The 288,358-nt window shown below is 36.3% G+C and overlaps 11 protein-coding genes across 18 annotated transcripts; 6 read left to right on the top strand and 5 right to left on the bottom strand.

Annotated features, from left to right (window-relative positions):
* Nucleotides 1–3,171: 3,171 nt before the first annotated feature.
* Nucleotides 3,172–47,905, top strand: LOC133515371 (ecotropic viral integration site 5 ortholog). 5 transcript variants are annotated; one of them, XM_061847926.1, is made up of 18 exons: nt 3,172–3,418; nt 12,809–12,856; nt 19,706–19,872; nt 22,668–22,835; nt 28,322–28,557; nt 28,869–29,060; nt 31,840–32,004; nt 33,659–33,853; nt 33,945–34,103; nt 34,363–34,596; nt 35,651–35,863; nt 36,252–36,359; nt 36,467–36,658; nt 36,941–37,108; nt 38,603–38,698; nt 38,768–38,866; nt 41,154–41,203; nt 43,672–47,905. In XM_061847926.1, exons 3-18 carry the CDS (start codon nt 19,770–19,772, stop codon nt 43,676–43,678), a joined length of 2,385 nt encoding a protein of 794 aa, XP_061703910.1. In that variant the 5' UTR covers nt 3,172–3,418; nt 12,809–12,856; nt 19,706–19,769; the 3' UTR covers nt 43,679–47,905. The 5 variants fall into 5 exon arrangements, with proteins under 5 accessions (XP_061703910.1, XP_061703901.1, XP_061703886.1 ...); XM_061847917.1 differs by lacking the exon at nt 41,154–41,203 and having other exon boundaries at nt 3,177–3,418; nt 19,706–19,839; XM_061847902.1 differs by lacking the exon at nt 41,154–41,203 and having other exon boundaries at nt 3,177–3,418.
* A 4,203-nt stretch (nt 47,906–52,108) lies between these two features.
* Nucleotides 52,109–58,462, bottom strand: LOC133515403 (beta-parvin). Of its 2 annotated transcripts, none has more exons than XM_061847952.1 (8): nt 58,320–58,462; nt 58,025–58,169; nt 57,123–57,212; nt 56,234–56,505; nt 55,488–55,678; nt 53,506–53,620; nt 52,542–52,785; nt 52,109–52,386 (listed from the first exon to the last, which is right to left on the bottom strand). In XM_061847952.1, exons 2-8 carry the CDS (start codon nt 58,140–58,142, stop codon nt 52,310–52,312), a joined length of 1,107 nt encoding a protein of 368 aa, XP_061703936.1. In that variant the 5' UTR covers nt 58,143–58,169; nt 58,320–58,462; the 3' UTR covers nt 52,109–52,309. The 2 variants fall into 2 exon arrangements, with proteins under 2 accessions (XP_061703936.1, XP_061703929.1); XM_061847945.1 differs by having other exon boundaries at nt 58,259–58,413.
* Nucleotides 58,463–58,600: 138 nt separating this feature from the next.
* LOC133515419 (LITAF domain-containing protein) lies at nt 58,601–63,798 on the top strand. The gene is made up of 4 exons (XM_061847964.1): nt 58,601–58,759; nt 59,006–59,154; nt 60,013–60,166; nt 60,842–63,798. Exons 2-4 carry the CDS (start codon nt 59,007–59,009, stop codon nt 60,945–60,947), a joined length of 408 nt encoding a protein of 135 aa, XP_061703948.1. The 5' UTR covers nt 58,601–58,759; nt 59,006; the 3' UTR covers nt 60,948–63,798.
* Nucleotides 63,799–65,137: 1,339 nt separating this feature from the next.
* LOC133515362 (ATPase family AAA domain-containing protein 3A homolog) lies at nt 65,138–75,514 on the top strand. Its single transcript, XM_061847892.1, has 10 exons — nt 65,138–65,479; nt 67,245–67,399; nt 67,989–68,101; nt 68,434–68,640; nt 68,781–68,938; nt 69,156–69,415; nt 69,781–69,904; nt 70,219–70,510; nt 73,624–73,822; nt 74,037–75,514. Exons 1-10 carry the CDS (start codon nt 65,287–65,289, stop codon nt 74,235–74,237), a joined length of 1,902 nt encoding a protein of 633 aa, XP_061703876.1. The 5' UTR covers nt 65,138–65,286; the 3' UTR covers nt 74,238–75,514.
* Nucleotides 75,515–77,689: 2,175 nt separating this feature from the next.
* LOC133515354 (ras-related protein Rab-21) lies at nt 77,690–79,825 on the bottom strand. The gene is made up of 5 exons (XM_061847884.1): nt 79,733–79,825; nt 79,344–79,603; nt 79,079–79,246; nt 78,728–78,846; nt 77,690–78,583 (listed from the first exon to the last, which is right to left on the bottom strand). Exons 2-5 carry the CDS (start codon nt 79,473–79,475, stop codon nt 78,373–78,375), a joined length of 630 nt encoding a protein of 209 aa, XP_061703868.1. The 5' UTR covers nt 79,476–79,603; nt 79,733–79,825; the 3' UTR covers nt 77,690–78,372.
* Nucleotides 79,826–99,444: 19,619 nt separating this feature from the next.
* On the bottom strand, nt 99,445–109,071 carry LOC133515346 (uncharacterized). Its single transcript, XM_061847873.1, has 2 exons — nt 108,884–109,071; nt 99,445–101,319 (listed from the first exon to the last, which is right to left on the bottom strand). Exons 1-2 carry the CDS (start codon nt 108,896–108,898, stop codon nt 100,036–100,038), a joined length of 1,299 nt encoding a protein of 432 aa, XP_061703857.1. The 5' UTR covers nt 108,899–109,071; the 3' UTR covers nt 99,445–100,035.
* Nucleotides 109,072–130,006: 20,935 nt separating this feature from the next.
* Nucleotides 130,007–163,695, top strand: LOC133515437 (leucine-rich repeat-containing G-protein coupled receptor 4). The gene is made up of 8 exons (XM_061847984.1): nt 130,007–130,411; nt 157,972–158,140; nt 158,325–158,531; nt 158,696–158,884; nt 158,995–159,225; nt 159,319–159,540; nt 159,654–159,852; nt 160,876–163,695. Exons 1-8 carry the CDS (start codon nt 130,080–130,082, stop codon nt 161,280–161,282), a joined length of 1,956 nt encoding a protein of 651 aa, XP_061703968.1. The 5' UTR covers nt 130,007–130,079; the 3' UTR covers nt 161,283–163,695.
* An 8,590-nt stretch (nt 163,696–172,285) lies between these two features.
* LOC133515463 (peptidyl-prolyl cis-trans isomerase Fkbp12-like) lies at nt 172,286–178,906 on the bottom strand. 2 transcript variants are annotated; one of them, XM_061848018.1, is made up of 3 exons: nt 178,646–178,783; nt 178,392–178,552; nt 172,286–174,083 (listed from the first exon to the last, which is right to left on the bottom strand). In XM_061848018.1, exons 1-3 carry the CDS (start codon nt 178,680–178,682, stop codon nt 173,955–173,957), a joined length of 327 nt encoding a protein of 108 aa, XP_061704002.1. In that variant the 5' UTR covers nt 178,683–178,783; the 3' UTR covers nt 172,286–173,954. The 2 variants fall into 2 exon arrangements, with proteins under 2 accessions (XP_061704002.1, XP_061704009.1); XM_061848025.1 differs by lacking the exon at nt 172,286–174,083 and adding an exon at nt 177,397–177,739 and having other exon boundaries at nt 178,646–178,906.
* A 210-nt stretch (nt 178,907–179,116) lies between these two features.
* Nucleotides 179,117–217,044, top strand: LOC133515430 (uncharacterized). Its single transcript, XM_061847976.1, has 19 exons — nt 179,117–179,434; nt 179,543–179,724; nt 186,148–186,226; nt 188,670–188,900; nt 189,416–189,555; nt 189,929–190,049; nt 193,096–193,201; nt 193,539–193,655; nt 197,685–197,788; nt 198,214–198,330; nt 204,919–205,044; nt 205,263–205,364; nt 205,538–205,696; nt 209,182–209,277; nt 209,544–209,650; nt 209,835–209,982; nt 212,194–212,295; nt 212,581–212,712; nt 213,184–217,044. Exons 1-19 carry the CDS (start codon nt 179,267–179,269, stop codon nt 213,337–213,339), a joined length of 2,493 nt encoding a protein of 830 aa, XP_061703960.1. The 5' UTR covers nt 179,117–179,266; the 3' UTR covers nt 213,340–217,044.
* A 1,328-nt stretch (nt 217,045–218,372) lies between these two features.
* On the top strand, nt 218,373–240,378 carry LOC133515340 (protein zer-1 homolog). 2 transcript variants are annotated; one of them, XR_009799012.1, is made up of 9 exons: nt 218,373–219,825; nt 219,914–220,116; nt 220,613–220,784; nt 221,383–221,544; nt 227,416–227,577; nt 229,029–229,178; nt 229,777–230,029; nt 230,945–231,190; nt 235,323–240,378. XR_009799012.1 is itself a non-coding variant. In XM_061847840.1 (8 exons), exons 1-8 carry the CDS (start codon nt 218,824–218,826, stop codon nt 231,124–231,126), a joined length of 2,286 nt encoding a protein of 761 aa, XP_061703824.1. In that variant the 5' UTR covers nt 218,373–218,823; the 3' UTR covers nt 231,127–240,378. The 2 variants fall into 2 exon arrangements, 1 of the variants encoding a protein (XP_061703824.1); XM_061847840.1 differs by having other exon boundaries at nt 230,945–240,378.
* Nucleotides 240,379–244,084: 3,706 nt separating this feature from the next.
* LOC133515341 (glutamine synthetase 2 cytoplasmic-like) lies at nt 244,085–264,607 on the bottom strand. The gene is made up of 7 exons (XM_061847861.1): nt 264,452–264,607; nt 249,613–249,665; nt 248,827–249,024; nt 246,674–247,049; nt 246,318–246,575; nt 245,888–246,027; nt 244,085–245,538 (listed from the first exon to the last, which is right to left on the bottom strand). The coding sequence occupies exons 2-7, from the start codon at nt 249,632–249,634 to the stop codon at nt 245,390–245,392; spliced, it is 1,143 nt and encodes a 380-aa protein (XP_061703845.1). The 5' UTR covers nt 249,635–249,665; nt 264,452–264,607; the 3' UTR covers nt 244,085–245,389.
* Between the last annotated feature and the right edge of the window lie 23,751 nt (nt 264,608–288,358).

Below are 288,358 nucleotides of genomic sequence, written 5' to 3'. Positions count from 1 at the left end.
TTAACATAAAAAGCGTGCTCCTCTTTCAAAATCGATTAAAATGTAGAGTCAGACCAAGCTATGTTGGCAGCGATTTTGACGGCCCAGCCTGTCAGCAAGTGTTAAGTAAATAAAAGTTATAATTTCATGGAATTTTGACGTTTAAAATAACAACTGCATTGCCTAGGCTGACAAAATCGCTGCCAACTTATCTCGGTCTGACTGTAATATATTATACATATAAGTATAATATATTATACCTATAGAAATATTCGACTCCTATTCAATCCTAAAGACATTCGGCCCGATTCGAACTTTAAGACACGCCAAAAATTTCCTAAAGATACGATTTGGATTGGATATGTCAGTATCAAAAGTGGCGTTTTTGTTTGAAGAAACTTTATTGACACTGACATATCGTATCTTTAGCAAATATTTGACGTATTGAAGTTCGTATCAGGTCGTATTTGGATTTAGTAGGAGTCGAATATTGTTACACGATTGAACATCCGATTCTACCCGAAAACCGAAGATCTCTACGGTACTTACCTACCAATCATATCTAAATAATAATAGCTATACAAGAACCCTATTTAGGGAACTAGAATTAATTGCGCTCATATATTATACGAGTATAAAAAGAAATGCGTAGAGCCTAAATGAGAAAAGCATTACTTTTTCAGTTTTGCGTATTATTGCGTTCCTTTTAAATGCACAGAACGATTAATCTCATCAACAGTATTAATGTAAACGGGAGAGTTGGGTACTTAAACTGATTTTCTTTATACGTGTGATTATTTTGATTTCATTTAAGTCTTAGTTTATTAGATAGGTACATTATGTACATATGTATTATTAAATAGTTTAGGTCAATGGTCAATTGCTACCATGGTCAAATAAAAACCCTTAATTTCTAACCGACTTAAAAAGGAGGGAGGACTTAAAAACATATTCATCGGGATCTTCTTTTAGGGTTCCGTAGCGAAAATTTCAAAACGTTATATGGTTTTTAATATACTGCTTTTTAGGGTTTTTGGTTTCGTATGACGGACGAAACGAAACCCTCCATTATACGTAAGCTGTCTGACATGTACAGGGCAGGGCGAGGACCGAGAAGAAGAAAAAGTTTAATGTTATACGAATACAAGTAGATATTAAGAATTAGCTGCCATTCGATCGTAGGTGCATTTTCCGTATCTGAGAGGTAAAATACGCCATTTTAACTAATTTTAATCTTGGAAATAATTTGCTTTACTATATATGTATGTAAATAAATTCGGCGGTTAAACTCGCAAACCTCTCTACTCCATTTGATAGAGATATAGAGCCAATTATATGTATACATCCACACTCGCTATGACCCGATATTAGCCCAACTTCGGGCCCAAGCAAGAGTAACGGGTGATAACAAAAAATTAGAATTATTTCAGAGCTGTGAAAAAATACTCATGTAGTTTTTTACGATACTTTGTTATTATTAGGCAATATATACATAATAATTATTAACATAAATGGATGTTAGAATAGGGCCCGTGGTCAGCTTTTTCATGTAGTTTAGATATAAAGTTCGAATAAGACCTTTGGACTCCGATTCTGTCCATTTTCGGAACACAAGTCTTAGTCATTTTTATTAGTTGGGCACAATTTTCAGCTCTCTAATTATTTGTAGTTACTCAAACAGCCAAAAAAATTATCAATCAGCCGACATTGTGGAAGGTTTGAGGGATTTCGGACTTACTTAAGTCCTAGAATTGTAATGTGTGTCTGCTCAAACTTATCCATAATACATGTATTTGATATTTCCTGGTATTCTAAAATTATTGCTAGTATAGTATCAACCATTTCCAGGTATATCAGTTTTGCCAAAAGGAAATTAACTTTCATCATCCAAACTGAATGATTTCCCTTTGCAATTTCAAGTCATCTAGCGACACTGAGACCATTATGGTCGATTTTTACTAATCAGTGTATTCCGGGGCTCTTATCATCTAGTAGTACAATAATACGGTTTGTAACACTTAAAAATTTGGGCGACATCTCGTTGGCTCACGGAATTCATATAATTAAAAGTGCTTTGGAGTCAATTCAGGCTTGCTATGGTTATTATCTTCGCTGGCCAGCCACTACTATTTTTGCGATTTATAGTCCAGGATGCAAGAATTATATATATGTAGTAGAAACTGGTACATTTTCTGTACTAAAATGACTCACTGTGTCCCTTTTCCCATGTTTAAGTTAGAATTTTTAAAATGTACAACAAGTTTCCGCAGAGTTTCTTGTTTCGACTCCAGTCTAACAAAAACAAATGTTTGAAGAAATAAAAAAATTGAAATTCAAGAATCTCAAAAGAACTAGCAACAACTTTATTAACAGCATTTTTTGTTTATGTAGACAGTTTTGTTTATAAGTCTACAGAAAATCATTCTCATTTTTTTGTTATCACCCGTTATTTTTCCGTTTCACCAAATATCAACACATCTTTTACAATATTTGACATGTACCTATATAGAAGATTTAGAAGAATCCACTCCAAAATTGATTTGTTATCTATTATGTGATTATTTTAAACATTTTAACGTACCTGCCAACTTCTGAAGTCAAGTAATAAAGATTAAGTTGACATTCAAGCAGTGGCGTAGCGTGCCTTGGCGGGGCCCCGTATTAAAATTTGCTTGGGGGCGGGAAGGGTAAAGATTTCTCACAAAAACGCACGTTGGGGGCCCCCGTGGCCCGTGGGCCCCGTATAATTGATACGGCAGATACGGCGGTAGCTACGCCCCTGCTTCAAGACACATAGTAGTACTATTTGCTAAGGCTGTTTGTTTAAAAAAACATGTTCGCGGAAAAATATAATCACATTTAAAAAAAATTAAGTGTTACGTAAAATAACATGACGCAAAAATGCCCGCCAACCCTAAAACGTAGTGATAATATGCTCTTTGGCCAACCCAACGTCAAACTTCAAACCACAGATTACGTATTTTATCGTAGTTGCTACATCAAGCGCTAGTCGTATCGGATATCTCAATGCTGCCAATATAACCACTAAATAAAACTAACTATAATATTCAATATCCAAAACTAAGGTTTATTTATGTTGACATTAAAATATTTGGCAAATAAATAGAACACTCATGAAAGAGATGCAAATTCAGTCGAATGTAGTCGAATGCTTGTGCGAATACGGCCAGGTGTGTTGCCATCACATTGACATGTGAAATTGTGAATGCTATCAATGTTGATGTGGTAGAATTTGTTTCCAATCTGTGGTCCTGTTTCGGTATTGTGAACGCACTCCCTCACGTCTAGTCTGCACTTTACTTGTAGAGTTTGCCAGCTGGGCGGTTCCAATACTTAAATTTGTACTTTAGTGTTAATATTACGCGGTTAGTGAATTTCTTCGTTATAGTTCATATTACCAGTGCCTAACACACAAACTGTAAGTACTAAATTAGTTACCAACATATTTGGTTTCTCAGTTGCTAGTCGAATCAATACCCTGACAGGCGGTGTAAAACAACGAAAGTAACAGTAACATAATTACTCTTTTCTAATAAGATCAATCATCTACACATCAGTATTGATAATCACCGAAGTTTCGGCCTGCAATATACCATATTTATATGATGATATCCATTATGATCACAATATTTTGTTTTGTTGTCTAGTGTCAATATAACTTTGGTAGACGTCAGTAATTAGATGTTTTCCAGGTCAATAAACTTGTATACTTTTCTAATGCTATAATTTTATTAATACAAGCTTGTAAATAAAGGCACACATTGACCACATTCCTAAAAATGTTCTGGTATTGTATATAATTACTCTTACTACATAATATAGTTCTTCTAGTGCTAATTACTTAAGTTGTTACCTAATCCTAACTTAATATTGTTTAGAATATTCATCGTTTTAATTTTATTAACAGGCTAAATCTTGTAGTTATTACTTTGCCTCCATTTGTATGTCATGTTAGTACAAAAGCAGTATGATTGGATCGGAAAACGTAGAAGGTTGTGAGTTCCAGCCTCCACGGAGCTCATGCTAATGATTCTGGTTCAGCTAAAAAAGTCCAAACTCGTCATAGGTAATATGTCTCTTGTGTCCAATTGCCAATATAAGGTATTGTTAGGAAATTATTAAACTATTTCTTGTTATTATTCTGCCTCATCAGCTAAGAAGGAATAAGAAGTAGTAAGTTTGTAAGCAACAATGTACATATATTTGATGACAATTTGCATAGACCTGAACGTAAACTGAACACTTTCAAACAAAGTTAGCAGAAAAATATTAATATATTGTTGGGGATAGTGCAATACCGCATATCTAACATATGCAGTAATGTCCCATTTCCTTGTACATTGTTTGATTTTATAAGATTTTATAGGTGAAAGTGTTTGCCCTTTGTTAGTTGCAATTGCACTCTCCCCAATGATATGGGAAAAGCATTGATTATTGCGTCAATATAGGAACTCACTACCTGTCATTTCACTTCAACCCTAATAATATGATGTCTGATCATATATTTATGAGAATTACCCATGCCATCAAAGGATTTTTCCGGTTTAAACCAAGTCACATGTTTCTATGTTTGTTGTTTTTTAAGTGCTGTGTTTGCGAATTTTATTTGGCAATGCTAACTGCTCTTTGCGAGATTCAAATTTTTTCATTAGCAGTTCAATCAACTGAACACTGACAACCGAACTAGTACAATTAATATGTGGAATGAAACATCATGACTCGATAAAATTAATCTTACTATAATTTGATTTGTATATTTTCGAACTTATAGTTTCAACAAGTGTGTCTGTCCGTATGCCACATCCAATTATAAAAAAAAAAAACTATTAGGTATAATTTAATGAAATGTGGAAATAATTGTGTCTTATGAGCCTCCGCTTTAAAAATGTAGAAGTTAAAATAAAAAAAATATATATTTTTGAGAGTGGCACAAATATATTAAACTAAAAGTGATATTTCTTTTTTAGTACATACCAATGTGTGACAAATTATTTAATAGGTCTTTAAAAATAATGTGTGTTGTGTGTCACATTGTCAACATTAGTACATTGTACAACGAGGGGGGTAAGTGAAATGAAAGTCTTTAGATTCACAGCAGCCACAGGCTGGAGTGAATTGAAGATTCAAGTTCGCAATATTCTTACCCCTGGAGTTGTATACATTGTTTTTCATCACACTTGCAAAGAAAAAACGAAATTTTAAGCTATATAATTCTTATGAGCCTTATTGAGCTTACTGTGGGACTTAGTCAATTTGTATACTAATGTCCTATAATATTTGTATTTTGTCTTCTTCTTATTTCTCTTTGCCTCATTTCTACCTCAACTTTAAACAAATATTTTACTTTTAACCTACTTGGTTCATACGACATAATTAAATAAAAAGGTATAACTCCCGTGGGAGTAAATGGACTTTAGGTCCGTCTGCACTTGCGTGATATAGCACGCTTAGGGCTTAAGTAGCGTTAAAGCTTATTAACATCTCATAATAGTTGTCAGTCTTGCGTGACCTTAGAATAAACAGACAGATAAAAACTAAGATTTGGAAAACTTAAGACATTTTGAAAAAAGAGTAGAAAAAAAAATCTTACTTCAGTTGTCTGTGTTATGGGTATGACCAGTCCAAGTAAGTTAATAGTACATTACGATACAAGTGCGGAAAATAGAAAATTCGCAACGACTGGCTATAAATTAAACACGACCGAAGGGAGTGTTTTAAATCGACATGAGTTCGAGGGGTGGGTGATCAAACCCGATAACTCGAGCAAAAGGGTTTTTGACATTGGAACTAGAACTAGGTATATATGTGATCTAAGATCATATCTTATATTTATGTATGTGACATACGTGGAGTTCTAATTTGGTTTGACTCGCAACTCTAAGGCTGGGTAGCCTTCGAGTTGCGAATTACCTATTCGCACATGTATCTTATTGTTTTACAGTACTTATGGCCCTTTAAAAATTCGTGATAGTCACGTAATGTGCAAATTATCGCACTAGTACGGTAATTAGCACTTTACGTGTCTATATCGAAAATTTAACGGCCTCCTAGACTAGTTGGTGGTGACCCTGTGTACGAAGCAGGAGGTTCGGGGTTCGAATCCTGGTAAGGGCATTTATTTGTGTGTTTATCACAGAGATTTCCTGAGTTCACTGAAACGACTATCGGGACAATGATCGTCGAATCAACATCCCACATGGCGGTTATCTCGTGAGCCTAGTCTTACCTAGACTTGCTGGACTTTTCCTTCTCGGTTTTCACGAGATTCTCATCATGGAGATGTCGACACTGGCGTTGCGTTATCACACGATGTCAGGCTTATTGGCTACAGTAGTCCGATCAATAATAATAGATCGATCCCTAGAGCATGGCATCAACATTTTCGAGAACTGTCGCAAGTAAGTACTTGTAGTAGGGTACCTCGCGGTCCACTGGCCCTTTAAATTTGAGACATACGCACGGAAACTGCTCATTCCCGCACTAGTCCGGGAAAGTAGGACCATATCTACTGTAAACATATTATTGACATTCTTGACAAGTCGGCATTTAGCGACCTACCTAATTCTTTAGTGTCTTGTTTTGTAAAAAATTTATATGAATAGTTAGAGTTCAATAAAAATTAATATCCTAAGATTAAAACATATTACACCTTCCTATAATTATCAGGTGATAACGTAACAATTTGGTTTCGTTTTAGGGTTCCGTAGTAATCTAGGAACCCTTATGTTACGCCATGTCCGTCGTCTGTCTGACGGTCTGTCGTCTGTCCACCCACCGCTTAATGCTAGTAATTATCCGTTACTCACTACATTTAGTGCTAGAAAGCTGATATTTGGCGTGGGTATGTAAATAAAATTACTCCATGTTGTAAAATAAAAATTAGAAAAACAAAATACGGTGTTATGTGGCCCTAAGACTGCCACGAATGAGGTCATTTCATGTTTTAGCGCCACGTCTTAATTTCCTTAACCTGCATCTAGTGCTTGTGTTGTTTAAGCACCAGGTTAGGTAAATATACATTAGAATTTCAATCAGTCAAGAGTCCACCCCAAAAAGAATACGTATATTCAGTAGCTTCTTTGACGCCTCCAGAAGCGAGGCCTCCCACTCGAGTGCTATTAATTATTTGCAAGTGGTTCAGGCTAAAATTCAACTGGTTCATCATACTTTTGTAATTTATAATATCTTCCATTTTGTTGCTCTATTTTTATACTACGTTGATGATAAATATCTATGACTGTACAAGTATTGGTTCTACAGTAATGTTGAACTATAACACAGCGGGAATAATATAAATATTTCGGTATTATTTCATAATTGTTTACTGTTTACACTCTTAGTGACCATCAAACGAACGACAAACTTATTTTTAACAAGATGGACAGTGTTAAGCTTACAGCACGCTTGATAAAATATATAGGTATAGTCATAGAAATTGCTCAGACAATTGTTTGAAAAAGTCACCTAATTAAATCCATTATTACTCGCTACTACCCCTGGGCCCGGGGCTTAAGTACAGCGGTTGTAATTGACAGCACTGTGCGAGACGGCACTGAAAAGGAGAGGGACGGTGGGTAGGTCGACGTACTCTGCTCTGCTGCGTGGTAGAGGTGCCACCGGAAGCAAAGATTACCTACAGTAACGACTAACTAAATATGAAAAAAGAAGATGATTATTATGGAAAAAGAAGTAGAAAGTATCTGGTCCCCAAATTGTATAATGAAATACCGTGTGATATAAGGGAATGTAAATCATTTAGGATGTTTAAATGTAAATTGAAAACGTACCTATTAAACAAAATTAAATTACCACCACAATAAGCTATAAGATGTACCGTACTTACTTATTAATTAACTAGGCAATAAGCTAACCCATCTGTATTTAAGGGAGTTCCCTCTGCCAACAAACTGTCTTACAGTTTGGCAGAAGAAAATAAAATTGTAAAATCAGGGTTTTTTTTACCAGAATAAATGATTTATTTTTTTATTTTTTTTAACTAGAAGGGACATTGCCAGTTGCCGACAAAGTGGATTTCTAATTGAATCTACTAATTTGCCGTATGTAGGTATGTCGAATCACTGCTGAGAAGTGATCAGAAAATTGTATACTATTTCAAAAAAAAAAAACTATTGTAACAAATAGGGTAAATCTTCTACCACATAAACATTCTCGAATCGTACATACATACGTGTTGTGTTGATGTGATTCGCCTCCTAGACTTCCCTATTCCGATTCATTTGGACAGCTCACCCTGTGTGTAGGTGTACAGGTACATCCTGCATTAACGCTCCGGGGTACCACTCGGCCTGACGTCTATCCGCGATAATAACGTCACGCTCATTCGTTACGGTGCCGCCGCCGTAAAAAACTCACGAGCACGTTCTCGATGGTTTTTATGAAAATACGTGGATATGAGACGCATGTACTGTTGGTGTTTTAGTATGTATTCATGTTTGTAACTGTACCTGGGTAGGATAACCATTACATTACTTACATAAAGAATTAAAAAATATTATCACTGTCAGTGTTATATTCGCACAAAGTTATGCAGGCGTAAACTAAGTCCCGAAGGTGTGCCAGTAGCAGGGGTACACATTGATTCCATGTAGAGTCTGCAAATGCAGCAATGTAAAATGAACAAACAAGTTGTTCACAGCTAATAACTTGTTTGTACATTTCACATTTCATTCCAAATCACATGAAAAACAAAGGTATAGTAATATTGCCGATAAACGTATGAAGGTAAGGAATGATGCTCACAAGCATAACTCGAAACTTGTCCAGTTTTTATTACAATAATTGCTTCAAAACTATCTTCTATTATTACTACTATTCTTAGGGCTGAACAATTCCGTTTGAGCATAGTTTCATAGCACTGCGATTTTTGTCCGTGTTAAGTAAGTGTACAACAAGGACGATACAAGTAGCTAGCTAAAATTGTGACGAATAATAAGCCAGCACCTATCGGGATATAAAAATGCTCAAATATTATACTGAATTTGTGTTTTCTACTTAATAGTATAAATCACTGACGTCCTTAGCGGGTTGGTATGCTTTGTCTGCGTTGTACAATCGCATAGACGAAACAGTTACTTATAGGTAAGGCAATAAGCTCTCACACTATACCCTGCTCATAAATGTAACGGTTTAAATTAATGTTAATTCAAACAAAAACTCTTCTAATGCTTGGCAAAAAATTTGGTAAAAAATACAGAATGGGCCGGTACACGATTGCTACGATATAGTCATGGGCAGTGGAGATACATACATATACAGCTATACAACAGAATAACAATCCAATTACCTATCAAAGGTGATACAAACATGCAGATAGACCAGTGTAAGTTTGCTTTTCGATTAATCATAAAAACACACGTCGCGGACACAATTACAACCGGTCGCCTGAGCGCCGACTAGGTAACCAATAGGAATAATCGCAGACCAGTATCGTATCAAATTAGAGAACGGGAAACGTCAGTAGCCGGCCGATGAGTCACGGTGCGTTCGACCTGCGCACGTGGGCCGTGTGTCCGCTTTAGGCATAATACCTTCTATTAGTCAACTTTAATAAAGTAATACAGTACTTTATTGGTAAAAGAAAAATATACATTTATACATCATTTCATTTCTTAATTACTAATTACATTTTGGTTATTATAGGTATGTTTATAAGATTATAAATATAACATTATTGCAATTATAATATAGGTACGGCGCTGGGACAATGATACTACCGTACCGTATCGTATGAGTTTGTAATTCCTTTTCAAAATTTAGTGATCGACGTGCAAACACAGGGGTCTTAAATTAGCAAAGAACCAACAGTTATATTTTGATCAGTGTTATATTAAACATGGGATGGGTAAGAAAAAATGGTATGCACCGAGACGTCTTAAACTATAAAATGCTTCTACGTCACCTTGCAATAGTACATTGTGCAACGAGGGGGGTAAGTGAAAATTTGGATACGAGGGAATTAAAGACCCGAGTTTGCAATATTCTTACCCCCGGAGTTACACACAATGTTTTTCATCACACTTGCGAAGAAAAAACTAAATTTTAAGCAGAATAATTCTTAAATACGGTGAGATATCAAACATTCATTCGCCATTTTGTAATTTCTTGGCAGGTGAGACATGGAAGGCACAGACCCATTCGGCATTCAGCCACGATAGAAAATGATGTAAAAATATTTTAACGGCTGTTAAATTAATCTAATTAAATAATTTTAAACATAAACAAAAATATTAAATTATAAACGTCAGTATTTTAAAAGTAAAACTCATTTATGCTACTTGGTTTGTATGAATAAGTGACATAATTAATGAAAAAAGCTATAACTCCCTAGGGAGTTATAGTTTTTTTTTTGTTTTTTTTCACAATCCATAACTCCCGCGGGAACAAAATAAGATCTTTTTCGAGCAAGTGTGATGAAAAGCTAATAGCTATCACTACAATATTAATAAGTTTTTGAAGTCAAGTCGTATAGTTTATGCGAGATACGTTTTTGCACAAGCATGTCAGAAATGAAAAAAATCCAGTGCCGGTTCTCAACCATTTGTCTCCAGCGGATCCTTAGTTACTTTTGACACGTAGCCAGACGGGAGCCAGATAACTTCGAAAAGCGCATTATATTTGGCATGGTGGATAGAGACGGGGTAGTGGACATCCACCAACCCGCTGGGTGGACATTGTAAAGAAGGCCTGCCAGGGATCTACACAGGCGCCTATTTTTAGGAAGGCGGAAAATCTTGCAGAATTGAGAGCCTTGGTGCACATATTAACGATCTCGTGTGGTCGCGATCCTCAGTCATGAGGAAACGAGGTAGAAGAAGTTAGAAATGCTGCGGGGTGCGTTGCGTGATTGGTACAGTAATTTGCTTTGCAATTGCAATGTTATTTGTATGTACCTACTAGGGACGTGGGACAACATAATGTTATAAGTTTCTTTAATATTTCGTTGTGCTAAATATGATTGTAGGTGGACTGTACGGTTTGTAACGTTTGGGAGTAAAATAAAAAATAAGAAAACAGGGTTTGGTTCCATTGTACCTTGATATAGTTATAGCCATTCATCAAAATTCCTAGATGTCAAAACGGAATTGTGTCAGAATGCCTGAATCCCAGGATGCTTTTTTCTCAATGTGACATCACATTGGGATAAAGGTTATTAAAATGTCTAAACTTCAAATCAACGTGGTGTCATAATTTACCTAAAACTCAAATTACTTAATGACTGTGTTATCCAATATTATCATATTATCTTTAATTACAGCAGACCATTAAATAATTGTTAATACGACAGAGGTTATGTAGTCATAGGTCATAAATTGCACAAAAATAAGTGCCATCAGCAATCCGGTATTTCTAGAAACGTACTATTTAACATTTAGGTAGGTATTTTAAGACTTAGATGATATGAATTGAAATCATTATGACATATAAGGAAACAATTTAACATTTATGCATTTTGGGACTATGTTGTTTTGAAATTTAGGACAAATTAATACAAAGCATAATGATATTTAGGTGTAATGAAACCAAAGCGAAAACAGTACAGGTACACTGTTACACCTACACAGTAAGCACATTGACATACTGGTGCCTTACCGAATGAGAGCTTTCGCTCTCTACACTCGTTAGATATAGAGATAAGCAGTTTGAACCAGCCATTTTGTAGAAGCGCTGGTGGCCTAGCGGTAAGAGCGTGCGACTTGCAATCCGAAGGTCGCGGGTTCAAACCCCAGCTCGTACCAATGAGTTTTTTGAAACTTATGTACGAAATATCATTTGATATTTACCAGTCGCTTTTCGGTCAAGGAAAACATCGTGAGGAAACCGGACTAATCCCAACAAGGCCTAGATTACCCTCTGGGTTGGAAGGTCAGATGGCAGTCGCTTTCGAAAAACTAGTGCCTAAGCCAAAACTTGGGATTAGTTGTCAAGCGGACCCCAGGCTCCCATGAGCCCGTGGCAAATGCCGGGACAACGCGAAGAATATGTTTGAACCAGCCATACCTAACCTCCCCTTGCCATCATTTAGACATAATTTTGACGATCGGTCTGGCCTAGTCTAGGCCACCTTGCCTATGACGCGGATGGTCCTGGGTTCGAATCCTGGTTAAGGCTTTTATTTGTGTCATGAGCACAGGTATTTGATCGTATGTTATGGGTGATTTCTGTGTATTTAAGTATTTATAAATATTATATGTATATATATCGTTGTCTGATTACCCACAACACAAGCCTTCTTGAGCTTACTGTGGGGCTTAGTCAAATTGTGTAAGGACGTCCAATATTTATTTATTTAAACAGGTTAGTTCCGAATGGAATAGATGGCCTAAGTAGATCTTTCTATGAAGACTTATTATTTAAACTTGTGTGCAAAGATTTATTTTATAAAATTGGATTAAATTACAATACATCTTTGTCGTTCAATGGATTTTGAAATATTGTCGTTGGTTGCTGTCGGCGGTCGTTATATATGAGTACGTATCCGTCCGCCGCCGATCTACGATTTTCGGAGGCAAGGAGGATTGCAACTGCAAAATGCAATTATGGATCCTAAATCCACTTGTAACCGTTATTTGCCCAGTTATTTAGTCCTCGTGCCTCTGATCGCTTTGCAAAGTCAGTCAATTCATATGCCAGAGATTCATATTTGATTTTCATATGCGCACGAATGGGTTCGTTGTAGTTTTTTTGTAGCACGAACTCGGCAGTCGAACCGCTCACAGATAGCCTGATATCGACATTCTGTTAACTTTCTGAATGGAAATCGATCCTATAATGTTTTTTTTTGTTTCAGTTTATGTTTGATCCTCTGCCAGCTGCGACAGACCCAATTCCAAAACAGGTAAATATGAATGACCGTTACGATATTATTATTGTTAGTAGTTTGAGTCACTCGATAATTCGCTGATTGCAACAATACTTATCAATTTACTTTGACCTAAACATGTGCACTGTAAGATTATTTAAGCTCCGACAGCTTGAAAATTTGCACATTTTATTTTTAATGCAAGATAGTTTACTCCATAATTGATGTAACAGTTCGCCGCCTTCTCCAGAGAACTCCGCCTACTATGTGATATAGGTGTCGTACCTACTTGACCAACGCAACATAAACGGCTAAATTCTTGGGCTGCAGGTGGCGTTACTCTTTTCACTGTAGCGTTTTATGCTAAATAGCTTCAAATTTAGCCGCTACTGTACCGCGCTTAACTGTAGGTATTACACATATCTTTACTGCACTTAAACCGAACAGAAGTTACCTCATCACTTTCGTACATTAGATGTATGTACTATAAACCGAAAATAATTTCATATCTACTATAAAACTAATAAATTGTACTTCTCCAAATATGAGTTTACTTTCCAATTAAAAATAAGTCTTGATTTGATATAAGTCTCTGTGCATATCGTTCGTGCCAATAAAAGTTCAAGCTACTCGTACATCCACTGAGGCTTTGACTGTTGGATGTACCATGCACCAGTCGTACTTGTGCCCTGAAAAGACGCAGAGAACTTCGGGTTTACCAGAGTGAACCATTAGTTTTCATATATCTTGTTTAGGTCTGGTATTCTGTAACCATATAATGTACAAATGAAGCAATCTTGAACTCGATTTCCCCTCTAATGCATACATTTTAGCTGTGTGCGCGCAGACTCAAAGCGGATGAATAGATTACTCGAATATTCAAACTGATTGAGGTACATCGAAATGGGTAGCTTGTCTGTCTGCTTCTGCTCTATCGTCATAGTGTAGATGAATGGGATTACCCGATATATGACGCATTTAAGAGACAAATTCCCGTAGCAACGAATGCTAGGTACACGGTGGACACAAGGTAGACGCCGGGGGCGGAGCAATCAGTGGTGTTTCAGATGCTATTTTGAGTTCATTGTACTATTTTGTATAGTAGGTACTTGCGTGACAAATATGTACATAAAACTATGCGGAATATTAATATACTTATTATAACTGGGCAATTCCTAACAAATCAGCAATTACGAGTATTACGAAGGATCAAAGAAAATACTTATAACAACTTAAGGTGCAGTAGGCTCAGAAAACGGAATTTTAAAAAAGTCGTAGCGTATTTTGGTTTAAAGATGTTTAGTTTTCTCAAAAGAATAACAATAATTCACTTATACATGTGAAAATTCCTCACGTAACGGATGGATTTGGATCACAATACAGCTGCTGTGGATTTAATTAGCAATCTTGACGCCTTTTTTGAGGGATTGTATCAATTCGAACCCTGAGTTTTTGACTTTCGCTCGATATAAAAAACACGAACACGAAAAACACTTAATTATTATGTAGAAAATTTTGCACAAAAGTTAAAAAATGCCATTCGATTCAAAAAATTGGCAATATCATGTTAAAAAACATAATATATGAGCGCCCGGGCACACACTTTCGACACGACAGTGAGAGAACTTACAGGGCCTTCAAATTAACTACCCGACCACTGTCACAGCCACAAAATTACATTAAAAAGCACAAAACTAAAATGAAATAAAGTTCAATTTGACATGTTGTAAAATCAATAGTAGGCAGATGCAGCTAACTAGGTAAGCTTTTCATATTCATAAAAAAATGTCAGTTAAACAATGATTGATTAGACACGCGGCGGAGAGTTTTTGGAGGTTAAAATTCTTCATAAATTTAGAGTCGTATCGGCTTGTAATAACAGTGGGGAGACTCTAGAGCGTTCGGGCATTCTCGGCTCCGTTCGATTCAGTATTGCTCCGAGCAATTATTAGGGTTAGTTAGCACAACTTGGCGTCCCTTTGCGTGCACAACCACAGGTAATGACTTAATTTTGACAACCCTAAATAGCCGAAAGGAATAGTGCCATACCTTAGAAAGAGACAGCTTGATTTTCCTTGAATCGCTATCAAACTGGTTTTGTAGGAAGTGTCATTTCTGTACGATAGTACTATTATTTATTTTGTGGTAATAGGGACACACAATTAAAGTTATTATTCAAAAGTTCTTATACATATAATATACTCGTATGTTAACATGATCTAAACAGCATTGTTTTGCCAAGTTGCGATTATACCCGAGCCGAGCCGAGTTGTGACATACGATAAAAGCTTTTAACTATAGACTTACTGTTATTATACACTGTTAGTGATATTAGACTGCCTATTGGTCCCATTTGATGTGCTATTTTCGAAACGAACATTGAACAATGTCAACCCTGGCCTAGGGTGGCATATCGCGTAGTTTTGTATATTTCCACAAGTTGTATACACAATATTACAGAACCTCGCGAAAATATAATTTTGTTCCGTACCTCAAAAGGAAATAAAGGAAAAATAGTGGGCATCCGTGTAAGGGCTTATTCGATATCGTGTTCTAATGAGGAAAAGTAGAAGTTTCTTTTTTTGACAGTAACACTGAAAAGTATTCTTAGTTTGAAGGGTATTATCTAAAGTAAAGTCTTGTCCGAGGACTAAATGCTGGTACAGACATGTCGCACAAATAAAGTAGTTTCATACAAATAAACAATTGAAAGTATGTTAATGTGACACTGATTTTTACTCCTTTTTATAAAATATAATTTTTCACAATCAGGCCGCGTATTCACGTCAAACGACACAATAAAATCGCGACCAAAATTTAAAACAAATTATATTACGTTTTGATAAGTACTTATACAAAGCCAGTTTTCAAATCATGGCTATAATTTTTATTAAAAGCTTTGTATTAGATTTTATCAGTCAATTCCTCTGTGACAGAACGTATGACCTGACTAAGTAATGGAGTGGTTGAGGTTTAAACTAACAAGGTTGACGTATCTCGATGTGGGAGCGAAGTTTTTGTTCGTTACAATACCTACATCGCAAGCTCTATGCTATGCAGTGCCCTCGGTTTGTTAGCGTCGTGTCGTTGTAGTTCAAACGAGAACTGTAGCTATGCATGTTACAATTCCATGCCCGACAACATTTTCAGAACTCATGGACAACTAGTTGGATTTTAACTAGTAACGGAAAATGTTGGGCATAGGTCACATAGAGATCATGAACAACCTTTGCGGCATTAAAAATTAAAAACGGATATAATTATAGCAGTGCCAGATATTTGTGTTAAAAGTTTTAGATCTACAGTAGCGGCAAATAATCTATCATCCTATATATTTCAGATACTTTTGCACAATTTATGCATAATAAGACATTTCGATGAAATTTACAATATAGGAGTATATAAAACCGACAATTATATCAAACTAGGGTTAATTTTTTTAATAATTGTTTGCTCGAGTTCTCGCGTTAGCCCGGTGGGAATTAAATTGTAAAGTAATGATGCGATTTAATTTTCAAACCAGAAGCTAACGAGCGCGAAAATCGATACATCTTGGTTTTATTATTGGTAAGATTCGCTTTTCAATGTTTACAAATAAGAAATTTCTGGATTTAAATACTGATGAGGGATGAGCGAATAAAAGAACCAATTAGCTATAGCTAAGTACGGCAATATATAAATACGGGATATGTTCTTAATTTAGTTTAATTTATTTCTCAATGAATTTTCAGTAAGCTAAGTTCTTTTACTAAGTCACTTTTACTAATTAGCTCAAATTTAAAAATACAATTTCTCTTAAAAACCGACACAAAAGTGTTATTTTGCATTAAATTAAAATATATTTTTTTAATAAACATGTTATGTTAAAAATCTATACGTGAACATTTCGAAAAATATGATACCAAACAGATGTTGCGCACCGGAAAGAGTTTGCTGTTTCAATTGTGCATACTATAAATTTTGACATAGTTTTAAATATAATATTAAATATAGATAGATATTGAGTGTCCTCGCAGTGAGTCACCCGGCACTCTGCTTGTATACAAACTGTAACTTGATTTGTTTGCTGGCGCCAATGTCAACAACTCGACACCAACGCTGTTCTAATCGAACTTCCTTAAGAGCTTTTCCGCTACAAAAAATACATTACAATTTTACCTAGCATTACTTACGTTAAAAGTAAAAGACGTCCCTTAAGTAAGAATGTCAACGGCCTTGGGGATGTTGGATAATTGATTAGAAACGCTTTCACCTAATCTTTTTTTGGTACTATTTACCTACATTTTTATGTTTATGTTGAATCATTAGAGTTCCATTAATAAATATGCTAACAATAAGTAACTTTCATTTAATAATAACAAAAATAAATTAAAATTGTTATATTTGTAGTCAAGGAACTTGCATTTTGCGTATACTGGAAGGCTAAGTCCGTCTAAATACGAAGTAAAAAATAAATGTAAAACAATAACCCCTAACTACATAAAAAGCCACATATTTTGACTTAGGTATAGAGTTTGTGAAGTTAGGGCTTGTAGAGTTAGAAACTTGGCTCTACGAGAGATCTGATAACTTTTTTACAGTGCGAGCCTTATGGTTTCGTCTTGGCAACATTTTACATGAAAATGTTTTTGATGGGATTTCACTTTTTTTAAAGTTGCTTATGACAAACTTCCATTCCTTAATTTAAAGGGTTGGCGGTAATAATGATCTGGGGGCATATCTGTTATATAATTTGCTTTTTTTACTGATTCCCCATACAAACTTCAACCGCTTTTTCCCCCTAACGCCCCTTTTCACCCTTACGGGGCGATTTTGGGGTTAAAAACTATTATATATCCTTCTACATACTGTCTACATACCAAATTTCAACTAAATCGGTTCAGCCGTTATTGATTTCTCATACAAAATTCCACCCCCTTCGGGGCAAAAAAATTCAATTAAAAAAAACCTGTTTGTATACTAATACTATCGTACATACCAAATTTCAGCTTCCTAGGACTTCAGGAAGTACCCTAAGGGCTTTGATGATCATCAGTGAGTGACGAAATCGGGGTTTTTTAGATATGAATAAAATCTTAACTATGAGAGCTTTATGCTTAATAAGTCCACTATTGACATTATATCCCAAGAATTTTGTTTATGTGGCATAATCTAAGCCCAAGTTATGAGGGTTCAAAAAAACGACGAAGCGCTTCGAGAAAAGGTAGGCTTGCGCTTCGCTTTGCTCGTCTTGGCGGGGGCACTTCCGTGCGTTTTATTAAGGTTTTTTTTGTAAAACCTAGTTTTTGCAAAGGTTATTTACTTGTCAGTTTTTGATATTTATCAATAAGGATTTTTAGACTACGCCCCGTAATGGCATTATCGCCATCAAAAAGGGCACTTGCACAAAATTGCACTAAGTTACAATTACCTGTAGATGTTTTTTTTAGTTGGCATAAACTCTGAAACTAGGCGAATCCAGAAAAAAATATAGGATATTTTAGTCTCTATGTGATCAGGAATACACTGTTAAAATCTTTCGGTTTCTGAGTGTTACAACGTGTATATTACATCAATCTAGGTTAAAATCTATTTTGATTGTAACCCACCATGCTCCCACCCGGCGCAACCTACCTTTATTAGAAAATGTACTATGTATATGGAAATGTACGTGCCTACGAATATTTTATGCAAGACGCGGAGAGCATAATATTTACTGTATATGACTTCGTATGCCATGTAGCATGGCTTTGTGTAAATGTCTCTTACATTAAACTGCAATACTTATTTATATTTGGGAATGAACCAAAACTATCTTTATTTTTCCTTTCAAGGGTCATAAACTATGACAGCTTAGCGACATTCAATTATTATTAAAATGCATTGTTTATTTACTTTTTATTTAATCCTTAAGTCCTACTCTTTTCGCTCAAACATGTTGTGTATAGGTGTATAGGTAAACTAGTATACAATTATAGTGATAGTAAATTATTGTTCAGAATTTAATTAACTTTCGCACGTTGTCTAGTGAGTCACACCCTCTTTGGGGAACATTGACCTTCCCGATATTTCTTTATTATTCTACTTAAATAGGTAGATTGTAAGCGTCAGAAGCCTGTAAACTATTTAGATTAATTAACGTAGGCACCTAATTAAAACATTTACGAAATGAAATTTACAAAAAAAAAAACATATTTGTTGCTTATTTATCGATAGTATTTAGACGTGATTTTTCGGTGGCGCTGGCAAGCGTAGCGGACGATAGTTGCGCGCCTCGCGGCGTGCCACTCGCTGCGTGCGTGGTTTTGATCAATTAAACGTATGCTGCTGCTGAGACCTTCATGCTTAGTAGGCGGATGACCGCGGTGCGCGGATCGTTCTACTAACTTTCACCTACTGTAACATAGCATGATTACTTCAAAACAAATCTAATAGGAATAGTGTGGATAAAATATCGTAACTGTAACTAATTGATGTTTTACTATATTGTCATTGTTGTGTTTTTTTTTGTGTTGTGGTTGCAACCCTATCATATTCGTTACCATAAATATGTCATGTTATTCGTAATGTTTGTGCATGTCGGTGGACATATCATTTGCATATTATTAAGACTTATGTTATAATTTGGGCTTACTAATCGTATCTGCACACAAGAGCAAAACGAATGTGATGATTATAAGTAGAACTTGACAAATTATTAAATATAAATAAACGTATGTGTGCGATGGAAGTAACTTCTTATTAAACAGTTTCATAATAGTGCAAGATTACAACGCGATCACCTGAATTAGATTGAATGTAATATAAACAAAATATACATCTAAAATATAATGTAGGGCTAGACAGGGCGATGTTCCTATTGTCTGGTGTCTGAGCTGATGGCGTGACTGCGCGTGTCTGGTGCAGAGAGGAGCCGCGGTGAGGCGGGGCGAAGGGCGAAGGGAGGGCTCTATATGGCACATCCGGAGCCATGAAGGTGGACGCCGAAGCTAAGGACGCGCCCGCCGCGCCTGCCGTCACCCCCGGAACCTCCATCGCTAGTAATACAGACTCGCCTGTGTCATCTCTGGACGGTTTGTTGGTTTCAAACTAACCTCACTAACCCCCATCACCAAACACTATTGTCCGTTACCAAACACTTAAATGGCATTTCGTGTGTTGTCAGTGGTTCTAAAAGAGTGATGTGTTACAGCCTGTGTCTTGGATATATAGTGTTATCAGTTGTATTTTGTCGTTTTATGAGGATATGGTAGGTAGATGTGTTTTGCAGGAAACTACATAGTTCTATGGCTTTATACATATTATACAATACGACCAACACGCTGAAAAATCACGAGTCTTGTTTGTGAGCCACCTTTAATTTTCGCACTAAATATTTTCAACAATCGACGTTGTCAACCTGTTTAAGGTTATGATCACGAGATAAATGTCCGCCGACTAACTGACGGACCATATAGGGACTTCATAATAGAGCTCCGTTTTTAAGCTTTCGAATACGGAACCCTAATAAGCGAAATAAGTGACTGCATACTTTTTGTTTGGTCCTTTTACAATACTTTTCGGTACGATTACAGGGTGGCGAACAGTTTGACATGTCGAATTGCCATTTTAGTGTTTTGAATGCAGATTAGTTTAATCCCGCATGCCTTCCCTGTTACACTTATCCACCACTGACCAGATGCTTACACGCAACATACCCTAATTGGACTCGCTTTATCATTTGTTTGTTTAGAAATTGCACTTCCGTATGATACAGAACGTATAAAATAAGTGAGGGCAAGTTCAAGCTTGTGGTGTGATTATACTTCAGTAAAGAACTTGTTACACCTTCCTGAATTTAGTAACAGACGACAAGGACGCAGCAATATGTAGAAGTGAGAAGAAGATTAATTGTCGCTCACGTATTGTGGCGCCCCTCTCTTCAGTTACTAAATTTAGGAAGGTGCTCTAAACTAAAAGTAATGGCTCTTGCATACGGCGCATGTAACATGTTGGGGTACTTTTGCAGAAAATACGCATTGTGTCAACATCGGTATTTATTTATTTATGTTCAGGAGAACCAACAGCTTTAAACTTACAATAGGACAACAAGATTAATACAGAGAGCCAATTACAGGAACTCACAAATAATTACAAAGTATATAAAAAAATAATGCTAACACTGACGCACACACACATGCGTACAAAGTGAGAAAAAAAACAAAAACACGTATATAGAGGCATTGAGATTGTGGGTTCAGTGACTTGAGCATATGCCAGTGCGAGCCAACTGCGCAAGTAACCCGCGCGATCCTCGTACTCTGAGGTACATGCGCGGGCTCAAGAAAATAACATGCGCAAGTAACTCGCATCTGTTTCATGCATGATATCAAAGAATACGCTATTAATTGTTGCATATACCTAAAGCTACGTGCGCTGTGTGCTGGAGCTATTAGTGTCAGTTCCATGTATGTATTCCAAAAATATAGGTTTATCCCGTGAAAGTGTATTGTCAAAGTATTCATCCATCTTAAATTCGTTTATTTTTGGTGTACGATAAACGGTACTAAAGAAAACACATATAAAACATCCTTGTCTACCTATTGAACGATGTTAAATGTAACAACTTAATACCATCGATTAAAATAAACCCTACAGTGAATAATAACGATATTTGTTAGATAAATTATTTACACATTTTAAAACATATTATTTGATGAAACCCTATGAATCTGGAATATTAAAGACTGTAAAGGAATGTGTAAAGTATAAATATATGATCAAGATTTTTACAGTCTATTGCTTTTAGCATCACTAAAATTTACTTATGATTTATTGATGAACCTGCAGACAGTTCCTAATTTATAAAAATATCCGGAAGTTTTCAAAAAGTTTCAGGGATACCGTTGCTACGTTAATATGACTAACGAAATGTTTTCAGTATCTTCTAGCACTACCCATTCGCGCACGAACCTTGCTAACCAATAACAGTGAAATTTAAATATATATTATATGCAACCAAGATCACATATTTGACTCTTATGAATTGACCATTATAAATATGACGTGAAGGCTATCGGTTAACAGGAAGCGTAAAGCAAGGAAATTAGAAAGGAACAAAAGATGGCGCCCGAAACGTGCGACGAAAAATATGGCCATTGCGCGGGTTTTAATGTTTTAGGAGTCTATCTGAGAAAGCTTGTTAATAGCATTTGCCTTTGTAACAATCTATTTATTGTTATTAAATATTTTAAAAAAACTATTTTGCGTTAGCTCCCTCTTAAACGGTAGGTCTTACTTTCATGTAAGGGTCTAATCATAACTGTTAAATGAGTGATTTAAAACAAATTCCACTATAGTAAATCTATAGTCGAAACAAATCAATACAATGAGCCGATCTCATTCTGTCGAATGGATTATATGTATAATCATAGTCTGTTTGACTCAATTAGTGACGCTTTTATCTAAGGGAATAAGCGCTACTTTACCGATTGCCAATAAGGACGATTCTATTACGTATTACCGATATAGATAATGGACACCAAATCCAAATCCCGAATATTGTTCATAGTTACATCAAAAATTGGGAATATAAGATACCATATTTAGTATATACAGGGTGTTTATTAAGTTACCTGCAATAATAAACAGAGCAACTTTTACTATGGGCCCAACCCCGAAATCGCGAAAAAAATATTGACTGTTTCATACATTTTAGCTGTCTGACCTTGACATTTCCTATTATATATTTGTTCCTTAGACAATCAAAGTCAATTTCCGATCCACTGTGTTCCCATATCGACTTATTGGCAATTTACAAAGTGGTAACATTAAATAGGGATCAACGCATAATTCGCGAGTGTAACGTATCGTTGGGCATTTCTCGCAGGGTTCCTAACGTCGGAGACAGCGGACGTAATCCCGACGCCCGACCGGGCGCTGCTCGCCAAGCTGGAGGAAGCCAACAGGCAGATCGAGGCGGACGTCAAGAGCCTAGTGCTCAACACAGTGCACAGCCGGAAGAACTCCGATACCTCTCAAATATCTTTGGCCTCTGGTAATTAACTTTCATGTGTCACTAATGCCAAGTAAAATCATATTGACGTATTGTTATACTTACGTCGTTATTTTTTTCTAGGAAACTAATCTTACCTTTGTACATTTAGTATTAATCCATAAATCAATAGATAGTCAAAAGTCAAGTACCTACCGCAGGAATGGAGCTTATTATAACATCACTAAATAAAATGATGATAGTTTTTAAACATTCTTTATTAACTATTACGCGCATGGGCGCGAGCGTGACTTGCAAATCCTAATTCCTCAATATAATATTGACATTACGTCTGTACTGAAGTCTTGAAGTTTAGGACATTAAATTTCTTAAAGGTAAATCTTTATGTTCAAAGATACTAATATTTTAACCCTATTAAGTAAAGATCGTAAAATTCAGTACATTATGGTACAAGTGTGATAAGTTGGTCATTACTCATTACACACGAGGCGATATTGTGCGCGCGAGCTTTAAGCGAGTGCGCAATAAGAAAGCCGATGTGAAGTCGTATGAAACGCGTGTGGCGTTTCATACGACAATTTTCAAAACACTTGCGAGAAAATAACAAAACTTATAAATTAGTTTTTTTTTTGTCAAAACAGTAAAAGTACAATTTTCAAAATGGTGGCTTACAGTTTTAACATCGAATAATTGCATCAAAGCGTGCTGGGCTTGTAGGCTTATTCGCCAGTTCATTAAAGTAAGCTACCAACACGTTTTCCAAGAAAGACTGGGCATTTTTGCTGATTTTCCATTGAATAAATGTTTCATATGCCGCCAATTATTTTTCACCCGATTTTGATGGTAAAAGGCTATCGTTCTCGGCTCTTGCCTCTATTAGTATTACTGCCAGCGTCAATTTTATGTGTTTTTGTGTAATTTTGTGTGCTTGAAAATTACATTTTATTCCAATTTTATGAAAAATACGGAAAATGGATGGCGCGTTATTTTTTTTTACGCAAAATTCCAATGCGAACGATATCGACCAACAGTCAATTAAAAAAATGTAATAACCTAATATTTTCGTATTTCTATTCGACGGATGGAGATCAAATCGATTAAATGTTATGTTTATTAATTAATGTAATTTACGAGATAATTTAATCTATAACTCTACGTCATGTTATTGCGCCTATTTTGCGTGGTGGGTTGCCGGCACTACTCTTGCCAACACAACTCTACCAAGAAGCCTAGAAGACCCTTGATGTTGCCGACGACTTCTGGGAGAGACCCCGGTGAACCGAGGTATTTTGCCCGGTACTCTGCCACCCCTGGGCATTCAAGAATGACGTGGGCGGCTGTCTCCTCTGCCTCCATGCACGCCCTGCAAAGGGGGCTATCTGTAACACGTAGGGTTAATAGGTGTTTGTTAAGTAGGGCGTGGCCGGTTATGGACCCAGTCAAAAGCCGAAGCTGTGGCCTCTTCAGATGTCTTAGCCTCCTTGACAAACCGGGGTCGATTGTCGGGAGGGCTTCCTTCGCCTGCCTGCAGGTGCCTAGGTTAGACCAGTACTGTTGGTGTTTTACCTTGGTGTTGTGTCGCAGCATGTTCCGGAGCCAGGCATAGGGCAGAGGTATAATTGGCTCCGGTCCTGCCACCTTCAGTTCCGAGCCTCCTCTCGCCAATATGTCGGCTGCATCGTTACCTTGCGAGTTGCTGTGCCCCTTGATCCACTGCAGAGTTACGCTGTTGATATAAAAAATATGTATTACTCGACCAAATTAAGAAGGCTCCGTTTCCATGCATATTATTAGCAATCAATACCTTCTTAACTCAGTCGGATAATATAATGAAAAAGCACGAGTGTTATAATATACTGAAAAAAGCACGTGTGGTTAATATCTAGAATTATGAGCCAAAAATCGGTGGAATAAAAACGTCGTTTTGAGCAAGTGTGTTGAAAATATACCTAGTTGGTTACTAAGTCCTGTTACTCAATTTGCAACCTATTTATTTCCGTTAAAACAAATGCTACCGAAAAAATTACATAATGTGGTGTATTTGTGAGCTATAATTATATGCAACACATAACGCTTATCTCGTCGTATCTACGAGTATAATGAATTGGGGCCTAAAAGAAAATCGTATCGCAGTAATTGCCTTGCACAAATGTGGGCACCCGCCAAACATGATTTTGAAATTGCTTGAAAACCTAAAAATCAACAAACAATTTGTTTATCGCACAATTAATAGATACAATAGTACTCGGAGCTTCTATATCCGCAAGAGGTCTGGAAGACCACGCACAGTTCGGACCCCAGCTCTAATAAAGGCAGTGGAGGCGAGAATTGCAAGAAACCCCGTCCGGAAGCAAAAGTTGGCAATACAGATGTCTCTGAAGAGAAGTTTCCTAAAAAAAGTTATCAATGAAGACCTTAGACTACACGCTTACCGCAGACAAAAAGGTCATTTGCTTAATGACCGATTAAAGACTATGAGGCTAGAGACAAGTCGCGTGCTAACGAAGCGGTACGCACAAAATGGCCACCGAAAAATACTATTTACAGATGAAAAAAAATTTACCATTGAAGAATGTTATAACCGCCAGAATGACAGAGTGTATGCAAAAAACAGTCAAGAGGCGATTGCGGATGTTCCGAGAGTGCAACGAGGCCATCATCCCTCTTATGTGATGATTTGGCTGGGTGTGTCATACTCAAGGCTAACACAGGTTCATTTCTGTGAAAAAGGTGTGAAAACTGGGGCCAAAGTTTACCAGGAAACCGTTCTCGAACCAATAGTGAAGCCTTTAAGCCACACCCTATTTCAAAACCAGCCATGGGTCTTTCAACAGGACATATCTAAGGCAAAAACAACTCAAGCCTGGTTTCGAAGGAACAAAATTGACTTTATTGCCCACGAAGACTGGCCGTCCTCCAGCCTGGACCTTAACCCCCTGGATTATGCCATATGGCAGGTTATTGAGGAGAAAGTCTGTGCTAAACCCCACACAAATCTTGACTCCCTCAAGCGGGCCATAGTTAAGACAGTGACGGAGTTAGACATGACAATCAGGCGTGCCGCTATTGATGACTGGCCTCGTCGTTTGAGGGCCTTTGTCAAGGCCAGAGGAGGCCATTTTGAATGATATTGTCATATGTAATTCCTGACTTTGTGTACTTCATTTTAATATATAGTTTATTCAACTTTCGTTCGTATATTTTATGTAGATAAAGATTATTGCAGTAACAGAATTTAGTAAGCAACTATGTAGGTATTTATAACGTAAACTTAAAGTGTTTCATTATATGCTTATTAATATCTATCAGCAATAGCTCCAATGCTTAATAAAAGCAGCAGCGATTGCTTGTAGTTCCATTTTGCACATTATTTCAAAAGAATAAGAGCTAGATCCCTCAAGGGTCATAATATTTATTTTAAAATTATGTATTTTTTATATATTTAATAAACATACATACATATATAAGCGTTCGTTGACAATACCGAATCGAACGCATCTGTGAAAGAATCTGTCTTGACTGAAACGAAGATAAACGAAAAGAGGCGAGAAATACGATGCGTGCCTAACTGTTCTCTTATCTGTTGTTTATCTTAGTTGGTGCTAGTCCAAGTAAGGCGATGTGCCCATGTCAGTGCGCCCGAACTAAAATATTGAATCGAGTTCATGCCCATTGTGATTATAATTTCTCGTTAAAGCTTAAAATCGTGCTGAGTAGACTGTTAGACCATTGACCGAAGTAACATAGAAATGGTAACATAAAAATGTTACCTAATAAAAATCACCCGCTCGATGAAACGGTCTTCGAATTTTACTTAAGCAGATTAATAGCTAATGAGGCTGCGAAGTATGAAGATAATGGTAAATACATAACTGTTTCTATTTCTATTCGCTACCTAAGGTAAATGACGGCAAGTGTTGTTTCGGTTCAGTTCAGACTTACTGAATACACTCTGACAACGAACTATCCGGATTCTCCGACGAGTGTTTTGCGTAAGGAAATTGCGCAACGCAACTAACAGTGCAGTGACTTGATTAAGGATTACCCAAGTCCACTGCATATTCTGTTAAGTATTTAGCCTTGCTCTAAAGTACACCTTATGTCATCACAGTAATAATTATTATCGTAAATACAATTCGAGTGGCCCACTGACCGTGGTTATGAGAACGGGAGCTATTCTGATGTTGAATCATAAACTTGTTTTGTGCAGAAAGACCTTTTAATATTTTAATGCTTGCTGTATTACGTCATTGTCGAAATAGTTTTATTGTGATGCCGGCGAGTTCATTGCACGTTTACTGGGTTGACCAATTGAATACACCTAAAAATTGATTTTGAAAAGGCGACAGCAACTTATGCTTTACGCCACTTATCCACATATTATACATCTCGCTCTTTCAAGCTTGTTATTGCGAGATGCACTGCGGACCGCCAATAATGTCAAAATTCTAATATGGATGCTTCAAGTATTCAAATATCTTCGGATATTTTAAAAATGAACATTTCATAAACAGGTATTAAAAATTATATTTCAATCATAATTCAAAATAAAATGGCTTTTAATGTACGATTAAGGAAACTGTTTCTTTAGATATTTGTGGTTTAAGTAAATTTGGTTGTACAGTTAGCATCAAAAGAAGCGGATCAAATAACGCTTCATAAGTATCTACCATTATGTAACAGCTTAACAAAAAGTCATGTCTTTCATGTAGAACAACTAAGACTGTAAAATCTATACTTTGGAACGTGAATTTATATGTAAAAGCTTAACAAAAAGTCATGTCTTTCATGTAGAACAACTAAGACTGTAAAATCTATACTTTGGAACGTGAATTTAAGAAATTTATCTATATTTGGAAAAGTGATCTGGGATATCAGATACTTTTGGCGCGTTGTTTCATCCGCTACTATTGATACTGACTGTACATACTTATGTTAAGAATTGTTCAATGTAATTTATGTATATAGTGAATCGTAAACTGCTAATTTCCTCGACCGTAAGTATAGTTAAAAACATGAAAACAAATCACGTCGAATACGGTTTTCTGTAGAAAGTTAAGGGCAATGCGGCCAAATCCATCTTAGCGGCAGCATAATTACCATCTGTTTTTGACTTCTAGAACTAAAAGCAAGCGCTACTTTACTGATGAAATTATCAAAGTGTTTTTCGCTAGAAAAATGCGCTCTTGTGCGGAATTTCCTTCAGACGGATTTGGCATGCATTGACATTACCTATTTTAATTATAGTCTTATGTACCCATAAGTACTCTTATTATTGCATTTATTTATCTCTCTTTACTTCGTATTAAATAATGAAGGATCAGTCAATACGATTACTCACATTCATCAATGAGTCCACGGCTCGGCGGCAAATCTTTTTAGGTATTTTACAATCAACAATAATAAAATAACAATGCTTATGTCTCCGGCCACCTATGCGGTGGCGCACAGCGTCAAGTTTTTACATATTTGCCATCTTCCCATACAATGTGGGTCAGAAGACAAGGCCTTACAAATGTGTGTTGCAGGCACCAGCTCAAGCTATGAGCCCGAGGCTCGAGTCGGCGGGAATGGCGAGGAGGATCTCTGGAGCACGTGGGGCCGCATCGTCAACAACTGGGAAACCGAATGGAAGCGGAAAAACCAGTTCGTTCGCGACCTGGTGCGGCAAGGCGTACCCCACCATTTTAGGGGCATCGTGTGGCAGCTATTGGCCGGTGTGGACTCTTCACCGGAGAAGAAGCTTTATGCATCGTATATTAAGGTACATATTTCAGAAACCTGTTTCTTATTATTCTTATCACAAATAGCGAGATAGACTTTTGCAACTTATTGTCAAGAATTGGCAGACCAAATGGAATTGTTTTGTTTAAAACATGTTGGCAAGGCGTACGAGGTACCCCACCATTTTGGAAAACTACCGACCATAATTTGTAAGAAATAAGAAAAACGGTAGAATTTATATGTCAAAAACGACTACATAATTATGAATATTTGCGAAAATAATATTTTAGTTCTATATTTGTTTATTAATATTATTTTGACTGTTATTTTATCAAATAATCTGTATTTCAGGCGAAGTCAGCTTGTGAGAAAGTGATTCGCAGAGACATTGCACGCACTTACCCAGAGCACGATTTCTTCAAAGAAAAGGACGGCCTAGGCCAAGAGTCCCTTTTCAACGTCATGAAAGCCTACTCGCTGCACGATCGTGAAGTGGGGTACTGCCAAGGATCTGGCTTCATTGTTGGACTATTACTTATGCAAGTAAGTCAGTCAAAGGGTGTAGCAGGATAGCCTAGGAAAAATTGCCCCCAGCGATTTTGGGCCGAAACTGTAATCAAACGATGCCTTTTGGGGAGGTTATACTCTGCACAAAGTTTCATCCCTCTGTTACCCCCTGGGGGTGAAAAAAACCCGATTAACCCCAAAACTGTTTTAATTATTTTTTCCTAAACTATGAAAGTGACGAATTTCAAATTTCGTACAAATATTAATAAGACTAAAAGCTATGTGCTAAAAAAATATTAACCCCCTAACCATTGAAATTCTTGTAAAAAAAACAAAAATAAAAAAAGAATCAACCTGTATATTAAGTTTGGCTCATGGTACCACACCATTTTTTTTTTCAAAAATGAACCAGTTTATATTCTACATGATACAAAAGTTTCATGGACCTACTCCAGAAGGAACATTGCGAAATTAATATGTATTGGCTCTTTGGTGCGTACTATTCATTGAACTCCCACTAAGAGCCTTGCATTATTAATAAACAATGGCTTGCGATCGGACCGCTGCTCGTGCCCGATTTGAAAAAGGTGGGGATAAAGAAGTATGAATCAAACTCATTTGTACATGGATCTCAAGTTTGGCTCATGGTACACACACCATTATTTTTTTCAATAATGTACCAATTTATATTCTATATTATATAAAAGTTTCATGGACCTACTCCAGAAGGAACATTGCGAAATTAAAATAAACGTACTATTTCGTAGCTACTAATCATTATACTCGTATCATGCTTAATACGCAACGTCTCGGACCCGAAAACAAAATAATTTAAAAAAACCGGCCAAGAGCATGTCGGGCCACGCTCAGTGTAGGGTTCCGTAGTTACTCTTCCGTCACAATAAGCTAAACTGGAGCTTAAAGTATAGTAAATTGTTAACCAAGGGATGAAACGGTACCTTTCACGTGAGTTAAACAAATAGGCAAATTTGCATAATCAGTACCTAATTAAAGTATGTCTTTTTACTATGAAGGGGAAACTTTTTGCGATAACTCAAAAACAGCTAAACTGATCATGTCCGCTATAGTTTTCATTTAATGTCTTTCTTAAGCTCTACTTCCACGATTTTTTTAATTTTTTTTTGGACCTATGGTTCAAAAGTTAGAGGGGGGGGACACATTTTTTTTTCTTTCGGAGCGATTATCTCCGAATATATTCACTTAATCAAAATTTTTTTGTTGAAGACCCCTATTAGTTTTGAAATACCTTTCCAACGATACCCCACACTGTAGGATTGAAGCAAAAAACAAAAATTCACCCCCACTTTACGTGTAGGGGAGGTACCCTCAAAAAAATTAAATTTTTAGATTTTATTGTACGACTTTGTCGGCTTTATTGGTTTATATATCCATGCCAAATTTCAGCATTCTAGCACTAACGATCACGGAGCAAAGCCTCGGACAGACAGACAGACAGACAGGCAGGCGGACATGGCGAAACTATAAGGGTTCCTAGTTGACTACGGAACCCTAAAAATGTTTTTATAAATACAAATGAGTTTGATTCATACTTCTTTATCCCCACCTTTTTCAAATCGGGCACGAGCAGCGCCAGCGGTCCGATCGCAAGCCATTGTTTATTAATAATGCAAGGCTCTTAGTGGGAGTTCAATGAATAGTACGCACCAAAGAGCCAATACATATTAATTTCGCAATGTTCCTTCTGGAGTAGGTCCATGAAACTTTTGTATCATGTAGAATATAAACTGGTTCATTTTTGAAAAAAAAAATGGTGTGGTACCATGAGCCAAACTTGATATACAGGTTGATTCTTTTTTTATTTTTGTTTTTTTTTACAAGAATTTCAATGGTTAGGGGGTTAATATTTTTTTAGCACATAGCTTTTAGTCTTATTAATATTTGTACGAAATTTGAAATTCGTCACTTTCATAGTTTAGGAAAAAATAATTAAAACAGTTTTGGGGTTAATCGGGTGTTTTTCACCCCCAGGGGGTAACAGAGGGATGAAACTTTGTGCAGAGTATAACCTCCCCAAAAGGCATCGTTTGATTACAGTTTCGGCCCAAAATCGCTGGGGGCAATTTTTCCTAGGCTATCCTGCTACACCCTTTGAATGTAAATATTTTTGATTTGATTTAAAGGCGCCTAGCCTTTTAAAGATAACATATTACAAGCCTTTCAAAGATAGAATTTGGGAAGGGTACCACAGTGGCTGGGTGGTCGAATGGTCAGGACGTTAGCCGCGTAAGCTGAAGACGCCGGGTTCGATTCCGGGCTCGGTCACTGGTGGACTTGGTCATCTTTTTCTTTAATATATGACATCTATTACAGTTTACGAGTATAACCCTAGTATTACAAGTCAAATACACAGTTAGAGGAAACTCCAAATCCTGTCTTACGAGGTAGAGAGGAACCATTTTTAAACGTCGCGCCCCTCCCCACAGCCCTTACATCTACATCTAAAGTTACGATATGTAGTTCGGGTCGAACCAAGCTAACTCTCAATGTTTCTATTTCTATGAAAATATGACGTTTATAATGACACGCCCTCACTTTGTTCTGTTCACACTAGATTAACCGGCCTCTATAGTACTTAACCCTTATAAGGCATAAGTCATGAATTATGCAAAATTGAACCCTCTATCACTTCGAAATAAAGTTTAAAATCTGGTCGGAAATATTTTCCCTCTGCTGTATAAAGGCTTAAGCACGGCAAAAGTACCTACTATTTTATCTTGCTGGTGTGGTATATCTCTAATCATTTAAGGCTTTTAACGTTGTATCGTAATTCCAGATGCCTGAAGAAGAGGCGTTCGCGGTATTGGTGAAAATTATGCAGCAGCACCGTATGCGCGACATGTTCAAACCGAGCATGGCCGAGCTCGGGCTCTGCATGTTCCAGCTCGAGAACCTGGTCCAAGAACTGCTACCAGACTTGCATGTCCACTTTCAATCACAGGTAATTTATTAACACGTATCTTCGTCTTAACGTATATACTTCGTCTTATTACAGTATAAAAACACAGCTAGAATAGTACTGCCCCACACAGACGGAACAGCATTCTGCGCATTGAAAAACCAGTCTAATTTGGATTTGATTGCGCAAGAATTCTGTAAACAATTTACTAAGTCTTTTAATGGCGATTGCAATTGTTATGCATGATAGGGCAGTTCAACAGTCATATTAGGTACTCAAATTTCACAATAATTTCATACAAAGGCCTTATTAATTGTATAATTGTATGTATACATTTTGAAACGGATAATATTGCACTAATATGAATGCGTACCAAGACCGTGTCAAGATCGCAAAAGACTCGCCAATCAGTACATTTTAAAATTTCACACAATATATGCTATTTAATCCATATAAATTATTGAGCAAGCGAAAGCGAAGGCTCCATTACAGCTTGGACAGCAATTATCTCGTATGTCTGGAGGTTTCGTCTACAGGTCGCATTTTGCAATCGATTCTCGTGAAATTTGGTGAGCAGGTTATCGAACATATAATTTGAAGTCGCTTCAGTTATTGTTTTTTAAATTTTTTTTATGACGACGCCATGGAGTTCGCGTGGTCTACAGCTCTCAGAGCCACTAGTTTTATTTTAGTGATTACTACTCGCGATAACCAGAATACCAAATTTACCTCGACATGAATGTAAATACAATAATACTACCTTTATAGTACATTCAGTGCATATATTAATGTTAGCACGCTCCTTGTTTTATGGTTATTATCTATTGTCGTACCCCATTCGATGTGACTGATAAAATCTAAACAAGATTGTTTAGATTGGCAGATGCCAGGCACACAATTAACAAGATTTCCACTTAAAAGTTAAACCGGATGATAAAATAAAATTAATCCGCATTTCCACATAAAACTAGTTTTATTGATAAAGACTTAAAAGGTTGTATTTGATACATTTACAAAGTACAAACACTCCGTAGAATGTACCTGCCTAATATTTTGCAGATAGCCCTGGTGACGAAGTTTCGAAAATATGTATGGGGGCCTAAATCTGTGAGATCAGAGAAAAATTTGTTTGCATGAAGGTGGAGTAAAATTTATAAAGTTGTGTAAATTACACAAGTCATATTTTGTGCGTGTAACACTTGGTTACGGGTTTTTGTCGTGGCGTCTTGGTGCGTTCTCTAAGGGTGTATTTAACTAGGGGCATTACATGTCACGCCTGAACAAATTATGATGTCTATGTAATGTAGCACTCATTTGTCAGTGGAATTGTAAACAGCTACTCATTCTATTAATTAATTAAAAATAATTATGATTCAGAATATGTGATTGTAGTATAGGTATTCTATGTAGCCATGTAGAGACGTCTGAAATGAAAATTCGTGAAAGTGTAAACCAATCTCTCTCTAACTGAGAACATAGCTTAACATCGTGTGAGGATTTTTGATGGTAATGCGCAAGTTACTAAATTAATAATTCTACGTTCAGATTTTGTTTGTTCGTCTGAATGTTTAATATTAACTATACTTAATAGATCACCGCCCTTTAGGTCCCCCTATGATCTGCCTTGCAATAGGATTCACTTAGCATAATGTAGTATTTGCGTTGTCTTAAAACTAGTTGTTCTATTTATTTCCAGAGCTTTAGCACATCGATATATGCGAGCAGTTGGTTCCTGACGCTATTCACGACAACCCTCTCGCTCCCACTGGCCTGTCGCATCATGGACGTCTTCCTGTCCGAAGGAATTGAGATTGTGTTCAAAGTAGCCCTCGCTATGCTCACGCTTGGTAAAAATGACCTCCTTTCGCTTGATATGGAGAGCATCCTCAAGGTACCAGTACTTTTAAATAATATTCATATGACTCCTTATTCTTTCACTATGGATCAATTCTGGTGATACTAATTTATGTTTTTGCTTACAGTATATACAGAAGGAATTGCCAGCGAAAACAGAGGCCGACCAGGATGCGTTCATGAATTTAGCTTACTCGATTAAGGTTAACCCCAAAAAAATGAAAAAGCTAGAAAAAGAGTACACGGTTATAAAGACCAAAGAGCAGGGAGATATTGCGGTGCTCAGGGTGAGTTTATATTTTTTTTCATAATGATTTTGAAAATGTTCAAACATAGTTATTAAAATGCTTTACAAAATTTATTAGAGACAAAAATAAAAAAAAATAACAAAGGCTTAAAGACGACCATGACCAACGCATAAACGCATATGCAAAAGTATGTAATTCCATAGTCACGCTTACTGCCCATACATACATTGAGATCTAACTTGAATGAACAATACAAGCTAATTTTAGCGTAAAATAATGCAAATAAATTATCGGACAGTGTCTAAGACAAGAGAATCGTTTGCTGAAGCAGCGAGTGGAGCTCCTCGAGAAGGAGAGCTCCGCGCTGGCCGAGCGGCTGGTCCGCGGGCAGGTGGACCGCGCGGAGGGCGAGGAGGAGACGTTCGCGCTGGCGCGGGAGGTGCAGGCGCTGCGCCGCGCCAACGTCGACGCGCAGCAGCGGCTCGCCGTCATGCAGGACGAGATACGCTCGCTCGAGATGACCATAGCCGAGGTGAGCGGCAGCGATACTCGTTCGATTGTTACCGGGATATATATTTCCCACATGCGGCTCTTCAAACATGTTCTATTTACAATGAGTAAGACTGACATTCGATTGTCATTTTTGAACTGTCGGCGTGGTAAAGGGTTAAGCAATTTTTGCAAGCTTCCATTTATGGGGAACATTTTTGCCGAAGTATATCTGTGTTTTGATATTGACGGAAAAATTACGTCACGTATACATATGATTCCAATTAGTATTTTCGTAATGATTAACTATTAAATTTGTCAACCTCTTTTACTTAACTGATATACCACTACTTGCCAATCAGTACGGAAACGTCTAACTGACTTTCATCTTATTGTCACTCAACTAAATAATAGATTATTAGTTTATTAAATAACACATATTTTTGATTTTTAAGTGTATTTTACGTAACAAGTATTTATTTTTCTACGCGACAATAGGTAAGGTATTTAAATTTGTAGTGTTATAAAAAACTACCTGTATGTCAAATTAAATCATTTACACTACATATAGGGCTACTTTATAGCACTAGTGCGAGAAGTAGCATATTACGTTACTGTGTCGAACATTTAAAGGGCCATATGTACTGTAAAACGTTGTACGATACATGTGCGAATAGGTAATTCGCAACTCGTGTCGATTTAAAACACTCCCTTCGGTCGTGTTTTAATTTATCGCCACTCGTTTCGAATTTCCTATTTTTCGCACTTGTATCGTAATGTACTATTTTGCGCCAGCGGCATAAAATGTACGGGCCCTAGTCATCATCATACGATCTGATTGTCAAAATCTTAGAATATTATATATTCAAAAAAATCGGGCGGCTGAAACGCCTTAACATATGGCACCTGTTCCATGTTTTAGGTATGTTACTTATACCTTTGCTTAAATTTATTTCTTTCTGACCAAAACTGATCAAAGGTGACAAACGAATAGGTTTATAATTAACGCGATAAGTGTGTAATCGTATACGCAGGCGATCGAAGCAAGGGTCGACAAGACAAGTGACCAAACAATAATGTGCGATTTTAATTTGTAGAACAACTCCCGGCAATCATCCCTCGAGGGCACAGAAGGGCAGGGCAGCGACGAGCTGGCCCGCTGCCTGCAGCGCGAGCTGGTGCGGGCGCGGCTGCACGCCGCCGAGCGCGAGGCGGCCGAGCGCGAGCTCACCGCGCGCATCGACGAGCTCGAGAACGAGAACAAGAGCCTGCGGCGGCAGCGCGTCGACAATAACGTCGCTCACCTGCAGGTCACTCATATTTACAGATAACGGCCGGAATCCGACTACGCCGATCGTCTCACTCGCACTTGCGGTCTTTAATAATGTGTGATGCAACTTTCTCACTTCATTATTATTGCTTATCGCGCTACTGGCCCGCTACATACAGAGCGAGCTTCCCAGCAACGTAAATGGCAGGGCAGAGCGCGTTATTCTCACAATCCACGATGAATTAGTCATTAACTTTAATCTTGAAATTCATCCACATCTTGTTCTTCACATTTAGAAAACTGCTCTATTATACCCGGTTGTTAAAAATATGAATCGAAAGTGTCAAATTTTTATGATCAAATATAGTAAGAAAAGGTATTGACGAATTGTAGACCCCAAAAAATTGGAAGAAATTAATGTATTACAGGACGAGCTCATTGCCGTGAAGCTACGTGAAGCCGAGGCTAACTTATCGCTGAAAGATTTGCGTCAACGAGTCACCGAGCTTTCTGAATCATGGCAGAGGTATCAGCAAGTAAGTTAACAAAAGAACATGTATATCTGTGTATTGTGTGTCAGACACAGACACTGATCATTTTTATAGTTTTAGACATCCCCAAATTAAATCTTATAATTTGACAGGAACACAGACAAGAACCTACCACGGCGCCGGTACAGTCCAACGTGGTGTCCGACATCATGGCGACACCGAAGAAACTGCTCAGGGCGTGGGAGGGCCGCTCCGCCGACATGCAGAAACTCGACGAGGACCTCATGAACACAAGGATACGGGAGGTCGAGGCGCTCACTGAGCTCAAGGAGGCCAGGCTTAAGGTCAGTGGTCCTATCTCGTACATGTATGAAGTGGCACACAGACAAGAATCTACCACAGCGACGGTGCGATCTAACGTAGTGTCGGACTCCTAATTTAAGAGGGTCGCTCCTCTTGAGCTCGAGACTTTAGTCCACATGTCGACCCACTACCTTCTACATTTTTATTTCTTGACTTATGTTCATACCATACTTTCTAAATCAGTCGCCTTGACTTAAATTCATGATGATGTCGCTATATAACATGGCAAATATTGTCGATAGTTGATATCGTTTTTATTGCAGTTGATGGAGCTAGAGACGCAAGTGCACGTGTCGACCAATCAGCTGCGGCGGCAGGACGAGGAGGCGCGTGAGCTGCGCGAGAACCTGGACGCGGCGCTGCGCCGCGAGCGCGCGCTGCAGGCGCGCCAGCGCGAGTTCCAGCACAAGTACACCGACCTTGAGAGCAAGGTCAGTCTAGCTACGGTTATAAAATAGTACATTACGATACAAGTGCGAAAAATCGGAAATTCGAAACGAGTGGCGATAAATTAAAACACGACCGAAGGGAGTGTTTTAAATCGACACGAGTTGCAAATTACCTATTCGCACATGTATCGTACAACGTTTTACAGTACATATGGCCCTTTAAATATTCGACACAGTAACGTAATATAATATAAAGTAGCACCATATGTACTGTAATAGTATTTTTCTGTTGGCTTCGCTACGCTCAGCCGTATATATCTACTTGGCCTGCAACCCTGCGTTTCCCGGCCTCTATAGTAATGTACTATTATACAATCGTGATAAAATAGAGAGCTTTTCAGTCGAGTACAGTATTTTCCCTTTGACCACGTCGACACGTTATTGGTCGAATTCATTTGACTAAAGCGTTTCGTAAGAAGTCATTATAGTTGAGTCAAGAGCTCATAGCAAAAAGTATGCGATTTTAGTCAACAGTGTCAGATTTAAGCGCGTAGTTGTTTTATACGATAAACGTAGCGTTGAACGCATCCGATCAACGGAATGTAGGAAAAATTACATTTTAATCTAATGACACTATATTGTTTTGCGCGGTAAACGCAGCGGTAAGCGCATTGTCATTTTTCATTTAATTATGGAACCGGGCGCTTTAATTCAACCATTAAAGACGACGACTAAAGCTAAAAGCTGAACGCAGATGGCGCTCACTTGGTAAACAAGAACAAGGTGGCTGGCTACGTGTGAATCATGACTCGCGCGAAATAGCGTATCTTTGCGCCGTTTGGCGTAGAAACTCTGGGACCGTGGGGGCCTAGCGCAAAAATAATAATCAAGGAAATTTCCCAGCGTCTAACAGACACCTCAGGTGACCGGAGGGCTGGCAGCTATCTCGGCCAGAGGATAAGCCTGGCCATCCAAAAAGGTAACGCTGCCAGTCTTCTGGGTACCATAATGCATGAAGGTGACCTGGGGAGCATTTTTTATTTATAAGTTTATTTTAAGTTCTATTATATTTTAATTTTAATATCTTAGTTTATATTTTATTATTATTATGTTTTTTTAAGTTGTACCTAAAATTAATTTTATGTTAAATGAAGATTATTAAATTAAACATTTATTCATTGAAAAGGGATGGATAGTATATAATGTGAGCGACGAACAACAACTAACAAATCCTTATCCTATTATTGTTATTTTACTGCCAAAACCTCTTATTTCACCGAGAGACGTGTATATTCCGTAGGGAACAATGTAGCTTCCTGTTCTTTGTCGTCAATGATTGTACCTTTTTCCCCACTTTAATTAATACATCCTGCTAGTTGGAAAAACTTTTAAAGTTAGTTTACAACAAATGGCTTCCCTTTGTGATGATGTTTTTCTTTATAATTTATAATAGGTACACAACGGATCTAAACTAAACTATCTACTTATAATTGTCGTTACGGGTGATTTATACTAATGAGGATGTTTTATTTTTAGGCGAAGTACGACTCGATGCAAGCTAACATTAGAAATATGGAGGACGCACAAAGGATAGCAGAACTAGAAACAGAAGTGTCCGAGTATAAACTAAAGGTGAGTTTTGCAAGATTGAGTTAATTTGCCAAACTTAGATATTGAAACTAACACTTTATTTATCTATAGAATGAAGTGATGGCAACTGAAGGAGAGCTTCGGAATAATATGGACGACACTGAACGCGTGCGGGAGCTTCAAGAACAAGTCGCGGAACTTAAAGCAGAGGTATGAGACTACTGGAGTGCATAAATAGTCAATCATATTTATAACAGGTTTCTTTAAGTTTGGGCCTTTTAAGAATCATACTCGCTTTTTAAACTGAGCCAATTTGGTCCACAATTTTAAACGTTTAAGTGTTGCCTCTTAAAACATTTCCTAGTTTCAAAAACTGTTGAGTTTATCAATTAACACAGCAATTATAACATGATATTATAAAACTATAGATAGGTTATACTCATACATCAGCAGCAGAAAAAATACTTCCATATTTCATTTATTTCATTACCTACGAATGAATCTGTTTTTGTTGATTAATTTTCGCTCATTCACCTTTGTTATACTCGTTAAGGGGCTCCCCGCGGTTTTCATCGATTTTTGACAAGTTTTGAGTCGTTACTCCTACATTTGCACTACAGATAAAATTATAAGACAAACGGCTATCGGTTCTTCAATCTTTTAACTCCACTCTGGTCTGCCAGATTTTGAAAGAATTGAATACTATTTTTTTTATGATTTTAAGCGTTGGTTAATACGAAATCTATATACCCAATAGGGTTAGTCTTTGGCGTCTCTAAAAACTGGTCAGAGATTTTAATGTTAAACTTTTTAACACGAAAGTTTGGCAAGAAAACCAGGGGCTTGGCCTAAAATTGTTCAACTTTGATGCCAAATATAATATATCGAAGAAAATGAACTTTGAAGTAAATATGGGATAATATATTGCTTCAAACAGTTTCCGGTAATATGATAAGCTACAAAAAACATTAAAAAACCAAGGGATTCAGATCGAAGGTCATTGGCGCCAGGGAGCCCCTTAAAACAGATTCTCTCTTTCTGTGTGCAGCTCGTTAGCATGTGCACAGTTTTAGCTTGCCTAGGCGCGACTAAAGCCATCTTGTACAATTTGTAGAAAGTCAGCGCTTCAATTTTGGAACGCCTATAACCTATCTGGAGTTTAATATCACTGCATTTAATACGCTGTCCCATTTAAGTAGTACGAATTAATACTAGTAAAGTCCCAATCTTATTGATATATTCAAATAAATATATTATATTATTCATTTAATATTTCAACTCAAACTGTAGATCGTGTTTCAAAGAAACGACAACATCAAAAAACTAATATCGCGCCTCGCTTTGCTTCACTAAACACATTTTAACTATTTGCCAACAAGGATTTAATTTACATGCTTAGTGTTTATCACGATTTACTGTAAATATTAATCACAAATCTGGTTGGATTTCATTACACTTGGGCTAAGATTTTTATACCCTCATGTGTTATTAAAATTTGTTATTTTTATAAGGTATAGCAACATTAGTAATGGATAAATTGCACATGGGTTTCCTACCTAAATCTGGGCCGTCCGGGGCAGTAACTATACAAGTAATACTTAAATAAAATACAAAGGAAGAAATAAATCTCCAATTTGGACCCGATTTAGCTATACAACCCGATTATTAAACAATGCATATTAATAAATTAAAATAGCAGATGAGAGTAAAAAAAATCATACACAACGGATTCTTATTGTAAGTGTGAAACAACAGGATCGAAGCCACACGATGTATTGCGTCATGGGCTATGAGCTTTACGTTGTTTGTTACATATTTAGCTTTCAGAATAAGGTGTTTCAATTGCATATCATATAATAAAGAAAAATAAAACATTCACCTCTACATGTGAAACACAGGATTTATTTTTTAATTTAGGTTATGAACGTGACAGTCATCGTCTCGCTGAAGTTTCTTTAGGAACTGTTTTAACTTTCACTGGACGTATTACGGGAAGACAAACAATGCATTTTTGAATTTGTCTTTATAAATGAGTTCCGGTTATGGGTTACGAGTAAATAAGTCGGAATGGGTGTTGTCAGATATTTCAGTATGATTATCACATAATGACTCTTTTACTTATTTTGAAAGTAACACTAAACCGACTTAAATTGTTGACAACTACATATTATTTAATGAAATGTAAATTACTACAAATGTGCGCTTATATCCGACCCATTCAATCTTTCATTTTGAGTATACATCACCAACACGTACACGACTTCACGTGCACGTGGAACCAATATTTTGGTTTTATAATTATTATGTTTTCAATTCATGGTTAAACGACATATTTGTGAAAGTATGTGTATTTTCCCAATGACTGCTTAGTTAGGTACCTACTTGACAAAACAGTTACTCAATGAGTATAGTATGTACATACAGCTTTCTCTGTGTTGTTTACGAAGTTTACAATGCGCTTCCAGTGATGTCTGATAATCTGTTTGGCACTGCACAGTTACCGACACCCATCACCACTCCGGACACAGAGCCCTGGAAATGGCTCGAGTAAGTCAAAAGTCATTTCAACATTTTGTTTTTGTGGTAACATCCGCCAGTAAGCTTTTGTACTATGATTATGACAAGTATGTGTGTATTTATCCTTATACCTATATACGTCGTACAAAGGTCTCATTAGATACTTATTTCCAATTTTATACAAGTTTATTACTTCATTTTTAGTTTATTTACTACTTTGAACTCTTTTGAATGTTTGTGGCTTTCTATTAAATATCTTTAATTTATCGATTTTCGACTTCGCAAAGAGTCGCACAAATGATATTATAGTTTGTAACCACGTTATTATATGTGTAGTACAGTATAAATACAGAGGTTCAACTATATTCAGGAAATATTTCGCCAAAGAAATATCAAAAGATAATTGTAGATAGTAAATTAATGTGTTTTACGAATACGATTCCGACTCGCAATGTTTGGCTATAAGTTCTTGTACGCTACATCCGTGCATGTTATGTTAGCGCACTACTATTTGCTTAACACCTATCGCACTTTTGTATGCTTTTGTAACGCTTTGCATTGTATGACATCTACACAGGCTTCCGAAGTGACTATTACAGAATTTTTTTCATTGAGATGTAGTGAGGCCTGGTTGTAGGTACTAGGTACCTATGTCAAATGTCGATTACAATTTTTATCAAACGGTCCTTATGTAATCGTGTAACCATATGTGTGAGTTCAGAACTTAAAGTAGTGACATTTCTATGTGGTCTTAGGTATATGGTTAAACGATTGTTTAAAGTTCACCCAATAAATTACAAAATTTGACATATTGGTCTAGGTCTAGGCTCACTTCACTTTAAAAGCAAATGCAAGTAGCCTATAACATTATCTGCCCTTTACACAGTCTGAAACGTCTCATGCCATGCTTTGGATAACAATGATCCAATTCGTTAATTTTACACAAACTGGCAGTTGTATTTGGAATATTAGTTAGGGAGTATATATCGTATTTTGCTTACAGAAGTATCTGTGCTTTTTCCATATTGTCTTTAAGGCGACTATTCACACAAAATTCGCCATTCTTATGGGAAATTATCGAAGACATAGTTCAAAAATGGAAACCGGCACCAATGGGGTATTACACTGATATCCCAAAACTCTAAGGAGACATTACCGGATAACGATGCCAGCAAAATGGTCACCGTATATGAAAACTGTGTAATTTCTGCTAATAGGTCTGACTTTCCAATACCACGTCCAACATGCTAAAATTTCTTGTTGGTTTTCGGTTCCCTCAGGGTCTACCGCGAAAATAGAAAATTCGTTATCTGCCTCAGTATCGCTCGAGTATGCAAGAGTGAGAGGCAGATAACAAAAATTCAATCTTTGATTTTTGAGATAGATCCTCAGAACTGTGTTTAAACTAATTCCACGTACCAGGTTTTATGTGGTTCTAATCGTTACTTGCCTCGTTTACTGATTTATCAATACATATATGTTTACATACTTGTGTAAGTAGATATAGGATGTTATTGTAATGTAAACTTTTCAATGTGTATCTATCTAAAAATAATTAGGTAAGTAGGAATGGTTATAGCTAAACAGAAAAGAATATTAGTTAGGTCAATACGGGTAAGTGTGGCTGGCCGTTAAATTGGGCCTGTTTACACATTTATTAGTATTTATTGCTAGATGTACTCGCAATGAACACTAATCAATGTGTAAACAGACCCCAATGTGGAGGCCAGCCACACTTGTCCTTATGCCACACTTACCCATATTGACCTTACTGACCATCTTTGAAACGCTAAATAAAAAGTTGAATACTGTTTTAGTAAATAACAATATTTATATAATATTTTTTTCTGTTAGGCTACATTTCGTCTCGCATGCAATTAAACGGACGGATTTCAAAAAGTTTGATCGTCGGTATCGTGTAGATAAACAAGTGCATTTAACGAAATATTATTGTCAAATCCCTACAAAAATGATACTCTATTCGACATAATGGTATATTTTCATTTTACAGTTTGGTGTTTGGTCTGTAGTGTGCCACAAATGAATGAATAAACAAACATACATACGTACACATTATCCTCCTTTACACTGTCTGGTAAAAATAACTGATAAAACCTTCTTACCAACTCCATAGAAAAAATGGTGATTCTTTACTTTTGCACCTTACTCCTTCCTTTGTAATGATAATGTAAGGCTATGAAGTATTTCGCTAGCAAAATAGCTTGTTAGTCTGTTCGGAAAAAGAAGAGTCGTGGAATGTATTGGGCCCCATACATTCCACGACTCTTCTCTTTCCGCACAGACTATACACTAAAGAGTAAACTAGATCACTTTATAAACTTTATATGAATATTGCCATACAAATTTCTCTGTTTCATAGCTTATTGAGTTTATATAAGTACAATTAACAGACTGGAACACCAGCGTAGATTGAGATCCAAACTTTTTGAACTCCACCCAAATATCTAGGTAAATGTTTTAATCCTGTTTTTATGTAGGTCATGAGGCTAGAGGCTTCCAAAGCGCGATCCTTGGGTCTCAGCCACAAATCAGTCATCATCCGCAACATCTCCTTCGAAGACGACCCATTAGACTTGGAAGAACTCAACAAAAACTAAATTTAATTATTTCATACGACCTCCCTAACAGTTGTGGCAACATTATCACTATTAAGCTCAGCTTACAAACATATTCATAGTTAAGAGGTGTTATAGCACACTGAGCTGCAATTATGCACGCTCAAAGATATTGCACTATAGCGCCGATGCCAAGATATTTTTGAGTGCAGTTGCGGCAGACGACTGTATAAAGACATGAGATAATATGTTGTTTGTTAGGCGCCAGTCGTCGATTTGCGGAAAATCGCCCGAATACAATGTTATTTATATTAATATCTTAATTATACAGTCGATGCGTTACAATTGAGCCAATACATTTACTTTATATTCTTCAGGCATTGATTTGTAACACTTAAGGATTTAAGTTCCTATAAAGCTACATTACAAGTTACTATTTACCAAGACTAAACCGACAATGCCGATCAAAAAGCGGTCTAATCACTGGTCAAGCAAGTGTCAATTGCATTAATGTTGCCGGTATACACCTGTAAAATTATAACTTGTAGGTACTTTTGTAAAATAGATCCCGGATTTGAAGTAAACCAATAAACAGCTGTTGCGATAGACTCATCCTTTTTCTACTGTTGCAAACTGAATCGTTGACTCATGTTTGTATTGTTCTTTATACTCAATAAGTACTTGGCTATAGTGTGATGCGTCATTACCCCAATTTACAATGTTAAACACGAGGTGTTTATTTTATAATATATATATATATATATATATAACTAAACAGTTATAAAGTTATTAGTACGAGTACACTAATTTTTAAGGGAAGTCACCGGGGATAACAATGATTATTTCAATCTATGGATAGTTTTCCGCATGTGGATATTAAGTTCGGGATAATACACTTCCACATCTTGCAATAAGCATGTTATTAATTAGTATTTTTTTCGCTCACTCTGTATTACACGTCCAAAATATCAACTTATTCTAGTTCAAATTCAAGACGTTACTCGTTTAATGGTTTTGTTGACACTTTACTGTTATTTTCGTTTAAAACATTGTGTAAGTATGATATTATGACCTTACGCCTACTTACATTTTACTTAGTTGCATTTTTAAATGCTAAATCCATAAAGTTTGTTATTTAAGTACCTTAACATTGGTTTAATGTTGTTTATATATAGGGATATTATATCTATCACTGTCAATTCATTTATCGAAGAGTTAGAGATCACAGTAAAACAATGCCAATTCATTGTTCAGTGGCTCGCATCGCATATATATATAATCCATAGAACACTAGATTAATCCATAAAACTGTAGTTCTAACTAAAGTCTTTAGAAGACCATATTTAACCAAATTTTATAGTAATACATCTATTAATAACTAATAAAATGAAAAATACGTACGAACTGACACTGGGCAGAAGTGACTTCACTTGAGGTACGTGCTGGTGAGACCTAAACAATAGTTTAACTATTTTTGAAAATAACTGATTCGCCTGCGTACTGACTACACTTTTATAAATTTGGGCTCATGGCGATCGAAAATTGTCGATCACGCAGGCGCACCAGAACGGTAGGAGTCTAACTCTTCCATAGTTTCCAAAAACTCGTGTTGCCAACTACATTGATGCACTATAGATGTAATCTTCTTATAAGGTTGTAGTCGAAATAGTCTAGGTTAATCAGTAGTTAACTCCTACCTACTCTAAAGAAGGTAGAAGAAGTAGATATCTAAGTTTTTGTACGTGGTAAGAGTGAGCAAGCAAAATCAATTCACATATGACAAACATGCCAAATTGTTTGATCTCAGCGCCCACAAATGTACGCGTTTCTACTCCAGCCCGTACGCTTAACGCATTCACTGCCAGCACTCGCCAGGCGGGCGCTCAGTCCGTAGACGCTTTTCGCTACATACGCATTTTCCCATGTTATCGGCTACGCTCGTAGCACGCGCTGGCACTGAATGTGTTAAAGGCAGTAGCCAAAATCCAGCTTATTCTGAGTATTATTTACAATATTTATATTTGCATAAGTATGCTTTATCAATATTTACATTGAGACATTCCAATAATAATGTAGGTAGTATGATTTATTATTTAAGTTTTATAGAAATGGTGTCACCCAATGATGGCGGCCAATTCATCGTTTTGTAGACAACCGTTTTATAAATATTAGCATAATGATGGACACTTTTTTTATGTGATGCAGGGATAGTTAATCGAGTCTTGCAGCAAATAACAGTACTTATTAGATTATTAGTTTATGCAATATTTTGTATAATTTTAAGAAAAAATATTTTACTTTGTAGTTCGTATTTCGGGTGAATACTCATTTTTTAGACTTCGTTACGATGTCGTGTCTTTACACCACTCCCTTACTATGTGATGCAAAACTAGCGACTCAATTTCGGCAGCTTAATCACCTTAACAAATTATATACCAAACTTTCCTCCAGAATCACTCTATTGATAGGTAAAAACCGCATAAAAATCCGTTCAGTAGCTTCTGAGTTTATCGCGAACATTTGTTTTACAAAGTGTAATGATACATCCATGTGATGTCACTTATCGTGTCAGTATTTACTTAGATATCATTATTAAATTAAAAGAAGAAACAGTTAAGTGTTTGAACCGAAATCAACCATTACTGTACCTACATTATGATACAAGTGTGCTACGTTAGTCATTACACTGGATGGTCATTACACGCGAGCTGTAAGCGAACGCGCAATAAGAAATCCAATGTGTGTAATGACCAATCCACACGTGTTTCATACATTTTTAAATACAGTAAAAGTACCATTTAAAAAAAGTGTCAATTTACCACACAAGTTCGATAATTATAATGAAAAAAGCACGCGGGCATCAAGCAAGCATCTAAGATTATGAGCATAAAAACTGTTCAATGAAGCTCTGGTTTCCTAGGATAGCGGTGCCGTCATATAGCGGCCGTAATAGTGGTGAATGACGTCACTAAGAACGTTGTCTATGTAAACAAAATGGCGCATTATCCCAGAGAGCGGTGATTTTTTTAAATAAATAAATAAATAATAAAATTCCACGTTACGAGCAATTGAAAATTAATTTGGTCAGCACAAAAATAATTTTCTTGCAATAAATAAAGAACTGATCTCGACATACCAGAGTAAAAACGGCAATTTGAGTTTTGGACTCTTATAATAAAAGAAAGTCCGAATTTTATAAATTGGCTTGAACAGTTTTAAGTGTAGTGAAATTGGATTGAATATTTCGAGGTGTCTTTTAGATGTGTAAAGTCGGTGAAGCTGAAAATGGCACTGTATGTTGTATGGTGCCTGCAATACGGACCCATCTCATAAAGTTTTTTTTTTAGATAATTTTATTATTTTTAAGAAGTTAAGGTTTTTTCTCAAAAACATGAGTTTTGAGATGTGGCCGTATTACAGACACAATAGGACGTCTCTGATCTACAACGGCACTTATTTCGGTGGTAACAAGGTATAATTTTCAAACATAAGCTGACAACCTAAGTCCAAAGTTACCGCGTCACGTACGGATCCACGACTCAGTGACTGATTATTTGGCTGGATATCATTTCTGTTTTAACTATGTCTAACTGCATGTCATGCGAGTCATGTCACTGCACTTTTAAAGCGACCAATATTCTAATTACCTAATTAAGAGCCCTATCTATTTTCAATTTTTTACTATAGTTGTATAATATAATATCGCATGGAGTAGCTCAGCATAGGAAAGTATTGTTTGTGAAAACCATGACTTATTATTTCTATATTATTGTTGTATTCATAATATTTTTTAGAGTTATAATTGGTTATGAATGAAAATATTTTATTTTATAACTTAATGTTGCAAAGTATAAAAATCGCACGATTTCAATATTTTAATATATTTGTATACAGTATTTGAGCTGATGTCCGTTATTTTATTTTTTTACGATTTAAGTTAACATTGCTTTGAAATTAACTGCTGAATAAGATGAAAAGCAATCGACACATGTCAAAGACACCTGTCTAGGCCATCGTTAATAATTACCTGACAAAAGCAATAAAATGTTTAGATAATTATTAAATCTTGCCGGCAAATTATTGTATTTTCATAATATGTATTAGCAACAATAAACTACTTATTAAAATTTTAGAAAATAAACTACACTGTTTAAAATTGGTGTTTTATTACTACCTTGCATTTTTGTGTGAATCTGGCACGAACTGTAGGTAAGCAAGTGCTTATTTATCCCCACTCCGTGAGCACGACACGTGTGAAGAAAGGTCCAGGTGGAAAACGATGAGTCCATTTTCGACTCGGATTTAGGTCCATCCCACACTAGCGTCTTTTGAGCGTCGGCATCTAGCCAGATAAATAAATAAATATTAAAGGACATTATTACACAAATTGACTAAGTCCCACAGTAAGCTCAATAAGGTTTGTCTTGTGGGTACTTAGACAACGATATATCGAAAATGGTCTGAATTGCTTCGAGAAAAGGATGGTACGGCCGTGCTTTTTTGCTCGACTTGGTGGGGGCACTGCCGTGCCCCCAGATATAATATATAAATACTTAAATACATAGAAAACATCCATGACTCAGGAACAAATATCCGTGCTCATCACACGAATAAATGCCCTTACCAGGATTTGAACCGGGACCATCGGCTTCATAGGCGGGGTCACTACCCACTAGGCCAGACAGGTCGTTGAAAGCAAAGGTCATGAAACCAGCAGTGGCAGCATGGTTCCATTTTTATCGCTTGTCACTATGCCCGTCACTTTCGCGCTTACTTACTTGTTAGAACATGACAGGCATGGTGACAAATGATAAAGAGCCAACCATCTTAACCCTGCAGTATGGTGAGCAGGAACTGATAGTTAAGTTTATTGATTTTTACTTCCATTTGTGAAGGATAATTTTTCCAACTTTCAGCCGTCAGCCGTGTTCGCGTCTAACAATAATCATAACGTAAACAAGACTTCAATAAAGTCGAGATATATTACGTTTTGATGAGTAGAGGCAAAGTCTCTCCTTAGACTTAAATGTTCAATGTCGATTGTGAGTTTAGGATCGTCAACAATAGTTAGGGAGGCGAGGTAGCTAAATGGCGTAATTCAACAGCGCCGTCGAGACCTATCAAAATCGAAAGATAAAATAATTTCGAAAAGAAAAGCTCTTATAGTAAAAACCATTTTAGCGGTGGGTTTGGCGTGTACGGTTTTTCAAAAATGTTAAAAAAAACAGTTACTTGGGCATTCTCGAGCGCGTCAGATATTCATACTACGTATGCCCCAAGTGCCTCTGATAACAACGGTATACTAATCTGCCGGTTTGCGTGGTGGGGGTAGGAATATAAAGTAGTCAAAAATGCAAAAAAAAAAAAATTACTCGAGCGCGTCAGATTTTCGGAAGGGGTGTTAAGTAGGCCCCAAGGAAGCTCCCTTTAAAAAAACTGACGATTTCGGCGTGACGATAAGTTACGATGAATTTTTGAAAATGCAAAAAAAGAAAGTTTTTTTGAAATACTCGAGCGCGTCAGATTTTCATAGGGGAGATTTATCTCGGTATCCTGAACGCATATTTTCTTAATCTGACAAAAATGTTGGTGGGTTCTCTTAATCTGACCGAAAAAGGTTTTTTGGTTTCTTTTTTTTCCTTTCTTTCTCCTTGATAAAATGGGGATTTTAAGAATGACAATAAAGTGATAGATGCAACCAACGTAAATGTAGATGTAATGTTGTTTGGATATCACAACGATCGACCCTACATCAGCGAGCGCTTTTTGAAAGATCTCAGATTTTCTCAATATATCAAAAGGTCTCTTGTTGCCTCGTTTATACAATGCTGTATTAAAATCGCATCCTGTTAAAGCGTGGAAAGCAGGCAGTGCGCGTGAAAGCATTGAGCCTAACTGAACTGACAGTGCCGAAACATCTATATAGCGACGTGCATTACCGACTCCGAGATCCATCCACAGTCTAACCGATTCGTTCAAATGCTCCACATTGGCCAACACAATGACCAGAATATCTGTGTCTGATGTTCGAATGATTGTTGTAGAACCTTGTGGCAATTGACAGGCAAGGAAAACTGTCTTCGTGTCGGCTTCTTCGTGACTTGAGCATAAGAGCTTATCATCGATTGTTCTCTGCACTATTCCATCGACGACTTTGAAGACGTAGCACAAGTCGTGGTTCAAATAGATTGTTTTGTTGCGAATAATAACGGCCATCTCTTGACTATTCCAATGATGAATGAATAACTTGACTAGAGCTTCTTTGAACTTGATATTTTTCAAGTCCTTCGCAAAGTCTACTAATCGGATTTGCTGAGGACCGCTGATGTGGTAGTCCTTATCGTCATTCATTCGTATTCGTTTTCATTTATTCGTATTCGAAAATTGTCGAGAAGCTTTAGAGAAAAAAAAAATTTGACATATAATAAGTCACATAATTTAATCATTGTTATTTCATATCAATTTTTTTTAACACCCTCAGTTTTCGAGATATACTCAAAAAACCGGGAGTTTGAGTTTTTATGATGCTTCAAGTCAAAAAGTTTTAACTTTGGACAAAAAAGTAAAGAGACCTCTTTTGTGTAAAATAAAATTACCTTTTTTGTTTATTTAAACTTTTTTTTGTAAAATGTATCGTTCGCGACTTATATGCCGCAACGCGTTTTTCGGAAGATGAAATGGCTCCTCCACACTTCCGGTCATGCGGAAACCGGCAGATTTTGTATTTTTAGTAAGTTTTAGATCATATTCTTCAAAATAAAAAAAATAAAAATCGCGCTCGAGAATGCCGGATTAACGTTTTTTTTTTTACAAGTTCGCGACCCTATAACTCGGCGGCGTCAAGGACTTATCGTCAGATTAGTTAAATTTAGTCTTAAAACACTAAAATCAACCCCCAATATCTTAATCTGACGCGCTCGAGTATTTCAGACTATCGATTTTTTTTTACTAATCTGATCGTCTATCCTAGGCGCGCGTCACTACATATAGAGCTAAATACTTTACAAGGTTGTTCTATTAGGTCTAAGGTATCTCTCATATCTTAAACTGCCACGCTCGAGTATTACCGAAAATTCCCCTATTCGCCGCCCTAACTACAATTCGTACAGCGCGCTTGTCGACAATTGTGGACCGACTAAGTAAAAACAAAACAAGGTAGGGTCTACAGCTTCACTGATTAATTGACTCAAATTGAGAAAATTTTGTCAATATTTTTACGGTTTTACAATCAAACTTCAATTTCTTTTTTTCGTTATTCACACTTGCGATGAAAAAACTAAATTTTAAGCAAAATAATTCTTGAATACGGTGACATATCAAACATTCGTCCGCCATTTTGTAATTTCTTGGCAGGTGAGGCATCGAAGGCACAGCACACAAGCACAGCCACGATTGAAAAATACTTTTTAGTAGGTATATATAGTTGGTCAAACCAATTTGTCAGTAAATAAGAACAAAAAAAACTATACTCATCCTTTTCTTTTGGATGCTAGTACTAGTGTAAGACAAAGATAGTGTGACTCCCTCTGTCTATGTTTGAAATGAGATAGCCCTTTGACAAACTATAGGTAGGAGTTATAATCTGTTCTGACGTTACAATCCTTGTAACTCTCTCATTCTTTTAACATGGAACTGGATGGAACACAAGCGTAGCAAGTGGGTAAAAAGTGGAATCTTGAGCGTTGCGAGAGTTTCAAGGCACGAGAGGTGAACAAACTTTGCTATTCTGGTGAAACACAGACGAGACGTTTTCACCACACCATTACACTAGCAGCTAGGCATATACTAGCTGTAAAGCTTTTAAAATTGACCGTTAAAACCATCACTTAAAAGTCCATCTACCGGTTGACATGAGGAAACAACTCAAAATGTGCACAGAACTGACTGACACGCTGTTTTCCGGGTAATCAAGACTAAAAAAAAGAGAAAGTAATTCAGACTAGGTATTCACTATTCAGAGTACATTTTATAGCAAAGTATTTGTATTTTATAAAAGTATTTTTAAAACACTTATTTTGTATTCAGTATTTTAAATAAAAATTCAAAAACTATTTTCTGTTTAGTATTTGAAATAGTGTATCAGGGAAGTATTTGTATTTAAATACTTTTTATAAACTATTTTTCACATATCTGAACAATTTTATTGTCACTGATGGAATGGTACACAATATCTGCATTTAGGATGGAGACTGTTTATTTGGTTTTTTCTTCAAATATTTGCTAATAGAATAGACCGGTTTAGTTGCGGTTTTCTGTGAAGGATTTGTGATACACCAGTGATGATAATTAAATAGTTTTTAAGTTTTTGACTGAATATGTATCGCTGTTATTATTTTCTCTGTTAAATAAAACTTATGACTAGTGAGTTTAATGTTTATTTATAACTATTAAGGCACAACATTTATATTTTAGTAAATAAAAATCCTATAAAATATATTATTGATTACCTCTCTTCTTTCAACACATTTCATGTTTAATACTTATTACTCTTATTAGTATTTTCAGTTTCCACTAAAACATATTAACTATCGAAATTAAGTAAACAGGACGATGTAGAATCTCAAGCCATATTTTTGTATTTCGTAAATAAGTTATAAAGCACTCGCAGCGTAGATTTCAGATCCAAGTTCACGATATCTGCAAAAATTGATAATTTTAAATGTACTTACTACATTTAATATTACGATTCTATCTGTTCAGAAAATAAGCGAGTCTATATTGTCGGATAATAAAAGAAATAACAGACTGGTTGTGTGACATAATATACGAATGAAGGCACCGTGTAATCTTACCTTCAGGTCTGGCCTTTGGCTTGGCTAGGCCAACATCTTGCATCAGTTCAAATGCAAACGCAACATTATGCACTTTCTGATCAAAGTCCTGAGGAGTCAGGTGGAAGTCATAGAGAGGCACGAAGAATCCTTCTAGGAGACCCATCAACAAGCACAGGAACACCCCGTCATGGAATTGGGTGTCCAAGTCCATCACTTCAAGATTCACCTTGCTTAGATGCTTGTTTACAAAGGTGACCAAGGACTGAAAAATTAAGAATTAATCCGTTGAACGGCACTCCTGTCATTTGCGGCGCGTCATTGTAAATCTTGTCGGAGTCTTCAACAGCAATTCCACTTCAAGAAAAGGTGCTTTCCAGAGCAAATGCACGAAAGAAGCCCCCGAAATTTTAAAGTTGGTTTATTAAGCACCAGCATTTGCTCCACAAAGCAGTCCTTAGATTTTTGGTAAAAAACAATATTTAATTTTTTTCTTGATTCTAACATTGGTCTTAAAGGAGAATAGATTCATTTTTCATACAAAATATTTTTCTTGTAATTGCTAATTTAAACACGTGTAATGTTGTTACATTTTCCAATTCACAGTTAACCAAGCTGCCTCGGGACCCGGAAGCTCGGTTCTCCACATAAACGTAAATTACACTCTCATATTAAAACGACCAGCTCGATTGCCCTGAAACTTTGTACTTACAATATGATAAGGTACATCTAGGCCTGTAATTAGTTTACGTAGCTTCAGATATACTTGTTCTTGCACTATTGTGTTTGTTTTATACACTGGAGTTATATAAACTTATTACAGGACTAGATACACCTCATGTCATTGTATGTGCAATATTTCATTACAATCCAACACATAGTTATAAAATGAGAATAAAACTCAGTTTATATGGGAAGGTGAAATTGGGCCATGCTTGCCGGGGACTCTTTGTTCAAAAATAATTTTGTAAAAAACACAACATACCTTTTTGACAACTTGAAGTTTATCTGGAGCATGATCGAACAAAGCATCAAAAGCATCCCTTTCGCCTTTCATTCCAAGGTCGTCGTACGTAGTTGTGATATCCTCAATATAAGTTCTGTAAAGAAAGGTTCCGTAATTATATTTTATTTTATTTCACTTTTTATTTACAGGTACATTAAAAAATCAAACTAACAGTATACTGTATATATCACACATTGTCTATGCTTGTAACTTAACAACAACTGTTCTCAGCACTCGTCAATTACAGGTAAAATGCACAATAAAAGATAGAGGAGATTAATAAAAAAGTAGGTACATTACTACTTATAGTATTTTGTCACCAATGAACTCACAGTGGCTTTGAAAACTTGAAGAGACATAAAATTCATTATTATTGCTAAGAGGGCATTAGGGCACTCTCTCTACATTTACTCTTGCTATATTTGAACTTAAATGCTTGTATAATATGGGCATCTACTAAAGAGTTTACAATTTTAAATAAAATGGTTCAGCAGTATTACGCCTATGGCTTGAACTATGCAATTTGAAAAAATCCAATCTGTTTTCGTAACTAGGAACGGACGTTTAGGTAACATTTTGATCAGGATTGTTTATATTATCAATATCATAGTGTTGACCGTGACCATACACAAAAACGGCAAAAGAGTCATATTTAAAAATCGATCACACATATATAACATTTTTAAAAATCGCTTTAGGCATTATTTAATATATAAAGAAATTTCCGGCGAAGTAGCATGTTTTTCAAAAAAACACTATTAAAAAGGAACCGTCCCACAGCAACACAATATTTTTTTTTGTAGATGCGCCCACGAGACTTTCGGTGCTTAGTGGTTTTATTATTAAATTGAGGAAACTAGGAATTTAATTATGACGTATTAACCAAAACTTACGACGCCATCTACTTCCGCTGTCAAATTTGCTGCCAGAATATTGTACACTACTCAATGCTTCTTTGTAGGTACTTATTATTTATTTATTTAAACTTTATTGCACAAAATAAAAACAATGGCATTATCTACCAGTCAACCATATTATCTTATCAGCGCTTTTGACATAAGAGCTTCAGAATTAATATGTCAAGTATATGTGATTCGTTAATTGGTAATCACTTTGTCGATATCAATAGTGTTTAATTTCTATGTATTGTCATGTAATAGGTATTATGTTCATTTATCGTGCCCAGCTACATATAATATATTATGATTAAATATTAAGTTTCTTGGCGTTGTTCATAAACAACAATTGATTCACAGTTTTTCTTAATATGTCAATTTGAATTGTGTATTTGTACAAAAAAATAAGAACGGGATAAAACATAAATTAACTAATTGAGGCTTGTAAAGTTATATGAACAAGGGGGTTACACATTTTATGATTATTCATTTATATAATTTTTTTTTTTTTAAGAAACAAACAGTCATTCAATATAATTAATCAGTAGATTAAGCAGCAGTAAATAGACCTATAGTTTCATTAATTTACATATAAAAATACGAAGCTAATGCACTTTATAAATAAAATAAAAAAACCTATATAAATGCAAACAATTTTTACAATACTTAAAACAAATATCTACAGCTTGTCTATATACAGTACAAGTTGATTAACACCTAAAAATAAAAGTGAACAAGTCATGTGAAATTTAAGCTAAATAACAAGCAAAGATGTATATATCTCAATTATTATATGCTAACTTCGCAATTGTTCGCTTATATGTATTTCGCAATAACTTGTACAGTCAGCATCAAAAGTAGCGGATCAAATAACGCTTCATAAGTATCCACCATTCTGTAACAGCTTAACAAAAAGTGATGTCTTTAATATAGAACAAGAAAAACTGTAAAACATATACTTTGGAAAGCGAATTCTAGAAATTTATCTATATTTAGAAAAGTTATCTCGAATATCAGATACTCTTGGCGCGTTGTTTCATCCGCTACTTTTGATGCTGACTGTACCTGTGAGAAAGTTGATTTGGAGCATCTTTTTTGACGACAACGACGTTGACACTGACGTTCTCGGGGAGGCGCACCGGGGCTCGGAAATGGCGCGCGAGAGCCACCAACAAGTGCAGAATGGATACAATGTTCTTTGAGTGAACTGAATCCACGCTCCATTTCTGAGCTGGTTTGGGTGATCCGTAGAGAGCCTACAAAAAAAATATATATTTCTAGGTCTTATCTCTGTGAAAAAGCGCATTTTTGAGTTTTTATGTTTTCCTTGCAAAGCTTGGTCTCCCAGATATTAGGAATTAGATAAGAAACATTGTACATTGAATTAGTTTTACTCTAACACTAATGGTGAAATTGAATATACATAATTTCCTTTTGTACAATATTCCCTGTCCAAGGCATAACAAATTCAAGCTCCGTTTAATATTAAATCTATTCTTCATAAACCATCTATTACTGTGATAAAGCGAAATTTTCCTCATAGGATAGTTTCAGAAACTATTCACATTTTTGAATGGGGATTGAAAATTTGCGAAACACAAAATAGATTATTTTTATATTTCTGTGAAATATTCACGAAATATCCGAGAACATTTTCTGCTTTTTGGAAACCTTCCGCATCTTGCACATCTGTAAATAAAACACCTCCAGACTTAGAGATATATACAAGGGGATGTAAAAAAAAACATTATTTAAGTACCTGAACAAGTAGTAGTATTATCCATAGTCGGTAATTTAATTGGATTTCTTACCTTATTAACTTCTTTGAGTACAACTGCCAACTTTTGCCTTTGGCCTTCCTCTGATTGTGTAACCTCAGGCACATCAAGTTTCTTCTCGGCAAGTTTCTCTAGAAGCTTCTGCAGTACTTGTCCATCATAAAGATCCTCACTGATGTCTTTGACAATGATTCTTTGCATGGCAAGCTCATCATTAATCCATTCAATCAGAACTTGAATCAGCTCTTTGACTCTGGGATCCTCCAGTGAACGAGGTTCAATAATGGCTCTTTCTTCATTGTCAACTATAATTTGCAATTAATATTATGTTTGAAAATTACTTTGATTTTGATTATAAAATGAAATAAAGAGAGAAAGACAAATAAAGGGGACTTCATTGCAGCATGCACTTGCATTGTATAATTATCATGGGCGTAGGCAGGTGCAGCTGCCCCCCTCCCCCTCACCCCTGAGCTAAAATTTGACATACAATGTATGCCTCTCTGTAGCGTCTACCTCCCCTAGGATATTAACTTCAGTGATATTAACTTGCCCCTCCCTAGTTCACTGGCTGGCTATGCCCTTGATAATTATTCTGGATGCTCCTTTACAAATACCCCTGTTTCTAATACAGAGTTCTCTTCCACATTAAGGTCCTTATTCCTTGAGATCAACACAGTTAAAAAAAGTTGTATTAGATATACTAGAGTAGTTCTCATTTGTTGAAGGCCATGGACCGGTGACAGATGGGAATGATTCATATAATTTCCTGTGCCCAGTGGGGACAAAAGGGAATACACCAATATAAAGATGGCTGTTAGAAAATATGTGTAATACTCTCTCATTTTCATATATATCCTCATGAAGTTATCCACAGTTAGCCAGAAATTTGAGTTCTTAATGTGTAAATTTGACTACTCACGCAAGCTGTACTCTTCCGGTGGAATTTCTGGTGCAGTTGGGCTTCCCGGTGAATCAATGGCATATTTACCCTCTGCTTGAACTTCTTGTACTGTACAGAAAAAGGAAATTTATATATAGGACAATTTCATATGTCTCAAAAGAAAGACAACCACATGACTTAGTCATACAGCCAAAGATCCCTATGGAATAAACTAATACACTTAATAAACAATTATAAATTATGTATTTACTTTCCTGAGATGGGGCCATTAAATACTATAAGCATACTCAGAATCATCAAGTATCAAATTGAGAACTCTGGTTTTATTAATGCATTCACTGCCACCGACGCATATATGCGTTCACCGTCATACAAGTTTGTTCCTAGGCCATGCCCCCTAGCAGTGAATGCATTAATTCTATTGAGTTACACATCAAGTTTACTAAAGCAATAATATCAATTTTATTGTTGGCTGACTGTATTCAGGGTATAGTTGCATCTACCCTATGGAATGCCATAGTTTAGACATCAAAGAATATCAATGGCTAAGAGATTCTAGGAGGCACCATAGCAAAAAGGATTACTTGTAACATTGTTATTCAGATTTTGTTTAGATGCTTGGTCAAACATTTGTTTACAAATTATTAAAATGGTTTCTTTTTTGGGAAAAATACTTATTATATGGATTGTACATGAACTATTACACTTTGCCGCAAAGAATTACAGTTGAGTTTATTATTGTTAATAATTAGTAGGTAATCTTTACAAACTTTACTATATCTTATTTAATTAATCTGCTAATGCAGTACCCAAGTATTTACGATGAACGCATTTTGGTAGCACCAAGTAGTAGTCCTTGCTAATACATCCTACGCAAACACGCAAATGGTATACTAAAAGTGTAAATAGTATACTCATACCTTCCTTAATCCCCTTCTTTCGTCCTATAGTCCCAATTTTGTCCCAGAATGATTCAGCCTTGTCTTCCTTTTTAGGCAAAACAGGAGTACGAGGTGATTTTGGGCGTGGAGAAGACATCTCGTTCAACACAAACTCGGCACGCCACTACAACAAGGATAAATCAGACACTATGAGTCATCAGTTCAACCGTCAAATATATTGTTAATCCTTCTGGAATGACCACATTTACTTACAAGGAAAACAGGTAGCTGGTTACATCAAATATCAAAATTAGACTTCCTTTACTCCACCTACCTATTCTAGCCTACTTTTCTGAAGTTTCCAATAACTATAACAAACTTTGACAATCACTGAACTGAACTACTGACATGTCAAAGTAAAAAACATCCCATTGAAACAAGGAATAACTTCTCTTCTGAAAATCTTGTTTTGGTAGCATTGACGAAGAGCAGAGATTTGTATCATATGTTATTCATTTTCCGCAGTGTTTATGGATAAATGAGTTAAAACCAGGACTACCAACATGACAACGACGTTTAGTGAACCAATGTTGGTAGGTTTGGAATTTCTCAAGTAAACGACGTACGCACATGCATCCCATGCCATAGCACAGCAAAAAAAAATTTGTTTGTACCTCGTTTTCACCTGCGCAAACTTTACTTTGTAATCAATCAATCTCAGCATCCTTTGTTTTGATTAACATAGATATAATTGTAATCAAAAAGGAATTATAAGTGAGTGTGAATCATAATTTACTTTAAAACGATTTTCATCTCTAACGCTCGATAAAAATAAGTATATCTTTGAAGCACGTTCCTTAGAGCATCTGCTTTATGTTTAATGGTTCGGTAGGAATCATACCTAAAAATAGCTTTCAAGTTTGTATTGCATCATCGTATCTGTGATATTGATTACAGCGCACACTATTGCTTTTAAGAGTATTGTGTTCACTTGTCAGATATTATTGTAATTGTTGATAGCATGGAGAAAAGTGGTAATCCTCCCCCATACGGATGGGGCAATGGTTATCATGTGCAAGTGCAGCCACCGCCGGCGGCGCCGCCGAGCTACTCGCAGGCGGTAGGGGGTGTCGGGCCCTCCAGCCCCTACACTCCTCATTATCCTCCAAGTAAGTAAGCATTTTGTCAAACAGACAATTTCATTCACATCCTGAATATTCTCATAAACTCGTGGCCTTGTAACGATTCTACTATTACCAAGGCAAGGACATTCAACAGCATACATTTGAATATTTGTAAAACATTATCTCTTTGATAAAACATTGTTGTTTATGAATGTGTCCGGTATAAGTATTTGAAATTTATAAATAAATATAGCTGCATAAAGAAGCTTAATAAGGTGGAAACAATTAACAATCTGACTTATACCAGGGCCTCTTGTATTAATTGAGATAATATTAAATTATATTTGAATTGAAATTAATATGATGCCATTGACCTTGACACAATTTTATGTTGGTAGAAATAGCCTGTGTTAATTTTACTAATTAGTAAATAGTCATTAATTGATTCAACTCTAAGAATGCAATGAAGTCATACTTGATAACATCCACTTCAGGCTGACTAAGTCTTCTACAGAATCGGTTTTTCCAAGAAACTCTAGAAAACTGTTCATATCCACCACTTAATATTTTGATTGCATTTAATTGAAACTTATGTGGAATCAATGATCCTGTTCTATAGAATATGTTGACTTATCTCTCATAGGTTTGGTTAGGCATCTTCTTCATACGAACATTTTTCCTGTGCACTCTGTATATGGTGTGCTTATATTAATGTTTCTTCAAGATTCCAAAAAAAACAAGATAAATGTACAAGTTACATAAAAAAACATTAATTGAGTACTTTATTGGTGATCATTTATCACTTTTTCAGACTATTCCAATATATATGTCATATTGATATATTAGTCTGATTGCGGGTGTGGTTTATACATGTTATAGCTACATGCAAGGTATTTTTTTTAGCTGCCGGACCACAAATTGTAACTACTGTTGTACCTGTTGGACCACAGCCTACGCACATGATCTGCCCAAGCTGCCATGCTGAAATAGACACTGCCACCAAAACGAAACCAGGCCTGCTTGCATACATATCTGGTGCCATCATATTTTTGCTGGGGTAAGTTATGTCAAACAATTATAATCCCATTTATAAAAAAAAAGCATTACACTGGAAGACTACTCAATACCAGGAAATATGGAAGAATAAGGGAGGCCGGCAGTGCGAGAATAAGCTCTTAAATAATTAATGAGTTCATACTAGTGTCCGGCTGAAACATGTTTTATTGCTGAAACAGAAGGTTAGGCTTTGGCTCTAGTTTCGGCTGAAACTAAAACCGAAACTTTTGTAGAATTGTTAAAATCATTGAAGTTTTTTATAAATTGCTTTTATACACATATTAAGACTGCGTCAACCATCCAGAGGCGCCCTCATTATGGGAATTATGTTTTCCACTAAACCAATTCATTTCTGTATACATAAATCAATATATTAATATTGTTGTTCTACTTGTTCCCCAACTTTTCTTCATAGATAGTCTTTGCCACATAGTTTAGTTTCATAGTAAAAAGTACCATTTCGTAAATTTCTGCTCGGCCGTAAAGTTCGGCGGTTTTTTAGCCGAAACCGTATCAGCCGAAAACATAATTTTTTTGGCTTAAACTGGCTGAAATCGAATCTTTGGTTGCACACTATAATAGGTCATCATTCAATAAAATAAACAGACAAATGTGATATAAAGAACTTAGATATATAAATATATTATAGATACATGTTGTCATTATTTTTATTCAGATGTTTCTGCGGTTGCTGCCTCATCCCTTGCTGCATAGATAGTTGCATGGTGATACACCACAAATGCCCCAACTGTGGGGCCAAACTTGGACGTTATCAACGATAAGGATATCTACTCAGTGTTATTAGTCGTGTAAATAATACTTAGTAGTAGGAAAAATCATCTTAATATGAAACAAAATTAACAATGATCTGAATCCAAAAATCTCCGCATTTAATTTTGCCAGAGATGTATTTATAAGGACAGTTTTGTAGCATGTTTAAAGCTTATACTACTTAAAAATTAAATTTACACAAGTTAATTTAGGGCTTATTGGCATACAAAAATCGATTTTTCTAATATGCAGACTATTAATATATATGAATTTGTGCTGCTAATTTCATACAAAATGCCAAATAACCTTCCCTTTTATTAAAGTAATATTTGATAAGCTCAGATTATTGTCAATTATTTTGCAATGGGCAGACTCTGTGCCCTAAACACACACCATATTATTAAGTGTTTACAAAGAGCATGAGGTCACCACACATAGGTGCAGTTTTACTTGTAAAATGCTAAGATTTGAGGAGCTTGTGCGTTACATCATTTTATACTATAATACAAATAAAAATAATTCATTCATAACACCAAGTTACATGTCAGGTTATAACCCAGTTATACCCCAAAAGCTAAATTTTTGTTGGGATTTTTAAGCGTAATTCTGGGCGCAACTAAAATAAGCGTTCGTGTTCCCATACAAAATTTGTACTGGGGTGCTTATGTGTGGTGACCTGATTTGTCTTACGTCTAGTACGTGCAGTGATCTGTAGTTTCGAGTCAAAATAATTTCACCCATGGTACTTCAAAGTTATGAGAGAAGCAGCTTTATGATGATAATGTCGTTTTTGAAGAGAATGACATGTAATTATATAAATTTACACACTTGTACAAATTTTATACAGTGTCTCATTCCTGAATAATATGTGTCAAAATGTTATATGTAAGCTTGTATTTTGTCATATAAATATCCATAGAAAATGTTAAATCCTTTGTTCATAACATAATAGTATTTAAACTTTACTGTCTTCCGTTTTTCAATTTTAACCATTTATATAAAGTAACTTAACAATAAAATGCTAACAATTTTATTTTTTTTAAATTTATATTTATTAATGGATTTATCACAGGTAAGTAATATTATTATTATTATTTTTTGCGACCTATGAATTTAGTAATTCCGGTTATGTGTTCATTTCAGTCATTACTAATTTAAGCTGCCTGTAGATATCACAAGATCTATAGTACCGATCTGTAATTAAGATAAATTATAATTAAGTTGTAGGCATAACATATTTTCATGCTTGTATAATGTGTATACTAAGTATCTAATTTAAATGTTATATATCTTATTGATGAGTACATTAAGTACTAATCTTAATATATAAACACAGTAAGATAGATATTGATGTACCTAATTATTCCTATAACACGGAATCCTTGCTTTGGTGTTTAATCTGTATTAAATTATTAATGTATTAATTAACTAATACAAGTTAAATTACGAAAGCTATCGATTCGAAATCCGAGTTTAAAATTGAACTGGATAAATGAGCTTTATAAAGTGTTCATCACCCTTCTACTGAAAATTGTAGACTGGATGATTGACTAATTATTATTAAGGCGAGGGTCTCTTAGTAAATTTTGTAACTGGTTTTATTATGTATGAGATCCTATGTATATAAATTAAAAGATAATTTAAAAATAATAATAAGTACTGGGAATACACATCTAGTTCCTTCGAACTGTTTGATATTAGAATGTCCAACGCTTCATAAAAAAAATCAAACGTCTAATAAAATATTTAAATGTTCATGATGTGAATGATGATATCAACAAATAATATCGTTAGTATTGTTAGACTTCTATTTTATACCTTACATCAAATTTTAGTCGCCGGATACTTTCGTCGGCCGCAAGTCCCGAGCAGTGGCGCTCTCAATCTTTGTGGCTGGTAGACGCTCGCCTCTGTCATTTTAGCCAAATGACCTTCAAATCGCTGTTTAAGCTGCGAATGTTTAGTATTATGAGTACTACACGAGTAATAGGCTTTCTTTAAATTTTGTTTCTTTTTCACTCTCGTTCGAAACTACCATGAGTGCGGAGGCCTGAATCCCCAAGGCTGTGACTACAGACAGCCTCATAAAGATATCGTTATCAAGCAGGTATAGGCAGCAGCTAGCAAAGATGATTAAAAGAATATAGCTTGATCAGCAGTGTTTTCAAAAAGGGGAGTAAAATTAAAAAGCGCGAAAGGTTGATCACTATCATAACTTAAACCTTTTTTCGCCACACCAGCTCATAAAGGCTCTTTTTTAATTATTTAAGAAGCCGACGAGGAAGTTGCATATTATCCTCTAGAATGGAAAAGTAACTTGATGCATATTTTGAGTTGTTCCTCACTGTGTGATTAAGTTCGATTCGATTCGTAATGTATACAACTAGTATTTTCTTCACGTTTGTATTGATTTTTTTTTTGTTTTCACTAGCAAATGTTACTGAACCACATGCTACTTGTGATTCAATTTTGGAATCTTTCGCTTGCTCGGGTATCAATATTAAATTATCACGAGAGGTTAAACAACTTTAGCTTTGTTCTGGACAGTTTGCCCTTCAGGCATCTGAAGCAACCTAACGAACCCATCCTATATACCTATTTATTGGTAGGATTGGAGGTCTCCACGCTCCACAGGCGTCGATTTAAGTTATGTTACGTCATTTATTCAATCGATTGAATTCGTTGCAACTACTTGGCCGGCAATTATATAAAAGCACATGCAATTTTTTTGGTACGTGAGAGGAGCCCATTAAATTTTATTATGTGGGCAATCATCACATTAGATATGATACATTATGTACAATATAATTATTATGTATTTCTTATTTTTACAAATGTTTATTAATAAAGTATTTTATTTAAGTTTGTTATTAATTTTCCCATTCCGTTTGTGATAGGCAGTTCATTAAGACGAAACGGGACTGTCACTTTTGGTATACAGACGTAGTTGCCATTTTCCTTTATGGATATTAACATTAAAGAAAACAATAGCTTTCGCCCGCAACTTAGTCTGCGTGGAATTAGGGCCCTATCAAACCGGCGATTTTGGGAGCGAGTAGAAAGCGAGGCGAAACTCGCAGCGAGTTCGCCGTGAGTGCGCAATTAACGTATTTTCAATCAAAGAATCCCCGGGACTTGAAACTATCTTTACCATACCAAAATGATATTTACGCAATTTGATGTATATTAACTACAGTTATGTCCCTTCGTTTTATTTTTAAAAATTTGTATGGAAGTTTTTTTGCTTCTAACTCAATCAATCAAATTTCCGTATTATGGCTCTATCAAGGTGTTGATGATTCTGCCAATGTCGAGGTTGGATAAGACACGGCTAGTATATGAATCTTTTATTAGTCATAAAGTCATAGCTCTATCCAGAGAGAAAAATGGGGCTACGTTTATATGGAGAAGCGCTTGTCCACTACCCAAAGAGAAAGTATATAGCCACTACCCTCTTGAAGCGCGTACAGCCCTACAGTGCCAGTTACATCCATACTTCCCGATATCGGACCTGATAATCGTTTTCCGTACGGAATATCATAAAAAATGGTTAGGACAATGGTACAATTAGAAACAATTTTTTTTTTATGTCAAATATTGTAAAATATGTGCTGATATTTGGTGAAACGGAAAATTACTCTTGCTCGGGCCCGATAATCAATTTCCGTTTCACGGAATATCAGCACATCGTTAATAATATTTGAAATGTAAAAAATACTTCATCTCTAATTGCCAAAAATATTCATTGTTTGATGTTTTTGCGCATGAACTATTTTTACATTTGAAATATTGTTAACGATGTGCTGATATTTGGTGAAACGGAAAAATACTCTTGCTCGGGCACTTGTGGATTTAATTGGTCCATTTTACACGGTTTCACTCATAGATGCGTCCTCAAACCATCAAAAAACCATCTTCTAATAGTTCTAATCGAAGTAATCGATAAAAACAAACTCCCTACCGCGGAAAATAAATTTCGTTGTTTCTCTCCATCAGAGGAAATAGAACATGCAAGAGTGATAGAGAGGCCCAGTGAGTATTCTATTCTTTGCTTGGACCGTACCAAGATCACGGTCCGATCATGAAGGCTTACATCGATACACCCGCCCGTCTGTATTAACGCATGTTCGATCGTGTGGAAGGCGGTTCGCATATTTGACATATGTACGGGTTATGTTATCTGTATTTTTTTTACCTTAGGCTCTTCTATCTGTGGTTGGTAGGATTGATAAGCACCTACGAACGACGACAATCCGACGTCCGACAGATCTTCGGGTGTCGTATTGGAATTTTATCTTTTTATCACATTTATTTTGCATATTTAATGAATTAAAGTTATCTGTGTAAACTATGTCCTGGTTATTTGGGTATAGTACGAAACCTCCGCAGCCGCCAACCGATGACCCGTTGGGTAATAACGGGGGTGCCGCGGCACCCCCAGTTAACCTCACAAAAGCAGAAAAGAAAGCAATGGAAGCTTATCGGTTCGACTCCAGCGCTCTTGAAAGAGCTGCGCAGGCCGCTAAAGAGTTGGAGCAGTCCAGTAAGTTCGATCTGTAATCACTGTTATCAGTCATATTTCATACTATTGCATAATGCGACCCTATAACCTAAAAGCACACTGCAGACAGCTGAATACATTTTAGCTTTTAGTTATGAGCAATATATGGTCATATAGCATTATTAAATTGTTCATGACTATGTAGATATTATGTAAAATAATCATGACTCGTAAATATTAGGTTATACTTACTGAAGCAAAAAACACATTTTATTACGAGAAACATGAGCTCGTAAGTGCCTATTGAACCTTGAAATGATATGATAATAACTCCATTCGCACAAGAGTTACCAAATCCTGATTAATATGAAAACATATGTAGGAAAAATAGAAAAAAAACAGTACCTCAAAAATACAATCCATTCATGTTAATGATCATCATACAGACTACCATGAAGATACTAAAATAATTTAACACATTTGGCAGCAGTAAAAATGGTGATAGCCATACTGCTAACTTTTAAAGTTTAAACTTAATTGACAAGTGTGGCTATAGCCGTTACTACCACTGAATGGTTCAAAATATTCTTTAAACAGTTATGGAGGGAGATATTCTATTGAAAAGCTGCATTGAAGAATGATGCTTAGTTTGGGATATGCTAGGTACAGTTAAATATCTCGAGGCTATGTAGAAGATTGTTCCTTATTTTGCAATATGCTAAGTCAGCTAGGTACACAACAAGATCTATACAAGCTAAAGCCTACTTACCAGAAATATGTCATTTGATAGTTAAAATTTCATTAGAAACTAGATATGCATTTTTGAAATTTGAAAGCTTTCTAGACAATTCCCTAGAAACAAACAGGTCAATACCTAGGCAAGGTAACCAGGTAGGCAAGACAAATTTACAACATTCTCCTAATACTCAAAACATACTATGCATTCAACATGTCTCATCATGTGTTTCAATGATAATGGAAAACGTAAGCCGATAAAAGAGAATACTTGAAAAGTTCTGTGGGCTTATATTTTAGGCGCTTATCACAGTCCAATTTGCGCTTATCACAATGCGATGTTTGAGCGAGACAATGCATGTATTATAGCGACATCCCGCACGAATATCGGAGCTATGTGAGAATTGCATTCAGTGTGTCAAGCGCGTCACAGGGTTGCAACAAGACAAACATAATAATAGTTATTTGTACAACAAGAGAGCAAAGTTTGATATTTCTTTGAATACTTATTTTGAGTCCTGTGCAAGCGAATGATTTTATAATAGATTTACGAGTGTAGCAAGCACCAATATTTTAACCGAATAATTGGCCAAATACGAACATTGGAGAACTATCTCTACTTAAACAATTAAAATAAAATATTTTCAAAATGCCACAACTTCTCCTAATACAAAAATATGTACCATTAAAATCTTCAACCTTTTACTACTTTTACGTTACTAAACAGTCTTATGGCTCAGTTTTATTGGTCGATATAAAGTGTGCGGGGCCGGGGGCAGACAATATAATGACTAGTGAAACTCATAAGTTAATAGTTTGGTCAATATACAGCATACGGGTGACTCCCCACAGACGGTAAGGTGGTGTAACAACTAGTGAAACTCATAATGGCATGCGCTTTGGAAATCTACCGCACTCCGCATACAGCCCCTATCAACTAATGAAAACAGTTCCCCGAATGCGGCCCTTATTGCATGCTTTATGGAAATCTCCCTCACCCTGCATACGGGCCCTATGGACCAATTAAATTGAGCCATTAAAGAGAGAGCCATAATCCAATAATTTTTTACAGGACATGCAAAAGATGCATTGGAGCTCAGCAAACTTCAAGAAGCTACGCGGCAACAAGAGCAGATGGCCAAGATCAAGGAATATGAAGCCGCCATAGAACAATCCAAGGTGGAACAGAAAAAAGTCGACTATGAAGAAAGAAGAAAAACCTTACAGGTATGGACAACTTTTTTATTTAATGTCAAATTATCCAGTATGTTTCGATTGTTGCTTCTTTAAACAATATTTACGAAACTGCTTTTATTTTTATTTTGGTGCCATGAATATTAATATTTCTTATAGTACATATGGTGCTACTTTACCACACTAGTGCGATAATTAGCACATTATACACACAGAAACAAACCTGACCTGACCTGTTTGTTTCTAGTTGCATTATTATTTTAGTGCTGCGATATACACGCATCAGCTCCAAGAGCTGCTAGTGTATCAAATATTATATAATTATATATATAATTTTGTGACTCTGTCGAAAATGTAAAGGCCCATATGTACTGTAAAACGTTGTACAATAAATACACATGTGTGAATAGGTAATTCGCAGCTCATGTCGATTTGTCCCCACTCGTTGCGAATTTCATATTTGTAACTAACTTAACTTTACAATAAAATTGTGTCTATCTTTGCCATTGCATTGCAAGATTTGAGTAAAATCCCAATACCTGAGATAAAATTAAAAATACCTATGTTACTTTGATGATAATGCAATATGACTGTACTAATATACATGTAATATGTATTACAGGAAGAAACAAAGCAACACCAAATGCGGGCGCAATATCAAGACCAATTAGCAAAGAAGCGTTATGAGGAGCAGCTGGTCCAACAACAGAGGTCACAAGATGAAATTTTGAAGAAGTGAGTAATATGCATTACTTATACTAATTTGACTGGGTGTAACATTCAGTATGATTCAAAAAAAACTAATATGATAGAGGACTTAAAAGCCACATGAACCCCATTTTATTTTCACTGAGCAGAGATGAGGGTCATATTGGTAGCTCTTAAGGTCCTCTACCATTGGCTTGGTTTTAGATTGAGCTGGTCTGAGTGTGACACTGTGTAAGTAATTTAGGTATACCATTGTTCACACAGTGTGCAAATCTATTGCAATGCCATATATTCCACCAACAATCAGTCAAAGAGTGTTGCTATTAGTACACATATTAACCCGTTTTAATTATATACAGACAAGAAGAAAGTGTTGCAAAGCAAGAAGCATTACGTCGAGCTACAATAGAACATGAAATGGAACTCCGCGAGAAAAATAAACTTAAGGCCATTGAAGCAGAAGCGAGAGCTAGGGCAAAAGCAGATCGTGAAAATCGAGATATCAATCTTGAGCAAATCAGATTGAAGGCTGCTGAGAACCGTACTACTATTTTGGAGAGCATAAAGTAAGTAATATTTAATACATGAATTGCAAGTAAATTTTCTGTAATCTTTCATATTTCATTTTATAGAAACATGTTTGTGTTAAAATATAGTTTATGTAAAAGAGTAACAGCAACAATTAACCAAATATTCAATAAAACAGGACAGCGGGTAGTGTCGTAGGCACTGGGTTAAATGCATTAGTGACAGATTGGGACAAGACATTGGCAGCAGCTGGAGGCCTGTCACTTGTAGCACTCGGAGTTTACACCGCCAAAGGAGCTACTTCTGTCACTGCAAGATTCATTGAAGCTCGAATTGGTAAGCATCTAACCAGTTATCCAACTAGTTTCAATCAATTATTGACACATTTCCAGCCTGCATAATGATTTCTAAGTGCAGAACTTTTTCTGCCCCATTTTGTTATGGTCTCAATCGTGACTATTTTGTTGTGAGGTGAGTAGTTGTGGATGTATCTGTTACGAAGCATTTGTAGACGTAAAGGATAGTACAGGACTTAGTTCTAAATGTCTTTCAGGCAAACCAAGTCTCGTAAATGAAACATCGAGATTCTCTCTGCTGGAAGCGGTGAAGCATCCCATCCTGACGGTGTCGAAGGCCTTAGCGAACTTCCGCAAGCCGTCGGACGCGCTGGCCGGCGTGGTGCTGGCGCCGACACTGGAGCGACGGCTGCGCGACATCGCCATCGCCACCAAGAACACGCGCATGAATAAGGGCTTCTACAGGAATCTTCTCATGTACGGGCCGCCTGGTACTGGGAAAACCTTGTTCTCTAAAGTGAGTCATAATTAGTTATCATAAACGATGCAGACATTTTTTAACATGCGAATATCAGATTACGAATATATTGGCAATATTCAAAGTGCGTGGTGTAGAAATAAAACGCTATGGAAAAAATTCAACCTTCAGTAAAATAAGTAAACTGCACAAAAGTCTCTTTTCAATTTTTTTTTGGATTGTACATGGACGTATTCTAATATTAACCCTTAATTCGACGATGATCAAAATAATGGATTACGATAAAATACTTATTAATTAGTGGTTTCGAGAACTGTGTCTCACTGAAAACGCATATGGCATTGTTGTATAAATTACTCTTTGTCTCATTAATTATTCGGTCGTTTTACGATTGCGTGTTACAGAAACTCGCGAAGCACTCGGGCATGGAGTACGCCATACTGACAGGGGGCGACGTGGCGCCCATGGGCAAGGACGCCGTCGCCGCCATCCACAAAGTGTTCGACTGGGCCCACACCAGCAAAAAAGGTAAAACATATTTAAAATGCTGTAGTTTTTATCAATGACTACTACCCCACTTTAGACACAATAAACGTAATCGAAACTAATGATCATCTTCGCTATCTGTTTTAAATGTTCCTCGTCATACATAATCATAATTGTTTTGAAACATGTCAACGCACGACGTAGCTTGCGGACACTTAAAATTTCAGATGTGTTACAAGCACGTTACCCGTTCGGGCCCGTCAAAACAGTGAGCTCCTTGAGAGCTCTGGACTACAACGCTACTTTACGCAGTATTTTCAACCAAACTTGACATTAAAAATTACAAATTATTTTAGGTGTACTTCTATTCATCGACGAAGCTGACGCATTCCTTAGAAAACGTTCCTCCGAAAGGATCAGTGAGGATTTGCGGGCGGCTCTGAACGCGTTTCTGTACCGCACGTCCGACCAGAGCAACCGCATCATGCTGGTGCTGGCGTCCAACACGCCACAGCAGTTCGACTCTGCCATCAATGACCGCCTGGATAAGATGATCGAATTCGGGCTGCCGGGCCTCGAGGAACGCGAACGTCTGATCCGCCTTTACTTTGACAAATTTGTCCTTCAGCCTGCTTCTGAAGGAAAAAGGTAAAAACATTTCGAATATATTCTCTGCGTTATTACACGGAATAATGCCTAATAAACTGCCACTGCACTTGTCAATGTTTTTTGTCTATGTCATAATGAGCGGAATTCTTCATAGCAAAAATCAAACTGTCAGAGGGATTGACCTAACTGTTTTATCGACTTATCGATGTTACGGAATAATATCGCATTAGGTATCCATAATCAACTTAAAAGATTATTCTGTAACATTTGACCTCTTTGATAAGCAACTTGCATCTCCGTATTATGAACCATGTCAGCGTTACATATGTCATTTATGTCACTTGAGTTTTCATGAGTGATTTCCGTGCCGTGTTACTAAAATGGTTAATCCTAAAAGAAAACAATAAAAAAATAGATACAGAAAGATTCTTATTTCAGTTTCAAAGAAGATTCTTCCACAATATATTGCTCTAAGATGTTACGTTCATTTACATCATAAAAGTATTTTCTGTTTTATTCTTTACTATTATACCAAAATACAGTGGCGGTCAGCTAATTAGGGACACCGTTAATTTGTTTGTATGTATATCCAAAAGCCTGATTTCATTACTTTAACTTTGTTTCGTTAAGTGACAAATATTTATCGATAAGTCGATAAAACAGTTAGGTTAATCCCTCTGACAGTTTGATTTTTGCTATGAAGAATTCCGCTCATTATAAAAAACGTCACTCGTTTAGTTTTGGTTCAGACGATGCGAAGCGACTCCACAACGGCCAACGGTACAATAAAAACTACAAAAAAGTTTTTTTTGGGTACCTACTGGAATTTTTTTTCCCCGTACTTACAACTAAAATGTTCTTTGAGTTTAATAATAATAAAACAATAGAAGTAGTACAGTATAAACATAGAGTGCTTTAATAAATAATTATACGTCGATTAGTGTTTCAGTAAACTGCCTTAAAAGTGATCAAAAATATTAAAACTGGAGGAGCAAGTAAAAAAAATTAGAGAGAAATTAACGTTTGGATAAAATTATACTTACTAGAATTTATTTCTCCGACAGAATATCACAATTCACTTACATAGAGAAATACAATCAATCATAATACACATTATTTATATAGTTAATATTTTCGGAAGTACTCGCTCCAAAAGAAAACGGCCAAGTGCGATTCATACTCGCCTATGAAGGTTTCCGTATAATTTAAGACGTATTAAAAAAAAACTACTTACTAGATCTCGTTCCCCTCACACATTTTACTACTTTAGAAGTGTATCTCGCGCAAACTATTCGTGTGCTACTCTGCAGCGGCGCCACCACTATAAAAATTAATGAATTATATGATTAGGTACATCATTTACCTTTAATGTTTATGGCTGTACCTGTACTAGAAAGCGAAATAATACGCATTGAAAGTGGCGCCGCTGGGGAGCATACTAGACATGCGCGAAACAGTGCTTCAAAAAGTAATGCTATATCACATCACTTTTTCGAAAACGTAATGTTACACTGAGATATCACATCACTTATCACTCGAAACGAAACATTTACCCGAACGAATACAGCGCGCGGGCGCGCGCGTGATGGCAACATCACACTCATCACAGTCATCACAGTACTAACTACATTACGCAGCGAGTGTTAGGACTCTAGGGCGTATCATATCGGCGCGTCGATCTATTACGCATTGCGTTTTGTCACCGCCATGTGATAGATCGTTTTTTTTAATGTTTTTATTTTTATATTCGTAAAATATGCATCATAGATAAAAAATAAAAGAAAATATCTGTTAATTAATGAGATAACGCCATCGAGAGTCACTAGGTAGTATTTTTATTTGGGTATATCAATAAAATTAGATATGATACTGATACGAGAATGTACGTAAACACTAGTGTTTACAGTATTAAATTAAAGATAAATAAGTAACTTCACTCGTGCTTAATTTAGTTTGCCGCGAAAGTCAACCAAACCAAACATTTCACAACAATAATAAACAGTAAATACGTTTTTGTTCGTCAAATTCAAACTCGCAAGCAAATTATCATTTAGCCGCATCCTTATAGGTAAAATACTAAAAACATTGTAAGCTCTATGGTAACGCATTACAGTTTTAAATCGATCGCAGGTGCAAAAATCCGTTATCGTATCAATTTAATGAAATTTGCAATAACTCAAATGCGACTGCTACCGACCGGCCGAGCGGACCGATCCGAAGTGTTCCGAAAGCATTGCGGAATGAGAGCGAGCGAGCAGTGAGTGCGGGTGCGAGCGGGATAGCAAAGTAATGATAGCATGGCAAACAAACATCACACATCACACCATCACGTCTCATTGCTCATTATACATTACGCGGATTGTACTTGAACGGACCTTTCGTACCGACTACCGGCGCGTCAATCTATATTGATGCTTTACGAGTTTACGCGCGCTTCGGCCAGTCATGTGCTCGAGTGATGTTTGAAGTAATGCTTGGTTTCTCGGAGTGATGCGTAATGCAACATTACGCGTTTGAGTGATATCTCATTTGTGATGTTACGCGCATTACTTACACATGTCTAGAGCATACTCTGTAGCGGCGCCACTTAGAACATATAGATAACAATGTAATTAGCTATTGTTTTCGTATGGACATTGTTGTACTACTGCCGTTTGTTACGTACGTATTGAAAATAATAATTAAAATCATTAATTAGTGATTTCATTTACTTTCATTGATGCCGCGTTCCGTGAGCGTCAGGATGACGGGTAGACCTGAGTGAATTTCAACGAAATATTTATAAACATATTGTACCTTCTGGGTGAAAAATATCATAAAAATCGTGAACCAAAAGCTTAGTAAATACTTTCAATAAAAACTATAGCGAACGTGATCGATCCAGCCGTTTTAGAGTTATTGCAAAAAATCTTCTCTTAGTAAAAAGACGTACAAAGCGCTGCGAAGGTCGAACTGTCACTCCATTATGGTTGTTGTGTACCTACAAGATACTTAATATTAATAGCCCCCGATTGGCCTGTTCTGACAGAATGGTAACCACGAAACCCTACACTGACCATGGCCCGACATGCTCTTGGCCGATTTTTTTAATTGTGTCTATTTGCTTATCGCAAGCATTGGTTATATGTCATTTTGGGTTATTTCGCCGGCAGACGCTTGAGCGTGGACCAGTTCGACTACGGCGAGCTGTGCAGCCTGCTGGCGGCGCGCACGGCGGGCATGTCCGGGCGCGCGCTGTCCAAGCTCGGCGTGGCGTGGCAGGCCGCCGCCTACGCCTCCGATGACGGCCGCCTCACCCGCGAGATGTGTATCGAAATTTGCGATGACGCTGTAAACGATCACCGGCAGAAAGTGAGATTCACCATTTTTTTTAATCAGATGTTCACCTTTTTTTTTATCAGAGATTTACCATTAGTCTTATTACATATGGTTTATTGAAGATCACTAGACACTTAAATACAGAAGTTTACTTGCACAAATGCGGCCGCGTATTGCACACCTTACTATATAGCAACCACTGAATGTCGAACTACCCCATAATTAAGTATTAATGTTGTTTTTCTAGATGGAATGGCTGTCTTCAGAGGAAAAGTCCCGCAGCATGATGCCGTATTTGCTGGACCTTCCTCCGCTGGATACGGACGCGCGGGGCGCCGACAGAGCCACGGTCACTGAGATCCAAGACACGGTAGAAGCTCCCGTCGCAAAATCCAAATCGCCTTCCAAGAAAAGAGCAACAATCAAAGAAGATGAGACCGAGAAGTGACACAGTCTATTTCCGAGTAGCGAACTAGAAAGGCCAATAGAACTTCCAAAAGTAAACATCAGCAAAACACAAGTGAACTGTGATAATAAGCACAAACAGAGGTTTGACTTCAAAATTTCCAGGAACATAAAATTTATAGCGTTATCGGACTGTGACATGGAAAAGCTCTGCTGGTTATCACGAAGGATGAAAGAGCAGATTTAGTGGAATTAAGATTAACTGTGTCGACGTCTCATCGATATTGCCCCACCACGCTTACTTATTAATAATGACCTTTATTTCATTGTAAAAACAGTTCTAATTAGTACTTTAGTGCGTAAAAATTCTATTGTAACGTGGTCTCAGGCCAGTATGGTGATGCGTCGACACACCATGGCTTTAAATTACATTATATATAAGTCTGCTGGATGGCTTAGCTAGGGGGTTGTTGTGTTACCATTAATGCCATTAGTCAGTGAAACCTGTATTTTGTAAATTGTATTAAATATTAAATGTCATTAAAGCTACACATCCAACATTATAATAATTGCAAAACATGCTTCATACGCCTCCATGTATAATATTCCTTAAACCAATTAGTAGACTATTGTATTCAATTTATGTTTAATCTCAATGACTTAACAGTTAACTGGTTTAACTGTAATAACATTTATTTATTAACCATATTCCTCTGTACCGTAGGTAGCGCGTTTTTATTTCACGCAAGATCGTAAGTGTCGAACCTACTGCAGAGTTAAAAACCTTTAATATCAGCAGCCCTACCACGAGTGCCTTAGCAGTGAAACATATTCGCTAAAGTCGACGTAACTTACTTTAACGTAACACAGAGATGCACAGAAAGTTTAGTTATGCACACACACACTAGCGAATATGTCAGTGTCAAACTGGTGGTAGCCGTACACTTATTAACTAAACGAAACATTCTGCATTTATACTATTGTTGATTTAATATTGTAATGTGTTCAAAGTATGTTTGGTAGATGAAAGGTGGACGTATAATTGTACCAGTTATATGCCAATCAATAATAATTGTAAAAGGTAGTTTGTCCTTGGTCGGAAAGCGCGAGGCAAAAAGTTAATTCTACAAGTTTGACTATGTTCACTGTTATGTGACATACAATATAAATTGTATATTCACACTAGCCTCATACAAAATTTAAAGCAGCAATACTAAGCACACTGTTCAGCACATATTAGTCTAAATGTAATACTTTGTTTACTGTTGTGAAATTTATTAGTATCTATCACACATAACATATTAGAAAGTTGTTAACCTACATCATTGTTTTTTTTAAATACTTCCTTTCAATATACTTAGTCCTTGTAGAATACAGTGGTATCCAGAAATAAACCCTCGCCACAGAATAAATAATAGTACTACGTACAGAAGGTTCACTGTATAACAAAATCCCTGTTTAGGTATACCGAACACGCCTATACATTGATTAGTTACGGTTTCAAATGTCAAAATCGATTTCGCTGCCAGGATTGTTGACATTTGCGGTAATAATATCGACAGTCTATTGCATTACTGCAGGATATGTTAAATACATAGGTCACTTACCTAATACAAAGGTGTAGCAGGATAGCCTAGGAAAAATTGCCCCCAGCGATTTTGGGCCGAAACTGTAATCAAACGATGCCTTTTGGGGAGGTTATACTCTGCACAAAGTTTCATCCCTCTGTTACCCCCTGGGGGTGAAAAACACCCGATTAACCCCAAAACTGTTTTAATTATTTTTTCCTAAACTATCAAAGTGACAAATTTCAAATTTTGTACAAATATTAATAAGACTAAAAGCTATGTGCTAAAAAAATATTAACCCCCTAACCATTTAAAGTCTTGTAAAAAAAACAAAAATAAAAAAAGAATCACCCTGTATATCAAGTTTGGCTCATGGTACACACACCCTTTTTTTTTTCAAAAATGAACCAGTTGATATTCTACATTATACAAAAGTTTCATGGACCTACTCCAGAAGGAACATTGCGAAATTAATATGTGTTGGCTCTTTGGTGCGTACTATTCATTGAACTCCCACTGAATACAGGTATATCAAGTTTGGCTCATGGTACACACACCATTTTTTTTTCAAAAATGAACCAATTTATATTCTACATTATACAAAAGTTTTATGGACCTACTCCAGAAGGAACATTGCGAAATTAAAATAAACGTACTATATCGTAGCCACTAATCATTATACTCGTATCATGCTTAATACGCAACGTCACGGTCCCGAAATCAAAATAATTAAAAAAAAACCGGCCAAGAGCATGTCGGGCCACGCTCAGTGTAGGGTTCCGTTGTTACTCTTCCGTCACAATAAGCTAAACTGGAGCTTAAAGTATAGTAAATTGTTAACCAAGGGATGAAACGGTACCTTTCAAAAGGCATCGTTTGACTACAGTTTCGGCCCAAAATCGCTGGGGGCAATTTTTCCTAGGCTATCCTGCTACACCCATTGGCTATATAAAAATGTATCAAAAATGATCCGTTCCGTAGCAGTGGGCTGCAATCATCTTGCGCGGCATAGTCACCAAAACTGGCGAGGGTCGCATGTACTTGTAGCGGCGCGACGAAATCGCGGAGTGAGCCGCGCCTGGCACAATCTGGGAACCCCTGAACTAGCTACATTATTTCATGGTGCAGAGTTGCTATCTTATGTTACCCCTCGTATCCCAAGTTATCCATTTGACGATTTTGACAGTAAGTATATACAGTACTCTTATTCGAGGCAGGATATTTGCGACAATATCTACTCGTAGCGTTGAGATTGAAAGAAGTGCTTGAATTAACTACTACCACTGATGAAGAACGGGATTACATAGAGGTAAGTAAAGTCAGGTACCTTTACGAGCTAAATTAGAGAATCACTATAGGGTCTACCTATAGTGATTCTCTAATTTATGCAGTGCAGACTATCGAAAAGAGTGCTTCCAATCAGAGTGAGAAGATAAAAGCCCGGTTAAAAGGGAAAGTGGGTACATTCGCTGGGTTATTGCAACTAGTTACCACTAAGTGGGATTTTTTTTCCCAGTAGTTACCACCATAATTTTGTTAAAGTTCAAAACTACACTAATCAACATAAAATCATTTATCACAGTACTCTCTCAGTATTATTTATACTGTTTTATTAGTATTGTACTCTTAACAAATTTTTTGTTGTAACTACTGGGAAAAAAATCCCAGTATAACCAAAGTGAGCTAGTGGTAACCCACTAGCTCACTTTGGTTCGATTTGGGGGTAACTACTGGTTTGGTAGTGGATTTTTTTTTCAGTAGTAACAACTTTGTGGTATCAAGTGGGAGTAACCTATTCGCATTATCTAAATGGTTTTAAATTCATACAACAGCTAGAAAACGACTTGACCAAGCAGTCATATTTTAATCAATGCATAGCTTAAATGAGATGGTACACACTTCCAATTATGATCATATCTAAAATACATTGACTGTTAAACCTTGTTTATTTGAAATATTTATATTACAATAACCTTATGTAATGTATATGCTAATATTAATGATTCCTACAACAGTTTTCATATATATGATTTAAAAAAAAAACGCGGATCTAAAGTGGAGCATTCAAATCTACTGAGTAGGTAGATGTTTACGTAAATATATCACTCATAACAATACATATAATTGTAAATGTAACAAAGATTCAAAGATATAGCTTATAAGTATTTTTTTATTTGTTCGCATTTGGATATAAGTATATAAATTCTTTTGCATTCACATTATTAGCTTATCACTTTGATAAAATAGAAAATAGACATCAACAAATAGATGACATGTCATGACATCCTTACAACCAGATTTAATGCATTGTAAATGCATGTTTATCATTTCATTTAGTGTAATAATTTAATGATAAAAGAAATCACTAGTCAAAAATATGTCAGTAAAGTAAATTTAATTTAAAATTAAATTGCATTATAACTTACAAATATTCACTTTTTCAGGCTTTTAAATGACTACATATGAAATATGAGTTTAATGTCTTCAAACAAAGAGATGTTTGTTATCATATTGCATTCAAAAGGTTAAATTCAATCATAATATAATTATTTTTTTATACTAAAAACAAGCTGAGACATTAAGTTATTGTCCACAAGTGACAAAGAATGGTTAATTACTTCTGGAGCCCGCACAACAAGAAGATTGTGCAGGAGCGTCATCATCAACCACTAGGACACGAGAAGTTCTGTTTTCTTCCTGCTGGGAGTTCTGTTCAAATTTTTCAACCATTTCACGAGTCAGCTCCAAAAAAAGATCCTCTACACATTCATTTAATTTTGCAGATGTGTAGAAATGTTTAGCACCAACCTTTGCTGCATAACTAAAACAGAATAAAGCATCATTAGTAATGAACTAAAGTTTATGTTAATTAGACAAATTATAATGCTTACTAATTGCTTACAAATAATTTAATCACATAACTGCAAAACTATGTAACATATAAATAGATTCTGGAACATTTTACCTTTCTGCTTCTTCGAGAGGCACTGTTCTCTCATGCTCCAGGTCAATTTTATTGCCAGCTATCAATAAAACAATGTCTGGACCAAGCATTTTCTTTAGCTCTTTTACCCATTTTTTTACCTGTAATTTATATTCATTATTATTTGATACACTATGATCTATAAGTAGTGATGCATTTATTGCTGGCAAATATTAGATAATTAGACTTATGCATGCAGATAAACAACATATATAGACACCCAAAAATCACAAATAATCTTGCTTGCTTAAATATATGATCCATCGCCATCAATTATTCAACAAAATTCTTCCAACATACAAAATTATTCAAGTTTTCAAACAGCAAAATTACCTTTACAAAAGAATCTTCATCAGTGATGTCATAAACTAGGATTGCACCATTAGAATTTCGGTAATATATTGGCCCAAGTGCATGGAACTTCTCCTGCCCAGCTGTGTCCCAAATGGAAAGGTTAATGCGCTTTCCGTTTATATTTATTTTCTTGTTCAGGAAGGTAGCCTAGAAAGATATTCAAGAATTCATATAATTATAGATTTGATATGTTTTATCACACAAGAGGCAAAAACATCAGATTAAAAGATAATTAAACTTGTACCTGAAGCGTAGTAAGATGTTTGTCGTTGAATTTGTCCTCGATGTAACGCAACAGAAGTGACGTTTTGCCGACGCATCCCTCGCCCAACAACACGACTTTAAAGTTATATGCACCGCCCGCCGACGTACTCATAATGGTTTTTAGCTTTGGACGAAGCCTAGCTTTTGTTGTAAATTGACAACGAGTCTATAATCTTGCAATCGTCACGTAAAGATTAGCTATTTTCAAACATCAACAGCTGATGACATTGACATCTTTATCTTGAAAGTGAAACAAGACAATAAACACAAAGTGGAAAACTGAACAGTAAGTCGATTTAATAGCTTCTTTTAATAAAATTATTGTTAAAGCTGCAAACCATTGTATAATCTAATGTAGTGGTTACTTACAGAAAGAAACCTGAGAACTATTGAGAAACAATTTACTCAATCACTGTAATCACTTGTATTACTTTGACAACCAGTTGACACTGACAGCTTAAGAAACGTTCGGAAACTTAACTACTGCATTGATGAAAGCTAATGAAGTAAGTGCCAATTACATCGACACTATCAGGCCTGGGCTATAATCGCGAAAATAGAAGTCCGTCAATTGAATAGAGAAAGATCCCGCAATTTGCGAATTTCGGTTTTCGCGGTAGCCCCCCTGATATGAGACCCGGGGGCCTACCGCGAAAACCGAAATTCACAAATTGCTGGGATCTTTCTCTTTTACTCTTAGTAAGACGTAATTAGAGTGACAGAGAAAAATGCCCGCAATTGACGAATTTCGATTTTTCCCGGTGGCTGCCCCAGTTTCGGGCCCGAGAAAGAGTATTTTTCCGTTTCACCAAATATCAGCACATCGTGTATAATATTTGAAATGTAAAAAATGGTTCGTATGCAAATATTTCAAACATTAAACATTTTTGGCAAGTAGAGAGAGTAATAATCAAGTTATAATACACAAGGAGAATAACGCTAACTCCATATAAAAAAAATGCCTCTTTCAAAACTTCGTTTATACTAATGGCGCTCTCTTTGTATCAGGGCGGCTACCGGGAAAATCGAAATTACGTTTTAGTGAGAGTAAAAGAGAAAGATCCCCGCAATTTGCGAATTTCGGTTTTCGCGGTAGGCTCCCAGTACTAAAATTGACAACCGGTTTAGCCTAGCGGGTATGGAGGGTAGAGGCAAGGAACAGAGGGCCTACCGCGAACCACGTTCGACGTGTTGCCTCTCTGTCGCACTTGTTAATTTGTACGTAAGTGTGACAGGGAGGCAACACGTCGAACGTGGTTCGCAGTAGGCCCTCAGAAACTCCTTAGGCAGAATTGTTGAAAAGTGTCCAGCTGTCAGCTATAAATAATAGTTCCAAATCTCTCCAGAGTAGCTCTAGAGTAGCTAAGAACCTAGGCGTTATTGACGAAGTGAAGTGCGCTGTCTATGATTAGATCTTTTTCTCAAGTATTCTATTCTAGGTATTGTAGCGTCACCTATTTATGGTTTTTTGTCCGACACTTTTTGGCGTATGGAGATTTTGATACTTGCTTCTACCTTCCATATTAGCGGGTGTTGGTAGGTAACCCAGTTCAGGAAGCTAGTGGTTCTGGGTTCGAATCGAATCCCGGCGAGGGTATTTTTTGTTTTTGTTGGGGTTTTTAAATAAGCATTTCTCAGATATTAATCAAAATCATAGTCATCTTTTGTACTAAGAGATAATGATTTCTATATTAGGAAGTTATTTCAATATAGAAGGTAACAAAACAGTTATAATCAAGTTATAAATATTACTAGCTGTTGCCCGCGACTTCGTTCGCGTGGAATCTTATCTTGAACATCTCTATAAATATATTCAGGATCTTTAGTAGGTGCATAATATTTATTATAATACTTATTTTATAATCTAAGTAGCGGCTTTGCATTGATTCAAACTTTAAACGCATTCTTAAGTAATTAAGGGGATACATTTTGAAAACTTACCTATTTTCAAACATCAACCCACCCACCCAAAACGGGACCGTATTAATAAGACTCCGACCGTCGGTCCGTCCGTCTGTCTGTCACCAGGCTGTTGCTCAGGAACCGTTATAGCTAGACAGTTGAAATTTTCACAGCAAATGTATTTCTATCGCTGATATAATAACAAATACTAAGAACAAAATAAAATGAATATTTAAGTGGGGCTCCCATACGACAAACGTGATTTAGGTGCTGTTTCTTGCGTAATGGTGCGGAACCCTTCGTGCGCAAGTCCCTCTCGCATTTGACCGGTTATTTTTTCTTGTAGGTACGCGTCATAAATGTAACCTGATGAGCTAACTTCAAGTTTCTGGCCATAGTAGCTCCCGCTTTGCGTTACTTAAAAAATTCAACTCATTACTCCTTCAGGGGATGAATGTTTATAGGTATAAACGCTGTAATATGCGCATATACAAAGTTTCAAATTCCACATTTGATTTATTTTATCTCTTTACTAATTTTTAACCCCCCTTTTCACCACCTTAATTTTCAAAAACAAAGATGAGTTTTCTTGTATTTTAATAATATATCTTTTTAACGAAGTTTTAAATTCCTAGTTTAAAATAAAACTTGAACCCCATTAAAACTTTCGTCTCCTTTTTACCGCCTTTAGGGGTTGAATTTCCAAAAATGTTGAAATCATTTTTTTTCGAAATCAGGTATTATGACTATCTTAGAATTTTCAAAGCATTTGTAATGGATTCAAACTTTCAACCCCTTTTTAACCTAATTAGGGGATGAATTTTTAAAAACGCGGAAAACCTTTTCTTGTATTCTAACAATATGCAAATATACAAAGTCTCAAGTTCGGCACTCGAAAAACTTTGATCTCCATACAAACATTCAACCCCTTTTTGACCACCTCAAGAGATGAATTTAAAAAAAAGCTGTTTTTTTTTCTTATCTTTTTAATATACCTTTTTACGAAGTCTCAAGATCCTCGCTTAAAATAAAATTTAAACCTTATACACTCTTTCAACCCCCTTTTAGTGGATGAATTAAAAAAAACGCTGAAATTGGTTTTTTCTCCCTTTTATTATAAAACTTTTTTACTAAGTTTCAAGTTCCTAACTTACCATAAAATATGAACTCCAAGACAAACTGTCATCCCCTTTTTAACCCCCTTAGGGTTTGAATTTCATAAAAATGTCGATATAAATTTTAGTTGTAATCGGCTATTATGCCTTTATAACAAGTTTGAAAGAATTTGTAATGTACTACAATTTTCAACCCCTTTTTAAGCCTGTTAGGGGATGATTTTTTTAAAACGCTGAAATAACGTTTTTGTGTGTTAATAATATGTCCATGTACAGAGTTTCAAGTCCCCGCACTCGAAACATTTTTTGATCTCCATGCAAACTTTCAAGCCCTTTTTATCATCTTAGGGGGTGAATTTGCAAAAACGCTGAAATCTGTTTTCATGTATTTTAATAATTTATCGTTTTACGAAGTTTAGAATTCCTAGCTTAAAATAAAACTTGAACCCCATACAAATTTGGACCCTCATTTTATCCCCTTAGGGGATGAATTTTGAAAGACCCCTTCTTAGTATACCAATGTATTTCGTCTGTCTGTCTGTCTGTGGCATCGTAGCTGTCTAACGGATAGACCGATTTCGATTCGGTTTTTTTTATGTGATAGTGAGTTTTCCTTGCGGTAATTCTTAGTTATGGTTTTTAATACGAGTAGAAATCGATCTAGCAGTGTGAAGAGTATCAGGTATTTTCCAAAATGATATTAAAGGCATTTTTGGCATTTGAATACTTAGTTATTATATCAGAAACATTTTAGAGAGGCAGATTACATACCACAGCAGTGTAATCTATCTAAAAATAGTATAGGTATATATAAATGCGTGTATCCAGTCACCTGACTGATTCATCAACGCATAGCCAAAAGTACAAAAGCTAGAAAGTTGAAATTTGCACACTATGCTATTTGGAAAATTTAGCCTCTAAGGGGGTAAAAAAGGGGTTGAACGTTTTTATGGGAATCAAGTTTTATTTTAAGCTAAGAATTTGAAACTTATACAAATAGAAGAAAAGTAATTTCGGCGGTTTTGAAATTCATCCCCTAAGTGGTTTAAAAGGGTATGAAAATTTGTATGGGGATCAAGTTTTATTTTAAGTTATGAACTGGAAACTCAGTAAAAGCGGCCAAGTGCGAGTCGGACTCGCCCATGAAGGGTACCGTACCATTTAGGATGTATTAAAAAAACTACTTACTAGATCTCGTTCAAACCAATTTTCGGTGGAAGTTTGCATGGTAATGTATATCATATATTTTTTTTAGTTTTATCATTCTGTTATTTTAGAAGTTACGGGGGGGGGGGGGGGGGGGGGGGGGGGACGACGACGACGACACACACACATTACCACTTTGTAAGTGTCTCTCGCGCAAACTATTCAGTTTAGAATAAAGTGATATTAGAAACCTCAATATTATTTTTGAAGACCTATCTATAGATACCCCACACGTATGAGTTTGATAAAAAAGATTTTTTTTTAAATTTTATGACAAAAAAAACTACTTACTAGATCTCGTTCAATCAAACCAATTTTCGGTTGAAGAAGAAGGGGGGGACACATTTTACCTCTTTGGAAGTGTCTCTCGCGCAAACTATTCAGTTTAGAAAAAAATGAAATTAGAAACCTCAATATCATGTTTGAAGACCTATCCATAGACATCCCACACGTATAAGTTTGATGTTTTTTTTTCATAATTTTATGACGTAGTAAAAAAAAACTACTTACTAGATCTCGTTCAAATCAATTTTCGGTGGAAGTTTACAGGGTAATGTACATCATAAATTTTTTTAGTTTTATTAGTCTGTTATTTTAGAAATGAAAATCTTAATGCAGTTCATAGAATACATCTACTTACCAAGTTTGAACAGTATAGTTCTTATAGTTTTGAAAAGTGGCTGTGACATAATCGGACAGACAGACGGACATCCATAAAGGTTCCGTTTTTTGCCATTTGGCTACGGAACCCTAAAAATGGGTTAAATTAAAATAGAAGGAAAGTAATTTCAGCGTTTTTGGTAATTCATCCCCTAAGGGCATTAAAAGGGTGAAGAAAGTTTATAAGAGGATAAAGTTTTATATTAAATTAGGAACTTGAAACTTCGTAATGAGACATTTTTATAGAATACGATTTATACGAGAAAAGTAATTTCAGTTTTTATGAAAATCATCCCCGAAAAGGGTTAAACAGGGTTGAAAGTTTATAACGGGACCGATTTGAGTAGGGACTTGAATTAGTAGTAAGACAAAATATTAAAACGTACGATTAATAACTTGAATACTTTTGAAAATTCAGCCCCTAATTCGGTTAAAAAGGCGTTTCGGGAAATAAACTAATGGGGACAAAGTTGTGGGCAACAGCTAGTTTTGATATAAAATAGTGTGATTTAGCCGGGGTACGTGCCCAGCAACATTTTAAACAGATCTATGTTTTCAGAGTTATTGAGCTAAAACGTTAAAACCCTTGCGCTGGCCAGTCGCAAGTTTATTAAGAATATCGTCGTAAAATTAAAATTATCAATTAAACATGAAACTCTTTCTTAGGTAGGATTTATTTCTTTCTGAATCTACACATGTAAACCAAGCCAAAATCCACGGTTCATCACAAATCATAATTACAATTATTTTAAAGAAACAAACAATCACTCACTTACTAAAACCAAACATCAAAGTGAACCTAGACGCATGTCTATTGAGAAAACTTAGTTTGACATAAACATTTATTAGAAAAATTCATTTCTCATTTAACATACAATTGAACTATTTCCTTATTGATTTATAGAGTTAAATCAACAAAAGGAGTTTTAGGGTAATCTGGCTTGGCCGTTGTAAGTACAAAATATGAGTGATTACCTGACTTCAGTTTATTTCTTACTTTTTGGTTAAACCACTGCATGGCGTCCGTTTGTGTGCTGAAAATAGAGAGAGCAGGCTCTGTCCGAGTGAGACCGGCGACCTCAAGCGGAGGCTCTTCGGCGATTTCTGTTACATTGTATTCATTGTATTCGTCACTTGGTGGGGTAGTTTGTGTAGAATCTGATGTCCTGGTTGGTGTAACAGTTAAAGGTTCTTGTGTAGTGGATTCTTCAGTTGTAGGTGTTGTAGTTATGACCGTCGGCGTTTGTGTCGTTGACATTGTTGTTGACATTGTCGTTGACATTATCGTTGATATTGTCGTTAGAGATGTTTCTGCTTCAGTATAACTCCGGACTCGTGGCGGTTCTATTTCATTCATTCGATCATCTGGATATAGCTCCGTAATTGTAGAGTTGATCCAGGAAAGTTCTAAGTCTATCGTGTTGAAAACTATTTGTTCGTCGTTGCATAGCTTATTATTGGTGGCCGCGGTAATGGCCATTATTTTACCGTTCAAAATTAGAGGAACACCTTGCCTTTGAAAGCATTTTTTCACTGTTGTTGAATTGCTGTTGATCTTCGCGCCACATACGTGATGTCCGTAAATGTGTTGCCCTGGTTTACCACACGTATCGACGATCATCTCGCGCATTCGAGTATTGCCATCATCCATGTAAGGATAATAAGCCTTTAACCCTATGGCTGAGAGAGTATCCACAGAGCTGAGTTGTGCCGTCCATCTTAATTTCCAATCTATATTGACAATCACCAAAGCGATGTCATGACGTGATTTAGTTTCCATTCTTGGCTGTTTATATGTTTTAATAATATTAATGCTTCTTGCATACTTGTGTATGGACTGGCAAGACGTAGCGCAATACGAGGTGGTGAGGATCACATCCTTGTGAATAACGGTGCCAACGCAACACTCGTCCGGTTCTGGAGCACAGATTTCGCAGGTGAATCTCACTAGTTGCTCAAATCGTAATCCATGTAAGCCGTCTATTACACCGAGTAAAACTACACTGAAATACCAAGTTCTGAGATTTAGATTCATTTTACAAAATGCAATCACACTGGGTTATAAAAATATTTTGATATTACTTTTTATGATATGCTATTTTTATTGTCAATTTTTATACAGTTTATTGATTTTTTTCAACATTTCTCATTTACATACAAAATAAATAACACTCTACCAAGAATTTAACCTACCAATAACTCATTTTGACAGAAATGTAATATTGAAGTTTTTAAACTTGTGAAGTAGAGTTACCTAACCTCTTTATCTTAAAAACCAACCATCCTTTCGAGTGAGTCAAATGAAAACTTGAGTATGTGTAGCTCGAAACTAAACGACATGTTAAAATCATTGAATACTTAAAATATCAGTGGGCCTTTCTTTCTAAACATATAATAACAATGAAACACCTATATTTCGTGCAGGTGGTATAAAAAACCGACAACGAATTGCGTTTCGGACTTTCGACATGACTACTTACATTAAATTTGCTACAAGTTTAATTTAGGCAAATTTTTCGATATTTTTAATAGTTTTTGAGATATCCTCTCTTGAAGTTTATTTTAGGGATCTTATCATGAAATCTACATACATTTGTGATCGGGAATGCCCAATTCATTTATGATATCATATTGACACCATTCCTAAGTAAAAATATATAAAATAAACTTTAAATAAATACCTTTCTTTAAACGCGTCTTCTCGCTTAAACCGCAGAACCGATTTAGCTGAAATTATGTGAAAAGATATTTTGAGTCCTGAGACAGGATATAAGATAGATTTTATCTTAAACATCACCCCTTAAAGGTGTATAATGGGGTGTGGGGCTAATTCAACTTCGGCGAATGAGGTTAGTACCTACTGTTAAAGTTTAGGCTTGAAGTAATGTTTGGTATCATTTTCAACTAAATCAAAGATGTAGACCATCCTCGTAAAAGTAAGTAGGTAACTTTTTAGTACTTTGGAGGACAATAGGTCAATTTCTCCCAATAGGTTGAGTTTGGGCAGCTATAAAAAAATACGTGTTTGTTATTTCAGACTACTCTATAACATATATAAATATAAATCAAATCGGAACTGGACAGTTGGGTACCTTTCCTTGTTTTCTTTTTCCTTGTCAGGTCCCCACAGAAACCCACCCAAGTGGCATTCGGGGTTCTATATGAGATGTCTAGTCGTTCACATGTACTCCACAAGCTGTGTAAGTCAGCTGTATAAGAGCTGTATAGCTTGCTATAATGCTCTTATAGAACCAGTTTGGGCACAAATTAGACAGCCTTAAGTTCACTATGGCTGTACATTAGCAGTATAATAGCATTATAATAGCAGTTTAAGTAGTAACATCGGACTTAAGGCTGACTAATGGCACTATATGGGACGCAGTGTGAACCATACAACGTACATGAGTGTAATAAAGAGTAACAAGTGGCTAAATACACAGCTATCACAGTTATAAAATCCGACAAAAGTACTCCAGTGCTACCTAAAATTCACGTGGGTCCATTATTATATTTCTTTATTTTATTTATTCCTCATTAGTTTGGTTTTTTGTGTGCCATCCGGCGGATATCCTTTGGATAAATTTTATGATAACACGCGGTAAGTACCTGTTTTAAATTCTTAATAATGTTAAATGCTATGGGAATGCAAGTTTATCGTGAAATGTATACATATTTACAGCTAAAATATTCACGCGCCTCTGTAAAAACGCGATATTCATTTTAAAATATTTAAAACTGGCTGAGAGGAAATCAACAATTTTCAGTTTTTGACATTATATTGGCATTATAATTATACTACGGTAATTAATTATAGCATGAAACCAAAACTCAATCGCTCTATCTGCGTATTTTGTGATAAATCTGCATGATAATTTTGGAGATTTATTTGGTAAATATTTTAGGTTACGCAGAACAAAATGGTGGAAATGAAATACGGCTATGTGAACTGATATAACTCCAATTTAATGCGGTGAGCGTATAATAGGTTCACATGTGTTCTGTTAGAATGCTGTTACCTATATAAAGTCCCACATTTGTACCACTACAGAGCCAATGTCTATAAATTTATTCTAATGTGAACTAATGAACAGCTAGTAAAAAAAGGTTATTTTAATGATCACAAACAAGTCCTACTACAGCTACTAGCTGTATAACAGTCTCAAACAAGTAAACATAACAGCTTTTGGCTTTATAAATGACCATGTGTGTTCTATTAAAATGCTAGCTCTACAACATCGTACAAGTAGGCTGTTAAACAGCGGTTGCCGTATCTCTACCCTCCTATAATGCTCTTAGTCAGACGGCTGACTAAAGGATAGTTGTTAGAGTATTATAACACCAACAGTCGTATAAAAGTATAACTCTACCCTCCCTATAAGTCCCTTAGACAGGTATAGGTGTTATTAATCGCAATAATGCAGCTTATACATCACGAGTGAACTGTAATAATGCTTCAAGTACACCTGGGAACTAAATGTGTACTCTTAAATGGAGTAAAATGCTACTTGGGCAGCGTCCCGGACGGATTGCCGCGACATTATGCTGAGTGGGGATCCTATTTTAGCGTCCAAATGTTTATCAACATAAATAAACATTTGGACGCTAAAATAGGATGGCGTTAAATAAATAGATTTTCTTTCTTCTTATATGAATACAGAAATAAACTGGTATATTGGAAAACATAATTCCCCTAATTAGGGCGCCACTGGATGGTCAACGCAGTCTTAATATGTACCTATATCATATCACAGACCACCTAGAAACCGCAAACATGCTCAATAGTATGGGGACCGAGCCTGTCAATTTTTGATGCCTACTATGACGTCACGCAAGCGATTTTGTGATGTGCAACGCTATCGCCACGGTGATCCGATTCAAAGGCGTAGGTTATAATAAATAGACGTTTTTATGATTGACTTTATATCGATTCTTTTATCGAATATAAATCGAGTTTATGGACAAAAAATGCGAAGGGATTCCAGTACAGTCGGTGCTCCAGATTTGAGAAATATACTATAACATGAAGAATAGCAATATTATATAATCTCTCGCTTTATACTTAAGCTTAAACTTCATAAAGATCTTCGTAACACGAAACCGTCATAAAAATCGATTATAAATCGAATTGAACAATGATACTGCATGAAACATCGCAGTGTATTACAACACTAGTGGCTTAAAATCGACAGAATATGAAGCCCCCTCCAGACTATGCGCGTGAATCGCGGCGCGACTTCGTGGAGCGAACATACCGCGATGTTGACGTAGACTCCACACTCGCACAACTCACGTAGTGATTATATGCTCTTTGGCACAACTTCACGGCGATTTCGCAATTTGGACTGCTCGCAACTGATCGGATTTAGTTTGCGGCAAGGCACTGATTTAAACTGGGAACTATCAAATTGATTTTTGATTAATCAAGTTCGCACCCAAAGCCCCTCCAGACTATGCGCATGAATCGCGGCGCGACGTCGCAGAGCGAACATACCGCGACGTTGACGTAGACTCCACACTCGCACAACTTCACGGCGATTTCGCAGTTTGGTTCGCGACAAGATGGCGCCGAAGCGTCAGCTGATCGGATTTAGTTTGCGGCAAGGCACTGATTTAAACTGGGAACTGTCAAATTGATTTTTGGTTGATCAAGTTCGCACCTATTCGCACCGAATATAACCAAGTAGCCGCCATAGAAGGTTATGACAGTTTAACAGATTAACCGACTCGTGCGCGAATCGCAGCGCGAAGCGATTGCGAGTGTGGAGTCTTACAAGTTCGCGCTTCGCGTCTCCTTTGACGCGGGCCAATTACCGACAAGAAACGGGGAATATGGCGCGAAGGCGTGAACAATCTGCGAAATCGTCGCGAGGGCCCTTCACACTCGCGTTCGCGGATTCGCGCACGAGTGTGGAGGGCCCTTGAGAAAATCCCTCCTACCATGCAACTAAACGAAGTACGAAAGTATCGTTTGGTTGCTGTCCATTGCGATCTATAAATAAAATGCCTTTAGTGATGCATCAAATATAAGCTGTAATGGATGGCGTACTTCGTAAAGACTTGTTTTTCTTGGTAGAAACGTCACGACATCATTACAAATTGATTGATTACTGGTCGTATTTGCACAGTTAATTTTGCTACAATGAGGCATTTTGTTGCGTGGCAAATGCTTGGCAATAAACGTCTGACACTTGGGATGTCATGAGCACCACTGAGTGAGAAATAGTGCACTGTACTACTTAAAAACACACGCAAGTCTTGTACTGGCGGTATCTAGTTAATCCAAAATAATCTGTGATGTATATAAAACGGGTTTTATAACCTTTTATCAACGATTTTAACATGTCTACAAAAGTTTCAGTTTCGGCCGAAACTAGAGCTACAGCCGAACCTTCGGATTCGGTTTCGGTTTTAGCAAAAAAATGTTTTGGTCAGCCACAATTAAATATTCAACGAATTGACATTAAGCAGAACATCTTATCTAACATATTTTTATCGGTAAATCGACGTAATGAAATATTGTTTTATACATATATCTGACGCAATGAATAAGGAGCAAAAGATACTCATTATTTGGGATAGTACCTATCATCCTACCTATAGTTTACATAGGGGCGCGGACGCGAGTTTTTACAGATTTTTGCTCGAAACTGAACATTGGGCCAAAACATGATTTTTATGCCGAAACCTAAACTTAAGTGGGACACTAGTTTGATACTTACATATTTAAATTAGCTAACGTCGTTAAGTAGAAGCACCAAAATATTTGTAGACTAATCAAGGCTCGAACTGTTAAGTTTAACCAGTAGTACATCGTGTGAAATGCACGTTATGGTAATTTGTTTAATGTGGTGGCGTTCTCAGACGCGAACGAGAGCCCGAATTGATCCCGGCGCCGGCGCCAGGCGCCTCTCCCTTCCCCCTCCAGACGAAAGTGCATCCGCGAATATCCCACCCGCAATGAGCCTTGCTAATATCCAACATTAAACTATCACGCGTCACTACACCGAAATAGAGACATTCCATTCATAAACAATGCACATCATGAATGAAATCCCATCGGACTTGCCGCATTACCGGCCAAATGAAGTACTCGAGCCGATATTCTGGGACGCCAGCTGAAAGCGCGCTCAATCAATCAAGATAACGTCATGAAGCTATGCGAATGGTCCCGCTATTAAAATACCAATAATGTGCCAACTCCAATTACAATTCGGATCGATTGGTTCCAAAAATACAATGATAAATAATCATCTGGCATTCCTAAATGTAATCTCTGATGTTGTCGTCATTATAATAATTCACCCATGTTCACAACATTGTATACTTGTGAGAAATACTAGGATTTTAATTGAGGGCATGCTTATAAAGGAGTGGATATGGACATGCTTCTAAAAATACTATTAAGGTACGAGGGCTGCTATTTATATATCCGGAAACCGGGATTACAATCTTCTTAAGTAGTATATTTGACCTCCATGGTAAAATTTGAACTTTTTTAAGTACTGGCCGGTATATTTTTTCTTTCTTATTAACGCTAGTGTTTTGTTTTTGACGGGTTTTAAATGTCATCTCGCTGCAAGAATGGAACTCACTCTTGAAAATATTCGTACTATGATTTATTATGATTTTCGGCGTGGTTTAACGCAACAACAGTGCATAGATCAACTAACTTCAACTTTTGGTGATGAAGCTCCATCTAAATCTACTGTGTATCACTGGTTTAGTGAGTTCAATCGTGGACGTGCTTACGGACGAAGTTAGGGCAGGTCACCCGAAATCCACAAAATATTGAGGCTGTGCGAAAACTTATAATGGACGACCGACATGTTACGTACCGCGAGATAGAGGCGACTCTGGGTATTTCTATGACTAGCATTAATAGCATATTACATGATCATTTAGCTGTAAAAAAAATTTGTTCGCGTTGGATACCGCACAACTTAACTAAGGAGCAAAAAGATGCTCGCGTCGAATGGTGCAATAAAATGTTAAAAAAATATAACCGTGGTGACTCAAAGGCCGTTTATAACATCTATACAGGTGACGAATCCTGGATCTATGCATACGATCCCGAAACGAAGCAACAATCAACGGTATGGGTGTTTCAAAATGAGCCGAACCCTACGAAAGTTACTCGTGCAGAAAGTACATTGAAACAAATGGTGGCCTGCTTCTTCGGTATTAATGGCCATGTAGCTACAGTGCCACTAGAAAACCGTAAAACGGTTAATTCAGATTGGTACACGACCATTTGCTTACCGGAACTATTTAAACAAATTCGTAAAACTAACCAGCGACGAAGAATCACTCTTCATCATGACAATGCCAGCTGTCATACGTCACGCGAAACAACTCTATTTTTGGAAGGTCAAAATGTGGAATTAACGGGTCATCCGCCGTACAGCCCGGACTTGGCATCCAATGATTTTTATTTATTTCCCAATATAAAAAATAAATTACGCGGTCAACGATTTTCGACCGCTGAAGATGCTGTCGACGCATTCAACCAACACGTTATGGAGGTACCTCAGGCGAAGTGGCAGAAGTGCTTCAAAAATCGATTCACACGAATGCAAAAGTGCATAGATCATCAAGGGGAATACTTTGAAAAATAATAAAACCATTTTCAGCCGTGTACGTTTGTTTGTTTTTTGTTTCCGGATATATAAGTAGCAACCCTCGTATAACAAATTTTAAGGTTTTTTTGTATAAAATAAGTAGGGAGACTCCGACCACGCTAATTTTGAACCGACTTGGCACTCTTGGCAGTGACATCATAAGTAACAGTGGCAGAGCGTCTTAAGAACCTGATACACAACGACTTGCTTAATGTAAACTATTTTAGCTGCCTTTAAGTAAATTCTTCTTCAAAAAGAAAATAAAAGCTCTAGTTTGCCCTCTGGTATTTTGACGCACCGCTACTGATATGTAATTATCTACAAATCGAATCTAGGCTCCTGCGCCTATACTGACATATGCGACTAGTTTAGTGCCAAAGGTCCCACTTTGTCGTTCCTAGACTCGTTCTCCGCGTCACGAGGAGTTAAGTAAAAAGTGGCAAAACTTACCGGAAATTGGTTTTTGACAAAATCCGATGCAACATACTCTGAAGTATCTGTGACTTTGATTGAAATGCTTAAATGAGCAATGTAAGGACCCTTTTAGGGCCTCTAGGTTTGCTGTCTAGGGTATTACTTCGTCTATACTAAAGAAATCCGACCTTTATAAAACTGTATATTAAATTTTAAGTGTATGGACCATATATTTAACCGACAAAGTGGGACCCTATGTTATTAAGCCGAAAAAATCCAGTTTTTATACCTTAAAAAAAGAGTCAACTAATGAGGGAAGTATCAATGAATATTTCATTACAAAGAATAAAACTTCATAACATTCGTCAATAAAGAATTAATGCACCAAACATGTTTATTTTACTAATGAGTCACTAAAGTTTAGTAAATCAACAAAGTGGGACCCTCCCTAAGATTTAGTAAAGAAAATCACTAACGCTAAGTACCTACGTGAAAAGTGTGCTTTGTTAAGTAATCGTATTATTTTATAGAAACACGCAATACACGCTACACGCACGAATTTTGTATTTTAATATATCACATTTTTTAAACTATTTTTTATAAACTTTACAATAATATGCCTAATATATATATATAATTTTTACTCTATGGGCTTATATCATAAATATAGAAAAAATATATTCGTTCCATTTTTATGTTTAGGCTACCGTGACATTTCTTGAAAATAAAGTTGGACATCAATCACTGCATAACTTCAAAGTACAATTGAGTTTTTTTGCCGTCCCAAACTTTAACCATCGTTTTCTCCGCCATTGCTTTTCCCTCATGCAATTAAAAAAAAATTAAAATCAAAATAACTACTGACTAAGTAGCTGACGGGGCCAGGCGGAGATGGCGGGACGACCTGGACGTATATGTATATTAAAGACTGGCCGGAGATTGCTTAAGACCGAGACGGATAGAGATCGAGGGGGGAGGCCTTTTTCCAGCAGTGGGACACCAAATAGACTGTTTATATAGTATAACTATCACATATAGAGACTCAATTTGTTAGCCAATAAATAGCTTATGTTGTGTAGTTTTGGGAACTCTACACACTGGAGAAGACGGTTTGGCGAAATAGTTACGTATTTAGAACAGTGGCAAATAGAAAAGTAAAAATGTTTGAGTCATCATTAACTATTGCTATTTACCATATATTTTTTACTGGAATATGTTTTGTATGGAGTTCAAAATTGCTTAGTAAAAACGGCAATTTTGGTCTCTATCATCAGTATACATCCAAATCCAGCGATAATTCGTAAGTCCACAATAAATAATACAAAAGCACGGAAAAAATCTCACTTAGTTTATGAATTACGCGACCAGGGAAAATTGCGGATCTCAGGCTAACTTGTGAATAAGCCGTTTTTTAAACATTTATCTTTTACGAAGAACCCGTCGCGTAAATAAATGCGACTAAGTGTGATTTGGAAGCCAAGACAATTGTGCTGGAAAATGTGTGGCTTTCTATCGAAACTAACGCTAAGCTTAGTTTTATCGATCACTCAATTAACCGCAGTATTATCTGCTTTAGACTATCCACACATGGTCCAGGTGGAATTAATTACTAGAATTATGATATTAATTGTTGTCGTATTTTCGCGACTTGTGGGCGGTAATGCCCCAAACTTATGTCATCGACATAAATAACCCATTTTTATGTCGCGGATACTGACATTTATTAAGATAGAGCCATACTAATTATTCAAATGATCCTACATCACACAAAATGAATATAACCACTAAGGATCCTAAATTTAAATCTAGAGAATACAACTAATTAAACGGGTTAGAATTGTTCAATAATTACATTTCTCGCTGTCACCGTGTAATCAAAACAATCGGATATGATTACCTATATTGATTATGTATACACGCGTACCTATACCTATTGATTATGAGGAACCTTTTTGAAGTGAAAACTTCTTTAGCGGCGCTGTGCACTTTTCGTGATGGGGAAAAAAATGTTAAACTGCGACAGGTCACGTGACCGACAGATTCGTCAGATTGAAAATTCGTAAGACGGACACGTGACCTGATTAAGAGTCGTTGAAATTATGGATGGAAGTTGATTTTTCTGAGCGATAAACTTTTTAATGTTAAATAATTGTAATAGTTCCAAAGTGTTAAATTTTTAATCCTATACCTTTAAACGAGCAATTCTTGTATATATATATAGGTATATATATTTCTGTGATCTCGGAAACGGCTCTAACGATTTCGCTGAAACTTGGTATATGGGGGTTTTTGGGGGTATACAATCGATCTAGATTAGTCTTATGTTTGGGAAATTAATTTTTATTGTTAAGACAAGTTTAATTTAGTAAAAAAATAGTAAAAACCTATGTAATAAGAGAAATTGACAATAGATGGCGTTACTCTGTGACAAGTGCTGAAAGGTTAAAATCGATTGTAAATAATAATAATTGTCAGTTCACATTATACTTTTTAAGTTTATGTAGATTATCACATATACACCACCATATTACAATAAATAGTTAGTTATAACTTATAACCGAGCAAAGCTCGGTCGCCCAGGTACTGTAATATAAATTGTCATGTTTGTGTACGATAGCGCAATAAATGAATATTTTAATCTACCACATAAATGATAGTACGTTTATACTGATAATTGAAGCAATTCGTGCAAAATTATTCCCTGACCATTACAAAATATCAAAAATGCACAACGTTAATAATATTCAAGTTTTCACTTCTGCCGGCACTCCCGAAGTGTAACCCGTTGTTTTTTTTATTTGGCTTCTTATTCAGGTGTTCAATTTATAGGGAGGCGCACCGTGGGCTGAAATTCGACTTCCATTGAAAAAAAAACCAAAGTTTGTTTTGCCTAGCATTGTTATGGTAACTTTTGAATTTGGGACAAGCATTAAAAATGTCAAGTTATGTTTTTTTTTAAAAAAAAAAAATGTGCTGAGCATGAAGAAATAATCAATTTATTAAAAAACCGCAAAACAAATCGAATGGATAAAAAAAAATTCAAGAACCGCAAAAAATACCGTAATATCATCGCAAATAGTTATACCACGAATTATTTGTGATTTTTTGGCATACTGCATATATCCGTAACAAGTGCGGTTTTTTAAATCGTTTGTTGTTTCTACGGAAAAGACACAAAATCAAAAGTTGTAATTTTTTTTATTGAAATTTGTTCTTACGGGCATTTTTATGCTATCCTCTATAAATAACTTGACACACTTTATGCCAAATTGGCTCAAATTGTAAAGTTACCATAACAAAGCTAGGAAAAACCTATTTCAATAAAAAAAATGTAAATAACAACTTTGGTTTCTATGTCAATAGGAGCTGAATTTCAGCCCACAGTGAGGCGTTACGATTTAGTTATTATCAGTGACTGTAAACAAACTAGTGTTGGTACGATGGTATAGAGTCTAACAAGTTCAAAGGCTTTGGATACAAGTTTGGCCTTTTCACCAGATAGACGTCTTTCTTATTGTATAAGTAGTCTGTATAATTATTCTAGGATTAGGCCCAAGTATAATTTTCCTATGGTTGATATTTTTTGACTTAGTTACCTATTTAAAGTAGTCGATACATATTTTAACACTCTACTTTTCATATCGAATGCGAGGAAACCAAATAAGACAAGGCAAATTTGCACAATCAGTATCTAATTAAAGTAATAGACGAATGGTCTAGAATCAGAATCAGAATCAGAAATATTTATTGTGCAAACTGTGTAGGTACAAGAATATGACTTAAGTACATTTTTTGATGAGTATCAACAGTTTTACCCTTCTCGGGTATACAATTATTTTTAACTTAAACTAGGTTTTAGTATTTTATCTTAAACTATATTTTAATATACATTTAGGTTTACATAGTTATAAAATTCTTTTAAATTATAGAAAACTTTGTCTATTAAAAAGTTTTTTAAGCATCTTTTAAAAGTATTTCCTTCGAGGCTTTTTATTTCGTTTGGCAGATGGTTGAAGACATTAATAGCAGATATGAACGTACTTTGTTTATATATTGAGGTGCTAGTTCTCGGAAGTACCATATTGTACTTATATTGTGATCTGATATTTTCTTTGCATGAACGCTTTGTGAAATATTCAGGGTGTTTTTTTACAAATTGGCTTAATTCTAATATATAAATACCGGTAAGGGTCAAAAAGCGCTTCTCTCTAAACACTTCACGTAGCGATTCATCCATGTACATTCTAAAAACAGTTTTTAAGCATTTTTTCTGCAATATAAATGTTTTATCAACATCAACAGAATTTCCCCAAAAAATTACTCCGTACGTCAGTAATGGGTAGACTGTTCCATAATATGCACTGATAACAATTTTTTCGGAGCAAGTTTCTGACAATATCGATAAAGCATAGCATCTACTAGAAATTTTTTTATTTAGCTCATTTATATGTGCCTTCCAATTTAAATGTGTATCTATTTCAACGCCGAGAAAACTAACATGGCTTACGTCATCTACTGACGTATTCGCATTTGACGCTACAATAGATTCAGGCACAGTTTTATAATTTCTAAATTGTATAAGTTTAGTTTTATCTAGGTTGACACGAAGGTTAAGACTGTTTAGCCATTTTAAAATGTTTGTTAGTACACTGTTTATATGTTCTTGCATGTTTTCATATGTATTTTCATTTGAGAACAAAAGAGTAACGTCATCTGCATATAAAGTACACGGTACGTCAACTATATTTGGAAGTTCATTTAGGTATATTAAAAATAGGAGTGGGCCGAGAATACTACCTTGGGGAACTCCAAGCTGAACTTTCTCAAATGATGACTGTACCCGTGCAACTGTTTTTGTCTGAGCATTGTAACTAACAATTTCTACAGCTTGCTCCCTATTGTACAAATAAGTGTAAAATAGTTGAAGAGCATTTCCTCTTATTCCGATATTTTCAAGCTGTTTTAGAATAATGTCAAAGTTTACGCAGTCAAAAGCTTTTGACATATCGATCAAGAGGGAGGCACAAAGGTTTTTGTTGTTTACACTCTCCCAAACAAGCTTTAACGTTTCAAATATAGCTGTTGTAGTAGATTTCCCCTTTTGAAATCCAAATTGGCATGAATTCAGGATTTTATTTTGATTAAGAAATTTAGTTAATCTAATGTGTATTACCTTTTCAAAAATTTTAGAAAAAGTAGGTAATAAAGCTATGGGTCTGTAGTTGCTCAAGTTGGTTTTGTTTCCTTTTTTATAGAGTGGTTTTATTATTGCTTTCTTAAGGTCATCGGGGAATATTCCAGTTTCAAGCGTTAAATTTATAATGTGCATAAGAGGGTCTGAAATGTAGTCCACAGATGATTTAACTACTTGAATTGGTATATTATCGTGACCCGAGGATTTTTTATTTTTTAAAGAGGCCACAATCTTTTTAATTTCACTAGTATCAACCGGAGTCAAAAAAATACTATTTGGGATACAATTTAATTTATATTTATATTCTTTGGGGTCAAACGTATTTAATATATTTTGGAATGTGTAATGTTTATTAAATGCTTGTGCTATGTCTTGAGGGTTTTCAAATGTTGTTCCATCTTTGTCTATTTTCGTTAAAGTTATTGGTATTGTATTTGTGGAACAGGTATTTAATTTAATTTAATTTAATAGTCCGACTCGCACTTGTTTATCTAGAGATAAACAAGTGCGAGTCGGACTCGCCCATGAAGGGTTCCGTACCATTTATGACGTATTAAAAAAAAACTACTTACTAGATCTCGTTCAAACCAATTTTCGGTGGAAGTTTGCATGGTAATGTATAACATATATTTTTTTAGCTTTGTCATTCCGTTATTTTAGAAGTTACAGGGGGGGGGGGGACACATTTTACCACTTTGGAAGTGTCTCTCGCGCAAACTATTCAGTTTAGAAATAAATGATATTAGAAACCTCAATATCATTTTTGAAGACCTACCCATAGATACCCGTATACAGATACACGTATGGGATTGAAGAAAAAAATTGTTTTTTAAATTATGTGACGTATAAAAAAATACTACTTACTAAATCTCGTTCAAACCAATTTTCGGTGGAAGTTTGCATGGTAATGTATATCATATATTTTTTTTAGTTTTATCATTCTGTTATTTTAGAAGTTACAGGGGGGGGGGGGGGGCACATTTTTCCACTTTGGAAGTGTCTCTCGCGCAAACTATTCAGTTTAGAAAAAAATGATATTAAAAAGCTCAATATCATTTTTGAAGACCTATTCATAGATACCCCACACGTATGGGTTTGATGAAAAAAAAATTTTTGAGTTTCAGTTCTAAGTATGGGGAACCCCCAAAATTTATTGTTTTTTTTTTCTATTGTGTAAAAATCTTAAAGCCGTTCATAGAATACATCTTATACATCTACTTACCAAGTTTGAACAGTATAGTGCTTATAGTTTCGGAAATAAGTGTCTGTGACATAAACGGTCAGACAGACGGACATGACGAATCTATAAGGGTTCCGTTTTTTGCCATTTGGCTACGGAAACCTTCTTCCCCTAGACTTAGACCCCTATTCGATTTGAACGATACAACACACTGTATGGTCTAAGATACGTTATAAGGAATATCTACCTTCATATATGTTATTTTCGTGTGATAAGAAATAAATTATAGGATAATCTTCACATGACACATTGCAAATAGTAAATTAAGTTAAAAATGAAATACACAAGTTTTTTTATATCAGTTTAATGGTTTGTTTAGTTTGTTAATTGTTGCTAAATTTCGGTGTCCCATAAGTTTCATGAGGAATACCCTGTTGGGAAGAGATCACGCTCTGGCCGCCCGCAGGGGATATCGTGGACGAGAACGCGCCGCTGCTGCTGTCGTACCCTCCGGTACCTGAACCGATCTGGATTGGGGCAGCAGTCGATCCTTGGTAACCCGCAGTAGATGATGGGTAACCCACGGAGCTAGTTCCAAAGGATTGAAATCGGGAACCTGATGAGCTACTCTCATAGGATCCTGATGATTGACCTACAGGTCCACCGCTGGTTTCGTACTGAGATTGTTGTGTCGATTGAGAAGTTACCACTGATTGCGGTACATATTTGACATCTGCGATCGAATCTAGAGTACCGCCAGAATGGAACGCACCCGCGACATTGACAGACTCTTTCCCACTGTTATACTCATTGACGATGTTGTTGATTACAGCCTGGCTGTCTTCTTTGCCCTTATATTTGATGAAGAATACCTCTGGTTTAGATGGTGGCTTCTGTTCAATTTTCGGGACAACAATGTCATCAGCTACCTCTGGATTTTTAACTAGAACGTATACAATAGTTTTCTCTTCGTTTTGTTGTTGCACGGGTACAAATTGTGTAGACCCGACAGCAGGGGCTGGCGTCTTGATGAAGATGATCTTGTAATGTTTTTGAGGTGCAGGCAGGACCACTGGCTGACGGGGTCTGGGTAACTCTGTTTCTTCAGGGGCAGCGTGAACATAAAAGTGCTTGAAGATTTGAGGTGCTTGGTGTTGTACTTGACTATGGTATTGTTGGTAACTCCCTGTGTTAGTCTGGTATTGGCTTGACGATTGGTACTGATTGAGGCCCTGAATACCTTGGAGCGACCCACTTGTTCCAAATGATCCACTAGTTTGATACTGGTTTCTAGTAGAATCTGCCCCAGCATAGTTTCCGCCAGTTTGATATCTAGTGTTATCAGTCTGGTAGCCCGAGCCAGTCTGGTAACCACTTCCTGAATGATATCCGGTACCAGTTTGGTAACCCGTGCCTGACTGAAAAACGTTGCCTTGATATCCAGCACCTGCGGTCTGAACTTGGCTTGGGTATCCATTCTGCAAGCCCGCAGAGGTTTGGTACACGTTTGACGCAGACGTCTGACCTGTGTAGCCAGTGTTAAAGCCACCGTTGCCGCTCGAAATGCTGTATGATGGGGTGCCATACGATGTCTGTATTTTGGGCGGGCTATAATGGTAGCCGAGACCAATATCGGCTGATGCGAGCCCTGCCACCGCAAGTATTACCTGTAAAGAATAAATAAAAAACACTATAAACATTAGTTTTATAATAATTTCTTATCCACGATGAACTATGAATTAATTTAATTTAAAACAACAGTAGAATCAATTATAGATGAGTATGAGGTTTGTGCGGTTTCTGATAAGTCCGAATGGCATGCGAGCGAGCCGCTGCATCGGATCGTTGACCACGAAGCAGCCAGTGTTGCAATGCTCTACCACGTTCCAGTAAAATGGGATCTAGTTACTCACATCACATACCCGGTCTGATGCAATGTAACCGTACTTTAAGCTAACATATTATTTTAAGATGTCGAATTCCAGATTAAAGTTCAGAAAAAAGCGACAATTGCCTTATTCTGAGATTTACTTTTTTTCTGTTGATTATATAATAGCTAAGCATATAACGTGTGGTCAATTGTAAAGCTCAGTTCAGCCTTTCATACAAAGTTATGCGTAATTAACTCAGTGATTTTTTCAAAAGCGCGTGTAAGTAGATAATGTAACAACCAGTCAATTAATTCGTAATAAGCTGATGTTATTGTAGTGCATTATTTTGTGAGGTACATGTATCCGGCATAGAAAGTGTGGGTGCAAGGTCAATCTCACCCACGCCTAATGCACGGTGTCGCGTGGATTTTTCGAAGTGCATGATGCGTTGCGTAAGCTCCGCGAGAGCGATGAACTTGAACCATCTAGGTCGTATCTTCCGAGAACCACCAAGGCGACGATGGTGTTTTGATTTCATTGTTGTATGCAGCTAAGTGCTTGCATCCAAACATCATGATTGCATTTACATTTGAGTCTAATTGTAGAGGCATATATAGCACAATAATAAAATAATAAATATTTGTTAAATCAATATGAGAGAATTTACTTATATAGTTGATGGAGATTGCCATTTGAGATCATATGCATAATTTCAAGTGTATTTATGCTACATAATTCCTAGTCAAGATTTATTTAAAATTTAATGATAAAAATATCGACAGAGGACATTGATTAGGCATTAAGCTAAAATTGTAATCACCGTAGATTGTAAGGGGTAAGTTTTAACGACATTCGTTTGTCGCTGTCGGTTCCGTACCAAAAAGGTACAGAGTAGAAGCCCTAAAGTGCGACTCTGTCCGTCAGTCCGTCCGTCCGTCTGACACAACGCTAAATATCTCGAGAACCATTTAAGCTATCGATTTGAAATTTGAAATAGTTGTGAACAACGCTAACCCAGTAGGTCAAGTGGGGTATCATTTAAAAGAGCTCAAATTGTAATTTTTTTTTTCATTGTTTATGGAGGAAAATCTGATAAAAATACCCCCCCCCCCCTTATCTCTGAAGCTTACGGAAGAAAAATTATATAACTCTTACACAATATTCACATTACTATTAACTTTACAGGAAAAATATAATCAGACCTCTATCTTGGTAACTTTTACATTTCCGAATTCTGTTTGCAATTTAAGTAAAGTTACGTGTGTTTATTACCCTTGAAATTTCTATGACTTTACATTACACCTTTTTCAAATATAAGAACAATTTATGAAATCGGTTCACATGATAGAGAATTATCCTCGAAAAACCAACATTGCACATCGCGCAAATGACATAGATGGACAATTTGCCGATAGATGGCGCTGTACACAATTATACTTAGTATAGGTACTTCTGACACAGATTAATAAATAGTTACTACAGATACATCATTCCCATACAAAAGCAAAAATACCTACGCTATAATAGCCTACAAAATCTTAAAAAATAATACCTGCTGCTCAGGACGAGAAGAAATGTACCATAAGTACGCGCACAAAGAGTTGAGACTGTGTGTAGCGCCGTGCGAGTCACGTGCCAATATCAACCATATTTTTATTAGTCAATCAAATATGTTTTCGTTTTATATAGAGTCTGTTCGGAAAGAGAAGGTCGTGGAATGTATGGGCCCAATACATTCCACGACTCTTCTCTTTCCGAACGGACTAATAATTTATAATTTTTATCCCTTCTCGGAATTCTCCGTTATTATTTTTATAGTTGAAAATATCCGTAAATAATTTTAATATATAAATACTCATACGGAAAACAGGATTTGTAATACGGTGCTACCTGGCCATTATGACGTTGAAAATGTAACAAAGAGACGGACAGAATTAATTTCACGTTTATTACTACAATTGTAATGTGTGTAGACATAAAGCTGATTATTATTGACATGTATTGTTACAATTTGGCTTGGCACCGACTTCAAACATATCCGTTGGTAACATATATACTTAAAAAAGGATAATATATTATTTTATTCTTTTTGAAGTCGGTTTACTTTTTTTGTAAAAAAATTATACACCCATCTGCTGCAAAATAATAAATCATTGTTGTCAATAGACCGTCCTTACGAGTACATCCTCGCACCTCCACCATATGTAGATTCTTTTTACACCTTTCCTTAATTATACTACGTCGATGGCAAACAAGCATACGGCCCGCCTGATGGTAAGCAGTCTCCGTAGCCTATGTACGCCTGCAACTCCAGAGAAGTTACATCCGCGTTGCCGACCCTAAACCCGCCACCCTCTCGTTGAGCTCTGGCAACCTTACTCACCGGCAGGAACACAACACTATGACTCTGCAAGTAAATTCAACACTCTAAGCTTAAAATGTGTTGGTACCTGATACGCGTTACGCGTATACGTGATTTAACCGTAGTGGTTAGGTAGTCCAGTAGGTTTCACGTAGCATGCCAAGTAAAAAACATAGAATCATAAAATGAAAATAATACATTAAACCTACACAAGCGATTTAGAATTTCAAATAATAATGAAGTAGATTTATATTTTATTATTATTATATCAAGTTTAACGCGAGCATATATGTTTTCCAAATACGAGGCTACTAGTCGCATTACCAATTACCAACAATAATATTAGTAGATAGGATTATGTATTTATTGTTATCCATCAAGAAATATTTCACCACCCGCAAAATAGTGATCGACGCGATGCCTATTGTGCGTAAAGAGCATTTTCAATTAGGTGTTGTCACTGCCAACAATGAACAGGGTCTGTCAGTACAATAATAAGAAAATATTGCTATTTTGTTGCTTAATTCATTCCTAGGTCAACTACACTTCATCATCTTAAAGTTCCGAAGTTACATATTATTTGCAGCTATAAAGTTTAGCAGCGACAAAAGTTGGAAAAGTTCTAGGAAATTTCAAGAAAATTTCACAGGGAACAAAGTAAAATTCTATTGTGCAAATTGATAATTTCGATTCCTATACAAACATACATATAAGAAGATTCCGAAATGTTTAAAAAGTAATTAGGCAAGATAGAAATAGAAAATTGAACCGTCTGTTTCGGTTTACGGTTCAATTTGTAATGGTTAATGGTCAAATGTAATTAACATTCGACCAACACTGGTTGGTTGGCCATAACGACTACCAATGCAAGGATGGAAGATAATCCGCTAATCTCACAGCGCGGTTTCCGTGGACGATGACTCGCGAATGCGGTGCGGCGCGGCGCGGCGCGGCGGCCTAACGGCATTCGGAGATCGCCCACGTAGGACACTTCCATAGGTATCAAAGGATTGAATTCACCCGCGCCGCGCCGCTTCGCGTTCGCGAGTTATTCGCTCAGGTAAGACACTGCCTTAGTTGCAGTAAAGTGCGTTAGCGAGGGTCTCAGTTTCAGGTACCTAACTCGGGCATTTTGCTTTTGTATAACAGGATGTTTTCCTCTATAGGTCGCAATTCGTAATCGATTTTCGTTTTGTGACCAGATTCTATGATTGATCATAACTTTTCTTACGACCCAGTTATTGTTTTTTTTTTATAAAGCGGTAATTGGCATTAAAGACTGAGTTCACTATGATAACGACTCAACGAACGAAGTATTTTTCACTATTAAATTTTCTTTGCTTGATGAGAGGTCTACAGCTCACAGCTACAGTTAAATATTCAAAAGCTCCAAGCATAAGCAGATTCATAACTAATATTAAAATTTACAAATGCTTAACTTAAATGTCAAGTTCACAGGCTGTGACCTATCCGCCTGCACTGATGATGTAAACATTATGTCACAGCGTTTATCATTTTCCAGGGCTCTACTAATAAGCTCCATTTCAATTTTAAAACACAGCTTTAGGTATATGGTAACGTATACTAGAATAATAACAATATTTAGATCCTATAAAGTGACTGCAGAATTTTGTTTTTAGTATCACTTTGCAGGTAATGTAATGCAGGTAAAAATGTGGAAGAGTACTGGCCAGTCAGTAGTACTGGCTGAGCTTTCTTTGATAAAATAAATGTAGATTTAATTCATTCAAGTGTAAGGCTTATAGCAAGATACGATTATTTATTTAAATACACGCTCGCAAATGCCCGCTTCATGTATCTAACAGCTAATTTACCTGTATTTGCATTTCGTCAAAATGCGAAATAACATACCTAAATGCACAATGTATAAACTCGAGAGTGATCACTGTCTTAAATATTTCGGTTATACAGGGCGTTTTTTTTAACGGGGAAGAGTAGAGTGATGACACCAGCCTTGGACAAATTGAATAAACATTAATGAATTACTTTCCAACATAGTTTATTTGTCGAATAAAAAAGGTACAATAGGCTTGATGATAAGTTTTTATTAATGGTATCAGTCGATCAGATCAGACCGGCTAGCATAAGTTGCGTTCTCTCGCGCGACTCCATACATCTAGCGCGACTTCAAATATGGACTCGCGCGCGAGAACGCAACTCATGCTAGCCGATTAGATTTGTTTTGAGGATCAACTACTAAGCAAAATGAAAGGTAGAAATGACAGTCTAAGTCTGTCAATCGTACTTTACTCAGGAAACACCCTTAAAAAAAACTATAAGCGATTCTGACGTCATGATCACTTGTTGAAGCCGTCTTGAAGTAGGTAAGGAAAACAAGAAAATTACAAATTTGACGGTGGAATATGGCGTTAATGTATATAGTTACCATCTATCTATTGTAAGAAATCGAATAGTACCAATATTTTTTTACTTTTTGGGAGTTGAAAAAAAAACTTAAAATTTGACACTGAGGTATTTTTATTGTGATAAAATGCGTGTTTTCTAGCCATTTATTATATATACTTATTTTTTTATTTAGCTAATTTTTTTTTAATAAAATTCAGCATGTGTCATCAATCATCATCCTTATATTATGTTCGTATATTCGTATTATTTATTTCTTATTTGGTTATATATTTATTTTGCAACAGTCTATTTATAAATGGTATATAGTATGTATATTACATTACGATATATTATAGTAATAAAACTAATAAAGAACAACGTGTTCATTTAAAGTGTTCGGCACTGGCACGGTCACCGTATAATGACATAAGCAAAACTGTCAAAGTAACAATTCATTTATTGTGTAAACCATTTTAGTACCTATGAATTACGGTAGAAATAGTGACCAGGGCCTCCAGTGCCCAAGGCTGGGATCGAACCAGTCTTTTGCATGCGGCAAACGCCTTAACTACTAGGCGAACCTATTATAGTCACGGCGATATGGGTCGAAATTTTACGAGTCTCAGCAATCTCTTAAAGGTTTCGCCGCGAATGCCGAAGACGCTGACTCGATCCCAGCCTTGGGCAATGGAGGCCTTTGTCACTTTTTCGTTTAAGTCATCTATCTCAGTATATAATTTATATAATAGTACGTATTTCTACTTACACATATCAAAATATTTTCATAAGTAAACATATTTAGATTTGTTTCCTTGTATTTTCAGTAGATATGGTCAACATTATTGTAACAAAAAGTTTGTCAAAGAAAAATAAATGAAATAAGAGTAAAATTGCAGATAAGAACAATACAAATCTGAATGTTACGTAAGTAATTTAAATATTGCACTAGATACGTATAATCAGTGTCAAAAAATGACAAATGTTTTGTTATTCTATCTACCCTACCTTCGTCAGAAACCATGGCTTAAGATTATTCAATCAGCATGTTTGAAATACTAGGATGTGCATTTTGCACACGTAGATAAATCGTGCATAAATTAGGTAGAATGCCTTACAAAAACAGCGCATTATTTTAATAGGTAAGCTATAAATATCAACACGGAATCTATTTAGCATAGCTAGACAAAATATTCAAATCGCCATGCTAAGCATATGATTAGTTTCGCGTCTGCCTTCATGATATCATTGATATCACACCATTTGATTTAAAATAAAATAAAACTGGTTGGCATCCGTTTCGTTGCCCTTAGAGTTGGAATATAAATATTATATATACATTTTGTTTCTTTATTGATTAAACCGAATTTGTAAGAGATTAAAGAAATGAGATAATAGTTTAATTGGATTGATGAGGCAAATGCTAAATATTACATGAAATATGATTTTTAATCAGCATTAATCTCGGAACTTCTATCTTAACACTTCATTACTACTGATTGTATTACGGGCAGGTTTCCACAATTTGACGACTAACGCCTATTTTGCATGTTCACTATTATAAACAAGGTATCTCCTTTAAAAAAGTATTGCAAATGGTCAGTTAACTGTGTAGACCATAGTAAGTATAAGTGCAAAGCGAGGAATTAACTGATGTATTATGCATATTGTATTGTATACCTATGCTAGCTCTTAGAGGTGTAGACCTCGTGAACCCCCAGAATTTTGCCACTTCGAAAATGTTCTAAAAACAGAGACGACAAAAAAGCCATATGAACAGCGAAGGTGCTTAGAAATTTCACGAGAATCGATTTAGAAATGCTACATGTAGAGTAGAACTGGACATTTCAAAAGCTTTTCAGAAGCTGAAGCGGAGACGAATCGATCGCTCTTCGCGCTCGTTTGGTCATTAAGAAATCGTTATATTTTGGTTAAAGCTTGGTGCGTAGTATGACTACTTACTGTTATAAATTAGATTGGTACATAATACTGCTATAAGAAGCCACGCGCTAAGTGTGATTGTGATTTTTTTTCAGCATTCTTGAACGTAATGTTTAAGAGGCCAGTTTCATTATATTACTCAGTCCTCTTTACAATATGTAACACCATTTATTATGTAACAAAAACACTTCAAGTATTACCTACTATTGTCATAGATACCCAGCTGTTTTTAAAATTCGTCTCGTAAGGTTCTACTGGTTACTAGACGTGCGCGTATTTAATGAAACAGTCGCGTTTTATATTTTTAGCCCGGCCTAAATTTTATTCACACGAAACTTTGGAGTTTGTCAGTTGATAAAATTACACATTCTACAGGTTTTAGAGTCCATAAAATTACTTAATAATGCAACTGTAATAAAACATTTGTGACGTTTTCAACCAAACGGTAGGTACCACATTGAAACTATGTGGAAATAGCGCGTTATTGATACTCGCCAATAAGTACCCATTTGGTATAAAATGTCGCATTGTTTTAGTGTAAAGAGAAACAATAAGAAACCTTCACCTTAATCAATAATCCTGAAACCATTTTAAGTCATCACTCAGATAAAAAAACAACATCCTTTTGGTATTCGGTCGTAGGCAGATTTTTCGGTGAAAATTCCGTGAGCGAAGTAAACAAAGGTTACGTACCACGAACATTTTCATTGTGAGGCGGTAGTCACCACGGCCCCCAAAACTGGCGATGCGTGTAGTGTCGCCGGGTCCGGTGGCTGGGCGCTTATATACCGGGGATCCACCGGTGGTCCGCGACGCGCTGACCGCCGACCAAGGTTATGTCAACGGGTTCAAGCTATCGGCCACTCAATAGCTCCGAGACATTGTTATAGGGAAAGAGTGAAATACTCGTACATGTAGTCGATTTCCGTTTCTATTCGTTACTGTATGTTATGCAGACAGACACATATATTATGTATTTATCGCTCCGGTTTCAATATTTGAATATGGGTTGTTATAGAATACGTGACATTTAATATGTAGGTATTGAAGAAACTCATCCAAATAAACTGAAAGACCTTTCCTAAGACGCCATAGGTTCAAAAAACGGATTTTAAAAATGTCGTATCGCTCTTTTGGATCACAATACGGCTGCCATAAAGGGCCTAGCAGGCTAAGGAAGGAGAAGTGGCCCCTGTGACGAATATCGGATTTTTATAATGTCATTCGTAGGCTATCTTATAATATCTAAACACTTTAACTTTCAGCCCGCTATCTTTGCCTGGACGACTTAGTCTACACATTCAAACAAAAAATCCTAATCGGTTCAGAAATGACGTAGTTCTAGGTAATAAACATAGAAAAAAACCTCCTCCTTTTTCGAAGTTGGTTAAAAAATATTAATCCGCTCACAAGTTCACACTGACTTTCGTGTCAAAAACGAGACCGATTCACAGTTGAAATGAACTAACGTTTGAACTGACATAAAATATCCTTTTCACAGCACAAGCTGGTATAGGCTCTCTTGGTACCGTAAAATGGGTCAATGAGGACGAAATCGAAGTTCAAACCTGGATAAAAGTTTATTTTTATATGTGGCACATTGATTTATATACAAAAAAAGTGTTCCGGATATGAATTTTAGTTTGTCAATGATAATTTGTTGTTTCATTTCATAGTTTCAACGATAAACACATAAATAACACGATAAAATGTAATTAAGTATGTCTAGGCATTACCATAGTAGCAAGTGTAATTGCCAATTGGTGTAAACCGTTCTTGTGAATAAATAATAGTAGGCAATCCCAGCTCACCCCGTAGTTGGGGTTAGAAGGGATAGCAATGGGGTGAGATGGGAAAATTGTTAGTGTTGACCCTTTCGGATTACGACAATAGCTTCATTTGGCAAGATAATATTTTATTTATGTAGCAAAATATTTTTTTATTGACCGAAGTGTAGCGTAGGTCTACGTTTTGACTCGGGCAATTTGCTTTCGTATGTCCGGATGACGTCCTCTACAGGAAACAATTCTCAACCGATTCAAGTGTAATTTTGTGACCATATTCTATGATTAAATAGAATTTTTTGTCGATCCAGTTATTGGAATTTTTTCTATTATAAATGGCGGATTCATGGTACGTCGCGCCTAAATAAATAGCCGTATCTATATCATAAGTTTCTTCCTTTTGAGACATGTTTACAGAGTTATTTGCGAAAAATTCAGATATTATAGAACGCTGGTTTAGCTTTAGATATGGGGGTATTTAGGTTTCACTGGAGAATAAGTAGCCTAATTTCAACATGTCAAATATATCCATTCGTGGCTCAGTTGTAGTACGCTCGCTTTGAAATATCGAGGTTCCGAGTTCCATCCCCTATCAATTAATACTTTTTTGTGTTTTTTTTTTGCACTTGAATTTCGTATTTTTGATAGACTAAGCTTTGTAGCAGGGAAAGAGAGTTCCATGGATCTATCCCCTGAATTGTAACTTTTTGTATTTTTTTTTGCACTTACATTTGGCGTCGATGATTGCTCAAACGAGCGCCAAGCGCGAGCTAAGTGCATTCATTTCAGTGTTTTAATCTGAAACTCTTTTATCTGTTCAAGGAGACAGACAGTTGCGCAGGCAAAAACGGGTGCGTTTTGTGGGGGACCATGTTCAGAATTTTTCGGAGTAGTTTTTGCACTTTAATTTATCAACTTTGGCTTTTCTATAGATTCGTTGTAAATCGGAATATTGATATTATTTTAGGTACAGAAGTTTAAACGTAAATGTATGTTATAACAAAATGAACTAACTAAAAGAGGGAAACAGTTTATGCAATGTTTCAAGATGGCTGTCGCGGCAGAAAGTTACGGTACGGCTTCTGGCATTATTTTAGATAATTTTGGTGTATATAGATTAACTACTGGCAGTCGGCGATGCCAGCTATAGATCTTGACTACAAAAATGCAGGGCACGAATTTACAGGAACACAGTGTTCCGACGATTTGTGTAAACCTCCTGTTGATATTTTAGGAAAGGTATTCGATGTAGAAAAATTAGTTTAGCGAATTAAATTACCAAATCCTATAGAGATAAAACACTACAGAGTGAAGCTCTAAATGGCCCTTCTTTTGCCGACGAAGATGTAGGTAGTTATACCTTTACCATTCAGGGTATGACCAACTGACCTTGCGGGTTTGGAAATGGGAAGAGGAGTATTTTCTCTTCCATTCCAATTCTGTAGCTGTTATCAAAGAGAATTTGAAATAGAGGTGGATTGTCAAAGAAAAATTTGTAGCCACAATTTTACTTCTTACCATCTTTCGAAACGTACGTACGTAAGTACGTTAAAAATATGGTGGTAATTTTTTTTTTACTTTTAGGGTACTTTGTATTTTTTTAAGTGTATGAGGATATTGCAAATCACAAAATCATAGCGAGTACAGCGACCACTAATGATTGCAAATGAGTTCAAATTTCGCATATAGATTACTATTCCATAATATAATACAGGAACCTTGTGAAGATAAAATCTATTCCACTTTTTTCTACATGTTAGTTGGAACAGCCAACTTATATTCGATAATTATGTATTTTGTCAATTTAGTTTTTATAAATTCTTCTAAACAGTAGATACATACATTTATTTACTTGTAAGCTATGCTCGCGAGGTCAGGGATCGGAACCGGTTTTTTGGAAAAACTTTGAAAGAAACATATATTTCGGTTTATTTTATACTCTAAATATAGGACTCGGTTGTGTTTTTAGATAACGACTTCGTATTATTAGATTGCCCAATTAGAAAGGAAATAATTAACAAAGAACGAAAAAATACCGTTTTCGTTCCCATACAAAAAATACCGGTTTCCGATCCCTGCGCGAGGTTTACAGCTCACAGAGCTACTAGTTTATGCTCCTACATAAAACGATTTAATGTTTTCTGTAAGTTGTGACCTTTATTTTTATGTTTTTACGTTATTTTTTGATTACTTTGGTCTATATGGAATGACTAAGGTGAATCCCATCAAAAACATAAATATGAAATGAATGACAGCCAAGTTCAAATATTAACAAGTAGCAACTTTATCGATTTCACCGACAAGAGTATTGACACTCGTATCTACATATAATGGGTGCCAAGTTCTGTGTAAAAAGTCCTCAAATTTTAGTTATAGGATCATGCCACACAAAATAATTTTAAATGTTAATAGATAAATTACTTACGCAGTGCGTTTGTTTCACTTCAATACCAACATACCAACATAAGACACATTTTAATATAACATGTTTATTTAATTTGCAATTTCTTCAACTCCTCCAATACTTCAATATTGTATATACCATTTTACCATAATGTAAGACAGTTTTGACTGCTCATGTAAATTGACAACCCTGAACTACAAACAACAACTCCCCCCTCTATCATCCCGGTACACCCCGTTCGTAACACCAACTCTCCCCATTCTTGACCCAACTGTCCCCGTTACCCCGTTGTGGTCCCAACTCACGCCTCAATACATGCCTACTCACCCCATAAAAATCCTCAAAAGCGGTTGAATCGTTTTCTATGTTAAAACCATTATAAATAAGGAAAATATAACTTATGTTTTTCTGTTTTCAATAAGCCTCGTAAGTATATAAAAGGTTGATGAACACTTACTTTGGCAAATTTTACATAAAACAAAGTTAAATTCAAACAAAAATCCGCCGCTTTCGAGCATCAACTTTAACAGTGAATTTGTGTTATAAAATTGTAAGATTTGGCAACTTAGTGTTGCCATAAGCAGAAAATATATGTCTAAAATTATAAACGAATTACTTTAACAGCAACCTAAGCCCGAAAATTATTAAGATTAAGAAATCTGTTATTAAATGATGATTTTGTACGATAAATATTGAATAACGTTCATTTGGATTTGGTTTTGTTTGATTATTACAGTTAGTATAATTTTCCTCGCGTTGGTGAGGTGAAAATTCTTGTGTTTCACTCGGTGGCAAAATTTGTTTAACCCTCGTGCCTTGAAACCCTCGCAACGCTGAAGATTTCACTTTACGAACCACTCGCTATGCTTGTGGTTCAATTTTGGAGTCTTCCGTTTGCTCGGGTATCAAATTAACACGAGCGATTAAACAACAACTTTGCCCCCCTTGTTAAACTAATAACTATTTTAAGAGTGCTAACAATACAACTACAATCTCAAAACTACCACGTTCAAATACAAGTAAATTAGGTAATCGACTCAATTATGGACAGGGATTTTATTACGGTAAATGAAAAAAAGAAACTTGTAATAAAATAGTATTTATATACCGGGTGTTTCCTCTAACACGAGCAAATAATTAAACCATATATTGTACTCCTAAAACGATATAACTTTTGATTAACAACTTTTAAAAAATATGAAATCTTTAAATTTTAAATTTTTCATACAAATTTAATATTATTTTCAATGTACGCTGACATCAGTGTGTTTGACGTTGCTTGTCACGCTTTAAACACAACAAAATTCGCAATACATTGCGTCTTAGAATTAACTTCAATGTGTAATAAAAACCATTATTTTTCAAAGTTGTTGAACAAATGTTGGTCAGTTTGAGGAGTACAGCCTACAGTTTAATTTATTGCTCGTGTTACAGGAAACGCCCAGTATAGGTATTGACAATATTTTAGTTGTCCTCCAGCTGTATAAGTTTATATTACCTAAAGCTTTTGTAATACAATATTAATCACAGATTTTCTCTCCATAAGTCTCACGAAATGGCGTCGATATAAAGATGGTCAGATCTTTCTAAATTATATTTGCAAGGTAATTTAAATGTTTAGAGTTAGACCAAGTTAACTTGGCAGCGGTTTTGAGAACTCAGACTGTGCAGGTGTTATTTTAAACGTCATAATAGAAGTTCAAAATCTTGTTTCAAAATCGCTGCCAACTTAGCTTGGTCTAAGTCTACCTGCCAATTTATAATTTTTTAACTAATTTGAAGCAGAATGTCTCTCGTTGAAAGCGTTGTGTTAACCCACGATGTTAACCCAAAATATAAAAAAAGTAACGCAACGTAAAATGACAATTGTTTATGGACAAACGTTAATTAAACACTATTATTGCAACCTTAAGGTTGTTAAGTTAACATTCTTAAGATAAGACACTGGTTCTAAAACTAGGTTACCCTGTGTTTCAAGAGCCAATTAAAATGTATATGACTGATGCGACGAAAAAACTTGTTATTATTTTCACAAATTATGATTAGATTGACATTTTCTAAAATAGATTTATTTTTGGCTAAGCCCCCAAATATAGATAAGGTATGTTTTTGGATATAACTTAATTTAGCTTCGCTTTCCATGATTCGTTTCAAAAACCCAATGTTATCGTACTTATCATGTTTCATGGCACATAGAGCGGAAAGAGAAGAGTGTGTATGTAAGAGTGGTATTTATGTATGGAGCCCAATACATTCCACGACTTTTTTCTTTCCGAACAGCTATCAGAAATACAAAATTAATTAAACAGAGTCAGGAAATTAAACTTTTTAAGTAAATGTTTAGCAGTTAAACTTGTACCTACAGGTAAAATGAAAAGATATTGTTTACCTGACTGCGGGGCTACTTTTTTCACAGTCGTTTAAAAAGTAACTGATCGTCGTTAAAGTAGCTGATCTCAATTGGACACTAAAAATGATTTGATTAACACCTCATTTATCATAAATATAGGTACATACTTACGGGAAGGCACTTTACATACAATACTCGTACAAAGATTGCTAAAAATTATTAACGCTTCCTTTCAGCCTAACCCTAGTTAGATAAAGCGTACAGCGAGCTGCAATCTTCATGGCGAGTTGCAGATTTTACTATGTATATACATTATTATTATTATTTATTAATCAGGCAGGCAGTTGAAACAACTGATAGTTGCATGTATCTGAGTGATCTTCACTTAAAATGTATTCTTTGCGCTGGTTAAGTATGTGTCTAGTTTGTTCTTAAACTGATTGACATTCAGTGCTGAGACCACATCTTTTGGTCTATTCACAGAGCTATTCGTAAGCCGAGGATAGGCATAAGTTTCCTAGTTAACGACGGAACCTTAAAAGATAGGTATATTGACGACCTTCTTTTTTGTGAAAGTCGGTTATAAATATTTTAAAGATTGTCAAGGTATTGTCAATAGTTACTTGGTTTTTCTGTTCACCTAGCGTATTAATGTTATTGACAAGAGCACGTAATAGCAGGTTGATATTACGTAACCTCACAGGACTGCGTTAAGTGCCTGTTACAGTTGTAAGATGTATCTACGGATATTTACAACACATTCGTGCGTCAATGGATCGTTCTCCGAATGAATGAGTGAATGGAATGGTAATGCACGACGCTTATTCAGTTTCGCAGTCTCATTTAATTCGATTGCGCTTTTAAAGTTTTTTTACAGAAAGTTAATCTCTTTCTGACTGGAGATGTTACCAAAATAATTCAAGTGTTCCTGCATGCAAAAGTTGACGCAAGCAGAATTAACGTCAATAAAGTCAATTAAAAACTAGTTACTAAGTATTAAAAAATGGTGACACACTTTTATTGCTGCATGTTCTTCATCTGCTTTGCATGCCTATATAAGTACTTCTCGAGATCTTTCTAATGAGCCTAATCTCGCTGTGTTTTTGTTTTTCCATCGAACAGTTCTTTTAGCTACCTTCAGCTCTATATCAGTATATTTATTTGTAAATCTTTGGGCCGTTGGGAGGTATGCGTGGGGCCGAAGCGAACATTGCAGAGGCCCTTTAAGAAAAGTTTGCTGTCATGTAGAACGCCTGCTGGAACCTTGAGAATTTTGGAGTAACGTATAGTCAATAGAAGTTGCTAAACTAATATATTATGGTAATGTATATCCTCTGTTAACCTATGGCATTATATCATATCACACAATACGAGTACAATACAACAACATCCTCAGGATGCTGTTGAGGCTGCCGAAGCACTGCAGTGCATCTGGCATGTTTGACGATGATAGGTCGGACAACTTTTTTGCCATTAGGCGAAAAAGATTAGCCTCACTGCTGAAACGAGTGCGCGGCAGTGGCAACAGCATGCTGAGGTGTTTGGCCGAGCGTCTTAACAGCCCGCTAATTAAATATTGGGTTGCTGTTTCGATAGGGAGGGACAAGTAGCCGTAAAAGTCAGGGTATTTTGTAAGTGGTTCTTTTGTTTATTGTGTCTTTAATTCTAGTTGTTGATTTTTATTTACATTGCATTTCTTTGTACACTAACCCTTAATCCCCTATAAACGATTTTTATTTATATCCTAGGGATATTTATTTATATTCGTTTAATGTCCAAACCACGTTTCTTCTCCAAAAAGAATGCCTGCGTAAAATATTTCGATTACCTGACATGTGCTTTCATAAGTAAAACATACTTGTTTTCAAAAAGCGTTTTTCAATAAAAAGTCACGGCAACATGACTGTTTACCTTTTTTCTAATGATAAAAACGAAGTATAAAGCAAAGCCATACATTAAATTTATACTTGCCCAGAATCCTACATTACGCGAAACTTTTGAATCAAAATTTATAAATATTTAGATATTTTATTCACAAGTCAGAAAGAAAAGAAGTTTCCTTAATGAAAGATTTTGGATCCTGAAGCAGTACATATTATTATATTCTGAATTAGGAACTAGTAAGAAAAAAACCAAACTCGTTATAAATACAATAAATGCCCCTACCGAGATCGGAACCCCAGGACCTTCAGCTTCGTAAACAGAGCCACTACACTACCCACTAGGCAATGCAGCCGTTATATTTATATTCCGACATTATATAAAATTAGGCACCAAATAAATACACCGTATCATTGAAGCGAATAAAAGTGACCACAGTAATAAGGTGCTAAAATAAGAGTTGCAAAGACCGCACTACTCAATATATTGATATTCATAATAATTTTCATTGAAACAATACTTTCTTTGATAAACGTAAAGTATCAGAATAACGATTTTTTTGTTGTTTTTTTATTTAAAAATCTAATAAAAATATGGTGAACACCAATTCCGGAACCAGTTCCGGAGTTCCGGAATTGGGACCCAATAACGAAAATCAATTCCGGAATTGAAAACTGTCCCATATTGCAAGCCCTACTGACATTGGACCTCACAGACATATTTTTAAGGAATACAAAACATTGACCCTGACATATTAGAGATTTACACCGAGTATTTACATATTAGAGATTTGTATATTTGTTAAAAAAAATGATAAGTAATGTATTCACAAACAATGTGACTCTAAGAAAAATATACGATCACAATACAGATACGATCTATGCACGTTCCCTCCTAGTTTTATACTGAAAAAGAGCATTCTCTGGAGTCAATATATGTATATAATAACTTGCCCGATATTATCAAGGCCTTGGAGGGGATACAATCTAAATGCAAATTGAAAGACTGGCTTGTATCTTAAAGTTTTTACAGCTCAAACGAATATTTCTCATGATTTTTTTTTGTACATTTAAGAATGTTTTTCATATTTAATTTATGTTACATTTTACACTTCTACCGTATGCAATGAATTTTTATTTAATTACTTTATGCCAATAATGATCGTTTAATTTACCTCAAACTTTGTTCATTCTTTATATTAATTTCTCAAAGTAATATATATCTACTCGATGCTAGTCAAAAGTATTAACCTGCATGACATTGTATGTTTTGAATGCTGCAAGGGTTATCCCTTTACTATTATTATACTTGCAAATTCTTTCTGTTAAACTCAAACTCAACCCACTATTGTACGCTCGAAATGGGCAATCTGTTTACACCTAAGTACCTATATTGTATATAAATAACATGTTATACCTTTGTACACAGATTTTGACAGTAAAATTATCTTTATCTTTACCTATTCACGGGTACAGCTATAGATACCCGTGAACCGGTCTCAGCAGGCATTGCAGATAAAAGGCATTGAAAATATATGAAAATAAAATGAGATAATATGAAAAGTGTACTGGTCTATTGCTCAGTGTAAGGTTCCGTAGTTAGCCGCCTGTCACAAAGACAGACTTAAAAGGGCTTAGACACCATTTATTTTTGAAAGACCTATCCCACGACAACCCTTATCATACGGTTGAAGCGACAAAAATTCCATCCCCACTTTACGTGTATACTTTTTTAGCGTGATTGATATATCTACGAGTATACATATACAAGTGTCACTTTTCAGCTTTATTTTAGCATTAAACAGTCACTGAGTTTAGCCGCGAACGGACAGACAAACAGGCATGGCGAAACAAAAAGGGTGCATAGTTAACTATGGAACCCCAAAAACCTAAAGATGATTTTTGTATCCCTGTACAAGAATAACCGCTGTACAAGAAATTAAAGGTATGATGGCATATACATATTCGACGAAAACTCACATGCACATTCATTACGCGTATAATACAATTGTATTTTTATTATAGTATTATACTTAATAACCTAACCTACAATAGGTATTATGCAAAAAAATGTGCATTCAGTAAAAAATATACCAGATCATGCATGACTACTTTTTATCGTCGACAGTCTTTAGTTGGCCAACCCTGGAACGCGCAAGTAGCCCTAACTCTATTAGAAATGTCGATCGTGGAAGATCAACGGTGTCCTGAGGGCTTACCGCGTACTTACGTACGAATTTACAAGTGCGACAGAGAGGTAACACGTCGAACGTGGTCCGCGGTAAGCCCTCTGATATTAGGTACATGGAACGAAAAATTTCTGTAAGGATGCTAACTAAGATCCGTTGCGGGACTTTCCTACAAAATGTGTGCGGCGACCGCATAGACGAAATATCTAAAAAGTTACAAAATCGTTTCGCATTGTATTCGGTCCGTGCTAAATTCACAAAAATACTTTTATATTATTTTCATATATTATATGTATTATCAAATGGATTCCTTAATTTATATCACTATTTACACATATTTTGAATAACAATGATAAACAGCGGAACCAGGCGACCTAGAAATTTGAATAGAATATCTAATGAAACCTTAAGTATAAATAGTATAGCATCTAAATAAGCTTAGCATTGATGAAATTAACAATAGCATAAAGCGCTGTATTGTCGTTTAAATGATGCATAGGGTAAGCGGTCCATTAATGAACGTAATACTATTATTGATGTACATACCTTTAAGTATTTTCAAGCAGACAACGAATTTCTAATGAATCCCTGAACAGGGAAATGGTGTTCACACACTCGCCACATTTTTAAACGAGACGCTCCCTATACTTTTTTTTTAATACTAAGTCGGTGGCAAACAAGCATACGGCCCGCCTGATGGTAAGCAGTCTCCGTAGCCTATGTACGCCTGCAACTCCAGAGGAGTTACATGCGCGTTGCCGACCCTAAAACCGCTAACTAGTCACCGCCTAGGCGTCTATAACTAAAAACCGCCCAAGTTCATGTCGGCCATTGTCAGTGTACGGTTCAGTAGTTACTCGTCTATCACAATACGCTTTGAACGGGGACTACATCTTAGTTGATATTATGTACATTGTAGAAAAGTTCTTCGTTCAACGAAAAATACTGGAATCTATGGAAATAAGCTGTTATCCGAATTTCAATCGTGACAGTGGTTGGTCGGTGCCTCCTTAGTAGTAGGAAAACGGTTTTGGGTACTGCGTCGGTGGTTAGTGTAGACGGGCCTTTAGCAAGTGAAAGTGCGTGTTGTGTGCAATACAGCGTATGACAGGACCAACAAAGAGGGTAGATCAGTCTCGCAATGGGGACGTCGCCGCGCGTTGATCTCGTGTAGTACACAACATTTTTCACGTCAGTCAGCCATCAAAAAATACAACCTGAAAAAATGTAATCCAGACGGACCGATCACTATTTCACTCATGTTTTCTGAAGGTATTCTAACAATTAACTATAATTACCGAAATAAAATAAAACGAAAGAAATTTCAATAAAATAATACGAAAATAATGAATTAACGAACATCAATTGACAGTTCAATCGACAACTTTTTTTTGTAAAAAGAAACTTTGTAAGATCTGTACCCCTAGTGTAACTTTAATCGACATCATAACGTGACGAACGCGTTTGCGTTAAGTGTCATTTTGTATGAGATTTTTTACTTTCCAAAACGTCCCGCTTGGCGCGCTGTTCAAAAACCCATACAAAATGAGACTAAACGCAAACGCGTACGTCACGTTTCAAAATCGAATTTAGTTACACTAGGGGTACTGTACCCCTAGTGTAACTTTGATCGACATCATAACGTGACGAACGCAAATACGAATACAAAATGAGACTAAACGCAAACGCGTACGTCACGTTTGGAAATCGAATTTATTTACACTAGGGGTACTGGTCCGAATTGCGGATACTACTATTTGTCAACTATAGTAGAGATCGTTCAAAGTAGTTAAGTAGAATTATTTCCTGCGTAACAATTGCGTAAATTTGTATAAGTTCATTGTTTTGATTGTATAATAAAATACGTAAAATATGGTGTTTTTATTAAATTTTAAACTTTTAATTAATTATTATGAATGAAGACTCGTAGGGTGTTTTGGAACGATGCGGTCTGATTTATTTCGGGGGTCTATTATAAACCGTCAATATACCGTTGAAGTACGTATGCAATTTTTTTGTCTCATTCTTTTTGCTAATGACGTGAAAGGGATAAAGACAATAGAATCCAAATATTTCTAACTTGTATTAGGCCCCGCACGTTGAAATGACATTCGAATCTAAAGGTCACTTGAATGTTATTTTGTCTCACTCGGTGAGCAAAACGCGATTTTGCTCACTGTTTTTAAGCAGCAAATTACCCTTGTTTGAGCTGCTGACGTGAAAAGAGGTTTTATCACACCAAACATAATTTATAAATTAAATAATCTCATAAATTACATTAATGAAATAACATAACATTTTATCGATTTGATCTCCATCCGTCGAATAGAAATACGAAACTTCGCTTTTTTACATTTTTTAGGGTTCCGTAGCCAAATGGCAAAAAACGGAACCCTTATAGATTCGTCATGTCCGTCTGTCTGTCCGATTATGTCACAGCCACTTTTTTAATTGGGTGTTTGTCGATTTCGGTCGCGCCTTTGCCTTGCGTGCACATTGGAATAGTGCGTAAAAAAAATTACGCGCCGGCCATTTTCCGTATTTGTCATAAAATTTGAATAGTTTTGCATGTTTTTAGTTTATATATTGACGAAAATGTCATTTTCAAGAATTGAAAATGAAGAATACATAAAATTGACGCTGCCAGTAATACTACAAGAGGCAAGAGCCGAGAACGATAGCGTTTTACCATCAAAATCGGGTGAAAAATAATTGGCGGCATATGAAACTTTTATTCAATGGAAAATCAGCAAAACGTCCATCCTTTCTTGGAAAACGTGTTGGTAGCTTACTTCAATGAACTCATGACAGTCATGAACTCATGACTGACATGTCTCTGGATACGACCTAGCTTCTAGCGTAGAACTGGAGATACGCCATTTTAGAATAAGTACACATTTAAAAAAATGATATTAAATACAACTCCTAGTGATAAAAATAAACTATTACCGTATTCCTCGTTTCAATTAAAATGTAGAAAAGCAATAAAATAATACGATCAAAAAATTGAAATGTTGTCAATTCTTAAATTACCTATACAAGGCGTAACAAAAATAGTTGGGAAGGAATTCGCAAGCAAATTATTGCTCTGAAGTTCACCATAAGTTTCGGAACAGATAATTAAACAAACTTATTAAACATAATATAAAAACATTAAGAATCCGCAGCAAGCCCGGTCTATCTTCGCTTTACATAGAGTCTGTGCGGAAAGAGAAAAGTCGTGGAATGTATGGAGCCCGATACATTTCACGACTCTTCTCTTTCCGAACAGGCTCTACTATAAACGGAGTGTCGGTCTAATTTTAAAACTACGTGTAAGATTGTGATGGAACTGTGCAAAAAAACACAATGACACGAGGTATATCTAGTTTATATAACTCCAGCTTATAAAACAAATGAAATAGAGCAAAAACAAATTCTGTATGAAAACTTAAATTCGCTGTATTGTATTTGTATTCTAAAGGTATCTAAAGCTACATAAACTAATTACAGGCATAGATATACCTTATCCTATTGTAAGTTTCAGAGCACTTTGGGTAGTCATTTTGAAATGAGAGTGTAACTACGTTTGTATGGAGAACCGAGCTTGCTGTGGACTCTTAAATACGTTTGTAAATAATTTATTCAAATATAGCTGGGACATTCCTAATGGATAAATAGCTTTTAGTAGGTATTTTGAGAACACGTTTTGCGTCCGGGTAGAGACAAGTCGTGGTTAAGTTATAAACATTTGTATAATACTTTGCTATGGGAACTGTTAAAAAAAACGACTTCAAAAATAAAATGAAAACCGGCCAAGAGCATCTCTGGCCATGCTTAGTGTAGGATTCCGTTGTTACTCATCCATCACAATAGGTTGCCTTAAACAACTATTAGTAAGTATCATGTACATTAACCTGCAGAGATAACTGACCCCCTCCCCCCCTACATAGAAACTTGTTTACATAATAAACAGAAGGGGGTAGGTACCTTCGCAGCGCTTTGTCCCTGCCTATGTACGTGTTTTAACTAAGAAGGAAAGATTTTGTTTTCCGACAAGTCAAAAACGGCTTAACTGATCATATTATAAATATACATATAATCATATTGTATTAAGTTCTACCCATTATTCAAAAGTTAGAGGGAGGGAGGGGGGAACGTTTTTTCTTTAGGAACGATTATTTCCGAAAATATTCACCTTATCAAAAACTAGATAGAGTTTAAAACCAAAAAGTCTTCCCTACTTTTCGTGTGGGGAGGGAGGACCCTAAAACAAACATTTTTCTAGTTTTTATTTTACCAGTTTGACAGCATGATTGTGTTAAGCTGAAGTACAGACTTGTCTTAGAACAAAATACTCGTGACATAAATAAATAATTTAAATACCCAAATAAATATGTTATTTATTCAGGTATAAGTGAGACCTTACTTCTACAATAGCATGTTTCGTATACAGTCTTAACAATGCTGTTCGTCGATTCACTCACTCTCCCGACTAACGACCAGGGCTATAACCGCGAAAATCGGTCATTTTCTCTGTCATTCTAATTAAGTCTTAGTGAGAGTAAAAGATAAAGATCCCCGCAATTTGCGAATTTCGGTTTTCGTGGTAGGCCCCAGTGCCTTTTACGCATTACAGCGTAACCTAAGATGACTCTGTTCTCGGCGAACATAGCTCAACATACGGCATACCAGAGGGCTTACCGCGAACCACGTTCGACGTGTTACCTCCCTGTCACACTTACGTACGAATTTACAAGTGCGACAGAGAGGCAACACGTGGAACGTGGTTCGCGGCAGGCCCTCAGATGCACTACACCGCCACGGTAGCCGTAACATTGCACGAAAATCATAATTTAAACAAGAATGAAATATAATGACGATCAATTTTTTTTATTAATTATATTACGTTATGATGAGTATTAAACAAACTTTCAAATCATGGCGACATATTTCATTAAAACCTTTGTATTACATTTTAATAGTCAAACTCTTTGTGACAGAACTTATAGACCGACTACTATACTAGAATTTAAACTAGATATAAATATAAAATACTATTTTTTTAAATAATAATAATTGACATATTTATTAGGTCCCAAAAAATTATATACATGTGCTTTTGTATAGTAATTAACAAACTTATAAACTAAATCTAAAAAAATAACAATATTATATGTATACTAGGGTCGACAGGTACCCGGGTAAATGTGCCTAGCACGCTGCTGGTGTTACCTCTTTGGACGGCCAACGAAATATGCTGGACCAGATATGCGCCGGACCTGGGGTCGCCACTTTTTTCTCGGAGGCGTTGACCCAACTTTCATATAAATCTTTTAGCATCCGCGCACCAAGGGCCACTGGTCTCAACCAACGGCTACTGGTACAAAATCGAAGGTTGGCTCCAGATTTGAGTATTTAGCCCGTTTCAATTTGGCGGCGTTTTCGGCAAGCTGGAGCCGCGCTTTGTGTATCGTGTGGCTGAGATGCGAAGGGGCAAATGTGCTTACGCACGTCGCGTCCCAAATGAGGCTACGTCCTCGCGCCCATGGGATCAGCGTCAGACTGTCTGGTCTTTTTCCGTCGGTCCTGTTTAAGCCTTGGGGCTCCAAGACACAAGGCACATTCGCAGACACCAGTGTACGCCGAATAATTTCGTTAATGCACTGGTGTCTGGAGAACCTGCCGGCGCAACGTACGCAGCTGTCCGTGGTGACCGTTTTTTTGGACTGCAGCCCCGCACACACACTGGTGGGGTTCGCAAACAGCACTGCCCAGTCGTAGTGCCACGCCTATGCGGAGGGAGTCGGTATCAAAGAGTGTGCCCAAGTGTGGTGATGGTAGTGCGTGCAGCCATGCTCCGGATTCAGGCAATGCCACTGCTTTCAAACACCCATAACGCATCGCCACATCGACATCCATAGCGGCTTCGAGTAGGTCGTCGTATGTTTTCTTGCTGAGAATGTCGTCCCAGGATCTTTGAAGCTTCAGATTTTTGAGTACACAAACATATTTCTTTAGCTTAGGTAGAGTGGCAAGACCTGTTGTAGTATCATTGCCTTGGTTTGGCTGGGAACCTTGGGTTGGTAGGGTAGAGGGTTGCGGCGGATTTGTACCGTGAGTTCGACCTAAGTGGATATTTAGACCTCTCTGGCCTTTAAACAGACGACCCGGTGGGCAAAGTGGGCATTGTACATTTGATGCAGCAGGTGGGACAACATTTAGTGGGGTACCGTTCGTTATCGAACACATTCATCACTATTTACAAAAAAGCAAAAAAAATAATAATACAACGCTAAGTAGGGAATGCAAAAACCGGTTTTTTCTTCGGTTTACCAAAAAAAACCGAAACCGGTTTCGGTTTTAAGAATCAACAATTCCTAAATTCATCACCATGGAACAAAGAAAATATTGCTTCACGTGTGAAAACGAATGCTAGTATAGTATATATATACACGATTTTATCACGAAATTAAAGACAGAATATCTGACTATTTTATTGTATTGTATGGGAATTGTCAAATGACTTAATGTTATTTGTAACTAGTAATAGGAACAAACCAATTTTATTAAATTATTTTTTTGGTTTGTTGGTTAGGCATTGTCATTTGTCATTTTTTCTTAAATATATGACAATATCAATTTATAATTTAATGTTATTTGTCTTAAATCAAATGGCCCAATCCGAAATCTTGCTCTAAGTTTTTCGCTGTCTTCTAGTATATTATTAGAAACTGATGGTGTTAGCTTAAACTGGGCAAACACAGGTAGTCAAGTAATTCCATTCTTTAGGGTTTGAACTACCCTTTCCTATTAGAGCGAAAGAGACAAAAAAGGTTGTCGGTAAGTCGTTATCACCGAACCAACAAAAGACTCTAAAGCTGCCATTAATATAATTGATTACGTGGAATTTTTCTACAGCGCATCGCATAATAAAATTATAAATAAGACCTTTTATACCCATTTTTATTAAAAAGTACTACTATACAATTCGTACACCAGCACGGATGTCCTGCCACTGCCAATACATTAAATTATTTAAATCTTTCGTATTTTTGTATTTTGTACCGTAAAAATTCATTTAGCGTTACAAATGATCAAACTAACACAACACCACATTACTTATTTGATTTGATGTCGATTCAACCGGTTTAGGACCGATTTATACCCTTATAATGAATAAAACATGCAACTTAGGTAAATAAATAAAGAAACCGAATAAAACCGAAACCGGTTATTTCAAATTCTAAAAACCCGGTTTTGGGTTTCCGTCAAAGAACCGGTTTTAACCGGTTTTTTCGGTTTCGGTTAAAACCGGTTTGCATTCCCTAACGCTAAGCTAAAACTTAATATAAAAGGATAAGGTCTACCGGCCTTAAGTATTTTATGCTATTATGTAGTTCGGCAGCAGGGTTCATGAAGCAATCCTACTAGTCCTTCCTGACCAGTTAATACTAATAGATTATTAATTATTACAAGTATTCTTATCATTACCGTTTCTAAAATAATATCGATTATTTAAAGATATAAAATTATCCTTATTTAAATTAGAGTGTCCATTTACTTCCCAACCCAACCTATCCTATCCAGCGATTGATAATAAACATAGATGTCGAACTAGCTCTGAAAAATGACCCCACACACATTGTGCCGAAGCGGGCGGGGCGTCAATTTTGTGCCGCGGAGCTATTTAGTTCGCAAATGGCGGCCCGTTGTGACAGTCATAGTAAGAAGTATTCAAATTATATCTTTAACGAAAGAATTATGCCTTATTGTGCGGATAAATGATGTGCTAGTCGTTCCAACCAACACTGGAAAAAATATGGGATTACTTTTTACGTATAGTTTAGCTAGAATCATATTAATTTGATTTCTCTTGATCACAACCGGCTTTATATGGGGATGATGTTATGCATTTTAAACAACCATTGATATAAGAAACTTTCATTTTTAATTTGTTCGGGTTGTTATTTTAATAATTTAAATTTATGATAGTAAATACGAGTCGCCGTTGTAGGTGGAGGTTTTTTATGTGTACTTTCTTATTAAGTCCCGGCGGTATCTGGCTGCTATTTATAACTTTTCGTTAAGTTCGCGGACGACTGGACCGATTTGGCTAATTTTGGTATTGGAATATTTCTAGGTCCAGGGAAGGTTAGAACGGTGAAAAATTATGGAAAGAATACGAGGAAAATAGTAAAAACAATAATGCTAATTTTCTCAAACTTTTAATGAAATGTTGACATGACTTACTTCAAATTAGGTCCGGAAATACTACATATCAGATGCGATGAGTGAAGATGATATGTAAAGGAATTTCATACAGCCTTACACACCTAGGCCTGTAAGGCAACCTTCTTTTGTTTTTAAACGTCAAATTATGGCATTCAACCAAAAAAACCTATAAGCAAAATTCTGCCATTAAGTTTTTTTCTTTTTTTGTCTTTTTCGTGTTTTTTTTTCTTTATTGTGTTTGTTAAATATTGTTTCACGGCTTCAAAGGGGAACAAAAATTTCATTATTTTTGCGCTACGACGTACGGTTTAGGAGATACAGCCCCATGAAGTTTTTTTTTCAGTCATGCAGAAATCTTTATAGGGCTGTATCTCCTAAACCGTGCGTCGTAGCGTAAAAATTATCAAATTTTCGTTCCCCATTCAACAACCCGAAAGTAATAATAACAATCATCATCATCATCATCCTATTTTTTTTAATTATTTCATTGCAAGTTTGTGAAATCTCGGCGAGAAACGGGGGGGTTGCCGGCCGCATATCCCTATTCGACCTCGCTACGCTCAGCCGTCTATATCTACTTGGCCTGCAACCCTTCGTTTCCCGTCCTCTATAGTAATGTACTATTCCCATACAAACTGTTCCTATGACGACGTGTTCAATACGAATTTCTGCATGTTTGCTCTGATCAAGATGAAAATCGATATCTGAGGATCCTAGATGTCCTTTACAATGAATACGAGGTCAAAATTAAACCAACGCCCGCCATCTTGGATTTCTGCATTTTGGCTCTGATCGAGATGAAAATCGATATCTAAGGATCCCAGTGACCCTTCATTATGATTCTGAAGTCAAATTTGGCAAAAACGCCCGACATCTTAAATTTCTCCGTGTTTGCTTTTATATGATGAATGATGATCATGATAAGAGCAAAAATGGCGATATTCAAGATATCGGGCGTTTCATTCAAAATGGAGGGTGCTTTTACCAAATATGACTTTAGAATCATAATGAAGGGCCGCTCGGGTCCTCAGATATGGATTTTCACCTTGATCGGATGAAAAATTCTAAAATTCAACTCGCGGCATTTTTTTTTTATTTTGATCTCAAATTCGTAAATATAAGGCCTCTCGGATCCTCAGATATCGGTTTTCATCTTGATCAGAGTAAAATCCAAAATTCCAATTTACATCTGACATATTTCTGTGCCACCTCGCGTGCAAACGTCGCAGGTGCCCTATAAGATGAACGACACAATGTATTAATTGGTTCGAAGGCTTAATTGCCTTTAAACACGTGCAATAAACGAACAAATAAGAAGCCTTTAAAATAAAATAATAAATTATCATAAAAAAATATTGCATTTAAAACTAGTCTACATATTTTGCATGAAACCGTCTACCTAGAGCTGCGCTACAGCCAATCACAGCGCCTCATTTTATTATAGACCAATCGTAGTTCGGGTGGTTTAAATTGGCTAATCATGGTCAAATGAAGTTTCGTCGGAGAAAACAAGACCTGAACTTTGACGAGTTGCTATTGGTCCGTTATTATTATTGCGTGTTTTAATAGTGGGGCCACTTTTACGCTGATATTTTGTTTGACGTTAGTCTTCTATGTTTTTTTCGTTCGCTGATCCTATCAAGTTGACAGCGCGACGAGATTGCGGACCAAAGAGTAAAGTAAGTATATTTGCGGACTCTATAGACCATGTAGACGCGTGTTTTGACCAGTTTTGACTCGTATTGTCATGTTATATTTGACAAATCTGCGCGTCATCGTGGGCGTGACAGTCGCCATCAAATATATCAAAGAGGCCGAGGTGCAGTATATTAACACGCACTCTAACGCCTCGACAATAGAGCCGTGTTTTGATATTTGTGAGCACGTTGGCCACTCCGATATATCTAATGGCGACTGTATGTTCGGTCCATTTCATGACAAGAAATATAAGCCTGCTATAATTTTAATAGCAATGAACACTTAACGAAACCTGACGAGTGAACGCCGTAGTAAAAGCGTAGGAAAGTAAACTCTTAACCTTGGTTTTTGTTCATATATAATTATATATGTAGCCTTACCACGAGTTTCACACTGATATATTCGCTAACGTCTGTGTAACTACTTTCTATACTCGCTCGCACATCTAGGCCATTACGAGATGCATAGAAAGTAAGTTAGGAACACACACGCTAGCGATTATGTCAGTGACAGGTCAGTGTCAAACTCGTGGTAGGGCTAAAGATTATACATAAATGGTATAAGTGAAATGTCTACCTATGATATACTCATGAAAAAAGAATGATGTTGAAATCTGGAAGCTGCTCACGGATTGCGTCCTCTGTTGCTTTTAACAAAAAGCATCAAATACTTACTACATACTTTTAAATAATAACTAATAGAAAATAGCGGCTCTGGTCTTTACATAGTGAAAAATGTCCAAACACTAAATCGCGAAAAAAAAATCATTGCGCGTTTTCACGATCAATAATGATTCAGCACGAGATGGAAAACTGTCAGGAAACCTGCATATACACCCGTGAAGAAATTTATAGTTGTATGTGTTGTAAAGGTAATTTAATGGGCTGAGTCCAAATGAATTTATTGATATGATGCCCACGGCTGCTTGCTACCGCTGCACCTGTCTCATAGAGCAGGGCGTTAATCCGCACACCTTAGCGATTCCACCTAAAAAGTAGCCCTTTATACTGCCCACGTAGTTAAATTGTGGAACGACCTACCAGTAGACTTTCAGTCAAGGAGAAATCGAAAATTTTGTGTTAGTTACTTAAAAAATTCAATTAAGTACATTAGTACATCCCTAGTGTACCGGTTTCCGTTATTCGAGAGTGTATGTGGTGCCTTGCTAGAAAACTTTCCTATGTGCAGATATATAAATATATAATTATCGGAAGCTAATTGTAAAGTTCGATTTCCGCAGCCACTCGTACTCGCACCCACTCGAGCACGCAATGGAGCAGAGTGGCGCGGGGTGTTTTGTTTGAGCGCTCGGCCGGGACGTCGGAGTTTCGCGGCGGCAGTAGCGCGATCAGCCCCGCACGGTACGCACGATGGTCGCGCAGAAGCACGTGCTCGCGGCCACGCTCCTGTGCGCGCTGGCCGGCCAGCTCGGCGCCGGGGCCAGCCTCCACTGCGCCATGCGCAGGGAGATCTCCCCGTGCACCTGCCGGCGCGAGGAATCCAACACCGGTGCCATCCTCGTCCTCTGCCACCGGATCAAAGCTTATGAAGAGATCGCGAAAGCCCTCACTAATAAATTCAGCCCAGAAACAAAAATTGGACTCGACATATCCCATTCGCAGCTGCCGGATATTGCTGATCACAGTTTTCGAGAACTAGGCCTCTCTATCACAAAACTGAAACTGAATAATGACAATCTAAGGCAAGTTTAATTACAATATAATCACCTAAATCGGACTTTTACTTTTCTTACGTTAATTTCAGGATTAGTGTCGTTCGAACCTGTGTGTAATTTAGAAATTTGAAATTAATTAAGATCTTGTCATTCGCTACAAAATACCGCGTGAGATGTATGAGTAAACAACAGGTTTCTGATAAGAAGAGGACAACAACGATGAGGATCGAGTCGTTATCAAAGCAGTGGGCGGCGCCCTCGCCAGGGTTGGCGGCCGATCGCGGTCTGGTGGTGCACCACACCACTCTCGTCCTTTGTATGCCCATATTCACCCAGAGAACAAATGCATCTATTGCCTTCGCCACAGTAAACAATTACGTACTTCTATCAACAGACTACTGTCTCGGCGTCTCAGTAAATTTCCCTTTAGTGTGAATTTTGTTATATTGAACCCATATTCATCTTATCAGCTCCGTAATAACAATTATTAATGCCCACTCAAATGAGATCGATGTCATTACGATAGTTGAGTAATTCGTTGGTATATATATAATATGTATGTATTTTCTAGTTTTCGATAAGTCATAAGGCACCTATTATTGAGCTGTCCGTGACCTGTGAGCTCGTTCAATCAATCAATTAATATTTTGAGATTTTCATGGCTCTAAATCGATTCATGTCCTAGAGATGAAGTACCGTTTTCTCGTTTTATAGATTAGGTAGGTAAAGTAAACCAGTAACTTGTGTTAGTAAGAATGTCGTCGCGGTGTTAGGTTGAAGATGATCATATATTTAATCACTTTATAACCTTTCATTAGTAGAATCGTGTGTGGACGACATCTAGGAGAGGCTGGTCGATAGTTAGCCCGGGTTATCGGAGGTCGCGTCTAAAGCATTAAAATTGAATGATATCGTATTGGACGTGTCGTATTCACTATATTTACCCACAAATGGTGTACTAATAAGTTACAGTGCCTGTTGTTTGCTATTGCAGTTACGTTGCTTTTGAGGGTTCTTAACGAGATAGCAACCCTCTTGCTTCCAGTTTTTTGTTCGTCTCGTGGCTTAGCTGGTTTGCTCAGTTTCTGTGTTTTTTAGGAGTTCTTGTTGTTGTTTTTCTCGACTTTTTTGATAATATCATGACAAAACAAAGCGAACGATACAAACAAGTAATTAATTTAGCCTAAATGTTATTTGCTGTGTTAACCCGATTAACCCGTCCTTTGCTAATAAGCATATAAACCTACGATTAGGTTTTTACAATCAGCAAAGATGCAACTTTTATCTCACATTGTTTATAAATACCAAAATCCTAATCAATAAACAATATATGCGATTGAAATATTACCGTCCACTTGAAGTTCATTTCAGACATAGAATGCAACATAATTGCAAGACTGGTTTTCCAGTGTGAGCTTGCGAGGTTAATTTCTAAGATAAAGATACCGACATAATTAATTTAATTTAATCTAATTACCGACATTTAAAGAATACACGATTAACCATTCGACCAATTGTCGAAAGGCTTGCAACAGTACCCCTAGTGTAAATATTTTCGACAGCGAAACGTGACGTACGCGTTTGCGTTAAGTGTCATTTTGTATGAGATTTTTGACTTTCCAAAACGTCCCGCTTGGCGCGCTGTTCAAAAACCCATACGTCACGTTTCGCTATCGACTAAATTTACACTAGGGGCACAGTTGAAACATTTAACTGCTTTAACTGAAATGCGTTGGTTAACTCTTTTCTTGGCAAATTGGCAAAAGGCTTTGGCAAAAAGTGTAGTGTGCGCCTACACTCTGCCAAATAAGTTTGTCAGAGGAAAAAGGCGCAAAATTCTAATTGTCTATGGGACTTTAACCCTTCACGCTACATTTTTCAATTTTGCCGCTTGTTTATTTCTACTGACGGAAATCGGTTGATTAGACTATGTCTTCGTTGAAGAATTCACCATTTCCTTTCTATGTGGAAACCGATAGGAACTGATGTCGGTTTAGCGGTTTAAGTGTGAAGAGGTACCTAACAGCAGATATGTAGACAGAGTTAGTTTCACATTTAATATGTAGGTACTTAGTGCGATAGTATTTTTCAGACAGTATGGGTACCGTGATATTTGATTTTTTACAAGCTTTTATTTAACTTGCGATATACCTATGTATGTAACTGATGTATGTTTGTACGGGTCAAATCTTGCAAGTTAAATTTGACCCACTTCCCGGTTTCCCATGAAATTGAAATTTGCATACAAATGCATATGTAAGCTACATATTGTGTCACCATGCTGTTTGAAAAGTACTAAAATAGGGATTTGTTAATAACACCGAGATTTTTTAAGAAATTGGACAAAGCTTTCACAATACTGTTCCCGAAAAACACTCGTCAGCGTACCACACAGGGACTGAAATTATCAATCAGTTCAGATCGTGTCTAGCGCACCTTAGGCACATCACACACGAGCATGTAAAAAAAATTCTGAGTTACATAAATATAGCTGAATATAAATCCGTAGATTCAAGATTCTGCTCGTACCTATGTGTTGTGTCTTAGACGACCAACTACCAAATTAAGTATGAGGTCGTTTTGGCGAAGAACTGCCTGCGTAGCCAACATCCCAATCGTTAATGCTCCGTAGTCAAATCTAATAATACCATAAGACGGACCGTATGCTTGTTTGCCACCGACGTTATATATACAAAAATTAACAGCTCAAGTAGATGGCGCTGTACGGCTCTGTACATTAGGTACCTATGCGGTAACTTGGGGTATGAAGCGACGTTTGACAAAGCAGATACCACATAAAGTTGTCACCGTAAATACTCATTAATGGCTACATCTGTTTAACTTGGGGGCACATTTTTTTCTTAACGTTAATACATCTTACCGGCCACGCTCGACGCGGTTCCATAATTATAAAAAACGTTGTCTGGTCAATTCTGGTGGGTGCGCTGGGCGTTTTAGTAGGCATACAAAATATTATCACTGGTCTGATTGAGTTGGAAGCCGAGACCTCAGGGTGTGCGGAAGGGCTTTAAATAGGGGGCTTTTTTAATTAATTAGTCTGATATTAATATTATGATAGAACGATAACTGACGATCTGAAAGGCCCGACGATATAACATAAATCCTTAGTCGAAATTATAAAAAAACCAGCCATTTTTAATTCCCACATTTTTTATTCAATCGCATCGATCATTAAACAGATATCTATGAATCTACTCTTAAGTATGTATATAGTTTTAGGCGAACCGTGAGTTCTCAGTTCTGGGCGAACTACAGGTGTAAATATTTTTGAACTAGAACAAATATACAAAATAAATATAATAACTTTTCCAGTAAATATGGTGCTAATTTACTATACTAGTGTGATAATTAGCATTACGTAACTGTGTTGAAAATTTAAAGGGCCGTATGTCCTGTAAAACGTTGTACGATACACGTGCGAATAGGTAATTCACAATTCGTGTCCATTTTAAATACTCCCTTCGGCTGTGTTAATCGTATTTTAATTTAACACCGGCCTCTTAAAATTTGGCCGAATGAAATTATCATTGCCACGTTGGCTGTAACAGAAAAAAAAAAATTAAAAAATATACACCGCCGTCCATAACATTCACTCAAAAGTTTGTTAGAAGTACTTATAAAAAAATCATCTTAAATTGCAGTCGTGAGAGTGTTTTTGTATGAAATGAGTTGTTGTGATTATTTGTTGCAATGTATTTATCATCTATCAAGTTCAAGGCAAAATTCGTAACTGTAAGTATAATACTCATTTAATCAATATAAATAAATAAATAATAAATAAATAAATTTTATTGGCATTAAGGGAAGTACATTTTAGTGTGGAAGTCCCTGACTTCTGAGCTAGGTAAAAATCTGTGTTACAGAAGTCAGTGTACTCTCCCAAACAGAATAGTAACTATTATGACCAGGGGTCGGACAAAAAGTGCGGATGACGTAAAAATGACGTAATCTTACACACAGGATGATGTTTGAGTTTGTATTTAAACTTCCGTGTGACATGTAGTATCAAAGTAGTATTAATGAAGTAACAAAATAAACGTAAATAAATCCATGGAATTAATAATACAGGTGGTAGGGTGATGTAGTGAATAAAATAAATTTCACGAAACTTGTTACCATAAGGTATAATTATTTAAAATTAGTTAGAACAAGTCTGTGGGATCCTCAGATAAATAGGTTTAATAGTCAAAAGTGGGAACAGTAGGTAAGATTAGCAGTATACGTGTTTGTCACGTACCTCCAAAAACGGAAAACTGCCACAATATTCGAGTAAAGATGACATGACATTTTAGAGCGTTTTCTTATACATTAGTAAATATAAATTTTAGCTAAATATAATCGTGAAGATGCAATAGCTAAACAGTAACGAAGTCAATTTATTGTTCATCTGATTGACAATGTGTCAGTCAAAAACGTACTTACTCATTTCAAGTGGCGATATCGTTTAATAAAGAGGTTGATAAATGATAAGTGATAATTGTTTATGAAAATCAAAAATACTATGTATTTGAAATCATCCTATAAGTGGTTTGACGTCATGCGCACTTTTTGTCCGACCCCTGATTATGACTTATTACTACATTTACCATTTTCATTTTAGTCTTAAAGTAGATAATTAAGACTTGTTATAATACTAGAAAACAAATGCCATTCTAATAAGAATACAGTGCAATTAATTCCACTTTTTTTTGTGTAGATGTGTGTGTGCGTGCGTGCGTGCGTGCGTGCGTGCTTGTGTGTGTGAGTAAGTCAGGGTAAGATGCTTTCAGTTTGTTCATAGTCTAGTGACAGCAACCAGGACTTAAGTTTTTCCTTACACTCATTGTACTCATTTATGTAGGGGATAAATGTTTAGAGTTCTGTTAATGTTATTATATAAAAAAATGCCCATAAATCTTTGTTGCCGTATGGCCGTAGCTAGTCTACATTTATATGAGTATTTAATATTTGTTTTATTGTGATTTATTCGCAAATGGTTTCGGAATCGGCGACGTCTGAGATTAATAATTGTTCAAGTTTAAATTCAAATCACTAAACCAAAATTTTAACTAAATCAAAATTGTAGACGTAGATTTCATCTAAATCGCTTCAGCGGTTATTGATTCCCCATATCTATAAACCTACACATTCCTTTTCAATTTTAAGGGAAAATATATGGGATAAAAACTACCCTATTTATGTTCTTTCCCGGGACTGAAATTATCTCTATAACAAATTTTATCTAAATCGGTAGGGCGGTTATTGATTCCCCATACAAATTTCCACTTCCCTCTTCACACCCTTAAGGGATGATTTTTGAGATTAAATCTATCCTACATTCTTCCCGGGACTCAAACTATCTTTTGCAGTAAAACAAACACTTTTGCAGAATACGTATAATTTTAAACATTTATGCAAAAAACATAACACTTGTCCATTGACGAACCTTTTACCCTATATATTTTTGACAGATATTTTTACTGAGAAATCTATAGATAAAACGCGGAACACAATTTAAACAGTATCCTAAACAATATTAAGATGATCCCTGCTCTCCGCATAAAGGCTATTGAAATATAGAAATAAAAAAAGTCGGGTGAAAATTGGCTGAGGGAAAAAAAATGTTTAGATAATGGGGCGAATGAGATGGAGTGATGGTTGTAAAGAAAGTGTATGAAGGAAACCTAGCTTTCACGCCGAAAAATGTAATAGCTCGACTATTGGAGCAGTTTTAGAATTTAGAAAATAAATAAATTAAGGAAAATGCGGGTTCAGGCATCTACAGGAATTTTAACAAAAGTAAAAAAAAAGGAGCGTAAAAAAACACAATAAATGGTTAATAATTTGGAGAAGGCAAATCAGAATTTAAAAAAATTAGAATGTATAGCGATGTAAACTTCAATCCGTCTCGAATGGGTTAAATCGATGTCACCTGACGAGCCTCGTGATAAACGGGCCCGGGTCCTCAGCTGGTAGACTCGTTGAAGCCCTCCCAGAAATTTGGAAATCAACAGGAGGGCCCAAAAAATGCGTGCCACTAAGCTTTGGCGGCAAACACGCCACACGCCACCGCACAAATTGTTGCTGGTGAATTCACGTGGCCAGAATTGAATGAAACGCCAGCCCCCGGGTTTCGAAGGGGAACACCAGCGTTCACGACGTAAACCAAAACGAACACAGGATATCACCGTCAACGCCACACACACCCTTTCGGTGGAACTTTAAGTAGATATCATCCAATCCTTTTCAAACAACACCAAAAATGGCCAACAATCAACAAAACTTGACTTCGCTCTTCACCTCAAATCTTTTTCTGACACTTTTTTTCCAAAACAAAACCTCCATTCCATCTTTCGAAATCCTTCCAATTTTTATTCAAAAAAAAAATTTCATTCTATTTTCAGCCTGCCATAAATCACATTCAAAAAAGACCAAAAGGAAAAACAAACTGCTTCAACGACCAATGTGATACAGCGCCATCTAATCATCAACGCCTGAATTATGAAACCGCATAGAGAGACAACATAAAGAAAACTGAGCAAGCTGGCAGCTAGTCACTGGAGAAGTTCAAAAATAAACCGACAGATGTTGATTATCTAGCAATTTTGCTACACTTTCCTATCCAATTTTAACTAAATTGGTTAAGTAGTTTAAGCGAGAGGAGCGTATTTTATATGTTTTTACTTCAGAATGGTGTCAATATCAATCTCAATTTATACAAAAATGATACCAAACTTGGCCTAGTAGCTTAAATGATATAGATAAGGATAAAGTTGAGGTACATAAAAAATCTTAGTCGCTCCACTTCTTAAATCTATTCAGGTCCTTCCAAAGATCTGTATGGAATTTGTTTTTCTATCTGCTCCGAAACGAATTATCGAAGGGCTATGGTTAATTTACATAAAATTATGTCAGTTATTTTCTATAATGTCAAGAGGAAAATGGGGATTACCTTTGTATGGAAAAGCAGTCATCCACTATCCTCTTAACAATCGCGGTTTCCTATTTGTTTTCTTTCGATTTGGCAGATTAGAATACGCGAGAAAGATTAAATTATCGATCAAAATTGTATCAATTATACTTCAAATCGTACAGAATTTATAAAATATTAATGTTCTAAAGTTTCAATAGTACTCAAAATTGTTTTTTTTTCACCAATATCTTCCTCTATGTTCAAGGTTTAATGAGTCAATTTATTCATGTGTTGGTAGGTATTATTAATCAATAAACACACAGTACAATAAACATTTGTTATCTCGCAAGGAAAATAATAAACGAAGATAGAGCAATGCATACTTCGTGCATCTTCGGAAATCGCTTTTGATTTGGCCCGGTTTACGGATTGAGGTTTTTTGTGCTCAACCTACAACCCAAAAAGAGGCCATTTTTTTAAGTTCTACAATAGGTACCCATTATTATTAATTTGGAAATTTGTATGTTATTTCCACTCAGAATCACGAGCTTTTTAGATTCTAATAGGAGAAAAAAAGTTACTCAAAAATGTTAGTTCCTTCTATTCCATTACCATCCAGTATTCCAATTTCCAGTCCATCATACAAAAAATGGTAACGAAATGGAAGAATAAATATTGGGACACTTTTTATTAGGATCGAAAGAGCTCGTGACTCTGAGTGGAAAACATAAAAAGACCAAATTAAAAAGAAAAGTGTAGTGTACAACTTTCAATAAAATACTCTCTTAACTCAGAAAAATCAGCACATAGGTAGTGTGCTGATTTTATTAACCAGTCCTACCTTTGTAGGTATTAAGAGGAGAAGGAACAGCCGCTTCTCCGTACAAACGTAGTCCCAATTTTCCTCTCTGGATATTGACATTATGAAAAATAAGTAATATAATTAAAATACCTACGAGGTAATACAATAGGTACATTTATTGTTAGTTAAAAGATTTGGCATAGTCAACTAGGAACCCTTGGAACGGACAGGATGAAGTTTCGCCACGTCATCCTGTCCGTCTGTCTTCTCTCCGTCCGCGGGGTCTATCAATAATCGTTAGAAGTAGAACACTGTAGCTTGACTTGGATATACAGGTTGTCCTAATCCCATAAACCGACGGTAAAATAACGATGAGTGATAAAGAACCTGAAAAGCTATCAGAATCCTCATGTGTGTTGTGAAATTTTTAATCCTTTTACAGAATTTCACGATTTTGATAGGAGTTTTTGGATTAGGTACTTCCATTCCATATGTCCGTTTTACACAACATCGTCACCTATACATTTCTTTTAGAGTTACGTAGTCAACTTTTATAATTTCCTCATGTCATGTCGTGCCTGTCTGTCTATCTGTCTCCATAGTACGTTAACAATTAATTAGTTACTAAAGAACTATTAAACATTTTAAGAATATGTATTAGATACTATAAAAAATAATCTAACAAAAAATGGACATCTGTAATTTTTAAAGATTTATTTGTCCCATACTCTTTTCCATTCTGCCATCCAAAGTTGGTTCAAACATGAAGAAAATATTCATGAAAGGTCAAAAGTGGCAAAATTATTAAAAATAATATAGGTATAGGTAATAAACAGTAACATTATAAAAGTAGTGTCTCTGTGAGGTGAACCATTTTGATCAATCTGAAACGGGCTTAATTATTCGCTTTGGTTTGAGTTGAAAAGGATACTGGTGTTCTTTTTATATAGAAATTATATTTCAAAATAAACCATCGTGATTAATATAATTTAAAGTTTAAACACCCATTTTGTGACTAGACGTAACTGCAGCAGGGAAATGAGGCAGGTTGGCTTGAAAGACGAATATAAGGTTTCGTGGGTTAGGTATATTAATTAAAGTTGTAAGCAACACTTTTTTAACATTTGAGATATTTTTACTCAAAATCACGAACTCTTTCAATCCTAATTGGAAAATAAAGTTTCCCAAAATTTCCATACATTCTTCGTTCTTCCCATTGCGTTACCGTCATACATGATCCATGAAAAGTAGTAACGGTATCTGAACAAAAATATAGTGTATAAAGTTGTACACTAAAGTAAAGTGACCCAAGAACTAGTACAGTCAGCATCAAAAGTAGCGGATCAAATAACTTTTCATAAGTATCTACCATTCTGTAACAGCTTAACAAAAAGTGATGTCCTTAATATAGAATATACTTTTGATGCTGACTGTACTACTTATTATTGTATATTCTGAGGTGTAATATGCATGGTTCAATTTTCGGACATTTTATTTTTTCTTAATGTCTGTATACTAGCTTAGGACACACGGAATAGTTCATTTAGGGCCTGTCCTCTGTCCAGGCCCTTAAATGCATGTACGCAAGGTCTTGTCAAATCAAGTTAGTAAAGTGAAGTGCATTCTGAAATTAAATAGTTTTAAAGAAATACTGTAGTCTGTATCTGTAGGTATTTCAAAAAAGGTACACAAAATCTACCCTCAAATGGCTCCTTAAGGCCGCTGAGGGTAGATGTAAACATTACATGATCAAATAATGTAGGTTTAAAGTCAGGTCGTTCGGTGACAGATCCATTCGGTTTTGTATTTGGTTGGTTAACCAATAAATATTAAAACTACCCGAAAATGTACAAATTGTTTGTTTACCTTTTTTTAAATACCTAAAGATACAGACTATAACTAAATTAAAATATAACATTATAAAATTATAATCAGAGTTAAGAGTCCCCGAAGGCAAGCTCAGCCGAATTTCACCCCCCTTCCTATACCAACGGAGTTTCGTTCTTATTTTAAAACTACGTGCTGGATTGTAATGAAACTTTGCACATACATGAGGTATATCTAGTCCTGTGTGTAGCTCCAGTTATAAACAAACGAAATTATGGTATTTTTTTTTTACTTCTACCTCCAACATGATTGGAGCCTGTGTTTTTTTTTTATAACGATAGGCAAGCGTTTGACCACGACCTCACCTGATGGTAAGTGATGATGCGGTGATACGGTCTAGTTGCTAAGTTACTCTTCCATGCCAGTTCTCGCTTACATGCTTCTCGTACTGTCATTCAATATACTTACTGTGTCTTTCTGTCATTCATCTTCTTGCATTACTTTTCCAAGGTGGGATTCCTTGTTCCTATTCTAATGTATCTAGTTTTCTTGGGTTTCTTATTTCAATGAGGGAAACACACGTTTTTATTGGTTTTCAATGTTAAGGTTACAATTTACAGTTACATTTGGTGCATTTAAATTTTGCAGTTTCAAATTTATATCTTACAGTTTAATGTTCTATTTAACACTCTATAATTATATGGTTACTTTAAATATAGCCATTATATTTAATAAGCATACTTTAATATCTATTACACTTAACGCTGCCCACAAACATAGCCCTGTCACTGCTCTCCTTTTCCTTTTTATATGCTAGGTGTGTCACCCTTTCCTTTCTCTCCGATTCGCAGGCGTAGTCGGCGTTTTTTTTTTACCTTTGTTGTGTATGTTTTTTGGATTTAGCAAAGTCTGGGACAGTTTCCAATGAAACCGATCCCAACTTGCTTTGTGTGTGTTGTGTGGGCTCCTGAGATCGCTGCAGTCGGCTGTTTTAGTGCCTTTAGCAGTATGCCGCTGTAGATCTCGCCAGGATGTCCCACTTCTTCCGAGTCGGGCATTCGTAGCTGAACGCATTGTGGTCCGTTCGTTCCAACTTTTCCCTGGCGCAGTTTTAACAAGTTGGTGGCACACTTGCCAGGAAGTCCTCGCACTCTCCCCTCAGGTGCGGCCCACCACAGTGGCTGCAAAGATCTACAGATTCATTGCAGAACTTTTTCCCATTTCCAAAGCCCAGGCATGTGGTGCACTGCACCAGAGGGGATTGGTCTTCGACTCTTATGCGTTGGAGATCTATGTGGACTTTTCCTATATCAAGTGCTCGGCGCCAGATGGATGGTGACAAGCCTATCACTATATGGTTGGTGTGCAGGTTTCTCGTTCTCCGTCTATATTTTATTTCTACGCGATCTTCCACTGCATCGAGGTCACGAAAAACATCCCCGTTCTGATTCCTTAGAGCTCTCTTAATGTCATCATCCGTGTTGACTAGTAAGACATCTCTAAGGATCAGAAGAGGGTCCTTGTTTTTCACCTCCTCCACACAGAGGTTTGCGCCTTGTTCCCCAAGTCTTTGGATAACTTTGTTTCTTTCCGTTTCAGTTGCAAATCCCATAATCACCTTCTGATCTCTGGCCTTTCTTACTCTTTTCACCTTCACCCAACCTTCTTTTGCGTCGACAGTATTTCTTATTCTGGTCAGTACCTCCTCACCTGTCTCTTGCTCGTCCTTCGATGTGACTACTATCGAGTGTAGCGTTTTCCGCTCTGGACGGTTGTTTTGTGTTGCAGTCACGGTCGCGTAGGTAGGGGCTCTGTCCATTAGATCACGGTGTTTTCTGAGAGACTCCTGTAGCTCATTCATCTTTCTGTTGTTTTCTATAAGGAGATTTGTGTGCTCTGTCAGTATCGTGGCGAGTGTTGTGTCGTTTATTGCCGGAGCGGGGTCTGATTGAGCGGTGGTCGACTCTTTCTTTTCCGTGCTCGTTATATTTTGCAGCTTGGTTTTAGGGGCCGCCTCCGACTGTTCGACCAGTTAACACAGTCTCTCCAATGCTGCTAGTACTGCGTTTTTTATACTGGTCTTCGTATTCCTGGTCTCTTTCAAATTGGCCCTCCCCCATTCCAGCCACGCGCTGGCCTCTGCCAGTCGGTCCTTGTACTTGCCCTGCGGCTTCTTTGGGGCTCAGATCTACGCGCTCCTTCACTATCGGCTTTTTCTTTTTGGTAGGTTCCGTTAGCGTTATCGTTGTGTTTAGTTTTACTGGTGCCATTCTTGTCTGCAGGGCTTTCTTTGGTGCTGGTGGTGGTAAAGTGCGGTTAGAGGAGCCACTTTTCCTTGGTTCCGGCCTTCCTTTCTCCCATTCTCCCACGCTTTTTCTCACTGTCCTTTTATTTGCGAGCAATGCTATCGGAGGTGAGGGGCCTGCCCCTTGCGTCCTTGTGGGAGATGGCATGTCTATTTCCTGGCCGTTCTCGTTCTCCTTTTTGCTCGTTGTTCGAAGCAGCATGTTGGAGGTTATCTCCTTCGTTCCTCTGTCCACTCTTGGAAAAATGTTGTCCATAAGTATACCTTATACCTTATCCTATTGTAAGTAAAAAGTTTCAGAAAAATCTAGCTAATCGTTACAAATTGTAAGCGTAACTAAGTTTGTATGGAAAACCGAGCTTGCTGAGGAACCTTAATCCTAGAAATAAAAATAAAATCACAAACTATAAAATATACCTACTTAACTACAAAAACAAAACCTAATTACAAAGAGAATACCCCCACCCCATGACACTGGCGGCGTTACCTCTCTGTATCGCAAGGGAAATACATTGAGAGGCCGTGGGGTCCCCTGTAGTGTCGACCAGCCGCGCCGACAGTGTTGCCATGAATATTTTCATGTCGGCGGACCAGGGATAAAATGGATCACAAAAAATTTTGAAAATATTAAAATTATCTCGAAGTTTCGTGCCTGTTATAATAAATAACTAATTTAGTATGTTGTCTCTTGAACAGAAGCCTCGAAGCGGTTGACCTCTAAGAACAAAGTGACCTTAGGCCCATCAGAAAGATTGTTAATAGGATTTGCTAAAACAAACATTACGTATTTATCGTAAACAATTGCGGCACATGTGCGGCTAAGGTGCGACGAACTTAAAAAATATAATAGATTCGTACGAAAGTTAGGATAGCTAGACTAAAAAATTTTTTCTTCATTTGAACTATACAGTTTTTTTTTTCAGTACACCACTTAGATACTTAAGTTAATTATTTTTACCTAATTGTCATCATTTTTCGTTCCGTACCTCATAAGGAAAAACCGGAACCCTTATAGGATCATTTTGTTGTCTTTCTGACCGTCCGTCTTTTTTTTATATACCACGACGTGGCAAACAAGCATACGGCCCGCCTGATGGCGGGCAACATGCGCGTTGCCGACCCTTTAAAAACCTGTACACTCCTTTTTTGAAGAACCTCATACTGTAGACCCTCAGGAAAACCTCGGAAGGAAGCTCATTCCACAGCCGGAGCGCCCGCGGGAGGAAATTCCTCTTTAACCGCTCAACGCTACGCGACCATTTAGGTTCTAAGGTGTGAGGAAGAACACCCTGCCGACGGCGAGCTGTGCGGTGATAAATAGTGGCCGTTGGCGTCTGTCCTATAACTTTGATTAAGTACGTGAATTGATTAATACCTGAATCTCATGAACAGGACAATTGTGTAAAGAAACGGATAAACTAGAAGTTCTGGAAAATATCAATAAAATGAAAACATTGGAACGTAACGAGTTACTGAAAACCAATATTTAGAAGAAATCTGTCGAGTGACTGGTCAGTAGTAATTTGATATAAAAATATCTTGGCGAAACATGTCTATACACATATGTCTTTGTACTTTACATCAACGTCAACGTATATTTAACTCATTTCCTTAGGTACCTTACGTGTGCACAGAAAATCAAAAATATTTTCTAGTATCAAAACTATAATTCCTACTACACAAAGTGTGACCAGCCCAAGATTTTTTGAATTTCCCGCCAAAAATGTGTGTAATATTTCAGTAGACTCTAATAATTAATATAACATAATAATAATTTACATATGGTAGTGTGACATAAATCAAAATATTTGATAAAAATGATTTTATTTGTTCCCAAAGTTATATAGGCAAAGTCAGATAGGAGCACTGTTGCTGTAACAAAATATTTTTATATTAATAACTGGAATCTATTTCCCAGGCGTCAGACCACACTTGCGCAATTATGAAGCGTCATGTCTTTCTAAGGAAGTCGACAGGCCTTGGTATTCGGTAACAAATAAATAAAGAGGGAGTTTCGTATAAGTATCCTTATGCTTGCATAAACCAAATGACGAATCATTATCAATGTGAATTGGTGGTTTGAATGAAAATGAAGAATGAGAGGGCAACCAGTCTACAAAGCCCAAAGCAACACGGGATAGCAAACGAACTTAAATCCACTATCCAAGGTGCCTAGGGGGATTGTAGGAGTGAACGGCAGTGAGAAGTCATAGGTGCCTAGAATAATGCTGTTATTGTATTGGTATTCCTTGATTTGAAGTATTTTATATATTGTGTATATTAACCCCATAATGCAGTAGCTTTGTCGACTTATGTAATATTGGGGTTTGTTTGCGTCAAATCCTGTAAGTAGTTCCAATTTTTTGCAGACTTGTTTATGATATTGGCTCAACGAATAATCCAAGTTTGCTACCTCAAAAGACCTGTAAAACGAAAAATATAACCTTTTCGAAGTTTTTTTTAAAGTAGACTAAATTTGCTACAGTAAGAGTCTGGAATTGTTTCTGTAGACGGAATTTTCGCAGTTTTCTCGGTTTTTGACGAAGTTCCGTTCGGCGCTCGAGATCTCAAACTTGGATTATTCATTGGGCCAACATCATAAACAAGTGTGTAAAAAATCAGAACTACCGGATTTGACGCAAACGCTAATGTTTAAAGTTACTGGATTACCAATAGACTTTGCATTGTTCTGTCTTTACAGTACATAAGCCCGCTTTTCTTAAGAGGAAAGGGGATGAGGTCACGTATTCTCTTCTCCATTTAAACATTAACATTATTTTAAAGTATGTTATCTACAGTCAATATCCAGGGAGGAAAATGGGGACTACATTTGTGTGGAGAAGTGATCGTCTTAAAGATAAAGATAAAATTCATTTATTGACAGAACTATGTACATGTAGATGTTTTGGGTAAAATAAAGTCCAACAGCTTGCCCATTTGGGACGTACAATAATAAACTTAAAACTAGTCAAATATACTAAAAGTAACAAAACATTAACAACAATACTATTTCATAATAATTTTAACCATTTATACATACATAAAATAGATTCATTTAGATTGTAGAAGCTTTTTATTAATAGCCATTTCTTGAGCTTATTTTTAAATGTGATGCCATTTTCCGACTTAATATATTCAGGTAAATGATTAAAAATCTTTATTCCGGAAACATAAGAGCTCTTGGTAAGTATAAAACTAGAAGATCTAACTGTACATACATCATATTTATATTGTGTTCGTATATAATTTTTTAGGTCAATTTTTTTGGTAAAAATATCAGTTCGTTCCTTAACTAATACGCAAATTTCTAATATATAAATACACGTCAGAGTTAATATTTTATAGTCTTTAAAAACGTCTCTTAGGGATTCCATATCTCTCAGCTTAAATATAATTCTGAGACATTTATTTTGAAGAAGAAATGTTGATTCAACGTTTACCGAATTGCCCCAAAATAGTATACCTTAATCTTAAACCTGTTAGAAATACTTTTCAGCATTGAAAAAAGCTTTACTCGTATAATCTGTTCGGAAAGAAAGAAGAGTCGTGGAATGTATTGGGCCCCATACATTCCACGACTCTTCTCTTTTCGCACAGTCTCTATACTCGTAGCTTCTACATATAGACCGGAGGTCTGTAATAATGTCTTCCATTCCATTGTCTTTGTTTTATTATCAATGAGTACATTGAGTACCTATTGCATTTGTCTTTGCAAGTTTTGATTTACGGGCACAGGCACGTACGGAAAACTTCACCGCGGTCGTGACTGCGGCTTGGCCAATTTTTTTATCTAAATCCCTAAGGGGTTTCCCCTTGATATCCCATTGAGTAAAAACTGAAACCAATGAAACCTATCTTGAATCAACGGAAATCCCCAAAGTCTGCACAGGCATCGCTACGTGTTAGATTTCTTCTAATGAGTAATGACTTATGTACCTACCTACATACAGTTATACATATTTAATCGGATTGTTTCAATGAAAGCCGGCTGCTAAAATTACATAATGATTATAGTGCTATGTCTAAATAACAGCATAATCTTATTTAGCTCCAACATGATGCCTCTAACTTAAGTGTATGTTTTAAAGTGTATGTATATGACTTAAATAGGTAGAAGTAGTAACTAGTAGAAAGTAAAGATTAAACAACTTTATTATTAAAGTAAAATATAAAGAGAAAGATAATGTATGTGCCTCGTTTTCAGTTAGAGGAAATGATATAGCATGCAATCACGCCCAGTTCTCCAGCCTAGCGCGGTTCGCTTCATTGTATTTGCTGGTCTCGTTTTGTAATTTAATTACCCTTTGGCCTAAGCGAGTACGTCAATTATGCATCGTTCGCTTTAACAACCATCTCGGCTACTCTCCTGTACCTACAAGCGGATTTTATAATGCTGAATTTTCTCTGCCACGATGAATAGGTTCCACTTACAAAAATACTTCGTTCTTTCGTTTACTTCTTATTAAATTTAATTTCAAACTACGAAAATAAATCTATGAAAATTTTAAGGAACCTGACCGTAGGTATGTCCCTCACTTATTAGCTCGCTTTTCGAATACAAATTCGTGAAGGTTTCTTTTTTTATTAAATTTAGTAAAACCAATCTGATTTGTAAAAAAATATAAAATACGCGTGGAAAAGAACAATTGAAATGAACTACTCATCCAACGTTAATCAAAATTAGAACAAAATTACAAGACAACGGTGATAATTTTTTTTTACGGGTATTGACATAAGGTTATTAAGGTAATTTCCTTTCAACTGGCACAAAAGTTTTAAAAATCGGTAGATTCGTGAAACATGTAGATTTATTATATTTAATATATATGTTTTTTCATTTTTTTAAGACGGCTCGGATCCTTTAATACGAATTTATGAGTGCTTGTAAAATATCGTTTAATTGTATCTCTACAATCTATCACCGTACAAAACTGCTTGATTCTATTTCAAAATGCCGTTTTTGGACAAAAAGCTCCATAATTAGTACGACTATAGTGAGTTAGATCAGATTTAAAATTATTTATTTGACCAGGTTCCTAGAGTTGTGCCAAGATAACTCTGCATAGACATTGCGATCACATATGGTTCAGCGGTTTAAGCGTGAAGAGGTGACAGAGAGATAGACATACATACTATCTACTTCCGCATTCATACTATTAGTAGGGATTAGTCCCAAGTGTTTCTGTGTCGTAAAACTAGGTTCTGCCCGCGACTTCGACAGCTTCGTCTACGTACGCGTACCTACTCTTACTACAAAGCAACATCCATATCCATACCTATATGTCACAGGGAAATGATCAAAACAGAGATTTGAAATATAATCAAGCCACGCAGGATGTTAAAGTGGCCAATCCATTTTATCATCTGCCTAGAAAAAATCAGTCATTTGATCAAATCCCTGAATAGGTTTACTGACTTGAAGAAACTAACTCGAAAAGTTAACTCAGCTTATTATTTCACTAGGCACCGATTTGACCAATGCTCAGTACCCCTAGTGCACATTTATTCGATGGCGTAACGTGACGTACGCGTTTACGTTAAATCTCATTTTGTATGTGATTTTGAGTTTTCAAAACGTTCCGCTTGGCGCGCTGTGTCTAAATCCCATACTAAATGAGACAACGCAAACGCGTACGTCACGTTTCAAAATCGAATAAATTTACACTAGGGGCTCTGAACGCGCGTATCGTATTACACACACATAGGTATTACTTGATCCGCATGTTACTACCGGCATTGGAGCACCATTCCTCTGTCACGATATTCGCAGAGATGAGGTGGCGTCTCCGAAATATCATGTTCGCTCGTTTCACTTTGCACAAAAGGTGTATAAACAGTTTTTAAAAACCAAAAATAGACTATTTTTCGAATGAGCGAGCGAAGCAACGTAAAGTTTTTACGTTCAACTTGGAACACAAGACTGGCTAGGGGCACGTCCCGGCATATCGATGTTTTTAAGCTGAGATCAGAGGATAGTTTGATGAACAATAACTTAAGTAGATTTGTTCTATTTTAAATGTAATTGGGTAAACGTATAGTTGACGGCATTATATGTTTGTCATTAAATTGTAAGCAGGCTCGAACAAGGGCTTTTGGAGCTAGAAAAACCTAGAAGACCAAAAAGCTATTTACATAAATGAAAAAAAAACCCGCATGACACGTAACCGTAGTTTTTTTTTAAATTAAAGACAAACTAGAGTTTGCCATATTGTCGATATCAAGTAAGCGCGAGATTTGTAATGTATTGAATAAAACGTCATCTCAACTGATGATATAAATATTAGAAAACAAATCAAATTGATTTGATTTTCAGAGTTGCTCGAATTTTGAACTTTCGGGGCGCTTTCAAATTGTTACTTGTTACCGAGAAGTTAAAGGAATCCAGACTGGGATCGATCGGACTTGTCATCGGACAGGACTGACAGGAGAGACATGAAGGAGTTAGACCTGTCCTGTGACGACGTTTATAAGCGAACAAATTGAAGTCTCAATATTAGGACAGCCGTCCCCGTGTAAGACTGCGTTTTCACCAGAGATGTGCGAGAATGCGTAGCGATATACCTATGTGTTTGTAAAGAACCAATATACCTAATCACTTCATTTACGTATGCTTGCTCTCTATGATGCCTTCAAAAATGAATGATATGTGTATAGATAAACTGATTTAGCTGTGGGTAGTAAAAAATCGCGGCTAAAGTGTTACTTCAAATATAAATAAAAATAATACTATTTCATACTTTCGCACCCGCAAATATTAGTTTAAAAGACCTCCTGGCTATCTATCATTATTGGCTATGTATTAGTAACTGTAGGCATTTAATACGGGGTCAGCCCCAATAACACGACAGCCAAGCCTATGGCTCCGTCCAAACACTGAATGGGCAAAATCCGAACTTAATAATTATCGAACCTGCTCAAACAATTCCAAGAGAATTGATTGAGAAATGATGCCCGCAGAGGAAGATAAACGGAGACAGTCACAATAAAAAAAAACGGACAAGTGCGAGTCGGACTCGTGTTCTAAGGGTTCCATATATCACGCCATTTTTTTTTTGATCGGATCTAAAACCTAATGTAACAGTGTTATATAAGTAATGAGCTACTGAGACAGATCATAAAGAAATCACGTTTTTTTTTTGCATGGAGGCCTCCTTAATTTTTACTTCGGTTTTTTTTTTCAAATGTCCCATATAAACGTTATTAATATAAAGCGCGCTTAAAACGGTGACGGTATCGAATCATGTATTTGGGTCTTCTTTCGACTATTACCTACTGTTTAGTCTAGGCGCACACTAGCTGCAAGGCACGGCAGACTCGCACTGAATATTGCCTCGGCGTTTTTAGGTACGTCTCCGGCTGCCGAGACAGCCTGAAGACTGCCGAAACTTCCGAATGCCTTGGCGACCTTGGCGTCTTTAGATACGCCTTACTCTACCGAAGTAACCCGACTACTAACACCCCTAAGGCATGCCAAGGCTGCCAAGCCTTACCAAAAATTTAGAAGAATCTGTTTAATGTTGAGTCTGTTGACTGGTCTGTCATTTTTCGATTTCTTCGTGTTCCTTATTCACACAACTTTCCTTATTTGGAAATAATCCGAAAAGCCTTTGTGAAATATTCCTGCTTCACGCCGATACATGGAATGAATGTAATCAATAATAATCTGTATGTAATACTGGTAGGTTTGTAAGTAGATGTGTGCTATCCAGACTTAAGTACACCTAATCGTCCTAAGCTCTTTTTGGGATAGCTATAGTAGCATCCATGTAAAATTGTACACAGCGTTTAGAGCCTAAAACAATTTTCATACAACACATTGTTAACGTTAAATACCGCTAAATATGTAGTAGTCTACTGTTTATTTTACACTTTTAGGCTTGGCCCAATTTAAGAAAAAATTACACGTGATATTTCCTTAGACCCCCCTCCCCCCATGCTAATCATTCGTGATGTTTTTCAGACCCCCTTCCCCCTTACTTAGTATGACGTGATTATAACCCCTAACAGCAAAAGCTTTATGTCATTCGATTGGTTTCTGTGAGTTTACCCAACGATTTTATGGCCCGTGAATTTAGAAAATCTCGCATCGAAAATAAAATTTTCTTACTAAACACCAAAATCTATGGGCAAAATTTAACGGTTTCTGGACCTTCTTTGTATAGTAAACTTAGTAGGCGTAAACTCACCCAGAAAACCCTATTTTCGAATGTAATTTTCAATTTCAATTTCATTTATTGAGAGACCAACTGAGATCAATTATTGTTAGTAAAAAATGTATATCTTAAAATATATGATTAGTACTATACACAATAAATTAATGATGATTAAGAATAAATAAATTAATTGAAATTGAAAAGAAGTGAAACTAAATCAAACAGAATACAATAAAAACAAAATTCGATCAAATAAAAATAAATACAAATAAAATAATGTGCAGGTCAATTTTATTTCCGAGATAAAATGATATAGCCATGGAATTGGTATATTTTACCTAACATCAAATGAGGTAGTTCTGTTTTTTTAATATGTTGGTAGTGATGAAATGGTAACAACAAATCCAAGTGTTCGACATTGAAAGCCCTTGGGATCATTGTAAAGTACATGAAAATCCATTCAATTTTAGAACTTTTTCAGTTTTTGTAAAAAAAAAAAACCACCGAGAACCGGAGTTACGGCAAAAGTCACTATGCAGACTTTCAAGAACATGAACACAGCTAAACTGATCATATCCGCTATAATTTTCATTAAATGTATTTCTTAAGCTCTACTTCCACGATTTTTTTCATATTTTTTGGACCTATTGTTCAAAAGTTAGAGGGGGGGGGGGACACATTTTTTTTCTTTCGGAGCGATTATCTCCGAATATATTCACTTTATGTTGTATGTAATATATCACAAATTGTTGGTTGAAGACCCCTATTAGTTTTGAAAGACCTTTCAAACGATACCTCTCACTGTAGGGTTGAAGCAAAAAAAAAATCACCCCCAATTTACGTGTAGGGGAGGTACCCTAAAAAAAAATTTAGATTTTATTGTACGACTTTGTCGGCTTTATTGATTTATATATCCATGCCAAATTTCAGCTTTCTAGCACTAACGACCACGGAGCTAAGCCTCGGACAGACAGACAGACAGACAGACGGACATGGCGAAACTATAAGGGTTCCTAGTTGACTACGGAACCCTAAAAACGGAACTACCTCATTTGATGTAAGGCAACACCTCTTATTTGGTACGATTTCCATGTATTAAGAAGAGAACTATAAGAAATGCCCGGTAAAACCTCTTACAAATAATGTCAAAAACGTTACCGAAAACGGGACCCCCGTTGTTTTCATGTGGGCATATTTTAATATAATGTTTATATAATGGGTTATTGTTCCTACGTAAATTATAGCCCTTATCTGTACGAGTAATTTGCGCATGTACCGGTAAGTATAATGTGTTTAATATGTTCCAACTCACACTGTTATCCTACCAAAATACTTGGGAGTCCCAGATATCATGAATGTCGTTTGTACTAATGAATGGCCTTAGTTTGTGCAGTTCCCATTTAAAATTATGCGGAATTGAGCGACGAGAGACAGTGGATGGTTATACTGGCCGTAGGATGAGGACATACACGCGTAGGGTTATCAGATATCAGAAGTGATCTTGACATTTTAGGAATTTCGGTCCGTTGTCACGACTGGGGCCAGAATACGGAGAAGACATAGGATACTTAAGGAGAGATACGATCTCACGACTACAATGACTTACCTGAAATTATAATCCAAAATTAGGAATTTTGTCAGGACTTTTGAAATTAGTAGGTATCTAGTGACCCTATATACTACATACGTACAGCCCGGCGCGGCGCTGACGCCGACGAACGACCATGCGGCCGTTTGGCGCCGCCCCTGCACCGATAACCCCGGAACGTTGACCCCTTCACATTAGTGTTTACTAAACGCACTTACATGCTTCGCGCCCTTTATGTACCCACTTAGCTACAGATTAGAAACAATACATAGTCCACACCTAAACCAAAACCGCCAAAAATGTGTCATGAGCACAAGTTAAAAAAAGATTCAGCATATATACCCTATCTAACATATTTAAGACTAATCGCACATTGCATTTGCCCATAACAAGATACAATTTACACGGAACACGCACTTGAAAGCACTATTTATTACTCTACCTTAGCCTTACTAGGTCGACATGCAATGTGATGCAGAGTCAGCATAACCAGAGTATCACCTGTTAAGTCGCTACATAGTCGCGCGACATAGCATTTTCAGTCTCTAACGCACAGAACCTCTACTAATGAGAAGTGTAGTGATCTAGCGCACGACTCGCCTCTTGCACACACAATAAAACACATTTAAAACACATTCAAATATTATCGCTCTTCTGTTTTCGATGTCGAAGCAAAGAGTCACATGATAAAAGAGATGCAGCACAGTCTGCGCGTAACCATAGAAAAGTATCCATTATAGTAATTAATTTCTACTAGACTTTGAGGGCACAGGTCAGAGCGATATAAAAGTTATATTTGTCACAAGAATTATTTTTACCCTGGACTTTTATTGAGTCCGGTGACGCTCACTGATATGCAGTTGCTCTTTATCTCGCGGTTGACGGATTAAGTGTATTCACGTTATTCAAGTAAGTTAAATATGTCTGTGATCATAAATAGATAGCTGTGGGTCATAATGATACCGATGGCTAGACGTCGATTTAGGTACCTACTTACCTTAATAACTTATCTGTTTATTAGTTAGATCCAGGACGTTCTTAAATAACCAATTAACTGCTGTCGAGTATTTTTGATAAATCGTCATTAGATGATGATTAGGGTAAATAAACTTTGATTTGCATCTTTTCGAGTTCAAAGCAATGCAACTGATAGCTCCTATCACGACATGTCTGTAGGTATAATTGCTTTAACGAGTACCTACAACTACATATCAAATTACGAGTACGTAAAAGGACGATACAATTAATATACAATTTCGTTGTAACATAATTTTGAACAGACTCCAAAATTTCAAAAGGAGGAGGTTCTTTATAGGGTTACATACCTATGTTTTTACGAGCTTTTATTTAACTTGCATGTTCGTATGTAAGTAACTTTTTTTTTAAATCTTAAATTTGACCCAATTCCCGACTTCCAATGAAGCTGAAAATGCATACATATGTAAGTCCGGTGACAATGTATTATTATGGCACCGTCAAGCAGATCCGATGATGGAGACAGGAGGTGGCCATTAGGAACTAGTTCTGTGATAAAACAACGCAACCTAATTATGTTTTGGGTTTTTAGACTTGTCTTGATGAGTATTAGTTTCCTGTGGAAATAATAGTAGGTAGTCAGCGATAAAAGCTTGTACAAATAAATTGTTTTTTGACAAAACTTATTTTTAAGTTTGTTTCTTCAGAACTCCGTCATTTCTCAATCAATAATAATAATAATAATAAAATTCTTTATTGCACACTACATAAAAAACAGAAACAGAAATTGATAACATATACACATTGGTAGGTAACAACAGGCGGACTTATCGCTAAACAGCGATCTCTTCCAGACAACCTTCAGATAGTGAGATGGCGAACGAAGTTAACGGGTGGTGCAAAAAAATAAAAATAAAGAAAAAAGTAGTTAAAATACAATATAATACATATACTACACATATAAAGTTAAGATAGACTACATTATTACTATATACAAAAAAAAAAAAAATATATATATATATATATATATATATATACATATATAAATGACAAAGGAAGCCATAACAACGACAACGAGTTTAAAAGAATACGAGTATAGGACCTTCATGAAATCGTCAATTTTGAAAATTATTTTTTTAATCCTAGACTGAAAGTATACCTACAGATTAGTCCCATTATTGTCAAAATCCAGTTCTTATAATCGTGGGAGCTCATCAAATCTTATACAAGGTGTAAACAAAATAGTAGGGATCTGTTTAAGGGCATATTCGGTATCGTGTTTTGATTAGAAAAAGTAGAAGAAAAAATGTTTGTAGCCAAAAAATTTTGGCCCTTGGAGACTGGAGAGTTGGCCAACTTGGCTGCCCCATAACAAAAAAAAATTCGCGTCAAACATTTTTTCTTTTATATGCCCTTAAACCGATGCCCACTATTTTTGTTACAGCCTGTAGGCCTCCTGATGCTGCAAGCATTGTATATCTTTATACACGGTGTAACACGAGGAACTCATAAGATTTCAATAGTGTATTATATGATCACATTTAAAGACTAAAATGTCATATATTAATTTCTGGAATTTGCCTAGTGTCAGAGTTAATACCAATTAAAAAAAAACAACATCTTCGTATTGTTACTTACAAGAAAAGGTACCCAACTGTCCGGTTCCGATTTGATTTATATTTATATATGTTATAGAGTAGTCTAAAATAACGGACACGTATTTTTTATTAGCTGCCTAAACTCAACCTATTGGGAGAAATTGTCCTCCAAAGTACTAAATCATCTAACTCCTATAGAAAGTGATGCTCAAGCAGCTTGCTAGTTAATGGCTGGTTTGAGTATATGTTTGAAAGCAGCAAAAAATAATGAGCACGTGTTTTGTTATATGGGCTAAAACTCATTTTTTCCTTAAAAAATCGACATTCGAAGTTTTATAATATCTTATCGCTAAAGTTACACATAAAGACGGGTGTTTTTTTTAGGAAAACTTGAGTTTAAGCAGATATAACAAAACACGTGTACATTATTTTTTCCTGTCCTCAAACATATACTCAAACAAGCCATTAACTAGCAAGTTGCTTGAGCATCACTTTCTATAGGAGTTAGAAGATTTAGTAACTTTTTAGTACTTTGGAGGACAATTTCTCCCAATAGGTTGAGTTTGGGCAGCTAAAAAAAATACGTGTCCGTTATTTTAGACTACTCTATAACATATATAAATATAAATCAAATCGGAACCGGACAGTTGGGTACCTTTCCTTGTTAGTGCAAAACGCCTTTTTGATGGCGATGAATGCCATATAGGACGTAGTCTAAATAACCTTATTGATAGATGCAAAAAGTGACAAATAATACTTTGCGAAAATTTGGTTTTAAGAAGAAAAAAGTATAAATTCATTTCAAGTGACAGGTTTACTAATAGCATTTTATTTTTAGGTACAAATACTTTAAAAATATTTACATAAACATTTTTTCCTGTTTTTGCCCTGAGAAATGCGTGGTTAAAATCTTTCGGGTTCCTCGTGTTACGCCGTGTATAACTTGTTTGGACATGCCTTCTTCGTTAAGTTTGGTCAGCACAGGGGCGGCCTTAGCCTCTGCGAGGCTCCGGGCGGAAAATTTTTGCGAGGCCCCTGTTTTTAGTACTAAATAAAAAAATTGTTACGTCGTATCAGGGAAACGCTACAGTTCAAAGGATCCTTCAAGAGCATGGAGCTCGGTCGTGAACTAAGTACAGCGAGGCAGAAAGCCGTGCTTCACTTAGGACAGAAGATCCGGGGCATCAAATCTCCATAGACTGAGCTGCAGGAAAGCAGAGCTTGGAATCGAACTCGCAGAGTGAGCGAGGCCGTCGAGCTAAGCTCCGCAAAGATAAGGCCGGCAGTCCCGAATATGTAGAGTTTCCTGCAAGTCTGAAGTCGAGCTTCAGAAGAGCATAACTTGGAATTGGAATTGAACCAGTGGCCAAGTGTAAGCAAGACCGAAAGCCAAGTTTGGCTTAGTGTTTCAGTAAGACCTATAACTTTCCTGCAGCGCATTTAGGCGTGGCCAAAGGCCAAGTTACAGACAATAACCAATGGCCAAGTGTTTTAAAACGCAAGGTCTAAGGCCGAGCTCCACGAAGGACTGACGGACTTCCGCGAGAGGCCAAAGGTCGAGCTCTGAGAGCTCAGAGCTTGAAATCGGATAGACGGCCGAAGGCCCAACCGTCCGATCGAGGAGCGTTTCCATGCAAGGCCAAGCTGCAGGAGAGCATAGCCTGGACATTAATCAATATGATCTCGATTCTCTTGCTACTCAACCTTGAGTATAGCATGCAAGCGCGACTTGCGTGGATGTTTTGGGCCTTCAGACGTAAGCCCTTTTTTAAAATTTCATATTTCAGTCCTATGATCACGGCTGTGCAGTAAATCGGCATTTGGCCTCGGGCTGCACATTTCGGGCTTTAGGTCTGATGTAGAGCGTGCTCTTCGGTCACCTAGGGCCTTGAAGCTCATTCTTGTGATCCGCCAAGCATATCATCTTTCCATTGTGTCCGACTTCTGCTGCCCTGCATATCGCCCTTCGGCCTTTCGGTTCATTCTTAAACAATTAACCATTGTCATTTCCGAATTCAACCCTTCTCTGCCTAGGGCCTCGCACTATGGTGGTGGGTTCGCGAGGGCTGGAATCTCCCTCTCGCTGTCCGATTTTGGCATGCCAGCTTTATATCAAATTCATCAGATATTCCAAATTACATACGGCGGCGCAGCAAAACAAAATTTTAACTTAATTAAGAATGATTGCAAAAATATAGTAAGCGGTCGTGCCATGACATTTTTTTACAACAGTTATTTTTGCAATTAAACCCTCTTAGATCTTTTTACAGATGAAGAGTCTGTCTTAGATAACTTTTACACCGTCTTTGATTCTACTCGTGTTTCACGTAAAAAAACTACTCGGCCTGTTGCGCGAGGACCTCCGCAAGCGCGAGGCCCCCTCAAGCGCGAGCCCCCTGGCGGTTGCCCCGTTCGCCACCCCCAAAGGCCGCTCCTGGGTCAGCATGTTTGGTTTTTAAGCAAAATTATTATTAAGTTCTGATGATGGATTCCATGAGGAAATGAGAGAACTCAACTCTTATAAGCATACTTATAGTTTTTTTAAATTTTAATTTAAACTCAAGCCTTTGCATTTAAACAGTGCTTTTTGGTGAAATGAAACTCTTCCACAAAAAGTATGTAACGTCTTGGGGCTAATTGTAATTATAATGAGATACGATGAGATACATAGTTATTAATAATTTAAAAGGCATTTCTCACTGTTTTGGAAGATTTTTTTTTCTTTTAAAGATTATGTTCTTGCATCTTGATCTTAAGTTTACTGTTTTGTGTCATTAAATCGTCAGGTGACAAGCAAAACTCACTAATTATCACCACAAGTTCATAGCCATAATGAACCATATTACTACTAAAATAAGGTTGATTTTTGTTTAATATTTTTTTTAGTAATAAGTGATTTTGCTTGTCACCTGACAAAATGATGTAATTACAGATAGGATATATTCAACAATTCAACAACAGCTCGCACCACGCGTTCCTTTCCTCACCAACACTTTTAGGCTCACTCCAGCTCAGTTCAACTGCATTTGCACTGCATAACGCTTTTCATCTTCGTTGCGTTATGGTTATTTATAACAGCTGTTTCACGGTTTTAAAGAATGTTTTATTTTAATTACCAAAGCAGATTACCGAATCTGTTGGCAGACACTCCAGGCCAGGCACAAGCTGGACTGAACTGGAATTAGTCTGTACCTACCGTGTGTTGAACTTGTCTTCAACCGGGATCAAGGCCCTAACTATGTCGAATCAGCGTTGATTAACTACTTTATTAGCTCATCATAATCAGTTTAAGAGTTACACTTATCGGTAAATCATCTGGCAGCTATCCACCGCAAGTTTTGAATTTGAGATATTCAATGAATATCTCAAATGATATTGAGGCCCTTCGGGTATTCAATGAATGAATGCAGTGTTTGTTATTTTCAGCGAACTGCCAGAGAACGCGTTCACAAGGCTAGACCTGGTGGACTACTTCAGCGTGTCGGACAACGCGCTGGCCGAGATCCCGCGCCACGTGGTACGGCATCTGCCGCACGCCAAGACTCTGGACCTTTGCCGCAACAAGATCTCCAAGCTCACCGAGGACGACTTTAAAGTAACTATTTCTACTATTAATACAAATCAAAAATGCCCGAATAACATAAAATAATTTAATCTTTTCCCCTATGAAAGAAGGGCCGGGCCTTCAATTAATTGTAATTATGATTGCGGGTAAAATGGTAAATAAGCAATTCGTGAAGAGACGTAAACAATATTTAATTTATGAAAATATGTTCCAGGACTTACAAGAACTCGAACACTTGTTAATAGCTAACAACGAGATATCAAAGATCGAGCGGCACGCTTTACCAAAAGCCCTGAAGCACGTTCATCTTGGAATCAATAGCCTGAACAGCCTAAACGGTGCGCTCAGAGATCTGGACGAGTTGGAGTGGATATTCATTAACGCTAATAACCTGAAATCCCTCGAGAATGAATTACCAATAGTAAGTACCTATAATAATTAGTTAATAATAGACGAAAACTACGTAAAACGATATAAACCTGAATAATATGAACTTCCTAACGCTATGTCATATTCTTAGTCGAATATTGAAATTTGTTAAAACTAGTAGGTCTCACTTGTTCATTGTGCTCACAATTTTTACAGAGATCAAAAAAGATATCCTTCATACATGCCGCACAAAACGACCTGCAAAGTTTGCCCAAGGACCTAAGGCAAATGCCTACGCTAGACTCCCTATTTTTCTACGACAATAACATCAAACTGTTGGATGGGGCTCTGCAAAAATCTCGAAAATTAACAAAGATCAATCTTTCATTTAATGAAATTGAAAGCGTAAGTATCAATGCTATATTTTTATATTTCATTAATGGTCATGTAATGACTTGGTATTCTTACTTGTATTACCCAACGCAAGATTCTTATCTATTTCCATATTTTTTCAGTTGGCTGAAGATGAATTTGCGGAAGCTGAAGTTTTGGCGTATCTCGACATTTCGTACAATCAAATTAAATCACTCAATGGTTCGTTGAGAAGCCTTAAGTCGTTGCGCTATTTGAACCTAACGCATAACTCTTTAATAGAGTTCTCTCTGCAAGAAATTAAAGGTTTAAAGAAATTAGATGTAATCGATTTTTCGCATAACAAAATTAATCACATCACTGGAAACATGGAGGTAACTGTAATGTTAAATGTTAATTTTGTAATATTATGCTATCGTTTGCCGGACATAATGTATGAATTTAACTTCCTCTAATTTGATTTTCAGAACCTAGTCGACGTTGAAACGAAAGTGCTGGAGTTGCGCCTGGATCACAACCATCTCGTAACCCTCGGGGGCGCTCTAGTAGGGTTCCATGGCCTCATGAGACTTAACCTGAGCAACAACCAGCTGCAGCAGATATCATCGGACGACCTCAATGGCCTGGAAGACTTGAAAGTTCTCGACTTATCGTTTAACGACATCGCCACCCTGGAAGAAACTTCTAAGGTTTGTCATACGCACGCACTTAAACAGGAATGCTAAGCGAGCTAATGCGAAATTCGTTTTATTTAATTCATACCGTTTTGCCTCTGTGTAAATCCTATATTTTTACCTTTCAGTCATTTTTGCCATCTCTTGAGGAGCTAATCGCACACCACAACAACGTCAGTGCCCTCGACAAAGACTTCCACGGGCTCCCGTCGTTGTGCATGGCAGATCTGTCGTACAACAAGATCCGCTCCATCAATTACGATCTCGTGTCAAAAACGCGGTGTACCATAAACGGTGTACCCAGTAAACTGAAGATATACCTTCAAGGTAAGCGCACACGTTAACTTTTGAGATACAGAGAAATAAACAATAAAGCACGAATCCAGAAGATTCTAATTGCCAGTGTAATTGTTTAACTAAGCATTTAGATTAATTCCTGTGATTTTGTGCCGGCACTACCCTAATAATGTGTACGACCTATTACTCGTATTTTAAAAACTTTTAAGCGTTATTCTATTCCGTGTTTAATTTTTAATCTGCAAAAGCTATGCGACTTGGCATGTCACTTTACACAATGCATTAGCGATTAACTAGTTAAATTTGTATATGTGTTTTATATGCGCTTCTTTTGCGACTTGAAGATATTTGAATCGGCTTAGTATGTAATTTTGTATTTATATTATTTATCAACGGTTTGAACGCCAAGATCTCAAAGGCGTCGTCAGTTAACGTACTGATAGCGCCGACGTACGCTATCAAAGCACCCTCGTACTTTCAAGTAAGGTTAATATTTGTTAGCTTTCCAATGATGATGGCGTGTGCGTAATATACAAATATGAATAATCACTGGCGATCAAAAGAGATATAGGCTGGCTGCCCCATGTTTTTAATAACACAAAACAATAGTGTTTTACAAAAAACAATCCCTCCTCCTTAGAATCATACTTAATGTTATTGATAATATTGTAGAAGAAAAAAAAAATTATCATTGTTCAAATGTTTTAAGTCCCTAACGTAGGTACAGTCAGCGTCATCAATAGCAGCGGAAGAAATTACGCACCAAATGTATCTGGAGTACTCTTCCAAATAGAGATATACATATGTCTACTGTTCGCGTTCAAAAGTATTTATCACGGTCTAATTGTTCTACATACATAATCTCTTTTTGTTAAGTTATTGAAGAATGGTGAGATACCTTTGACGCGTAGTCTGGTTCATTACTTTTGATGCTGACTGAACGTGGTCTGAAACTACTGCATTTCTTTCGTGCTTTAGCAATGTTTGTTAAATGCAATAAATTATATTTAAAATTTATATAATAATACCTAAGAAATGTCATTATCATTACAGATAATCCGGTGTTATGCGACGAACGGATGAATGAGATGGTTATGATGCTGGAGAATCTGAACGCTCGGGTGAGCGGGTCGTCGACGTGCCTGGGCACGCAGACGGCGGCGCCGCTGCTCAGCATGCGTGCTCTGAACGACGTGGCGCCGCGACAGGACGCCGCCGTCATCGTGGTAGCGCATCTGCTGCCGCACGATGACCAGCGCCCGCTACCGCCCACGTACCGGCGCGTCGGCGCCCTCATCGGCCACGTGCTCCCCGAGCACGAGGGCGGGCTGCCCGTGGTGGTGGAGCCTCCCGTCACGCTGCCGCCCACCACCAACGTCGTCGTCAAGTGGCCCGACGACCAGCACCCGCACCCGCTCGCGGATCTGCGCCTGCGCGACCTCAACGCGCCGGCGCAGTGAGCCGCACCCACCTTCGGGAACTCAGTGCTGCGCCCTAACAAACGTACTGATACCGACCCCGGCCCGAACAGGGCAGTGACTCTAACTCGGCCGAGTGCACTAATTATTATATAACTACCAAAAGTAGCTACTTCCTACATTTTTAGAGCTGAGATGTATATAAGTAGTAGTATTTTTATAGCCACTGATGACGCATTCTACTGATTTAGCTATAATACGCAGCGTCAATTAAGTGGTTATAATGTGCGAGCACGTAAGTAATAATAAGTGTAACAACATGAATACTGCCCGCAGGACGGTTCGTGAAGAACCGTTTTCGAGAAGCGCCAGTCGGGCTACAGGCGTCAGATGCTTTGCCAGCTCTTATGGAATAGATAGAGCCTATTTACGCCTGGCGTACAGCCCAAGTGGACTCACTAGAATATGTATACATATTAAAATGTTGTACCGAAGAGCTTTTAAGGGTAAATTGACCAAAAGTATAGACAGGCCCTGCAGCACTCTACGTCTCAAAAACAAATTGGTTGTTTATTTTTATAGAAGAATTCTTTAGCGGAGATATTATGTGTGACATTATTAAAGTAAAGACCCCTGGACTACATGTGGTTGTGGGCACAGATGGTAATACTTGCATTCATATGAATTATCCCACCTGTTCCCGCCTCGTGTGTGGCGGCGGGAACAAATGGGAATACACCCGAAATTAAACTAAAGACCCCTGGACTACATGTGGTTGTGGGCACAGATGGTAATACGTGCATTCATATGAATCATTCGCATCTTTTCCCGCCTCGTGTGTGGCGGCGCTCAAAGGGGCGGGAACAAATGGGAATACACCCAAAATTAAACTAAAGACCCCTGGACTACATGTGGTTGTGGGCACAGGTGGTAATACGTGCATTCATATGAATTATTCCCATCTGTTCCCGCCTCGTGTGTGGCGGCGGTTACGTGGGGCGAGAACAAATGGGGATACACCCGAAATTAAACTAAAGACCCCTGGACTACATGTGGTTGTGGGCACAGGTGGTAATACGTGCATTCATATGAATTATTCCCATCTTTTCCCGCCTCGTGTGTGGCGGCGGTTACGTGGGGCGAGAACAAATGGGAATACACCCGAAATTCAGGTAAATCAGATACCGGAAATGTTACAATTTAGTAAGGTTTTCAAGGTTTGAATAAAATGTATCATCGAAATTACGTAAGCGTGAAAGTTAAGAACGAACCTTAGGGCTCCTCTACACGATGGCCCATCATACGCCAGTCAAAGGACGTAGCTATGCAGTGGAATGAGATAGCAATATCACTTGCTCCCTTTAACGCATAAATGCGTCCCTTGGACTGGCCTACGCTGGGCCATCGTGTAGAGGAGCCATTACTGTCAGTGTCATCATTAATAAACACTAAACAGAGTGTCAGTGACACTAGAAAACCTGGAACTGCTCACAAAAAAAACTAGCAACTTTTTCTACTGTCAGCATACTTGCATATAATTAAAGGGATTTAAATGTTTAATTATAACATACAAGTTAATACCTATCAGGTCAGTAATATAGTAATGCAGAAATATAAATTATCGGCCAGGTACCATGGCCATTAACAGACTGAAAAATGTATCTACCATTCAGTTCACGGAAATTAAAGGCCCTGGGAGCCTAGGATTTGGCTCTGGATGGATGGATATAAATACTTTTGGCTTTTGCTAAAATTGTAAGGATTCATTACTCCTCAAATATTAGGAAATTAGTACAGAAAAGTATTTTAGTCAAGTACAGAAAATAACCTAATTCTACGTAAAATGTATCAATGTCTTATTGCTCGAGAATAATATACAAATGCGGATTTTTTTTTAATTACTTTGACTAGACTGACCTCATCTTAGTATGTTCTTTTTTTTTATGAGTCACCAAAGGCTTGCAATGATGGAAGAAACCAAAGATTTAATTCTCATGCATTTCCCCGCAAGAATTATATTATCTAAATTATGAGAACATTCAATGAAGTAAATCGTTACAGTAATATGGTAAGTATTTAACTCAGTTGACATTGTCGAATTTTCTTGAAGGGGAATGGAAAAATAATTTATGTAACAAATATTATTACTTAGTTTAAGCTTAAATATTTTATTAGTGTTATTTATACTGTCGATTAACAATAGCTTTAAGAGAGTAATTAGATACGATACCGCCAACGCCGAAATAATTAATTCGAGTTGAAGTAAATATATAAAATTAAATGAACCGAATAACAAATACCTATACATGTACCTAATCTAAAAAAAATCTGTATCTGAAAATGTAACTATATCAATATAAATGAAAACCGTGGTCCGGAGCTCATTACTCCAAAATATAATTATTAACCTTGTATCTACTAGTTGTTGTTTCGAATAAATAAAAGTTCAAAATGCTCAATTTATTCTACCCTCACCTCTAGCTGGAACCTACGCACACTGGCGTTTATTGCTGGCAAGCCACACAAAGTCCCATGGGCTAGCCAGTGTTCAGAGTGCCAAGACTTAACGTCTAGTATGAAGACAGATCTGCGGTGGGTAACATTCGAATATAAGCTTAGTACTTGGATTAAGGTGGTTCGACTAGGTTACCCAAAGCTTAAACCTCACTAGATGGCACCACAATTGCAAATTTTGAGTTTTAATTTTTTTGTGGAGTAGTCTTGGTATTTCTATACTGTAAATTATGTTTAGCGCACTCTTTAAATAAATATTGAACTATTAAAACAAACATTGAACACTTCATTGTACAAAAACTACCCCTTAATGTCGACAGAATGTTTCTTGACTCTATTTCTAAGTATCACTCACACATTCAAACAGTCGTACTGGGATCCTTGTAGTAGACAATTTGGCACAGCGTGAGTAGGCTTCAATAGCGTTGCGGTATGTACGTTGAAATACATGCAAGAGGATGTGGGTTCGAGACTCATTAATTTTTTTTTTATTATCAGTATTATCAAGTACCTATTATTAATAAATTATTTTATGAGAAATATGAGCGTTTTTCCATAAAAATATTAAAAATCTGATTCTCACACATCATGATATTTTTGGGTTCTTCCAACTCAGAATCACTAGCATAATCAATCCTCGTACTATAGAAACGCGAAAATTTGTATTGAAATTTTAGTTTTACACTGAAATTTCTTTCACACTAAAATGTGACGTAATGGTATGGATATTTTAGGATATCTTTTTTTAATACTAGGGTGGAGAAGATTCTAAGTAGAATGAACCTAAGAAAGTCCAAATTTGTAAGTCAGATTTTCCGGTATTTTTTTCAAAAAAAAAAACGCTGGTTTGGTCTAAAATTAAAGCAATCCCTTACTGCCCAGCCTTTAAAAAAGTAGGTACTATTTTACAGTAGAATTAAAACATTTTTTTACGATACATTTAATTAAATTACAGTGAGTTACAAAATTGCATGGCGTTCTATTTATAACCATTATAAAAAGAAATGAGATATTTACCATTTTTGTTTATATTATTGATTTCCCGATATTTTGACACAACTAGGTTTCACACAATGCCTATTGCCTAGAGATAGAAAATTATTTATTTATTTTATTTATTGTCAATTTCATTCAACGGATCACATCATATCCAATTTATGTGTTTATGTATTGCATTGTTTTCTACCTAGTTGGTTATTAAATTCTGTTACTGCAATAATCTTTATCTACATAAAATATACCAACGAAAGTTAAATAAAGTATATATTAAAATGAAGTACACAAAATCAGGAATTACATATGACAATATTATTCAAAATCGCCTCCTCTGGCTTTGACACAGGCCCTCAAACGACGAGACCAGTCATCAATAGCGGTACGCACGATTGTCATGTCTAATTCCGTCACTGTCTTAACTATGGCCCGCTTGAGGGAGTTAAGATTTGTGTGGGGTTTAGCACAGGCTTTCTCCTCAATAACCTGCTATATGGCATAATCCAGGGGGTTAAGGTCCGGGCTGGAGGACGGCCAGTCTTCGTGGGCAATAAAGTCAATTTTGTTCCTTCGAAACCAGTCTTGAGTTGTTTTTGCCTTATGTGCAGGAGCTGAGTCCTGTTCAAAGATCCATGGCTGGTTTTGAAATAGGGTGTGGCTTAAGGGCTTCACTATTGGTTCGAGAACGGTTTCCAGTTTCCGGTTTTCACACCTTTTTCACAGAAATGAATCTGTGTTAGCCCTGAGTATGACATACCCAAAATCATGTTTGGCGGGTGCCCACATTTGTGCAACGCAATAGGGTTGTTTCCATCTACAAATCTTAGGGCATAATTGTATCCCAATAAATTCTTTTGGATTATAAGAACATGTTAAACTACTTTTAGGGGACCTGTAATGACCATATTTTTGTAAATATTGAATTTAAAATATCTTTTGGCACACGTCACGTGACCAAACTCGAAACGTCATTGAAGATTCTGAAGACGTCACAACTCTCGGATTGACACTGTTGACAGTTAGGCGATTAACAACAAATGACAAATATCAGTTGACAGTTCGTATCTTCTACGTGTGTATGTAGTTATGTGTCAAACCATAAACTGTGACGTTACACAATTTTCAAAGAGCGTTTTGGGCGCGAAAGCATCTGTCAAAATATATTTTGTTAATTTAACATATTTAAAGCCGTTTTTAGTATAAAAGCTGAATTTTAAGGCAACTTTTAGTTAATATATAAAGTAATACAAGCGTTTCAAAAATTGGAATACGATTCTCTTTTAGGCCCCAATTCATTATAGATACGACGAGATAAGCGTTATGTGTGGTATATAATTATATCTCACAAATCCCCCACATTATGTCATTTTTTATTTTATCGGTAGCATTTGTTTTAACGGAAATAAAGAGGTTGCAAATCAAGTAACAGAACTTCAGAACAGATATATCATTTGATATTTACCAGTCGCTTTTCGGTGAAGGAAAACATCGTGAGGAAACTGGACTAATCCCAACAAGGCTTAGTTTTACCCTCTGGGTTGGAAGGTCAGATGTCAGTGGCTTTCGTAAAAACTAGTGCCTACGCCAAATCTTGGGATTAGTTGTCAAAGCCTACCCCAGGCTCCATTGAGCCGTGGCAATATACTGGGACAACGCTAGGAAGAAAGAAAGAAATCGAGTAACAGAACTTAGTAACCAACTAGGTATAATAGTTATGATGTAAATGTCCATATCATGTTGAAGTCATATATTAGCCAACTAATTATTCAAGATCAATACACGTAGCTCCCTTAGGTATTCGCCTAAGTACCTACAATCTCGGGCAAAATTGAGTTTTATAAAAGTGAACTAGTTTCTAGGTCATATTTTCTATGAATTGGTCATATTTGTAGACTCCAATTACAGTTACACTTTTCCTGGTTTTTCGTGGACCAGAATATCGATGATTTTTGTAACTTGATTTAGACGTTGCTATCATTTTCAATCCAAAAACACATAAAATCACAATTCAGAACATGCGGCAGCGTTGTTTTTTATCAAGTACCTCAAGCACCTGGGCGGCTACCGGGAAAATCAAAATTCGTCAATTTTGGGCATTTTTCTCTGTCACTCTAATTACGTCTTAGTTAGAGTAAACGAGAAAGATCCCCGCAATTTGCGAATTTAGGTTTTCGCGGTAGGCCCCCAGGTCCTGTCAAGTTTCAGCAGTGTTGCCAGGTGAGCGGAAGAGAATTATCGTACTTGAGTGTCGATATTATTGTACCGTTGAAAAAAATATCGTACGCTAATCAAAAAGGCAGCCCCTAAAAATGTCTAGCAAAATAAGCTTAAATTTCCAATTAATAATAAAAAAAAGACAATTTTCGTCTAAATTGCGCAAAAAATCTGTTTATGTTTGTGTATTTTTGGGATAGACTCAAACGGTATACAGGAAATTGAGACATTTTAAACTTTAAACTTACATAAAGGAGCCGAACACCCAAAAGATACAAATTTTAGCCTATTTCTGAGAGAAAGTGTCATATTTTGCTTCAAATTACTAGACTTTTAAGGTGGCATCATCCAAGGGCTGAAATTATAGTACTTTAGTACGATAATGCTCTTTGGAACATTACGTCATACCGGGGCCCAAATTATCGTACATGTACGACAATTATTGTACGCCTGGTCACACTGAGTGTCAGTGTCGACAGAGTCAGCTATAAACGCGTCAAACATCGCAACGTCGCGCCGATGGCCGTCCGAAGCATGGAGTGGCAACGCCGCAATGTATTTGTACACGACATTTGTCACACACACATGAGTAAAATTTATAAAAATATAACGTTGATTTTTGCATGATTTCTGTATGAAACAAAGTTTTTCTATTAATTTAGCGCAAATGAATATTCGAAAGTAGATAGATGCGCAACTATTTATGTAATAATATTGTGTAATTAATTAATAAATAGCGATTGTTTTTTGTATGAAAATCGAACCACCTTAAGGTCGCAATATTACTAGCCGGGAGATTACAGGATCGATCAAAGGACCAATTTGCAAAGCCGTGTCGCCATATTTAACACTAGAAGGTATATTCATAATAAAACTTACGCGATAAAATAGACAGCATGATATCCCACGTAGCACACCCGTGATAGATGCAATGGGAACTTAGTAAAATAGGTTAATAAGTCTTCAATAAGATTCCATTTGAGGTTTTCCACGTCGACTTCTCTTATTCAATCTCACACGTAACATTCTAAAACGCATAAAAATAATTAAAAAAAACTGAAATATATCACTGGATCCTCATAATCCGGTATACGCGGTGGTAAGCGGTCGTCGTAGCGTATGGACGCTCGCAGCCCTAGCCCTGTGACAGGGGCGAGCGCAAATAGGAAGGAATCAGACGGGAATACACCTATATGTTGTTCTATTAGCCTTAAGAGGAAAGTGGACGACCGCTTTCTATTTATTCCTTTTAACTATTAAAAAAACTCCAAAAATACTAAAAAGGGGCATTTTTAGGGGCAAATTGTGTAGAAATATTTTCCATAATGTCAATATCAACAGGGGAAAATGGGGACTATGTTTGTATGGAGAAGTATAATCATACACTTTCCTGTTAAAAGCTCTAGTGTATCCTCATATGATGGAAATGCAATCCATACTTACTTAGTTGGGTCATAAAATCTGTCAAAAAGGTTTTGACTGATATATTTATACATATAAGTACATTGACTAGCGCTGCACTGGTCGTTTATTAGTGTAGGTTTTAAGGTTCTGACGGAAGATCAGCGCTGTGGTCTCCGCAGCATTTATGCTGAGTCAGCGCCTATTCTTTACCACAACACATGTCAATCTAAAAATCTTCTTCTTCCTCGCGTTGTCCCGGCATTTGCCACGGCTCATGGGAGCCTGGGGTCCGCTTGACAACTAATCCCAAGATTTGGCGTAGGCACTAGTTTTTACGGAAGCGACTGCCATCAGACCTTCCAACCCAGAGGATAAACTAGGCCTTGTTGGGATTAGTCCGGTTTCCTCACGATGTTTTCCTTCACCGAAAAGCGACTGGTAAATATCAAATAATATTTCGTACATAAGTTCCGAAAAACTCATTGGTACGAGCCGGGGTTTGAACCCGCGACCTCCGGATTGCAAGTCGCACGCTCTTACCGCTAGGCCACCAGCGCTTTACTAATCTAAAAATAAGACACGTAATACATTGTTATTGATATTAGTGTCAAATTGTATGTTACTTTTTCTTTGTCTCTTGTCAATTTTCTTTTTCTCTTGTTATTTGTTTGTGTCACAAAGCATGTAAGTTGTGGTTGAATAAAGATTTTATCTATCTATCTATATATATATATATATATATATATATATATATATACATATATCTATATATATATATATATATATATATATATATATATATAGTCCTCCTCATCGATTTCGATGACGGCGACCTCAGCAATTATGGATTACGCCGATTATGGGCCCTAATGTGGTTGGCCAGGCCGAACTTGGTCTTAAAGACTCTTTTGCAGGTGTTACAATATAGTTGACCAGACGCGTTGTATGTATACGTGTAAGAGGGCTTCGGTCTCTCTTTACGTTGTTGGCGTTTGGTATCTAAGGCATTGAGGCGGTTTTCCTCAAACGATTTGATGTGGTTAAAAATGGTGGACCGCCAAGATGCTCTGTCTGCAGCAAGTTCCTCCCAGCGCTCAGGGTTGATGTTGCAAACATTCAGGTGTCGTTTGAGCACGTCCTTGTAACGCAGATGCTGACCGCCGTGCTTGCGTTTGCCTTCCACCAATTCAGAGTAGAATACGGTTTTGGGCAACCGGCGACGACGGTTTTGACTGATAAAAAAGCAATAGATTAAGATCCCTTATTATTCATATGTATGGGTTGAAAGCTTATTTAATGCTGAATTACTTACATTATAATTAAACTTAATTTGCAGTCTCAGTTTTTCACAATTCTATGTAATATTCTGAAAAATGTTATAAAAAAACATGTAAAAAATACGCGACCTGTTCGAGGTGATTTTGATCCCTAGTTGTCTATTTTTATTGTTTGCATGGTCGAATATTACATAAAATTAAAGCTGGATTTTTTATCTTTCTTAAAATATATAATTCATATCATGTTTATTGGTATTGCCAATCTGCCACTGTACGTGTTTTACCAAACGTACTCGTAGGATGGCACTGATGGCAGTAAAAAAATTGCGTATAACTGAAAAATACCCTAAGTTTGATGGGTTATTCCCACTAGTTACTACCAAGTGGTTACCAGTGGTAACTGCTGGAGTTTTTTTTTCCACCTTTTACCACTGGTAACTACTAGGAAAAAAAATCCCACTAGTGGTGGAAATAACCCAGTTTGATGGGTATTAGCTGAAGTACAGACTTGTCGGAAAACGAATTGCAGGCAAACAATAACGTTTAAAAAAAGTAGGTTCATACAAATAAACGAATGTACCTATTTTTAACCGACTTCAAGATTTCAAAAGAGGAGGTTATCAATTCAGTTGTATCTTAGTATTTTCGTTAACAAGCCTATTATTTACATTTGTAGAGGTAACATTTGAAGAAGTGGAACTGCTGATGATGAACAGAACGGAACTCTTCAATGATGCATAGTTCACGTTTGGCAATTTGTTCTCTTTGCCAAGCAGTTAGGTTTTCAAGGCACATTTTTAGGGTTCCGTAGTCTAATAGCAAAACACGGAACCCTTATAGATTCGTCATGTCTGTCTGTCTGTCCGATTATGTCACAGCCACTTTTTTCCGAAACTATAAGAGCTATACTGTTCAAACTTGGTAAGTAGATGTATTTTATGAACCGCATTAAGATTTTCACACAAAAATAGAAAAAAAAAACAATAAATTTTGGGGTGTTCCCCATACTTAGAACTGAAACTCAAAAAATCTTTTTTCATCAAACCCATACGTGTGGGGTATCTATGGATAGGTCTTCAAAAATGATATTTAGGATATTTAGGTTTCTAATAAAAAAAAAATCTAAACTGAAGTTGGCGCGAGAGACACTTCCAAAGTGGTAAAATATGTGTGTGTGTGTTTCCCCCCTGTATCTTCGAAAATAGGAGAATGATAAACCTAAAAAAATATATGATGTACATTACCATGCAAACTTCCATCGAAAATTGGTTTGAACGAGATCTAGTAAGTAGTTTTTTTTTAATACGTCATAAAATTAAAAAAAAAAATCATCAAACCCATACGTGTGGGGTATTTTTTATTTTTTTTTTTTATTTTTTTTTATTCAAACAGATTACACAGTATTACAGTGAGACACTAAGGCACTGTGGAATGCATACAATATAATTACTATCCAAAAACATGTTGTGTTATACAATAACAAATAAACTTAAATACTAACCGAAGACGCGTGATCATCCATCGCCTCACATAACCTCTTACATTCGTCACATAGAATCTTCCAACTACTGGCAAAAACATCACAGTCAGGAGCTGATTTGACAAGTGCGTTTAGGTATTGTAAGGCGCGAACCAATGGTGAGTTCCTGTACGCCACAGTGCGCGCTTTAGGAACTGCCAGTAAGTCGCGCTTACGTGGCCTAAAATTCGTCTTTGATTGAAACAGAGGGGGCACTAGAAGGCGTAAAAGTTGCGAGACCAGCTGTGGACAGTCCGAATCCCCACGTATTATTCGGCACGCCGCGGTCACGAGAGCATAATTACGCCTCACTTCCAAGGAGTTAAAGCCCAGGGTGCCAAGCAGAAATTTTGTTGGGTAAAGGAAGGGATAGTACCCATAGGTTTTTTTATATAAAAATCGCAAAAACGCCTTTTGAATTTTCTCTAGAAGCAGGGCATAAGTGACCTCGTGGGGGTTCCACACTATAGACGCTGCCTCCAGTTTGCTCCTAACTAGGGCGGTGTATCTATGGATAAGTCTTCAAAAATGATATTTAGGTTTCTAATATCATTATTTTCTAAACTGAATACTTTGCGCGAGAGACACTTCCAAAGTGGTAAAATGTGTCCCCCCTCCCCCTGTAACTTCTAAAATAACAGGATGAAAAATCTAAAAAAATATATGATATACATTACTATGCAAACTTCCACCGAAAATTGGTTTAAACGAGATCTAGTAAGTAGTTTTTTTTTAATACCTCATAAATGGTACGGAACCCTTCATGGGCGAGTCCGGCTCGCACTTGGCCGCTTTTTTATATTTCTATCCTATTTAGTTTTTTTTATAATTATCTGGTGCTTTATTTCATGCATGGTGTGAAATAATTTATCTTAAATACAGTCGAATACCCTATTGCGGGTATCTTACCAGTCAACCATAGGACAAATCTGAAATGTGTCAAGGTTGGTGCAGTGGCAAAAAAAAAATCATGTTACCTCCTTTTCTACATAATTAGGCGTAGGACGCTGTCTTTTTAATTTCATTGTATGAAATCTAAAATCAACAATAATCGTTCTTTCACCGGTCTCCCTCAATGAAGCCGGTTTTTTTTTCTTAAAAATTATATTAATAAAAATAAAAAATAAAATAAAAATCATTTATTTCGGACGACACAATCCATATTTTGTTAATTAATGTGACAATGATTTTTATTCCCTTTGGAAAAGTATAATATTTCACAATCCAGCCCGTATTTGCGTCTAACGTCAATCCCAAAGTAAACAAGTAGTAAATTAAGACGCGATCTAAATTTTAAACTAATTATATTACGTTTTTATCAGTATAAAACAAGCTTACAATTCATGGCAAACTTTTTTAGGGTTCCGTAGTCAACTAGGAACCCTTATAGTTTCGCCATGTCCGTCTGTCTGTCTGTCCGAGGCTATTTGCTCCGTGGTCGTTAGTGCTAGAAAGCTGAAATTCGGCATGGATATATAAATCAATAAAGTCGACAAAGTCGTACAATTAAATCTAAAAATTTAATTTTTTTGAGGGTACCTCCCCTACACGTAAAGTGGGGGTAAATTTTTTTTGGTTCAACCCTACAGTGTGGGGTATCGTTGGAAAGGTCTTTCAAAACTAATAGGGGTCTTCAACAAACATTTTTTGATAAAGTGAATATATTCGGAGATAATCGCTCCGAAAGAAAAAGAATGTGTCCCCTCCCCCTCTAATTTTGTACCATAGGTCCAAAAAATATGAAAAAAATCGTGGAAGTAGAGCTTAAGAAAGATATTAAATGAAAACTATAGCGGACATGATCAGTTTAGCTGTTTTTGAGTTATCGCAAAAAGTAAAAAGACTTACTTTAATTAGGTACTGATTATGCAAATTTGCCTATTTGTTTAACTCGCGTGAAAGGTACCGTTTCATCCCTTGGTTAACAATTTACTATACTTTAAGCTCCAGTTTAGCTTATTGTGACGGAAGAGTAACTACGGAACCCTACACTGAGCGTGGCCCGACATGCTGTTGGCCGGTTTTAATTATTAAAAGCTTTATATTACATTTTATCAGTCAAATCCTTTGTGACAGAACTTATGACCCAACTAAGTAAGTATATTATCAATGATAAAGTAAGTCTGTTTGTCTGTTACCTTTTCATGCTTAAACCGCTAAACAGATTGAGATAAAATTTCGTATAGAGATAGTATGAGGCCCCTTACAAAAACCTAAGGTACCAATTGACAACAAGGGAAAGATGAATAATGTTCGATGTTTAATGTAATACAACGTTTTTATTTATTTGTGGTGATTTAAATTATATTATGAGTATTTTCGTATGAGAATATTGAGAATATGTACGTTTCATACATTATTGGTACCATTATTCTATACATCATTAAATTATATTTCTAAGTAAAACAATAGCCAAAGGTACATAGTATCAAGTAAATGCAAACAACCATGAATTAAGTCACTAAAATTGTGCAAGTATAACATTAACATAAATAATATAAAATATAAGATCAACATAATTCACTTTAATACTTTTGATATGAAATAATTAAGTCCCTGGACCAGTTAAGTTGCTATAAAACAATATACATGTATTTAAAAATAAAAGTTTGTTCATCATCATTCACCCCTAATACTGTTAGAATATTATTATGCAGCGTAAGAGATTCTTTTCAATAGTATAAAACTTAAAATATCCAATAATAGATTTTCTTCAGTTGTTTGAAACTGTTATGAAGACTATCCAACAAATACTTGGCTTAACTTTATAACCATATGAGTTGTTTCAGGTTACTATTCAACATGAAGCAGTTCAACATCGAACACTAAAGTGGCATTTGGTGGGATGACCCCCGGGTGGCCCCTAGAACCATAACCATAGTCAGACGAGCAGATTAATCGGGCCCTCTCACCTACTGACATCTGTAACAAACAATGGTTTGTCATTAAAACATTATTCCATACAATGCTCATTTACTTACAATATCTTTAGTACTTAACCACAGATTTCATTTATATTTATTTATTTATTAGAGCTTGGTTATTCTACAAAGAATTTTGTAGTTTTAATACATATATTTAAATCTGGCTAATAGTCTCCTCCCGCTGTTTCCATCTGACTTCATCTATTGCTGCAGTATCAACAATTTCGTCCTGCCACCTGACTAGTCGATGTCCTCCAGTGTTGGGCAAAAAGTTACTAAATTACAAATTAACAATTGGGTACTTGACACATGTTGAATATTATAACAAAATTTAGTTAAATGGATAGAAAATGAGCCATCCATTATAAAAAAGTGGAATTTAAAAAATTACATTGATATTATACAAAAATACAAGGCTCCGAAGCCTTAAAAAAATTTTTTTTTGTCTTTCAAAAATAGAAAAGAAAATGGTACCTACCATTCGATTCCTTACATTTTATTGAAAAATAAATTGTATTACAACTATACACATAAACGCAATATTTGGGAGTCAAAATGGCAATTTCCTTGATCTTCCATACATTTAGGACAGACTTATATGATGTGACGTCACATCACCTTATCATTTTATTAGAGGCGTTTCAATCGTCAACTGCGAGCGTGAGACTTTAACTCTCATTTCTGACCTTTGTGTTGCTTAAATGCCATGAGTACTATATAGACATTTGATCCTCAGGAAAATCAAGATCGTTTGACATTATTTACATTATTTAAAAAAAAAATTGATAGGGGTCCGTGGAGTTGTTAAAATTGTGAAAGTGGTCCGTGACTGCAATTTAAGAAACCCTGATCTACGGATACTATCCACTTCTTTTTCCCTCGATGTTTGTGTCGGGAATGGTGGGATTGGATACGCTAGAACTGCGACGAAAAATATTATTAGTGATCCATTACTATAATTTGTTGCGAAACAGATTCCGTAATGTTAAGGTGCTTGAGCGGATAGGATTGCTCGCTCCAGCGCCGAGGACGTGCGTATTAGGCGCCAGTGAGGGCGGCGCTTTGCCTCCGCGACGCCGGAGAAGACTGTTCGTCGTGGGCGGGGTGCGTACGCGTCAAACCAACAATGCTCCCACCAATCGGGCACTCTCACTCCTAAACGAACTATCAATCCAAAGACCTGATGTTGATGTCTTTTATGACTCACCAGGATCGTTCTCCACAGCTTTATATATGTTTTTGAGTGATTGTACCTAGTTTGTAATGTTTAACTATTTGTGGATATTGTAAATAATTCTAATTATTAATGTATCTCCTTGGATTTCACGGGCCTATCCCGTCTTTTGATAGGCTTGCGTGGGGATATAGATCCAACACGTAGAGGCCTCTTGGAGAGCTTTAATGTCATGAGAACGCCTGCTGGAACCACGGGCGCAAAATAGACACCCATGAACCGGTCGCAACAGGCATTGGGACTATTGTAGTAAAGTGAACAGTATAACGGTCTATGGATTGAAGTTTGGGAGGACAATGAGACTGGGTTATTGCAAAGACATCCGGACACCTGCCATAACAATGTTTTCACTAGTTATCGAGGCAGGCGGTGACTCGCCGCCCACTAGATGGGCCCCTGAAAATGCCGTCGTGAAGACGACCAGGAGCAATTATTAATATTATTATTTAACATGTAAGCGCTTTGGTACCTGAACTGTAAGCTTGTGTGTTGCATGAATAATCAATAAACAATAATAATAGGTAAAATCTGTGTCCCCCCCCCCCCATAACTTCTAAAATAACAGAATGATAAAACTAAAAAAAATATATGATATACATTACCATGCAAACTTCCACCGAAAATTGGTTTGAACGAAATCTAGTAAGTACTAAGTAGTTTATTTTAATACGTCATAAATGGTACGGAACCCGACACGAGTCCGACTCGCACTTGGCCGCTTTTAAAAGTTAAGCGTCCAATATGCTTTGCATTATGTAATGAACGTTAACTCTTCAATAAAAAAAAATAGTTATTAAATGTCACTTTTTTCTTTTTTCTTAGAAATCGTTTTCATCCACCTAAACGAGTATCTAAATACGGGAATTTATCGGGTTTTATCCATTTTTTAAATGAATCTGATTTTTAATCATATCAGCCCCTCGTACAAGATATGGTGAGCTGAATTGTAATCATTCATTGCCCAAATGATTCTTGTTTACTGCATAATTGAAAACCGAAACGACATGTGCCACTGCATAATTTGAAAAAAAGACTCCCAAGCAAACTCATTTATATTATGTTTAAAAACAGGGAATGAAAAGCATAACCATTTTAGCCCCTAGTTTACAAATGTATTTTTAATAGGAAATATTACACGAAACTCTGAGTAGGGGGCGCCACTATCACAATCCATCACAATCTGAGGGTCTACCGCGACACAAGAAAATTTTCGTTATCTAACTTCTCTATCACTCTTGCATATGCGAGCTATGAAGAGGCAGATAACTAAATTTCGTTTTTCGCGTTTCCCGGTAGGGCCCTTGTAATCATATTTTATTATCTGTGAAAACTTGTCATAATACCATAGAGGTACAATTAATATAGAGATGAAATGGTAGAGGCGGCAGATGACCGAGATGCTCTTATGGAACTTTCAGTAGGATTAGCAGAGAAAGCGCTATGATTATTTGTCATTGTCATTTTCATTTTTTGTCCCCACCGTAAATTTTAGTACGGCTTATGGTGGGCAACAAATAACCCGACTAAACTGCTAGTGCTGCACTCTGACGGCAGAACATTGCAGTAATACTCCCTTATACTTTCTCAGTTTTTAAATAAAGGCTGCCAAATACACTCGTCTGTAGGTGTGTCGCAAATGCTCGTACTGCGCGTGTAATTTTTTTGTGTAGAATTCGCGGCCGGAGTTCACGTTGTTCATCGCCTACCTGTCGACTAATCCAAATGACCGGTTATTACAACTTGAACCCTATACGAGTAGCTTAGACTGGAAGGTAGCTCTTTGTGAATTTTCTCGTTGCATCCTTTGTTTCACTCTATACTGATAACAACTGCTTTGTTTTTACAATTTGTACCATTTGTTACAGTCCACGTCGAAAGGCTCCTTATGGCGGTCGGCGCTTACGCCATTATTAGCGCCGCCCCAATATTAATGTGGAATTACGCGAGGTAAGTAAGCACCAACCGCTATGAGGTACCATTCGAGGTGGTTTGTCATATTTTACCCTCTAAATGAATGATTCCCGGGATAAAAAAATATTGTATAACGTTATCCAAGGTATAATGAACTTAAAACAAATTTTCCTTTATAATTTTATTGTTGTAAATAAATATGTTCATCTTTGAAAATTAATAAAAACGTTAACAAAATTAATAAACAGGGGTAATTGTGTAATTTAATTACCAATTAAAGTAATTGCCATTGCAAACTACACAGGAGATTGAATTACATGTAATTAAATTACAAATAATTTAATTACTTTTGATTCAATTCGTAATTAAATTACACAAGTAATTAATTATGCCTAACATTGATGTCCTCTCTTTCTAGAGACCTGGAGCCCTTTCAATTTGGTCACCATTCTTGTCCACCTCCCGTCGTCTAGCCTTGCCACATGACCAGCCCATCTCCATTTTATGCTCTAAGCAAAGTGTAAGGTGTTAGTTACTTGTGCCCTTTTTCTAATATTCTGATATCTTTCTGGCATAAAATCTAGATAAAACCTTACAATGTTAAACAAGAAAATATGGCTAAAACATGTTAGAGAGACTTCTAAGAATAATTTACATGTACATGTACATAATTTTAAGAAACCCCAAAATAAGCCAATATTTTGTATTATTATATTCTCTTTATGTAAGACTGAATCATGTATTTAGACAACAATAATAAACCAAAGAATGAAAAAGTGGTCTTTTTGTATGGACAAAATACTGGTATCCGCCCCTGCATATAATGACTATTGCCACAATATTGTTGCCATGTAACCGAGTTTGGTGAAATCTTAAACCCTAAGTGACAAAATGCTGGGAAGCAGTCAATTAAGTCAATTGAATTAAAAATTTAATGAATAGAAAGATAGATGATTCCAACAACTGAAAAATGATGTATGCCACCAGTAAGTAGGCTTAGCACAGGACGGGCGCGACAGTATCTCGCCCGCAAGATAAACTACCCCACTTTTTCTAACTGTAATAATTAAAGAGGGACGGGTAGTCTCTCTCGCGGGCGAAATTGTGTCACGCCGTTCCTGTGCTAGCTCGGCTGAAGTGTTAAGAATTTTCTATCCTTACCTTTGGTATACCTCTGTCCCATCCCTTGATTACGTCTCCTTTGCCGAGCGTAAACTTAAAAGGTTGCCCACGTTCTCTAGAACAGTCGAACTGCTTTCCATCAGCTAAGGTGCCCGTGTAATGGACCACTACTGTTTGACCCGGCTTGGGATATGTAGATCCTGAAACGTTAGGGACGGACTAATAATGTCAGTAATATAATTTAAAAACTTGTAACTCCTATAGTAATGAATAGGAAAGAAAAGTATAAATACCGTTTCCAGGACTGAGAACTTCAATATCGACGCCCATTGTAAACAATTAAATAATAAAAAGGCATACACTCTGTTTAATTTTTTAATATAATAATTGGGAGACTTGTTTTGTTATGGTCTTCTAACATATTGACAGCAGCAGACAGTGACACTTCTATAAAAAAAAAAATCGAGCATTGGCAACACGGCCATCAGCTCAAATATAAATATAAATAGAATTACGGCTGAATAAATTGAAAAATAATTACTACAGAAAAATACTTTTCTGGATTTAATCTGACCTAAATTGACAACAGCCTTTAGGTTTTTTTCTAATCATAGACAATTGGTGATACAACAAAGAAAAATCTGTCAACAATATTTGGCTAGCCAGACTATTGCAGAGCATTTGTAACAGTGTACCTTAATTGTCTTCGGATAGAATTCACACCACAGACAGCTTTTTTACTGTCCATTCAAAATTTAAAATACTGGACACACTGGACAGTTGAATTTTACTGCACTCTACAGCCTGTCATTAGTTAATTTAATTTATATTTAATATAGTTATTATAGTTTAGTCTACTGCTTGAATATATTCTACAATAAAATTGTGTTTTCATCGTTTTACGTGTAGTATCTATGAGTAAGATGGAAGTGGATGGTGTGGAGAACTGTAAGAGTAATAGTTGTAGCAATATATCAGATGGAGGAAAGTATGCAAATGCAAAGGCATTCGTGGATGCTGCACGCCAATATGAGACCACGCATAGCGAGGTGTCTGTTAGTTTAATGAACAGATATTTAAACGTAAGTTTAAAATGCAATTACCTCAAACATTTTTGTTATTATCTGAATTTACTTGTAATTATCTTTTATAAAATGGTTGTTAGTATATCTTGTTTCAACCCACTGTAGCTGTTAGCATCGACGTGTGATTTATCAATATTCGCTCCCGGGAGGTCGGAGGTGTGCGCCCTGTTCAGTTCGCTGTGGCGCGTGATGCGGGATCCGGGCGGGCCGCACTGGGCCGGCGTCGCTTTGCTGTCCCGGGCTTGTATGGAGCCGAGCGCACGGCTTGCGCTCACGCACACTTACAAGTGAGTGCTGCATCGAACATAGGTCACCTGTAGAATGAAACTTATGTCACACATGTGTTACTAAAATATATTAACACATTCACTGCCAGACAAAAAACGGCGCACTACCCCAAAAACCGGTGGTCTATAGCTGCGTACAAAACAACCCGCCCAGCGGGTTGTCCGGCATCTGAACAAAGTTCACGTGCGCCCACCAGGTGGGTTCCCGACAGGGAATGTGTTAAGTACTAATACATTTATACACTCTCATTTTAAAATAACATTGAAGTAATATTAAACTTGAGCCAGCATTGCCCGAATTATTTTTCTGTAGAAATATCTAGTATCTTTGTCAGGGCTGCCATTATTATTAACACATTCACTGCCAGACAAAAAACGGCGCACTACCCCAGAAACCGGTGGTCTATAGCTGCATACAAAACAACCCGCTCAACGGGTTGTCCGGCATCTGAACAAAGTTCACGAGCGCTAACTAGGTGGGTTCCCGGCAGTGAATGTGTTAACATAGCTAACTAGCAAAAAGTAATGCCTAAGTAAGCCTTTGTATATGCTGGATTTTATATTATGTGAGGTGGCTTTTTTTTCAGATAGCATAGTAATTACTTAATTTAATTAAATATATAATTGAGTATACAGATACTCCCAATACAAAGACATAAAAAACTCCAGACGGACCAATCCAGGAGTTTTGGCCAAAAGGCATCTCCAACCCAGGGGGAAACTAGGCCTTTTTGAGATTAGTCCGGTTTCCTCACAATGTTTTCCTTCACTGAAACTAGAAACAGTTTTGAAAAACTCATTGTTACGAGCCAAGGTAATAGGTATGCACACTGCAACCTCCGGATTCATATTTGCACACTTACTGCTAGGCAACCAGCGGGACTGCAGAACAGTTATATAAAATTATTAAGGTCTGGATGGGTCTATAGGTATGTGTTAAAGTTAGCCTAGTTAGTAGGTGTAAAGTGCTTCTATTGAACAAATAATATTTACAAAACAGGAATAAACTAAATTAGCAGTAAATACAACTATCTACTTAAAAATTTAAGTAATATAAAATAAAACTACAGTAGGGCCTCGTTATAGGAACTGCTGAGTGAGCCCTTTCTCCCCCGCCCTGTAACTGCCGCAACTATACCGGTGGTCAGTGCCAGTACTTTTGGACAAGGAAGAAAAATTTACTGAAAAAATAATGCTGCGTTTTTTGAGGGACAAAGCCTTTGCTTGGTTGATAAATAGAACTCAGCAAACTAAATTAGAAGAGTTATATCAAATCGTGATTATGTAGTCTTAATTTACTTCTTGAAAATGTCTTTTCGACTGGTCTGGCCCAGTGGGCAGTGACCCTTCCTATGAAGCAGATGGTCCCAGGTTCAAATCCTTTTCAGAGTCAGAATGGCGGGTGTACCTAAATAAAATTAAATGAAAAGCATACCGTATTTTTGTACCTAATTTGTACTATTTAGTACCTCCTTTAAAAAAAATTGTACCTCACGGTACTTAAAGTTATCATAAAAAAACAGGTCACCCGCCATTCTGACAGTCAGAATGGCGGGTGTACTTTATTACGCTATGATCCCGTGGTTATTGATAAATTCTATAAAAGCCAAATTTTTGTACCTTTTTTGTACCTTCACATTCAATTATAATATGAGCCATTTTATTTGTGGTTTCCAATTTTTACTCATTTTATATTTTGCTTGCTATTACAATTTTGCAGGCGTTATAATTTTTATTTAATGTTTTAATGGTTATATACGAGGGTTGCTACTTATATATCCGGAAACAAAAAACAAACAAACTTACACGGCTGAAAATGGCTTTATTGTTTTTCAAAGTATTCCCCTTGATGATCTATGCACTTTTGCATTCGTGTGAACCAATTTTTGAAGCACTTCTGCCACTCCGCCTGAGGTACCTCCATAACGTGTTGTTTGAATGCGTCGACATCATCTTCAGCGGTCGAAAATCGTTGACCGCGTAATTTATTTTTTATATTGGGAAATGAATAAAAATCATTGGGTGCCACTGCCAAGTCAGGGCTGTACGGCGGATGACACGTTAATTCCACATTTTGACCTTCCAAAAATAGAGTTGTTTCGCGTGACGTATGACAGCTGGCATTGTCATGATGTAGAATGATTCTTCGTCGCTGGTTAGTTTTACGAATTTGTTCAAATACTTCCGGTAAGCAAATGGTCGTGTACCAATCTGAATTAACCGTTTTACGGTTTTCTAGTGGCACTGTAGTTACATCGCCATTAATACCGAAGAAGCAGGCTACCATTTGTTTCAATGTACTTTTTGCACGAGTAACTTTCTTAGGGTTCGGCTCATTTTGAAACACCCATACCGTTGATTGTTGCTTCGTTTCGGGATCGTATGCATAGATCCAGGATTCGTCACCTGTATAGATGTTATAAACGGCCTTTGAGTCACCACGGTTATATTTGTTTAACATTTTATAGCACCATTCGACGCGAGCATCTTTTTACTCCTTAGTTAAGTTGTGCGGTATCCAACGCGAACAATTTTTTTTTACAGCTAAATGATCATGTAATATGCTATTAATGCTAGTCATAGAAATACCCAGAGTCGCCTCTATCTCGCGGTACGTAACATGCCGGTCGTCTATTATAAGTTTTCGCACAGCCTCAATATTTTGTGGTACAACGACCGATTTCGGGCGACCTGCCTTAACTTCGTCCGTAAGCATACTACGTCCACGATTGAACTCCCTAAACCAGTGATACACAGTAGTTTTAGATGGAGCTTCATCACCAAAAGTTAAAGTTAGTTGATCTATGCACTGTTGTTGCGTTAAACCACGCCGAAAATCATAATAAATCATAGCACGAATATTTTCACGAGTGAGTTCCATTCTTGCAGCGAGATGACATTTAAAACCCGTCAAAAACAAAACACTAGCGTTAATAAGAAAGAAAAAATATACCGGCCAGTACTTAAAAAAGTTCCAATTTTACCATGGAGGTCAAATATACTATTTAAGAAGATTGTAATCCCGGTTTCCGGATATATAAATAGCAGCCCTCGTAAGTATGCTACCTAATACAAAAAAATGACGAAATGAAAAATGGCGAGAAATCGTATGCCTGATGTCAGCAGTTTACCATGACACTGATTTACCATGTTTATCAGTTTACCATGGCAAAGAGTACACCGACAAAGAAGAAGAAGAATAAATAATTCTCAACTGTTTCTCGTGAAATTTTGTAAGTGGGTTCAATAGCTACATATATTTTTTCTGTCGTTTCGTTTTTTGGAAAATATTCAATATGGTGGAAAAACTAGCGTAAAGGACTTAAGTGCCATTGCAGTCTATGGCGCCTAAGACCATTGTGAGTACGCTGTGAAAATGACTCAACGAAGTCTCTTTTTTTTTACATGCTTAAGCATATCGATCTTATCGTGAGGAATACATCTCACAGAGCCACTAGTCGTAGTCATAGAAGAAATATATATGGTACTTTGCATTGTTCAGCAAAGTAAGGACATCATCGATATCCCCCAAATAAGTATAGAACTCATCAGTCTCATCACAATAATATTCCGACAAACACGCATAATTTGCGGCTTTTATCTGATTAATCGCCAACAATCAGTGAAAAACGAACATTTTGAACAATGCATGATTTTTCTTATGAAGATTTCTTTGAAATTGCGCCTGCCCTTTTCTAAGACATGATTTTCTGAGTTATTTAAACTTAACAGATTAAACATTAAAGGTACTAAATCCTGGCGTAATTAAAATAATTGTACCTTTGCGTTTTTTCTTAAAAATGAGATCGATAACGTGAAAAATTATAACGCCTGCAAAATTGTAATAGCAAGCAAAATATAAAATAAGTAAAACTTGGAAACCACAAATAAAATGGCTCGTATTATAATCGAATGTGAAGGTACAAAAAAGGTACAAATATTTGGCTTTTATAGAATTTATCAATAACCACGGGATCATAGCGTAATAAAGTACACCCGCCATTCTGACTGTTATGATGGCGGGTGACCTGTTTTTTGATAATAACTTTAAGTACCGTGAGGTACAATTTTTTTTAAACGAGGTACTAAATAGTACAAATCAGGTACAAAAATATGGTATGCTTTTCATTTGATTTTATTTAGGTACACCCGCCATTCTGACTCTCACCATTTATTCGTGTGATGGGCACAGATTGGAGCTTAGTTATTGCTTAGAGCTGTTTTTATTTCCGTTAATTTCAAGGGTGTATCCCTGAGCTTAAATTAAGTAACTTTCTCAAAGACAATGGTATTCTAATTAACTCCATTCCGGAGATAATCAATAATTATTTTTTATCTTATCAGGCCCTTAAGAGCGTGTACCCTTCTTTTAGGGCCTATTTACATATTGACGAGTGTTTAGTACGAGTTCATACATTTGCTACTAAACATACATACTGTCTTGGACGATCGATGTTCGAAATGACATTGAGATGTCATAGTTTTCAATTGCTTGTTTGAGTTAAATGTAATTCCCGTCTTACAACAACGCTATATGCAACATTTAATAACTTAAAAAAAAAATAATAATAATAAAAATATAAAACAAAACTTTTGTTTTTTAAAATTAACTATGCCATTTATTTTCCTTAAACATACTTACCAATACGCCGAAGTTAAGGAATTCAATGAAAACGCAAACAAAAATAAATGGCTCTATATATATATATATTATTGTCTAAGTACCCACAACACAAGCCTTACTGAGCTTGCTGTGAGACTTCAGTCAATTTGTATAATGATGTCCTATAATATTTAATTAATTATATATTTGTTAATAAGTTTATTTTATTTTGTAATTTCGGGGTCTCATTAAATATATTTTTTTCAGAAAAAAAATATTCTTCTTCCTCGTTTCCTCATGACTGTAGGTCGAGACCACATGAGATAGTTATTTTCTACACCAAGGCTCTCCATTCTACACGATTTTCCGCCTTCCAATAAAATTATGCTTTATTATATACCACACAAAGCGAGATGTTATTCACAATGCCCATACCTCTCTTTTGGACGTAGTTTAAAGACGTACCCGGGTCCATTTAAGGACGTGAGTCCGTGAGTGGTGGGCCGCCATTTGAAGGGATAAATAACATAGTTATAGATAAAATAATTTTGTTCATCGGAAAGTTTTGTATATTAATGTGTTCTTGTAAAAAGCTTTACGGAACAGGTCTTAATTGTACTTCGTTCCACAGGAAAATAATACTCATCGAGATAATTCTAACAACCTCAAACGCAATTAGGTTGCGATGTTTTTACACAGAGTTTCTATGGCCACCTCCTCTCTCAATCATCAGATCAGCTCGATGGTACCATAATATTTTATTGTCACCCTACTTACATATGTTTGCAGATTTTTAACTTCATCTGAAACCTTCGTGGGTCAAATATACTTGTAATATTTGATTAGAGACATAGTAGACAGACAACAGACTGCTTCTGTATTAGACATTAATTAAAGTCAGTCAATTATACCCATTACTATATAAATTCGAAGTAGAAGTGTATATTTTGCCATTATAAACTTTAAATAATATATAATTATAGCATTGTTCTCGACTTTTGCATTGAAAGTTTATAATCGTCGTCAATTAAAAAATAATAAAGAAATAGTCGTTACAGTTAGGAGTCATGGTTCTTTTTTGTGAAGATAGCAAGCTTTATCTACTTTTTGGAGCTACATAATATATGTTATCTCAATACCTGCAAAAAAATCTACCTTTCCACGTTCACTCCCACAAATTACTTACCTTTGCTAGTATTCTTCCTTTTTTCACTACTTGCCCGAAATTGACTTCTATTGCATTTTTAAGGTCAACTAAGATTTGAATAGGAATAGGAATCTATATATGATTTGAAACAGACGGTTTTAACTTTTGTCTGAATTAGTAAGTAATATTTTTTCGGCAGAAAATTATTTGGTATCATTTTACTAGGTTATCAGTTTGCCGCGGTATACTTTAGTATATAATTATCTAATTTTTAATTTCATTGAGTAAAAATCATAATCAATATAAATTTCCGGAAAAGATCCGATAACTATCAAACCAGAATACGGATGGCGTCAGAATAAGGACGTAGGCGTACTGGGGGCGCGCGCGCGGGGCGCCCGCCTGCCTGCTCTGCCACTTCGTCTGCTTCACCCCCTCAAAAACCTAAAATCCGACTATAAGATAGATAGATATACTTAAAAAAAAAAAACATATTTCTACTGACGTTATAAAAAAACACAACACCCTATAAGCTCCGCCTGCGGCATTGATCGCATAACGCTGGTTGCGTTCTCTCTGTATTATCAGCGATATACCTATAGTCTTCCAAAGTATTGACCAGCCATCTCAAAAGGGCTTTCATGTTATAGGTAATTTTTTTTATAATTTTCAGATTCATGCCAATATTGACTCAGTTATTATCTGATTCTATTTCAAATGACAAGAAAATCAAGTTGCTGTTGGTAATGCAGGTATGTCAATACAACGTATTTTTTTTTTAAATTATGATTTTCGGGTTGGCAAGCTCGCGCCGTCTCCCCTACAGGTGCTCTCCGTCAAGGTGGGAGCTGCGGCTACAACCGTAGAGCAGAACGTGCCGCGCAAATATGCTGTCCCCGGACTTAAGGACGTGCCCCGGCCGAGGCGGGGCGCTCAGGCGACCAAAACGCGCGCGCCGCCTCGGCCGAGGCACGTATACACTGGCCGGTTTGTACGCGTTTGCCTCGCGCGTACGCTCGCTCTGTGTGGACTGCCTACTAGGCATTTTTAGGGTTCCGTAGCCAAATGGCAAAAAACGGAACCCTTATACGAGGGTGGATTGAAAAATTCGCGGCCTGAATATTAAAAACAAAACAGAGGATTTTTAATTTATTTTTATTTTTCTACATAGTCCCCGTCGAGTTGAATGCACTTGTTCCATCTGGATTCCAGAGCCATTACACCACTTTTGAAGAAGCTTTCCTCGAGACCTTCAAAATAGGCATCCACCTCAGCTTGGACCTCGGCGTTTCTTGAAAATTTCATACCACCCATATGTTTTTTTAAATTGGGAAACAGATGAAAGTCCGATGGTGCTAAATCGGGTGAATAGGGTGGGTGGGGCAATAATTAAAACCCACATTTGGCAATCTCCGCCATCGATTTTAGTAACGTGTGAACACGTGCATTGTCCTGGTGGAAGATAACTTTCTTTGTCAACATTCCAGGTCTTTTTATCTTCAGAGCCTCGCATAATCTGCGTAATAACTCGCAATAATAGTCGGAATTATAGTTTTATTTCTCTGGAGATAGTCAACCTTTATTATTGCCTTTGCATCCTAGAAAACAGATGCGATGACTTTATTGGCCGACAAAATTGCTTTGGCTTTTTTGGGAGGCGGAGATCCAGGACGAACCCACTGCTTCGATTGCTGTTTGGTCTCTGGTGTATAGTGGTGGACCCACGTCTCGTCCATAGTTACAAATCTGTCCAAAAAGTCTTGAGTATCGGCTTCATACAGGTCTAGACATTCACGTGAATTAGTACGGCGAGCGATTTTTTTGTTCCACTGAAAGAAGCCTCGGGACCCATCTCGCCGACACCTTGGAAAAACCTAATTCGTTGACTATAATATTTTGAGTTCTTTCATAAGAGATGCCTATAATGTCAGCTATTTCCCGCACCTTTAATCGCCGGTCTTTCATTATCATTTCGCATATGATTGCCACATTGTCCGTGTTAGTCACCGTTGTTGGTCTCCCGGGACGAGGGTCATCTGCGATACTATCTCGTCCACGCTTGAATTCAGCTGCCCATTTTTTCACCATCGTATATGATGGACAGGATTGCCCTAATGTACTTTGCATATCATCATAATTTTGCTTCGGTGTCAATCCTTTTTTATGCAGGTATTAAATCACAGCACGCTGCTCTAATTTCTCCATTTTCACGATATCTACCGACACGTAACTTTAAATATGCCGTAAAATTGCTTTTAAATATAGACGCCAATTGAAATTTCGCGGGAAGACAGTTGAATAATGACAGTTCAAAATGGCGGCAGAAAAAAGAAAAAGGTTTTTTTTTTTTAACTGGCCAGGCCACGTATTTTTCAATCCACCCTCGTAGATTCGTCATGTCCATCTGTCTGTCTGTTTATGTCACAGCCACTTTTTTCCGAAACTAAGTGCTATACTGTTCAAACTCGGTAAGTAGATGTATTCTACAAAAAAAAACAATAGATTTTGGGGGCTCCCCATACTTAGAACTGAAACTCAAAAGATCTTTTTTCATCAAACCCATACGTGTGGGGTATCTATGGATAGGTCTTCAAAAATGATATTTAGGTTTCTAATATAATTTTATTCTAAACTGAATAGTTTGCGCGAGAGACACTTCCAAAGTGGTAAAATGCGTGTCCCCCCCCCCCCCTGTAACTTCTAAAATAACAGAATGAAAAATCTAAAAAAAATATATGATATACATTACCATACAAACTTCCACCGAAAATTGGTTTGAACGAGATCTAGTAAGTAGTTTTTTTTAATACGTCATAAATGGTACGGAACCCTTCATGGGCGAGTCCGACTCGCACTTGGCCGCTTTTTTATTCGTTATTACTTTATTAGTCCCTTCATAAAGTATATAAACCTACGTTAAATAACTTTGAAATCATAATATTCTCTAGAGACAATTAACTTTGTGTCAGAATTTATGAGTAGACTAGGTATATAAAATAATATTAATAATTTTAACAAGTATCTGTGTGATAACAGGACTGTACCAAAAAAATTCTCTGTATTATTTTATAAACTTCACAAAGATTTCCAAATGTTTTTTGCATTCTCTTTCTTTTGCTTGGAACTAGTATATATTTTTTTCTAAATCATTAACGCTAAGAACCTATGGCACAGTTTTTTTTAATATGTTTTCAGGACATATCCTATGGTATTACAATAAGTTGGCAGGAGTCATACCTCCTTGTGCTCATGAAGCAGTTAACAGACTGGATCACATCCCCATGCAATGACACCCAGGAACAACTGATCAGGCACAGGTCCCTGGCAGTGTTGGCCAACATCTGCTCTGGAAACTTACCCGCTGTATATGCTTTGATGAGGATCATAGATACTAAGAAATTTCTTACGCATCTTATGAGTTTAAAGGTTAGTTATTTTAATTTATTAGATGTGCGTGCGTAGACTTGGTTGTGTGATTTCTTCCCCTCAGAGGTTGGTAATAAAAAACAAAGTTAATTTATACTATTGGAAGTAATAGAACAAATTAAATTATTATAGTATATGACATTTATTTCAGTTTATAAAGTTAATTTATCTCTATAAAGGATATACATGGAAACAGTTATTTTTTATTTTAATTAAAAATTGGTGTCTGCTATAGAGTTGATGGAGGTGGTATATCGTCATCATAATTAATCAATGCAACGTCTCTAGGCCCTTGGAATGAGGATGTAAGCTAAGTATATGTATTTGGTTTATTTGTCTTCCCCCAATGCTGGTTTTATAACAAGAGAATTTTCGAAGTAAGCTGATTATTCTTGCGGCCAATCTGCTTTGCTTTTTTTTTCGTACTAAGTTGATCAATAGAATAGATAGAGAATCTAGGAGCGCTTGCATATAGGAGCGCTTGTATATAGCACCTATAACCGGCCTATTCACAGGACTGCTGCATCGGAGGGGCTGACCTGTGCCGACTGCTGCTGAGCCTGTCAGCGGCGACGCGCGGCGCGAGCGCCGTGCGCCAGACCAACATCAACAACTACATGTCGTGCTGCGTGCTCACCTTCACCAAGTCGGTCGCGTGAGTACAGGGTGCTGCTGATTGTACAGGATTTGCAATCCTTAGCCGTACTTGTATATGTAAGACCAAACAAGGGTAGTGATTTACAGTATGTGTAACACTGAAATTGACTTTTCCTTAGAAAACATTGATATTTGATCAGACTAAACAAAGATGAACGCCATTTTTGTTAGCGAATCCCACTGGGAAGTTCAATATGAACTAGGTAGAAATTCACCTCACTTTAAGCTAAGGGTTTTAATACAAACATCTTGTACAGACTGTTATCGAGCATTTAATATACACATATTTGCAGATGAAGAAGAAAGAATGGTATATACAATACATGTGTGCGTTCGCTCTAATTAACAAGTAAATGAACGCGTCATTTCAGAGATAAGGACTCGACTCAACTGCTGCAGGCGTATACCCTGATGAACGAACTGTGCCAAGACATCAACCTGAGGAACCTCGTCGCCAGCGCGCCCGACTTCTGCCTCGAGGACACCTTGAAGGTAATATGATGAAATGATTAATTATTTTTCATCATCTCTCCTGTTCGGAAAGTGTTATTTTCATAAACAGATAGCCAGGTGGCAAATAGCTTTTCCCACCCGAGGGTGGAAAGTATATTTTTTTAAGTTATGATGTGCAAGCTTATGCTATATAAAATAGACCCAGTGTCTGTACCTCCATTCATTTAAGGCGGTACAGACACCTATTGTTGTCTCTTGAAAAAAGCTATTCAAATCATTCTACTGTTCCCCTCATTCATGGTGGTCAGGCACCTATTGCTATCTCTTACTGTCTCTTTAAAAAAAATAGGTATTAAAATGTCTGAAACCATAGACAATCTAGCAATTGACAACATTTCAATTTTCTGACCAAAGAGTAAAGTAAGTATGTAGGAAAAGAGAGCCTTCTTGAAGCATTTTAAGGACAGTAATTTCGAAGCGCTAACTCTATTTTGTATCCGAAACTAGTTATGTATGAATGTGTGTACACCTACATATGCATCCGTATGTGTAGATACTTTCTTACTACATAATAATAGGTCTACTTGGGCGGTTTGCAAGTTGATTTCTTGTAACTTTCATATTTTTTTTGTATACAAGATATCAAATAAATACTAACTTGTAAGCGGCCCAAGTAGACCTAATATTATGGAGAAAAGTTGAAAAAGAATGGGATCCAAAAAAATACATACATAAAGCAAGTATATGTTTATTGCTTTTAATTTGGTATACATCTGAGGGTATACAAGATAGTAATAGACTAGGTGTTGTAAGTACTTGAATTGTTGAGCTTCGTCTTCTGTGACTTGTGTCTCAGTCTGACTTAAAACTCTTTCATGTGCGCATAACTGACTTGCCTAGTTCTCAACTGAGCGTTTCTTCTTTGAACTTAACATCCAACTGGACTTGAATTCAAGATATTCCGGAGGTTAAGTAAGCATATTATATACGTACCTATATCGTTTTATCCGTTGTTAAAACAAGAAAATTGTTCAGTTCTGAATAAAAATGGATTTATCGTGCGATTCCAGCGACGAAGAAATTAATTCAACTCCCGAATCGATAAAAGTAGAGGCGAAAACTGCGATCGATAGTTTGTTACTGGAATGTTCTAAACACGAAGGCATACGACTACTTTATAAACTGGAGAAGCGCTAAGAACGTAAAGTCGCTGTTGGAAACTGCGTCTCTGGCATATTTCGCAGAAATATCGAAGACATTAAAACCATCAACACTTTGGAGCACGTATTGCTTGTTGCGTATGCTTAAATAAACTATTCATAACAAGCATCAAGTTGAAGAATTTCACGAACTTGTTAGCATTTTTAAAAAGACGATCGGAAACCTTTAAAAGCAAGAAATCAAAGATTTTCACTGCTGAAGAGGTTGAGAGATTCTTAAACGACGCTCCCGATGAAATATATTCAGCAACTAAGGTGTGTTCAGTACCCTTAGTGTAACTTTGATCGACATCATAACGTGACGAACGCGTTTGCGTTAAGCCTCATTTTGTATAGGATTTTGAGTTTCCAAAACGTCCCGCTTGGCGCGCTCTTTCGAAATCCAATACAAAATGAGACTAAACGCAAACGCGTACGTCACGTTTGGAAATCGAATTTATTTACACTAGGGGTACAGATAGAATATGAATAAAAAATCATAATAAAGGTGTCTATTTATATTCATGTTCTAAAGTTGTTATGGATTATAATTATTAATTACATGGTTTATTGTATATAAAATTACAACTAAAATTAAAATAAATCGTAAATAAAACTAAACTAAAATAAAATCTAACGTTATAGATTTATGTTGTTTCATGTTGTCCTTATATTTGGAATATGCGGCGCATGCCAAATCAACTGAAGATAATATACAAGAGACCCAGGTTTCTCAGACAATCTTTAATATAAATATATGCCTGAGAAAACAGTCAATTTATCATTATCAAATTGCTCAAATTTTACTATAAATTTTAAATAATAGAATTTTGCAATTTGTAGTAGTGGTTCTTTCTTTATTTTTTTTTCTTTGGTTTAATAAATTTGTTCTATGAAATGTAATTGTGGTCTTTTACCTTCCTCATAGTCGATATGAAAAGTAGAGTGTTTAACTCGGTTGAAAGTGGCCCATTTCAGCATTTGAACTATCTAATATCTCAGGTGAAATGGGTCACTTTCAACCCTTGGTTAACAATCTACTATATTCTATTTGAATAATGATGATGAAATAAATATTCCAATGTATGAACTTCCTTTGTTTTTATTCTAGAAACATTCTAGAGTACTGTTTTTTATACAATTTTTTTAATGTTTGTCGATCGTTAGTGAAATTCTTAGCATTACATTTGATCTTCTTCTTCAACCTAGCGTTTTCCCGGCCTAGCGCCAGGGTCCGCTTTCCTACTTAATCTTCTCCACTTTGCCCGGTCTTTGATCTAAAAAAAAAATTCAATAGCATTATGGAATAATATTATCATAATAAATTGCTCTGATAATTTAACTATTCGTAAACAAAAACAAGACAAATTACATAATATAACAAAAACAAAGAAGACATACTAAAATATATCTAAACATAAAACTAATTAAAAACTAAATCTAAATATATCAGAACTTAAATATAAATATAAACTAAAGATGTATAAAAAAACTACCTACCTATTGGCTACCGGGCCGTCCCCGATGCAAAGGTGCCCATCACGCTCGCTGCATTGCCGCGTTGGATTGCGATGGATAGCCTTTGCATCAGGAAAAACCCAGAGCGGGTTAAAAAACCTCTTATAATTATATGAAATACTGTCGTACTATTCATAAGTGCTTGTTGCTAGTTGCTATATTTGAACTTGAACATAATATACTTGGTTAAATATACGGCGTCATATTGATAAAAGAGATGATGCTCACAGTCAACTTTCGAAAGGTAAATATTTACCTAGGTAGGCTAGTTTGATCAAGTTTGTTGCAACTTGTGTTCTCGTGCATAATTGATAATAATATATATATAACTGTTATATTTCTGTGCATATAACTTATATTTCTTCCAGAACTTGGTGGAGTTTTGCAACGCACCTAACGAAGCATTAGAGCCTGAGCAAGTCACTGACGTTGTCCGAAATGCTTTAAAGTTTCTAGAACTCTTAGTTAATTTAGGTAAAGTACCGTGCATACCACACATCTCTATTGACTGTCTTTTACAAGTGGGTCCACACAGAACCAGCTGCCTTGTTAGAAAAAATACAGTGCTAATTAAGTCTATAAGAACGCATCCCATCCCAGCCGCGTGTGCTTAATTGAGCGAGGCATATCTCCACAAACAATGCCTCTTCCCGCGGCAGTATAAGCGACCTTAAGTATAAACAAGGCGACTCGTTTTGTTTGAACCCACCTATTTAACTTAATAATCTACACTTTTAGTGATCTAATTGAGTCTATAGTTGAAATACTAAAACTTGTCATTTAAATTCTTAAAATGTGTAATTATTTTCAGATATATATCCGTTTCGCAAAAACCACTGTAAAATACTTTGTCTGTGCTTGGCAGCGCAACAGTTGTGTCTGCCAGAGAGCTTTGAATTAATGTCGTCCATCATATGTCTATACAAAGGTACAGTAACATTATGGTTTAAATTATACAATTTGCTAGCTATCGATTTTTACTGGTTGCCTCTGTGATCTGTACACCGCACCATATTCCTATCGTTTAGTAACAGTGCTTAAGGTGGTTCGACTAGGTTACCCAAAGCTTAAACCTCACTAGATGGCACCACAATTGCAAATTTTGAGTTTTAATTTTTTTGTGGAGTAGTCTTGGTATTTCTATACTGTAAATTATGTTTAGCGCACTCTTTAAATAAATATTGAACTATTAAAACAAACATTGAACACTTCATTGTACAAAAACTACCCCTTAATGTCGACAGAATGTTTCTTGACTCTATTTCTAAGTATCACTCACACATTCAAACAGTCGTACTGGGATCCTTGTAGTAGACAATTTGGCACAGCGTGAGTAGGCTTCAATAGCGTTGCGGTATGTACGTTGAAATACATGCAAGAGGATGTGGGTTCGAGACTCATTAATTTTTTTTTTATTATCAGTATTATCAAGTACCTATTATTAATAAATTATTTTATGAGAAATATGAGCGTTTTTCCATAAAAATATTAAAAATCTGATTCTCACACATCATGATATTTTTGGGTTCTTCCAACTCAGAATCACTAGCATAATCAATCCTCGTACTATAGAAACGCGAAAATTTGTATTGAAATTTTAGTTTTACACTGAAATTTCTTTCACACTAAAATGTGACGTAATGGTATGGATATTTTAGGATATCTTTTTTTAATACTAGGGTGGAGAAGATTCTAAGTAGAATGAACCTAAGAAAGTCCAAATTTGTAAGTCAGATTTTCCGGTATTTTTTTCAAAAAAAAAACGCTGGTTTGGTCTAAAATTAAAGCAATCCCTTACTGCCCAGCCTTTAAAAAAGTAGGTACTATTTTACAGTAGAATTAAAACATTTTTTTACGATACATTTAATTAAATTACAGTGAGTTACAAAATTGCATGGCGTTCTATTTATAACCATTATAAAAAGAAATGAGATATTTACCATTTTTGTTTATATTATTGATTTCCCGATATTTTGACACAACTAGGTTTCACACAATGCCTATTGCCTAGAGATAGAAAATTATTTATTTATTTTATTTATTGTCAATTTCATTCAACGGATCACATCATATCCAATTTATGTGTTTATGTATTGCATTGTTTTCTACCTAGTTGGTTATTAAATTCTGTTACTGCAATAATCTTTATCTACATAAAATATACCAACGAAAGTTAAATAAAGTATATATTAAAATGAAGTACACAAAATCAGGAATTACATATGACAATATTATTCAAAATCGCCTCCTCTGGCTTTGACACAGGCCCTCAAACGACGAGACCAGTCATCAATAGCGGTACGCACGATTGTCATGTCTAATTCCGTCACTGTCTTAACTATGGCCCGCTTGAGGGAGTTAAGATTTGTGTGGGGTTTAGCACAGGCTTTCTCCTCAATAACCTGCTATATGGCATAATCCAGGGGGTTAAGGTCCGGGCTGGAGGACGGCCAGTCTTCGTGGGCAATAAAGTCAATTTTGTTCCTTCGAAACCAGTCTTGAGTTGTTTTTGCCTTATGTGCAGGAGCTGAGTCCTGTTCAAAGATCCATGGCTGGTTTTGAAATAGGGTGTGGCTTAAGGGCTTCACTATTGGTTCGAGAACGGTTTCCAGTTTCCGGTTTTCACACCTTTTTCACAGAAATGAATCTGTGTTAGCCCTGAGTATGACATACCCAAAATCATGTTTGGCGGGTGCCCACATTTGTGCAACGCAATAGGGTTGTTTCCATCTACAAATCTTAGGGCATAATTGTATCCCAATAAATTCTTTTGGATTATAAGAACATGTTAAACTACTTTTAGGGGACCTGTAATGACCATATTTTTGTAAATATTGAATTTAAAATATCTTTTGGCACACGTCACGTGACCAAACTCGAAACGTCATTGAAGATTCTGAAGACGTCACAACTCTCGGATTGACACTGTTGACAGTTAGGCGATTAACAACAAATGACAAATATCAGTTGACAGTTCGTATCTTCTACGTGTGTATGTAGTTATGTGTCAAACCATAAACTGTGACGTTACACAATTTTCAAAGAGCGTTTTGGGCGCGAAAGCATCTGTCAAAATATATTTTGTTAATTTAACATATTTAAAGCCGTTTTTAGTATAAAAGCTGAATTTTAAGGCAACTTTTAGTTAATATATAAAGTAATACAAGCGTTTCAAAAAATTGGAATACGATTCTCTTTTAGGCCCCAATTCATTATAGATACGACGAGATAAGCGTTATGTGTGGTATATAATTATATCTCACAAATCCCCCACATTATGTCATTTTTTATTTTATCGGTAGCATTTGTTTTAACGGAAATAAAGAGGTTGCAAATCAAGTAACAGAACTTCAGAACAGATATATCATTTGATATTTACCAGTCGCTTTTCGGTGAAGGAAAACATCGTGAGGAAACTGGACTAATCCCAACAAGGCTTAGTTTTACCCTCTGGGTTGGAAGGTCAGATGTCAGTGGCTTTCGTAAAAACTAGTGCCTACGCCAAATCTTGGGATTAGTTGTCAAAGCCTACCCCAGGCTCCATTGAGCCGTGGCAATATACTGGGACAACGCTAGGAAGAAAGAAAGAAATCGAGTAACAGAACTTAGTAACCAACTAGGTATAATAGTTATGATGTAAATGTCCATATCATGTTGAAGTCATATATTAGCCAACTAATTATTCAAGATCAATACACGTAGCTCCCTTAGGTATTCGCCTAAGTACCTACAATCTCGGGCAAAATTGAGTTTTATAAAAGTGAACTAGTTTCTAGGTCATATTTTCTATGAATTGGTCATATTTGTAGACTCCAATTACAGTTACACTTTTCCTGGTTTTTCGTGGACCAGAATATCGATGATTTTTGTAACTTGATTTAGACGTTGCTATCATTTTCAATCCAAAAACACATAAAATCACAATTCAGAACATGCGGCAGCGTTGTTTTTTATCAAGTACCTCAAGCACCTGGGCGGCTACCGGGAAAATCAAAATTCGTCAATTTTGGGCATTTTTCTCTGTCACTCTAATTACGTCTTAGTTAGAGTAAACGAGAAAGATCCCCGCAATTTGCGAATTTAGGTTTTCGCGGTAGGCCCCCAGGTCCTGTCAAGTTTCAGCAGTGTTGCCAGGTGAGCGGAAGAGAATTATCGTACTTGAGTGTCGATATTATTGTACCGTTGAAAAAAATATCGTACGCTAATCAAAAAGGCAGCCCCTAAAAATGTCTAGCAAAATAAGCTTAAATTTCCAATTAATAATAAAAAAAAGACAATTTTCGTCTAAATTGCGCAAAAAATCTGTTTATGTTTGTGTATTTTTGGGATAGACTCAAACGGTATACAGGAAATTGAGACATTTTAAACTTTAAACTTACATAAAGGAGCCGAACACCCAAAAGATACAAATTTTAGCCTATTTCTGAGAGAAAGTGTCATATTTTGCTTCAAATTACTAGACTTTTAAGGTGGCATCATCCAAGGGCTGAAATTATAGTACTTTAGTACGATAATGCTCTTTGGAACATTACGTCATACCGGGGCCCAAATTATCGTACATGTACGACAATTATTGTACGCCTGGTCACACTGAGTGTCAGTGTCGACAGAGTCAGCTATAAACGCGTCAAACATCGCAACGTCGCGCCGATGGCCGTCCGAAGCATGGAGTGGCAACGCCGCAATGTATTTGTACACGACATTTGTCACACACACATGAGTAAAATTTATAAAAATATAACGTTGATTTTTGCATGATTTCTGTATGAAACAAAGTTTTTCTATTAATTTAGCGCAAATGAATATTCGAAAGTAGATAGATGCGCAACTATTTATGTAATAATATTGTGTAATTAATTAATAAATAGCGATTGTTTTTTGTATGAAAATCGAACCACCTTAATATTGTTGAGTACTTTAGTTTATGATAAACATGCTCGCTAATGTTTTCTTACAGATGAAGGTCAACTACCTGAAGAGTTAACATTGATGATTAGCGAGGGTTTACCAGGGCTTCTAGTGCCACCATCGCTAGAACCAGGGAAAGCTGGGTTGCAATGGGTAAATTGTAATTGTTATCTTTCCTTGAAAATGATCATTGTGATAATATATCTCAATGAGAGCTAGTGAATAGGCAGTCGCGAGGAACCGCGCGGAGCAGCTAGGTCTGTGTAGATGTATCTCACCTGAGGTATTACAGCGACGTGTGCATTTGCCTCGGCCGAGGCACGGCTACGCAGACCAAAATGCTTTGCGAGGCAATTACCTCGCGATTTTAAAGGTTCCAATGTATGTCACACTTTTATATATCATGGTATTTTTAAAACTCCGAGCAAATTGGCTCAAAGCTGTCGCATACAACAGCTTCAGCTCCATACGTTACCGAGCCTGTCAGAGTTGCGCGTGTTCGTTTGGAAAGTCTTTTAGTTACCCCTTAGCCATTAGATCAGTGTTTCTCTAGTTTAATAGATGTTTAATTATTTTAGTTGCAAGTGGTAGGTGCCCTGTGTGAGACGGGTTCGACGCAAGAACGAGTTTTGAGGGCTGTGTCGCCGAAGGCGTATGAAAAGATTCTATACAGCGTTCTGCAGTATTCTTCACAAGTGAGTCAACTTTTAACAACATCATTGTTTACAAGGTCCTATACTAGATACATCTTAAATAGTACAACCATGGAAACTTAACACTTTTATACTATTAGCCAAGATAGATGGATACGAAATAAACTTGGCGAGGAAATTAATCATCTATCGGCGAGCGCCCCTCTTCGTCGAATAAACCGGTTTATTTAGGTTACCATAAAGTTCTTAAAAAGTTCGCGTTCTTATGAAAGTTAGGAGTAAAACCAAAATAAAACTGTAATGACCGCTATTTTTAACTACCCTGGGCAGTTTTTGCAATAACTACCCAGCCTGAATTAAACATAGCAGCACGGCTAGCACTTGATTACACGCGGGATAACTCGCGCCGCGAGAAACAACAGTCGCGTGTCACAAATTTCTATCTCGACCTGTCAGTTTCTCGATTTTGGTAGCATAAGTTGGCAGATCGAGAAAAGAATTCCTCGCGAGAGAGCCATCCCGCGCGCGACTTAGCCAGTGTGGCCATTTATACTTGGAACAAACTTTTCTTTCGTGGCAACACTGAATCGGTACTAACATAATCGGAAAAATAATGAATAGTCAGCTTTAGAAACGGAGCGTCCCTAGTCACGATAACTTTGTCTCCTTCTCGCAGTATTAAGATTAAAGAAATAGCAAATCTTATACCTTTAAACGAGAAATTCTTGTATATATATATGTATATATATTTCCGGGATCTCGGAAACGGCTCTAACGATTTTGCTGAAATTTGGTATATGGGGGTTTTTGGGGGTAAACAATCGATCTAGATTAGTCTTATGTTTGGGAAAACGCGTGGTTTTCGAGTTTTCATGCGTTTTTCTTTCGACGCAGAATATGGTCGCTAATTTCGTGTTGCCGGCCACTGTCCGTCTGGTTCAGCGGGTTAAGACGCGGACTGCTAAACGAGTGTTACGGGTTCGAATCTCGCCCGGTGACTAACTTTTTTTTTTATATGTTCAAGTTTATATATAATTTTTATTGTTTTAGACAAGTTTAATGTAGTAAAAAAATGTAGTTAAGATTATCACCTATACACCACCATATTACAATAAATAGTTATAACCGAGCAATGCTCGGTCGCCCAGGTACTATTATTTTTAAGTCGGAAATGTCAATGTGTCAATCATAACTTGATTCGCTTTGTCGTTACAAGTTGGAGTACATTATTATATCTAAAAATAATTAGCTACCTAATAATTAAATACAACTCCTTACGAATGATTGGCGTTTTGTTAATAAGATAATTGAGATTACCCGAAAGTTTTGGCTAATGAGCTACCATCTTTACGAAGAAGACTGAAGATCTCATAATAATCCCCAACATATCTTCCTTGTGGCTGGCTAGTTGCTGCACCTCTGGCTTCGAAGATAGATTGATGACATGCACAAGTCTGTCATCAAACACGGCGCCTATACCTAAGCATGCTGCTGCTGGGCGCAGCCATCCTGCCACGGAGGACATAGAAGGGCTCAAGTTGGCAGCCTACTCCATACAACGACACTCGAATGTTAAAAACAATGAGTTATTTTTGCGTGTTTTGTATTAGCGATCTATGGATGCAGCGTTAGTTTTTTAAGTTTTCTCATATTGCAAATACACAAAACAATGTCAGAATATCTGTTAAGTATCTAAAGAAAATTAAGCACGATCTCAAATAATGTAACATTGAAATAAATTATCCATAAACATTAAGTTATTTTAATTACTCTGACCTCTTTTAGATAGTTAGATTTAAGTACGACTACTACGACTCCCACCGAACGGGCGGAGTCGGATCGCATTTCACACTTATGTGGCCGCAAGCCGGTCGGCTGCTCGCGGACGCGGAGACGCCTCCGGAAGGATTCTATCGCTTCTGCGATATATAATGTATAGGCACATTAAAAATGCGCTCCGGTGCGGTCTGACTCCAGCCAGTCGATGGGAATCGTACATTAGGGTGGTAACTACAGAATACTCGTATTACGGTCGTGGCCTTTTGAAAGGTGGAGGTTGAGTTGGGCTGACAGATACATTCTTTTGCATTATTTTATTATACGCAGATATAGTAACAAAAGTCTACTTAGATACCTACTTAGGGTAAGTAATAGGTACCTAAGTACAGTAGGTGTAGGTTACCTTTCCCATTCTGAAGGCTTTCTCCAAAGTTTTAAAATACAGTGCGTTTTTGTACTACTACTACTACACAGAAAAAAAATAGTTCTCCAGCCAAGTAAATACTCTTGTGTCAAGACATTTTGTGTTTCCTATATATCTAAGGAAACAATAATATTCTTGCGTCAAGCTATAAAATATTTCTAAGTTTACTATATAAACTAAAAAATTTAATTCTCTATCCGAGCTATAAAAAGTTTTTTTAAAAAAGCTCATTATTCTCACCAAGAGCGTTTACGAAGTATTATATTTTTTTAATTGAATCTAAGTGTCTTAGTGCAATACTTAAAGAACTTGTGCCAAGAAACTTTGTTTCTTAGGGTTAAATACTCATACGAGGGTGGATTGAAAATTCGCGGCCTGGCCAAATAAAAAAAAAACTTCTTTTATCTGCCGCCATTTTGAACTGTCATTATTCAACTGTCTTCCCGCGAAATTTTAATTGGCACCTATATTTAAAAGCAATTTTACGGCATATTTAAAGTTACGTGTCGGTAGATATCGTGAAAATGGAGAAATTAGAGCAGCGTGCTGTGATTAAATACCTGCATAAAAAAGAATTGACACCGAAGCAAATTTATGATGATATGCAAAGTACATTAGGGCAATCCTGTCCATCATATACGATGGTGAAAAAATGGGCAGCTGAATTCAACCGTGGACGAGATAGTATCGCAGATGACCCTCGTCCCGGGAGGCCAACAACGGTGACTAACACGGTCAATGTGGCAATTATATGCGAAATGATAATGAAAGACCGGCGATTAAAGGTGCGGGAAATAGCTGACATCATAGGCATCTCTTATGAAAGAACTCAAAATATTATAGTCAACGAATTAGGTTTTTCCAAGGTGTCGGCGAGATGGGTCCCGAGGCTTCTTTCAGTGGAACAAAAAATCGCTCGCCGTACTAATTCACTATATGAAGCCGATACTGAAGACTTTTTGGACAGATTTGTAACTACGACGAGACGTGGGTCCACCACTATACACCAGAGACCAAACAGCAATCGAAGCAGTGGGTTCGTCCTGGATCTCCGCCTCCCAAAAAAGCAAAAGCAATTTTGTCGGCCAATAAAATCATGGCATCTGTTTTCTGGGATGCAAAGGGAATAATAATGGTTGACTATCTCCAGAGAGGTAAAACTATACATTCCGACTATTATTGCGAGTTATTACGCAGATTACGCGAGCAAAATTGCAAAATTGTAATAGCAAGCAAAATATAAAATGAGTAAAACTTGGAAACCACAAATAAAATGGCTGATATTATAATTCAATGTGAAGGTACAAAAAAGGTACAAAAAATTGGTTTTTATAGATTTTATCAATAACCATGGGATCATAGCGTAATAAAGTACACCCGCCATTCTGACTGTTAGGATGGCGGGTGACCTGTTTTTTGATGATAACTAAGTACCGTGAGGTACAATTTTTTTTAAACGAGGTACTAAATAGTACAAATTAGGTACAAAAATATGGTATGCTTTTCATTTGATTTTATTTAGGTACACCCGCCATTCTGACTCTCACAAAATGGCCACCGAAAAATACTATTTACAGATGAAAAAATTTTAAGCATTGAAGAATGTTGTAACCGCCAGAATGACAGAGTGTATTCAAAAAACAGTCGAGAGGCGATTGCGGCTGTTCCGAGAGTGCAACGAGGCCATCATCCCTCTTTTGTGATGATTTGGCTGGGTGTGTCATGCTCAGGGCTAACACAGGTTCATTTCTGTGAAAAAGGTGTGAAAACTGGGGCCAAAGTTTACCAGGAAACCGTTCTCGAACCAATAGTGAAGCCCTTAAGCCACACCCTATTTCAAAACCAGCCATCATGGGTCTTTCAACAGGACGCAGCTCCTGCACATAAGGCAAAAACAACTCACGCCTGGTTTCGAAGGAACAAAATTGACTTTATTGCCCACGAAGACAAGCCGTCCTCCAGCCCGGACCTTAACCCCCTGGATTATGCCATATGGCAGGTTATTGAGGAGAAAGCATGTGCTAAACGCCACATAAACCTTGACTCCCTCAAGCGGGCCATAGTTAAGACAGTGACGGAATTAGACATGACAATCGTGCGTGCCGCTATTGATGACTGGCCTCGTCGTTTGAGGGCCTGTGTCAAGGCCAGAGGAGGCCATTTTGAATGATATTGTCATATGTAATTCCTGATTTTGTGTACTTCATTTTAATGTATAGTTTATTCAACTTTCGTTCGTATATTTTATGTAGAGAAAGATTATTGCAGTAACACAATTTAGTAACCAACTAGGTAACTACAAGCTATCGAATGATTATCTTATACCTTTAAACGAGCAATTCTTGTATATATATATATATTTCTGTGATCTCGGAAACGGCTCTAACGATTTCGCAGAAATTTGGTATATGGGGGTTTTTGGGGGTATACAATCGATCTAGATTAGTCTTATGTTTGGGAAAACGCATGTTTTCGAGTTTTCATGCGTTTTTCTTTCGACGCAGAATATGGTCGCTAATTTCGTGTTGCCGGCCACTGTCCGTTTGGTCCAGCGGGTTAAGACGCGGACGGCTAGAAACGAGTATTGCGGGTTCGAATCTCGCCCGGTGACTAACTTTTGTTTTTTTTTTTTTTTTATATGCTCAAGTTTATATATAATTTTTTAATTGTTATTATTTTAGACAAGTTTAAATTAGTTAAAAAATGTTTGAGATAACAATATATATTTCTCATAAATATGTCTAACATTTACCTATACTGATTGATTACGTGAATAAGATTTATGCTTTCGAGTTTTTATTTTATATGAAAAAAAAAAGATTTTTATTGAGACTTATGAAGCAATAGTGCAAAACGAAAAATTTACCGATACAAATTTTAAATACAGTTTCTAGGGTAGTTTTTGTGACACCATCTCTCCGATAATGACATAAAAACTAACTACTATGCCTCGCGCAATGCGTATTGACCTAAATTGAACCATAGCTCACGAGCTATGTAATAAGAGAAATTGACAATATATGGCGTTACTCTGTGACAAGTGCTGTAAGGTTGAGATTACGAATATCGAAAAAACAAACAAATTAATGTGGATAATATCACAAGTAAGTAGCTAAAGCACTTTTGTTATGGAAATCAGAAACAACGAAGGTAGCACAAACACCCAGACCTAAGACAATGTAGAAAAGCGACATCTTGAAAACCTATCAGAAATATCTATGGTATGTTTAGCTGTGATAGTCTTAGGGCACTTCTCTGACCCGATCGTATTGTGTGACTTTGGTGGCACAATTTTTTTTATTATATTTTAATATTTCACCTTTCATTCTGAAAAAGGACCTAAATAAAAAAAAGAAAACCCTTCATGTGATCATATCAGTTTTTAGGATCACTGAAATCAAACACCTGATCTACACAGAAATCTTTATTTTTCCTCGCGTTGTCCCGGCATTTTGCCACGGCTGATGGGAGCCTGGGGTCCGCTTGACAACTAATCCCAAGATTTGGCGTAGACACTAGTTTTTACAAAAGTCACTGCCATCTGACCTTCCAACCCAGAGGGTAAACTAGGCCTTGTTGGGATTAGTCCGGTTTCCTCGCGATGTTTTCCTTCACCGAAAAGCGACTGGTAAATATCAAATGATATTTCGTACATAAGTTCCGAAAAACTCATTGGTACGAGCCGGGGTTTGAACCCGCGACCTCCGGATTGCAAGTCGCACGATCTTGCCGCTAGGCCACCAGCGCTTCCTGATCTACACAGAAATCGATTGTAAATAATAATAATTGTCAGTTCACATTTTACTTTTTAGTTTATGTGGATTATCACCTATACACCACCATATTACAATAAATAGTTATAACCGAGCAAAGCTCGGTCGGCCAGGTACTTATTTTTTAAATGTGCGTTAGGTAAATGGACAGATAATGGTACATTAACCAAGTGCAGTCGTGTTTGGCGCCATAAAACTTTGAAAAGCTGCATTTTTAAAATGGTTGAGTAAAAACATCGTTATGGGGGGTGATTTGTCGACGTTTTTGACGTAATTTGACGACCAGTTTGGCCTAGTGGGTAGTGACCCCGCCTACGAAGCCGATGGTCCCGGGTTCAAATCCTGGTAAGGGCATTTCGTGTGATGAGCATGGAAATTTGTTCCTGAGTCATGGGTGTTTTCTATGTATTTAAGTATTTATAAATATTTATATATTATATATATCGTTGTCTAAGTACCCTCAACACAAGCCTTATTCAGCTTACTGTGGGACTTAGTCAATTTGTGTAATAATGTCCTATAATATTTATTATTTGTCGATAAAATTCATCGTACTATACGTGGTTAACGGCTTCATTATAAGTGCACAAACACATTGTATAAAGGTCGGTGCCCTTGCAACGTGTATTTATTATGTACTTTAATTTTATGTAGAACGGGCCGGTGGGTCAGGAGCAGGGCCAACAGGCGGCCATACTAGGCTGCAATACGGCATTGATGCTGGCGCCGCTACTGCAGGCATGGGGCGCCGCGCTCAAGAGTTTCCTCCGGAACAACCAGGTAAACGATCTACCAAAGTTATATGCTAGGCCATTGCTACAAGCAGAGGCGAGACGACGTTGAGACGTGCACTTGAATGGCGCAGGTAGTACCTTTGAGCATTGTCGCCAGTGTACTAGTGCCATTACAGACCAAATCCATATATATTTAATAAAAAGAAGATTATCTTTATGCAAAAAATTGTTGTCTAATATCCTACTTCACCTACTTCATGACAGGTGCGGAAAATGCTATCGACGGGTCTGCGCAACGGAACGCGGCGGCTTGAAATACTGAAGCTGATTAGGCACCACCTTTTCCCTTGTGATCTAATGTATGAGGTAATTTACTTAATAGCTGTGCTATAGAGCCTTGTGATATTTATTTACCTACGTATTCAAATACTTAATAAGCTTATTATTTCCGAACTGGTTTTCACTACAGTAATTTATTTTTGAACGTTCTTTCCTCTTGCTTATTTGCTGTCGTACTAAGACGGTTGCTCATGTTTTAGGTTTTCGGGGAGTATCCGAAGCAGTCCGAGGGCTACGTGTCGCCGCGCGCCGTGGAGTCGGACGAGGCCTGGCAGTCGGCGCCGTGCTTCGCGCCGATCCAGGAGCACGCGGTCGACGCTCTGGTGCGCCAGCTCACAGAAGCTCTTCACAAAAACAAGGTATGAATAAGTATGACTAGTGATGTGCCGTTCTCGTAAATTACGAGAACGGAGAGAATTTTGGGGTAATTTACGCGGTAACGTTCTCAGAACGGGTAATTATGGAGAAAGTTGCCTAAGTTTTCATATTTTTTACACAATGGATTTTTATGTAGGTAATACAATATATACAGAAATTTTCAAAAAAATCTGTTAAAACTAGTTTATTACCAAAATTACCGTTAATTACAGGGAATCTTCCCCGCGAATGTTCTCGGGTAAAGTTTCTTCAAGAAATTTTAATTTTATTCAATTATATAATTAGATGTGACGGATGAAATACACAATAATATTAAATTATTTTACTAATATTTAATTAGATGTGCAATTTAAAGTGTTTTATTGCAAGTAGGTAGGAGGCAAGTGCCTAACGAAAAATAAAGTGAGTTCTCTATTATTTCACCTTAGTTAATTGTTGCTTGGCACAAATCACGCGAGGTTTTTTTGGCTACATTTAGATTTTTTTTTTCGGGTAAAAATTACAGGAATTCAGGAAAAAAACAATATTTTAATGCCGAGTATATATTCTTACAATATTTGACTTCTTATTTTTAAACTTATATTAACATCTAGAAGTACAATAAAAATTAGTTTAAGTATCTTCGTCATTAACTTAAAATTCTTTTCTATTTCTCTTTTTCTTCGACATGCGCCATCGTAGGTCAATCAGATCACCCTGGAAAGAGAACCGGTTTGTTCACAAAACAAGAAATGATTGTGACTTAATCAAGAACTATGAACAAAGCTTTTCACCTCCATTTGTCAAATCCAAAATAATTATAAGTACTTATGAAAACACACGTCATCCATTATTGGCACGAATAAACCTATATGAAACTTATTTAGGAGTGACTGCGACAGCTTAATATTATGCCATAACACAACATTAGTGTTCTGTAAAATCCTACTTAATTCACAATCCTAAATCGTAAAAATGTAACAGTGTTTAATAAGAGTCTGCCTGCAGTAACCAGGAAAACTATTTTAGGATGCTAGTTAGGATGCCAGTCAGGTGTATGGAGAGTTGCTTTTACTTTACTGCGATTGCATTAGGGGAGAAATAGGTAATTCTTACTCTCGTGCGTATCCCGATTCCCGATAATAATATTTACTTATACCTAATTTATTGAAAAACTTAAGATATAGTGACTGAGGTTACTACCTGCTAAGAAATATTTGTCGTCAGGCTTACGGCAGAATTGCACAGCTAGCGCGCAGAGCCCCGTCTTTGATACCTTCTTGCCTAGTGTTTCGATGGCACCTTTCTGTTAACAATAACTTCCATTGGGGGTCTAGGATAATGCGTGACTTATTCTGAAAAGTATTAAAATCTATTTACAATAGGAATATGGGAACCAAACCGATAATCACAATTCCGGGAATTTTAAGTAATTATAAGCATATATTATTATAAGTTTAATTAAACATACATTAATAAGGAATATGAATTTTATTGAATGCTACAAAAATAAGTATATAAAGCTCTATTACTTACATATTTTCCATATTTATTCTTATAATGAAATGAAATGTTGACAAAATTTGAAATTTCCTTGATTTTGACACGAAAAACATAACCATCGACAAATAACTTGATTTTTTACCACCAAAGAATGAATGAAATAGCGCAACTTACAGCATTTATTTTTTCACTTTGATTTCATCCGGGAACACTGACGAGTCGCGCCGCGACTTTGAGTTCTCTACTCGACTGTTGCAGTCGCGGGTGTCAGTTGTGCTACGGAAATCGACAAATTTGACAGCTGCCGGAATGTCGACTCGAGTCGCGGTCCTTCTCGCGGATGTAAGTTATGCAGCTCTACATGCCCAGGCCTAAGATAAGGCGAAATCTTCTTCTTCTTCAGTCGGTCCCTCAATGCTGAGGATCGTGACATCGTGTCCTGTTGAAGACCAGATTCCTCCATAGCCTTCTATTCCTCGCCAGACGCATGGCTTAGTGCAGTTTTAATAGCATAGGTGCAGTGATTTGAGCACACCATCTAGTAGGGGAAGGACTCTGAGGTCGGGTGCTTTCAACTTTTCCCGTCATAATAACTCTCTCTAGGCTATCCGGGGAGCGGTGTGAGAGATGTCCGAAGTATATGAGAATTAGGTCCTGACATATTGTTGACAACCGGCGTTTTATGCGAATAAGGCGAAATAAGACTATTAATTATATCAATCAACTACTTGTCACATAACATTACTACACTTAATAATAATAACGTAAAAAATATTTAAAAACCACAAAAGTTTGTAAGCAAAATTCAATCTTAATTTTATTTTGCTCATGGGTAAGTTACCGTAAATTACGGTAATTTGCGGTAATTTTCACTAATGAAAATTACGGTAAGAGCGTAATTTCTCGGCGGCACATCACTAAGTATGACTCAAGAAATAGACATTTGTATAACTATCGCAGGATATGCACATGTTCTCGTCTATAGTCCGTTTTTTTAGCGTTAGAAAAAAGGTAAGCGTATTTGACGTGTATTTTTACTAAAAAAAAAAACTTGAAATATAAGCCACGGCAAATATGTAACTATTATAAATCATAATTATACGATCATTTACATTATTTTACTGTCATAAGCAAAATAGCAAAGAGAATTTGAAATAGAGGTGGATTGTCAAAGAAAACTGTAGCCACATTAAAATTTACTGCCATGTTTCGACATATGATTAAAACTTTTAGAACGCTATTTGACTGTGATCCTTATTCTTTCACTGATATGTGTTAAATTTGTTAAATATCAAAAGGTGGCGCCTTCTAATAGATCAAAGGCCAAAGGTATGGCGGCATTGTTTCGAGCCATGGCGCCACAAACTCTAGCCGACGCCCAGTAAGATGGCGCCACTTTTAGATATTTAACCAATTTAACACATATCAGTGGCAGAATAATGGAGTTTAGTTCTACATGAGAATAGGTTCTTAATTTCCGTCAGCATTTTAAAACCTTGTTTCATAACATGTTCAGTGCCAGGTGGGCGTGACTTCGTATGACGGTGAACGTGTATTGGCTTTGCTGGCAGTGAATGTGTTAATGCCGCTTGTTTCCTATAACACGCAAACGCGTCTACCTTGCGCGCTAAAATAGTCCTGTGTCCAAATTGTTTTTTTCCGCCTTTGTGATATGCGGGTGAAGCTATTGAGGTTTTCGCCAACATTGCCCACGTCGATTTCATATGGAAATACAGCTCGTAAGACGTTGCTCGAAGGGTAATCCTAGCGTTTCCTTAAAATATTAGGATTAAATACGTTAACTTCTGAAAAATAAAATAGTGGACAATGTTACCTTGCACGCTAATATAGTCCTGTGTCCAATTATTTTTTCCGCCTTGTGATGTGCTGAAAAATAAACACTTTATTCGAATGAGTTTAACCATGTATATATTCTCACTTGTAAGAAGTGACCTATGTTGACGTTAATGTTGTTTTTTAACAGGTATCTGATATTGCCACATCAAGTGTAATGGAATTGTACGGATACAAAATGGCATGTTTGGAACAAAGGCTGCATTCACAAACCGTAGCACTTCAGGTAAACCACGCAAACTTTACCAAACAAATCAATTTACATCATTAAAGAGGGAGTCATGTATACATCTACTACTACAATACCACTTCATACTTAAGGAGTACATTATTTCGGCTGGTGTAAAAAACATTACCATAGCAAATTAGTTTAATTGAACACTTATTTAGTAGATGTATAAAGCTGCCGCCATAATATGCTGTTAAGAATTGGCTATGACGGCATGATCTCCCAGTAAATGGAGAATTAACGGGAAACCTTCATCATTTCAGGGAGCGAGTGAACACATAGCTTCCCTACAACATTCTCTAGCGCTGTTTCAAGCAACCGATACGTCTCAGCAAGATGTGTTGTACACTACACAGATGCAAAATGAAAAGTCAGTAGCCACACAATATACAAAAAATATTATAAACTGACATATTGCAGCATAATATGTGAAAATGTTATTATAGCGTATTCCATTTTATAACGTCAATGCATAATGATCGCAGTCACAAACGAACTACATTAAAAACACGATGTTAAATATGTTTTTTTTTCTTTGGTGTCTATTTTTCTAGATTAAAAACGACGATCAAGAATCTGCTCAAACAATTAGAGAATGCCGAGAGCGCCATTCGCGGGTACCAAGCTAAGGTCGCCTCGGAAAAAATACTTAATGAAAATCAGAAAGAGATATTGCAGAATGAATTCAAAACCCAGCTCACCGTAAGTTTTTCCTATAAGGGTAAACAAACTGTTGATTGCCAAGGGCGGGATGTGGTCTAAAAAACGCTGTCAAGTGTTTTAATAACGAATACTCAAGCATTCGCAAACAAAAGAAAATGCAAGTTCCTATGCGACTTATTCCACTTACGTCAACTACCACTTAGGTCAGATTTATGTTTTATTCCAATTAGGTCAGATATGACCTAATTGGAATGACCTACCATGACACCAGTATGGACAGTAAGCTGACAAAACGGGAATCCAATATTGACAGCAAACTCACATACCTGGAATCCAATATTGACCGCAAACTTACATACCTGGAATCCAATATTGACAAGAGGCTGACCTACCTGGAAGCCAATATTGGTAAAAAGCTGACCTGGACCCCATTTCTCGAACGATATTAGTCTAATATTATTAGATTTATTAGTGTGTTGTCGTGGCATATCTGACCTAATTGAAATAAAGCATAAATCTGACCTAAGTGGCAGTTGACGTAAGTGGAATAAGTCCTGTTATATATAACGAGAAGGTAAAGCGATAGGGCAGTTCTCTGTTAGAGCCGTCGTCAGGGTGTTCATCCTCACACCCTAGAACCTAAATCGTCACGTACTGTGCGGCTTAAGAGGAATTTCCTCCCGCGAACGCTTCGGCTGTGGAATGAGCTTCCTGTCGAGGTTTTCCCGAGGGGCTACAGTATGGGGTTCTTCAAAAAAGGAGTGTACAGGTTTTTAAAGGGTCGGCAACGCGCATGTAATGCCTCTGGTGCTGCAGGCGTCCATAGGCTACGGTGACTGCTTACCATCAGGCGGGCCGTATGCTTGTTTGCCACCGTCGTGGTATACCTAAATAAATAAAAAAGATAAATAATGTAAAAAGCGATGTGGAACAAAAACTAAATAAAAAGCAAACAATATCAAACAAAAAACCGAAGAGAGCAGCAAAATTTATTCATCTCAGCATGGTGCTGGTATCATATAAATTTACACTTTTATTGTGAGAGTCAGAATCGCGGGTGTACCTAAATAAAATCAAATGAAAAGCATACCATATTTTTGTACCTAATTTGTACTATTTAGTACCTCCTTTAAAAAAAATTATACCTCACGGTACTTAAAGTTATCACCAAAAAACAGGTCACCCGCCATCCTGACAGTCAGAATGGCGGGTGTACTTTATTACGCTATGTTCCCGTGGTTATTGATAAATTCTATAAAAGCCAAATTTTTGTACCTTTTTTGTACCTTCATATTCAATTATAATACGAGTCATTTTATTTTTGGTTTCCAAGTTTTACTCATTTTATATTTTGCTTGCTATTACAATTTTGCAGGCGTTATAATTTTTCAATTTATCGATTTCATTTTTAAGAAAAAACGCTAAGGTACAATTATTTTTATTACGCCAGGATTTAGTAACTTTAATGTTTAATCTGTTAAGTTCAAATAACTCAGTAAATCATGTCTTAAAAAAGGCTAGGCGCCAATTCAAAGAAATCTTCCTAAGAAAAATCATTTTTAAGACATGATTTTCTGAGCTATTAGAACTTAACAGATTAAACATTAAAGGTACTAAATCCTGGCGTAATAAAAATAATTGTACCTTAGCGTTAAAAAAGGCTAGGCGCTAATTCAAAGAAATCTTCCTAAGAAAAATCATTTTTAGACATGATTTTCTGAGTTATTTGAACTTAACAGATTAAACATTAAAGGTACTAAATCCTGGCGTAATAAAAATAATTGTACCTTAGCGTTTTTTCTTAAAAATTAAATCGATAACTTGAAAAATTATAACGCCTGCAAAATTGTAATAGCAAGCAAAATATAAAATGAGTAAAACTTGGAAAGCACAAATAAAATGACTCATATTATAATTGAATATGAAGGTACAAAAAAGGTACAAAAATTTGGCTTTTATAGAATTTATCAATAATCACGGGAACATAGCGTAATAAAGTACACCCGCCATTCTGACTGTCAGGATGGCGGGTGACCTGTTTTTTGATCATAACTTTACGTACCGTGAGGTACAATTTTTTTTAAACGAGGTACTAAATAGTACAAATTAGGTACAAAAATATGGTATGCTTTTCATTTGATTTTATTTAGGTACACCCGCGATTCTGACTCTCACCTTTTATCCTCAACAAGTACAATTTAGTGTAGGTACATCAGTATGGTCTCTGACATTCCTTTTTTTGTATCGCAGACTTTAGAAAATGAAATGAAAGCCACCGAAAAAGAAAACCAGGAAAAATTAAAGACTGCTGAACAGGAAACCAAGGCAGTGCAGAAGTTACTGGACCAAGAGGTATGTTTGAAACTATATTTTAATAATAGAATGCGATAAAATATTATTAAAAACAAAACTCACGTGAGACATATTGAATGTATGTATTAAAACATGTCGCTCAGTGTTACGTATTTGCATCATCGAAGAGCTCTTAAGCCGTTAGCTAACGCCGTAACCAATTAAAAATAATTGTTCGAATCGAATTGTTTTTATTCAAAATAGATTTTATTATACGAGGTTTTTGCCATGAGGCTTATATACATTTGTGGTTAATTACTTTAAGGGTCATTTTTTGTGTTGCAGACGAGCAAGTGCAATGAACTGGCGGCTGTGCTGATACGGTTCGAAGAGCAAGTTAAGGCACAAGCCAAAGAGATAGAAGAAGTTAATGCACTTGAGCGAAGTCTTAAAAAAGATATAGAACTTAGAGAATTGGTGAGTACTTAAGAAATATGCAGGTTAAAACGAATATAATTTTTTAATATCCCCATCATCATCGTCAAGCGGTAGTCTCAGGACGCAACCATTGTTTCATTGTGGTCTTCGAGGACTCAAAATGAAAACGGTGACGTTGAGCACTAGAGCATTTTACATTCTTAGTGCGTTTTTTACAATATTTTTTGGGATAAGCAATAAAAAAATTGTTTTAAATGGTTTTTTTTTTTGTCAGTTACCATTTTGATTGTTACTTCTTATTCCATAAATAACGATACTTATACCTAAATTGTTAATTGAAAGTACCCTTAAGAAGCTCTATGTAAGTTTGTACTTAGCCGTGTTTTTTTAATACACGTATTTTGCTTTCCTCGTATTCGAAATGAAAACTAGAGTGTTTAACTCTACTATTTGAATTTCAATATTTCTGCGGCATTCACATTCAATCTTGGATTTATTGTTTTATTGCAGACAATAAAGCATCTAGAAAAGACGATATTCGAGCGCGAGAACCGGCTGTGCCGGCTGCACACGCAGGTCGAGGAGATGAAGCGCGTGCAGGAGATGATAGCCAAGCTCACGTCCAAGATCGCCAGCACTGTGTCCTCGGTCAAAAACCGCACATAACACGGCAGGCCGCCAACGCGGTGCGAGGCTAACAAGACGCGGCTTGATGCGCTACTACTAATAAAAAATAAACAAAATCACTTCAACACATTACAAAATTCTATCTATGGCATTATAATGGCATTTGGTGTGGTGAAATCAGTACCACACGACTGCATCTCCTGTATTTTGTGGAAAGAGATACAGTACGAATATTTTCGCAAACACGGCGAAGGGAAGTGTCATCTTTAATAGGATGCCAAAGAGGGAGGTGACATTCCATTGTGATCATTTCAGAATAGGGGATTGGATTGATTAGTCAAATTAGTTATAGTTCGTATTATCCACCTGTGCGTCGATTGTCAAATCTAACCTTTAATAACAGGACAATATGAGTCAGACCCGAATCGTGAATGACACGATCACCTTTGAAATGTCTTACATTTACCAGTATAATGAAATTTGTTTAAAATACCAACTTACGACAATAAGTTTTTAATAGTCCAATGAATTTCTACAGTATCCTTTGAATATACAATAGTAGTTTATGTGACTGCTACATAATAAAAGGCATTAAAATACACGAGTGTGGGTTGGCTCAGGAACGCTTCGGCCCCAGTTTCATTTCGTCATCTCCATAAATCGTCCACAGTGTTATGTCGTCACCCTACAATTCCTAATTCGTAACCTTCCTAACTCGTCCACTTTCTTATATCGTCAATACCCCATTTTGTCTAAATTCCTATTTTGACCATAGTGCCAACTCGTCCAATATCTGATATCGTCAATATACCATTTTTGTCTACGTTCCTATTTCGACCAAAGTGCCAACTCGTCCGCGTTCTTTTATCGACCTAGGATAAACGGTAAGGTAAAGTCTAAAGGCAGTGTTTCAAAAAAAATAAACTGAAACAAATATTTTAAAAATATCTTCTTCAATCTAATCTGCTTGATATTTTTTTTTAATAATTACAGTCATATAATAACGTGTTTATTACAGATTTAACAGTATAAAGTACGACATCTAACATGTTTTATTTTCACACTTTCATTTTGACTTCGAAAAAAATATTTGACTGACTTTGACGACTCCGTCGATTCTAAAACCATAGCGAGCATCCAAAAGTCCCAAGCCTAACTATTACTATGCTATGTAGTTGACGAGTTGGCACTGTGGTCTAAATAGGAATGTTGACGAGTAAGCACTATGGACGAATTAGGAGTGTTGGCGAATCGGCACTGTAGTCTAATTAGGAATATAACCAAGTTACTACAGTGGCCCACGTAAGAAAGCGGGCGAGATAAGAAAGTGACGATATAGGAATGCTGGCGAATCGGAACAGTAGACCAAATGCGAATGAGAACTACTTAAGAAGTTGACGAAATGAAACTGAGGCCGAAGCGGTCCTGAGCCTGTGGGTTTAAGAAACGAACGAAGTGAGTTTCTAAATAGGATCACACGAGTGTTTTAATGCCTAATTATATGTACAGTTACATACACAATTTTATCTACACGCATATTATAAACTTTCTATGATATATTCACCAACCCAAATCACAGCCAACGTTGCTCTCTTGGTGGAACTTGCGGATATGTGGTGGCGTCACCGAAATATTTTTATCGCTCATTTCACACGAAACTTTTGGTGAGAGTCAGAATCGCGGGTGTACCTAAATAAAATCAAATGAAAAGCATACCATATTTTTGTACCTAATTTGTACTATTTAGTACCTCCTTTAAAAAAAAATTGTACCTCACGGTACTTAAAGTTATCACCAAAAAACAGGTCACCCGCCATCCTGACAGTCAGAATGGCGGGTGTACTTTATTACGCTATGTTCCCGTGGTTATTGATAAATTCTATAAAAGCCAAATTTTTGTACCTTTTTTGTACCTTCATATTCAATTATAATATGAGTCATTTTATTTGTGCTTTCCAAGTTTTACTCATTTTATATTTTGCTTGCTATTACAATCATTTTTAAGACATGATTTTCTAATTTATTTGAACTTAACAGATTAAACATTAAAGGTACTAAATCCTGGCGTAATAAAAATAATTGTACCTTAGCGTTTTTTCTTAAAAATTAAATCGATAACTTGAAAAATTATAACGCCTGCAAAATTGTAATAGCAAGCAAAATATAAAATGAGTAAAACTTGGAAAGCACAAATAAAATGACTCATATTATAATTGAATATGAAGGTACAAAAAAGGTACAAAAATTTGGCTTTTATAGAATTTATCAATAACCACGGGAACATAGCATAATAAAGTTCACCTGCCATTCTGACTGCCAGGATGGCGGGTGACCTGTTTTTTGATCAGAACTTTACGTACCGTGAGGTACAATTTTTTTTAAACGAGGTACTAAATAGTACAAATTAGGTACAAAAATATGGTATGCTTTTCATTTGATTTTATTTAGGTACACCCGCGATTCTGACTCTCACAACTTTTGCTATAGTTACTTTAAAAACAACAAAACAAATTCATTTTGTACTTAAAACTAATAAAGATAAACTGTACGTCAAATGGCGGTAAATGAAAACTTTTTTCACGCATCCGTAGTTTTTATTTAATTCAGAGATAAAGTAAGAGTCTGGGGTCTATTTCCGTATAGGGACCGTGCGCGTTGGAGGGCCTGCCTTGTGGCCTGAATCGGAACCATATACATGTACATTTGCACATCAAGTGTTTTCTTGTGCATGGTAGGTTCTGCCATCCTGTGGGCTACATCGGAACAATAAACATCACTTTTACGCTTCGCGCTAAAAATCTGACTACTCCTGTGCTGCCTCCTACAGTTCATGCACACTCCCTATCATTCGATACAAACTAACATGTGAGATTTGTCAAAATTCTATGCAATTGACATTTCATTTCGAACAAAATTTCGACTGATTTTAGAATAGAGGTCAGAACGAATTGTTTTTTTTGAGAGATGTTCCAAATTTGAATGTATAACTAAATCGATTTCGATGTACGAGTAGTTATGAAGCAATAACAACATTATCACAGATAAGAAATTTGTTGTAACAAAACAGTTTATCGTAATGTTGGACATTATTTACGATATGTGTGTAGATAAAATTTGTGTAAGTCTGTGTGTTTGATACTTGTGAAATATTTGATTTTATTTGCAATCCGATTCCCTATCATATAATTATTCACTAAATCATAGTTTAGTTATCTACTAACCCCCTTATTAATAAACGTCTACTAAAGTTACGAAGCCGCTAATAATCGTTTGTCCCTTTCCGACGTATCGGTATGATGGAAAGGGACAAACGATTATTAGCGGCTTCGTAACTTTAGTAGACGTTTATGAATAAGGGGGTTAGTGCCTTGGGTAGTTTTTCTAATTGGAGTAAAGTATTTTGGAGTAAAGTAAAGTATTTTCTAATTGGAGTTAATTATCTCTGAGAAGGTTAAAATGATAATACTTATTAATGCAATTTATTTAGAGTTAATTAATTAATTAATTGAGTTTGGTATTATCCTTTTCTGGCTGATTTTTAGGAATAATGAAGACTAGAACTGGAATTTTATGTAGACTTATTTTGTGATAGATTTTAAAAATATATTTTATTTGTGAAATTAACCATAATGTAAATTGATCAATAATGTGCATGATATGTAATAGAATAAGTTATAAAATTCTTTTTTTACCTTGCTATATACATTTTATTAAGTCTAGTCAATAAATTATATAAAGGCTTCAGCAGGTTTTTTTTCACTTTGTTCCTTATAGGCTAAATAGTGTGCTGATGTACCTATAGTAAATATATGCAGTGCAATATCATCTTCTACAAATACAAATAGATAGGAATATCAAAAGGACTAAGATATTTTTCACCACACCAACTGGTAAAGGCCCTCTCGATTGTTCAAAAACGAATGAGAAAATTGCATTTTATCCACAATATCCACATGCAAATTTTGAGTTCTTTCCTTATGTTAGAATTAATTTAACAGGTTCTTATAATCCAAAAGAATTAATTGGGATACAATTCTGCCCTAAGATTTGTAGATGGAAACAACCCTATTGGGCCAATTACATCCACACTCGCTATGGCCCGATCTCAGGACGTCGTGCCCTAGCAAGAGTATTTCTCCGATTCATCAAATATCAGCACATCTTTCACAACATTTGACATGTAAAACTACTTTGTCTCTGAGTTGCCTATTACTTCCACACTTTATCAAGTGAAAAATATTATTTTTCATTTGACCAAATATCAGCACATCGTTTACAATATTTCAAATGTAAAATGGTTCTTATGTAAAAATATCAAACATCGAACATTTTTGGCAATTAGAGACAAAGTATTTTTTACATTTCAATTATTGTAAACGACGTGCTGATATTTCGTGAAACGGAAAACGATTATCAGGCACGAAATCGGGAAGTGTTGATGTAATTGGCGCTTAATTGTCAAAAATGTTCAATGTTGATATTTTTGCCACGGAGTTAGAAAATAATATCTCCATGATTTTGGCATGTGAATATTTTATATACATACTTTACTCATTGATATTTTTTTTACATTTCAAATACTGTTGACGATGTGCTGATATTCCGTGAAACGGAAAACGATTATTAGGCCCGACAAGGCCTACCGCGAAAATCGAAGTTCGTCAATTTCGGGCATTTTTCTCATTCACTCTAATTACGTCTTAGTGAGAGTAAAAGAGAAAGATCCCCGCAATTTGCGAATTTCGGCTGACTTCGAGCCCGAATTGGGAAGTACGGAAGGTGGAGATAAGGAACGAAATCTCCATGTACCAAAAAGTGTCATCAAAAAGCTTTAAATAGGTGGCGCTACAGTACCTAGAGTACTTGAACAAAAAAATCAAATCATAGACAGCGCAATTCACTCCGTCAATAACGCCTAGGTTCTTAGCTACTCTAGCGCTACTCTGGAGAGATTTGGAACTATTATTTATAGCTGACAGCTGGACACTTGCAATAGTTCTACCATAAGAGATGCCATTCCTCTTAATTCCACACTGTTCCACACCATCGATGTATTTACATCGATGTTCCACACTCCATATTGGGAAGTGTGGATGTAATTGACAATTCAGCGCCATCAATACTGAAAATAATATCACTTAAAATAAAAATAACAAACAACTGTTAGGATAAATAAATAAATAACCGAAAACGTGTGTATTAATAACCTTAATTTAGTGTTGCCATATCTGTAAAACTATTTCAATATCCAACCAATTTCTAGACAAGAGTGACAGTCCAGTCCTCTAGTCTAAAAAATTAGATTGGTTTTCTTGTTGCGTCGCGATTTTATTTGTGATCGTGCAAACATTACATCCGAGAAGTAATTGTTAAAATTTTACTGTAAGTAGTTTGTTTTTCAAGTTACTCAACGGACTGTAGAAAGTTTTGGCAGAGGGAAACGCAACGATGGCATTGCGAGTTCATTTCTCCGTTTCCTAAAGTATACCCTTACCAATCATAATATAATACAACACAATCAAGATGATGTCGTCGGGGCAGGAGTTGTTTTCTTTGTACGACAGCTCACCTGATACGCTGTTCGACATTAGTATGAATTACATCGTTAATAATCTAAATATAATTACGACATTGGATCCGAACACTCGATGGCGTAAGTTGAAAGACGATGTGATTCTACCCTCAGAGATTTGTGAAAAGTTCTTGGAGGCATACCAGAAGAGCAACAGAGTAAGTGATAGCATAGCGAACATATTCCGAGACCGAACGCGCACCAGGCTGTCCGTGGTGAGACTTCGCAACTCGCGCATCACGGACGAGGGGTTCCGCTGCCTCATGGAGCACAAGCCGTTCGAGCTCGAAGTGGTCCAGTGCGAGTACCTCAGTCCTAGCTCCCTGGACATAATAAACAGCAACAGCCAAAACCTAGTCTCTCTAAAAGTGGGGCCTCTAACATATGTTCTCTCACAAGACGAAACTCTCTTCCGGCAGAGAGGATATATAATTGATGCGCCTAATTTGAGACGGCTCACCCGCCGAGGCCTGGCAGTATTTCCACTACTGCTTTTAAAGTCACTGACTAATCTGACACACTTAGACTTGTCTAAGACCACATCGTCGAGCACCATTTGGGTTTTAAAAGATATGAAAAACCTGCGATCTTTAATTTTGCACAGTGTGCACTGGACAAAGGATGTTATTGATTGGATAGCCACCTTGCATACTTTAAGACATTTGGATATCTCACAGTCTAATGATAGGCACGGGAAATATTTCAAACCAAATGATGTTTTGGCTAAACTTATAAACAATCTTACGCTTTTGGAATCCCTGGATATATCAGGGACTAATCTGGCAGGCTCTGGGGCGGCAGCAGTGTCCAACAGTGAAGGTACTTCAGATATTGACCAAGTGAGGTGTGATATACCTGGCTTAGCTGCCCGTGTCAACAGGCCTCTGGAGTTTCTGGGCCTGTATGGGACACACCATGGAGCTTGCAAAAGGCATGACATTCCTGCCAAAGTGGTGAGTTGATGTTGAACCATAACTGCTGTTGTTTTTTTTTATTTAATGTGGCAGTTACTAAAATAATGTTATATATAATTTTTTTTAGATAACGGGTGATGCCAATGTGGAACAAATCTTGACTGCTGCAGCTGCATACATGGAAAGGCCAGCTATTCTTACACGCGTCCTCAATGACCTTTATTACTTGTTCCGCTATGAGAACAATGCTTACATAGGCCGAGCACTGGCAGTGGTTCTAGATGCAATGGATCAACATGTTTCAGAAAAACATATACAGATATCTGGCAGGTCAGTGGAGCATTTGCCTTATTTAATATTAAACCTTCCTTGCTTTAAGAAAGGAACATAAATGTTGTTGTCTGATGGTCTATGAGATGAGTATGAGGTAAGGGGTCGAGTCAAATCTCATCTAATCTCACGTTGGGGAGAGGGGGGGTCTCGACAAATATCACGCAATTTATTCTCTGATTGAAATAAAAAAAAAATTATACTATTTTGGTCCATTTAATCCAAATTGTATGTACATGCTTAAACTAGTCGTAAATAAAAGCACGAACCAAATTGTTTTTTCTTTTTACAATAAACAATCCAACGCGTTTACGTAATAAACCCACATTCTGAAAAATCTCACGTGAGATTGGGGGACGGGGGAGGGGGTTGAATAAAATCTCACGACATCTCACCAAGGGGGGAGGGAGGGTCAGAAAATTGAAAAAAACACCTCACGTAATTTATGGACGCCCCCTAACAACAATGACATTAAATATTATTGTTTTTTTTCTAGTGCAACACTTTTCTACATAGTCAAAGGGAAAGAAAAAGGGCGAATAGGTATCAGGCTTAAAAAGCGAATAATCACTGCTCTCTTAGACGGAATGGAAGCTCACCTTGGTGATGACACAATGATGAGAAATGGCTGCCTCACATTGTGCCAGTTCAAAATACCAACAGATGTTGTAAGTACTAATTAATCATCAACTACAGAACTCTTCTATTCCAGTATGGCTAGCTTTGTTCCGAGAGATATTATCTCCCGTATCTTTCACAGTACTACTAAAATAACATGGATAATTCTAGCGCGCAACTAAAGGACCTGGAATATACAAATGCCAATCATAAATGATTGAATGAACTCACAAATATGCTTCAGAAAATTAGGGCTTAGCCATAAAACGTGCATTTTTGAAACTAATAAACATTTACAACATAATTTTTTTTTTGTAGCAAAACATACTATAACTTTCACTATGTAAATAAATAAATAAATAAATATTAATGGACATTATTACACAAATTGACTAAGTCCCACAGTAAGCTTAATAAGGCTTGTGTTGATATAAATATTTATAAATACTTAAATACATAGAAAACACCCATGACTCAGGAACAAATATCCATGCTCATCACACAAATAAATGCCCTTACCAGGATTTGAACCCGGGACCATCAGCGTCATAGGCAGGGTCACTATCCACTAGGCCAGACCGGTTGTCTATGTAGGTATTATGCTCTTGATATTCCTTTGTAATTTAATTGTTATTTGTCACGTTTCAGTTATTTGAATACGAGAGGGTAGTGCAAATCCTGCTGAATGGAGTGGCCGACGTGAACCAGGAAGGTTTCGTGCAGCGCATAGCGATATATCTCCTCAACTCGCTTGCGTGCCAGGTCGACGGCACCCAAAAGCAGTTCCTGGGCAACCATGGTGCGATAGGGGTTAGTAACCTTTTCATTCCCCATTGTTTCAAGCGGTGCCATTTTTGTAGGTTCTTATTTTATTTAACCATTTTATTATTAAAACAATATATTTTTTTAAACTGCATCTTGAGCCACACAATATTTTTGAGTATTTATTTAGTTAGTTGTTGGAATTGCTTGCTGTGTCTTATTTACGTTAGCTGCATATGCTCTTTTCTGGTCCATACAGTTTGTTAACTTTAAAGAAATTGTATGAACAGAGTAAACTGGCATTTTGTACATAAGTATGGGAATCCTTTCTGTAATGGTAATCCTTATTAAAAACACTTTCTCTATGGGACATATTAATATTAATAATTCGCGAAAAAGGAAATTATCATTAATAAAATAACAGAATTTTCTACAGAAAATAACTAACCAATGCAAAAATTTAATGCATACTAAAGCACTACAAGACCTGTGTTATAAATAAGTTATGTAGCCCATTGCTAAAACAATAATATGGCTTCAATAATTATAGGTCAAAAATGTCCTTGTCTATGCAAAACACCAACCAATACTATACAACCACAATTCACTATAATCACTAATCTGAATACAGGATAGGCAATTAAATAATTATAGGTATAGTGGGGCAGGCGCCTATTTAACAGTGTTTCTCTTTATTATTAAATCTAAGCAATGTGTCTTTAGTAAAAATTACAATTTATATATACATACATATCATCACCAGACATTGGAATCCGCGGGGCAAAATTGTTTGACAAGTAGGGAGTTCCTGTATCGATAAACTCAACTATCGATGCTAGTTCTATATACTAGTGATCAGCTTCTGGGTTTGGGCAGATCTGGGTTTGCTTGTAAAAATCATAGCATTGATAGTCGAGTTTATCGATATAGGAACTCCCTACTTGTCAAACAATTTTGCCCCACGGATTCCTATGTCTGATCATCACGCTTATTTCCCAGATTTCCACTTGCTACGATCCTGACATACCTTTTTCGCTTCCTTCACTTTCATAACATTCCTCATACACGCTCGTCGATGTAGGGTGCTCTTGACCTGGCCTTTCTTCAAAATTTCCCCGATTTGATCAGAGAAAGTCCGCCGAGGTCTACCCCTTCTAGCTCCCTCTTCTGCTTCTCCCTTATACGCTCTGTTAACCTTCTTTCACTCATTCTTTCCACGTGTCCAAACCATCTCAACAATAATTTATTTACATATATACCCATTTATAATTGAGCACATTGAAACGTAAGGTCGATACGGGTATATAGGTATGTGTGGCTGCGGGATAAGTGTAGCTGGCCGGCAGCGATCCGTAATTCTGTTTTGTCCTTAGTCTTTACGAAGTTTGTTTGTTTGTAATGTATAGGTATTCATTTTACATATCCCATGACTACTGACTGAGTACAGGAAAGGGCTTGACACGTCGCGATAGACGTTTTATGACATGATTAATCTGCTTTAATTTTTGTTATTCTGATTAGTATCATCAAGACATTATTAAGCCTGTATGGATTACAACCTTAAAAAAGATTAGTTTCCGTTAAATGACAAAATTCTTTAGTACTGCCGAATTTTCTTTGCCTTTTGTTTCTGATTTCCCTTCACTGATCCAATTGATTTTTCCCATCTATATTGGCCATATGCGATGTGTGTCCTATCTGTCAATCGATAAATGAAGAAACTATTTAGTACTAGCTACTTAAACATTTGTTTTAATAGATACACTTGCTTTTGCTTAGTTTTATGCCTTGCTTGCATTGCGAATGAAAATACACAATTATGGGCATTCCTTCTACCTTCAAGAATTCGTTTACTACAGTGGGGTTAGCTAATTTACTACTTACAAGCGTATAAGCTTATCAAACGTACATTAACATAAAATGGTATTGTATATGCATGATCTTATTCTTGAAATTGTGTGTGATATAATGACTATGGTTATTGGCTAACAGACGCTCTTCTTGAAAAACGTGATTTCTTTTAACGTTCGCTTACTCATTTTTTTTATAATTATGCTCGAATGTACTTTGGCAAATTCTGACAATATACTCGTAGATGTGGTTGGTTCTGTGTGTGTGCGAAGTTTGATTATCAAAATGAGGATTAGAAACGTCTCGAGCAATGCTGCAATCTTATATATGTATAGTGACCAATGAAAGTGTGTATCAGAAAATTATAATTCGACAGAAATCTGTTAAAATGACACTAATCCAGACTTCCCTATTTATATTTTAATGCGGATGTAACTCTGTTTGTCTGTCTGTCTGTATATCTGTTACCTTTTTGCTTAAACCGCTGAATCGATTGATATAGTATGGAGGTAGCGGAGATACTTTGAATCACGGGGATGGACATCATACAGTAATAAATAAATATTATAGGACATTATTACTCAATTTGACTAAGTCCCACAGTAAGCTCAATAAGGCTTGTGTTGAGGGTACTTAGACAACGATATATATAATATATAAATATTTACAAATACTTAAATACATAGAAAACACCCATGACTCAGGAACAAATATCCATGCTCATCACACGAATAAATGTCCTTACCAGGATTTGAACCCGGAACCATCGGCTTCGTAGGCAGGGTCACTACCCACTAGGCCAGAAAGGTCGTCAAATTGTTCACAGTAGTTGTTATCATAAAAATTATAATTCTACGCAGACGGAAGTCGTGGACAGAAGCTAGTAGCCATATAATAGTTATTTGTTTTAAAAGGGGGCGAAGTTGTTGTTTAACCTCTCGTACTATTATTAATATCCGAGCAAGCGAAATATTCCAAAATTCGAAAAGTGGAATCTTGAGCGTTGCGAGGGTTCCAAGGCACGGCGGTTAAACGAACTTTGCTCCTCAGAGAAACACTAACCCCCTTATTCATAAACGTGTACTAAAGTTACCGACGAAGTTTCCGACGTATTGGTATGATGGAAAAGGACAAACGATGATCAGCGGTATCGTAACTTTAGTACACGTTTATGAATAAGGGGGTAAATGTTTCACCACACCAACGCGAGGAAAATACTAACTGTAAAACATTACAAATATTCACCATATAAAATCAATTAATATGAAAATAACTCAAAATTTGCATTAGATTACTTTACTAATTGCTTGCCTGTCCACCCAGTAAGCGCTAATGATTACTTATTTCCAACGCCGCCTTTGCGGTTAAAATCACATACTGATCCGCGCTTCTGCTTTTCACCACGAATGAAACAAATGGAATTCTAGGTGACGTTGATTATATCATGCCGTTCATTATGTAACGCCACTTGCGAACTTTCATAAGCACAATTATTCCCACAGAATGTATGCGTTTGTAGTAAGTTTTCCCATAGCCTTTAATAATCCCGTTGACTTCAGTCTTATAAATCTTATAATATTAGAGTTTTAGTGGTATGATATTGAAAAAGCGATATTATACATTTTACTCCAAACCGTCATACTTTGTGCATAAAAGTGTTTCCATCCAATTGTCTATGAAGGGATATCATATATTTGTGTGTATTTATTTCCTTAGCATGTTCTGCCTACACAACTTGGCGGATTTAAAAATATAATACGTAAAATATAACAAAGTAGTTTGTTAGTTAAGAGTCCGCAGCAAGCTCGGTTCTCCTTGCAAACGGTTCTCCATACAAACGTCGTATGGTGAACCGACACATGATGGAGACATGATGACACTCCTCTTCTTAAAACGACTTGCTATATTGCTCTGAAACTTAGTACTTACAATAGGATAAGGTATATTATATGCCTGTTATTAGTTTATGTAGCTCTAGATATCATAATTCAAAAATATGTACATCGAAATCAAGTTTTTATACAGAAGTGGTTTTTGCTCTATTTATGTTTGTTTTATAAGCTGGAGCTAGATAAACTAATTACAGGATAGATATACGTCGTGTCATGGTATGTGCAAAGTTTCATTAAAATCCAACATGTAGTTTTACAATGAGAACGAAACTCCGTTTGAATGGGAAGGTGAAATCGGCCGAACTTGCTACGGGCTCTTAAGTTTTAGACGTGTGATTCTGATTGATTTTGGCTATTGGAGAAATGAAACTAATCACATAACATATAATGTCAAATATTCAGCCACTGCCCACTAAGAATTCCAAGAAGTATATTATTAACACATTCTCGTTTTCTTAGTACTTAAGATATCCATTACACGTTTGTATTGATCAGAAGTTATTAAGTATGTCGCCAGTCTACTCCCACCCGTGGCGAGCATGTTTGTATCGATATTGTATTAGGGGACGCTTTGTATTAAACACCTTTTGACCTTTACGCTGTGCTGTTATTGATATGTGTTAATACAATATTTTAAGTACATATGTCAGAAAGTTTTGAGTATGCCAGATTTATACATATATTACTGAGAATGATTTGCAATTAGAAAAGTACCTTCATACTTTTTACAATTCATTTTATTCTAGCGACAATTTATAAGCTTAGTTTTTTATGTACACAGCAGGTGACTGAAATTCCGAAATGAGCTTGGTATTCTTTTTTATTGACCATTAATTGCATTGTATTTCCATTTGCATGTAATATAACTATCGTTTTAAAATATTACTAAACTTAAGTAGCGCGAATTCAGCAAAAAGCAAATGCAGCATAAAATCAAAGACACGTTCTCGTAGACTCTCTTACGGGGAACTGTATTTATTTTAATATTCATATATGCAGCTGTAATAGTGTAGGATATATAAATATTATACTTTTATGGTAGGCCGACTTGGCCTCATTCTACCCAGATTGGTTGAAAAATACAAACGACACGGTCGAGGGGAGGAACCGAGGGGAGACCTTTACCCAGGCGTAGGACACTATAAATAATAAATAATTAAATATTTGGGGACAATTTCGATTTCAGATCGACCTAGCCCCAAACTAAGCAAAGCTTGTACTATGGGTACTAGGCGACGATATACATACTTATATTTATTTATATTTATTTATTGAACACAATGCAAGTTTACAGTGTCAGACCAATTCACTTACATGCTAGGAAAACATAAATTATAGTTAAATACACAAACATATTATGTAGTTAAACACATCCTTATATACATAGAAAACACCCATGACTCAGAAATAAATATTTGTGTTCATCACACAAATAAATGTCCTTACCGAAATTGGAACCAGGAACCATCGGCTTCATAGGCAGGGTCACTCCCCAATAGGCCAAACAACAATACATTAAAATAAAACTTAAACCAATTGAACATTTTATAAATGCACCAGTTTAGGTTGAGCTGCTGCCATGCAACTGCGAATGTGTTACGATCCAAATATTAAGTCGATAACATTAAGTTTTATTATGACATGACACAATGTTCCAGTCCCATTGTCCGTAAATCTCTGTTGTTGTATCACTCAGGCAGTCTCGCATCGGTCTATTCAGCCACCAAAACTGTGTTTCCCCGGTGTTATATCATAAATCGTCTATAGCAGGCGAAAGTATCAATGATGATTATGTTGCAAAAAACGTGTAATTTGCCATTATGTGACATCCGGTATCAAAAGAAATGTATATATACCTTTTTGTTTTGAATCTTTGTTTATAGAGAGAGAAAACAAAATTAAATAAGTTTCATAACATGAATAACATGAAAATAAATATGTATTCATTAGAAAGCTTTTATATGTAAGATCATGTGCGCAAGATGATCCATGGCTGTAGGTATATTAAACTGAGATTCTACTGAATTTGTGGCTCGCATTCTAGTACTTTAACGCCAATTATATACGGTATTCGCGAATCTTTGTCATATGCTTCATAATGTGGGTAGTACTATTACTCTATGATTATACGAAATAACACTTTAAAATGAGCTTATAAAACGAAATGCGATTACAGAAAATGTTGAACCTGATCGCCGACCGGCTGGAGCGGCGGCTATGCGACGACGTGCTGGAGGTGGCGTGGTCCACCATGTGGAACGTCACGGACGAGACCCCGCAGAACTGCCAGCGCTTCCTCGATAACCGCGGCATGGAGTTTTTCCTTGCCTGCCTCAAGGTTGGCTTCTTACAACTCATTACTTCGTAGTGATAGTTATCAACGTGCAGGCAAAAAGCGAAATTATTTTTAATATTACATATATATATATATTGTGTCATACACGACGACGCGTGACTTTGACTCGTATTTTCATGTTTGTAAAGGTCATATATGATAAACCTGCGCACCATCGTTGATGACACGAACTATATTACCTATACACATTTATTGAAATAAAACCGAGTAAATAACTTGAAATTTGTCCCACGGGTTGGCTGTCAGTTCGTGAACAACGTCGCTTAAAACGTCGATTAGAAAAAATATCAAAAGACAGCTAATTGACATTTCCACGTTTACAGAAGTTACAGGCAAGAAAATTAAGTGTTTAAAGGCCAGAGAAGGTTTGATAATGTCAAAAATTGCATCACTTTATTTATTTTAAAGCGAAAAATAATGTTGAATATTTACATGAATGGTTCTTTCTGCCAACCGTAATGTACTTTGCTATGAAAACTGTTTGATGATTACGATTACTATGAATTCATCATAATACACGTGTAAACGCATACGTTAAACTTACAGGTCGATTCACAATAGCTGGCACGAATGGAATGAATGAGTGAATGGAAATATCCATGTGCGTGTAACCAATAAAATGGTGGCTCTGACTGTATCCCGTTACAGGTGCCAACTTTCGTGAATCAACCTACACCTATGTCAAAATACTAGTTTATGTGACTGCTACATAATGCTGAGTTTTGTAATTTTACATATACCGTTTTATCTACACACACAATTATAAGTTAGAAAGTATGAGCTAGAGAGCGACAGAGCCAAACTGGAGTCGACCACAACTGCCATTTCGTTCGATATCAAGAAACATGCAAGATTTCTCTAAATTGTTATATTGACACTTCATTTCGAATAAAACGTCATCTCGACTGATGTTAGAAAAGAGGTCTAAAGGAATTTAAAGTGTGTGACTCCAACCGATGAACCGATTTGAGTACTTCTTTATAATAGGGAGTATTACGGCAATGTTCTGCCTCCAGAGAGCAGCACTAGTACATATTCTAAACGATAGAGTAACTCATACATACTAGTCTTAAACAAGTATCGTTATTTGCCTCTTAATCGCTCGAATATGCAAGATTGATAGAGACGCAGATAACGGAATTTTAGTAGGCCCTCAGTATGTGCTAGAGGTGCCCTATACGCAAAGTTTTGCGTAATATTCCCTATGGAATGGGTTGTCTGTCGACATAGTTATAAGATATGTTTCAACTAGATGGCGCTGTTCTATTTTTTTTTATGGATTTAACGGTAATGTTATTATTACCTATGTGACGTAAATAAACCGAAAATTCGCCTAGCCTTTCGACGGTCGTTCATTTTGAATGGATAACCCAGTGTAAAGCTAACTGGTTCTAATTGATAGATCTTATTAATGGCATGTTTGTTTGTCGCAGAGCTTCCCAGATAAGGAGGAGTTGTTGCGCAACATGATGGGCCTGCTGGGCAACGTGGCGGAGGTGGCGGAGCTGCGCCCGCAGCTCATGAACAAGCTGTTCCTGTCCGTGTTCTACGAGCTGCTCGAGTCCTCCAGCGACGGCATCGAGGTACGATGCGATACAATCTACGGAGTTCTCCAGCGACGAAGTCCGTTCAATATGTACCTTATGTCATCCGGACCATCATCTTGTCACATTCATTTAACCTTTTAACCGACAAAGACTTACAGACGCGCATGGTTACAGTGTCATGTCCTTCGTGTATTCCGATAGGGTTTACGATGGCACGTTGCATAATAATAGGTGTGGTATTCAAAGGGCTAAAATTGCTCATTAAGTCATTAGTTTTGAATACACTGTAAAAACTGCATGGTAAATATACAAATCATGACTCTTTTGGGATTCTTGTAGTATGAATGCTTCTTTTGCAGAAAATTAGCACTAAATCCTTCTTTCAAAAATGAGTCAGCAGAAAAATAATGAATTTATATTATGATAACATTATTCTCATTCCTCTCGGATTCTTTTTTGTTGTCCACCTCACATGACCTAGTCAGTTGGCGTTGTTCATAAACGCGCTTTAAGTTTTAATTAGATATTCATCTGTCAATTGACTTACATTTTGTAAGAAAGGGATGAAACAAAAATGAGCTGTTTGAAGCTTATAAAGTTTAGTGAAGATGCTTGTTATCGACGTTGCGTGCAGGTGAGCTACAACGCCGCGGGCGTGCTGGCGCACATGGCGTCGGACGGCCCCGCCGCGTGGACGGTGGACGAGCCGGAGCGCGAGGCGGTGCTGGCGCGCGTGGCGGCCGCGGTGGAGCGCTGGGACCTGCACGCCGAGCGCAACATCAACTACCGCTCCTTCGAGCCCATCCTCAGCCTGCTGCACGCGCACCACACGCCGCAGTGCCAGCACTGGGCCGTCTGGGCGCTCGCCAACCTCACCACCGTCTACCGTAAGCCCGAAACACCGAACATTATACTTACTTAAACATACTTACCGGCAAAATAATAACAAGTGCTTATTGTAACTTGCAATCAGTGTCTGTCGCTCCTTTTGTGACATGAAATATGTAAATAAAATGAATATATTTTAAGTTCTCATTTTAAGTGAATTGTACAAATTCTTATGAGAATAAAGAATCTTTAAACCGAACATTTTTAACAGTCGGTTTCTCTAAACCGTCTGGCACCGTTAAAACGTTCACTAAATTTTATTATCAGCGACAAATAAATAGTGACGACTAAGTGTATACTTGATGCTGACTGTATGGGAAGTCTCATAGTTGCCTACTGAGTGACGTTGGTCACTTGTGCAACTGGCCCTAATTAATGCTTAATCTTAATCAGTGATGTTGAGTGTTTTTGCCCGCCTGGGATATATGCGCCCCTTACGTTGTCATGGTAGTCTTCGGAATTTAAGGGTTTTATAGTTAAAGGCTTGTGCATAGCGGGTGCGTGTGCGTTGACTTGCACATGCGCGTGAGCTAACATGTTAGATCTGTGCACGCACACGTCACGCAAGCGGTGTGCCGACTCTTGTATATTTCTGTACATTACAACGAGCACGTGCACATGTACGTCTACGCACACGCATCTGGTGTACACAAGCCTTAAAAGTCTGCATCCCATAGACTAAAATTTTAACTAAGCATTCAAACTATGAAATAAATCCCACCCACCGAATTAAGAACCCTTTGCTTTTTTGAAGTCCGTTTAAAAAAGGGAGCTGAACACATATAAAGCTTAAAATTCACGCCTTTTTTTTACTTGAAATGATAACTAAATATTCCATTTAATTTTGTTGGCTTGTACCTTATATTATCTTGCGATTCACCCGAGTAACATTTTAATTGTTGGTAACATTTCAGCGGACAAGTACTGCGGCTTGGTGGAAGCCGAGGGCGGACTCAAGCTGCTGGTGGACCTGCTGAACCACCCCTCGCCGTACGACCTCATCAAGGACCTCGCCTGCACCGTCATCGGGAACTGCGCGCGCTACGCTAACCGCGTCGCCCCCGCGCTGCCTGTCCCGCTCTCCCCGGACAATTAACTAACGGAGTACTTCGAGGACATCAGTCCTCGGCTAGAAGATTAGCCCCGTGCGAAGAATAAAGGTAACGTAGGTGTCGGCAAATCCCGGCTTGAGAATTGAGACCCCTGAAAACTAATATGTTTAATATACTTGCCGACCCCTGTCTTATCTCTTTCATCGCCATTCGCCTCATACAAAAATGTCACTATTACTACAAACTGTCGAAGTCAAAATAAATTTCTTGGATTATTTGCAAGCTAATTATAGATGGCGGTGCACGGCGCCATACAATTTATAGTCTTCTTCAGCACACCAGCGGGTAAAGACTCTATAACAAGATAATAGGGTTGATTGTTCAATAACTGATGAGAAAGTTGCGTTTTATCGACATGTGGGGCAAAGTAATCAAATGCAAATTTTGAGTTGTTTGCTTAAGTTGGCTGGTAGAATTAACTTTTAAATGATGATCTTGAATGATAAAAATTAAACAACCTTCATTTTGAATTGATTTGCTTCGATGTTGTTTGATATTTACAGTTAGTATTTTCCTTTTGTTGGTGTGGTGAAAAATTTTGTGTTTCACTCGGTGGCAAAATTTGTTTAACTGCTTTTGCCTTGAAATCCTCGCAACGCTCAAGATTCCATTTTTCGAATCTTTCGCTTACTCGGGTATCAATATTGGCACGAGAGGTTAAACAATAACTTTGCCCCCTTGTAGAAAGTCGACTCCCGTCCGATTTTCTCATTTAAATTTGAAATTTGATTAATTGAAATAATATCAAAATTCCAACAACTCCAAAACGACGAATGCCATCTGAAGAGTGCAATAGTTATTTGTTTTACAAGGGGGCAAAGTTGTTGTTTAACCGCTCGTGCTAATATTGATACCCGAGCAATCGAACGATTCCAAAATTGAACCACGAGCGTAGCGAGTGGTTCGAGAAGTGGAATCTTGAGCGTTGCGAGGGTTTCAAGGCACGAGGATTGAACAAACTTTGCCTCCGAGTGAAACACAACAAATTTCACCACACCAACGCGAGGAAAATAATAACTATGAAATACCAAAAAAAAAACAAACCAAATCAAATCCAAATGAACGTAATTAAATATTTATCATCCAAAATCATAATTTAAAAGTCAATAAAATTCTACCAGCTAACAAATGGAAACGACTCAAAATTTGCATCTGATTACTTTGCCCCACATGTGGATAAAACGCAACTTTCTTATTAGTTTTTGAACAATCAAGAGGTCCTTTACCAGTTGGTGTGGTGAAAAATAATTTACTATTTAATTCAACCGCGAACGTACAGTCAGCGTCAAATACTTTGTAGCAGTCAAAGTGGCCAAATAGTTCGGTACACCATACTAAATATATGGTGTACCGAACTATTTGGCTACTTTGGTTGCTACAAAGTATTTGACGCTGACTGTACACCTAAATAGGACAGTGTACTACGACCAAAACATGGGACGGAAAGAGAAGTCTAACTACAGAATTGCTGCACCTTGTTTTGAATACATTACGACATTATTTGACAATGTGTCAACATGAACATAACCAACAAAAGTTAATAAAGTAACTTGTGTAAGTAATACACAATTATTGGGCTAGATGCTCACGTTCGGACCATTTGCTCTTACTCGGCGATATCGTTAAATTTTAAAACTGTATCCTGCTTTAGGTGTACCTGTGAGAATAGATCGTATCTACCCATGATTGTCATGTTGATCGTAGATACCCATGTCTTTCACGAAATTTTGTTTCGATGTATTGATGGATTGTTTCTAGGTAATACGGGCACGACACCTCGCTCCTCTTTTAGGCATTATTGGCAAACAAATTCGTTGCAAAACCACAAACATAAGTTACATCGAAACTTGTCACCTTATTAAATTCCTCTGTCAAGCAAACTACCTATGCTGCACTAAACATAGTATAACGCAATGTAGTAGTAGTACTTATACACACCGAGATGTTGATCGCAACAGAATAAGATTTGAGCTGACGACCAGAATATAAGATGTAACAAAAGTGGTAGTAGTGTACCTTTTTCTTTGAATGGCGAATGTACCGCTTCAACGGTGAACTTGCTGCTGTATACAGTTCTGCAAATACATATTTTTACAAATTATGTTTATCTGATGGAAGTTTTAAAAGAAACTGAACCAATAAAAACATACTTGCAGGCGTTTTCGTTAAATATTTAGAAATTAAATTGTAATATTGGGTTCTGAACAGTAGTTTTAACTTTCTTATAACAAATATACTTCACGTCGTGGTGCCAATTTAACAAGTAACATGTATTATTTAAACAACTGTTTTATGTCAATAACAGTTGAGGTTGATAACTTTTTTGTGCGGTTGTTTGATGTTATACTAATTATCAGGACAAAATATGGAGTAAAAATAGTCATACATTCAAAAATCTTACTGTATTACCGTAACAGACTTAATGTTTTACAAATATTTTAGTTGTCAATGTCGTGTTACACCATGCTAAAAAAGGAACGTGGTTGAATTTACCTAAAACTGAAGGGCAAGTATGAATTTTATGAGATGATTTTTTCGACTAAGGTCTTTGTCTTTTGGTTTGTCTAAAGGTCTTTGTTTCTTTTATCCACAGCGGTCAGCTCCCGTCTTCACGGCACGTGCTAAAGCAACAATGTCGTTAAAATATCTTCTCATACAATTAATACTATACATCTCACGAACTTTGTGGCGCCACGTAAAAGAACCAGCAATACTGTAGAATCGATAATATTGAACCTCAATTGGTTTTATTAAGTTTAGTGAACGGGATAAATAGTTGTGAACTTCAGCAGCAAGTCATCGGACACCCGCCAGTAGCGGACTGCGTGGCATCGACCATGGCTCTTTTCCGCAGGAATTAGTTGTAAACGAATTTATTAATGGGATTTGAGCCGCAACCCCGTGTCGTAAGATTTGTGTTAGTCTAACCAACTTAGCATAGTCTACACGAGCGAGGCCACTGTACATCTAATCGGGGTTTTATTATAGCGTTGAATCGAGCTTAGTGACACGTTTCATTGCTTGGAGATTTGAGGCATCGATGACGGAGAAACCCTGTATGTGATAATGAAGAATAATGTTACAGTCAATTATAATACATTATTTGAAATATGTTTGCAGTCGGATATGACAATTTGTTTAAAAATGATGGTTAGTAAAACGCATATTACTCCAAGCAATGATTGTGTAAGCACATTTAGATAAATCTACACATCTACTTGTCTGTTGAAACCGAAACAAAGTATATGTAACACATTATATCGTTTATTCTATATGTACACTAGTGAGTTATTTTTAGTGTTTATATATTAAGTGTATTGATTGTGTACATACATTATGATAGTGTAGGCATATTTATTTCAATTCCTTCTATAATAACAAAGTATTAATACTATAACACTAAACTGTGTTTTAAAATAAGTAAATAATTACGCCTCACATAGTGCTATCAAAACAATATGTTGTAATTACTGTTATGAAACAAAATTAAAGAAAAAATCAAAACCTTATTCATATATACGAGGGACGATATTGAGACAGTTGATATGTCTATAAATTGAATGAATTCAACTGTCTCCCACATCGTCATTGACAAGTTGTTGTTTGTAAGGAATGCAGTAAAACCGAACTATTTTATAGCTAGGAACGTGGTACCAACAATGACACAGTCACCTGACCATTCGTAACCCTCATGGTCAGTGGTCAGCTGGGTGACTTGCTGATAGTTAGTTTATAATACCACCAATCTAACTGCAGCAGATCGGATGGAATATATGTAATAAGTATTCCGTGCCGTGCAGCATTCGGTATCTAGTGTTGTATACTCCTATATTTTCACAACCTTGTTCTGGACACCGTTATGCCTAAATTACGATCACGGTAGATTTTGACACCTACGTACTTAATCCAATTATTATATGGCTAAATTTACACCTCTGCCTGACAAAACTGATGAGTCCCGTTCGATCATGGATCACGGTTGAACAGCAAGCCACGAAATGGAATCGACGTAAGTACCGCCATGGTACCGCTACTAAGTTCAGTCAGTCCCATCTACAGCATTACCGCTTAACTCAGAGAGGTTCGTGAAGTAGTTGAGCAGTAGGCAGCGGTTACCAAGTAGAAGGTAGCTTAATCAGGGACTGTATGTAGTTTATTAAGTATATTTTTTTACTTGCAGATCATAAAACCAGCCAGCACACAGGCAAATCCTCAACCAAACTAGTATTCGTCCATTAGAACTCATCATGAGTTAAGCGGTAGACCTATTCTTGACGCGGCCAATGATGATCTGTATGACAATTCCTTTGGGTAGACTTAATTTAAAAAATAAAAGAGGTGTTTACAAAATGTTTATTACTTAATTGTTGTTGTTACATTTCTGAATAAAAAATGTGTATAGTACCAAAAAAGTCCAAAAACATTTAACATTGACAGTTATTCAATCATCATTGTATGATCATTGGCCGCGTCAAGTATAAAATATAAAGACTATATTGTATTTATAGAATACTTGTAATAACCATCTGGAAGGACTTTATAAACAACTTTAATGTCTTCTAATGTAACGAATTGTAAATACTTTTATCAGGGCGTTTCTAAGGGTTTTGTGAAAAAAAAAACAGTAAACTTCAAATGAAACAAAACTGTTGTTAAGAAACTATGATTTTTAGAGTAACTACAATAAAAAGCTTCTTTTAATTTATATATTTACCAGTTTTTTATATTATTGTTTCTGTGGGAGTGATAATAGGCAGCTTCTTCTTAGCGCAATCAGTGGGAGCTGTTTACTGAGCTTTTATCATAATATCTGCCTGCATCAGCCCATCACTTGCTGGAATTGTTAAAGTTATTAGGCCGTTCTCCCGTTCCCTTTGCCACTCTTGATTTGAACTCAATAATAGTCCAGAGAACGGTACTGCAGGACGTTTGGTGCACTTTCTATACTCTTCGTCAATTACCAAATGCGATTTTTTGTTGTACGAAGAAAATTGTGTTTTTTGATTTGAGCTAGAATTAAATAACTCACATTTTCCGTTACTTTAGCTATTCTAACCCTAACCTTCGTACGAAAAACTGAACTGAATTTGGTCAACACAAGCATGTAGGATGTTGCAAATTTCCTTGCGAAATGGAAAATACCAATTTTCATTGATATCTTTTATTAGAATAGAATAGAATTACGAAATTGCAGTCGTTTGAAATTTACAGTTGTTTTTCGGTTCAAGCCCTGTCCTTTATTTTAGATATACATATATTATTAAAAATTATAAATATACACGTTTTTATTGTAGTTGGGATTTGGCGGAACGTGCGATAACGACTCCCGGCCGCGTATAATACTAGTTAACTTACATTCTATTTTTCGATCATTGTAGGTTAAGTTCCATACGTGTATGTACTTATGTAGCGATGGTGATTAGTACAGCATGAAGCGGTACACTGGCGCGGCTTGCACGTCTTACTGCGTCTCGCGTGTGGCACGGGCGCCACTTATATGCAAGTTGTATAAAGAGTTGCAGAAAGATGTGCTGTCTGGTCACTGACGGTGTCGCTCTATTATTGTATTATATATGTAGTAACAGAAAAAAAGAGCTAATTTTGTTAGAGTAGTGTGCTAACTGAAATTATTCAATCAATTCTAATGTTCTTATTTTAGATAATTTCGTTCTCCATATTGGGTGGTTATTGCAACGTGAATATCTGTATCTTTAAACAGCTCTATAAAAACTACCTACTTGATTACAGTCATTAGTGCAGTTACTGCAGTTATCATTTCGGTATGCTTTTTAGTCCCTATTTCAAAAAAATATAAAAGACAAAAACGTCTTTTATATTTACTTCAAGGAAATTAGTTACATTAAGGAAAATAACACTGATTCACTAGAAAAACATATAATGTATCAACTTCGAAAAATAGTACATTGTGCAACGAGGGGGCTAAATGAAATTTTGGATACGAGGGTGGTGATTCCTGACAGCCGCAGGCTGGAGGGAATTAAAGACCCGAGCTTGCAATATTCTTACCCCCGGAGTTACACACAATGTTTTTCATCACACTTGCGAAGAATAAACTAAATTTTAAACAAAATAATTCATAAATACGGTGACATATCAAACATTCGTCCGCCATTTTATAATTTTTTGGCAGGTGAGGCATCGAAGCCACAGATCTATTCGGCATTCAGCCAAGATTGAAAACATATTTTAAACGGCTGTTAAATTAAATAAATATTATAGGACGTTATTACACAAATTGACTAAGTCCCACAGTAAGCTCAATAAGGCTTGTGTTGAGGGTACTTAGACAACGATATATATAATATATAAATACTTAAATACATAGAAAACACCCATGACTCAGGAACAAATATCCATGCTCATCACACGAATAAATGCCCTTACCAGGATTTGAACCCGGGACCATCAGCTTCGTAGGCAGGGTCACTACCCACTAGGCCAAACCGGTCGTCAACTTAATCAAATTAAATAATTTTAAACATAAACACCAATATCAAATTATACACGTCAGTATTTTAAAAGTAAAACTCATTTATGCTACTTGGTTTGTATGAATAAGTGACATAATTAAAGGAAAACGCTATAACTCCCTAGGGAGTTATATATTTTTTTCACAATCCATAACTCCCGCGGGAACAAAATAGACGTTTGTTCTTCAGCACACCTGCATGAAATAAGATCTTTTTCGAGCAAGTGTGATGAAATATATATACCACATCAGTAAAATGAAGCCACATAATACTTGGATAATCGTACTGCGTACCCACAGAATTCTCACTATCTAACAGGACCGATGTATGGCAGCGAAAGGTTGGCACGAATCATGTTGGTTCTCCCTAACGCATGGCGCCGATGAGGCGTTTTTATCTCTATGTCATTGCCTTTAATTGTTAATCGGAGCAGCCGTGAGCGCAGTGAAATACTATTGATAAGTAAGAAATACTATTCCTTAGTTAGGGAAGTCTAGAATATGAACAGTAATTATGTAGTTAGTGTCATCCACGATGACGCGCAGATTTGTCAAATCTAACCTTTAACCCTTTTCCACGCCGCACCAATCTACAAAATTTTGCCAAAAAATTCATATATTATATTCCATTAAATCCAGCTCTGGTGATTAATTTGAAGACAAGTCACATTTTCCGAAAGTGCAATCTAATTAGAACCTTAAATCGGATGGGTAAGCTTGAAATTCTATTGGCGCATATGTGGTCGATAAATCGTACTATGCCTGGAAAAGGGTTAATAACATGAGATTACAAGCCAAGGCACGCGTCTTCGTGAATGACGCGATGTATAATGTACTATCGTGGGCACAGTTAATTGGCCTTTCGAAATCTTTTTTGCAACGAGATAACTTCTACTAGTGATCTAGTCCACAGCTGAAGGTATTATCTAATAAACTAAAAACAATATGAGTATTGCAAATAGAAAATATATTCACGCGTCCCTGTTATTGTGTGCCTGTTAGTTCTTAAGTAAACTTAAATATTTTGAATGTGAAACGGCATCATTTAATCGAGGTTGTCACAGTTGGATATCTTGAACAAGGAACGTGTTGAAGTTCTGACTGTTGAAATTTACATTGTAGTGTAAAAGGTCAAGGTGATATAAAATTATTCCATCAGACGTCTTGGCGGATATGATAACAGGACAGGACTCGGACGTGAATATTTTTTTATTGTTGTTTAGGCGTTATGAATCTAAAACTCGACTTTATGGTTTGAAAATTGTGTCCGTGAACCGATGCAATTCATAAGTAAATTTAACAATAATAAATTACATACGCATAGAGCGTCATGTACTCGTAAAATACGAAGTAGGGGGAAGTATGGAGGATTCGTACACTTGTTACTCTAATTATTATAAGACTAAAGCTAATTACTATTGAAAACAGTATGTTGAGTAGTCTAATAGTCTTATATTTACCTGGCTTTCATAATAATTAATAATACACTTTTGGTGTTGATACTAAGTGGCATGTCCACTGTTTATGTAAATAAAAAAATTTGTTTATACGAAAGTCCCTACTCGGCAGGTAGCATTTAGTTCATACCGCACATCTATCTTCGCAGCATATGTATCCATCGCTTGTCATTGTATGTGCGTATTCTTCACACTTTTCCCTATTAGTTTTAGATCATATTTTGTATTTTTTTAACTAGATCTTTGTCTCCAATGGAATTGAAATTATGATGTTTCTATAATTGTGTTTATTTAGAAAATAGAGTAGGTACGATACTTAGCACCTACTCTAATTGACCTAGCACTTGTAATTTCTATTCTACATTTGCATGGACCTTATACAATTAATTTAAGATTCTTAGCATACAATATTAAATAAAATTGTAATTGTGATCAGCGTTCTTAGATGTGAGAATTATGGTATATGCATATAACATTTTTATCGCTGTAGCTTCGTTTTTAGATGATTAGTTAGAATTTACAAATTTTCGAGATACATCTTCGAAATACATCTAATTATCGAGCATGGAGTGCAATGCGATGTAATTATTTCATTTGCTTTGATTTCGTCACCTGATATTATTTTAAAGCTTTGTTTGTATTTTTGTTTCTTGTTATAAAATCATTCTCTTCTAATTGTTTAAACAGTTCAGTTGTGCTTTGTTGATTAAGTAAAATTTTAGTAAATAGTACAGTCAGCGTCAAATACTTAGTAGCAACCAAAGTAGCCAAATAGTTCGGTACACCATATATTTAGTATAGTGTACCGAACTAATTGGCCACTTTGACTGCTACAAACTATTTGACGCTGACTGAACCAGAACCTTGAGTGTTGTTTGCTAATGCGATTATTAGATTTGTTTTTCTGACTGCATCATGTAGATGTTATATATCGTATATCTATATTCGTGCTTGAAGCTCCTTTGTTCAATATCTGGCAAATTAAATAATTGTTCCGCCCAATTGTTAAAATAAAAGCTGTTTACGCTAGTTATGAGCAACTCTTGTAATTTGATAATCACATGTGTCCTAAACATGAGTTTAACTATTATCAAACATTGTTTCATTTTTTTTATTATATTAGGAACTAAATAGCCTAAAATATATACTTAAGTTATTTGTTAGATGCATCATCTCGATTAACTTTATTCCTTTAATGTTAAAGCTGTTATTTATATCGAACACACTGTCTTTATTAAAGGAAATGTCGTTTTAGAGATTGCATGTTTTAAATAAATAAATTATTTAAAGTTAGTCTTTTATTTTCACATTATGGTAGCCAATCTGTTGGCCACCACACCCGTTCGCGTGAACAAGCGTTAACATGGCTTAAAAGAGAAAACGTTTTTCCACTTCTAAATATTTTTCATTCTCCATGATTTTTTAGTATGTATTGTTATTGACACAATGAAAAACTAGGTTTATATAATAATTTTTTTTTTTTCAAATTTGCAATACAATTTTTTTTTAAGATCCCGGTAACGATTTTAGAGCAAAAATATAAAATAGATAGATTTATAGTCGTTGAAATTGTACACCTTTTGTTACGTAATATCTAAATAACAAGTATTGGTTTTTATTAGCACGTCTTCTCATCTTGCCTTTTAATAATGAGGTTGCAAGCATGCATCCCCGGCAATATCTAACGAGAAGGGACAGTTTTTAAAAAATCATTTAAAAATTATGGTGGTAAATTATACAAAATGATGTATAAGAACAGTTTCAGCAAATGTTTAGATTATTTAAGTATCAGGATTACGTTGAATTCAAATCGATTTTCAGAGAAATTGTTACTTAACAGTTTTGAATGATTATGTCTAGTGAAATTGTCACTTGTTTTGAAGTAATTTCTGGAGAAAATTGATTTCGTCTAAGTTTCATTTACTCTACTTAAAATTTATAATAACAAATATTTAGTTTATTAAAGTTGAAGTACATGAAATGAAAATTTTTAGCAGTCCCAAACTTTACGAAATTTACAAATAAGAGCTTTAAAATCAGTGCTTTCCGCGCGTTTACCTAAACGTCCATCAGAGGAAAAAAATCATTACTAATTAAGTGAATCTGTTTTCAAAAAAAAAAATTAAAATGAAAGATAACAAGACGTGCTAATAGAAACCAGTACTTATTATTTCTAATAGTTAACAAAAGATGTACAATTTCATCGACTAAATCTATCAATTTGACATTTTTACGACTAAAATCGATAACGGGCTCTTAAAAGCGAAGCCTATAAACCTAGAATATATTATGCTGATGCGATCGACATCAAAATCAAAGTGATTGTTAAGATTTACGAGTTTATTGTATTTTCCCCCGAAATGGAATTTCATTCAAAAAGTATCGTTATTTCGTTAGGATGACAAAGCTATTCTTCCCTTTTTAAGGACCATGAGTTCAGGTTCTTCTTTCACTGAGCTTGAGGAAGAAGATGTTTTTGAATTGTTATTACTTTTAAAGTTGCTTAATCAGGTTTCGAATCGATGAAGCTACTTAAGAAAGGCCTCAAGATTGCTATTCATATTTTTTGGCAATATGATTTAAAAAAGCGCTACGATTATTCAAAAACTCTTCTGGCTGAGTCCACGGCACCCTAACTACGAGTACTTCGTGTACCTACACAGATTTACTGTTGTAACCTAACCTAACAACACAATTTTGATGAATTCGAAAAATAAATTACATACTCGTACATTAAAAAATTATGCTCCGTTTGGGTACTTACAGAAAATGTATCTTTTGTTACCTACTTTCAGGGCTAATAGAGGGGTTATGATGGATTCTGGACTTATTTAACTAGTATTCCTGAAGATACTATACCATACATTTGGAAGAGAAAAAGTTTACCTTATTAAACTTATCTTTGTTCATAAGTATATTTTTCAATACGATATCTGATTTGAATGAAATGAATATAGGCTATAATAGTAATAGCCCTGTCCGTAATGAGAAATCGGCCCCAATAGAGTGTGGCACGACCATATCCGAGAACTGGTGGCGAAGATCTGTACTTAAGTTCGTAGTAAGGTACGTCCACAAGACCGTAAAGGAGAGAAAGCTTGTATACTAATCCTATAGATTAAATATTTCCGTGCAAGTAAATGCTGATACTGAGAACGATCGGAGATGGTGCCCTTGACATTTAGGGCCACTTGCACCAACCAGAGTTAGCCACTAACTCGGACTTAACCGTTAACACAGACTTAAATTGTACTGGTTAGTGGGCTAGTGGCTCTTAGTGCCGCACGCTTTTACCGCTAGCGGCGCTAGCAACCACTAGGCTACCAACGCTTTGTATGAGTATCGTCTATCTATATAATATATGTCTATACCATGTTTTTTTTTTAAATCCGCTAACTTCGGGGTATGAAAATGAAAAAATAACCGTAAGGTAATCCCGAAACTATTGTTTAACATTTACAAACGTTGTTAAAGTTACCCGTTATTAAGTCCCGAAATTAATTCGATGCAATCAAAGGAGAGTCTAAAATTACTTTGGAGTAGCCAAAACACATAACTGAAACTGATAGTCCAGATTTGATCATTGTACGAACCCGCCCCACCTTCCCCTACTTGCGTTTAGTAGCAGATGTATAAACTCAAACGGAACACTAATCAATATGTAAAGAGGCCCTAAGGCAAGTATACACGCTCGTTGGGACCTTATTAGATAAAAATAAATCATTGATAGTATCTCCAAAATGGAGTTAATTAGAAAACCGGTTTCTTTGAGAGAGTTACTTAATTTAGACTCAGGAATGCACCCTTGAAAAAAAAAGAACAATTGTATCGTCTCAACTAGGTAAAATAATTACAAAAATTAAAACAATGATCATAAAATTCCACCTATTTATACTTTTTAACCGACTTCAAGATTTCAAAAGAAGGAGGATTTTTTTTAATGTTTGTAACTCCATAACTCCGTCATTTCTGAGCCGATTTTGAATTTTTTTTTGTTTGAATTTATATAATATACCTACAGATTGGTCCCGTTTTTGTCAAAACTCAGTTCTGATGATGGGATCTATGAAGAATCGAGGGAACTCTTCAAATGTGAAAGGCATACATATATTAGTGATTTTTATATTTTCTTTAACAAATCAAGCATTTACGTTTAAAAAGTGACATTTGATGAAGTGGGACTGCTGATGATCAGAATGGAACTCTTCAACCACGCATAGTACACGTATGGCAATTTGTTCTGTTTGCATGTTTGTCAAGCAGTTAGGTTTACAAGGCACATTTTTATATTTCTATCCTATTTAGTTTTTTAATATATATCTGGTGCCTTAGATCATACATAGTGTGAAATAATTTATTTTAAATACAGTCGAATACCCCATTGCGGGTATCTTACCAGTCAAACATAGGGCAAATCTGAAATATGTCAGACAAAAAAAAACGTTATCTCCTTTTCTACATAATTAGGCGTAGGAAATCCAAAATCAACAATAATCGTTCTTTCATCGGTCTCCCTCATTGAAGTCGGCTTTTTTTCTTAAAAAACAGAAAAGTATGGTGGGTGGGGTGAGTAAATGGATCGCAACGCAAAAGGTGGTAACGAATACACTAACGGATGTTAGCGTCTTTAAATAACATTTCGTTCAATTTATATATGCGTATAGTCGTACAACCGCTGTGTGGCGCTGTCGTTGTGTATGGTCCCATACCTTTATTTCAAAAAGTTAAGGTATTATAAGACCTACTTCATGGTGCGCTGAGATTGTTTCAGAGTCAAACTATCAGTAGGTAAGTGGAAAGTAAAAGTGTAGTACAACCAAAGTGTAGTAGGTACCTACATCTAAAATATTGTTGGGCTGTTGGGTCGGTTTGTTCAGGTGTACTTCTACGCGCTACTTTCTAGTCAAGATTTAGACCATCATAGGCCACATCTTCGAAATGTGGCGTGAAATTCGTTTTTTATAAGAAAGTAAAGAACAAAAAGAAAACAAATGCTTATACAACAAAGTATAATTTATTTTTCATACCTACCTAAACATCTCATTCATAATGTTAAAGAATAAACATATTGAAATATTCAAAACTCTAAATATATTTCGTGACATTACTCGTTTCATGCTATATAAAATATTTCAATAGGCGCATGCTGTGATAAAATTAATTAATAATGTCTATTATTAAAAATTAAAACTAACAATTCTAAACCGCTAAATTTATCACAAGAATCTATTTTGTGCTCTCATAAGTAATTATGTACTATTAATGTTCTACACTTATTTCAGTATTGATGTATACCTATATTATAATTTTAATATTAGTAATCACTTTGTAAAAAAATGTATATCGTTATCCGTGACAGTGGATTCAGGACTCATATTATTGCAAAGGGCATACGCTTGTGCAAAATTGCATTAGCTATATGTTATATTTAGATATTATTTATATTTATGTATAGATGAGATAAGCAGTAATAAATGTTGATAAGTGAGATAACTGAATTAAAAGGTGTACAATGGGTGGCACGTGGCACTTAATACAAAACGGTTGACGTACATAAAAGCTAGTCACAGAGTACAGTCGACAAACTGGCGTTGCCATTCGAGACGTGTCTTGTTAGCTTTCATTAAACTAACTCGCATCTATAATGCCTCCATGTAAATGATTATGTTAGAAATAATGATATGTGATTATTTGTATATAATTAAACTATTAAACATCAAAGTAACAATTAATGTGAAATATCACATAATATTCGTAAAAATATTTTTTTTTTTAATAAAATGTATAATATCTTTCATTAAAATATGGTCCATAAAACGCTCTACCACTATCGCTCTACCGCCATGTCCAGAAGTCAGTGCTTATGACATTAAACAGATATCTCCCTATGTTAATGGCCACAAGTGTTTATTAACTACATTCAGCGAATTATCATTATTATAAATTCTATAATAGCATGATTAAAAAAATGTATCAAAACCGGCAGAGTTATTCAATATTAGCAACAATTGCAGAAGGTAAAAGAACATTAACCGATCCTAATATGTTTAAATTCTGCTTACGTGCAAAAAAGGTATTAAATACTGTCTTAAATTACTACATGTGGCCGTTGGGACTACCTATCATGTCGGTGTGCTCACATAAGTAGAATGAGATTACTCGAAGTAACAATATAGGTACCGAGGTTGCCCGTACGCATCCCCACGGTTACATCGCGAAGGTTTTATCGCTGAGGCTGTTTAGGCACATGGAGTGTTCGAGTGAGGTGGCGGCGGGCGGGCGCTCGTCCGCGCCCCGCTGTTATTCGTTGAGGATGCAGGTGCGCATGAGGGCGTCCACGACGGCGTAGGGGTCGCAGTTGGAGGCCGGCCGCCGGTCCTCGAGGTAGCCCTTCTTGTCCTCCGCGACCGCGCGCGGTATCCGGATGCTGCTGCCGCGGCTGGCTACGCCTGAACATAAAAACATGTACTGCATACTACGTTACCTTCACGTTATATAAAAATCCATAAAAACAGTTAAGTATAAGTTACTCTATGGTTTATGAAAGGGGCTAGTGCTGCACTCTGGCGGCAGAAAATTGCAGTAATACTTCCTATTAGAGAGGATTACGTACTGTACGGTGCTTTAAAGGTTAGTTGGAAGAGATCCCTAGAGATAATATTTTTATTATTGGTTTGTTTTTTTCTGTTTCATGTAAACCTGTTTATAAGCAAGAAAGTGACATACATACATACATAAATCTTATCAGTTAAGTATTAAGTGTGGAAAAGATGATGGGACAATGCATCGACAACATACCTGCGCTAAAGTCATTAATACTGGCGGTTTCGTGGAGTCCGGTCAACCTTCTCTCGTTATCCTTCCCTCCGCGGGGGTCGTACACCTTGATATGCTTCATATGTACTTTAGACAGCTTGTCTATCGCCTTCTCGATTTCGCTGCAAGCATATCACAAGTTATAAGAAAGTCCTTTCGAAATTGTTTTGATACAAACAAAATATAATCCTAATTAATTTGTTGAATAAATTTTATGTTTCTACTTATTTGAATTTTTTTACTGGCAATGAAGTTTGGCAACGTAGGAATTTAGAAAAGGAGGGAGGCAAAGAACGAAGACAGGAAGAAAATGGGAATACGAAAGTAGCGTACCTATTTAGATGATATTAAGACTTACATAATATACAATAGTATAAAGGTCCTATAAAACAATACAAAATAAAAGACTTACATAATGCCGTTTTCTTCTCTCATCTTCTTAGTAGAGAAGTTGGTATGTGCTCCTGAGCCATTCCAGTCTTGCACAGGCTTGGGGTCGAAGGTGACGATGACGCCGTACTCCTCGGCCAGCCGGTGCAGGATGTAGCGCGCTACCCACAAGTCGTCGGCGGCGCTCACGCCTACAGACGGGCCCACTTGGAACTCCCACTGCGAAGGCATCACCTCAGCGTTGGTACCAGAGATAGGTACGCCAGCATAGAGGCAGCATCTATACAAACAAAACGCAAAAGGCATTGGTTAGAGAATACCTTAGCTTAGATTTGCACTAGTTGTGATTATGGCTACTGATAGTAAATAAGTATGTACCGGTAATGTGAATCGACGAGATCTCTGGCGAATACTTTATTGGCACCAACTCCGCAGTAGTAGGGCCCCTGTGGTGGGGGGCAGCCGCCAGGGGGCCATCCGAAGGGCCTGAGATCTGCGTCTAGGAGGATGTATTCCTGCTCGATGCCAAACCAGGGCTCCTCGTCCTTGCATTTGTCCGACGCTTCCTGGCATCGAACGCGGTGGTTGGTCTCCGTGGGCTCCATGTTGTACTTGAAGGTGTCGCACATAACTAGCACGTGGTTGCCGCGGCGGAACGGGTCCTTGTATAAAGCGCGCGGCACCAAGAACGTGTCCGAGTTGTGTCCGTCCGACTGCCCAGTGGAGCTGCCATCGAAGTTCCAAATAGGCAAATCTGTAACGTAAATAGCAACCTTCAAAAACGTCTTGATTTCGCTGGTATGATCGAAAATCAGATATGAAGTTTATCATTCGATTTTATCTAAATTGAGTACGGTAGCTATTTAGCTCAAAAAAGCAAACATTCAAATGTACTCGTATTAGTAATAGGCTTTGTGCCATTTAACATCACTATCTAAAATATGTGACGGATGATAAATATTCAGTATCCTGATTGATTCTACAAGTTTTATACCTACCTTATTAATAATATACTAAGTAATTTATTCTATTGTATATATTTATATATAGGTACTCGTACCTACTTGTATGAAATATATCTTTAACTGTATCCTATGTTCTACCATACCTATGTAACTAACCAACGGTCTACGAGTGTGAGTGTGAATATTTAATGAAGTGAGTGAAACCTTTCAAGTTCTCATCAAAGCTATCCCTATTCTCCCGTTCACGCAGTTTGCAACGGACTTGAAACACGTTTTCCAGATCTTTTGGCAGGGAGAACGGCAAATATTTCATTGTGTTTATCCAGGATGAAGGACAAAAGTTTTCCATCTCCCATTTCTTGTTTAATTCTTGTAAAGTTCTAGTCAGCAAATCAACTGTGTAAAAGACATGGATACATATAAATATGTCGCAATTTGCAATAATACGCAGTTCCTATTATCTATTGCTGGCGTAAAATTAACGACGCAAATTATGTAACTTATTAACAACACCATCCGTCGCAGACGAATTGGTATAGAAAGACAATTAATGCTGTCTTCTCTTATGGGCATATCTGTAACAAGACCGATATCACATAATTCCAAGTTTATAACGTATACCCAAATAGTTTCTGCCCGCATTTTCGTCTGGGTAGAATGATGATTTCCGTGATACCAATATCCTTGACTCGTTCCTCGGGACTCAAAACATTCCCATAACAAAATTTTACGCTCGAAGAAGTAACAGATAAGATAATTACTTTCGCAGTTATATTATTATACCTATATATAGGGAGACATCGCTTTCGTAGATAGTTCATAATACGGAGAAAAGGAAGTGACGTTTTATTTATATGTATGTACAAAAATATTACCTTTGATCCAGATTATATCCCCCTCCTCCCATTAATTATTTGCACCCGTATTAGGCCTAGAGGAAAATTTTGAATACTTCTTAAATTAAGACAAGTCATGTCCAATGATTAAGTTTGAAGCATTAAATATAGGAAGAGGATTGTGTAGCAAATAAGTAGACAACAAGTTTTATTAATAGTGCGTAGTGCATTCCCTTGCACGATACAATTAATGTCGTACACAGTACACAGCAGTAAAAGTAACCGCGTCATTTATGTATCTACGTTAATTAGTACGAGTACCAGCCCACTCAGTTACCCAGGGGCGTTCGTTTAGGCATAAAACTTGCGTCGTGGTCAGTTGTCATAGTTAATATAACGTCAATTACATAATATGTTGTTGTTTACAAACTATACAACCTAAGCTGTTGAAGGTCAAACATTTTATACCGGGAGTTCTAATTACAATTGTTAATGAGGATGTAATACAGCTAGTTAAACACAACGTAGGATGTGTCGTAGGCCATTAAAATTAAAACGTGGTTAGAAATACGATTCACGTTTATTTAAACAAACATAAGAGCGAGTTCGGTTATTCCACAATACAAAATGTATTATGCAATTGGTGCGTTGCTCAAATGAACTTGTTAAAATGTTGTCAAACCTGTAGTCGACTAATGGAAAGCAGGACACGTGATGTTTGTGTACTAACCTTTTGCTACTTTTGGTAAGAAGTTCAAGGTGCGGTCTTTACACCGCAAGTGCTCGCCCGTGCCGTCGATCCAGATGTAGGTGGCCAGGATCTTGTCGGCCGGCAGTGGCAGGTCCTTGTACCGGTTCAGCAGAGTCTTGGAGAGCACTGCGTTCGGCGAGTTTGTCAACACCGGCCCCGACAGTATTTTGGGGTTATCTGTCCCGATAAAATAAATTATTACATTCATCCTTGGCACTTTTTGCGCTTAGTGCGACATTAATTACTCGTACCAGGTCGGCGATCAGTAATCAGATAAGACATAGTATTAGTAGGCATTTGCTGAATTTCAAGACAAAACGATACCAAGAGTGGCGTTTGCTTAGCGTGTTATGGTTATGAAATCTTAGCAAACGTAAACAATGATTTAAAATAAGACATCTAAAGTTCTCATAAATAAAAATACATAATATTAATAACAAAAACAATTTAGACATTGACATTTGTACATTCGCGGAAGGACAGAGTATGTATTTAATCCAAATAGTTTAGTATGCTTAAAAAACATTATGGATAGGTACTAGTTATATTTTCATTCTAACATGATTCTAACTCGGTGACCTGGAAACGGTTACGTGTCTTTGCTTCGTCAACTTGGCAGGAAAACGATTCCATTTTTTTTATTGTATGGTTCGCATGTTAGGTAGTTACCCAAACGACGAACGAATATGTGTTCAGGTAATGATTTAAATATAAATATTTTTGCGTAACTAGGTAGTATAATTTCAATAAAGTAATCTAAATTACCTTCTACTTTGCCGTCACCCATTTTGCTGTTCTTTAGCTGTTCTGATTACAACCTGTAACAAACAATAAGAAACATTAGACAGCTAGAATATGAAGTTAGCCTAGACAATAGGTAGTACTTATATATAGCAAAAAAGAACCGACTTAACAGTTTAGACAATGCCATCAATTTATAGCCTTCAGTAGTAACACTTCACCAAATCATGCTTTCCGAGAGAAAATGCACGAGTTATAAATAATATAGAATGAAGAATAAATATCCAAATCATCACATACTTATATGTAGGTATATACGTGTATACATAATAATACCTATTTGACAAGTTCCCCCGATCAGATTTCGACCCCATGAAAATAACTGTGAAGTATATGCATGTAACAAAGAAAAAACAAATCTATTCAGCCGTTTGCGAAATCGGGGAACATAGATAATTATTTTTCATCACACCAGCTTGTATGCCCTCTTGGTTATGGAAGGTAGAGATAAGCATTTTATCCTCAATATTTTGAGTTGTTTCCTAATGTAGGTAGAATCGACTATTAAATGACGATTTTGAGTGATAAATAATGAATAACGTTCAATATGATATTTTATATTTCGATATTTTACATTTTATATTTCCCACGTGTTGGCGTGGTGAAAAATTACGTGTTTCACTCGGTGGCAAAATTTGTTTTACCCTCATGCCTTGAAAGCCACGCAACGCGCATTCCACTTTTCGAATGCTCTTGGTTCAATTTTGGAATTTTTCGCATGCTCGGGTTCTCGCTCGCACTCGCAGGTGCAAATAACTCGCACGAGCGGTTAAACAACAACTTTGCCTCCTTGTACAACAAATAAACTATTTTACAAGCTTTTATTTAGTTTCACCTGTCCTGTTGTCTGTCTGTCGGTCTGTAATCAAATCTTGCAAGTTAAATTTGACCCACTCCCCGGTTTCCAATGAAGCTGAAAATTTGCATACATATGTAAGTCGGGTGACAATGCAATATAATGGTACCATCGAGGTTATCTGATGATGAAAACAGGAGGTAGCCATAGGAACTCTGTGACAACGCAACCTAATTATGTTTGGGGTTTTTAGAATTGTCTCGATGAGTATTAGTTGCCTGTGGAAAGAAAGGTGCAGTCAGCGATAAAAGCTTGTACCAAAAATTTTTTTTTCCAAAAACTTATTTATTACAAATACGGATTAAGAATTAAATAGCCTAAGATCCAGCGTGCGTACCTACATAAAACAACAATAATTACCATATACCTATATTTATAATAATATCTGACACTAGTGTCAAATGTTACAAGCCTTTTTGACTTACACAATATTTTTAAAGATCCCAAAAGTACATCTTTAGAGTCTGTGCCGAAAGAGAAGAAAAACGACTCTTCTCTTTCCGTTATCACAGCAGCCACACACTACATCTACCTTGACATTTGAAAACAAAACTACTGGTATTGGTATGTGTACAAATACAAAAGTCACAATTTCACAAATGAATCAGCGAATAGCTTTAGAAATATTATGTACAATTGGACATCCAATATAAGGTAGGGTGTGCTAACCTAATTTAAGTTAAAAACGTTGAAGTAATAAAAATAACGGTTAGTTTACGATACGTAATATGGTTCTTTAACAACCAACTCTCCTTGGAAATCTTGATGTAGGTAATAGCCGTAATAGGTTTTGTACACATGTATATATTCTCTATGAATGTTTGTATGTAATGAATATTTTAATTAGTGGGTGTGGTGAATTATGTATTGTAATTGATGATGATGATGAAGATTAAGTGTTATTTTCCTTAAAACAGTGATCAGTGCCAGGTATCTATGTGTGTTCGTTCTTTTAAGCCAATTCACTTCACAGCGTACCTACTTAAGAATACAAAGCAATTGTGAATTAGTTTTACCACACAACACGGACTTTACCACATAGTAAACAGTCGATAGAACCATCTTGAAGGACCAACGGATTATCGACTCTATCTCTATAAACTATGTAATAGTAATATATAAAAAGCCTTTACTCCAAATGACCTTTCTTAGGTATTCTCGGGTAAACGCCAGGAGTGGCCCTGTACCAATTATTTGACTTGTAGTATATTATGTTACATAGAGATAGAGTCGATTATCCCGTTGCACCTTATATACGATAGATCCGTTGGACCTTATACAAGATGGTTACCTTATAATAATAACATTACATTTAGCGTAAATTGTCTTATTACAAGGGGCATCTACGTGTTGGCTTCGGCCCCACGCACGCCTTCCAAATGCCCCAAAGATCCAGAGAATTTATAAGAGACATACAAATAATAATAACATAAAATATAAATAATAATATTTCATAATAGAAGCTGACCTAATAAATAATAAATAAATAAATAAATACTACTCGACTCTTGGTATATTCGACTCGTGCAGAGTAGCTAAAAATTACCTATTATGAATAAGTATTTCAAATGAAACAAACCCTTGACACAATGTGGAAGCGAAATCGATTGGCAATTTGCCCTAAGTGTATGGCCGTAAGAGCTCGAGGAACAGTTCGGTACAAATACGAGCCAACACGCGACAATAGCATTTTTATCACACCTCACAACTTCTGTCGATACAGCATAGCTATATATATATTATATATATATCAAATTAATTTAGTATTACAGTAGTAATTTAGTATTACATTATTTGAGATACAGCCTACAGTAGAGTGCAGTGTACTCAAATAGGAACGTTATCTGTCCGAATTATGTTTAGGTAACTTCAAAAAAAGTAGTATTAGGAAATAGCAGACCGGGGTTCCCTATCTAGCAGCTAGCATTAGCATATCTATGGAAATTAGGTACTCAAGAGAAATAAGATAATAAAAAAAAGTAACCTGCAAACTTACATATATTTGTCATTTTCTTATGTTTATAGAATTTAATTTAATTGATATTCAAATTACGAACACTAATGAGGGAAATAGACAAGTACTTAGTTACTTGTCGATATGAATTTAATTATAAATATGTTAGGTAAATAAAAAAAAACTAGTGATACGGAAACATCAAAGCCGGCACTGAGTATGTGTCTTTGATTAGCAAGATAGCAAATCGAGTTGTGTGTGTATTTGTTATCTTGAAAAAGTGGTGCCAACCAGTCTATACTAGATGCCGGTTGCTATATTAGGTAACAGATATTACTATCAGAGTGCTAAAGCGTATGCAAACTGTTACCTCTCAGCGTGGTATATACAGAACAACAGAATCATAAACATATTCTAAACGTGGTCGTTTGTCACTATAACTATAAAGTCGACCTAAGAATAAAGTGCGGCCCGGGATTTTTCCGCGCATTACCTTCGCCAATACCCGATACTACACCTGTGTTACCTAGTAGTTATTGCTATGCAAAATAAATCAGGTCTCACGTGCCAGTTTATAACTTGGCTGTGGTATAAATAATGATCGTTTTGCAAAGCAATACTTACTAGTTTCTCAGTTGCCTGCATTCAGATAAACATAACTATGTATCTGAGTAAATGGTAGCGCGCTTTAGTTGTATACATGGACGCGACGTGACTGTAATTTGAACATAAACGACGGCTACGAGTACAATAAATTAACATGGCGTAGAACGCCTGATGCATAACAAAGGATTCGGATCCGTGCCAGAGTAATTAGTGACTAGCTGAGTAGCATGGTCGGCATTGTTTTATGTTATATTACGTATATTAGCGCGAGTAGGTATTAAGGTATTTAGTAACTTAAACGACCTTAACCCATTCAGCGCTAATCACGACACGTTGTCGTTTTGCCTCTCCGAAGCATTTCCGCTAATCGCTAATCCATGATATCAGCTACGACCGTAATTCAGCGGTGAATGTGTTAAACATGTATACCACAAAATTTTAAGCAAGTGAAATAAGATAAACGAGGGATAAATAATATGGAGGTGACGTGAATATTTGACCCGTAGTTTAGGAACATTCTTATTGAAACATACATACATAATTCAGTATTACATATTTCAAAGTTTTAATACAAACAGATTATTAACGACATCTTTAGTTATTGCATTTACACCATAAGTGAGCCTGTACATTATCAAGTGAGCGCTGACACTGACACGCCGCATTCGTGACTGTTGTGAGCACGTGCTCATTTGAGTCACTGCAGTGACAAACAATGATCATCGCTACTGTTTATAAACAAAATCGACCCTTTTCGAGTCGTCATTTATATCAAGTGTGACGGGCTTTGTATTTCAGTTAAATTTATATTTTTATTAAATGTGGACTTAATTTGCCCGTCATAAGTACTATAAGTACAATGTTATTTTGGTGGTTCTCATTCCTCTTACACATATAATATATGTATTAGCGAATCGGAAACGTCGTGCAAAGTTTTCAAACATGAAACCGGTCATCATACCTACTATATGTATATAATATAAGTAAATATATGTACCTAACGTCTAGATTAAATTTGGTGATTCATCGACTAACAACTGTTTAGGTACCTTCAAGGAAATGTTATATTTATAAGTACTAGGTAGCTATATTATTGTCAAATTCAGCCGATATTCTTTAATTGATTTTCTTTGTTCTTGTTTACCGACCTACTTACAGTTCGATTACTTCCAGTTTGGGTACAGGGTGGCGAAAAGTTTACGAAATATTTACTCAATCGGAAATGAAAAAGAACACAAAATATGTGTGAAAGCTATCGCGGATTTTGTAAAATAATCTTGACAGGAGTGAATTTCAAAAAATGAGAATAATAAATGTTTATCATTCGACGCGAGACTCGCGTGAGACATAAGGACTTGTGATTAAGTCTTAAGTTAATTGATTCTAGTAATACAATAAATAACTAATTAATTAATCACCTTCACTAATCACTTGTACCCACAGCTCATTAGGTACAAACCGCGCCAACTCTTTTGAATCTACATACCTAATATACTAAAAAAACTATAAACACTTTGATGCATTTTCTAAAGATTAGTTATGTAGTAGAAACTGAACAATAGTAACTCAGTTACAAAAAGGTATGATGACATTAATAACAATCATGTAAAGTTGTGTGAAGACTGTATTCAAATTTCAAATAGCTAGCCACTATTTGAATACACCACTATATATCTATTTATTTTTAGTTTATAAGAAATCGTCTATTATCTATTAAAGCGATCTGGTTCTAAAATTTCCATATCTGCTTTAATTAGAACGTGTAGGCAGGCGGAAGGTTAGATGTAATGACGTTTATTTTGGTCTTAGTACAGCGCATGAAATAACCCTGAATGTGAACTTGCAACAAATAACGGATAAGAGTGTCAAGGAACTTTTTTTATCAGTGCATTGCACTAAAGTTGTCTACCTATACAAAGTAATACATATTGACACATAATATAAGTATGTAGTAGAGTAAAGGAGGCGTCCGACGCTTCAGTTTTCTAAAGACTGTACTAATTTCTATTTCTAATGGTCGATCACCTATTTATTAGCACAATTCAAGTAAAAATAAAATTCGTTCAGGAAATTTACTTGGATTGTATGAATATTAAACAGAATCCTTTTTAGGATAAGGTGGCCAATTATTGGAAGGGTGTCAGTTTACCCTACGTAACGAGAATAGTTAGGTGTAAAATATTGAAATTTTAGATAAGTCAATAATAAGTCAATCTGCGAGCAATATTGGAGCAAGAGGGGCGGACTAAGATTAGTATAGGTACATTGTAAATATGTTATTTTAAATCTGTGTGCACCTTAAGGGCCATTGAAACCGAAAGTATCCCAGTCAATAAGTTTACCTCTAGTGTAAATTTATTCGACAGCGAAACGTGACGTACGCGTTAATTTAATAAATTTACACTAGGGGTACAGAACTGTCGTAGCGGTAACAGATTGGATTAAATCTGGTTTCCATTAAAATGAATCTTGTTTAGTTGGTTCAAAATGTATGTATGATTTATGTAGGTACGTAGGTACATACCAATCAGAATATAATTAGGCCTACCTATTATAATATTAATGATATTATACGTAGATACTCTGAATTTGAATGTCTAATTATTTGATCATGGTACCAAATATAGAAATCATAAAAGAAACGATTTTAGTACTGGAACGTGATTAACTTGAAGCGTTTAATTAAACGTGTCAGTCCAAAATGTCGTGTTTGACGTACCTATAAGAATATTTTCCTTGTTTACATTTTGCGTATTGAAGCCGGCAGCTATTTTATTGATAACTAAAAAATATTGCATATTGACCCAAACATAACCACATTTAATTTACTTTTACATAGGCACCTAATCAAATGTATGTGTCGTTAATCTGTGGCAAGTTGCCGGGTCCCTATTGCTCGGGCTTTTGACGGGCTTGAGTAATCATGGACTTATCAGTTATCAGCCAGTAGCGGCGTGGCGTGATCTTTGTCAAGTTATTGTTGGCCTGCGAGCTGCGTCTTTCACGCGTTTACCAGATTTATCCGGATTGCGATACTATTATGTCTACAACCTTGTCTCCGACGTCACCGTTGAGTGCCACCGACAAACAGAGGGGATAGCTAATAGTTATTTGTACAACAAGAGAGCAAAGATTGATATTTCTTCGAGTGCTTGTTTTGAGTCCCGTGCAAGCGAAAGAGTCTATAATAGATTCACGAGCGTAGCGAGTGAATCTAATTTAGAATCTTGAGCGTAGTAAGGGACTCAAAAGCGCACGAGATGTAAATAACTTTGATCTCGTGTAGTACACAAAATTTTTCACGTCAGTCAGCCATCAAAAAATACAACTTGAAAAAATGTAATTCAGACGGACGGATCACTATTTCACTCATGTTTTCTGAAGGTATAATAACAATTAACTTTAATTACCGCAATAAAACAAAACGAAAGAAATTTCAATAAAATAATACGAAAATAATAAATTAACGAACATCAATTGACAGTTCAAACGACAGCTTTTTTTTGTAAAAAAAAACTTTGTAAGATCCGGTCCGAATTGCGGATACTACTATTTGTCAACTATAGTAGAGATCGTTAAAAGTAGTTAAGTAGAATTATTTACTGCGTAACAATTGCGTAAATTTGTATAAGTTCATTGTTTTGATTGTATAATAAAATACGTAAAATATGGTGTTTTTATTCAATTTTAAACTTTTATTTCATTAATTAATTATTACGAATGAAGACTCGTAGGGTGTTTTGGAACGATGCGGTGTGACTTATTTCGGGGGTCTATTATAAACCGTCAATATACCGTTGAATTACGTATGCACTTTTTTGTCTCTTTCTTTTTGCTAATGACGTGAAAGGGATAAAGACAATAGAATCCAAATATTTCGAACTTGTATTAGGCCCCGCACGTTGAAATGACATTCGAATCTAAAGGTCACTTGAATGTTATTTTGTCTCACTCGGTGAGCAAAATGCGATTTTGCTCACTGTTTTTAAGCAGCAAATTACCCTTGTTCCAGCTGCTGACGTGAAATAAATATTGCACCACCACGTATGACAACCGTTAAGCCCCACATAGACGGTTATTCGATACATTGCTAACTATATCTATAGTGCAATGTACTCATAACAAAAATAGCATGCAAGTTATTCTGCGTCTAAATCAGAGCCCCTAGTGTAAATCTATTCCAATTCTAAACGTTGCGTACACGTTTGCGTCAAGTCTTATTTAGTATGGGATTTAGACACAGCGCGCCAAGTGGAACGTTTTGGAAACTATTCAAAATCCCATACAAAATGAGACTAAACGCAAACGCGTACGTCATGTTTCGCTATCGAATAAATTTACACTAGGGGTACAGCTTTAAGTGTCATTCGAAGACTCATTAATAGTTTACTGTATTCTCGGGTAATAGATTCCCAGTTCAAACTGATTCTCAATGTCACGGTTGTGACGAGTAGTATGCACGTTAGGGCACAATAATTGCCTTTCTTAGGTACATATGCGAATTGCTGGCATCTGTAGATACTTAGATACCGCAATTAGCTATAGCAATTACATACTTCATACTTAGATACCTTAGCGATATACCAACTGCCTCCTCGTAGGGGCCAAATATTAACATCCTAAATCCTAAGTGATTCTTATCTGGTTATTTTCACAATAAACATAAAATGTGTGTGTGTGTGTGTGTAAAGGTTATACTACCTAGTTAATTTAAATTGTAAATAGCTAGTTTTAGTCCAGTATTCAAGTAAACGTAATTTGGTTTCCATGTTGATTACTATTGTTGAGTTGTTATTGTCTGCGATTGATTACTATGTCAATTTAACGTCGCCATTTTCCCTAAATGAATCCTCAATGTATTTATGATTACAATGTTTTCATTATTTTTTATTTACTTTCTCAATAACACCTGAATACAGTCATTACGTTCTATTGATAAGCCCCGTTTATTGGCCGCGGCAGGTCCATTAGTGATAAGAAGTAGGTACCTTCCTTCGGTGGGTAATGGGAGCGATTAGTTAGCGATGGTGTCGCAAGCGGCGGCCGCGGAATAAGGTCAACTAACCAACTAAGCTATTACATTGCGTTACATTACATATTCAGTTACTTTATTAATCTACTTTATGAATTAAACGAATATGGCAAAATGAAATTTAAAGAAAATACTTTGACGCAAAAATCTATCCACACGATGGACTAAGGTACCTTCCTATTAAGTATACATGCAACTTCTCTTTATTGCGATGTTTTTAGTTGATAAAGTAAAGTAAAGTAAAAGTCCTTTATTCGCATAAAATATGGTACAATGGTGGTGGTAAGTAAAAATTCCAGTACAAAAACATATTTTGCTACACAATAGCATGCAAAGTAATCTTAAAACTAGACTAAGATTAAGCACTAAAACTACCTAAACTTAAAGTATACGTACTCGTAAGCTCGTAACATATATTATGTGTTCCTGTCGAAGAGGTCACTCGTCGAATAAAACATTTGTTCCTTGAGCCATTGATAAAGCTGTCTTTTAAATAAATGTAAAGGGAGAAATTTAAAATTTTCTGGAATTGAGTTAAAAATTTTGATGCACATGTGGTAACTATTTTTCATAAAAAGATCAATGATCAATATAAAATTCCATGAGTAATATTTGTTGTCAGTTGCAATAAATGTATAAACCACTCGACAAGAAATAACATTTTAAACAAATATTTACGATATCTATACACGGCTGTCAGGTCCTTAGGAATTTATTTTTAAAATTGGTTTATCAAAAGAGGCTACGTGCCAATAAGAAACAAATAAACTATCGGAAGTTTCTTAAATGAACTCCTAATGTTTAATTATTTCCTTATTGAATGCTTGCTTGAAGTAATTAGGTACCTATGTACATGCTTTATTAAGAAAGTATAACATTAAATTGACACAAAGCCAAACAAAGCCTAAGTATTGGAATTTTAACTAGTGAATTAACTACTAATTCAAAGTATGCCCGAGCCGAATTGTGGTCTTTTCTAACAATCGTGTAATTATTCAATAAATTATTCGTCATTAGCGAAAATTTCAAATTAGCCGTATTACTTATTTAATGATAAAATAATAGTCGATAATGCTAATTCAGCAGTATTGGCATGGTGATATTTTGCCGAAGTATGTAGAGTCAGACCAAGATAAGTTGGCAGCGATTTTGACAGCCTAGACCGTGTAAGTGTTATTTTAAACGTCTACCTTCTATTAAATTATGACGTTTACTTAATACTTGCACAGGCTGGGCTATCAAAAATCGCTGCCAACTTAGCTTGGTCTAACTCTAGTTAATTGTCTTTATGACTTTTTGGTCTATCGAGTGTATTTGTTGTGGCTCCGTGTCCAAGATGATACTCGTAGAGATAATGCAAATAGGCCAGTTTACTGGAAATAGATTATAATGTCCGTCTGAGCATAATGAGTAGACTTTGTTTACAATTGATACAGGCTTATCAACAACACGACACCAACACACGCTGGGTACCTATTCGCCTCATAGCTATACAATAATAATGCGTAGATATTTTATTGTACGCGCATACCAAAATTTAAAATATACAACTATATTCCTATCAAGTACTATAAAATTAACACTTCTGATGTCACAGTTTATAAATTTTCCAGCACTAATATTTTACTTGGCCAAGAAACAAGATACTGTCAAACTAAAGATGTCGTCAAACACTGACGACTAAAGTAAGAAACTAAAGAATATCACAGATATGTAGTGTTACAAAACATTGAACTGTACTGCTATTAGGTATACAAATATAAAATTCTTAAGTTTGTGATAGGTGTTTTATTTTTGATTTAAAAAATCATACATTAATTTAATGGGCGCAGATTTGGGTTAGCGACGGAAATGTAGGAAATCTATTAATAGTCGTAAACGTTTGATTGGGAATGTTTTGGCCACGACCGAGCAGCGTGCCGCGCGTGTGGTGACCGACGCGCGGCTTCATATTCGTGTGTTCTGGTACAAAATAAACAATGAAAGAAGTGTACTGAACCTGAACTCCAGTCGTCCTTATCACGGCACGGGCGCGTGCGCAGCGCCGTCCCTGTTTAACAACCTCGTTAAATTTAGCTCACAGTTACTTTACTACAACTGTATTATAAAAGAACTATTTTTTTACTAAACTTCGAGTCGAAGGTTTTACGGGATAGAAGCCGGGAATATATTTATTAAAGCTCTTTTTCTTAATTTATTTTATTTGTGTCTAAAACACTTTCTGTTTGCAGGTTGCATATTATTATGAACTTTGTACCTAATACCTACCCTATAATATTGTCCTCTTACCGTACCTTCGGATTAATAACTTGAAAAACAGACAATACGCTTGCTTCAGCTTTTTTATCAATGATGTCATTGTTCCTTTATACCGTTTTCCATTTTCCTCATTTATATAAATGGGTTTGTTGCGCACTTGTTCTCAAGATCACAGCGTTCAAAGTTTTAAACACACAAGGGCACTTATTATCAAGGAGGATTTATATTTACATTTTATACTCGTAGTAGATATCTACGTGTTCACTAAATCACTACGCATGATTCTTAGAAATGAAAAACTTTTCTTCGTTACCTAAGGTACCAAAAGAAACAAGTTGGTGTTTATAGACTATATTTTTCCTAAGAGAGATTTGTCTTTTTCGGAAACTATGAAATGAAAACTATAATACCCATTTAATGTTTGCTCCTTGCACTGTTGTTTTTGCTTACTAGTAATTCTCATGTTCAATTCCAATACGGACTCTTAATTGCCATAATGTCGAGGATAGTGCAATACTGCGCAACTAATTAAGAAATAGGACCTTACTGCACTTTTTGGTACGCGGTATTGCACTATCCTCGACGAATATTTGACAATTACGTATGTACTTTTACAGCAGGCGTTATTGAAGAGCGTTATCATCGTAAACGGCGAGTAATAAACTCGCTAAAATTAGTGATTCCTCAGAGCGCGCACTTGGGAACTCTCGGAAATAATTTAGAAGGTTATGAATTCTGCTATATTTTTATTGAAAAGATTTTAACATTGTAATTTGACAGACAAGCAATAAATAGTGTCTTGGTTCTATGAGTACCGTGTCAAAACAATGTCGTACAAACGGACGTGGATCTTCACAAATCACAAACCATGTAAAATTTATTGATTTTATAGCTTTTAGGTAGGTATATGTACTTCATTCAAGTCATATTAACTAAGTGCGTCAAATATGGCTAACCTAATTTTGAGCTCAATTATGAAAATTACTGACAACTGCGGCAAATTAACATTCGCTTATTAATAATCACTGACATTGTAGGAGCACCATAGTAATGATATATATTTTTATAATTACAAGGAAAGGACGTACCTTTTAATTTAATGTTGTGTTTTATGGTAGGTAACCCTAAAATTAAAACAGCTTTTTTTTACTCGTCGAGTGTAATGGTTGAATTAGATAGTTAAGTTGATATTCGTGTATGGGCTCCCAACTTAACTATAATATTCATTTCGATACGCTGCAGTAAACTATAAAAAAAATGAGTAATCTGGTACCACCGCGCTCTCATAGAATAGATTAAACGGGTGTGGGCGCTGGGCGCGGGGCAAGAGTCGCGCGTTTACTCATATGTTTGAGTACATTTTTGTCTACTGAGATTTTGTAAAAAAAAATATATTTTAGATGATTCGTAGATAAAGTATTGTATACAATAGTGACATAATCAAGCTTTTCAATCTGACCATACCGTTCACGTCCGTACTTAGTAAGCTTCATTGCCTAAACACGGTACTCGACTGAAAAGCTCTCTATATCACGATTATATAGAATACTATTGATCTATAGTGAATTCACAATGTTCACAATCTACATCGACGTTACATAAGAAGTGCTTTTATCAAGTTGTAATAATTTGAGGTTTACGAATGGTCATCAGCCGCCCTAGCCAAGGTAACAATCGCTATCGTTTCGACAACGCAACGCTTTGTCTCTTTATCTCTCTTCCATATTACCGCGACAGTGACAGTTGCGTTTCGATTGCTACGAAGCGTAAGTAATTTGCACGCCGATGGTATTCAAGAGGTTTAAAAAATATTACTGCTTATGGTAAATACGGTAGGTAAGTACATAGACGCCCGTAAAAATATAATTGTAAACACTGGTTTTTAATGGGTACCACCTTATCACGTTTGGCCGTGTTGAACAGCTGATTGCGAGTATTATTAGCGTATAAAACGTTGCGTCAGCTATGGAAGATATGGAATTAATAGAAATAAATGTAAACAGCTTTGTTTGGTAAATAATTAACGGCCTTTTCCACAAACAATGCGACCTGGAAAGATTTGTGAGCTATCAGTTGCTTGGTTCTTCATTGGTAGATACGGGTCAAGGTATCTTCAATGAAACAGTTGCCTGGTACCTACTAAACAAGCAGAGTTGACGAATTATAATTTGCATTTTTCGGAAAGATATTGTTTTAATGCCCATTTGTAAAAAGGTTTTATGAGCTACTAAGTTGTCTAATAAACACAGACAAATTATGTGAAAGTAACGTAGCGTATATTAAGTACCCCATAGGTACTTAAAATTTAATAAGTGTAACATAACATATGCCATCCTTCTTACCCTACTATAATTAAGAGTACTATAGAGTACTACTGTGTAGTTATGAAAAATGTATGTATATTAGGGCGGGTCAGTGATGTTAGAGCAGGTTACGGTTGGTAGTACATTCAGCTGCTAATAGGTGTGACCTCTCTCAAATCTCAATAAAAGCTTGCATTTTTCAACCTATACAAATGGTATATTTAAGATATATTGTACAGATGGCAGGATTTTTTATAAGTTATTTAATTTAGTTGGTATTTACGTCATTGCTCCGAATGTGCTTTCCGAATGATTCAAAGAGTTAATTTTAAACAATAATTGTATATACAAATTTAAGTATAAAACTCAACAGATTAGAAAAGAAACATTTGTGTAAGTTACAAATTTTTACGGACGAAGTTGGGTTCGGATTATCTTTAAAAACCTCAATTTAAGAAGATGGTTAACTGTAGAAACCTACGAGTACCATAATAGGGGATTATAGTTTTTTCCTCTAATTTTGATACACCTAGTAGGTAACACTTGCGCAAGGGCAGGATCTAAAGACAGGTCAAACATAATAATATCGGCGTCTTCTTTCTTCGTCGCAGTCAAATTTTATGTGTGATCATGATTCAAATTTGTTTGATGTTTACCAGGCGATTTTCAGCGTGGAAACTGGACCCTATTCCTGTGACCTAGTTTCCTCGGGGGTGGAAAGTTAGAAGACAGTCGTCGTTTTTGTAAAAAACGAGTGCCAGCGCCAATTCCTAGGATTAAGTTTCGAATCGGCCCCTGGGCATCCTAAAATTATGTTATTATATACAGGAGGGAAAACTAGGATGATTGATTTATTACCAACTATATTTATATTAAAGAAATATATTTGATCTAATGCAAGTTCATAATATATCGCTGATTATTTTATGCGATACTTAGTGTTTTTATTATTAATTTATTCGTGAAAGTTAGAGTCGCAAAGATGTACCTAAATACAATTTTTGTACTTGATAGTTTGGAGTAAATATTGTTACATTTACTTGAGTAAAAGACATTTATTTTGTTTTTCTAATGTATAGTAAGTACTTGCTAATAGCGTCCATAGTACTCGTAGTTTACCTAGTAATGTGACATAGGTAATTAACTAATGCGACACGATTTCCTATCGATCGACTAGTTTTAACTAAGTAAAACATAATTGTGGCGCTATACATATGTATACAAAAGAGACTATTGTAAAATTCCTCATAACTAGGGAAGAAGATAGGAAATATGTGAGTAGGTTTATATAGTTTGAAAAAAAAAAGAAACTGTATCCATTTAGATGTTATTAATTACTCGTAGGTATTAATCGAACATGCTACGATGGAAATCGGCAATGAAACGAAGATTTACCGTTTAGTCATATTTACGCACAAGTTATGAATAAAACTCTTACCGAAACTGATTATTCCATTAAATAAGTTCTGTTCCTTATTTCGCAAAGCAGTGGTATCCTAAGGAATGATGTGTTATGTGGAATAAAATTAGAAATGCATGCTATTGGCGAGGCGTCGGGTCGGAATTGGGTGACGGGTGGTGGCATATAAGTATTCCGCGGTTTATTTTGTTGCAATTCGCGCTGCAGCAGTCCGAGGCGAGAGGCGAGTGCACCCGGCCTGCACGTGTTAAGGCCGTCGGGGAGTTTCCACACCCGACACGCTTGCCGCTACACCAATATACGCGAGCACCCGTCCCGTTCCAAAGGGGGTTCTTGATGTTTTACCGCCCTGCAAAGTATTTGTTTACATTACCTTAACTTTAGTTCTTCTTTGATGTTTCTCTCGCGTAATAAGCGATAGTATCGTGTATGCTTCGCTCCGAGCGTGCGCCGCGCGTTCTGTTCGATCGCTGAGCACTTACGGATTGACTGGTTGTCGTCCGAAGCGCTACTGAATATATGCGCGCGCATCTCCGCGCGCTTGCGCTGTGGTGGGAGTACCTCGTTACGTACGCACTCGGCACTTCATTCATTGCAGTTAATGCCTTCTGACTCGGGACCGGGAGGGTACGGGAAGCGTAACCCACCGGTCCCATAGTTACGGTTGACACGTTCAAATTACACACCGGTGCGAGGTCACCTCGTCCTGTTTGCACCCGGTTGGTTTATGTGCTCTAGAAACAATTGGCTCTACTTATATAGCACTTCACTAACAATTGAAAAAATAACGCTCAAAGTAGTCTAAGTGTACCTTCCAATGATTTTGTTGCGTATTATTATATCGTGCGTATCTACGGTGTAACCGCGGCCGCGAACCTCGCAATCACCTTGTTCCTCCCAGAGTCCCAGCACACCATATATGCCATAACAAGGGGACATCCCCTACGAATTTTATTATTTTTTGTTAATTCCTTTTAACTTACTACTCAAATTGTAACAAGAAAGACATACATTTTATTTTAATATACCTAAACATACAGTGTAACACCAAAACGTTTACATGAGAGTTTTACATAATTATGTTGCCTTTATCTAAGACATTAATATATTAAGAAACAAAAAAGAAATAAACAATGTCAGTAAAAGATAAACAAATGAATAAACATTATAAGTACATTAAATTAAAATAAAATTATTACAACACAATAAAAAAAAAACAGGTAAATTAAATTAGAACAAACAAATTACAATAAAATAATTAAACAATAACAATAAAATAAATTAACCACACACAATAATATGTAAACGTTGGTTAAATTTTATGCGAAATTCACCTACATTATCTGCGATAACATCAACGTCATGGTCATGACCCTCACATTAAAACATGTCAAAATATTAAGCTTATTACTACAAGACCAGGATGTAGCTATGAAATAAGTATTAGAGACAATTCCCTAAACAATTTGATTCACAATTCCACTTTCAGATAATATTTAATAGCAAAAACCGACCTTAGAAATAGAAATTACCTTAAAATTATTTACGACCATAGTGCATCTTATAACAGTTACAATTAGCCTCAAGACCTGTATGATAATTTATATTGTCTTTTAATTATTTATTTATTAGTTAAATTATTTATTATTTCATATTAACCCAAGTTTTGGAGACCTTTTACATAAGTAAGAATAGTTTAATGATCGTTTTTAGGGTTCCGTAGCCAAATGGCAAAAAACGGAACCCTTATAGATTCGTCATGTCCGTCTGTCTGTCCGATTATGTCACCGCCACTTTTTTCCGAAACTATAAGAGCTATACTGTTCAAACTTGGTAAGTAGATGTATTCTATGAACTGCATTAGGATTTTTACACAAAAATAGAAAAAAAACAATAAATTTTGGGGGTTCCCCATACTTAGAACTGAAACTCAAAAAATCTTTTTTCATCAAACCCATACGTGTGGGGTATTTATGGATAAGTAGGTCTTTAAAAATGATATTTAGGTTTCTAATATCATTTTTTTCGAAACTGAATAGTTTGCGCGAGAGACACTTCCAAAGTGGTAAAATGTGTCCCCCCCCCCCCCCCGAAACTTCTTGCCATGCAAACTTCCACCGAAAATTGGTTTGAACGAGATCTAGTAAGTAGTTTTTTTTTAATACGTCATAAATGGTACGGAACCCTTCATGGGCGAGTCCGACTCGCACTTGGCCGCTTTTTATTTAATTATATTTTATCTCTGACACTTAAAAGATTTTTAAAGAGTATTTGTTGATTGTATTTCCTTATCATAGTTTTCTGTGTAATTTCGAAATCTACAGACTGTATACGTCTCTTCTATTGATTTCATATTTGTAATTGTATTTTGTTATTTTTATTGTTTGTAAAAAAATTGACATGTAAAAGTGCCCCTGGGGCTTATTTGCTAAATAAATGTTTGATGTTGATGTTGATATCGTGGAGGAGTAGTTCTGGTCTTCATGAGCAGTTGTATTTCACCAAATAGTATTATTGGGTTTTAGATGAGAATAAATAATCGCTATGAGTATATGCTTATAAGATGGAACCCATCATCAGAACTTGACCACACTACAGCTTGCTTAAAAACCTAACATCTGAACAAATTTAATGAAAAAGACATATCGCCAAACGTGAAATACCGACGTGCCGTTGAGGTATTACGTCCTGGTCTTAATCAGCAGTTCCACTTCATCAAATGTCACTTTTTGACTGTATGCTTGATATGTTGATAAAAATATAAAAATCACTAGTATGTATACGTATTACGTACGTGTACACCTATAAGATTTGAGGAGTTCCCTCGATTGGATATAATTTTGAAGTCGGTTTATAAGTAATATACTATCTCGCTTTACCAAAACGGCTCCACGACATATACTTATTCCTCATCCGACATAATAGCTGACACAAATGCAACAACACCTTGTTCGTGAAAACCTGTTAAGCCGTTGGGGTTGTAGCCGTTGTAGGTCGGTGTGTCAAAAAAAATGGACACAAATATTTTTAACAAATTACAGTCACTTCTTCCTTAGTTGGGTAATTAATCTAATTGTGCCACATAATATCGTCATAGGTATATTAGCGTTGCTAAAAGTTACAATGCGTGTCCAAAGAGTTTAGTATCTCGATCTCTAGACCGATATTACCGATATTAGTGTTGAAAATATTTTTAAGCGCAAAAATTATAATAATTTACAATGTACAAATTATGTATCGAAAAGCGTAGGGGCGACTTTGAAATTTTAGTTTTTAAACGATAATATTTTTTTATGTGCGATTGTTGGTAGTAGATAAATATGAATACTTAATTAGTAACTAGTTAAATACAAGAACAGTAAATCATGAAATAGGCAATGTAAATTGTGACCTTTTTTTTCTATCAAAGTAAGTATTTCATGCATATATCATGTGTTCCTAAACATCATTTTACTGTAGTCTTTTATCTGTAGTTTTTATTGAATGATTATTAGTTATCGGTCAGAACTACGCGTATTAACGATACGGAAATATAAGCATTTTGAAGAGATAAAATTAAAATAAAACATTATTTTCGAAGGAAAATTATCATTAAAGATAAATCTAGATATCGCTATCGTGTCGTTAGGTATTACTTATTCAAACTTTATACCGACAATCAAAGTTGACAACTGCATCTGACCCTTGATGACCACCTAGCGAGAGATTTAAAAAAGCGGCCAAGTGCGAGTCGGACTCGCCCATGAAGGGTTCCGTATCATTTATGACGTATTAAAAAAAACTACTTACTAGATCTCGTTCAAACCCATTTTCATATATTTTTTTTTAGTTTTATCATTCTGTTATTTTAGATCATGGGGAACCCCCAAAATTTATTGGTTTTTTTTCTATTTTTGTGTGAAAATCTTAATGCGGTTCATAGAATACATCTACTTACCAAGTTTGAACAGTATAGCTCTTATAGTTTCGGAAAAAAGTGGCAGTGACATAAACGGACAGACAGACGGACATGACGAATCTATAAGGGTTCCTTTTTTTGCCATTTGGCTAGGGAACCCTAAAAAGTGAGATTCGATGAAGTGGAACTGCTGATGCTGATCAAAATTGAACTCTTCAACGACGCATAGTTCCCGCTTAGCGATTTGACGTCTTCATTATGTTTGTTAGGCAAATTAGGTTTTCAAGACAAATTTTTGTCATGCTCAAAATCTAATGGTACTTAGAATCTATGAGGAATCGAGGAAACTCCTCAAATGTTAAAGGCATACGTATAGTGATTTTTATATTTTCTTTAACAAATCAAGCATGACATTTGATGAAGTGGAACTGCTGATGATGATCAGAATGGAACTCTTCAACGACGCATAGTTTACGTTTGGCGATTTGTCCTCTTCGCTGTGTTTGTGAAGCAAATTAGATTTTCAAGACAATTTTTCAATTTAATTATTTTTTTCACATTTTCATTCATAAATCATTTTTTTTTCTCTATAAAAAAAAAGGAAAAACGATTTGGAATGAACAATTTGAGCTCTTTCAAATGATACCCCACTTGATACCGGTTACTTTCGGCTTTCGGAGATTCGCGGTTAAACTCGTTTTTATACTTGGAAGAGTAAGTAATACTTCTTCATTCTATCTTTCTTATATATTTTCAATTTGATCGGGTAAATTCCAGCAAAAACAAACGACGAACGGATTTGGCTTAAACAAGTATCTCAATAGAACAGTTCTTTACCCGTTAACCGAAAACCGAAATCCTTTTCGTTCCCGGGTGAATGAACGAAAACGGATTGAAAACTTTTCAAAACTTATAGGCACACCTCAGTCAGGCAGTCAGACCAAGACACCCAAGACAAGTCTGCGACGATTTTGATAGCACACGCAGTGCAAGTGTTATATATACCTCACACTTCCATTTCATAGAAGTTTGACGTTTCAAATAACACTTTAAATACTAACACTGCGTGTGCTATCAAAATCGCTGCAGACTTGTCTTGGTCTGACTCTAGCTATATAGTTATAGGCATTTCTGTATACATGTTTTATTGGTCAACTAGTAGATGAATACCATAAAATAATGCATTTACTTTTGTAAAATCTTTTTGTTTCTTTGTGGTTCAAATATGATTCACAAATCTCAGTGATTAAAAGTTTTGTATGAATATGAACAAAGGAAAGTAATTATGTCGCACGGTACAGATGACTCGTGTTAAAAGTTGTGTATTTTAGGAACAATACATTTCGATATATACATAGTTTCTTACTTAGGCGCAATTGTTTAATTGCTACGTAAGTACGTACTAGACTGAAAAAACTGATAGGATATAATATAACCAAATTTGATTATACTATATTTAGGAAAAGTGGCATTAAAGTCAGTGTAAATACACTCCTTAGATAAGTGAATAGGTACTCGTAGTATCACCCGATGTCGCAGTGTTCTGTTGCCAGCCGCTGTATAGCCAATAATTAAGCCCTCACGATCTCAAGTGCACTGGAAAATATTGGTTAGATGCTAAATTGGATGTTAAATATATTATAAAGGAAATTTACGTAACTTAGAACCGGATCGTATTGTCAAAAAGTTTAGTAGGTACCAAGGGCGATTAGTACTCGTAAACTACGGGTTCTATGGATCTAAGAAAATGTTGTATGCGTTAAACTAAACCATGTGATCTAAAGGAATGTAAACCACAATTAAAATAATAAATAAATTTAGAGTGAGTCAAATATATGACTTATGACTATTTTTGAAATAAATCTAATAATACTAAAATACTTAAATTTAATAAAATAAAAAGATATTTTATTTGGAATTTTGTATTTATGGTCACACGTTAAAGTTATTTTCGAAAATGGGGTAATTTCAACTACTTACTCAAATATTTAAATTACAAAGTCATCATTAGGGTACTATGTGTATGTCACTTGTCACGGAAAATGGTCTTGTATTGAGGTCCATTCTGTTTTAACAATTCGATAATGTGTTGATCATATTTTGATACGACCCTGAGTCGTCACTAGGAATCTCTAAGTGAGAGCGAGATGCCTTATGAGACGACTCCTGCATTTCGTAAGGACCTGTCAGCGTTAGCAGCTCATAACCTAACCAAACTTGGTATTTTGACTGTTAGAATTTTAATATATTTTCAATGAAACCCAACCTTGTTTAAAAACGCGTATGGGTTAAGAGAGTTAATTAGCTTGCTTGGATTTGTCTCCATAAAAATTATACATAAGTACTACATTAATATTTGGACTAAAACTTAAAAATATGATCGTCTTTAAATTAAAAGATAAATTTACACCAACGTCAGGACTCGAACCTGCGACTATTGGAACACCGGTCCAATCACTTCTGCCAAATGAGCAACTGTGCAACTGAGCGATTGGACCGGTGTTCGTTCCAATGGCCGCAGGTTCGAGTCAAAACGGAGGTAAAATTTTCCATTTTTCCTTTAATTTAAAAATTTGTAGTAAAGCTCGCAGACATATGTGCTTGATAAAAATATGATCGATTGTTTCCGATCGTCATTTTTTTGTAAATAAAACGTGCCTAATATAGGTTCACATTTTATTAATGTTTAATTATAAAATAGTTTTCCCAGCAGACAGATTTTATTTAATAAAAATTAAAGCTTCCGATATATTAGGAGGCAACAGGAATTAGAACCCTAAAACCATATTTAGCGTGGCGTGAACCAAAGAGTACCTAGCACATTAACGTTGCCCGGTTGGTTCGCAAGTTGACAATTGCTATCACGAGTACCCAGCATGCATTTGTTTGATACCACCATCAACTGATAAGTGATAACAGATCAAAATATCACACTGCCGTCGTAATTATGAGCCTCATAAAGTCTGACCAAAACAAGTCTGCAATGGGTTTGATAGCACACGCAGTGCAAGTGTTATTTTAAACGTCTTCTATGAAATTAGGCACTGCGTGTGCTATCAAAATCTTGGTCTAACTTTATTTTAACGTTTAAAAATAAATAAATAAATAGTTACACAATGATTACTTTCTAATTATTAATATTAGGCCTTCTTTAAAAATGAGATTTTAACACTGTATTTGTTTCTTGATGGTTAATTTTATTTAATTATTTTTTTTCTCGTTGTTAATTCAGGATTTATTTAAGACGATTTTCTAATCCGACATATCTTCACCTTCGGCAATATTGTGTTCCGTATCAGTGCTTAATGCAATAGAAATCTAAATTGTTTTATGTGTATCTCTACAATAAGTGCCCCGTAATAAACGTAATTGTAATGGCAAGATAAAACCTGAATATGTATTAATAAATACAGTTGCCATGTTCAAATTTATCAGGAGATATTTTTTTTGTGAAGGCTGATTATATTTGAACAGCGGTATATTGTTTATTTTACTTAATAATTAGGCGTAGGGATGTGACGACCCCATCGCCCGCTGGTTTTACCAGTGCAATCAGTCAACGCAGGGCAGCTTGTGGCGAGCTGTTGGGGAGTAGCGACCTCACGTACCCGAGTGCTCCTGGGGAGTTCTGTTAGCCGCAAGGAGGGTGGGTGGTACAGGATTCTCTGCCTCTGGCTTGCCTTAGCCGGCCGGCCAGAGTGGAGTCGTTAGAACTATAAGCTCCAAGGGTGAAAGTGAAAAATTGCATAAGACGCGAGTTGGCACAGTGGCTGCTCGCAGCCACTGGGTAGAAAAGAAAGCGGCGTACACCTCTCGACACCCCTGAGCCGTTCACACCGGTGTTGCCCTTGAGCCATCCTAGATGTCGCTTTTTGTGGGGGCCCATCTTGTGGGGGCGAGTCACCGTCTGCCGGAAATAAAATTGAATAACGTTTTATTAGGCAGGCGTCCGGTTTTTTATCCCATAGCCCAGTATTTAGTCCATCGCTTTCACCCAATAGCCCAGTTCATTTTAGATTCCATCAACCCTCAAATAGTCCTTACACCCTGGCGGGTGCTGCCTCTGCGTGCGTCCCATGACACGGGCAAAGGCAACATCCGCTAGGTGTACCCCTTACATTTCATTAAAGTGTCAAAAGGGCTGTCTACGTGTTGGCTTCGGCTCCGCGCACGCCTCCCAAAGGTCCGGAACACCATTGTTCCGTGATGGGAAAGACATACAATAATAATTATTGTTGCTTCAGGTTCACATTTATGCTGGATAATAATTATCAGTATATAAAATGGTAAAAACCGAACCCAATGGTAATAGTTTTGTCATTGCCATTTTACTGAAAAACTTTGATTAATAAGTACTTAGAAGCGAGTTATGCAATTGAATGGAGATTTTAAACAATAAATATTATGAACAGTATGATGTTCATCAAACCATCCGAAAAAAGGAGAATTGTTACGAACACCATACATCATCAACGGAACTCCTTAATGGATCGCCGTCTTAGTCGTATTTAAGCTAATTGGGATATTATGTGATGCACTTTGGTCGTATATTATTTTAATTGCATTTTAAACCGAAACTGCAAAACTGCTGGTTTTTTGTTAAAGATTATTATGTTCAATACGGACAAGCCATTTTTCAGGATTTTTTAAACGAATAGGTGTTCTTCTTGACAATTTTATGACAAAGAAAATACTTTCGTAGATATTCGGGCCGTAAATCCAAAAAAATGTGTTAGTTAAAAGTTTTTGAGTTTTTCGTAAAACGTCTTCCCTTCATATCATAGTAAAAATACATAAGTGCTACGAACATAAGAAGTGTTAATAGTACATTATGATACAAGTGTGCTAAGTTGGTTATTACACACGAGGCGATATTGTGCGCGCGAGCTGCAAGCGAGCACGCAATAAGAAAGCCGATGTGTGTAATGACCATAGCACACGCGTTCCATACGACGTTTTTCAACACACTTGCGAAGAAATAAGAAACTTTCATATTAATTTCATATTAATTCAAATATTCGCCGCGGGTCCCGGCGGCGGGCGGGGCGCCGGCTCCCGCCAGTCCACGTTGTAAAATCTACTCGACCAATTTAAGAAGGCTCCGTTTCCATATATATTATTAGCAATCAGTTACCTTCTTAACTCACTCGGATAATATAATGAAAAATCACGAGTGGTATAATATACTGAAAAAAGGAAATGATGATTTTGAGAAATCCAACCCCTAAGGGGGTTAAAAGGGGGATGAAAGTTTGTATTGGGTTCAAGTTTTATTTTAAGCTAGGAACTTGATACTTTGTAAAAAGGTATTTTATTTAAATAGAAGAAAACTAATTTTAGCGTTTTTGAAAATTCATCCCCTAAGGTGTCACCAAAAAGGGGTTGAAAGATTGTATGGAGATCGAATATTTTTATGAGTGCGGGATTCGAAACATTGTACGTAGGCATATTATTAAAATACAAGAAAAGTAATTTCAGCGTTTTTAAAAATTCATCCCCTAAAGGGGTTAAAAACTGGTTGAAAGTTTGAATCCATTACCATTGTTTTGAAACTTCTTATAAAGGCATAATACCCGATTACAAATAAAAGTTATTTCAACGTTTTTGAAAATTCAACCCCTAAGGGGGGTTAAAAAGGGGATAAAGGTTTGTATGGGGTTCAAGTTTTATTTTGAGCTAGGAACTTGAAACTTTGTAAAAGGTATTTTATTAATATAAAAGAATACAAATTTCAGCGTTTTTGAAAATTCATGTTGTATGGAATATTTGTATGGAAGTCAAACATTTTTTTAAGTGCGGGACTTGTAACTTTGTATATGGGCATATTATTAGAATAAAACAATATCATGATTCAGAGGCCAAAATTGATAAAATACCACCATCTTGGATTTCTGCATTTTTGTTCTGATCAAGATAAAACTCGATATCTGAGGATCCGAAAGACGCTTTATTATGAATCTGAGGGCAAAATTGCAAAGATCGGCCGGTATTTTGTTCTGATCAATATGAAAAAAACCCTAAAAACTGCCATCATGAATTTCTCTGCTCTGATCAAAATTAAAATCGATTTTTGAGGATCTGAAAGGCCCTTCATTAGGAATCGGAGGTTAAATTGGACTAAACAGTAGCCATCTTGAATTCCAACATTTTTGATCTGATTAAAGAAGAAAATATATTGTAACACCTCTCTATAGAGAGGTAGCATGTTGTACGACGCAAACCTAAAGCTATTCCCTCTGCATTTATAATTATGTAAATAAATATAAAATAAAATCGATATGTAAGGATCAGAGAGGCGCTTCATTGTGAACATGATGACAGGTCAACATTGGAATAAACGGCCGTCATCTTTAATTTCTCCATTTTTTGCTATGATCAAGGTGAAAATCAATATCTGAGGATCCAATGGGTCTTTTATTTTATTATAAATTTGAGACCAAAATTAGAATTCTTAAAGATTGGAATTATCTGCCCCTCTATCACTATTGCGTATTCGGGCGATAGAGAGGCAGTTAACAAAATTTTGATTTGCGTGTTTCGCGGTAGGCCCAGTTTTTTTTTACATCTTATAAATAGGGAAATTCCACAACCGCTCCGAAAAAGAGTTGTACGTTAGGATATTACTTATTTGACAAGTCAGTAACATCTGTAAAAGAATGATTGGATAAACCGTGACATGCTAAAAGGGATGATACATTTATATAATAGGAATAAGATAGGTGATACGAAGTTCACCGGGTCAGCTAGTCATACATAAATAACGGCATCAGACATCACAGCATAAGTGACTAGTGACAGGGAGCCACTCAATGACCGTTTTTAAACTGGAAGGAACAAGCGGAAGCCCCTTTCTAACAAATGTAGTCGGTAAGATTCAAGACATCTGCTTGTATTATAAATAAATAAATAAATATTATAGGACATTATTACACAAATTGACTAAGTCCCACATTAAGCTCAATAAGGCTTGTATTGAGGGTACTTAGACAACGATATATATAATATATATAAATACTTAAATACATAGAAAACACCCATGACTCAGGAACAAATATCCATGCTCATCACACGAATAAATGCCCTTACCAGGATTTGAACCCAGGACCATCGGCTTCATAGGCAAAACAAATAAAACAATATATTTTATAATCTTTATGAAACTCGATACTTATTAACTACGTCCGGTATACTGCTCCGGCATTTGATAATAAGTAATTTAATTTTCCGTAGATATCAGATATCTATTGATTAGGGTGTTATCACCATCACCATTTTAATAGTTAGTCGCCCACATCTGAGCACAGGCTACAGGCACGGGTACACCACTTGTTCCAGTCCTGAGCTGAACACATTATTTATATATTTCACATGTACCGACGAAAAATAGAATGGAATCGACTTCGTTAGAAATAGTTCGAATATTTTATAGCCACTGACTGATTTTTTTTTTTCACAAATTGACTAAGTCACACAGGAAGCCCATTAAGACTTGTGTTGTGGGTATTTAGAAATACTTAAATAGTTACACCCACCCATGACTCAGGAACAAATATCTATGCTCATCACACGAATAAATGCCCTTACCAGGCAGGGTCACTCTACTACCGACTAGGCCAGGACGTCAATATTACTTAATTATTATTAGAATAGCCAATTTTTTGTCAGTTTTGTAAATACTTACTATTATGGAGGTAACTATTATGAGTAGAATCAAAGCCTATGTTTATTGTATAATACTCGTGTAATTCCAATTAGAGTATTTAGGATTAGCCCCACTTCTGTTCCACCTAAATCTAAATTGTACATCAACAATAATAATATTCTAATAAGATAACCAATACTTATTGCTAATAATAGCGGGCATTCTGTTTAAATGATCTCCATTAGCGATTGTGTAACATGATGGTAATGTCCTTTAATCGATCGTTGCGTTGTTTACCGCGGCGAACGCTTATCGCCAATGCGGTGTCTTTGTCCATCACACAATTACAGCTCAACCTAGTATCCTTGTACTGTGTCCTTTTTGTGGGTTAAAACATGTTTCTGTTGATAACAGTTACGTCCTCGTAATGTGCTATTTTATTAGACCAATTATTATTTTTTACTACTTAGTCGTAGATCTTAAACAATCTATATAAGAATTAAAATACAATATTACAAAATTAAAACTAAAGTTAAAAAACAGAAAGTAAAATTTTTTTTGGTAATTGGGAGAAATACCTTATTTTGTCTTACAGTATGAAGACAACAGTAGGTAAAAAAGTGCAGGTATTAATGGTATTATTGAATTAGAATCAGATATAAAATGTACCTACTCTTAGTTTGTCCCTTTAATTAGGTACAAGGTACACGATTTATATTACATAAAAATATAGCTATTACTCGTAAAAATATTAACTAATGTAAGTAATTATTAAAGTGATAAAATAAATACGTTTATCGTAAAATGACGCAAATCTATCAGGCGCCTTCACCGTTACTTGAGCATGCGCGTATAAGGCGTTGTGGTGAACAAAAACAAATATCTTAAGAGTAGAATCGATCCTAGCACAACGAACCACAAGTCATGAACTCCTAATTTCCTGTGTAAATTGTTTAAAGTTTATGTTTATCCATACGAGTACTCTATAGATGTTAATTTAGATTATTTTATCTATTTGTATCCTTGACATATTTAGTTAATAGCAATAACAATGTATTATTTCATTCAATAACTTCGCGTCGCCATCGCCACTATCATTTCTTTGGTGACATTTAATTGCTTTGTGGGCTTTTTTTGTGGCTTTTTACTTTAATGTAATTAATAGATGATGGATGATATGGTCAATAGATGTAAAAAATATGATAGATTTTGTTTAGAGTTCTACAATGGTTGCTTTGATTGAAATGAAATATTAATAATTAACATAATTAACGTAAAAGGTTTAAGTTTAATGGTTGTCCACGAAAAGCGCGAGATTAATACGAAGAAATGAAGGTAAATTGGTTTGCTTACATTAAGTATTTGCAATTTCTATTGAAGTCCACTTTATGTAAGAAGTGTAATCGACTCCTTTTGTAAAACGCATGCCGTGCAGACAAGAATTTTAAAAAATGCGTGTGTGTTTGTGTGAAAAAATAAGAAACAATATAAACATGCGTTTGATTGCTGTCAATATAGCGATCGGTTTTAGTGAAGGATCTTCCATCTTTCTCTAACTTGGGCAAGCTGCTCTTTGACTTCCTATATGTACCTAAGTATATTTTAGGTACGAAACTTTAATTAAATATTAAAGTGATGTTAAAACCCAAGATTTTCTCGATGACTAATATCAATATCTAAGACTACAAGAAACAAATTAGAAAATGGGTCTAAAATGACGGAGTTCTGAGGGTTCATACATACAAAAAATAGGGTCGAATTTATAACTTCTTCCATTTTTTGAAGTCAGTTAAATACAACTTTATACAACGTTATAGGTATAACTACATTTCATTTCATTGGTACAGAAATAAATCGACGTGTTTCCTCAATTTTTAGGTATAGAGATACTTGTACAATTAAAATGAGTTGGAAACATAGCAATGTTATCAAATCAGACCAGTAGGATTCCACAAGCAAACTCCTTATCAGACATGAAGTCTAAACAATACTTACCAATCTAAAGACACAGTGACGCATGTTGGTCAGAGCGTGATAGAGAATACATTGGCTCAGTGATTGGTCTTACCACTTAAAAATAATAATTACAAATGCATGTGATTTCCAATGACAAAGTGTAACTATGTCAAAATTCTGTGAAATTATGTTGTTTATACATGACACTCCCTTACTTTGTTTTATTCCATACCGTGCAAAGTTGGCTTAGACGGACTCTGTAACACAAAATAAGTAATAGTACAGAAAGGAAACTTCCTACAAATCAAGTTTGACAGCGATTCAGGGACGAATCATGTTGTCCCATTCTAATCTATGGCACTATCCCTATCGGCTATTTAGGATTATCAAGATTCATGTAATTATCTTACCTGTGGTTGTGCATGCAAAGGAACGTCAAGTTGTGCCAACCCTAATAATTGTTCGGAGCAATGCTGAGCCGAACGGAGCCGAGAAAGCCCGTACGCTCTAGTTTCCTCCCCCTGTCTATAACAACAATTTGGAAATTATTAAAAACTTTATACAAAAAAAGTAAACCGACTTCAAAAAGGAGAAAATAAAATATTAAAAATATTATTGTTTTATAAGTATATGCGTTACCAAATGATATATTACAAGTCGGTGCCAAGCCAAATTTTGAAGCATATACCATGATCTTGGCGCGATTCGATAAGAATGCGGCAATATAAGTATGTATAATACGTATATCCGTATGATATAAGGGAGTGTAAATCACTTAGGATGTTTAAGGTAATAAAGCTGAAGCTTTTTGACCGGTATTGTTACTATTTGGCCTGGCACCGACTTCAAACATATCAGTTGTTAACGCATATCCTTTTTGAAGTCGGTTTATTTTTTCGTAATAAGTTTTGTTTTTCGATTTTTAGATTTAAGGCATTGTTAAGAGCATAAGTGACACGTGACACTTGAATGAAAAACACAATCATGTTTAACACTTAATTGGTTAACATTAATAAATAATCATGATTTTCCTCGAGTCCGTCTAGGAAATCATTCCTGCCACTACTCCTAAATCTATGATATAAATTATGATGACGTGAGGTTGCAAGTGTTAATGTGGAATTTTAATATTTTACTAAATTTACGAGTATTTATTATTAACTTTATACGTCAATGAGTAAAAAAAAATGCAAATAAAATAGTTTTATCATAAATTGTATTTCTTCCACGGGAAATTGGAGGCCCGAACATTTGGGAGGCGTGCGCAGAGCCGACGCCAACACGTGAATTCCCTTCTGACACAAAATGTAAGGGTTACACCGAGCGGATGCTGTCCTTGCCCTTGCCCTAAATCCCTCAACTTCAAACCCCCGACCGACCGTTCAACTCCTAACCCCTCAGTCCCTGACCCATTAACTCACCACCCACTCAACCCCCTATTAACCTCTCAAACCCTGAGCCGTCAAACCTCAGACCCCCGTCTACCTTCACCTCTCACACCTACCCCTCACCTCTTGTTTCTAAGACTACCTATATCAAAAATGAAATCATTATTATACGGCGCGGCGCGGCGCGGCGGATTGAATTCAACCGCGCCGCGCCGCGGTCGCCGCTTCGCGTTCGCGAGTTATTCGCTCAGGTAAGACACTGCCTTACACGTCTACGATAAGGTCAACCAACCAACAGCCACTTTCTGTCAAAAACTCAACAAAAACTAAATTTGCCATACCTACTTTTTTTGTCATAGACTTATCAGCTAGCTTACACAAGGCATACACTATACACTGTCACGACACTACGCCTGAGGCAAATTATAACGAACTGAGGTCGTTGTTATTTTTAATTAGAGGTTTGGACATTTTTTTAAGTAACTCCAAATCCACGACAGCTTTTCTGCGTACGTGCTTTTAACATCAAATCACCACAAATACATTCCTACTCTTATTTGCACACGCCAATGAAAGAAAACATTATATATATATGTCACGTATTAATAATAGAAGAGCCAGACATAAGTGGAAGTCAAAAGAGCGATCTCTTCCAGCTTTCAGTCAACCTTTGGGTAGTGGGAAACTAGGCAAATACAATCCTATGAGTATGTCATGCAGTAACAGTAGAATCCTCTATTATGTAGGTACAATTAACCACACGTGCAGAGCGCATCGCGTGCGGGACGCTTTGCGACACAAGCGTGCGTGTAAATAATACAGGGCTCTTAGGTTATTAGCTTGTTAGAGAATACCAGAGCAATAAACTACGTCAATAGCCGCTGTGAGATCAATATATTATAAGGATTGTCCTGTTCGACTAGATATAGTGTGCCCATTAATGACAATAATATCACCGGATGAGGTGCTGAAAATGGACCGTAGTAGGTACAAATTTTAGTTAAGAGATGTGATACTTCTACCTTTTGTACTTGCAACTGAAATTGCATGAATTTTCAGCGCTTAAACTTTATCCCTTGTTATTCTGTAATTCTATTATTTTTGAGTTAAACCTACTTGCGTCAAACCTGCAAAAAGTAAACTAATGAAACTTAAAAAAATAACCTTTTGAATGGTGCAACAAAAACGATGTCTGAATATTTGCAGTTGAACTGCATCGTTTTCCGGTCTTACTGCGGCGAAGTGACCTTGTATTGAAATACCTATTTAATATTAACTATTGTGATGTAGAAATGCATTCATAACGTAACTGCACAATACCTGCACTACACTACCTAACATTATACTCGTGTTTTTTTGTATTAAGTTACTTTCTCAAAGACACCGGTATTCTAATTAACTCCATTTCGGAGATAATCAATAGTATATTTTAATCTAACCGCTTTTATGAGCGTATACACTTGCCTTAGGGCCTATTTACATATTGATTAGTGTTTAATAAGAGTGTATACATTTGCTACTAAACGTAAGTACTATATCGGACGATTGATGTTCGAAATGACATTGATATGTCACAGTTTTCAATTGTTTGTTTGAATCAAATGTAATGCCCGTGTTACAACAAGCCATATGCAACATTTAATTACTTTTTATAAAATTAAATATATATATATATTTTAATTAACTAGGTACGCCATTTAGTTTCCTTAAACGTACTTACCCATACCCCGGAGTTAACGGAATTCAATAAAAACACGGGGTAGACATGGGCATTCTATTAAAAGTTGTACCCCCAACTTACATTTTTAGATTTTGGAATTTTTATATTATTTCTACTCAGAATCAGACTCAAACTCAGAACCTAAACATAAACAATTATTAACGTCAGACGTGGCCGACGCTGAAATATCAATGCCTGCAATGCCTTTTGTTTAATATCTTAGGGTTTGATCCCTAAAAATCATCTGATACACTATAAGTATGTTTATCTACACCAGTGAACGGAAATAAAACATGGAATCCGCATTTGAGAACATTACCGTTCAAATTCTCGGGACAATTAACACACATACACAATTACGCCGACATTTAAATAGGACGATACGATTACAAAGCCTGTAATCAAAACTGATAAACGAAATAATAGTCATCTCTATTACACTAATGTACACAGACAAGTATAAATGAAATGCATATAATGTCAATAACTACCAATCAGCGACATTAATCCGCTAATAACTTTCTTGCTGTACGTACTGGCAGCTGAGAGTTCACGGTTCATATTTTGATTAGAATATGACGTGAACAGGGATAGGTTTATGCCATAATAGTTTAAAGAACCAGTTAAATAATCCACGTATAATAATTTTAAAAGGTAACTAGTTAAAATATTGTTATGAAATGAGAGACTAACCCAACATACTCCGCTGTATTAACATATTCCGCTATAATAAGTATTTTTATGGCTAGATACATTTTATTATTAATCTGTATGGCAGAGCGTAGTCACATTCAGGTACTTCAGGTACAGCCAGCAAAATTTACATGAGTACACGAATCGGGTCAAAAATATTTGAAAAGACTGATTGACAATAAAGGCTCATCCCCATTTTCAGTTTCAACGGAAGTATTTTTTTGGGAAATAGTGACCTCTGCATGCGTTGTCTAAATGCAAGACAGAGGAAAATTTTCTGAGCAACTGCAATTTTCGATAAAAAGTCTTAGCCATATATTCATATATATGACAGTCGAGGGTGGATTCAAACGATTCACATTTTTAGATAATGTGTGCATTTGTTAAACAAAGTCATTGAAACATTGACAGAAAAAATATCTACATATACTATATATAGAAGACCGGGTGTGATTACCTCACGGATTGGTTGTCACAGAGCGGCCGTAACAAACCATTGAACGAACAGCAGTTTTATTAAGCTGAATGAACCCTTTTTTGACAAGTTAAAATCTTCAACTTTGAAATCAATAAAACATATTCTAGATATCTTGCCAGGCATCTAATCAATTTCATGTCTCTCTAATTGGACAGCTTTTTTTCCATAGTTCACTGCGAATAGCATCTTGTGGGAATCGGATTATTATACCTAAAGTATAACAAATAATTAGGTAGTTTTTTATAGCTACATCCCATGAAAGACTAAAGGAAGATAAAAATCTATAATAAGAATTTATTATAATATAGAAAATATCTAAATCAAACATAAGTTAATAAAATAATCTACTTCATTTGGCATAACATCATCCCTATTATCCTCGTAATTTAAAAATACGTATATTATTATGAAAGTCGTATGCAGTTACGTTTTAAATTAGCACGGTAATATTGAAAAAATGTCGTCATATTTATCTGTTTACTTACACGTGAAAAGTGATCCTACTGTCCTTGGAATGTCCAGGATAACTTCTGCACCACTTCACGACACATGAAGACATTTTTAATTATAAAAAAACGTTGTTTTTATAAACCGATTTAGCCATCTATCACCGACTGTCATATCGGTCGAACTGAAGTTGCTAATCGAGTAGTTTGTTACCCCCGCCCACCTTAGGGTAGTTTACGTTGGACTATAATTAAGCGTTCAGAATGCTTCCATGTTTTATTTCCGCTCACTGATCTACACACATATCATAAACCCTCTATGGTGCCTTCAAAATCCGTAAATAATGGCGAACATTACGATAAACTGTTTTGTTACAAGAAATTTCTTAACTGTGATGATAACTACATCAAAATCGACTTCAAATTTGGAACATCTCTGAAACAAAAAGCAATTTGATTTGACGTCTATTCTAATATTAGTCGAGATGCCATTTTATCGAAATGTAATGTCAATTGCATACAATTTTGACATATTTCGCATGTTAGTTTATATAGAATGATACGGAAATAGGCCCCCGACTCTAGTTTAATGTCTGAATTAAAAAAAAAACTACGAATGCATGACATGCGTGAAAAAAGTTTTCATTTACCGCCATTTGACGTACAGTTTATTAACTTTTAATTAGTTTTAAGTATAAAATGAATATGTTTTCTTGTTTTTAAAGTAACTATAGCAAAAGTTTCGTATAAAATGAGCGATAAAAATATTTCGGTGACGCCACCACATATCCGCGAGTTCCGCCATGAGAGCAACGATGCCCCAACGTTGGCTGTAATTTGGATTAGTGAATATATCATAGAAAGTTTATAATATGTGTGTAGATAAAATAGTGTGTAACTGTAAATAATTAGGCATTAAAACACTCGTGTAATCCTTTAAGAAACTTGCTTCGTTCGTTTCTTAAACCCACACTCGTGTATTTTAATGCCTTTTATTATGTAGCAGTCACATAAACTACTATTTTGTTTCAATGATAGTCGTTTAAATGTGACTGATACATAATGAAAGCTTATTAAGTATGTACAGCTACCTATACATGTTATACTGCATTAGAGTCGCTTCAAGCTAGCTCTGCATGGCGTTGGCAATGAGAAAGTGTGGCAATATCCTCATTAATGTTAAATCTCTATGGATAAATATCATATATAATAACATTAAGAGGAAAGAGGACGGCCGCTTCTCCATACAAACGTAGTCCCCATTTTCCTCTCTGGATATTGACATCATGGAAAATATTTTTACATAATATGATGAATATTAACTACAGCTATGCCCCTACATTTGACTTTTTTAGATTTTGTGTTTATTGTAAAAATTAGAAGTGAAAAACCGATATCATACAAATTTTTAAATGCTCTAATTATAATTATAATTTAAAAAAAAATCCAACGTAGGGGAATAGCTATAGTTGATATGATACAACAAATTACTAATATCCAGAGAGGAAAATGAGGACTACGTTTGTATGAAAAGGCGATTTCGCGCGGGTCCTCCACTTTCGTCTTAATGACTATCACGTTGTAAGCTTGGACGGGCTCTATCTAAACACTTATTATAAGCTCTCTATGATGTGTTCAGGAACCATCTTATCTACGATCGGTATTCCGGCATCGTTCTGCCATATCGTTTGAACGGGCTACCATAGTATTTTCGCTCACCACGTGGTGCCATGCAAGCGTTAGGTCAGGTCAAGTTTCAATAGCATGGAGTTTGTATGGAGCGAACACAAAATTAGCATTGATTTATTTTACTTCTACTATAACCTCGTAAGGCCCACCATAGATTTCTTTCAATATTAATTTGAACCTTGTTGTGTAAATAAATTGGGCTGAATTTAATTTGTTTAAAAAAAGCAAACATTTAGATTGCAAAATTTATGTAAACACACGTACTTTAGAAAAATGCAGTAATTTTTAAATGATTTATTCAATTCTGTATGAGCGGGACTGCCTGTTACTTATTATTTTTTTACTTTTTCGTTAAAACCTGCCAACAGTCAACAGTCAACGGCATTACTCTTACCTTACAGCCGACATAATGAAACTGTTAATGTGTAAAATACTGTTTTTTTATTTACTTACATGATTAATGCCAGTGGTCGTGTGTTCAAGTCCCACCCAAGACCGCGAATTTGACCATTTTTAATTTATTTCTAAGCTTAAAGCCAAATAACTTGAATAACACAATTTTGAGAAGAAATCAAATCTAATATCACACAAAATATTACAAAAATAACTAATATAATAAGAAATCTTGATTAACTTACTTATGTTTTTAAGTAGTCACGCCACTTTATTATAGAAAATCCACCACCACCAAATATTAAATAAAAAGTGACGAAGCCCTCCACTGGTTGAGGCCGGATTCTAACCGGCTACTTTAGCCGCATTAGCTAAAGACGCTAATATATGACATCTGTTTCAGCTTATATGATCGTTTTTTTTTAAATTATATTACATCTCTGATACTTAGAGAAAAAAATAATTGTTTGATGTTGATAATTTATATAGAGTGGTGGAAGTTTCCCTTATTCTTTTTACAATGCAAATATTTAATCTTTATAAAATTGCCTACAAGAAAGATGCTGTACACTTTTTCGCTAGGATCAACATTTAAAAAGATATTAAAGCGGGAAAGTTAATTATAATCAATTTTATGGTCCATTTTTCTATATTTTCGTAAATAACTCGTAAACGGTGGGCAATAGCAAAAAACGTAAATAAATTAAAATACACAAAATTTTATACAAAAAAGATTCAGTACACTTTTTTAAAGAATTCTTGTAGAAAGTATGCATTATTTGCGTGAAAAAACAATTTTTGCTATGGGCCACCGTTTACGAGTTATTTAAGAAAAACTAAAATAGGGACCTTTAACCACCATTTCACTTCAAAGTTTTTTTTTTTACTTTTCAAATTTTTTTGAAAACTATTGATCCGTTTCTTTTGTAATTAACGTATGTTCTTAATAGACCAAAGAGGTGCTAAGTCTTATAATAAACAAGATCGAAAAGATTCAAAGGAAGGGGCGAGCTGTACCTACATCAATTTGCGTAAGATTTTTAGGGTTCCGTACCTCGAAAGGAAAAAAACGGAACCCTTATAGGATCATTTTGTTGTCCGTCCGTCTGTCTGTCAAGACCCTTTTCTCAGGAACGCGTGGAGGTATCAAGCTGGAATTTATATCAAATACTTAGGTCTACTGTCCCTTGGAGCTGTGAGAAAATCAAACTTCTAAGCCAACGCAATCAGAAGATACAGCCGTTTATGCCGCAAATTTTCAACACTCGCAAGGGAATCAAAACCTACGGGGTACCTACTTCCCGTGAACTCAGTATCTTGAAATTTGGTACGAAGCTAACGTCTTATAGCACAGATAAAGGAAAATTTGCGAAAACTGTAAATTTTTAGTTACATCATATAATAATATATACCTACAGGTTTGTACGGAAACTCGGTGCGAGAGTCCGACTCGCACTTGGCCGGTTTTCTTTCTATAATGTTAATATCCAGAGAGGATAATGGGCACCATTTTTTAGGGTTCCGTAGTCAACTAGGAACCCTTATAGTTTTGCCATGTCCGTCTGTCTGTCTGTCTGTCCGAGGCTTTGCTCCGTGGTCGTTAGTGCTAGAAAGCTGAAATTTGGCATGGATATATAAATCAATAAACCCGACAAAGTCGTACAATAAAATCTAAAAATTAAATTTTTTTTAGGGTACCTCCCCTACACGTAAAGTGGGGGTGAATTTTTTTTTTCGCTTTAACCCTAGAGTGTGAGGTATCGTTGGAAAGGTCTTTCAAAACTAATACGGGTTTTCAAGAAACATTTTTTGATAAAGTGAATATATTCGAAGATAATCGCTCCGAAAGAAAAAAAAATGTGTCCCCCCCCTCTAACTTTTGAACCATAGGTCCAAAAAATATGAAAAAAATCGTGGATGTAGAGCTTAAGAAAGGCATTAAATGAAAACTAAGCAAGTATAAAAGAAGCATAAACAAAATACCGGTGCGACATAAAATAAAAAGCCTCAAATTAAATAAAAGTACAGTAAATAGGTATACAAATAAATACTTTGGATAAATACAAAAATAATAGATAAATAGAATAGCATCCAGTAAATATCAATAAAAAGACAAAACAACAATAAACGAAGGAGAGGTAACATTCTTCAGCCATCATGTTCTAGCGGACATGATCAGTTTAGCTGTTTTTGAGTAATCGCAAAAAGTTTTCCCTTCATAGTAAAATACTTACTTTAATTAGGTACTGATTATGCAAATTTGCCTATTTGTTTAACTCGGATGAAAGGTACCGTTTCATCCCTCGGTTAACAATTTACTATACTTTAAGCTCCAGTTTAGCTTATTGTGACGGAAGAGTAACTACGGAACCCTACACTGAGCGTGGCCCGACATGCTCTTGGCCGGTTATTATACTTAAATTTAAAACCATTCGGTACGTTCGTGATACAAATAAAGATTATATAAAAAAATTCCTCTGTTGTTCACACCTTTATCAAAAATTACTTTGCTTTTAATTATAGATCAGTATTATTAGTGTATTTGTTATCTTGAAAAACTGGTGCCAACCAGTCTATACTAGATGCCAGTTGATATGTTACATTAGTGGCCATTTCTCCATTTTTAAATATTTATAGGCCAAATGAATACTTAGCTAAGTCGCTTAAAATAAACCTTACGTAACGACTTAGTGCCTATGTTATTCTTTAGTTATAAAATTTATTCATTGTCAATAATATGATAAATAATATGTGTGAAACGGCAGTCTTTAGTTATTAAAGCTCTGCTTCTTTTGATTTTCACTGCATACTAAATGAACACAAGGGTTACTATTGGTAAAAATTCTTAGGCGACTGTCTGTCAAAATGTGGAGCCAGCGTGAATAAAATAAATGTAAGTACCTACTAATCTTTAATTGCTTTCTACAAAGCCGGCAATATGTATAATTGTGCAGCGTTATTTACAGAAATTTGGTTTTATATAGAGATTGACAGTCATTGTTGATTAACTTCTCTCTGCGCCAAGAAATTATAAACTGATTTAGTAACGAATTAGCTATACTTACCATCCTATTTAACAAACAGATTTATGACGTTTTGCAACTTTTTTATTTTGGCAAATATGCAGCATGTATATTGCGAAGAGTGGTATTCCAGCTGTCCAATATCGGGTCAATGTATATTTGCGTCTCACATTTTGTTTAGTAAAAGACAGAGACGCAATCACCCGAAGAGAAGAATTGAGTGTCCGGGTTGTCCGGAGGCTCCGGAAAGCCAGGGCTTTGGTCATTGCATGACTAGCCCGTCTCCGCTCCGTATCCGCACCGGGTCACTCCGGAGCCCCGGTGATGACGTAATGCTAACCATAAAAAAGGAGGTTCCGGAAGCCCCAGCCCGGTCTAACGTGAGTCATCCTTAAGGTAATTCCTATATAGTTTTTAGCCATTGCGCATTTCAAGTTTAGATACTAACAAAGATACACGAGCTCTTCATGTTGGCAGTCATTAAAATAAATTAGTCACGCTTGACAATTAGTGTACCTATTAGGTACATTACAATAGATTTTACGGACCGCATTAGCCTGTCTAGTCTTCACAGTTTCATTATTATTGACACTTTACTTGCTCACTTGCATTATTATTCTAATAACTTACTATATTGTTTCTTTTTTGTTTAAATAAGCTGTTAAAATATACATAACGACAATGAAATCGGGTTTAATATATAAGTATTTTTTAATAGAAAAAATAATTAAAGTAAAATCAACATGTTGCACACTAATCAAGAGGTCATCAAAAATAACATTAATGTTCCTAAAACCGTTTTAAAAATGTTGTGTCCTTCCACCTACTACTTCTACAAATAATTCAATACCAAAATTAGCCAAATCGGTCCAGCCGTTTAGAGTTTTAGCGAGACTAACGAACATAATTTCATTTATATATATATATATAGATGTATGTTGTGTATATATGTAG

Source organism: Cydia pomonella, chromosome 1 (assembly GCF_033807575.1).
Source record: "Cydia pomonella isolate Wapato2018A chromosome 1, ilCydPomo1, whole genome shotgun sequence".
Lineage (NCBI taxonomy): Eukaryota > Metazoa > Arthropoda > Insecta > Lepidoptera > Tortricidae > Cydia > Cydia pomonella.
The sequence above is the reverse complement of the archived record's forward strand: the minus strand, read 5'-3'. Positions and strand labels throughout refer to the sequence as shown.

Excerpts from the sequence above, each read along its gene's own strand:
- LOC133515430 (XM_061847976.1), top strand. The coding sequence starts at position 179,267 with ATGAGTAAGATGGAAGTGGATGGTGTGGAGAACTGTAAGAGTAATAGT. Across the intron at positions 186,227-188,669 it reads AGTTGCTGTTGGTAATGCAG|GACATATCCTATGGTATTAC; the intron begins GTATGTCAATAC and ends ATATGTTTTCAG. Across the intron at positions 188,901-189,415 it reads CGCATCTTATGAGTTTAAAG|GACTGCTGCATCGGAGGGGC; the intron begins GTTAGTTATTTT and ends GCCTATTCACAG.
- LOC133515403 (XM_061847952.1), bottom strand. The coding sequence starts at position 58,142 with ATGTCTTCTCCACGCCCAAAATCACCTCGTACTCCTGTTTTGCCTAAA. Across the intron at positions 57,213-58,024 it reads AAAGAAGGGGATTAAGGAAG|TACAAGAAGTTCAAGCAGAG; the intron begins GTATGAGTATAC and ends TTTTCTGTACAG. Across the intron at positions 55,679-56,233 it reads TACTCAAAGAAGTTAATAAG|GCTCTCTACGGATCACCCAA; the intron begins GTAAGAAATCCA and ends TTTTTTTTGTAG.
- LOC133515341 (XM_061847861.1), bottom strand. The coding sequence starts at position 249,634 with ATGGGTGACGGCAAAGTAGAAG. Across the intron at positions 249,025-249,612 it reads GGGTGACGGCAAAGTAGAAG|ATAACCCCAAAATACTGTCG; the intron begins GTAATTTAGATT and ends TTATCGGGACAG. Across the intron at positions 245,539-245,887 it reads TATTAATGACTTTAGCGCAG|GCGTAGCCAGCCGCGGCAGC; the intron begins GTATGTTGTCGA and ends TTTTATGTTCAG.
- LOC133515340 (XM_061847840.1), top strand. The coding sequence starts at position 218,824 with ATGATGTCGTCGGGGCAGGAGTTGTTTTCTTTGTACGACAGCTCACCT. Across the intron at positions 220,117-220,612 it reads CATATACAGATATCTGGCAG|TGCAACACTTTTCTACATAG; the intron begins GTCAGTGGAGCA and ends TTTTTTTTCTAG. Across the intron at positions 221,545-227,415 it reads GCAACCATGGTGCGATAGGG|AAAATGTTGAACCTGATCGC; the intron begins GTTAGTAACCTT and ends ATGCGATTACAG.
- LOC133515354 (XM_061847884.1), bottom strand. The coding sequence starts at position 79,475 with ATGAGTACGTCGGCGGGCGGTGCATATAACTTTAAAGTCGTGTTGTTG. Across the intron at positions 79,247-79,343 it reads AACATCTTACTACGCTTCAG|GCTACCTTCCTGAACAAGAA; the intron begins GTACAAGTTTAA and ends ATATCTTTCTAG. Across the intron at positions 78,847-79,078 it reads ATGAAGATTCTTTTGTAAAG|GTAAAAAAATGGGTAAAAGA; the intron begins GTAATTTTGCTG and ends TATAAATTACAG.
- LOC133515437 (XM_061847984.1), top strand. The coding sequence starts at position 130,080 with ATGGTCGCGCAGAAGCACGTGCTCGCGGCCACGCTCCTGTGCGCGCTG. Across the intron at positions 158,532-158,695 it reads TCGAGAATGAATTACCAATA|AGATCAAAAAAGATATCCTT; the intron begins GTAAGTACCTAT and ends CAATTTTTACAG. Across the intron at positions 158,885-158,994 it reads CATTTAATGAAATTGAAAGC|TTGGCTGAAGATGAATTTGC; the intron begins GTAAGTATCAAT and ends ATATTTTTTCAG.
- LOC133515371 (XM_061847902.1), top strand. The coding sequence starts at position 19,770 with ATGAAGGTGGACGCCGAAGCTAAGGACGCGCCCGCCGCGCCTGCCGTC. Across the intron at positions 19,873-22,667 it reads GCCTGTGTCATCTCTGGACG|GGTTCCTAACGTCGGAGACA; the intron begins GTTTGTTGGTTT and ends CATTTCTCGCAG. Across the intron at positions 37,109-38,602 it reads ACACCGACCTTGAGAGCAAG|GCGAAGTACGACTCGATGCA; the intron begins GTCAGTCTAGCT and ends TTTTATTTTTAG.
- LOC133515419 (XM_061847964.1), top strand. The coding sequence starts at position 59,007 with ATGGAGAAAAGTGGTAATCCTCCCCCATACGGATGGGGCAATGGTTAT. Across the intron at positions 59,155-60,012 it reads CACTCCTCATTATCCTCCAA|CTGCCGGACCACAAATTGTA; the intron begins GTAAGTAAGCAT and ends TATTTTTTTTAG. Across the intron at positions 60,167-60,841 it reads GCCATCATATTTTTGCTGGG|ATGTTTCTGCGGTTGCTGCC; the intron begins GTAAGTTATGTC and ends ATTTTTATTCAG.
- LOC133515362 (XM_061847892.1), top strand. The coding sequence starts at position 65,287 with ATGTCCTGGTTATTTGGGTATAGTACGAAACCTCCGCAGCCGCCAACC. Across the intron at positions 67,400-67,988 it reads AAAGAAGAAAAACCTTACAG|GAAGAAACAAAGCAACACCA; the intron begins GTATGGACAACT and ends TATGTATTACAG. Across the intron at positions 68,641-68,780 it reads ACTATTTTGGAGAGCATAAA|GACAGCGGGTAGTGTCGTAG; the intron begins GTAAGTAATATT and ends TCAATAAAACAG.
- LOC133515463 (XM_061848018.1), bottom strand. The coding sequence starts at position 178,682 with ATGGGCGTCGATATTGAAGTTCTCAGTCCTGGAAACG. Across the intron at positions 178,553-178,645 it reads AGTTCTCAGTCCTGGAAACG|GATCTACATATCCCAAGCCG; the intron begins GTATTTATACTT and ends CTAACGTTTCAG. Across the intron at positions 174,084-178,391 it reads GGGACAGAGGTATACCAAAG|ATGTCAGTAGGTGAGAGGGC; the intron begins GTAAGGATAGAA and ends TGTTTGTTACAG.